Genomic DNA, 288358 nt, shown 5'->3' with positions numbered 1-288358 from the left:
GCCCACACGCCGAGTACGCTGCTCTCCTCCAATCAGGAGCAGGATCAGCTCCTGGAGGTCATCACTCAAGTTGGCAAGAGGCAGCTGCGTAGAAGCTGTTTTCTCCTCTCCCAGCGCCATATTGTGGGAGAGCAGATGCATAGAATAAGTCTTAATTCCAGTAACTCAGTCCAGTCCGGGTTGCTCCCCACAGTAACTCTCTGCCTTTCAAATAGATACATAAATCTTTTTTAAAAGATGTCTATTTTAGAAACAAATAACTGCATGGGTCCAGCCATCAGAACCTTGCAGGGTCAGCTGCACCACTCTCGGTGAGTTAACTCTAGTAAGCGGTTGATGAACAATCACAAAGGCAGGGCAAGGCTATGTTAAGCCGAAGGAGACAGTTAGGAGACAGGGCACGATGGTGTCTTGCATCTGCATTCACAGCACTGTGTAGAGTCGGTTCCATGGTAATTGGCGCTTGATCTCAGACTTCTTATACCTGAGGTCAAGGTATTTATTTCTCACATGCAGGCTCATCATTGTGTCCACTTTTTACAAAGGAGAGCAACAGTCTGCACCACAGGTCACACCTGCCTCTCTTCAGGGTGTTGAGCAACTAAGGGTCTCAAGGACTTTCTGTTCTGGCTGTGTACCATGCATAATAGCCATAGCCTCTGGTGTTTGTCAGATCCCTTTGATGACGATCTGCTGAGCCTTGGCTGTCCTTTCTTATTTCTACATCATGACATTTAGGCTGATTAACGGTTGTGGTTGGCGCAACTTCCAAAGCTATTGTGTATCTCTCTTCCCCTAAAACAGCTTTCCCAAAACAGGCATGCTGGCAGCATGTGTGTATGTGTGCTTGTGCACCGAATGGCAGGGTTTACTTCTCCATGGAAGCCCTGCAGTAAATATATAGGCCAATGTTGTTGGCAAAAGTGCCAGGGCTTGGGGCTGGCCATGGGCATAGTGGGTAAAGCCGCTGCCTGTGATACTGGCATCCCATATGGCTGCTGATTTGAGACCTGATTGCTCCACTTCCAATCCAGCTCCCTGCTAACGGCCTGGAAAAGCAGCAAGAGATGGCCCCAAAAGCTTGGGCTCCTGCACCCACATGGGAAATCCAGAAGAAGCTCCTGGCTCCTGGCTTTGGCCTGGCCCAACCCTGGCCATTGTGGCCATTTTGGGGGTGAACAAGCAGATGGAAGATTGCCCTCTCTGTCTCTTCCTCTCTCTGTGTAACGCTGACTTTCAAATAAATAAACAAATCTTTTTTAAAAAATGCCAGGGCTTTACTTCAATGTGCCAGAGCTAACTGTCCAAATCTGAAGCCCAGTGTGATAGATCATCAAGTTTTTTTAGAGACCACAACTCTGGGATCTTTTCCAAGGGCTGAACACAGTAGTGGCCAGTTGCTTGGTAAGTGCAGGGTTAGAGAAGATAGATGGGAAAGTAGTCACCTGCATTACTGTTGGATAGAAAGACTTCTTTTTTTTTTTTTTTTTTTTTTTCAGACAGAGCTAGACAGTGAGAGAGAGAGAGACAGGGAGAAAGGCCCTCCCTCCATTGGTCCACCCCGCAAATGGCCACCAGGGCTGGCGCGCTGTGCCAATCCAAAGCCAGGAGCCAGGTACTTCCTCCTGGTCTCCCATGTGGGCACAGGGGCCCAAGCACCCGGGCCATCCTCCACTGCCCCCACCCCGGGCCACAGCAGAGAGCTGGCCTGGAAGAGGAGCAACCAGGACAGAACCAGCGCCCCACCGGGACTAGAACCCAGGGTGCCGGCGCTGCGGACGGAGGACTAGCCTAATGAGCTGCGGCGCTGGCCAGAAAGACTTCTGATACCTGCTTTTGCTGCTCTTGTCTCTTCCCGTTCTAGGCTTGGAGCCTCCCAGGAGCTAGGCAGAGGAACAACTCCTACTTCCATTGTAGCCTCAGATTGTGCATCTTCTCACTTACCACTAACCAGTCTTCTTTCTGAATGCCAGAAATCAGTCCCAATCTGCAGTCTGTTTATTGCCTATTGTGGTTGTTTTCACCCCTATTCCTTATAGATAGCACATGTCCTCATCTTTTATTTTTGCACCCAGAAACCTCATTGCAGTATTTGAAAAAGCCTCTGGGTTTGAAACAATAGGCCATGAACCATGAACCCTGCCTTTTGTGTTCGAATCGAATGGTAAAATAGAACGCTTTGGCTCTCCATTTCCACTGTAGCCTCCAAAGCTGAGTCAAAAACAATTGGTGGCAAATGTTCCAGATTTCCTCGGTTGGTGCTGAGCTCCCTATGCAGAACCAGCAAAGGTGATGGTCAGCTGGGCTGCTCTGTGCTCCGGAGGTTGGGCGGCAGCAGTCCTGGCCTTCACTCTTCAGATATTTGTTGCCATGACTCCCTATCCTCACGTCCACCAAAGGATACGAGGCTGAAGCTGAAGAGGTCATTTCTATGAGAAAACTTCTGGCAGGCTGAGCCATTGTTCCCTCTGCAGCCCCAGATATTGGGATGTTCAGGGGAATGTTTTCCCTTTCCCTGAGACCTGCGGAGAAAGTCTTCAAAAATACACTTGGAAAGCCCGATAAGTCTTAAAATGTGATTGTGTGTTTGACCCATAGCTATGATGCCAAAGCTAAAAGGCTCAGCTGAAGTCACAGGGAAAGGAATAGGGCTGGGATGGGAGCAGGCAGTAAACTCAAGGCTGGAGAGCCCAGGAGCTACCTGGGCAGTGAAGATTGTAACTGGACCGCCGCAAAGGACCCCTACGCAGGGAGCAGCCAAGTGAGGGGATCGCAATGGTGTCAGGGGATGGGAACACCCTCTGGGGCAGGTGCTGAAGCTGAGGGTTGTCACAACCGTTCAGCTCGAAAGTGCATGGAATGGACAATAGGAGGTCCCGTAGGGGTCTCTGCAGAACCCACAAGTGCACTGCAGCTTGGAGCTTCCATGACTCATCCTCTATCATCACCCCAGATTATCTGGCGTAGAGAAACACTCAAGGAAAGAGAAAGGACATACACTGACCACACCCCTCTTTCCTTTTGCTGATTTCCAGGCCTGAGGAGGTTTGAGCTGGGAAAAGTTTGAGTAAACTTAAGAGTTTGGAGTCATTGCATAGAACTAGATGTAGCAACTAACTAGATGTAACTGGAGTTGCTTTTTTTTTTTCTGAGAGTTATTGTGAGATTCTTGAGACCAGCCTTAGATTTTATCCAATAGGCAGACAAGAAATACCTCCAGTGGGTAGATCTGGGAGGGCAACAAAGAACAGTAATAAAGTTGTGGTTTTCTTACTGCACTTCATGGAAGTTACAGTTCCATTCTGTTTGCTCAGATCCAAAGTCAAATTTGACTTTTGAGAAAAGATGAGATGAGAATTAGAGGAAAGAGTTTAGATGAATAGAGATAGCATGTTCATCACTGAGATGTCCAAATATGAAGACATTTAGTCATTTTTAACCCATCAAAAATTAAACAAATTGTATTTATGTTTGAAATTATCATTCTCTCGTACAATTTGGGACATGCTCAATCGGACTTGCCCCAAATGGTAGAGTTAGAAACGTGCCAGGGGATTCCAATTCAATCCCATCAAGGTTGCATGTACCAATGCCATCTCACTAGTCCAAGTGATCAATTTCAGTTCACAATTGATCATAATGAAAGGACTAAGAGTCAAAGGGATCACATAAACAAGACTAGTGTCTGCTAATACTAATTGATAGAATAAAAAAGGGAGAGAATGATCCAACATGGGAAGCAGGATACACAGCAGACTTATAGAATGGCAGATGTCCTAAACAGCACTCTGGCCTCAGAATCAGCCCTTAAGGCATTCATATCTGGCTGAAGAGCCCATGAGAGTATTTTAGGCATGGAAAGCCAAGACACTCTGGGGGAAAAAAAAAAAACCACAAAAACACCTATATGAAAGATCCCCAGTGGAAAGAACAGGTCATCAAAGAAGGAGGTACCTTTCTCTGAAGGGAGGAGAGAACTTCCACTTTGACCATGGCCTTGTCTAAATAAGATGAGAGTTGGTGAACTCAAGAGGCCTCCATAGCCTTGGCAAGAGCCTAGGGTGATTACTGACACCATAAACAAGAGTGTCAATATATTAAGTCAACAACAGGAGTCACTGTGCACTTACTCCTCATGTAGGATCTCTGTCCTTAATGTGCTGTACATTGTGATTTAGTGCTATAACTAGTACTCAAACAGTATTTTTCACTTTGTGTTTCTGTGTGGGTATAAACTGTTGAAATCTTTACTTAATATATGCTAAGTTGATCTTCTGTATATAAAGAGAATTGAAAATGAATCTTAATGTGAATGGAAGGGGAGAGGGAATGGGAGAGGGGAGGGTTGTGGGTGGGAGAGAAGTTATGGGGGGGGGGGGAAGCCATTGTAATCCATAAGCTGTACTTTGGAAATTTATATTCATTAAATAAAAGTTAAAAAAAAAAGAAAAAGAAATTATCATTCTACATCCCACAAATATATGTAATGCTTATGTGTCAATTAAAAATTAAAAAGAATTAACTTAATCACCTACTAAATGCCATGACCTAAGGTAGCAATAAAGGATTCAAATGTGAATAAGACAGAGTCTGTGCTGCCAAATTTTTAGTCTAATGGGAGGTTCAGAAATATAAACAAATAAATTATGGCACAATATGATGTCCTAATTCAGATACACACATAGATCATATTGAAGTCTTCTCATAAATCATTTTGTTCATCCGTATTTTTATCTACATATCCTTAAAATTGACATAAGGATATGCTTGAAAAAGCCACCGACTCTCAACTTGGGATTTTCTAGTAGAGAATAGTGAGACTACACTGTATTAGAGGCTGTAGGTTGACCTGGATGGGCCGAGACAGATTCGCCCACTTCATGACTTTGCTGAGAGTCAGAGCTACTTGCCAAGGAGCAAGGTTTTGTGACAGCTACCGTGCAAATTAAATCCAGCTCTCTTTGATTAAAGCACGGTAAGAACTGGCACAGTAACATGTCTTTTTCTTTCACATTATTTTAAAAATCTTAACTAAAGCTATTTCTTGCTCTTCACTTTTGGATTTGGCAAACATTATAGCAAATGAAAAGAGAATGGGCAATTTTTAAGTGCTTTTGGCATTTGGCCCTAGTCTTAGACAAAAAGTAAAAATGAAAATACTGACAATCTTTATCATTTTAAGGTTCAAAATTATTTCTTTGGAGTTTCTAAAATGAGCCAAATATAGGAGCTGAAATGCTTTGTTTTCCCCAAAGGTCTTAAGGAAGATAATTGATCTTCTGTTATTGTGTTAGATTGGATAATATTCCTTCCTCAGAAATATGGTATTTTGGCCTGGCAGCCATTTAGACTACTTTAAATCTGATTCTCATGCAATCAACATATTTGAATTTTTTTCTTTGTTCAGAGTTTAAAAGTTTGTCTGAAGATAACTAAGAGCTACATTTTAGCTTTCCACTTTGTTTTTTAATTTTCTACCTCTGTATTTTGAACTAAAATATACTTGAGGTTAGAATCTATCCACCTCCCCCCATGTGATTGGATAACTATGTGCAGATGGGTGATCAATGACTCCTTGTCCACTTAGTGCCACATAGTTCAACAGAATGCTGTTATCTTTTCTCTTCCTATCCTTTGTCTAACTTTTGCAATTAATAGTCATTTTTTCAAAATATATTAAAATGATCAGCTGCAGTTGTGAATTTAATTATAGGACTTACATGTGAGAATGATTGTATCTCTTATTCTAAATGTATCGATCATGCTGGGGCATTCATCTGCCCTTTTCCCACTGTTGAGTGCTGTGCGTAGAACCCTGTGGCCAGCCAATTAATACCTGTCGAGTAAATGAATGAATATTTGAGTGATTTGAGCCAAGTGAATAGATCCATGATCCACTGTTACTGGTGTCAGAAGGAGTCAATACACAGTATTGCCTTTTCTCACCTGCTTGAGTTCAGGATCAATGGCGAGATAGGCACAGGAACGGTACAAAAGGAGATCAAAGTATCACTTCAGATACTGATGATTCTATGCTAGGGAGAATGGCCAAATGGTTTGCTAAGACTTGGCCCCGGTGTTAGACAGGTTCATGCAGCAGCCAAGGCTGCTCTGGACAACTGCAGGCCTGCACTGTGGCAGAGCTTGGGAAACTGACAGCAGAGCAGAGCAGAGAGAAACTGGGGAGACTTGGGGTGTGCAGGCCTGATTCCTTCCCTCAGGGCTTCACCAGGGCACAGCTCCCCCCAGCCCCCAGAAGGACTGACAGTGATGAGTGGACAGGGGTCGAGAGTTTGACTCAAATCAAGTCTCATCACGTGGGAGCAAACACCAAGAAAGAGAACACATGCATTGCCCTTGCCATTAGGGTTCAGTTCCTCTGTCTGCTATGAGCCACCTCAAAGATCTTGTGTTTCCTGGGGCACAAACACTTGTCTATCATGAGCCCCAAACTATCAATTTCTCATCCAGCTCTGGAACCAGTACTACCTGCATCCCTGTCCCTCCTCCCAAATGCAATCCTTCCTTGTAGGACTGACACTCCTTGGACAAAAGCTGAGCCTGCAGGTTGCTGGGGGCAGAAAGAGGCTTATTCTGAGCAGCTGGCTTTAGTTCTGCAGTAAAAATACCCAGAGGCTATGGAGTATAGCGTTGGAGTCTAGTTTCCAAGGATGTGAAAGAAAGAAAAACAATTCCCATTCTTCAGGTTTCCTATAGAATTAAGAATAAATGTTAATTAACATTCCAATAATTTATTCTGCTCCCCTTGTGAAAATTGCATGGCAGTTTAAATAGTGAGCATTTAGGTGGATTGGTTCAAAATTCAGCATTGATGAGGGTGAGGGAAGACAACACAAGATTTCTATCTTCTCTCCCCTTTTATTTGTTGAATGCATAGCACAGGAGTTCAATGATCTTATGTTCACAAAAAAGAAGCCTTAGAAAAATGCAGCTCTGGCCAGATAAAATAGTCAATTCTTTTTTTTGTTTGTTTGTTTGTTCTTTTTTAAAATTTATTTTGACAGGTAGATTTATAGACAGTGAGAGAGAGAGACAGAGAGAAAGGTTTTTCTTCTGTTGGTTCACTCCCCAAATGGCCGCCAAGGCCGGCACTGTGCTGATCCAAAGCCAGGAGCCAGGCGCCTCCTCCCGGTCTCGTCTCCCATGCGGGCGCAGGGGCCCAAGCATTTGGGCCATCCTCCACTGCCCTCCCGGGTCACAGCAGAGAGCTGGACTGGAAGAGGAGCAACCGGGGCTAGAACCCAGCGCCCATATGGGATGCCAGCGCCACAGGCGGAGCATTAACCAAGTGAGCCGAGGCTCCGGCCCCTAAAATAGTCAATTCTTAATGTTTCCTTTTCTGAAAGCTACAGCTGGCCCAGTATGACTTTCAAAATAGGTTTTCATTCAGGATGGCCTGAGGTATTTTTTTGCATACCCAATTTCCTCATCTATAAAATGGGAATAAAAAGGTAGTTTGCAAGATTAAAATGAAATAATGGATGACAGACATCAAATATTGGTTTTTCTTTTCCTTCTTCCAAAATGATTTTGCTACCAGAAATGCCAGTGTTAAAATAGAGCTTCAAATATATCCATGGACACGCTTTCTTCCTGGATGCAGGTGAGGAAACATGTCACTCAGACATCGTTTGCCACAAACTTGTAATGTAAGAAAACAAAAAAACCCAAAAAACCCACTAATAATAGATGTGTATCCATTGCCTTGTTATACTCTTGCAAGAAGACAAAGAAAGGGCTGTCGTTGTGGTGTAGAGGGTAAAGCTGTGGCCTGCAATGCTGGTATCTCATATGGGTGCCAGTTCGGGTCCCAGTGCTCCATTTCCAATCCAGCTCCCTGTTAATGGCCTGGAAAAAGCAGCAGAAGATTGCCCAAGTGTTTGGACTCCTGCCACCCATGCATTCACCCTGGATGAAGCTCCTGGCTCCTGGCTATGGCCTGGCTGTACCCTGGCTATTGCGGTCACTTGGGGAGTGAGCCAGTGGATGGGATGGTCACTTGGGGAGTGAGCCAGACCATTCTCTCTGTCATTCTGACTTTCAAATAAACATAAGTAAGTCCTTAAAAAAAAGAGAAAAATCATATTTGGTGACTATTCATTATCTCATATGTCCTTGCAAACTACAATTTTATCCCCAGTTTATAGATAAGGAAATTGAGCATCGAAAACTTGCCAAAGCTCATTGCACCCATAAAGAATGAAAACCTATTCAAACCATGGTTGGATTCTTTCAGCTATATCATACTATTTCAATGCAGAGGCTACCCAAATACCACATAATACAGCATGACATCAAGGCTTAGTCTACAAGGGCATTTCAAAAAGTTTTGGGAAAATAGAATTAAAAGATCATTTTATTTTGGTGCAACAAAAATTTTAAATCCAAGCATTGTTTTTTCATAGTCTGGATTTTACATGACCTTTTTGAAGACGCTTCTGTTTTCCATGAGTTCTTTTCAGTTCCTTATATGTTACGATTTTAAAACTTGTATTACTGAATATTAACCATTGCAAGCGTATTTGACTGAGACTAATGGTAAAATGAATGTGCATCTTGGGACATGGATTGATTGCTGATAAGAAGCTAAAGCTTTGCTGAGAAGGAAAGAGGGTGGCTGAAGTCAGGACTTGCAGAATCTTGTTTTGTTTTTTTGAATTTAAATTATTAAGCACGTGTTAGACAATTGGGGCAGATGCTGTGGACCAGCAGGGTAAGCTGCTGTTTGAGACATCTGCATTGTATATCTAAGTGCCTTTTGCCCTTCCAGTCCAGCTCCTGGCTAACGGACCTTGGAGACAGAAGATGATGGCCCAAGTGTTTGGGGCCCAACCACCCACATGGAAGAACAAGATGGAGTTCCTGGCTCCTGGCTTCTGCCTTGCGTCAGCCCCGGCTGTTGTGGCTGTTTGGGAAGTGAAATAGCAGATGGAAAATTCTCTCCTCCTCCCCAACCCAGTCTGTCCCCTCTCCGTGTCACCCTGCCTTTCAAATAAATAAATAAATATTTTGAAAAGTTAGGAGATTAAGCAACAGTTTTGTTTTTCTAAGCTGTTTCATGGAATTTCTTAAGAGGTATAGGAAGGATGGGGTGGAGGAAGCAGGTGGGAGTAACAGAGGACAAGCCATTTTGTTTATATCTTGCTAAAGTGGAACTGGGTTCTTAGTCATCAATAATGTGACAAGAACACAATATAGATGAAGACTCCTGGGAGCTGATTTTTAGAGTTCAGTGGAGCTCATTCTTGTTACATATTTTAAAGGAATGCTGAGTACATGCCTACCAAACAATAAAATTTACTCTTCAAACAATGTCTTGATTTTTTTCTTAAGTCCTAAACTTTCCCATCATTCATAAAATGTTCCATGTTGACACATTTCATGATGAAACAGACATTTTTTTTGTCAGGAATTATATTCCTATCCAATTTATAGCCAAAATATGATGAGGCATCTAATTTAGCACTTGGTAATAGCATAAAACAGCTCATTCCCTCCATCCTGATTTAGAATAAATTTATCTGTGCTTTGGCCACTGATAAATCTGAAGCTTTATACAGCTTTAATTTAAGTTTCTCAATAGCTACCAAATTCAGAATCTATCCTCTCATCCTTGCTGAAACAGTAGAAAGAAACGATTCTCACTGTCACAGTAATTCAGAGCTTCCTTAATGAAACAAGCTCTCTACAGCTCCATCTATCCATCTAAGCACAGCTAAGCAGAGCACACCGCCCTTGACTGTCATGGAATGCAGCCAGCCTTTCCCTCTCCATGTGACATAGGGATTGACCACCTCATCAATTCTGAAAGCACACTTTCTGCTTTATCTTCTACTGGTCATTCTTAAACCAAAGTCAAGTTGGCATTTGTGTTAAAGAAACAAAAAAGAACTGTACAGTACTCAAAGGAGAGTTATGTTCCTATAAGAGAGAACTTGACATCGTAAATAGTTCAAACATAGTAATATAAACTATGTTCTCTGGAAAACTTTCCAATAAGCAAAGTTTTAGCAATGGTGAAGCTCCAGAAACCATAGGTTAATGTCCTGTGACCCTGATTTCATCTGCCCTGGATCAAAGAAGGTGACGGAGAATGAGAAAAGCAACCCTGAGAGTAGAGAGCTGGCCTGGTACGATCAATTAGGTCCTGGTTTTGCTAACATTCACAGCTGGTATTCACAGTGAAGTTCTGTCCTTTTCCATTGCACAAAAACAATTTCACAGAATATCAACACTGGAAAAGGTCTTTCTGTGACCAGAACAGATCAGAACAAAAACAAGGCCATTCTGTACTCACGCCTGAATACATACATAGCTATGAACAGTCTTCAAGCCATGTTAATGATCAAACGTTCTCCTAGTCTAAATGATTACTTCTTCCTTACCAGCAGTAGTTTTAGCCTTGTTCTATCCTCTTTAGATACATTTCGCTCATGTACTAGTTGCTAAGTGAATTGTGTCTTCCTTCCCTCCCCCAAATCCACATGCTGAAGGCCTAATCATCAGTACCAGAGAATGTGACTTGTTTGGAAATGGGGTCATTGTACTTTTCAGTTGAGATGGGGTCATGCCTTAACAGTGTGGGCCCCTACGTCAATGCAACCAGTGTCCTTGTATGGAGGGGAAATTTGGACAGACACATGCACACAGGGAGACTCCGTGTAGATTGGAGTGACGCCGCCACAGTCAGGGAACCAGAAGCCAGGAGAGATGCTCAGGACAGGTGCTTCCCAGCATCTTTGGGGGAACATGGTCCCCCTGACACCGTAATCTTGACTTACAGCCTTGACAACTGTAAGACAAAAACTTTCCATTGTTTGAAAGTCATTTTATTTATGGTGCTTGGTTATAGTAGCCCTGGGAAACTAATAAATACCAGTAATGGAGCAACATTTCCTTCTGACAGCATCAAGTTCAGAGGAAAACTTTAGTTACCTGAATTTTCCTCCAAATCACTTAATGCAAACTCAAGGTGTACAAACCTTTCTCCCACCCTCCTGCCGGCGTGCCCCACAGTTCCCATGGTGTGTGTTCTTCACTGAAACAAGTCAACAAACTACCCGTTTACATACAGCTGAACTCCTGGGAGCCTTTGTCTACTGGGCATTGACTCAATGCAGGAAGTTTTTTTTCTTGGACAACGTGTATAATTATTGCTTCTTTCAACTGCCTGAGTTTTCCTCAAGGAACTTCAGTTCATATCATGAATTCTATCTTTTCATTTCGAAACTATGTCTATATATATTACTGATTGTGTTCTATCTAATACCAAATCTTCTCTTTCTCTCTCTCTCTTTTTAAAGATTTATTGATTTGAAAGACAGAGTTACAGAGAGAGGTAGAGACAGAGAGAGAGGTCTTCCATCCTCTGGCTCACTCCCCAGATGACTGCAATGGTTGGAGCTGCACTGATCCAAAGCCATGAGCCAGGAGCTTCTTCCAGGTCTCCCATGTGTGTGCAGGTGCCCAAGGACTTGGGCCATCTTCTACTGCTATCCCAGGCCGTAACAGAGAGCTGGATCGTAAGTGGAGTAGCTGGGACTCAAACCAGTGCCCATATGGGATGCCGGCGCTTCAGGCTAGGGCTTTAACCCGCTACGCCACAGCGCCAGCCCCTCTCTCTTCTCAAAAAAAAAAAATATTTTGTTTTATTTGAAAGGCAGAGTTACAGAGAAAGGGAGAGACAGATGGAGATCTTCCATTCATTGGTACACTTCCCAAATGGTTGTAATGGCCAGGGCTGGGCCAGGCTCAAACCAAGAGCCAGGAGCTTCTTCCTGGTCTCCCACATGGGTGCCAGGGCCCAAGCATTTGAGTTATCTTCCGCTGATTTCCCAGGCCATTAGCAGTTGATCTGGATCAGAAGTGGAGCAGCCAGGAGTCGAACTGGCACCCAGTTAGGATGCTGGTACCTCAGGTGGCAGCTTTACCAACTAAGCCACAGCGCCAGTCCCCAAGTCTTCTAGTCTTTACTGTTTAAAAAATGGATTTAAACTTCTCTTTCTGCATTTTAGCTTCACTTAAGATATTTCATTATCACACTCCAGGCTCTGTGAACATATAATCACAGCCAAGGAACTGAGTAAGAGAGCAGAATCACTTTCTAGATCAAGAAAAACTGACATAGAAAGTGGTGCAAAGCTGTGCAGCAAAGTGAAATTAGAATTAAAATTGTCATAGACAGTAGAATCTGGGAAAGTAGCTATTAAAGGATCCTATTCACAGAGCATTAACCTAAGCTACCTGAGAACCACTGTGGAATCAATTGAAGAAACGTGGAAGAAGTTGTTAGTGTCCATCATGTCTGGGAGAAAGAGCAGACCCCGTGGTGGGTGTAATTGCAAATGGTGGTCATTCTTGAGTGAAAGCCATTGCCCGAAAGGCTGCAGATCTTTGTAACATCTGGGAAATATGGTGACAAAAGCATCACTGAGCAGGCTGAAGCCTTCTTCCAGGCCACTCAGCAGCAGCCAGTGCTGTCTAAGAATCCTTGTCTCATGTGTGCATTTATAGCAGTGTCTCCAGCCCCATGGTGGAGAGGTTAAAGAAACAGATAAATCTGGGAGAGGAGACATGGCAGCAGTCAACTCTCTGCTAGAGCTACAAGTGAATGAGGGCACATCAGAGGACAAAGGGGCTGAAGTTTTGCAGATGGATAGAGTAGATGGAGAAAATAGAGCAAGCAGTGTTGGGTTTCTTTCAGAGATTAGAGTGTCTGTGTGCAAAAGAGAGTAAATCTGGACACTATGACTTACATCACCTTTTATCTGCCCTCAGGTAGGGAGGCATTTTGTCTTCAAAGAAAAAGTGCTCACTGAACAAGCAGTGCAGGTAAGGAAGCGCGGGTTCCATCTCAGCTGGAGGCGTTTATGAAGGTCATTCAGTTGTCTGCTGCTGATCCCGTTGTCAAGGATTTTCATTTTGTTCTAGATACCTTAGGAGGGACTGGGTGGGGTGGGGATAGGGCTATGATTGCTAATTCAGCATATTCATGACGTGCCAGATAAGCCTTCTGAATATGTCTTGAGACTAGGGTCAGTTCAGAAATGAACAGCCCTCATTAACAATTTGGGAAATAAGAGATGCTTTAAAAGCCATCACGATGACTGCCAGTAGTGGTTTCATCCCCACTGTAAATATCCATGGTGTTGTATTCAGTGTTTATCTATCAGCCCAGAGCACTTGAGAGTAAAGAGGCCCTCACCACCCCTTACCAAAAGACTGCAGCTGACAGTGAACACTAATGGTTTCTTTACATATTGTCATGGGAAATAGATTTGTGTACCCAGGGCTGGGTCTTCCCATCTAAATTGAGAGGGTAAGGAGGAAGGGCTATAGTAAAAGTAGTTCTAGGAACCCTTAAATTACACTAAAATGCTTCATTATCTTTGTACTTTCACTGTCTCCATATGTCCCTTTTTTTAAAATTTAACCTTTCCTCTCATGACTTCCTGGTCTTAGTTAATGCTGGCCATGTCATTTTAAACCTAAGTGTTTGCTAAGTTTTTTCTGGAATCAATAATAAACCTTTTTTTAGAAGTATCCTTTTATTTTTCTTTTGAGTTTTTAATATCATGAGGCTTTCTCTGGCTCTATAAAACATTCTAGAAATCTCCATGCTTTTTGTGTGTATAGTGAAATATGTTGTTGTTTAAAAATATTCACCTCTATGGAGGAACATACTCAGTGAAGCCCAGCCTAGACCAACTAACCCCTAATTGACCCACAGATATATGAGAACTGATATTATTGTTGTTTATCATTGAGGTTTTTGGTTGGTTGATTGTTAGCAAATGCATGCATCATGCTAAGGGATCCACCATGTTTTCTTATTTAGTTGTGTCTTTGTCTATTTCCAGCTGCTGTAAACAAATTCCTGAGTCTGGGTAGACTATAAAGGAAAGTTTATTTAACTCATGGTTCTGGAGGCAGGTGAGCCTGAGATTGGACAGCTGCATCTGGCGAGAGCCTGAAGCAGCCTCGTAACATGATGGAAAGGTGGAAGAGCAAGTGGGCAGAAGCCAAAGAGGGAAGACAGGAGGAGCTGTCTCTCTTTATAACGACCTGCTCTTGCGGTGCTAATGCAGTCCCTCTAGAGTGAGGACTCACTCACTCCCTCAAGAATTAACCCAGTCCGTCCTAGGAGATTGGCACTAATCCCTTCATGACAGCAGAGCCCCCATGACCCAAACACCCCTTAAAGGTCTCATAACCTCCACACTCTTAACACTGTACCAAATTTCAACACACCACAGCCATGACTGCTCATTCATAGTCCCATGAGGGTTATTGATCCAGACCCAGATTTTGCTGAAGAGGAGGGAGGGCTGCCCTTGGCTGCATTGTCTCACAACTGGGGACTGCTTAGATCTGCTGTCTAGATATAGAACTGTTTATTAGGCTAGTAGTCTCAGTTCCTAACCCAAATTCTGCAGCTGACAGATAATGCTCACTTAGCTTTGTTTTGTAGAACTGATAGGATTTTAAGAATCCTTCCTTCCTTCTTTCCTTCCTTCCTTCCTGCCTGCCTGCCTTCTTTCCTCCCTCCCTCCCTCCCTCCCAACCTTCCTTTTCCTCTCTCTTTCTCTCTCTCTCTCCCTCTCTCTTTATTTTTTAATTTATTTGAAAGGTAGAAGGACATACAGAAAACAAGAGGTACACAGAGAGAGAGAGAGATATCTTCCATCTGCTGCTTTATTCCTCAAATGGCTGCTTCAGCCAGGCCTGGGCCAGGCTGAAGCCACAGCCAAGAATTACATTTGAGTCTACCACACGAGTAGCAGGAACTCAAGTATTTAGGCCATCATTTGCTACCTCTAGGATGCATTAGCAGGAAGCTAGATTGAAAGGGAGGTGAGACTTGATCCCAAGCACTTGTATGGGATGCAGGGATCCCAAGTGGTGGTTTAACTCACTGTACCACAATGCCCTCCTCAATGGGATTTTTAAAAGTTGATTTATCTATTTTTTATTTATTTGAAAGGCAGAGCAACAGAGATAGAGATGTATAAATAGATACATAGAGAGACAGCGATTGCCAATCTGTTGGCTAACTCCCAGAATGCCTACAACAGTGAGGGCGGAGTCCGGCCAAAGCCAGGAACCAGGAACATTATCTGGGTCTCCCACATGGGTGGCAGGTCCCCACGTACTTGAGCCTTCATTTGCCACTTCCTAGGGTATACATTAGCAGGAAGCTGGATCGGACGGGGAGGCAGGACTTGATCCCAAGCGTTCTCCTAAATGTAACGCAAGCATCCTAAGCAGTGTTGTAATCCCTGAGCCACAACACCTGCTCCCCACTGGATGTTATTCCAGCGCTCCTGCTGGCTCTCTGCCACTAAATGGAGAGGAATATGAAAAGCAGTTCCCTCTGCAGTTAGCCCTCCGTGTCCAGAGCACTTTACTTATGGGTATCACGTAGCCCCAGATCCAATATATTCCCTCTTGTTCACTTACCTTCTGGGAGTTGCAGTTCCTAAGTGGATATAAGAGGAAAGGTACTAAAAGGCACAATAGATATGGGAATAGCAATTTGTCAATCTAAAAAGGCAGCAATCACAGTGGAGAGGGAAGGAGATATCTGGCCTTTTTGTTTTTGCTTGGCTGCTTTTCCATTCGGGTTTTGACTTTCTGAGCCAAGGAGATGGTTTGGGAGGTGTGAGGGTTGTTTAGTGCCCTTTGTCACAGGGCAGGTCAAGCTTTCAACCCAGGTGATTGCTGCTAGCTAAAGAAAAATTCTCTTAGGATCTGGAATGTAGAGAGTCTTAATTTCAGTGTTGCAAGCCCTCATATATTTCTTTTCCTAAGAATTTTAATAAGAATTAGGGAAAAAATATAAGTCAGAGGCGCCTCACAAGATCTTTTAATTAAACTAATTAATTAATTTGAGAGACAGATACAGAGAGAGAGAGAGAGAGAGAGAGAGAGATTGTGAGAGCTCCCATATGTTTGGTTCCTTCTGCAAATGGCTGCAACAGCCAGGGCTAGGCCAGGGCTGACACTGAGAGCCAGGAACTCAATCCAGGCCTCCCACATGGATGTCAGAGAGCCAGTTACTTGAGGCATCACAGCTGCCTCCCAAGGTCTGTCTCTGCAGGAAGCTGAAGTCAGGAGCCAGAACCAGGTTTTGGAACCCAGGTACTCCTGAGTGGGATACAAGTGTCTTCACATTATCTTGACTGCAGAGCAAAGTGCCTGTCCCTTAGATGCCATTTCAAATTGGAGAATAAAAATGACTACACTATGACCACTGAAGTATCTGTTCCTTATGGGAAGGGGTCAATTCCACATTTCTTAACTGATTTACAGCACATAGTACAGTAGTTATTTAATTAATTTTCTTTGATGGATGAAGTCATCTGGGTCTAAGCCATGGACAATCCCTAATTATCCAAATGGCATTTCTTGGAAACCCAGAAAGGAGTTTCACGCCCTTTCCAAGGTCAAAATATCCTGTTGCTATGATACTAAACCAAGCCAGTATTCACTTGAAATAAATTATTACAAACCTTGCAAATTTATGGTGGAAATGAAATAAGAGTATTGCTGCAAGCAGATAGCTTGTCACTGTAACAGCAAATATGTCTTACAGTTAATTTAAATATGAGTTTGATCATAAGCCACTTGGAGTACAAGTTCCTTGATGATAGGGTATTAAGAGTTTTTTTCAACCCAGTAGCCCTAGTGTCCCTGTGCTTGGTGTACATTTATTAGATGACAGAATCAGTGAATCGAATAAACTGGGTTACACCTAGAGCTAAGTTCTCTGCCATCCACTCTTGAAGACAGATCACTAGGCTTTAATACCCTGTGTTAGAAATTGCTGAACCTGTCGCGCCAAGCAGACTGTCACAGTGAAGTTCAATCCCTTTGTGATCTCAGACCGCAGCAAAACCCGCAAACGCCCTGGCTCATGCGCAGGCAGATCACGTCCTCTTTTCTGTCAAAGGCGCTGCGGAAGAAGTTCAACGGCAGCTCCATGCCCATCTGCTGGGACGACGAGGGCCGGCGGTCAGCAAGGTAGCCCAGCTGTACAGACGGACGAATTTCATCCACGCTGTGTGGGTGGATCAGCTGTCCACGCCGGCATTCACCAGAGCAAGGTGGTCGTTACCAGGCTCAAACTGCACAAGGACTGAACAAAAATTCTTGACCACAAAGCCAAGTCTCGACAGGCTGGAAAAGAGGAGGGCAAATGGAAGGAAGAACTCATTGGTAAGATGCAGGCCATGAACACGACCTTCTGAGAAGCCACAGCTGAACTGCACATGTCCAGCCTGGTGGGTGTCTCTTTGGTACTTCAGGTTGGCCCTGGGATGTTGCATTTCTCTTCTATTTTGCTTTCAGCCTGTGGCTCTGTGAATCTACTTTTTCTATTGTGGTTAATAATTTTATGAATAAAAATTGGAAAAGTTTCCTAAAAAAAAAAAAAGAATTGATGTAACTCTACAAGCTTACCACTTGGTAGATGATAAACAAATTTCCAAACAAGTTATGAAAACCTCAGAATGATTCATCTCTAAATAAGTTCCAGCAGAGAAGAAGAAATTCTTGCTACATCAAAGGCAATATTCTCTGTCTAAACTTGTTCATGATTAAAAAATTGTGACAAGCATTAGCAACATGTAATTCCAAATAAATTAGTAATTGAACCCCACAGGTAATTCCATATAAATTGCTATTTTAGCCTCAAAAAAAAGCTGCTTAGAGAAATTTCCTTTAATTTTGGTGCAGCAACTCCCTGAAATATTTAGCATTTATGGCAATGTTAACAACTGTTCATGACAAAAGTGATTTTCATCACTGTTGGAGGAAAACAGAGTAATAAAATCAAGTACCTTGGGAAAATCAGGCACATAAATATTTATAAGCTGTATTTACATACATAAGACAAATGATTTGAAGTATTTTTCTATTAAATGACCTTATTTTATTTTTAAGTGTTTCTATGAGTTCAGTGAATTTGCACTATCATAATAAAGGGATTTAGAAATTTTAATTATATTTAGTTTTTAAATACTTTGATCTTGTAGTTTTGCAGTCCTGGGGAAAAATGTGTTTTGCTTAACTTTTCAAGTAAATAAAATTAAAAATTATGCTTTTGAAGTAATATGCAAACATAATTAATTTCCATTTTCATTCATAACTTGTCTCTGATATAATGAGTTTAAACAGGCCAGAATTTGGTCTAGTGACTAAGATGCCTGCATCTCACATCAGAGGGCCTGGGTTCAGTTCCTGGCTCCAGCTCCAGTCTCCCGCCTATGCAGACTCTGGGACGCAGTGGTAACAGCTCATGTGATTGGGTTCTTGCCACCCACCTGGGAAAACTGGATTGATTTCCCAGCTCCTGGCTTCAGCCTGGCCCCTTCTTAGCCATTGTGCACATTTAGGGAGTGAACCAACAAATGGGAGCTCACTTTCTTATATTCTCTCAACCTCTCCAAAAAAAAAAAAAAAAAAAAAAAAAGGAGGAGGAGGAGAGGGAGAAATAGAAGGGGAAGAGGAAGAGGAAGAAGAGAAGAATAAGAAGAGGAGGAGAAAGAGAGATGATGAAGGAGGAGGAGGAGAAGATGAAGAAGGAGGAGGAGGAGGAGGAGGAAGGGAAGCCAAACAAGCAGTTTTTCAAAAATCTGGGGACTCTAAAGCTTTTGGAAATTTCCTTCACAGCAAGTCTAACTTTAACATTCGAAAGTTAAAGAGCAGCCATAAAAAATAGTAAAGTAATCGTGTCATTATGTCAACAAAAGCGGAATTCCTCATTCAAAAAGCCATGAACAATCATCACTAGTTATGCCAGAATTTTCTACAAGGATTGGCTGCATCGCACTGGCAAGGTTTTTCTGAGTCAACATTGCCATCTGTTGGTCAAGCTCACTACAATGTCTTCGAAAATTAAACTTCATGGATGAGCAATGAAGGCTTTGTTTTCACTTTGTTTTGGTTTCATGACTTTTGTTCAAATTGGCATGGGATGGGGTCTTTCTTCTGCCTCCCGAAAGAATTTCATAATTTGACATAGTGACTAAGAACACTGATTTCACAGCTGTGCTATTTCCTACCTCGGCTTTGCTTCTCATCATTAAAATGGATGCAACAGGTTTCCGGAGATGTCGGATTATCATATATGTGAGTCTTGAATTTGCTCCTCTGAAAATCTCTCTATGGCTCTTTTTCCTTGAGAATAAATAACACAACCTGCACAGGGGAAAAAAAAAAAAGAATTGTTAAAAAAAATGGGCACAAATAGAACAATGCCTGAACACGAGGTATACTTGGTAAACATTACCTATTATTATTATTTTATTCTTAAAGAAACTTGAAAAAAATCTTCTGCATTCTTTTCTAGGAGCACTTCTGATTTCTAAGATATGTCCAGTTTGTTTGCTTGTTTGTTTTGATAACCTTATAATAGCACAAATAATTGAAAGTCTGAAACTTTATGGAAGTTTTTAATTCCACCTCTTTAAATTACTCAAGGTCTTAAAATATATCTAAATGAAGGCCATTGTGGGTTGCTACTTCTTTTTAAAAGCAATATTTTCACTTTAAAATTTCACATTTTTCTAAAAGCTCTATTATGGTGACAAAATTCAAAAAAAAAAGCCACAAGCAAATAAAAATGAGTAATGCTTTTGGAAAGTCAGCATGTAATTACTGTGAGTGGCTTCTAGAACATGCATGTTCTTACAGAAGACCAGAGCCCGGCTTCCCATGTAGTTTCTCATCCAGAAGTCATGTGACATTCTCACCCTAGGCTAATCTCCCATCGGCCACTTGCCCCACTTGCTTCACTGCACAGTATATTCTGCAGGGTCATGCCCTTTCCAGTGTTAACTTGCCTCTCTCTTCTCAGCTCCTGCCAGATCTTCTCCTCATTGAATACCCTGATCAATACCAAAAAGGTCCAAGGATGGAGCAGGCTCCCTGGAGGTCTTTGGAAGGTCAAGAGGAGGAGGGCATGCATCCACCTTAATATCTGTGCTCCAGTCACACGCACATTCTATAAATCACAGTGTACACACAGCACGGTTCAAATCACCTCACCAATTCAAGTCTCCTCACCAGGGACTTGGTGATATCGTTGCCAGAGGTCTCTGCTTTCGTCCTGTTGGCTTCTCTGGTCATTTCACTTCTGCATTGTCTTCTTTTCTGAACTGCTCGTACTGAATCTCAGGGGTTGCTTTTCTTGTATCAGTTCAATACTAATTGCAGTGACCTCCTGCAACACAAAAACTGCTCTCTGGATTATCAAACACCCCATTGTTTACCCCCAACATTTTCCTCCCCCCTATTATTTTCCTATCAAATTTGAGCAGACTTCCCATTTCATTAACGGTAGTCCTTAATAAATGACATAGACTTTGATTTCTCAGGGTCAAAACCTATGGGACATTTTTAATTTTTCTTTCTGCCTCATTTCTCAAATTTAGTCTACATACAACTGTTAGCTCTACCTTCAAAATACAACCCTTGAGAAAAAAGTTCATTTATTTTAATTAGAGTGAGAGAGCAAGAGAGAGACTGACTTATTTTTCATTGCTGGTCCACTCCCTATATGTGTATAATAGCCAGGGCGGGACCAGGCCAAAGCCTGGAGTCTGGAACTCAATCTGAGTGTCCCAGGTGAGTGGCAGGGATGCCATCACCTGCTCCCTCCTACGGTGAGCATTTAGCAGGAAGATAGATCAGGAGCAGAGGAGCTGGAGCTCCATGTGGGCATCCCAAGAGCTGTGCAAAAGCCCACCCTCTTAATCTGACCCTTCTAACTTTCCCTACTGCTAATACTCTAGGCCAATCTACCATCTTCTCTCTCTGGTCTACTGAACTGCCATATAATTAGTTCTTTAAAAAGGTAAACTAGAGTGCAGCCCTTCTCTGTTCTCACTGTCTTCACATCACATTTAGGATGCAGTCTGGGCCGGCGCCGCGGCTCACTAGGCTAATCCTCCGCCTTGCCGCGGCGCCAGCATCCCGGGCTGTAGTCCCGGTCGGAGCGCCAGATTCTGTCCCAGTTGCTCCTCTTCCAGTCCAGCTCTCTGCTGTGGCCCGGGAGTGCAGTGGAGGATGGCCCAAGTGCTTGGGCCCTGCATCCCTACGGGAACCAGGAGAAGCACCTGGCTCTTGACTTTGGATCAGCGCCGTGCGCAAGCCACAGCATGCCGGCTGCGGCGGCCATTGGAGGGTGAACCAACGGAAAAAAGGAAGACCTTTCTCTCTGCCCCTCTCTCTCACTGTCTACTCTGCCTGTCAAAAACAACAACAAAAAGGATGCAATCTGCAGATCTGACCAGGTCTGGCCCACCGGGAACTATCTCTTCTACATAGTGCTCAGCCTCGTCCGCCTTAAAACCCTTCCTGAACAGTCCACCCTCGCACATGCTGTTTGACCCTCCTGATTCTCTTCCTCACATTGGCAATGGCTTGCTCCCTCCCCTCATTCAGGTCTCTGATCAGATGTTGCTTCCATAGCAAGAGCTGCCAGGAACACGCTAAAATGCCATCCCCTTGCTCATCCTGTCCCATTATTCTGTACCCCTGAAGCAGCTCTGCATTAATTTCCAGTGTATTAATTTCCTGGTATTGTGTATTTACTGGTTGGTGCTGTGTCTCTGCTCCAAGACGTACATTTCGTCAAGGCAGGGTGATCTTTGGTCGTTCACTGCTACACTTCCTCAGCCCCCGAAGACTGTCCACCATATCGGAAGAATTTTTTTTAATCTATTTTTTTAAAGATTTTATTTATTTATTTGAGAGGTAGAGTTACAGACAGTGAGAGGGAGAGGCAGGGGGAGAGGGAGAGGAGAGAGAGAGAGAGAGAGAGAGAGAGAGAGAGAGAGAGATGTCTTCCTTCCATTGGTTCACTCCCCAAATGGCTGCAATGGCCAGAGCTGTGCCAATCCAAAGCCAGGAGCCAGGAACTTCTTCTGGGTCTCCCATTTGGGTTCAGGGGCCCAATGACTCAGGCCATCTTCTACTGCTTTCCCAGGCCATAGCAGAGAGCTGGATTGGAAGAGGAGCAGCTGGGACTAGAACCAGCAACCATATGGGATGCCAGTGCTGCAGGCGGAGGATTAACCTACTGCGCCACGGCGCCGGCCCCATATATAGGGAGAATTTTTAAAAATGTATCAAACTTGCTTGCATGAGGATCATTGAATAAATGAAACTGTAGGGTCTCTATTGACTTTCTCTCAGGCCTTGTATTTATTAAAGTGATAATCGCTACTTCCAGAGCACTTAGCCAATGACTAAGCATTTAACACACATGATCTGATTTAATCTTCACAGCAATGCTAAAGGAATCCCATGTGTTTTCTTCGACTGCCTGCTGACTTTGGCTCTCTATTCATTTTCATAAATTAAGAAATGTATTGGGCCGGCACCGCAGCTCAATAGGCTAACCCTCCGCCTGCGGCGCTGGCACCCCTGGTTCTAGTCCCAGTCGGGGCACCGGATTCTGTCCCAGTTGCCCCTCTTCCAGTCTAGCTCTCTGCTGTGGCCCGGGAGTGCAGTGGAGGATGGCCCAAGTGCTTGGGCCCTGCACCTCATGGGAGACCAGGAGGAAGCACCTGGTTCCTGGCTTTGGATCAGTGCAGCATGGGCCGCAGTGGCCATTGGAGGGTGAACCAACAGTAAAGGAAGACCTTTCTCTCTCTCTCTCTCACTGTCCACTCTGCCTGTAAAAAAATAAATAAAAATAAATAAATAAATAAATAAATGTATTGCTTTAATCGATAAACAGCATAAGTTTCCTCAATCATTCTGCACCTATACTTCCAAAACAAGCCTCTTCCTTTGATTGACACTGGCTGACGCCAGTCCAGCCATTTGAGATAGGTTATTTTGTGGACATGTCAGTAGCCTCCAGGGACTAAAGGGAGGAGAAAGTTAGAGATGCTCCCACACAGCCTTACACACAAATCTGAGTTGAATTATGCTATACAAACAAACAGCATTTAGCAAGCTAGCACAGTAACAGCCGCATAATTAGCTCAGTGACTGCCACGCATGAGAATTTCCCTGGATGTGATGTTATTCTAGCAGTCCAATTTAGCTAATCTAGAGAGAGCAGGTGATCTTATGAAGTGGCATGCACAAGTCTTACTTGAAGCCCTGGTACAAGAATTCTGAAAGGCATGGACAGCTGTGCTCATCAGATTCTTATATCCCAGTTCAGGCAAAGGCAACCTCTTCCTGTGTAATACTTCTTTTTTTAAAATTTTTATTTATTTTTTCTTTCTTTTTTCTTTTTTTTATTTGACAGGCAGAATGGACAGTGAGAGAGAGAGACAGAGAGAAAGGTCTTTCTTTTTCCGTTGGTTCATCCCACAATGGTCGCTACGGCCGGCGCACTGCGCTGATCCAAAGCCAGGAGCCAGGTGCCTCCTCCTGGTCTCCCATGCGGGTGCAGGGCCCAAGCACTTGGGCCATCCTCACTGCACTCCCGGGCCACAGCAGAGAGCTAGACTGGAAGAGGAGCAACCGGGACAGAATCTGGTGTCCCAACCGGGACTAGAACCCATGGTGCCAGCACCGCAGGCGGAGGATTAGCCTAGTGAGCTGCAGCGCCGGCCCCTGTGTAATACTTCTAAGCAAATGCCCCCACTTGAAAGCCAGCTCTTTAAACAATAAAAATTTAATTTCAGAGCTCTCATTCTGATAAACAATCCTTACAGTGCAGATGGAAATCACTGAAGCCTGTAACAGTAGCCTCTGGAGTGAGGTCACCTGATTAGAGTATTTCAAATGCTGCCTCCCTCTGGAGTGCATTTTCTTCAACAGCTGGGGCTGAGCCAGGCCAAAGCCAGGAGCCAGGAACTCAATCTGGATCCATGTGGGCGGCAGAGACTCAAGAAATTGCACCATCCCCTGCTACCACCCCACCTCCCTCCACCCTCCCAGGTTGCCTACCAGCAGGAAGCTGGAGTCAGGAACAGAGCTGGGACTTGAATCTAGGCACTCCCACTTAGGATTGGCAGCATCCCAAGTGGCATCTTTCCTGCCACTTAAATGTGTATTCCTAGCCGGCGCCTCGGTTCACTAGGCTAATCCTCCACCTAGCAGCGCCGGCACACCGGGTTCTAGTCCCGGTCGGGGCGCCGGATTCTGCCCCGGTTGCCCCTCTTCCAGGCCAGCCCTCTGCTGTGGCCCAGGAGTGCAGTGGAGGATGGCCCAAGTCCTTGGGCCCTGCACCCCATGGGAAACCAGGATAAGTACCTGGCTCCTGCCTTTGGATCAGAGCAGTGCGCCGGCCACAGCGCGCCAGCTGTGGCGGCCATTGGAGGGTGAACCAACGGCAAAGGAAGACCTTTCTCTCTGTCTCTCTCTCTCACTGTCCACTCTGCCTGTCAAAAAAAAAAAATAAATAAATAAATAAAAATGTGTATTCCTGATAAAAGACCCCGCTAGGGATGTATACACCTCATATCAGAGTGCCTGGTTTGAGTCTTGGCTTTGCTTCCAGTTCCAGCATTCTTGTTAACATGCACCCTGGGAAGCAGCAGCTGATGACTCAAGTACTTGGGTCTCAGTTACCCACATGGGAGAACTGGATTGAGTTCCTGGATCCTGGCTTTGGTCTGGCCAGTGCTGGTCGTTTCAAGCATTTGGGCAGTGAACCACAGATGGAGGATCTTTCTCCCTCTCTGCCTTTCAAATAAAAATGAAAATAAATAAATAAAATTTTAAAATGTTAAGTAATTTATTCTAGTGTATTTATGCTTTATACATATGAAGGGAATTTAAAGTGTTCATGAAAAATGAGATTAAAGATAAGTTTATTTGGGGGCAAACCAATTTTAAATCCATGAGTACAGGGAACCTTGAAAAGTCTACAGAAATGCATATTATTAAAAAACTTGTGTATGGATTTCAATATTTTTTGCACCAATGTACACTTACCTTTTAATTCCATTTTCCATGAAGTTTTTGTTGCAGGATAATCTGCAGGGTTTTTTACATATGACAAGAAAGAAGGAAGGGTATTTTTCCACCCCTACTAAATTGGAAAAACGACGGTTCCGATTTGTTCTTCTGTATTACCCTTCTTGCTTTCAATAAGCACAGAACTATTAAAGTATCTTTATTTTTTTGGTGAATTTTCCTGAAGAAAATCACACTATGTTTGGAAATTAGTCCCATCAAAAAATTAGGCTGGAGATGCCAATGGCATGGCCCTGGAATTGGAAGTGGGAGAGTGGAGGAAGGGATGACAATAACTGCACAAACATGGACATTCTGTGTTTTATATAAATTAAGTCAACATGAAAGTCTAAATTTTAATTACAATAATAAGCATTCAAGGTATTAGACTATGGCAATTTGTTATAATGTTGTTATACATATTTCTTTTATAGAAACAAATTCATGTTGATGACTTCATTGTTTACTTGCTCTTATACCTTTTTCTTGAAGAAATGGTTACTTGATTGGACATTCTTGTGATAGTGCAGACATTATGTCAGTTTTGATATGTTTTAACTTTGAGGAGTCACATTCTCTATTGCTGACCAGTTTTGGCAAAGTTACATATTTCCTGTTTTTGGAATGCATCCAGGAAAGTATCTTTCAAAATTTTGCTTTAATACAGTGGCACTTGTAATAGACTTTTTGAAGGTACACATTTCTGCCCATAAAATTTAACATTTCTCATTATGGTCCGCAGGCAATTTAAATTGTAAATGCTAACACAGTTACAGATATTCTGCAGACACATTGGTCACCTAGCTTTGTGATGGCTGTGGTTTTATAAATATGTAGTAACCTTTTTAAAAACAGTGCTGTTATATTCAATATAAACGGAATTCATTTGGAATTTAGTTTTGGCTCATGGATGAGACTGATCCTGTGACTTTTTAAAGCTAAGGAAACTCTTCATAAAATGCCAGTGTTCTCTAGACACAGAATTTAGTATTAATATCCATGGGCTCTTCTGTGTTTCTTATAAATTATACATCATAACCATGATTGTTTTTCTTCAAAGATTTTCTTAGTGTCTTTGTTGAAATCATCAAAGGCATTATGTACATGGTATTTTATTTCCTACCTTCTTTTGCTTATAACATGAAGATGTTTACATCACCAAAATGCTTATATCTCTAAAAATGTAGTTTCAAATTAATACTGTTATTAATTCTGAATTTAATAAATTTATTTTTTCAAAAGTACATTTTTTGCGTATATTTGTATTTTAGAATTTGTTCACACATTAACAGTTTCCAAAAGAAATTACTACCAGTATTTGAGTTTTTGTTTTGGCTTTCCAATTGTGTTTTAGATACAGTTTTCAAACATAATCTTTGTTAAATCGTTTTGTAGTCTAATATTAATAATTTTTAACTTTTCTGCATTAATCCAGCACTGTTTAAAATGTGATATATGTAGATGTTCAATAGATGTTACATTATATATATTTTATATATAGCGTTTATACATAGTCATATATAATTTTATATAAAGTGTTGTCTATACTCACATAAATAACACTTTTCTGATATATATGAAGGATTTCCAAAAAGTTCCTGGAAAATGTATTTTATGAAAAAACTATGCATAGATTTCAAATTTTTTCAACCAAAAATAAATTTATTCTCTAATTTCATTTTCCATGAGTGCTTTGAAGTTCATGTATGTATAGATCCTCACACATGCACAGACAGATAAACAAAGTGTCAACACAGACCTGGTTGCTACTCTTTGTACCCCTTTGAGGAAACCTGGATCTAAGACTGACCTTTGGCCAACCCCTGGGAATGTGGCCCTTGGAATGGTCTTCACGTTAGTGACTGATGATTTTGCTGTTTGCACCTGGAGCAGTGGACCATGCCACAGCAGCTTGTCAGGTGCTTTGCACAAATACAAAGACTGATAAGGTGTGCCTGTTTTCGTTGCGGAGGCTCTGCATTGCGGTCACCATGGCTGACTGAGTAGCAGCACATACATAACGTGGTCAACACTCCATTAAAGACTCAGAGCCTGCGACTTCAGTGAGCTCTCCGAGGCATAGCCACTCCACAAATGTCACTGCAGGAGAGAAAGCACACCCTCGGTGCCTCAGATGAAGAAGGACTCAGAAGCCCTTCCTGACCTACTTGTATTCCACCAACGTACGTCTTTTTTCTTGTTGTTTTCACTGGGGTAGGGAACTTTATCTACGCGTGTACCCTGCTATTGAGTCATGTGAGACCTCCTAGCGAATCATCAAACTGGCACCAACTATGAGAATATCCAAACATCATTCTACCAGGGCTACTATCTACTGGACAAAATTCCCCAAGTGTTCAAGGATAGAAATCTTCGCATTTTAGAAATCTAAAAGTTCAGATAGGATCATCTGGGTTATATAGCTTGTTGGCAACAGGGATTTTATCTAAAATAGCTAATGTTTCTGACTTATTCATTTATTCACCACATCAACTATAACTTTGATCACTTGGTTTTGTGTGTTATCCTCTCACTGATGCTTATTAATATCATAGGGCTTCAAAAGGTTCATGGAAAATGTGTAGCATGATACACGTCGTATTATGGAGTCTGACTCTGCTCCAACAGTAAGAGCTCAATGATTGTTAAGGTCACAATTCTATTCTCATGTTTAGCTACCCAAAATAAACTCATATTTTTATTTCATTTTTCCACAAACTTCTTGAAATGTGCTCATGTTTGGATTTCTGTGTAAACGTTCTACTGTCACGCTAGCTGATTTTGCTATACTTTCTACCAAATGAGTAAGATTCTATCACACTCAAAAAGTTTCTTGTGTGATATGTTTGTGCCAGACCTTATGTTCAGTCTAAGTCAATAATAGCCAATGTTCAATAAGAGCCCACATTTTCCCTTATACAGGCTCTGCAGTATTTGTGTGTTTAATTTCAAATACATGAGATCATAATTGAAGTCTTATGGAAGCTAGTATTGAATTAGTCTTCTATTGCTGCATAACAAGTTACCCCAAGCTTAGTCATTTCAAACAACACTCATTTATCAGCTCACAGATCTGTAGCTCGGAAATCCAGGCACAGTACAGTTGACCCTCCATACCTTAAGGTTCTATATCCATGGATCTAACAATCTCTAAGCCAAAAATATTCGAAAAAATATTGTGTCTGTGATGAATACATACAGACTATCCTTCTTTGTCATTATTCTCTAAACCACAGAGTATAACAAATATTTACATAGCATTACATTGTACAAGCAGATTAGGTATTAAAATAAGGTAGGGTTTATTTCAAACATGTGGGAGAATGTGCAGAGATTATATGCAAACAGTACCCCATATTATATAAAGGCCCGAGCATCCAGGGATTTTTGTATCCATAGCAAGGGGGTTGGGGTGCTCCAGAACGGATCCTTCAGATACCTAGAGACTACTGTGCGATTGGTTTCTTTGCTCAGATTCTCACAAGGTGAAGTCAAGATGTGGAGTGGGTACATTCTCATTGGAGTTCCTGATCCTCTTCTGGCTCACTCAAGCTTTGGTAAGAATTCAGCTCACTTAAAAAAACTTTTTTTTTTGGAGGGTGGGGGTGGTGCTGTGGCATAGTGGGTAAAGCTGCTGCCTGCAGTGCTGGCATCCCATATGGACTCTGGTTTGAGTCCCGCTGTTCCACTTCCAATCCAGCTCTTTGCTATGGCCTAATGAAGCAGAAGAAGATGGCCCAAGTCCTTGGGCCCCTGCACCAGTGTGGGAGACCCGGAAGAAGCTCCTGGCTCCTGGCTTCAGATCGGCACAGCTCCAGCTGTTGCGGCCAGCTGGGGAGTGAATCAGTGGATAGAAGACCTGTTTCTCTCTCTGCCTCTCCTTCTCTCTCTATGTAACTCTGACTTTCAAATAAATAAAGAAAACTTTTTTAAAGATTCATTTTATTTATTTTAAAGGCAGAGAGAGAAAAAGAGAGCTGGGGCCAGCGCTGTGGCACAGTGGATTAATGCCCTGGCCTGAAGCGCCGGCATCCCATATGGACGCGGGTTCTAGTCTCGACTACTCCTCTTCCGATCCAGCTCTCTGCTATGGCCTGGGAAAGCAGAAAGAAGATGGCCTAAGTCCTTGGGCCCTTGCACCCACGTGGGAGACCTGGAAGAAGCTCCTGGATCCTGGCTTCAAATTGGCGCAGCTCTGGCCACTGCAGCCATCTGGGGAGTGAACCAGCAGATGGAAGGCCTCTCTGTCTCTACCTCTCTCGGTAACTCTGTCTTTCAAATAAATAAAATAAATCTTTTTAAAAAAGAGAGAGAGATAGTGAGAAAGAGAAAGAGAGGTGTCTTTCATCCACCAGTTCACTCCCCAAATGGTCACAATGGCCGGAGTTGTGCCGATCTGAAGCCAGGAGCTAGGAGCTCCTTCCAGGTCTCCCACATGGGTGCAGTACTTGGGCCATCCTCCACTTCTTTCCCAGGCATATTAGCATGGAATTGGATTAAAAGTGGAGCAGCTGGGACACAAACCATCATCCATTTGAGATGCCAGCACCTCAGGCAGTGGCTTTATCCACTATGCCACAGTGTGGGACCCAGCTCATTTATTAAATAAAAATTTATTTCTTTATTTCAAGGAGAGAGAGAGAGAGAGAGGGAGGGAGGTTGGGAAGGAGAGAGAGAGAGAGAGAGAGAGAGAGGGAGGGTGGGAAGGAGAGAGAGAGAGAGAGAGAGAGAGAGAGAATGAATCTTCTTTCTGCTGGTTCAGTCCCCACATGCCTGCAATAGCCAGAGCTGGGCCAGCTGAAACTAGGAGCCAGGAACCCAGTCCAGGTTTCTCACATTGGTGACAGGGATCCAGGGACTTGAGCCATCACCCACACTAGCAGGAAGCTGCACGCAAGAGCAAAACCAGACTGAGATGTGGGTGTCCCCAGCAGTGCCTTACCCAGCACAATAAATAGTAGGACTGAGGTCCCAGTTCTCTCGCTGGTTATCAGCCAGGGCCATGCTTAGCTCCTAGGGGCCACTCTTAGTTCCTTGCCACATGGTTCCTCCCATCTTTAAAGCCAACAGCAGGAAAACTTCCATGAGGGCATATGGAGGAGCTCAAGGACATGTGGCTAAAAAGCCATCTTGAATTCTCCAGTTTAGCTTCCAGGAAACTCCAACCCCAGCCACTCTGATATGAGGGATACCAAGTAAGACTACCAGAAGAACTGCCCAGTGTATCCTAGTCACCACATAGAATTGTTGCATTTAGCCCCTAAGTTTTTGAGATAGCAAGACTCGTTTTTTAATGCAGCAATAGGTATCTAAAACAAAATTAGTGCCTAGAACTTGAGCCTTGCCATAACAAAATTCTAAAATGTATGGCATTGGTTTTAGGATGAACAATCAGGTAGAAGCTTACAAGACCTTTAGAAATTGGCAAACTTGAAGAGCGCGGAGGGAGTTGTTGCTGGAGGCAAGGAAGAGATGCAAGTTATGTGTGGGTGGAGCAGTGAGCGTCCCTGCCCTCTGCGATAATGTGGATTATAAAGGGACGACTGAGGAGTCTGCAAGTGCCGGCTCCAGCTAATGTCTTTCAGCTTCCCAGGATAAAGCGAGGATTTTCTCAGTTTTCAAAAAGAATTCAGAAGAAATCTTCCATCTCGGGACTTGCTGTGGTAGAAAACAAATGATTACTCATTCTCAGGGTTTATAAACAACAAAAGACTCTTGAAGTAAGAAAGGGCCTCGGGTGGGATTAAATTCATAGAGACAATATATAAAACATATCGCCAAGATAAAAAGCAAAACTCAGCATCAAGGGTGTAACCATGGGATCTTCTGAATTGATGAAGTCCTCAGTTAATTAATGGCGTTTTTAAGAATCTATCACAAGGCCAGTGCTATAGCATGGTGGGTGAAGCCTCCGCCTGCAGTGCTGGCATCCCATATGGACACCAGTTTGAGTCCCAGATGCCTCACTTCTGATCCAGTTCTCTGCTATGGCCTGGGAAGGCAGTAGAGAATGGCCCAAGTCCTTGGGCACCTGCACCCGGGTGAGAGACCTGGAGGAAGCTCCTGGCTCCTGGCTTTGGATCTGCACACCTTCCGCCATTGTAGCTATTTTGGGGGTGGGCCAGCAGATGGAGGACCTCCCTCTTTCTCTGCCTCTGCCTCTCTGTAACTCTGCCTTTCTAATGGGTAAATAAATCTTTGAAAAAAAAAAAAAAAGAAAGAAAAAAGAAAGTCACTTATGTAAAAGAAGAACCTATCACATAGCAGCCTGACTCTCCACTCAAATAGAGGGACCTATGGCAAATGGGTTTGTGGGTAGGGCTCAGGCTAAGACAGAGGGCTGGGATTTCACACCCATAGATTTTACACTACACTGGAAGCCACAGTCTTTAGTGCAAGGTTGGACCGTAAGTGCGGAAAGACAGCAAAATAAAAAGAGGCCTCTTACCTCCAACCACCTGCAAGGAGAAGCAGGGCAAGAGACCCAGCCACTCAACTGCGAACAACACAGCCACCAGTTATAACAAGGGAAAGATGTGTAGCTGTGTCGGAAGGTAGACCGGAAGTCAAGAAGAGCTACTCCCGGGGAATGGAACTGGGACCCAGCCAAGAAATGCTCCCGCTCCAGAGCAGGAGGAAATGGCAACACGTGCCTGTTGAATTTCGGCTTGCTAGGACCCCTGACTCTAGGAGCTTCCCGCCCCTCCCCGTCTGTTCCAATAGGTTGTCTATTGCAAGTGTCCTGTCCCTTTCTCGCCATAGTGTGCTGTGGTTTAGTTCACAGGTGTCTGTGATCAAGAAATCTCCCCAGAGGAGCTAAACCTGAGAGAATACAGCTGAGGAATCCCTGATGTAGATGCTGGGAGCCTCATACTCCGTAGAGGAGCCTAACGGGAAGCAACTTGGAAGTGAGAGAATGAGTGCGCGTCTGCGTGGGAAACACAGGAGTGTAACGGCTGCCGGAAGGTTTATGCTGAGGTTTGTGTGTCTTCCAGAGTGCATGTGCTGCAAGGCGACCTCCAGTGTGGCAGCGTTGAGAGGTGGGAGCTACTGCGTCGTGAGGGCCCTGCTCTGGTGAATGGACTGATGCCCTTATCTCAGAAGTGGGCTCCTTAGAAAAGGGCAAGTTCAACCCCCACCCCACACCCTTACCTTTCTCTCTCTGTTGGAACTTGCAGGTTCCTTAGGAGGACTGGGATTTCCACTTGTCCTCTTGAACATTTGCTGGAAATCAAATCCAGCCACTATGTAGAGAGGGAGCCCTGCAGCTGCGAGCAAAGGCCTGTGGGCACACCAAAGACCCCTCACTGAGCGCCCCAGTGGATTTCCCAGCCAGCAGCCAGGACCCACAGTCATTCATGTGAGTGTGGTTTGGGGGGCGGAGGCTGCATTTTGGCCCACAGTTATCTAACTGCCATTATATGAGAAACCACAAGCAAGGTCAATAAAAACTCCACACAATCAAGGCACATAATTTAAGATGCAGTAATTTTCTGTTTGAAGTCACTAGGTTTTGGAGCCGTATGTAATATACTATGTCTGTGATAGCAGCAAATTATTTCAATTAGCTGTTGCTGCCTAACACTCCACACCAAACCCTTGTGTGATTTCTCAGCCTTCTGTGGTGATCAGATGCTCTCCAGCCCTGTGCGGTTTTCGTGGACTGAAACTCTCTCGTTCACATGACTGGCCCCTGGTGCTGGAGACCTCCGTTCTCTCTCAAACCCTCTCCACCCAGCTCCTGAACTTTCCCTGGAGCATGGGGTTGTGAGGATCCAAGGGCCAGCACTCAAAGAGGATACGATAGAAGCCGAAGCTGACTTCCAGGCCATTTTGGAATTTCCATAAGCTCACTTCTGCCACGTTCTGTGGGTCAAACCAAGTGGGCCGCCAAGATTCGACATGACAGGGAGACCACACAGGGAGTGAACTCCAGAGGCTTTGTTCATTGCAGGTCATCTTTGGAGTCTGCCACAGTCAGAATTCTATATTTCTTTCCAAAATTTTATTCAGTAACAAAAAAGATTTTTTCTACTTTCTTCTTCAATAGCTTGCTATTTTCAAATTCTTTCTATATAAGAACCTATGCATGTATATAGTTAAAATTGTTTGCAACTGAAAGTTTAATATTTTAGGGTATATTTTGTTATATTTTTCAATTGCATTATGAGGTGTCAATTTTGGCTTTTGCATTAATATTGATAAGAGAGTTTTCAAAAGGACACATCAGTGTATTCGTTGGAAAAGCATCTCCTTATTTAGACACATAGGTTATTTTTTTCAAGCCTAAGCTAGTGCATCTCTTTTAGATTTTTATTTATTTTATTTTCATTTTGTTTGGAAAGAGAGAATAACAGAGACAGAATTTTTCATCTGCTGCCCCACTTCCCAAACACCAGTATTGGGCCAGACCAAAGCCAAAAGTTCAAGTCTCAGTTAGGGTCTCCCTCATGAGTGGCAGGGATACAAGCAGTTCAGCCATCACCTCTCAGTGCACTTGTTAGCAGGAAGCTGGAACTGGGATATGAGTATTCCAAAAACCATCTTAACTTCTGCACCAAATACCTGCTCCAACACTCAAGCTATTTTATTTTAAATTTATTTGACAGGCAGAGTTAGACAGTGAGAGAGAGAGAGACAGGGAGAAAGGTCTTCCTTCTGGTGATTCACCCCCCAAATGGCCGCTATGGCCAGCGAGCTGCGCCGATCCGAAGCCAGGAGCCAGGTGCTTCCTCCTGGTCTCCCGTGCGGGTGCAAGGCCCAAGCACTTGGGCCGTCCTCCACTGCCTTCCCGGGCCACAGCAGAGAGCTGGACTGGAAGAGGAACAACCGAGACAGAATCTGGAGCCCCAACCGGGACTAGAACCAGGGTGCCGGGCGCCGCAGGCAGAGGATTAGCCTAGTGAGCTGCGGCGCCGGCCTATTTTCTCTTTTTAAAGATTTTATTTATTTATTTATTTGAAAGTCATAGTCACAGAGAGGCAGAGAGAGAGAGATAGAGAGAGAGAGAGAATGGTCTTCCATCCACTGGTTCACTCCCCAGAGGTCCTCAATAGCTGGAGCTGAGCCAATCCGAAGCCAGGAGCCTCTGCACCTCTGTGCAGGGGCCCAAACATTTGGGCCATCTTCCATTGTTTTCCCAGGCCACAGCAGAGAGCTGGATTGGAAGAGGAGTGGCTGGAACACAAGCTGTTGCCCATATGGGATTCCGGCACCACAGGCGGAGGCTTACTCCACTAGGCCACGGCACCAGCCCACACAGGCTATTTAAATACTCTTGGATCAGCAAGGTCTTCGGATGATCAAGTGCTGCTTCTCTGAAGTCGATTCTGAGGTCCTGCTGCTGCTGTGGCCGCGTACCCAGCACTCCCAGCACTCCTCGGGCTCTTGTCGTCTCCTTTGTTCCAGGCTGTGTTAGCCTCCTCTGTTAGCCTCCTCTCTGACCCTCCTGGAGACTGCTTTGGCCTCAATGCACCCTCTCTAATGCTGCCAACTTAATTTCCCAAAAGCCAAGTTCTGATCTTGTCAACCACAGTGGAAAATGCTTAATGTCTCTCTGCAGCTTAGAAGAGAATCAACTGGAGGGCTTTCAAAAACTCAGCTTTTAAAAATTCTGATGCCCAAACCACACTCCAACCTAATCAAAGCAAAATCTTGGGCAGAGTGGGGTGGGAATGAGAGCCAGGCTTTGGTAGTTTTCAATACTCTCTGGGTGATGCCAAAGCAGAGTCCAGGTTGAGCTGCATAACTTATAGAGTGGTTAACTAGGGGCGGTATCAGCCCCTCTGTGAGCTGGACAGCATCCACAGAGTCGTGGGAGAGTAAATTATGAGGATGGGCCTGGCATTTAGCTTTTTCTAAACACCACCAATAATCTTGCTGTGTTTTACTGAGAACCACTAGCCTAGACTAATGAAAGAGAACATAATCAAATCAAAATGAAAATAAGAGTTCTTGATTATGGTATCATAACCAGGTGTGAAAGAGAAATGGAAGCTTGTTGTGCTGTATTATAAATGAGAAATGGCAAATGCTGAGGTTAATACTGATGGCTTTAACTTAGACATGAAGGAGGACTCAAGTCGGAATGAGGTTTTCTAGATGATTACAATTCCCTTGGCCCATCATCTGGATGGAGCTAGAGTGGCCAGGTGACAGCTGGCCTATTTTATATCTAACTGGGGCAGTAGGGTTCCATCTCTTAATCTCCACCACAGCAGAAACTTCACTTCTGTAATAATACAAAGCTGCATTCTCAGAACCTAGGACAAAGTTTGGTTCATATTATATATATATATATATGGTCAAAAACTATTTGGTACGTACACTATTGTCTTGAAATTTATAGAAGAAATAGGAGCTTTAGGTAAATGTTTTCATAAGTTGTTGCTTTACTGTAAAATTGTTTGCTAGTTTTCATTTGATATTGTTATTGTCAGTAAGCAATCTGGGAAGCCTAACTTGTTCCCTCATTTCTCTATTCTCTTAAAGATAGGAAACTAATTCTATTCTGAAGAACTCTCTAGAATGTACAATTTGATCTTTAGACCTTATAAAAGGGATAGCTAACATTTTTCTGTAATAATAGCATAGCCAAAATGAGAACTTAAATTATGATTCCACAGCTAGATTTACTTTGCAATGGGCACAGTAAGCAGACAAAACCTTCCTTTTTTGAAAACCAAACAAAGGGAGAGTTTTACTAATGACTTAAAATTTAATAAATAATGTGGTCATCATTTTTGACATAGCTTTCCTCATGGGCACTGTCTACCTCAAAGAAGAACCACTATAAGAACATGCCTGTGACTACAAATTTCTAGTTTAGGCCACCGAAGAGTAGGGTCGGAGCACCCCCTTGACTTGCATTCTCTTAAAGATTTCCTCTGATCCGCATTAACAAAAACAGGAGGAAGAGGAAGCTGGGCTGCAGAAGCAATGTTATGATAGGTGGCAGGCCAATTAACGGCTGCTTTACACAGTGATCTGCCATTAAGGAGACCCAACAGGCCAGTCCCCTGCATTGGTTTTTGATGTGGAAAGCCAGGGCTTCAGCAGAAGTCAGCTTATGTAGAGCCCTGGCAGCTCTGCCAGCCAAGAGTTGGGTCCCTGGAAATGGACCTGCCCTGGAGTTGAAGGGCTCCATGTCAGAGCCACAGGCCTTGTTCACACTAAGCTGAAAAGCAAAGCCCTTCACTCGCCCCAGCTCCCAAAGTAACCACTGCTGTCGAGGGGATGGCCAAGTAGGGTCAACAACATTGCAGGAAGAACTGTATATTAACTAATAAAGGTTTTCCTTTGAGAAATGCTACCTATGTTCTCTTCAAGCCAGCTCTCCTCCCAGGACAGCTAGGAATGAAAAGTCCACAGGGTGCCTCCCTTATTAGGTACCACATGTAAAGAGATAAAGATAGGTCTGAGCCTCATAACTGACAAGGCCTTAAGCCCACCTGATTATTTTCAAGCCCTTTCTGTCAGTTTGTATTTGCCTCTCAATGAAAAAACTTGCTCATAGTTGAGATACTTTTCTTAGGGCCTCTAATAATGACTCTCTCCTTGGTTCTGGATCCCATGATTTTAGATCCTGTGAGTTTAAACTGCTTGTTAAATTCGTTTTCTCCAGACTCAAAGTAAAATTCTAGGTGGCCATGCATATGAAACCTCTGATGGAAGCCGGTGTTTTATTTTATTTTATTTTATTTTATTTTTTGGACAGGCAGAGTGGACAGTGAGAGAGAGAGAGAGAGAGAAAGGTCTTCCTTTGCCGTTGGTTCACCCTCAAATGGCCGCAGCAACTGGTGCGCTGCAGCCGGCGCACCGCGCTGATCCAAAGCCAGGAGCCAGGTGCTTCTCCTGGTCTCCCATGGGGTGCAGGACCCAAGGACTTGGGCCATCCTCCACTGCACTCCCAGGCCATAGCAGAGAGCTGGCCTGGAAGAGGGGCAACCGGGACAGAATCCGGCGCCCCGACGGGGACTAGAACCCAGTGTGCCAGCGCCACAAGGCGGAGGATTAGCCTATTGAGCGCAGCACTGGCCTGGAAGCCGATTCTGCAAGCTGGTACTGCATCCCCCTGGAGAAGCCACTTCCTGCTGCAACCCTGCCTTGGCTCCCCTTCCCAAAGACGCCCCTTTTCAGTGTGAAGCAGCCAGAGTGATCACTTCCCAGTTCCCCCTAACAGACATTAGGGCTTCCATCCCTGAGGAGGGAATGTGAGGAGTCAGGGGATCCCAATGGAATCTGGGGTGTAAAATATTTGCTTCCTTCCCTAAAATGTTATCTTTAACAAGAACAGTCCACCCTCCTTCCTTCGGAATCTCCAAATTTACCATGAGAATAGCAAGGGAGCTCCTTTGGAGCTCACAGCTTATTGTGAAAACAAGTTATCTACCCCACCCTTAGCAGGCCAGACTGATGGAGAATTGTAAGTGGGGTCTTTTGCACCTGGTAACTGAATGCCAATCTGATTGTTAAGTTTTTTTCCTTCAAAATTGTACTTAAAGCCGGCTGCCACGAGTCCCTTTTGGGTTTTCCTCTCTTGGAAGCCACCCTCCACGTCACTCTGGCTGGAGGTCCTTGATTCTAATAAATACTTTTAAATCTAAAAAAAAAAACTATTTGGAGAATAAGGATCTGCAATTTTCGGTTACTAATTTGAGATCACAAGATCCTATGCAGTCACCTCTCCTCCTTTACAGCTACTTAGTTATAAAGAAACGATCCATCTTTCAAACACCGGGTAGAGCTGGTCAGCTCTCAGGGGCCATGGTGTCTCTTACTGCCACATGGTGTCCTTGTTATAACACTGATCCTCCATAGATCATGAGACCTTTATCTGATACAGGAATGGCCACTGACTTCCAAATATGGTCGGAGGTACTGGAGGTTAGGAATTTAACAGATGAATCCTGTGGAAGGAGAGAGACACAATTCAACCCATTAGAGGCTCCCCAGTACAACCCATTGCTCCCCAAAGCACCCTGTGTTATATCTTAATGTCAGCCGTCACAAAGCACACCGGACACCGGAGTAAGGGAAAGGGTTTATTGGGGAACACCCTACAGACCAGAGTGAAGGGGCGGCAAAGGAAAAAGAGAGAAGGAGACTGTAAGAGAGAGAGACAGAGAGGAGAGGAGCTAGCAAGGAGAGAAGATAGAGCAGAGAAGAGGAGAGAGGAGAGCAGAGCCAAGAGACCAGAGGAGGCTAGAGAGAGGAACCCAGAGAGAGCAGGAGAGAAGGACCGAGAGAGCACGTGTTCAGGAACAGGCCCTTTCAAAACTTTGCCTGAGGGCGGGCAGGGAAGCAGGAGCAGCCAATCCCATTAGGATGGGGGTGGAGCCTGGCTCAGGTAGCTGGGCCATTCGGCCACCTAGCTACAACTGCGCCAGTTTCCTAACACCCTGAAGTTACTAAATTGTGTTAAGACCTCAGGACCCTTTAGTATACATTTAGAGCACTGTCCATATTCTAAGACAAGAATACAAAGCAAAAAGAGGATGAGAAGATAATAAGAGAAATTAGAGGAACAGGGAAGAATAAAGAGGTGGGAATATGAAACTTGTGAAATTCCTATCTCATATGTGTTAACATAGGGTCAGATATTTAAAGGCAGCCGAGGAGATATCGGAGAATGGCAAAGTTCTATGGACTTTGGATTCCAAAATTTGGATTCCAAGCTTTTGTGTATAGCTTTAAAGGCCCTGATACAGTCTCCATACTGAAAAGGGTATCTGCAAAAGTTGTTCCAGAGAACTAAGCAGCTTCTAAATAAAAGCTCTGGTTTTAGGAATTACTGATGACAGGATTCTATGGAATTTGAAGTCCAAGATTTGGATTCCAAACTTTTGTATGTAGCTTTAAAGAGGCCCTGATGCAAGACTGAAAAGGGTAGCTACAAGAGTTATGGACTCCAGGATTTGGATTCTAAGCCTTGTGTTTGCTTAAAAACCTCTGGAACAGACACTGTGCTGGACAGGGGAGCTGCAAAGGTGTTCCAAGGAATCAAGGAGTTTTTAATAAAAACTCCAACATTAGAAATTCCTGAGCAAGCAATTCATAAGATCCTCTTCAGATCAGCTTCAGCGTAAATGAAAGGGATCTTACCAGGTGCTATTGAGCACAACTACCTCCGTGAAATTAGGATTAAACGTCTACCTCTTAAGTCTCCACAGGTGAATACCAAAGACATGCCTTACTGTTCCTATAAGCCAATCAGAAACCTTAAGTACTTCAAAGCAAAAAGGATAAGTAAAACTTTTGCCTTTGTCTCCTTAAGGCAAACATGCTGTACCTACCTTCCTTGATTATCTCTGGGAAGTTTTATTGAGGATAAAGATACCTAATGATTTCTTCTATTATTCTCTATACTCAAGCTAAATGGGTTTATAATCTACATAAGGGTGGCCTACCACTACCCACTATCTGGGAATCTGTAAGATACGTTGTTTTTATCTAAAGGGGCACCCCACTTACAACTGGTTTTGTTCCAGTTTTGCTTATACTAATTAACAACTTATATGTTTCAGAACTCAACTTCCGGGAGCAACTGACCACACAGGGGACACAGACCTTGGCAATGACTGAGACTGCACCAGCTCACAAAGCAAATTTGTTAGAATAGGCAGAGACCTCCAGACCCTGGATAGGCAGGGCCCACACTACGCCCCTCATAAGCAGGAAGCAATTACAGAAGAGATTATTCAACGTCCATCAACTTCCCTTAGGATTAAGGGATGGAGTCTCTGAGGGGGGAATGAAGTGGGCACGCATACAGGTTAAAATCGATTAGGTTTGTGAGCTGGAAGACCACGCCTTCGCCACGCCCCTGTGTGTCCTCATCCCCCTACCTGGCCACACCTGGGTGCCCACCAGCCAATCAGGTTAATTGACCACTCCCCTTTGGAAGTAGGTTAAAAGCCTGGGGCACAGTGTGTCCAGCTGGCTCTTTTTCCCTGGCCTCTTGCTAGGAAGGGGTTTGCTGTAGTCCTGCGCCTCCAGGGCACATGGCCTTCGGGCCATGTGCTCTAGGCTTCCTGGCCTAGATGCTTTTCCACGTGGCTGGTTCCTGGTGCTCGGTATGAACCCCCATTCACTTCTCTCCCCTAAATAAAGCTCTTACTCTCCTATGCATCTTTCTCACTAAATAAAAGCTTAAAATGTACCATGCTGCCTCGTTTATCTGTGCCAGTATTTAGAATTCTCTAAATATTAGGCAAGAACCCTCTTGGGCTTATTAATATTGGGGATCTAGTAATAAGCCCGTGGTGAAATCGTATGACACCCTGAATTCCGGTAGCATATGTGGCACCCTGGGTAGCATTTCTATGGAACTTTAAGGGTCCACATTTCAGGGTAAATTTTAGGGGGTCTTCTCCGATTTCAGACCCTGTGATAAAAAGAAATTACATGACTGTGAACAAGTTATTTAACCTCCTTCAGGCTCAAGTTCCTTGTTTGCAAACTGAAGTTAGCCATGTCTATTTTTGTATTTAGTCTGTGAAAATTCAATGACTATATGGGAAATGTATGGCATAGTCGGAAGTGAAGCAATTACAATTATCATGAGTGTTCATACTCAAAGATGACACATTTGATCATTTTGGTTACTGTGAATTGTGTGTATAGTATGAAATGGCTAAGGCCTAACAAATGAAAACCTTACAAGTGTAGAATAAACCACATAACTTAATGCTAGTTCCTTTAAAAATATTTGTTTATTTGTTCCCTGATCGGCGACAACTAACTGAGCACCAAAGGGGAAACTTTTGAAGTGAAATGGACACTGTGAGAAACAGTGACTTGATCAGCTCTTGTCCTGACGGTTGATGTACAATGTAATACTTTATCCATTTTAGTATTTTTTTTGTTCTAGTACCATTGGTTGAACTCTGTAATTAACACACAATTATTCTTAGGTGTTTAAATTTTAACTGAAAAGTGATACCAGTTAGGAATTTGGAAAACATTATGCTGAGTGAAATAAGCCAATCCCAAAGGGACAAATACCATATGTTCTCCCTGATTGGTGACAACTAACTGAGCACCAAAAAGGAAACCTGTTAAAGTGAAATGAACACTATGAGAAATGGTGACTTGTGTGGGGAGCAATCCGGACTGGACTGAGTTACTGGAATTAGGACTTATTCTATGCATCTGCTCTCCCACAATATGGCGCTGGGAGAGAAGTAAACAGCTTCCGCACAGCTGCCTCCAGTTCAACTAATAAACTGTAGGACTTGCTCCTGATTGGAGGAGAGCAGCGTACTCGGCGTGTGGGCAGCCGAGTTGGGATTGGCGGAGGAGGACTATAAAGGAGGAGAGAGACGGCATGCACCGGGAACATCTATGGGGAACATCTAAGGGGAACACCTGTGCAGCCCCCGAGAGAGCCGGCCGGCGGTGTGCCGCTCCCCTGCGGAAGTGGGGAATGTGGCCAGGGGGAACTGCCCTTCCACGGAGGTGGAAGGGATAGTAGCCAACCCGGGAAGAACCAGCAGCAAACCCGGGGAGGGCCGAGCAGACGAAAGAACAGCGCAGGGTCCTGTGTCGTTCCTCCACGAAGAGGGGGAGCGACATAATGGTGCCGTGACTCGGATATGAAGCCTAGGCAGGGCTTAGTGTCGTTCCCCCATGAAGACGGGGAGCGACAACTTGATCAGCCCTCACCCTGACTGTTGATGAGCAACTTAATATGTTATCCCTCTTAGTATTTTTTTTCGTTTGTTCTACTTAACACTTTTGGTTGAATACTGTAATCAATACACAATTCTTCTTAAGTGCTGAAACTTAACTGAAAAGTGATCTCTGTTAAATATAAGAGTGGGAATAAGAGAGGGAAGAGATGTGCAATTTGGGACATGTTCAAGCTGACTTACCTCAAACGGTAGTTAGAAACATACCAGGGGATTCCAATTCAATCCCATCAAAGTGGCATGTACCAATGCCATCTCACTAGTCCCAGTGATCAATTTCTGTTCACAATTGATCATAATGATAGGACTAAGAACCAAAGGGATCGTATAAACAAGAATAGTGTCTGCAAATACTAGCTGATAGAATAAAAAAGGGAGAGAATGATCCAACATGGGAAGTGAGATACACAGCAGACCCATAGAATGGCAGATGTCCTAAACAGCACTCTGGCCTCAGAATCAGCCCTTAAGGCATGCGGATCTGGCTGAAAAGCCCATGAGAGTATTTCAGGCATGGAAAGCCAAGACACTCTGGGGAAAAAAAAAAAAAACTAAATGAAAGATCTCCACGAGTGAGATCCCAGTGGAAAGAACGGGTCATCAAAGAAGGAGGTACCTTTCTCTGAAGGGAGGAGAGAACTTCCACTTTGACCATGGCCTTGTCTAAATATGATCAGAGTCAGTGAACTCAGGGGGCTTCCATAGCCTTGGCAGCTCATGACAAGAGCCTAGGGTGATTACTGATGCCATAAACAAGAGTGTCAATTTGTTAAGTCAACAACAGGAGTCACTGTGCACTTACTCCTCATGTAGGATCTCTGTCCTTAGTGTGCTGTACATTGTGATTTAATGCTATAACTAGTACTCAAACAGTATTTTTCACTTTATGTTTCTGTGTGGGAGAAAACTGTTGAAATTTTTATTTAATGTATGCTAAACTGATCTTCTGTATATAAAGAGAATCAAAAATGAATCTTGATGTGAATGGAAGGGGAGAGGGAGTGGGAAAGGGGAGTGTTGCGGGTGGGAGGGATGTTATGGGGGGTAAGCCATTGTAATCCATAAGCTGTACTTTGGAAATTTATATTCATTAAATAAAAGTTAAAAAAAATTTGTTTATTTGAAAGGCAGAGTGACAGAAGGGGAGAGAGAGAGAGATAGAGAAAGAGGTTTTCCATCTGCTGACTCACTATGCAAATGGCTGCAACAGCCAGGGGTAAGCAAGACAGAAGCCAGGAGTCAGAAGCCAAGAACAACATCTTGGTTTCCCATGTGGCAGGGGCCCAAGCATTTGAGTCATCATTAGCTGCCTTCCCAGGTGTGTTATCAGGAAGCTGGATTGGAAGCAGTGCAGATGGTACACATACTCTGATTTGGCACAGGCATTACAATTTTTGGCTTAACTTTCTGTGCCATAACTCCAGTTCCCTGTAAATAGATTCTCTTTTTTAAAATTTATTTATTAATTTGAAAATCAGAGTTACAGAGAGAGGGAGAGACAGAGAGATCTTCCATCCACTGGTTCACTTCCCAGATGGCCACAATGGCCAGGGCTGGATCAGGCCTAAGCCAGGAGCCTGAGCTTCATCCGGGTCTCCCACAGAGGTGCGGGGGCCCAAGCACATGGGCCATCTTCTGCTGCTTTCCCAGGTTCATTAGCATAACTGTGTGGGAAGAGGTACAGCTGGGACACAAACCGGTGCCCATATGGGATGCTGGCATCACAGGCAGTGGCTTTGCCCACTACGTCACAATGCCAACCCCTGTAAGTACAGTCTTAAAGGAAAATTAATTAATGCCACATGAAATGGTACTGTTAAAGGTCTATAGTAGAGGATCAGCCTTAAAGCAAAACATTGAGGACTTTAACACGTAAGTTACTTTCTTCATATGATTTCTACGCCAGGAGCAGCTCTCTTGTATCTAGGCAATAATCCCGAAAACTGCTTGGCACAAGAGCTCTGGCCAGGCAGGGATACCATGCATTAGACGGCAACATACTCAGCCACTCTGAGCTCTTCCCCTGGGATGCCTGAAAGCGAGAGGGAATGGCCACGGTAAATGACACAGAAGTCGAGAAGCACACAAAGAAGGGCTGTAAGCGGAAACCAAGGGCATAGAAGCCAGGAGTAAACAAGACTTGTCCGGTCGCCAAGAATGTGGGCAAGTTATTAATGTGGGCAGGACAGGTGGCCAGAGGGGTAAGAGCTCAATCGAAATGCCGGGGCAGGAGTCGACCAACACCAGCTTCTGCCGGTTGCAACTGGTGCCCCAGGAGGCTGGACAGCCCCTGGAGCCTTGTTGTGAGCTCCGCGATGGTGCCTCTCTCCAGCACCATGAGCTGTGCTGTTGCTCACAAGGCTTCCTGGCTTCCTCACTTCCCGATGTGTCCTAACAACAAACGCCCAGCAACTGAGAGACTCTGACTGTGCTTCTGCCTTTAACAACTTGGAAGAGTCTAATTAACCCACCACTCCCCTAACACACCATGAAGAACCCTTTGGCTTGGATGATGCGGGGGGGGGGGGGCACTCACTCCTGTCATGCTGCAGGGGTTCTGCACTGCCTCCTCCAAACAGCAGCTGCAGGAAAGTGTGCTTGCTCCACTGGCCCCTCTTTCTGCCCCCTCCACTTAGCGGTATCCCCTCATTTGTCTAAAACTTTACTGTTTCATTCTCTTTATAGCATTTGCTTCTCATACATTCTTTTGTTTTTAAACATTTTTATTTATTTATTTGAGAGGTAGCATTACAAAGAGAGGAGGATAGACAAAAAGGAAGGCCTTTCATCCACTGGTTCACTCCCTAGCTGACCACAATGGCTGGAGCTGGGCTGATCTGAAGCCAGGAGCTTCTTCCAGGTCTCCCACATGGTTGCAGGGGCCCAAGCACTTGGGCCATCTTCCGCTGCTTTCCCAAGCCATAAGCAGAGAGCTGGATCGGAAGAGGAGCAGCCAGGACATGACACAGCACCCATATGGGATGCCTGAGCTGCAGGTGGACTTAGCCTACTGCATTACAGGGCAGGCCACTTGTTTGTTTTTTAAGCAACAGAAGCAACAGAACAATGAAGAGATTCCTGTTCCACAGCTGAGGTAGATTTGACAATGTGCCCAAGGCCAAGTGCCTAGTCTGAGATTTCCTAAGGACTGGAAGCTGCAAACCTGCAAAGACAGACCCAATCTGCAAGGAGGGCACCGGGCCAAATGGCACCCCAGAGACTGGGATGCTCTTGTCACCTTGCCTGGTGGATGTCAACAGAGAAGTCCCAGGGGAATTGCACTCCTGGCCAGGACAAGCGTACCTTCTGATTGCTCACCTGTCTGTGCACTCTTGCATCCCACCCAGTAACACTTCTGACTCCTTTCATTCTTCACAATTGTTCATATGACCAATGCTACTACAAACCTTGAGGTATTGCTAGTCAATAAATCAAGGGAAGATAAAATATACTTTCTTCATTACTAGAATAGAAAAGTGTATTTAAGAAAAGCATTTTTTGGGCCTGGCATTATGGCATAGCAGTTAAAGCTGCCATCTGCAATGCCAGTATCCACTTCAGATCCTGCTCCCTGCTAATGCACCTGGGAAAGCAGTAGAAGATGGCCCAAGTGCTTGGGCCCCTGCCCTCATGTGAGAGACCTGGAAGAAGCTCCTGGCTCTTGGCTTCAGCCTGGCTCGTCCCTAGCTCATCCGAGTTGAGGCCATCTAGAGGGTGAACCAATAGACGGAATCTCTCTCTCTCTCTCTCTCTCTCTCTGCAACTCTTACTTTTTAATAAATAATACATCTTTAAAAAGGATCTTTTGAAAAGTTGTCAATGGTACAAGTTTAGAAAAGAAGCTTGGCCCTTATCTAGGCAGGCTATGGAGCCAGTCAGAACAACTCCCTTCCTTGAGCATTTCTGCCCGTGTTTCTGCAGACAGAGTAAAATAAGCCATTATATTTGTGCTATTGGAGTTTCTTAGCCAGCTTGGGTGGCTATAATAAATTACCACAGATTAGGTAGCTTATAAATGATAGGAATGTATTTCTCAGCCTTCTAGAAACAAAGTCTGAGATCAGGGTTCTGGCTTTGTCAGGTTCTACTGACGGCCTCCTTCCTGGTTGTGGACTGCTGACTTGAGGTATCTACAAATGTGGAAAGAAAGCAAGCTAGCTCTCCAGTCTCTTCTTGTAAGGGTACTCGTCTCATTCTCGAGGGTTCCACCTCATCACCTACCTGAAGGCCCCACCACCAAACACCCTCCCACTGGCGCTGATCTTTCAACATATGAATTTTGGGGAAACAAAAACCTTTAACTCATAATTCAAAACATTCAGGATTTTGTTGTGAACCTGTCTTCCTTATGAGATTGCAATAGACACGAATACTGCTTATTATTTCTAAAATACTTAATTGTGAAGTCTCAAATAGATTTGATATTTAGAATAACAAATTTTCAATAGGTGGGGATAAAAGTACTTTACTTAAAAACATGATTTCATAATAGCCTAAATTCTTCATATAAATGTTATTGAGAAATGTGATTGCAGAAACACCTACTCGTCTGCTGTTTTTTTATGGAAACACATATTATTGTCTTTATGTGCCCATCACAGAATAGAAATCTGAAAGAATCACTTCTGTCACTTCCTGACTACTTTGGGATCAGTGGAGTCCAGTCCTTACCAGCACAGCTTCTTTGCAATCACAGCATCTCAATCAGTCTTCCTTTTCCAGTCCATCACCAAACCCATTCAGCCTATCACCAAAGGGTCATCATCCTATTTTTCTAGATTAATTTTTCCCTAAAATACTATCGTTCATCACTTAGCAACAGAAATGTGTCATTAGGCAATGTCGTCATTGTGGGAACGTTGGCATGTATGACACAAACTAGGATAGCTATGACATCTCTAAATGAGGTAATCTATGAGCGCATCGTCCTCTGTGTGGTCCATCATTAACTGAAACAGCATCATACAGCACACGACTGTGCCAGTTTTATCATCATTTCTCCACTGAGAACCACTTAGTTTTCCCTGCTTCTGGCCGTTAAGAGAAATTCCAGATTCACCCCTTTGAATAACTTTCAGGTGTAGTATTATTTGGTCCGCCCTATCTCTCCCAATATGGCTATGGCTATTGCTCTCCTTCTGAGATTTTTCATTTCAGTATTTGATCACATACCAACTGCTATGTGGTTCTTTCTTGGTCGTGGATTTCATTTTCTGAACAGAACTGGAAGATCCATGGTGACAATGCCTGTTTGTTGTCCTTTTCAAGCACTGGTGGTTGATGGTTGAATTGCAACCTCTAAGTTGCTTTTTTTTTTTTTTTAAAGATTTATTTATTTTACTTGAAAGTCAGAGTTACATAGAGAGAGAAGGAGAGGCAGAGAGAGAGAGAGAGAGAGAGGTCTTCCATCTGTTGGTTCATTCCCCAATTGACAGCAACTGCTGAAGCTGTGCTCTGACTCAAAGCCAGGAGCCAAGAGCTTCTTCTGGGCCTCCCACGTGGGTACAGGAGACCAAGGGTTTGGGCCATCTTCTACTGCTTTCCCAGGCCATAGCAGAGAGCTGGATAGGAAGAGGAGCAGCCAGGACTCAAACCAACACCCATATGGGATGCCGGCACTGCGGGTGGCAGCTTTACCCACTACGCCAAAGCGCTGCGCTCTACCTCTCAGCTTCTTAAGCAAAAGTAATCACCATGTCAGCAGACTCCAATAAAGCATCTGTGTGGTATCATGGAATATGGGTTTAGCCTTCATCCTCATTTCCTATCATGCAGCTCCTAAACCCTTAGAATCTCTAGCATGATGGAGATGACTGATGGCTGGGGGCCCATGGATAGCTTTGGGCTGGGGCAGGTCACTGGAAGCACAAGGCATGATTAAAGGGTTGGAACTTTTAGCCCAATCCCCAATCACAGGGAGGGAAGAGGAGCTGAAAGTTGAGCTGATCGCCAATGGCTAATAATTAATCAATTATGCCAATGTGATGAAGGCTCCACAAAACCCTAAAAAGACAGGGTTTTAAGAGCATCCGGATAGCTGAATTATGTGGCATATGGGAAGTCTCATGCATTTTTTTCCCTGTACCTCATCCTATGCATCTTTTCCATCTGTCTGTTCATTTGTCTTCTTTGTAACAAGTGGGTAAATGTAAATAAAATATTTTGCTAGGTTATGTGAGTTGCTCTAGCAAATTAATCAAATCCAAGGAGGAGACTTTCAAAACCTGGATTTAATGCTACTCAGTAAGAATCCAGGCCACACAATGTGGTCTGATACTGGTAGATACTGTGAGAATAAGATTGAACTAACGGACACAGAGCTGGTGCCCACTGCAAACTGATGGCTTGTGTGTGGGAAATCTTCCCCCTGCCCCAGATCTGGTGTCAGAGCATGAGAATACATTAGGAGAAACTGACTTTATTTTTCCCATATGTTTCAAAACCTGATACTAATTCATGCTCACAAAATTACTGAGTTCAGTGCAGTAGAACAGTTTTGTACATGAGTTGTAATTCAGCTTTCTCCCAGCAGATGTCGCTAAATCTAAGGCTTTACAGCCTTTTTTTTTTTTTTTAACTTTTATTTAATGAATATAAATTTCCAAAGTACAGCTTATGGATTACAATGGCTTACCCCCCATAACGTCCCTCCCACCCGCAACCCTCCCCTTTCCCACTCCCTCTCCCCTTCCATTCACATCAAGATTCATTTTCATTTCTCTTTATATACAGAAGATCAGTTTAGCATACATTAAGTAAAGATTTCAACAGTTTTCTCCCACACAGAAACATAAAGTGAAAAATACTGTTTGAGTACTAGTTATAGCATTAAATCACAATGTACAGCACACTAAGGACAAAGATCCTACATGAGGAGTAAGTGCACAGTGACTCCTGTTGTTGACTTAACAAATTGACACTCTTATTTATGGCCTCAGTAATCACCCTAGGCTCTTGTCATGAGCTGCCAAGGCTATGGAAGCCCCCTGAGTTCACTGACTCTGATCATATTTAGACAAGGCCATGGTCAAAGTGGAAGGTCTCTCCTCCCATCAGAGAAAGGTATCTCCTTCTTTGATGACCTGTTCTTTCCACTGGGATCTCACTCGCGGAGATCTTTCATTTAGGTTTTTTTTTTTTTCCCCAGAGTGTCTTGGCTTTCCATGCCTGAAATACTCTCATGGGCTTTTCAGCTGGATCCACATGCCTTAAGGGCTAATTCTGAGGCCAGAGTGTACAGCCTTTTTTTTTTTTTTTTTAAGTTACTAAGGTTCTTTCAGGTTTTTTTAAAATTTTTTTTTTTTTTTAATTTAAGTTACACAAGTTTCATGTATTTCATAGATACAGATTTAGGAACATATTGACACTTACCCCTTCCTTCCCTCCCACCCATGCTCCAACACTTCTTCCTCTCTCTCACATTCCCACTCTTACTTTTTACAAAGATCTGTTTTCAGTTTACTTAGTAATCATATAGTTAACCTTACACTGAGTAAAAGAATTCAACAAACAGAATGAAGAAGAAAAAAAGCCAACAAAGCACTGTTCCTCAACGGAAGAGACAAGGGCTATAAACAATCATCGAGTCTCAAAATGTCTATTTCACTCCAACACATTACATTTCAGATACTCATTAGTTACCTGGGTTCCGGGAAAACATATGACATCTGTCTTTTTGGGACTGGCTTATTTAACTAAGTATAATGATTTCAGTTGCATGCATCTTGTTGCAAAAGACGGGATTTCCTTTTATTTTTACATCTGAGTGGTACTCCATAGTGTATACATACCATAATTTCTTTATCCAGTCATCGATTGATGGGTATCTGGGTTGATGGCATTACAACTTTTAAGGCATTACATTTAAGACTTAGTTCAACTATTAAACTGCTACTTAGATTTTTAAACTCTGAATATATGCCTTATAGCACAGTAAATTTCTGGAATTTCCTTCCCCTGCTTTTAGGATAGGTCTTTGGCTAGTTCTACAGTGCATTTCCTTCAGGTTTTTTCACATGCGTTAGTTCTGTGTTTGCTATACTCACAGACGTTGATGCTAACAACAATAGCTGACGTTTGCAGAGCACTTATCATGCTCCAGATACCAGGCTACGCAGGTCACATGTATGAGGGGAATTGAGAACATTGATGGAAAATTCACATTATCTGACAATTTCATTTTTTCACAAACTTTTTGAAGTTCCCTCCTATTCCTTCATTTTACTAATAAGAAAACACAGTGGTTGTAACTTAGTAAAAATCTCAGAAGTTAAAACTCAGGCATTTTGACTGTTTTCATTTTGTGTCATTAAGCTTTTCTGGTATCATTACATAATTTTTGTACACATAATTTTACTTAAACTAACCTGAGTGCCACCAGGTTCATTCATCACCAATAATAAATGTTTTCACCTTCACAAGGAAGTAGGCTTTTTTTCAGCTTGTTTACTTTTTTCAATGAGATCATCAAAGAGTAAGTTCAAGCCCTTCAAGTTTTCTAATAAACATCTCCTATACTTATTAGATTGGTGCATTTTTTTTTTTTCTGGGGAAAAAAAAGATGATTGAACTTTAAAGTTTTAAAACCCCAAGCTTCTCTCTTACCTACATGGTACTCAAAATCCTTGAAAAACTTTTCTTCCCTCAAAGAGGGACTTTTTTTTTTAATTTTATTTAATGATTTTAACTATGTATTTGAGAGGCAGAATTACAGAGACAGGGAAATACAGAGAGAAAGGTCTTCTATCTGCTGGTTCACATCCTAAATGGCTGCAACAGCTGGAGCTCGGCAGATCCAAAGCCAGGAGCCAGGAGCCAGGAGCACTTGGGCCAACCGCCACTGCTTGATCAGAAGAGCAGCTAGGACATGGACCGGCACCCATATGGGATGCTGGTGCCGCAGGCAGGGGTTTGCTTACTACGCCACAGCGCTGACCCTCAAGAGATACCTTTAAGAGAAGATCTTGAAAAGCACTTGACACAGCCCAGTGCAGAGCTATTGCTAGTATTAAGTGGAATTATTATTATCATCTCTATGGAAGCAAATTTAAAGATGGGGGGAAATGCACCAGCAGCATACAAGGGATCACTTAGGGCTGCGGTGAGTACTTCTTATTTTTACCCACTCAGCTTTTCTTCCACCCTGACTTGTGGAACAGCAAAATTCCTTCCTTTAAAGAGCATTTTTGAGGACTTCTCACGGACACTGATTATAGATGAGTCGGGGTGGCTGTGGATCACAGCTCTCTGCTCTTCTGGACACCCGGGTGGGCATGTGATCCAAGCCAGACCAGGCTCAGCACTTCCGCAGGAGTTATTGATCCAGTCATGGAGGAGAAAAGTCTTCCCTCTCTTCCGAGGAAACGGAAGCAAAATTAACTTAAATAAATTCGAAAAATCAGACATTTGCCAGTGCATTTGGAGAAAAAGATTTCTCACATCATTCACAAACATTTCAAAAGAATTAAAAACTTAACAGACCTACAAAAGTAGTAAAAGAAAGTATAGGAGAATATAATTTAGTCAAAGGAAACCTTCTTAGAAATCCAAAATGCAAAAGCTGTAAGGAAAAAAGATAGATAAATGCAATGTTTTTTAAATATTTATTTATTTATTTATTTGAAAGTTAGAATTACAGAGAGGCAGAGAGAGAGAGAGAGAGAATGAGGTCTTCCATCTGCTGGTCCACTCTCCAATTGGCTGCAACCGCCAGAGCTGCGCCGATCCGAAGCCAGGAGCCAGGAGCTTCTTACAGGTCTCCCATGCTGGTGCAGGGGCCCAAGGACTTGGGCCATCCTCCACTGCTTTCCCAGGCCATAGCAGAGAGCTGGATCGGAAGTGTGTTAAGCCATCGCCTGGGATGCCAGCATCCTCTATGGGCTCTAGTTCATGCCCCAGATGCTCCACTTCTGATCCAGCTCCCTGCTAATGTGCCTGGGAAAGGAGTGGAAGATGGCCCAAGGGCTTGGGCTGCTGCATCCACTTGGGAGACCTGGATGAAGCTACTGGCTCCTGATTTTGCCTTGGCCCAGTCCTGGTTGTTGTGGTCATTTGGGGAGTGAACCAGACGATGCAGGGAAGATTCCTTTCTCTCTCTCTCTCTCCCTCTCTCTCTGTCTGTTGTCTCCTCTCTCTGTGTAATTATGCCTTTCAAATAAACAAATATTAAAAAAAAATGAGAGGATGATTTTGTTTGTGGGCCCAAACCTATTCAAATATGAATACCGACTGGGTCCTCATTTCCCTCTACCCCGTCCTGTATGGCCTTGCCAAGGACTCTCCTGTGGACATCTAGTCACTGCAGGTTCCTTCTGAGGACCTTAAACTCTCCAGTGCTCAGCCCAATCAAAGCCTACCCATCCTTCGATCATTTCTTCAGGTGATTCCCTAACAAATGAGATAGATTAGTTCCCTACAAACTGTGACAATATCTTAGTGTATTATCTTTCACAGATAACTTATGTACTTTTACAAGAGTCTTTGGTACATTTTCTGAAATAAACGAGTAATGCTGGGCTGGTGCTATGGCACAGTGGGGTTAATGCCTTGGCCTGAAGTGCTGATATCTCATATGGGCGCTGGTTCTAGTCCCGGCTGCTCCTCTTCTGATCCGGCTCTCTGCTATGGCCTGGGAAAGCAGTAGAAGATGGCTCACATCCTTGGGCCCCTGCACCCACATGGGAGACCTAGAGGAAGCTCCTGACTCCTGACTTGAGATCGGCTCAACTCCGGCCATTGCAGCCATCTGGGGAGTAAACCAGAGGATGGAAGACCTCTCTCTTTCTCTGTCTCTACCTCTCTCTGTAGCTCTGTCTTTCAAATAAGTAAAATAAACCTTTAAAAAAAAGATTAATGCCTGTCATGTTAGAAAAATTAATATAAAATGTATTCATGCTGTGTATATCTGTTGAAATAGTCCCATATATACCATAAATTTGCCTGCCTTTCATATTAATCTAAAATTTAAAAAAAACTTTAAGTGGCAAAAAAAAAACCTGAAACAAATAATATCCCATGCACAATGAAGCACTACTTCTTACCAACCAGGGTAACTGAAATAAAAAGGTAGGCAGTAGCAAGTATTGGCAAAGATATGGAGAAGTTAGAACTCTCAAGCATAGCTGGTGGAAATGTAATGCCCTAAACAGCACTCTGGTCTCAGAATCAGCCGTTAAGGCATTTGAGATCTGGCTAAAAAGCCCATGAGAGCATTTCAGACATGGAAAGCCAAGACACTGTGGCAAAAAATGACCTACATGAAAGACCTCTGTGAATGAGATCCCGGTGGAAAGAAGGGGCCATCAAAGAAGGAGGTACCTTTCTCTGAAGGGAGGAGAGAACTTCCATTTGGATTATGGCCATGTCTAAATAATGTTGGAGTTTATGGATTCAAGAGGCTTCCATAGCCTTGGCAGCTCATGACAAGAGCCTTGGGTGATCGCTGACGTCATAAACAAGAGTGTCAATTGTTAAATCAACAACAGGAGTCATTGTGCACTTGTTCCCCGTGTAGGACCTCTGTCCTTAATGTGTTGTACAATGAGAATTAATGTTAAAACTAGTCTTCAAACAGTACTTTATACTTTGTGTGTTTGTGTGGGTGCAAACTATTGAAATCTTTACTTAGTATAGAGTTGATCTTCTGTATATAAAGATAATTAAAGACAAATCTTAATGAAGAATGGGATGGGAGAGGGAGTAGTAGATGGGATGGTTTGGAAGTGGGAGGGCAGGTAATGGGGGAAGAACCACTATACTCTAAAAGTTGTACTTATGAAATCTATATTTATTAAATAAAAGCTTTCTATAAAAAAGAAAAAATGTAAAAATGTAAAATGATATAACTACTTTGGGAAAGGTTGGCAGTTCCTCAAAAAGTTAAACATAACGTTATTATGTGATCCAGAAAGTCCATATACTTATAAGAAAAGAAAACATGAGAACACACAAAAATTCATACTTTACTCATACTCAAAATCAAGACTCAGACTCATAATAGAATTGTTTATAGTAGATAAAGCAATGAAAACAACCTAACTGTCCACGAAATGATAAAAGGATAAACAAAATGTGGTTCCATCTGATAGTACATACAATGCAACATTATTTTTCCATGAAAGAAATGAAGTACTGTTACATGGTACACTATGGGTGAACCTTGAAAACATGTTAGGCAAGAGAAGCCTGTCACAGAGGAGTGCATGTTGTGTGGTTTCATTTATTGGAATTGCCTGGGATAAGGAAATCCACAGAGATAGAAAGTAGATTAGTTGCTGGAGGCCAGGAGAGAGAGGAATCTAGTGACTGCTCATGGGTACCGGGTTTCTTTTATGGGGCAATGAATGTTTTCTAAAATTAGATTACGGTGATGGTGGCATAACTGTGGAACAAATTAAAAACCTTTGAGTTGTACACTTTAATGAATGAATTTTATGGTATGTGAAATATTTTTTAATAAGGCTGTAAACACACACACATACAGCATCTAGATATGATACGCTATTGTGCAAGCATTTTAAAAAACATGTATCTCAGCTGAGTCATTCTCCATGCACTTATGGAGACAGAAAATTAGGTTCCTGGACTCTGCTATGAAAAATTAGATCTATCTATCATAGCATGTTGTTTTCTCAAGAAGACCAATTCAAACACATTTTTTCATTGTGTGTGTGTGTGTGTTTAACATCTCAGGCTTGAAGAATCAATGTACAACTACTTTACAATAGAAAGGCAAATCCAATAAAACAAAGAGCTAGATAACCTGAAGTCAGCTAACTACAAGTCTGTCAGAGAGCATGCGTGCTTATAAGTCATATTTATCAAAATTACAAGGTAGGCAAGTGACCATCAATGTCTTTTTCTTTTTCTATTGATATTCCTTGTCTTGCTCTTTGCAGATTCTAATTACAGGAGGGTACTAGTTTCTTATATTTTTATCCCTCTAAGTATTTGCATTTTAAAAGTGTTCTCTGGTTTGCACAGAGGAATGAAGCAATAAAAATTTAATAACAGGAGGCCAGAGGGAAATTGTGTTAGAATCGAGGTGACCCCTCTGGTGGCACAAATCAGTTTTATAAATTAGTTTTTTTTATTATTTATTTGACAGATATAGTTAGACAGTGAGAGAGACAGAAGAGAGAAAGGTCTTCCTTCTGTTGATTCACCCCCCAAATGGCCGCTATGGCCAGCGCTGTGCCGATCCGAAGCCAGGAGACAGGTGCTTCTTCCTGGTCTCCCATGCTGGTGCAGGAGCCCAAGCACTTGGGCCATCTTCCACTGCCTTCCCAGGCCACAGCAGAGAGCTGGACTGGGAGAGGAGCAACTGGGACTAGAACCCGGGGCCCATATGGGATGCCAGTGCCATAGGCAGAGGATTAACCCAATAAGCCATGGCGCCAGCCCTATAAATTAGCTGTTTATAGAAGTTCTGCTTTCTACAATACAGTGATCTTGATGCTTCTTTTGCTTAGGGTATTCAAAATTCAGCAAAAATATCTAAGTCTTCCACTTTTAAAAGTAGACCAAACATTATATAATTCTTTTAAACTTAAAAATATTTTTTACTTTTTATTTATTTGAAAGGCAGGGAGAGAGAGAGAGAGAGAGAGAGAAGAGACTGACACAGAAAAGTCTTCCATCTGCGGTTTTACTCTCCAAACTGTCCTCCAACAATAGGCTAAAGGCAGTAACCCCAGGAACTCAATCCAGGTGTCCCACATGGGTGGCAGAGAGCCAACTACTTGAGCCGTCACCAGCTGCCTCCAGGGCATGCCTTTGCAGGAAGCTGGAATCAGGTTCAGAGTCGGGACTCAAACTGGGAACTAAAATGTAGGACTCAGGTGATCCAAGTGGCAAGTTAACTGTTGTGCCAAACACCCACATCTATAAGTTGTAATTAGTATCTTAAAAAGTTTAAATTCAAAGTACCTCAACGAACAGTATCTCTTTGTTGAGGGTTGAAAGAAGCAAGATGCTGAACAAGGATTCCCGCCACTATTACCAGTATTTGCTATTTGGAAAGAAACTGGTGGTGTGCTGGAGTTCCAGCATTGTGCCTGAAGGCAAGGTGTAAAATTTCCGTGAAATATTTAGGTACAGGGAACAGCCTAGTGCATGAAATCAGGGGGCTCGCTGTGAAGGCCTCATTCACCATACGTATGTTCTTAGTCGTGGAGTCAAGGATCCTTCAGTTTCAGCTTGGATGCAATTTACAGATCAGATTCCCCAGGAAATAAACTAAAAATCTATGTTTAGGACTCACTCTGGACAATCTTCATAAAATCAAGCATATACACCCTGGGAGCCCTTCTGGTGGCAGAAGTCTGGGCTTCAGTCTCTTGCTGCTCCTTTCGTGCAGACAGAGGTCACAACCTTTCCTGGCTGGTAGAAGAGCAGCAATGGCCCAAAAGGGAAATCTAAGAGGATTTGCAAGAATTATGTGGACTCCTCAAAATGCTAGGGGCTAAAATCCTCTTAGAACACTCAGATCATCTCATGGGAAAGTTGTTGCCTAACTTGTTACTGTAGGAATACTAACAAGATGTCCAGGAGAATAAGAAAAGTCCTCAGAAGGTACAAGTAGAGGGAGGAGCCTGGAAACACATTCAGGTGTTAGAAAAGGACATCCTGGGAGCACAGTGGTTTTTTAAGGCATTCGTGGGGGCTGGTGCTATGGCATAGCAGGTAAATGACGCCAGCATCTCATATGGGCGCTTGTTGTGTCCCAGCTGCTCCTCTTCTGATCCAGCTCCCTGCTAATGTGCCTGGGAAAGCAGCAGAGAATGACCCAAGTACTTGGGCCCCTGCACCCACCTGGAAGACCTGGAAGAAGCTCTTGGCTCCTGGCTTCTGATTGACCCAACTCTGGCATTTGGGGCTATTTTGAGGAAAGAATCTACAAATGAAAGATCTCGGTCTCTGTCTCTGTAACTCAGCCTTTGTTTTTAAAAACATTTTTGTTTTTAAAAAAGGTATTTCTTGAAGAGCTATGGAATACCAAGGAAGCACTGGTAGAATTTAGTTTAATTCTTTTTAAGGTGAAGAGCTGACACACAGTAAGAAAAGTGGGGCAGACGTTTGACCTAGTGGTTAAGATGGGGGTTAAGACTCCCGCATCTCACATCAGTGTGCCTGGGAGCTCCAGCCCCTGACTCCTGCTTCCTGCTGATGCAGACCCTGGGAGGCAGTGATAGCAACTCAAGTGATTGGGTTCCTGCCACCCACATAGGATACCTAGATTGTGTTCTGCCCTGCTGTTTGGCACTTAGGGAGTGGACCAGCAAACGGGAGAGCTCTCTTTGCCTCTTAAATAAATAATTAATTAAATAAAACAAAGAAGAGTAATTTTAACTCGAAGGCCCTGTGGATATCCTCAATGGTGGCACAAAGTGATCCTCAGCTTTCCCTGGGGTCCCAGCCCCTCGTGTCACTCATAGTGGTGTTTCTTTTATCCTGAACTTACTTCCCTTCTTCCATCTTTCCTGTCCTAAACACTCAAGTGGACACTGTTTTCCATCCCCTTAAAGAAAAAGTGATTGCAAATATTCCATAGTTAGCCCAGTGTTGTGCAAATCTCCCAATGACCTGGTGCACCCACAGTTAACCTTGCCCAAGTTTGTCTACTGGGGCAAATTATGTTTTAAAGATGTATTTTATTTATTTGAAAGACAGAGTTACAGAGAGAGGTAGAGACAGAGAGAGAGGTCTTCCATCTGCTGGTTCACTCCCCAGATGGCCACAATGCCTGGAACTGCACCGATCCAAAGCCAAGAGCCAGGAGCTTCTTCTGGGTCTCCAAAATGGATGCAAGGGCCCAAGGTCTTGGGCCATTTTCTGCCACTTTCCCAGGCCACAGCAGAGAGCTGGATCAGAAGAGGAGCTGCCAGGACTAGAACCGGTGCCCATGTGGGAGGCCGGCACCTCAGACCGGGGTTTTAACACACTGCGCCATAGCGCCAGCCCCCGGGGGTGGGGGGCGAATTCTTTAAAGCACTGTACTGCTTCCTCCTGGCCTGAAGCAGTGGCTCCTTGGCTTGTGTGGAGTCTGGGTGCTTTCATCATTCACCCTCGAAACACTTTGCACTTGAGGGAAGCTGAGCAGCAAGTTACGTTAAGACAGCTTTGTGGTGCTGCTGCACTCGGAGCTCTCCTGCAGTGTTCTCCACTAAGGAAGGAAAACGTGTTAGTGCTATTCTGCGGTAGTAACTGGCCATCGGCAGTACAAACCGAAGTGCGCAAGTGGTCAACAGCATGACTCACATGGATGCCAAATCCTTCCAGGCCAGCGTGTGCTTCCTGGAGACTGGTGGTAACAATCCCATTCTAATTGCTTTTCTGGGTTTTGGCACGGGCTCAAGTCATTTGACATTCTTAATTGGAATTTCTTTCTCTCTTTCCCCCCGTTGAAAGAGCACGAGGCTGTTCTGTTGGAAAGGCGGCACTGCCAGGCCCCGGCTCTCCTCTGGGAAGCATGCCCCGCTCCAGAGAGGCCAGGTGTCCTTGCACCAGGGCAGCCTGGGCCCAGACGGAGCTGAGCTCTGACAAAGGCCACTATGTGAGGAGCTAAGGGGCAAACACCAGGTCACAGATGGCCTCCCTGGCTCAGGAACCATGAATCACCAGCTTTTCCTGGTGAACTGTGGGATCCAGTGACCTGAATTTCTCAGACACTGCATAAACCAACTGTACTTCCGGAAAGTCATGGCTTCCCTGAGTATGTGTGCACTGAGACCTCCAGGCACAAATCTGAAGAACAAGCTGGGCCGAGCTACCTGCAAATAGGAGCCTGAGAAATACCAGGGACAGAGTCGTGTGAAGGGAGATAGTTACCTCCAGGGGAAAATGAAGATGTGAGGATAAAGACATGAGGCAGTATGATTCGGAACAACACACAGAGGGATCTGCAGACCGAATTCCGAATCATTGTGGACTGCTTGCCGCTTTATTATTGCTATTTTAAAAGGCCCATGACCCCCCATAAATGATGTAATAATTAATTTTTTTTATTTGACAGGTAGAGATATAGATAGTGAGAGAGAGAGACAGAGAGAAAGGTCTTCCTTCTGTTGGTTCACTCCCCAAATGGCCGTCACAGCTGGCGCCAGGAGCCAGGTGCTTCTTCCTGGTCTCCCATGCTGGTGCAGTAGCACAAGCACTTGGGCCATCTTCTAGTGCTATCCCAGGCCACAGTGGAGAGCAGGACTGGAAGAGGAGCAACCGGGACAGAACGGGTGCCCATATGGGATGCCGGCACCGCAGGCGGAGGATTAACCCAGTGAGCCACGGCGCCGGCCCGTAAAAATTAATTTATATAACAGTTACTTCAAAATGTCAGATAGATTTTGCAACTATAGCTAATGTTTTTAAAGATTTATTTATTTATTTGAAAGCCAGAGTTATACAGAGAGAGAAGGAGAGGCAGAGGTAGAGAGAGAGAGGTCTTCCATCCGCTGGTTCACTCCCCACTTGGCCACAATGGCCAGAGCTGCGCTGATCCAAAGCCAGGAGCCAGGAGCTTCTTCCAGATCTCCCAATGTGGGTATGGGAACCTAAGCACTTGGGCCATCTTTAGGTTTCCCAGGGCATGGCAGAGAGCCAGATGAGAAGTGGAGCAGCTGGGACTTAAACTGGTGCCCATATGGAATGCGGGCACTGCAGGCGGTGGCGTCACTGCCACACCGCAGCACTGGCCCCACAGCGATAGCTGATTTAAAAGCAGCATTTCCCCTCACTTCCTCCCCCGAAAGAATAAGCAAAAATCAAAACAGAATCATCAAAAGTTATTCTCCAAAATATATAAAATATATATGTAGTTGAGAGGAAGATAAAGGGAGAGACAGACAAAGAGAGATGCCTGCAACGGTCACTGGCTGGGGTCAAAACCAAGGGCTGAGAACTCAATACAGGTCTCCCACAGGATGGGGGAATCTGGTCATTTGAGTCACCACATTGCCCCCAGACTTTACATTAGCAGGAGGCTGGAGTCAGGAGCAGAGCTGGGCACAGAACCCAGAAACTCCAATGTGGGACGCAGGTGTCTTCAGCAACTAGGCCAAGTGCCTGCCAATGTGACACCACACACCCATGCTGCTTCTTCCTCTTCTCTAACTGAACAATTAGATCCAAAACTCTCAGGTGAGGTTTAACAAGGTAAGCTGAGGTAGGATTGGCATAGCCGTGTCCGTCTGAGGGAAGTGGCAGAGTGGCAGCTTGGTGTAGTCTTGGAGCCCGTATGAAGTTAGACGGGTTTCCTGTGGGCCGGTGGCCCAGTGTGGGTTATTAGAAAATGAGTAAGGTAAGGAGGGCACCCATGTGAGTGAGAGGAACACTCACATTGCAGCAATATTTGTAATGGCCTTAATGCAACCAATTCATTGTCTGTAAATTAGAGGTTAGCTCTACCATGATGAATCCTATCATCAATTTTTTATAACAGAATTTAAAAAATAGAAGTCTTCATTTCACATTATGAAGTGAGAAAATATATACTCTGTGATGGTATTAATGTGGAAAACACACTAAATAAAACTATAATTCTTTGGATCTACATGAATATGCACAGTGCTTAAGAAAATATTTGATGGCTGGCACCGTGGCTCACTAAGCTAATCCTCCACCTGCGATGCCAGCACCCCAGGTTCTAGTCCTGGTTGGGGTGCCGTATTCTGTCCTGGTTGCTCCTCTTCCAGTCCAGCTCTCTGCTGTGGCCAGGGAGTGCAGTGAAGGATGGCCCAAGTACTTGGGCCCTGCACCTGCATGGGAGACCAGGAGGAAACACCTGGCTCCTGGCTTCGGATCAGCATGGCGCACTGGCTGCACCAGCCGTAGTGGCCATTTGGGGGGTGAACCAATGGAAGGAAGACTTTTCTCTCTGTCTCTCTCTCTCTCTCACTGTCTAACTCTGCCTGTCAAAAAATAAGTAAATAAAATAAAATTTAAAAAAGTAAAACAATTTATAAAAAAAGAAAAGAAAATATTTGGTGGTTGGCATTTTTGTGCAGTGGGTTAAGTGGCCCCTTGGGACACCCACATTCCATGTTGGTATGCCGGCTCAAATGCTAAGGTGCCTGGGAAGCGTCAGATGATGACTCAAGCATTTGAGTCACTGCCACCTACATGGGAGACCTGGATAGAGTGCCTGGCTCCCAGCTTTGGCCTGGTCTAGTCCTGTGTGTTGTTACTTGGGGAATGAACCAATAGATGGAAGATCTCTGTCTCTCCCTGTCTCTCTCTCTCTCTCTCTCTCTCTCTCTGTCATTCTGCACCTCAAATAAATAGGTAAATCTCTTTAAAAAAGAAAAAATTGAAAACATGCATTAAAAATTGATAATCTTTGATCACCTTTATTTTTTAAAAGATTTATTTATTTATTTGAAAGTTAAAGTTACCAAGAGGCAGAGGCAAAGAGAGAGAGGTCTTCCACCTGCTGGTTCACCCCCCAATGGCAGCAATGGCTGGAGCTGTGCCGATCCAAAGCCAGGAGCTAGGAGCTTCTTATAGGTCTGCTACACGGGTGCAGGGTCCCAAGGACATGGGCATTTTCTACTGCTTTCCTAGGCCTCAGCAGAGAGCTGGATTGGAAGTGGAGCAGCCAGGTCCTATGGGATGCCGGCACTGCAGGTGGCAGCTTTACCAGCTACGCCACAGCACTGGCCCCTTGATTACCTTTTAAGAAAAGGAACTATAGATACATGATCAAAGACAATTTAACCTTATCTATAATTATGTTTCTTTTATTTATTTGAAAAGGAGATAGAGAGATAAAATGGGTGGGGAGGGGGGAAATGTATCTCCCATTTGCTGGTTCATTCCTTAAAAGCCTGCAATGGCTGGGTCTGTACCAGGCGAAAGCCAGAAGCTGGGAACTCAATCCAATTCTCCCAGATGGGTTTCAGGGATCCAACTACTTGAGCTATCACCTGATACTTCCCAAGGTGGTGTATTAGCAGGAAATTAGAATCAGGAATGGAGCCAAGACTCAAACACAGACACTCTGATATGGGATGCAAGTGTCCAAAGCCGCATCTCGAACAGTGCACTGAATGCACACCTCTCTTTTCTCTTTTCTTTTAAAATTTATTTATTTATTTATTTATTTGAGAGCTGGTAAGACAAAAAGAGAGAGAGAGAGAGAGAGAGAAAGAAAGAAAGAAAGAAAGGGACTTACATCCACGGGTTCATACCCCAAATGCTAAAGCTGAAGCCTCGAGCAAGAAACTGTGTTCAGGACTCCCTCATAAATATCAGAAACTCAGCTGTTTGAACCGTCACTAGTGCCTCCCAGGGTCTACACTAGCAGGACGCTGGAATCAGGAGCTGGAGTTGGGAACTGAACAGTTATTCCAATGCAGGATGTAGATGTCAACTGCTAGGCTAAATGCCTGCTTCTTATAATCCTAATTTTCTATGAGGAGATGTTTGTATATTATCTAGATAATTAATGGTTGGGAGTAAAAGGCACATTAAGGCCAGCGCCGTGGCTCACTAGGCTAATCCTCCGCCTGCGGTGCCCAGTCAGGGTGCTGGACTCTGTCCCGGTTGCCCCTCTTCCAGGCCAGCTCTCTGCTGTGGCCCGGAAGGGCAGTGGAGGATGGCCCAAGTGCTTGGGCCCTGTACCCGCATGGGAGACCAGGAGAAGCACCTGGCTCCTGGCTTTGGATCAGCGCGGTTTCGCAGGCCACAGCACGCCGACTGCAGTGGTCATTAAGGGGTGAACCAATGGGAAAGGAAGACCTTTCTTTCTGTCTCTCTCTCTCTCTGTCTAACTCTGCCTGTCCAAAAAAAAAAAAAAAAAAAAAAAAGTATGTTAAATGTTTTGGGTGTTATAGATGCAAAACCTTAAGGAAATAATCAATTCTTGATTTGTGTCACAAAAGAAAGAGAACAGTAATCCTTCAATCCAAAATACTGAATTGAGGAAGAATTCCAACATGTTTCATTTGGGGAGATGATAAATGTGATTTGCTCTTTACTTTTTCTCCAAGTGATCACCAGCTCTGTGAGAGCTGTTGTCTCTAAGAATAAAATTCAACCGGAAAAATCACGACCTACACAAAAATATATTTCTAGTTTTCTAAATTGGCTATTTTAAATAAATATATTGTCTTCTTCAAATTTTTACAAATGAGAGCCAATAATGCCATGGTCTCCATAAAAAAAAAAATAGCAAAAATTGTCCACATCCCTAACTATCCTCTGACAGATGACTTCTAGGTTAGACAGGAGGAAACTCGCCTTGGATGAGAAGGCGTGTTGTATTGTGGGTCATGAATAAGCTCTCACTGGAAGGTGGCAATGTGTTTGCTCCTTTTTTGATGCTGTGACTATCACCACCTGAGCCACTGACTAATAAAGGTTTTGTCCTGGGGGTGGCTGTGTTGAATGACCCTTGGAAGACAATAGGTTGGGCTTTCTCTCCCCTTTGCTCCTTGTCCCTATGAAGGCCTGTTTTAGAGGTCATTAGGGATTGAAGCTCAGATCTTGTCCTATTTATAGAGTGTTCTCACCAGCTAAACTTTTGCAGATTTTGCTCAAAGGGCAAGAGTTCATTGGTAGCAGAGAAAGGGAGGAAGCATGCCCTTGTTGGTAAAATAGCACAGGGAGTCACCAGCAATCAAACCCTTGCTTAGGAGATGGCTTTATTTTTAGCTCTAGGCCATTTAACCTCTCACTTTTCTCCATTGTAAAGTCAGAATGATAATAGCGCCCACAAAAGTAACATTAGCTATATTGCCACATTGACAAGATGCCACAATGACACAGCACTTACGACTCTTGATAAAAACAATTTAGAAAAAGCCTGGCTATTACTCACTGGGATAATGGACCTGAATATGCTTCCTTTGCAAAAGTTAAACTAATAGCATTTCACTGGTTACTTGACCTCAAAACCTGTGCCAAATGCAATGGCAGTAACACAATTTCATAAGCTGCTTATTCTTTTATTACCAAGTCATAGAAAGCTTAACTTCAAACATCTACCTATTTTTGGAGATAGAAGACAGCCACTAAAAACAGTTGTCTCTATATTTGTGATAAAGGCAAAAGATTTGACATCAAGGAAAATACAATTGTTTTATCTACTTAATCAAATGCCTTAAGACTGATTTTGAGTATGAAGTTATAGAGTCAGCAAATACTACAGGCAACTGGGGATGCCAGGTATACTGACAGACTCCAAGGAGAAAACGGGATGGATGAAGCCAAAAAAGGCTTCCAGGTGAAACAGACACGAGCAATCCACAGTAGGGCTCAGAAGAAGCTGAGCTTGAGGGACAATGGCCAGTTTCTGCAGTAGGTTTGAAATGCTTGCTCTGTTGAGGATCCACTTGACTAACCCTTCCCAGATCCTAAGGAATTATCCCACATTCCTGAAAAATTAGCTCCAGGTTTGGAATTTTATTATTATTTTTTTTTTATTTTTGATAGGCAGAGTGGACAGTGAGAGAGAGACAGAGAGAGAAAGGTCTTCCTTTGCCGTTGATTCACCCTCCAATGGCCGCCGCTGCAGCCGGCGCACCGCGCTGATCCGATGGCAGGAGCCAGGATCCAGGTGCTTTTCCTGGTCTCCCATGGGGTGCAGGGCCCAAGCACCTGGGCCATCCTCCACTGCACTCCCTGGCCATAGCAGAGAACTGGCCTGGAAGAGGGGCAACCGGGGCAGAATCCGGCGCCCCGACCGGGACTAGAACCCGGTGTGCCGGCGCCGCAAGGTGGAGGATTAGCCTATTGAGCCACGGCGCCGGCTCAGGTTTGGAATTGGAAGTTGATTTTCATCAGCTAAGGGTTACTGACAGTTCATTTTATGTTCTGGAATCTAGAATCTGGGTTCACTTCAGTGTAATTCATCTGTAGTTTTAGGCAAGTGTAAAAGCTGCATCAACTGCTTACAGAAACGATGTCACATGTTTCCCATATATTTGCCTGCTATAAAATGCACACGGAAGGCAGCCAGTGACAGCACCGGTCATTGGGTACCTGATACCATGTGGGAGACCTAGATTGAGTTCCCAGTTCCTGGCTTTGGCCTGGCCAGTCAGAGCTCTCATTCACTTGCTCGCTCTCTCTCCCTCTCCCTCTCTCTCTCTCCACTTCAAATAAACAAATGAATCAATACAATTTTTAAAAAAGAAAATAAAATAAGCATTACAGGTGAAGCCAAATTTGATGATATCTGTAATCTAGTTCCTTCCCCCTAAAAGTAATAAATTGTTATCAAGTTTTACTTTATGGTTTCAGATATTCCCTCCCCTCCCCTCCCGTCCCATCCCCTCCCCTCCCCTTCCCTCTCCTTCCCTTCTCTTCCCTCCCCTTCCCTTCCCTTTCCTCCCCTTCCCTCTCCTTCCCTTCTCTTCCCTCCCCTTCCCTTCCCTTTCCTCCCCTTCCCTTCCCTTTCCTCCCCTTCCCTCTCCTTCCCTTCTCTTCCCTCCCCTTCCCTTCCCTTTCCTCCCCTTCCCTCCCCTTCCCTCCCCTCCCCTTCCCTTCCCTTCCCTTCCCTTCCCTTCCCTTCCCTTCCCTTCCCTCCCCTTCCCTCCCCTTCCCTTCCCTTCTCTTTTTTCTTTTCTTTCTAAAGAGATTTGTCTATTTATTTGAAGTAGAGACAGGCAGAAGTTAAAGCTAGGAACTCCATTCAGGTGTCCCATGGAAGTGCCAAGGACTAGTAACTGAGTAGTCATCTGCCACTTCCCAGGCACATTAGCAGGGAGGTGGATTGGAAGTGAAATAGCTGGGTCGTGTACTGGTGCTTCCATATGGGATGCTGTCATCCCAAGAAGCAACTTAACCCACTGCACCCCAGCGCCTGCCCCTAAGCACTACACAGACTTACGCAGATCTACAAAAATATGTAGCTTTACTTAGTGCATTCTTTCACATAAATATGATCATGGAATGTTTGCCAACTGCTTCTCACTTGTTTTTAAAAATTTTTAAATATTTGTTTTATTTATTTGAAAGGCTGAGAGAGAGGGGGAGAGAGAAAGAGAGAGAGAGAGAGAGAGAGAGAGAGAGAGAGAGAGAGAAATATTCCATCCGCTGCTTTACTTCCCAAATGACCGCAACAACCAGGGCTGAGCCAGGCTATGCTTCTCACTTCTTAATGTGATGTGAAGATTCCTCTTTTTAATTCCAATGTAAAAAATGCTATAAAAACATGCCATCACCTTTCAGCTAAGCTCTGGTTTATAGACACTGAAGAGGTTACAGTTTAGCCTCTAGAGATATTGCTGCAAAGACCATCCTTGTCCGTGAGTGTTCCTCTGTTTCTCTGAGGTGAAGCTTAGAAAGGGAATGGCTGAATCATAAGCATTAAGTATTTAAAAATGTTAAAGGATAGTACTAAAAGCGTTAAGGGATCTCCTTCTACTAGTCCCTATTCTAAGTGATTGACAGGTTTGTTTTTCTACACAGTCATAGCTCTGCTCGGCCCTATAGCACAGTAAGAAAAGACACAACCTTGCTTTGCACAACTTGTGGGCAGCCAGAACTCTCTGTGTCTGTGTCCCACCATCACTCTGCTCCCAAGCTAAGGACCACCCCCCAGCTGCTCTTGTCCGGATCCCTGTGTTTGCTCGTGGAGCCTGGCTTCAGGGCCATTCTGCTCCTTTCATTCCAGGTGACTTTCCTGTTCTCTCACCATGGGCTCAGCAGTCAAACGTGGAACTGCTTTTCTTCAGGGCTCATCAGCTGAAGAGCACATCTTATTTCTGGAAGCTTCCTTTGCACTTGACTCGCACAGAGATTGCCATGAATTAAATGGTCTAATTTTCACATGAGCTGGTAAGCCTGACTTTTTCAGTTTTCTGGTTGTAAGGTTGGTCTCCGGACATGTATCTGAAACTTTGTGTGTATTGCCAGTTTTTCCTCTTTGATTCTTTCAATCAACTTTTGAGCTCTGACTCTATGGTAAAGCAAGTTAAAGCCCCCTTTTCTAGTCTCAGGTTTTAATTTCAGGCTATCAGTGTTTTCTGTTTATTTATTTTCACTGATTGATCAGTTGACACAGATCCACGAATTATCATCACAGCTTTTCTAGTGCAAAGGTGTTTTTGAAGAATGTGTGGAAGGTATTATCAACTGAATTGGACATTCAGTATTTCAACAACCGTTTGTTGAGTACGTGCTGTATGCTGGACACATCAGCACTAAGGACTTAACAGAGAACAGATTGAGAAGGTCTCTGTTCTTCTGGAGCCGGTATTCTAGAACAGATAATAGATGAAAAATTTCAGGGTGGGGTGTGTCAAAAGACATAGACACGTTGGAGACAGACTGATTTACAGAGGACTGCCTCAGCCGGAGTGAAGGGCACATAGCCCCCCACCAAGGGGAGAAGAGGAGGTAGAGGCAGCCTTTCAGGAAGATGGGAGAGCACAGGGCAAGTCCCTGAGACAGGGCCCAGGAATTCTTGATCTGGGTTGATTTCTCTCTCTGATTCTGACTCTGACCGTGGCCCCTGGAATAGGAATTCTTGGGTTTGCTTCTGACTTCTTCTCACCAGCCCTGGCCTGACACATTCAGGAACTGGTGGTCCATACAGGATTTTCATGTCAAAGGGCACATGGAATCGGAAACTACAGTCTGAGCAGGCCCAGAAACAATGGGAAGTACAGTGTACAGTGAGTGGATTGGTTCTAGGACCCAGTGCATAGCCAAATCCCTGAATGCTCAAGTCTCTTATATAAAATGTATAGTATTTATCCATAACCTAAGGATATATTCCTCTATACTTGAAGTCATCTTTAGATGACTTACAATACCTAGCACAACATAAATGCTATGTCAATAGTTGTTAAAAACCCGTGATAAGAGCAAGTCTGTACACAGTCAGTATGGAGGTGGTTCTTCTAACTGAGTACTTTCTAGCCAGGATGGAGACCCTGTGGGTGGTGGGGCTGACTGTAGCTCCTGTTGCAGAGGCACAGCAGGTGCTGGAGCTCAGTGTGCATCACCTGTGTGTGCAAGTGCTGTGTACTGCTACTACTACTGCATAGTGTGAGGGTCTCCTTATACCACAGTCCTCTCTCTGACTGCATACCCCCTTCAAACTTGCACTATCAACAGGATGTCAGCTTAGTCACAAAGGCACCTGGGAAATTAATCTCCAGGTCTAGTGACACTTACCTCTTGCCCACATTGGCTTTGGCTTGCAATTTTCATTCTTTCCTGATTGTATTAAACAATGCAAACATGAGACAAGGATGACCCACTCAGGTGGGCTTTCTTAGAAGTCCTCATTGTGCAGCTGGCATTATGGTATAATGGCGTAAGTTGCCATCTGTGATGCCAGCATCCCGTATGGCCATTGGTTCAAGTCCCAGCTGTTCCACTTCTGATGCAGCTCCCTGTTAATGGCCTGGGAAAAGAAGTGGAGGATGGCCCAAGTATTTGGGTCCTTGCATCCACGTGGGAGATCCAGATGAAGCTCCTGGTTCATGGTTCTGACCTGGTCCAGCACTGACCATTGTGGACATTTGGGGACTGAACCACTTGATAGAAGATCTCTCTCTCTATCTCTCCCTCTCTCTCTGTAATTCTTTTAAATAGATAAATAAATGTTGAATAAAAGAAGTCCTTGGTGCATAGAGAAAAATGACAAACACGTGGTCAAAACAAGCTTCAGAACAAAGAAATGTTCATAAACACTTAGCAGACATGCATTTCTTCAAAGGAGTTAACAAATATAACATGTACTTGATTTAAAAGACTGTTTTGAGTCTCCTAATATTCTCAGGAGGATCTTAACCTTCCTACTTCTCTCCATAAAAATGAAGGACTGACCTGAGTAGTCTTCAATTTTCCAATGCTAGGTGGAGTAAAAGCTTATTACTCCCAGAGGACGGGGTATCATGAAGAATAACATATATTCAGGTCAGAGTGGAGCATCAGTCACTCTTCCAACCGGGAAGTGATGGAACTGTGAGGGCCCCTGTGCTCAGCAAATCTGACTTGAATTCTGTCTCTGCTGTCCACCAGCTCTAAGGAAAATTGTTTATCCTTGCTTGCTCCTCCATAACTCTGGAACCACAGCACGTGTGGGTTTTGGTAAGGTGATACGTCTTCTGAATATATGGGGTCGGCAGGTGGCAGTTTCCCTCCCCCCTGAGATATTTTGGATTGCTATGTGTTTGATAGAAGGGAAACATTTATAACTGGAAATGAGATAGCATGTGGCAAGCCCCAGCCCCCACCAATCAGAAACCAGATAGCAAAACCAAGGTTTAACAAAGACTGCACAACTGCAGGAAGCCAACCAGAGATGGGTACAAACTGGTTTGATCCAATGTGGATCCAGGTTAACCTCTACCTGAACTCCTGCCTAACAATACCCCATTGCAATCAATGAGCATGGTCAAAATCACTCTCCCTGGCACCCTGTCAGTTTAAAATTGCCATGGCAACCTTTCAGTGAAACACAGAGGGTGTGTATTCCTGACTCGTAGAAATCATCACCTTTTCCCCAAAATACGATGAACACTGCCCAAATTTTAATCTACCCAATCCCATAAAAGAGGAATTAAAATAACCTTCAGGACAGCTCTGTCTTTAGAGAGGCCTACTCTTTGTCACTTTCTTTCTTTCTTTCTTTCTTTTCTTTTCTTTTCTTTCCTTTTTTTTCCTTTTTTTTTTTTTTTTTTTTTTTTGGACAGGCAGAAATAGAGAGAGAAAGAGAGACAGAGAGAAAGGTCTTCCTTTTTCCATTGGTTCACCCCCCAAGTGGCCGCTGTGGCCAGCGTGCTGCACTGATCCGAAGCTAGGAGCCAGGTGCTTCCTCCTGGTCTCCCATGTGGGTACAGGGCCCAAGCACTTGGGCCATTCTCCACTGCACTCCTGGAGAGTGCAGAGAGCTGGACTGGAAGAGGGGCAACCGGGACAGACCGGCGCCCCAACCGGGTCTAGAACCCCGGGTACCGGTGCTGCAGGCAGAGGATTAGCCTAGTGAGCTGCGGCGCCGGCCATTTTTGCCACTTTCTTTAACAGATGGGGCTGGCACTATGGCATAGTGGGTAAAGCCACTGCCTGCAGTGTGGGCATCCAATATGGGCACCACTTGGAATCCAATCTAGTTCTCTGCTATAGCCTGAAAAAAACAGTAGAAGATGGCTCAAGTGCCTGGGCCCTTGCACCCACATGGGAGACCTGAAAGAAGCTCCTGGCTTCAGAACTGCCCAGCTCCACCTGTTTCGGCCATTTGGGGAAGAACCAGCAGATGGAAAACCTCTCTCTCTCTCTCTCTCTCTCTCTCTTCCTCTCTCCCTCTCTCCCTCTCTCCCTCTCTCCTTCTTTCCCTCTCTCCGCTTCTATCTCTCTGTAGCTCTGCCTTTCAAATAAGTAAATCTTAAAAAAAAAAAAATAGGGGGCCGGTGCCATGGCTCACTTGGTTAATCCTCCACCTGTGGCGCCAGTATCCCATGTGGTACCGGGTTCTAGTCCCGGTTGCTCCTCTTCCAGTCCAGCTCTCTGCTGTGGCCTGAGAGGGCAATGGAGGATGGCCCAACAAGTACTTGGGCCCCTGCACCTGCATGGGAGACCAGGAGGAAGCACCTGGCTTCTGGCTTCAGATTTCCGTAGCTCTGGCCATAGCGGCCACTTGCAGGGGTGAACCAACGGAAGGAAGACCTTTCTGTCTCTCCCTCTCACTGTCAAACTCTTATCTGTCAAATTAAACACACATACACACACACAAAATAGAACACCCCCGGCTTTCCCTTTTCTAGTTTCACTTGATTTCTCTTTTTCCCTAAATCTAACCCACCAAAGCTGTGGTGGCCACCACAGGAGACTATCCGAGAGATTCCAACATTTTGATGAGACTTGTTAACAGTGTCCTGCTATAGCCACAGTTGCTGATGATGTCTAAAGAGGCAGCCCAGGGAGTTCAGAGTCATGGGCTTGAGTTCCATTTCTCCTATTAATGAGTCACGAGGCATAAGACAGCTGATTAACATTTGCTTCCTCATTCACCTGGCCAATTGCATTTATAATACCTACCTTGCCCAAATTCTTGGATTTGTTAAATGGGAATTTAAATATAACCACTGCGGCCGGCACCGTGGCTCAATAGGCTAATCCTCCGCCTGCGGCACCGGCACACCAGGTTCTAGTCCCGGTTGGGGTGCCGGATTCTGTCCTGGTTGCTCCTCTTCCAGTCCAGCTCTCTGCTGTGGCCCGGGAGTGCAGTGGAGGATGGCCCAAGTGCTTGGGCCCTGCACCCCATGGGAGACCAGGAGAAGCACCTGGCTCCTGGCTTCGGATCAGCGCAGTGTGCCGGCCGCAGCGACCACTTGGGGGGTGAACCAATGGAAAAAGGAAAACCTTTCTCTCTGTCTCTCTCTCACTGTCCACTCTGCCTGACAAAAAAAAAAAAAAAAAAAAAAAAAGTGGTCTTTGATCATTTAGACAAAATACTTATTAATCATTTATTCTATATCACAAGTTGTATTAGTCATGACTTTCTGCATTCAACGTAAATACTATCTCTATTTTACGTAAAATAAACGTGAGTGTAAAGGAGATAAAATCATTCACTGAAGTCATAAGAAGAATAAGCAGTTGCAGAATTCAAACCTTAGTGTTTCTGTCTCCAAATTCCACCATTTGACATGGTTATGCTCTAAGTGAAGGAAACTTCTTTCTTTTGGGATGATTGTCAGGTTTAAACAAAAGAGCCTGAAGCTTTTACACTGTAATCCTGCTGCTCCCCAAACCCTGAAACCCATGAGAACAAGTGAGGCTGTTGCTGCTTTGCAACAAGTAGAACGTTCTGGTTTCCTGGGCTAAGTGGCCAGCATGGTGTGGTCACTTCATCACTGCATTTTCCCTCTCAGCTGACTAAACTCCACAAAGCCAAGCACCATATTCCTCTTAATTTTAAAACTCTATTTATTTGTGCCACCACCCCGGCTCCCTTCCTCATTGTTCATTAACATGTCCCTAGCACTAACCATGGTATTTAACATGAACAAATACTCAGCAGATTGTCACTGAGGCTGTGGTATGTGTATGAATGGTTGAACTGTAACAAGAAATGTTTCAGATGCGAACTCAGCAAAATCAAAGAGCACTTATAGGAAAAGCAAGAAGAAAACAGAGCTCTCCATCAACACCCCAGTCTCTTCTCTTGCATTGGCTCACAGCTGCTTTATAAGATGCACACTCGGGCTGACAGTCTGTCAAGGTGAGCTAGACAAGGGGAAGCACGGCAGGTGGAATATGGATTCTTGGCCCGGAGTTTAGCTTTTCTCACAGACATACCAAAAAGACTCTTCGACAAAACTTCACACAATTTTTATGTAAAAATACTGAAATACAATACTGCAGGTGAGAAAATGGCCTGAGCGACAGATGGAGTAAAGAAAACACATGTATGATTGTGTCCACTTGGTGGCACTGTAGACTGAGGCTGATGTCATTGCACACCGCTGGTATCAGCAAACACAAGGTAGAACTACAGTATTTCTTTTCATGTAGAAGTTCCTTCTTTCCTTTGATTCTCCCAAGAATTCTGTGATGAATACAGAGTGTATTACTCTTCTTGAAACACAGACCTTTGACATCACTGAACACAAGAAACTGCCTCTCAGGAGATTTGTAATGAATGTTAATGGAGCTATTCTCTTTAAAAATGGCCCATTCACACGTGAACTATGAGTTCCAAAGTTATTAGCAGGTGCCCTTTGGCTCCTCTCTCCAATTTCAAGAATCTGCCACATAAGAAGGCGATCTCTATGGAGGGAGACCAAAATAGCTGGTCTATAAATTCTTGGCGATGGCACGTTTGCTCACAGTGGATTAAATACAGTGTAGCCCAGAGAGGCTGGGCAGAGAGGGGAGTCTCACGTGGCAGAAGCAGTGGGTTCCACCTACTCCATAGGTGGCTAGTTGTTTAAACTTTTTTTTTTTTTAAGATTTATTTGAGGCCAACGCTGTGGTGTAGTGGGTAAGGCTACCACCTGCAATGCCAGCATCCCATATGGGCACCGGTTCAAGTCCAGGCTGTTCCACTTCCGATCCAGCTCTCTGCTATGGCCTGGAAAAGCAATGGAGGATGGCCCAAGTCCTTGAGCCCCTGCACCCATGTGTGAAACCCGGAGGAAGCTCCTGGCTCCTGGCTTAGAATTAGCTCCAGCCATTGCAGCCATCTGGGGAGTGAACCAGCAGATGGTTCTCTCTCTCTCTCCCTCTCTCTCTCTCTCTCTGCCTCTCTGCAACTGCCTTTCAAATCTTTTCAATCTTCTAAAAAAAGATTTATTAGTTGTTTTATTTGTTTGTTTGAAAGGCAAAGTGACAGAGGAAGAGAGATCTTCCATCCGCTGGTTCATTCTGCAACAGCCGGGTGGAAACCAGGAGCCAGAAGCTCCATCCAGGTGTCCCACATGAGTGGAAAGGGTCCCAAGTACTTGGGCCATCAACTGCTGTGTCCCACAGGCATTAGCTGGGAGCTGGATCAGCAGCCAGGACTCGAACCAGTGCTCTGATCTCTCTGATATGGGATGTGGGCATCCCAAGTGCTGGATTAGCCTGCTGTGCCACAATGCCCACCCCTCGTTTTCAGTCTCAGGAGTATCATATGTGAAAAGGTACTAGCAGTAATTTACTCTGTTTGCCTCGCATATCTGGTAAGGTAAAAGGAGTTAATATGTTGTAGCATAAAGTATTTTGTGAATGAATGTCATTATTATTTTCTCTGAAAACTGATTCCACACTGGTTAAATCCTTTCTAGGTGTAGGCATTTATCCTAGCAGTTAAGACACCTGTGTCCCATATCAGACGGCCTTGTTCGGTTTCTGGTTGCAGCTCCTGATTTCGGCTTCCTACAATGCAGACCCTGAGAGGTAGTAGTAATGGCTACCTCGCCACCCAAGTGGAGACCTGGATTGCATTCCTGGCTCCTGGCTTTGGCCCAGCCCAGAACTAGGCATTGTAGACTTTGGGGGGATGAACCAGCAGATGGGAGCTGTCTCTGTCTGCCCTCAAATAAATAAATAAAAAATTTTATTATGTTATCCTTCGTGATCATGACCTGGAAAGGTGTGCAGGCCCAGGGAGCAGAGGGCGCGTGGCTGTTCTCCATGTTTGTAAAGACACAGAGGAGGGGTTCATTGGGAGCCATGGTTCAAGGAATGAAGCATGTGGCAGGGCAGAGTAGTTCCAGCCCCAGTTCCCCATGCAAGTGCTAAAAGCACCATTATTTATGAACTTACTTAGTCACAAAATATTTTTCTTAAGTTAAAAAATATTTTTCTGCATCCTTGATACTTGTAACCTCAGATCCTCCAGAGTATAAGCAAGTGCTTTTAGACCCAGTGGAAGGAGGAAAGCAAGGCTCACGGAGCTGGGTTTCAAAACTCAGAGGCTTTCTTCAATTCCCACGTGGCCTCTCTCCATATAGCTTTCCTTGGCTTCCTGTTCATTGTAACTCAGAACACCACAGCCAAGCTGACCCCCTGTCCTCTTATGGGAAAGCAGACAATTCTTCAAATTATTGTAAACAATATGGGATCCATTTTCCTTTGTGACTGAGAGTGGTCTGCTAACGAGGGGATGTAGCAAACGCTCCTAGTTAGTCCACTCAGATCAGACACTGGAGACCGACTGTTACTGCTGCCTTCAAGGGATGGACTTTGTGTCACCCAGTGCTGAATTATTGTCCCTCTTTCCTTTCCAGTGCTCGGTGCTTGGTTGCCTTACTGGTGCTCAGCTGGGAGAAGGGATCTCTATCCCCAGGGCTTGATGTTTTGTTTTGTGTTATGTTGCTCGCTCAGAGATAAGGAACCCACAAGAATGCAAAAGGGGAAGGGGCTTGTTGACTTAAAAGTCATAACTGCATATGAGATTAGCCAAGAACATTTGCAGATGTTTCTGGCCGAAGACTCGTTTCACTTGGCCAGTTTTTGGGTTTTATTTTCATTGTTTTTTCAGTGCCTTTAAGAGAAAAGATATTGTCCATAACTCTAGTCATTTTTTTTCTCAGCCACAATTTACAAGTCTGGTTCCTGAAGGCATTGAGTTTATGAACCCTAGACCTCTCCTCTTCTGACATTTTTATGATTGTATGAAATTGGAAAAAGTAGGGTAGTTCAGAGAGTGACTCGCAAAAACGTAGGAATGGTCAGAAGGTAAAGTATCCCCCAATCAGGAAACTACTGGGAAAACACGCAGGCGTGTCCTAGCAGGAAGGAGCTCCTTAATGACAAGAAAATCAAGAGGGTTTCCATGTTGTTAGGAGGACACAGCTAGAGGGAAGGTGTGCTTGGAAGAGGGAGCAGTTGGCTTTAAGGACTGTGTAGGCAAGGCCAAAACCAGGCGAGGTTGCAAACGACAACCAATGTTTGGGCCTTTTGTTTGTTTACCTTTTCTGTAGCAGGAAACCAGATCCCTGTGTCTGCAAAAAGTTGCCATGCATTGCAAGGATCAGGTTCCACCAAAAATTGGTCAAGTGAGCTTTTGAATTTTTTAAAAGTCATGAACAATTAGGGTAACTTTCAAAAATCAACCTGGGAGTGGGCCTTTGGAGCAGCAGGTAGGGTGCCCTGCATTCCATATCGAAGTGTTTGGCTCTGCTCCCTATTAAAGTTTCCTACTAATGCACACTCTGTCTCCCATGGAAGCAGCAGGTGATAGCTCAAGCAGTTGGGTCCTCACCACACACATGGGAGACCTACATTAGATTCTGGGCTCCTGCCTTCAGCATGGCCCAGCCCTGGCCTGCTGTGGCCATTTGAGAATTAATGAGTAGATGGAAAAGCTCTGTCTTGAAAATGAATAAAATTAGGCTGGCGCCGCGGCTCACTAGGCTAATCCTCCGCCTGCGGCGCCAGCACCCCGGGTTCTAGTCCCGGTCGGGGCGCCGGATTCTGTCCCGGTTGCTTCTCTTCCAGTCCAGCTCTCTGCTGTGGCCAGGGAAGGCAGCGGAGGATGGCCCAGGTCCTTGGGCCCTGCACCTGCATGGGAGACCAGGAGGAAGTACCTGGCTCCTGGTTTTGGATCAGCGCAGCACACCAGCCCCAATGCGCTGGCTGCAGCGGCCACTTGGGGGGGGGGGGGTGTGAACCAACGGAAAAAGAAGACCTTTCTTTCTGTCTCTCTCTCACTGTCTAACTCTGCCTGTCAAAAAATAAAAAAGAAAATGAATGAAAGTTAAATAAATAAAATTAAACAAATTCAGCTAGATCCCTCCTCTGCATCCCTCTGCTAAAACCCTACGCTTAGTCTTAGCCAAAAGACTGAGAAGAAATTCCTTTAAATTCTAATTGAGAAGGACCTGTGTTGTCAGAGCCGCCTTCTTATACTAAATTTCTAAGAAGATGCACCAGGAAAGCTTAGCACCAGCTGTTCCCAGTTGGGAGAAACTGGGACAGGAATGACTGAGACGGATGACTGTGAAATTATTGCCTAATTTGGCACTGATTTTAAAAAAATATTTATTTATTTATTTGAAAGGCGAAGAGAGGGCGAGAGAGAGATCCATCTTCTATTACTGGTTCATGCTCCAAATGCCTGCAACAATCTGGCAGAAGGCCAGGCAAAAGCAAGGAGCCAGGAACTCCATCTGGGTATCTGACATGGGTGGCAGGAGTACTTAGACCATCATCTGCTACCTCCCAGGCGCATTAGCAGTAAGTGCAGAGTAGCCAGGACTTGAACCAGCACTCTCATATGGGATATATGTGTCCCCAAGCAGCGGGACCTACTGTGCCACAATGCCAGGCACCCCTCCTGTGTTTTATTTTTTAACTTATCCATGGGCTTGATATCTGACTATAGATAAGAGAAAATTTAAGGAAATATCACTTCATTCATATTTTTCCTCCTGTTATGTCATCTCATGTTTGCTACAGTTAAAAAATTGTCTTGTTTGTTGGATTAGAAAAATCACCTTTTCTCTGAATGTGTCCCTGTGTCCTATATTAGGTGGCATTCAATTAAATTTAAGCATCAAATAATTTCTGTATGTCTCCTTTTTTAAAATGGTTCAATTAAATTAATGAAATAAATTGTAATTATTTCCAAACACAATTCTGTGCCAAGCTTAGCCAGCAACACTGCAACATACTTGAAATGAGTTGGACCAGGTTCAGGAGGGCAATGATTTTGGCTTCTGGAATTTGATATTAAGAATCTGTGGCTACTGGGAAGTGTGTGTGTGTGTGTGTGTGTGTGTGTGTGGCAAGGGGTGGAGAGACAATGGTTAATGGATACAGGGGTGTAGTCAGATAGGCAAAATAGCTTCTGATGCTCTGTAGCACAGTAGAAAACTGTGCTTGACAACAATTAACTGGACATTTCAAAATAGTAAATAAAGGAGATTTTGAATGTTCCCCTACAAGGAAATGATGAAGGATTGAGGTGATGATATACCACTTACCCTGATCTGGTCATCACACATTGTATCCATGCATTGAAATATCATATTGCATCTCATCAATATGTAGTTATTCTGTTTTAACAAAAATAAATACATTTATAAAAGAGTCTATGACTATTGAAACAGCAAGAAAAGATGGAGTAGAATTGTGTTAAAATCATGCAGGTGTCATGAAGAAATCGGCAGCTATGCATATGTTGTATGTATTTGCATATAAAGTGACACTATGTCTTTTTGCCTACGACCCTTGGACTCCTTGTGGACAGTCTGTACCTTGTACATTGTCATTACAGCCTTGCTATCATTCCTGTCATGACACATCAGGTGGAGCTCAGGACAGAGGACACAGAAGAGAGCCCTGCCCAGGGGAGTCCCAGGTTTCCAAGACATCCAAATACACAAAGATCTGAACACCATGTTACAGGTACACACTAGGTAAACATTAAGGATTGCTTGTAGTCTCGCTGTTAAAAATCCTTCATAGAAAGCACGTGAGAAAGCCAGGAACACATGTATAAATTAATCCTCACTTAGCAAGTGAGTGGTGTCCATTAGCTTAGGAAAGAGTGCCTGAAAGCCAAAACAGCATCTAAGCAATCATAACTGAAGTTTTGGTTTGGATAATTAGTTAACAATTTTCATGCAGTATAAGAAAAGCATTTAAATAGTTTCTCAAATTGGGCATATTTGGATGAGTGTGTTGTTCTTTTTAAAAATTTTTACTTATTTGAAATGTAGAGAGACAGCAAGGGACACATAGAGAGATCTTCCATCAACTGGTTCACTCTCCAAAGGCCTCCAACAACAAGGAGCCTGGAACTCAATTAGGTTTTCCCAAGTGGAGGGCAGGGCCCCAGTTATTTGACCCACCAACTGCTGCCTCCCAGGGTGTGTATTAGCAGGAAGCTGAGTATACAGGGCCTGAACCAGGCACTCCATCTGATGGGGGGGCCGGGTCCTAGGCTGTATTTTAACTGCTGTATCACATGCCACCTTAAATGTGTGTGTGTTAGTGTTTTTTTAAACAGCATTGCTCCAATTGATACCAGCTAAGGTGCTAACACTATTATGCTCCCAATACAAGGCTCAAACGATGGATGAGGAGAGAAATTACTTAACAGGATGGGGTAGAGATTGATGACAGTGTAATGTCTTGCCTTGCCAATTAAGTTGATTGATTATTGATTCCTAGCGCATTATATCCTGAGGATGCTGAAGAAGTTGGTGGATGGCCTTCATCCTGGACACCATTATCCCAGCTGTGTCAACTTCTTCAGTAAGTCAATGACATTGAAGAAATAAATGGCATTAAATGTGCTTTGCTTTGGATTCATCTTCTCCTCCCTCCATTCCCAGTAACCCACTCAGTTGCATTGATTTAGGGACCTTCATATCATCTCTTCTGGGCCCATGTCTCACCTGCCACCTCTGGGGTGTCTTTTTGAAGTCCCTTAAGTGGATTCTTCCTTTGTCTTGTTCCAAAGGTCTCTGAACTCTCACATCCCTTAGCAAGAGCCACCACAAGTTCTTTCTCATTGCCTTGCTCTTTTCAGAGAAAACCTCCAGCCGCTTGCTTCTCTTTGCTGCCTCGTGAAGTCTAAATTTCCCCTGCATGTGATTTTAAGAACATGAATGACACAGTCCATCTCCCTGTTGAAAATTATTTCCCGTTGCCTTTTAGGATCTTCCCCAGAGAATCTAGTAAAGAGGAAGGGAAATTGGAAAAGGCAACAGGTGGGGACGGAAGAAATAAACAGCATTCTTTGAATTCCAGTTTCCTTTGGTTTTGTCTCATGGATAACTGTGGAGAGAAAGGCTCCGGATGTGTTCCTCCCCCACCCTCCCAGGAAGAAACTGAAGAACTGAAGTTAGGAGAGGTTTGCCCGAGTTACCACTTGTCCAAAGCCAGGTTTCCAACCATGGTCTGCTGAGTTCCTTCCTAGTGCCAACATCGCATTCGTTGTACTGATGCTGGTGGTCCCCACTGCCACCGACCCCACCTGGGGTGCCCCTTCTTTCCACCTCATTCTCAGGACTCTGTTTCTCCTCCACAGCCGGCTTGGGTGCCCCAGGCCTCCCTCAGCACCTCTTTCCTAAACCCGGTTTTCTATCTGAAAACATAGCTCCTTTGCCTCACCCCCAGGTTGGGTAAGGTGTCCCTCCCATGTGTTTCCATGACATCCTGCTTTTAGCATATCACATAATATTTACTTTTTTATTTGAAAAGCAGAGAGACAGAGAGATAAAGAGAGATCTTCCATCTGCTGGTTCACTCCCCAAATGCCTACAACTGCCAGGGCAGGGGCAGGGTGCAGCTGGGAGCTGGGAACACCATCTAGGTCTCCCACATGGCTGGGAGGACCCCAGCGAATTTAGCCATCACTGCTGAGCTCCACAGTCTGCACAGGAGGGGAGCTCAGGAGCTGGAACCATGTACTGAACCCAGGTACTCCAATATGGATGTGGGCAACTTAAGTGCTAGGCTAAACAACTGCTTCCTATCATGTTTCTTATAAACATTTAATTGTTATATGGCAAATACAAGGAAAAGCACAGTATCATATAGGTCCATAGCTTAATGAAACAGCAAAAAACAAAATCATCCAGCAGATGGAGAAATTAACAGCACCCGGAAACACCCTCTCCATCACCAGTTCCACCTTCCTCCCAGAGGGAATTATTGTCTGGACTTCCCAACAGATTCAATTTGCTTGCTTGCCTGCTTTTCTACATTTCATGTACATCAAATCACCCACTCTGGCTTTTTTTCTTAGACTCTTTTGTTGTCATTGTATATTGCAATTTTTTAGTCATTTTCATGATATAGTATTCCATTATATGCACCTACACTGATTTATTTATTTTACTGTTGGTGGACATTTTGATTTGTTCTCCTTTGGGGGCTAATATGAATAGTGTTACTGTGAACCTTGTTGTAAATTTTTTGTTGAATGTATGTATACCCTTCAGGGTATATACCATGGACTAGAGCCAGGGGTCATAAGCTACATATATGTTAGTCTTTAGTAGTTACTGCTAAACAGCTTTCCAAAATGGTTGCAAGAGTTTATAGTCCTATTGCTTCCTCATCTCCATCAGTCACCGATTGTGTCCATAATGGCCAAATTTTCCCTTCTCTCCCCATCTCCATTTCTTTGCCTAGCATGACACCTAGAAAGTTCATCATTGTAAAAGTCTGATGGATGAATAAACAAATGAGAAACAGCTACGTGGTTGTCTGGTTTTATATTTTTGCCCCTTAGGCAGGATAAAGTAATGGCCGCTGCGTGGGCTTTGGAACCAGACTGTCATGATTTGACTTCTGGCCTCATCTCTGATCAACCAGCTGGCAACTTCCTGTGCTCATTTCTCCACTTTTGACATCACAGTGGTGTTATGAAGATTAAATAAATTGTGAATAAAACACTTAGAGCAAGATTGAGCATATAGGAAGAGCTCAATAGCCTTCGCTATTACTGTCATTACCCCATCCTCAGAGCCCTAGCATCAGCCTCGTTCAGTAGGAATCCTAGGGAATCCCCACATGGGGCCTCACAAGGAGCTTCTAGACCTCAGAAGCTTCTCCTCATCCCCCGTTCACTCACTGTCTGTCGTGTAGCATGGTCTTCCCTAAAAAGCTAACCAATTCCCTAAGGACCTGATCGACCTATTCTTTGATAGCAGTGGTGTTAGAGTCACATTTTAAACTTACGGGAATCCTAGCTGAATAAGTACCCCCCCAAACTCATATTTGAACAGACTCAAAGCTACAGCGGTGTGGAGAAGACAAGCTGTCCTTTGCAATTTTGCTCCAAATTGGGCTGGGAGGGCCTCACCTTAGGGACTATGTTGATAGGATTATGTCCCTTCCTTTGGATAAAAGATACCTCTGCAGGCATGTTATTTGACATCACAGGGCTTAGCAAATATTTGTCATTTGTTTATTGATCACTTGTTCTCTCTTAACTTCCCTGTTCTTGCCCTGTTCTCTTTCCACCCACTTGCACCTGATCTAATCTCTTATTTGTGTGACAATACTTGTGACTCCTCTAGCACCATTCAGTTCTGGAGACATGCAAATCAGATCTCAGGAAGTGATTGACCCCAACCCAATCAACCAATTTTCTGCCTTTAAAAAAGAAACAGTTGTAATCCACAACTGGCCCTTCTGTGTTATCTGGAATTACACTGTAGGTTACAGGCACTGTGTTCAGACAAAAATCTGATTTCAGTACTTTTTGTTTGAGGATGAATTCATAACTGTTAATGACGATGAGAAGGAGGGAGGAAATATGCAAAAAATCCCTCCTTATCAGAGCAGGCATTTTTACAAGGAAAATACATGATTTGGGTTCTATTATCACTTGGGTTTGGTAGGGGATTTAAATTTTTTTTTTAAGTTTATTTTCATTTTATTTGAAAGTCAGGGGGAGAGTAGTGAGAGATTTTCCAACTGCTGGTTCACTTCCCAAATACCAGCAACACCTGGGATTGGGTCAGGCTGAAACCAGGAGTTAAGAACTGAATCAGGGTCTGCCACGTGGGTGGCAGAGACCCAAGTACTTGAGTTATCATTTACTGTCTCCTAGGGTAAACATGCACAGGAATACACAGGAACAGAGCTGGGACTTGAACCCAGGCATGCCCATATGGATTGTAGCCATCCCAAGAGATGTGTTAACTGCTGTGCTAAGTGCCTGGCCCATTGGCAGGGAATTTAACAGGTAGCTCATGCCTGCCTATTCAAGAGCAGAGCTTGATCCACTGCCCACCCTGGTGAAGAAGTCTTTGACTTGCTTTCATCCCCCATTCCTTCACTGGTTTAAGAAGGACCAAGTGACCTCCAAACATCTGACCAGCCCTTAGAAACCTGGGGAGTGGGGATGGGGAGTGAGGTAGGGTGAAGCAAGACCCTAGAACCACAGTAGGAGGAAACACATTTGCATTTCATTGGGAAAAGCCCTGAGCAGGGAGAGGGAACTCAGCAGGTTAGAGCATGTGAGCCAGGCTAAAGCAGGCAGAATCAGCTGTCTGGGGACTCTGGATTATAAGCTAGACATTGTGTGAAGGGCCTAGAAAGCAGAGAAAGTGTGGTCTGGATTCACAATGATGACCTCCTGGTATCATGCCACGTTGCTTTCTCCAACAGTACAGATTCCAGTGGGATGAACTCCAAGGTGGACTCTGCAGGTTGGCCCCGGGCCTGCTGGGCACTTGCAGTGCTGCCACTCACTAGCTCTGAGGCTTTGGTCCCTGCCAGGGACGTGCATTTCGGGGCTCCTTTTCTGAGCCTGCTCTGGACTCAGGTTATGACTCTGGGTCCTCCTGGAAATCATGAGTCCAACCAGGTCAGCTCTTCACAAACGTACGCATTTATTTACAACCTTACCTTCTCCTAAACTTCAGACTAGTGTCTTGATTTCTATCTCAAAAATTGCTTTATTCTGGGAGTCTGCCTTTTCCATCAAGCTCAGCCAGGTCACTGGTTTATCTTCTTTGTTCACTGTCATATCCCCAACACTGAGAACACAGCCTGGCCCAGAGGAGACTCACAAATATTTGCTGAAAGAATTAGCTGTTACCAAATGTCAGGACAAACAGTCTGACTTCACAAGTCAGCCCATAAATACAAGGAACATTACTGAGTAGCTGTTCTTGCAAGATGAGCAAATTAAAAATGATGTGAGTAGATTTATGAATGATATCATCAAATGCTGCTAAAAATACCTGGAAAATAGGTTGGCCTAGGACCATCCCATACTCCCCTGGAGTCAGAACCCTTGCTACAGAAAGCAAGCCATCAAGCTGAAAATTACAGCATTTTAAAAGTTTTCAATTTTAAACTGACCTATTTTGCCGCCCACCAAGCCAAAAATACAAAACACATGACACACAACTTATGTAAATATTTTTCAAGGTTTTATTGCAAACCAAAATTGGTTTATCACACACAAGAAAAGTTGTGTGGAGGAGAGGAGGTTTGTACATATTATAACCATGTTAATTACAGTACATTAAAATGGTGGTTTACATTACAAATAAGCCTGTAAGTTTAAATATACTAGTGTTATAACCCAATGTACAGACTTTCTTTATACAATACATACAATTATCAGGAATGCAAAAAAAAAAAAAAAAAAAAAAAACCACAACATAAATAATGCCCATTTTACAGGTGACATTTTAAACAATGAAAACACCAACGGCTTTGACCGACAACTGGGGCATTGGTCCATAAAAACCCTTTCTAAAAATAGAAATATTTGTAGCAGCAATGCTTTCTTTAAGCATCTGGATACAAGTCATTGCAAGACCATTTCAAGAAATTTTAGTTATTAACTATATCTTACAAAAAAAAAACAGTCTACACATAAATTTATCTTCCAAATATGGAAGAAACAAACAATGTCCCACATTGTAGTGTCCTGCAAGTGTCACATTGATGCTTATAACAAAATCCATCTGGGATCAAGCACACCACACTCACACCACTCTTCACACGGGAGATCCACGAGGGAAAATAAAGAACGGAAACGCTCTGCGGTAGGAAAAGCTTTGGAGCTAACACGATCTCATCAGAAAAGGCACATTTCATAGTATGCGTCATCACAGCCCAGACTGAGCGGTGGAAGATCCTTCCCGGAGCAGGGCCCTCCTCCTCCTGACACGGCTCTGGCCTCTAAGGCGGCCCTCTCGCGCTCATTTCAGAGATAGCACCACGTTGGAAGGAAGAAGAGAAAGGGAAAACCTCATGAGCTCACTAGGAGGAGAATGTGCTCTTCGAAAAGCGTCCAGCAAGCAGTGTGCAAGATTGCCAAGCTTCCAGGAGGTGCAGATTCTCTTCCGAGATGGCCTGTCAGCTGGCAGCTCCGCCGAAAGGCTAACTAAAATATTTAAAAGACGCACAGGCAATCCTTCAAAACCGACCCTCAGACCGTTCAGAGGAAGGAGTCCATGGGTGGCGCGTAGGAGAAGCCGAGGAAGGCCTCGGCCGCTTCCTTGACGCTGGCCGTGATGAGGATGCTGTCAGGGGACCTGCCGATGGAGCTGGGGACAGGCTCTTCGGTAAACTCGGGATCAAAGTGCCGCAGGTCGCTGGGGCCACTCTGCAATAGGAAGGAAAACACTCTGTGTCACACTCACACACACACACACACACACACTGCGTATGTGACAGGGAAATCCTGACTGCAGCTGTTGACAGTGGAGCTCAAGTCTTCAGGACGCGCTCACAGAAACCCGCTCCCATTATCCATCCCATGCACCAGACCCTAAGGCCACAGGAGTTTAACTGATGAGGGGGATGGTCACCTTTTGTCTTTGGGGACTTTCATTGACAAATGTTTGAAACAGTGACCATAACTTTGGCAGGACAAAAAAAAAATACTCTACTTTTTCTTTGGGAAAATGATGGGTCTATGAATAAAGTACTGGCAATTTCTTCCTTGAAGTCCCCTCCCCTCACCATCCAACAGTTCTTAGAAGAAAGGCCCTCTGGGCCTCAAAATAGTTAGGTGAGAGAGAGATACTTACAACATTTGGGTTAAAAGGAGGCGTAATCTTCTTATTAATGAGATCGTCCCAGTTAATTAGAGAGAAGAAGACGTGATTCCTAATCTCCATCTGTTGGGAAGAAGCCCATGATTAGTTCAAACGGGTGGAACTCAGGTGAAGGCAGGGAGGCCCCGCGTGCTTCCCGGAGGGCTGGGGGGGGGGGGGAGGGCAGTCACTGTCACTCACAAAGTCATCCTTGGCCCCGAGTCTCTTTGTCCTGTCCTTCTGCAGGAGGCCCTCCAGGAGGTGTCTTGCAGAATTGGTTATATTTGGTTTCAGCTGGAGAGGCTTGTTCAGAATGTTGTCGTACATCTCAGCTGTGTTTCGGCTATAAAACGGAGGCTGAAAGAGCGAGGGAGGGCACTCACTTAACTGGAAGTTCTGTGTCACAGCCTATCAGCGAAGAAAGACTGAAACTAAACTAGCAGCAGGCTGGATTGGAGAAAGGACGTTTTCTTTTGCCCTTGATTTTTTTTTTTTTCCTACAGGCAGAGTGGATAGTGAGTTGCCCTTGATTTTTAAGTGTCTGTTTTGCAACCCTTATAGGGAAGGGGTGGGTGCGATAAGCCATGGTTTTCACCATCACCCAGCTTAAATGTTGTCCTGTGTAGTACAATGTGAAACGTACAAGAGAAAAATCCAGTAGGTAGGAGATTACTCTCGTAAAATAATCAATATGCTTCTCCTATTAGCTCTTGATAGCTAAATCTTATTATAGACAAGGGCAAGACCAATGCCAGGCCTGCATGTCCTCCCGTGTGTGGGTTAAGCGGGGGTGGCAGAATGTTCTAGGGCATATCACTGAGGTAGAGGCAGTACCCGTGGTTCCCTGTGTGCTACTCACCAGGCCATACAGCATCTCATACAAGACGGCCCCCAGGCACCACCAGTCCACCGTCCTGTCATAAGGCTGCTTATGAAGCACCTCAGGTGCAAGATACTGAAAAACAACAGGAAAACAGAGCTTAGAACCTGCAAGACCGGGCAATCCCAAGAGCAGACATGTACTCTGCAAGGACAGACCCAGAGGCAACTCAGGACGTATTCCTTCAGATTACTGCCCGACAAAACCGCTATCCTTTCTGAGGCTAACCGGCCACCTCTGGGTGCCTCTATTTAGGAAGCTACTGGGTAGCCAACAGTTATCATCCTTGGGGATTTAGAAACCCTTTTATGATGTGGCTCCTACAGATAGGTCATTTCAATGACAGCAACAGGATGTCTTAGAATTTCTCACGCTGCATGCACCAAGCCATGAATGTAATTTGCTCTCACTGAGCTGTACTAAGCACACTTCTGAAGAGTTCAGGAAGTTAGAAGCACTGTGGCACTAGTTTCTCCTGGACGGACTGAGCAAGCGAGCGCCTACCTCGGGTGTGCCGCAGAAGGTGGACGTCGTGCCGTTGTGTTCAATGTTCTCCTTGCACAGCCCAAAGTCAGTCAGGACGATGTGTCCCTGTGAATCTAGTAGAATATTCTCCGGCTTCAAGTCTCTGTGAAAAATGAACAGAGGAGTAGTTGCTAATGTTAATTTCAGTTCATAACAAGTCCTCTGTGAAGCTAACTGCTAAGGGCATTAGGTATTTTAAATTCACTGCAGTTGTGCAGTGAATAAAAAAAGGGAGTCCTTGTTCTGCTGATCTAGTCTGGATTAGGGACAATCCCAGTTGGCCAGTTCCCTAGTGGCATGGAGTCAAGGCAGCTCACGTGCTGGGGGATCTGGTTTTAGGGGACCAGGTGCACGCACACACACTCACTCACACAATCTTTAGGCTCCCTCAAGTAGGAGGGCTACCAGGGCTCTTTGGCTCACCTATAAACGATGTTCAGAGAGTGCAGGTAACCCAAGGCACTGGCTATCTCAGCAGCATAGAAACGAGCCCGTGGTTCCAGGAAGCAGCGCTCCCTCTGGAGATGGTAGAACAACTGCAGGAGACAGGACAAAGTTAGTCTGGGCTGCCAAAACACTTCACTAGTGACATATATAGCTAATGAAAACAATCGCAGGAAGTAGCCCTAGGTAATCTATTAACTATTTGAAGCCCGGCAACTTTTACCCCCTAAAGACCTTCGAAAACTTCCTTTTTAGACTAAAAAACCAAGCAGGCTGTGCAGAGACCGGCCCCTGCTCCCCACTCGCTCACCTCTCCACCGTTAATGTAGTCTAGGACAAAGTACAGCTTGTCGGCCGTCTGGAAGGAGAAGTGCAGGCCCACCAGGAAAGGGTGTTTCACGTTCTTCAGCAGCACGTTCCGCTCAGACATAATATGCTTCTCCTAGGAGGATGACAACCCAGACTGAGCGACAAACTTCAACTTGGCACCCACTCCCAAGGCAAAGCTGATTCAGTGAGCGTCCACTCACAGCTCCAACCCACCAGCCCCTTCTCCTACCTCCTTCTTTTTCAGGATTGCTTTTTTCTGCAACACCTTGACTGCATAGAAGGCTTCCTCTGCTTTGTGTCTCGCTAGTAGAACCTGAAATTGCAATAGGAAAACAAAAAATCATCATTTTTGGGTCCTCATCCAGGGAGAGTGTAAAATGAACGCATACGAGAGTATATACAAAGGTCTCCGGATCTGAAATTACCTTTCCAAAACTGCCCTTTCCAATCACTTTTAGGAAGTGAAAGTCTGATGGTTTAGCATGAGGGTTTGATGATGGGCCAAGGTTGATTTGTTGAGATGGACTTGGCTGAAAAATAAAACATTCTCCTTTAGTGTCACCGCTTTCAAAGGCAGACGTCCACAATAAAGCATAAAAGCTGGATGCAAGTCCCATACGTCTATCAACGCACTCAAAACTATTTTTCAACCACACCATGTCATTATTTCAAGTGAGTATGGAGATTAAACGGATAAAACTTTTATGAAATATGCCTTCAGACAATACTCCACTGACTCAATACTTAACTAGTTATGTCACCTGTTATGTCCTTAACTAATGAGACATTCCTGCCTTCATACTAATTTCCAGAAATGCTATTTTAATCCATCAATGTAGGGATACTAGGTGACTCACTTAACAATTCTCCCCCATAGATGCTTCACAAATGGAAAACACTCACCGGAGGCGAAGGGTTGGCGTTCATAAGCTCGGGCTCCTGAGGTTGGGAGATTTTCAAAATGGACTGAACTTCAGTGCTGCAGAGGAAAAAAAAACACACACACGTTGGAGCCTCCTCGCTCCCCACTAGGGGGCACAGCAACACCACCAGTTGAGCTTCTGGCTCGAAGTTTCCCCGGAGAATCCAGGACTTCAACTGCAAACACCCAAAATCATCTACTGGGCCCTTTGAAGCCAACAGTGAGCCCAGCTGTGTACAGAAATTGAGGTGGTTTTTCACGCGGAGGGCGGGCGACAAGGAGGCAAGCCCGTCTCCGTGTTAAAAACGTCTCAAGTAAACCAGGATTTGAGGAGAAAGGAGATCTCCACCCCGACGTAACCCAGCGAGGGGAGACGACTCTGCTACCCTGCCGGCGCTACTGACTTTAATTCCCGCAATCCCACCCGAACTTACTGCTTGCACGCATAGGAATTATTAGCGATCTTCTGAATAAAGTCGTTCAGGCCCATCCTCCTCTGCTTCATGAACGCTGTGAATGAAAGAGGAGAAATAAACGAATGCTCAGATGGCTTCGTAACGTCCGCCGCCACACACACTCCGTGATCCGCGACCTTCCGAAAACTCGCACCGCGCGGCGGCCTGACTCCTGCACTCACCGATGAGGATGGCCACCATGCCCCTCATCCTGGAGTAAGTGAGGGGGCCCCTAGCAGCCTCGGTTTTCACGGTCATCGCCACGGTGAGACCACAGCGAGTCGTTGGGAATGAGAGACCGGCTCAGCCAACTCTGCGCTCGGGCCGCGCGCCCGGCTTTATAAAGGCTGCGCCGGCAGGGGCGGGGCCCGACCGGCGACAAAGGAGCGGCGCGGCCCCGCCCCCCAGCGCAGGCCCCGCCCCCGGCCGCCGCGCCGCGTCCCGGCGGGACGGCAGCCCGCGGCGGGCGGTTCTGTCCCCAGCCTGAGGGCGAGCCGCGGGCGGAGGTGGGGGACCCGGGAGCCGCCCGGGGAGGGCAGTTTCGCCTGTGTTCGGCGCCCCGGGGCGCGGGCGGAGGTGGCGGGAAAGGATGCGGAGTAATTTTCCATTTTTCTCATTTATTCCGTTCGGCGAGGAAGTCAGGATAGCAGCGCTGAGCTGCCTTCCGGACGCAGCCCGGCGGGCCGGCGGCCCTGCGCGAGCCCACACCCTCCCCCGCAGTTGCACTCTCTCGGCGATAGATAGCCCGGGACCCCCGCCCCGGCGCCCCCCGGTTTCCTCCCCGCCGAGGCCGGGCGGAGCGTGCGACCGCCCGGGAGTTCTCTCAGGCGCAGGCGTCTCAGCGCGCCCTCATCTGCAGGGTCAGCGCGGGGCCGGAGCTCCCGGGCCGGTCCTCCCCGCTCCCGCCGCCCGGTCACGCCGCTCTCCGTCCACCCCCCCACCCCTTCTCCCGAGCCCGAGAACCGGGCCGGAGCCATGCGCCCGCGCGCACCGGAGGAGCCAAGTCCCCGCGGGGGCCGAGGCGCGCTTACCCAGTCCGCTCAGCAGGAAAGACTCGCTCCTTTTCTGCGCCTCGGCCCTCTTTTTGTGGCGGGGCCGGAGCAAGGACTCGAGCCGGGCCCTGGCCAGCGCTCCCTGCATCTCCCCCATGGGCAGCGGGCGGCGGGCGAGAGCGACCGGAGAGCACTGACGTTTCCTTGAAGGAGCCGCCGTGACTCAGGCCGGGCAAGATTTCCTGCCCGGGTCCCAAAACAAACAAATGGCCCTTGTGCACGGCCGAGCCGCTTCCGAAAACGCCTTTTTTGTGCTTTTGGCCAAAACCAAGCAAGGCTGGAAAAAAAAAAATCCCAGAACTTGGAAGAGGAGGAAGGAAGGAAAGAAGGAGGGAAAAGGGGGGGGAGGGGAGTCAGGAATGTGTAGGGGAGGGGGCGGAAGCAAAATTCGGCTCTGCATTGAAGACAAAGTGCAATCTGCAGCCCCCCCCCACCCCTTTTGTAATTTCTAGAGAACATTCTGTCCGTTTTGCGTGCACTTTTTTTCCCCCTTGCATTTTAATCCGCGCCACGCCGAGAACACGTGAGGAGGCCGGTGAGGGCGGCGGCGGCGGCGGCGCGGACCTGGCGTGACCCGGGCGGCAGAGGGCGGCGGCGGCGCCCGGCCCGCGCCCGCTGCTCTGCCGCCTCAGAACTCCGCAAGGTCAACGCTACCCTGTCTTAGAATCCCTTCGTTTGCCCTCCTCGTCCCTGCCGCCCGCAGAGTCGCCTGCGTTGGGCTGTTTCCCGCAAAGTGGCGTCTCCTGCACCCCCACAGGGACGAGCCGGTGACGGCGCTCCGGCGCGCGGACCGGGGCTGGAGGCTGCCCGCGGCGGCCGGGCTGTGCAGGCGGCGAGGCCGCTGCCTTCCAGTAACCCCGTCGCTGGGAGCCGCCGGGGCGCTGCAGCCCAACCGCGGGCGCGGGGACGCGCGCCAGCGCTGGCCGGGGGGTGTCTCTGGCTCAGACCTGGCCGGGAGCGGCAGAGACGGCTGCAAGTTCCCCCTCTTCGCTGGGCCGGGTACCTGGCGCTCGCCGCTGCCGTCTGCGGTGGCTGCCCTGCCCTGACCCCTTGCTGCCCTGCCATTTTAGAGTTTGCCTACTGGAGCCTCCACACTCCCAAACACCAGCTGTCGACCCAGGAATAGCCTGCGAGGCGCTTTTTCCCTTGGTCTTGGGCAAGGATTTGTTGTGCAGGCACAGCCACCTCGTTTGCCCTAAAATGATCTAGTCTGGTATCCTGCTTGGGTTTTTCGGTCGCAACAGCCCCAGCTCGGGAGAAGAGAGCATGCATCCTTCTCTCTCTTGGAGACTGGTTGATGAAGTTTGCTTAGTGCTGCTCTCTTAACACAGCACGGGCTCCAACTTAAAGCAAGGTTTGGGTAATTCCATATCATAGTAATTGGCCCGTGTCTGCTTCCTTGTGAACAGATTCTGCCCAGAATACCAGCTATTGCCATTGTACCCCTGGCCCATGTTCTGCCAGTCAACCAACCCAGCCCGGTCCTGTTCCCACCTGTTCCTCGCCAAGTCTTGCCTTGACAAGACAGCAAACATCACTCAGACTGCCTACAAACATCAATCTGCCCGAAGAGTCTTGCCTTTTGTTTTAAAACACTAAATTAAGAAATCAAAATCCCCGCCCTTCCCCCCCTCCCTGCTCCTCACAGGTGCCTGGCCCATGCCCAGTAATTTCAAAACCTCTGGGCATCCTTGTGTTACCGGCTCCATCCAAATCAGAGTTCGGAAAGCACTAACCTTTCAAAGGGGATTTGATAGCCTCCTCTTTCATTCTTCAAGCTGCCCAGGATATAAGGTGGAGGACTGATTTCTGGAGGCTGGAGGTAGTAAAGCTCACTTGTGATGGGACTTGCCTCCCTGCTTCTGTCTCTGAGATGATAAGGGAGGCTGAGCCAGAGGCCAGCTGTCCCGGTTCTGCTGCGAACCCCACTTTATATCTAGGGAATTTACATACAGGAAGGGAGCAAGCTGCAAAGTTCATCACTGGGCCATTTATTCCAACCCCCCCCCCCTTGCAACATCATCCAGCAAATTACAGTCATCAGCGTCCTAGGTTTATTACACCCTCACTAAGACACACAAGAAATGTAACTTAACTGATTAACATCACAAATCAGTGCAGAAAAAAATTCAAAACATATGCACAGGGTTCATTCTCTCTGAGAAGATCGGCGGCATGCGTTCCAGGAGGGACGTGAAATTCGAGTGAGAGGGCTCTCAGTGGAATGGAGAAGACACACAACCATATGATTTGTGGTTAGAGCAGAAGAGGAATGTCTGATGGGCTTCTGCCTCCCTCTACACGAACGTTCAGCGCTTGGAGACGGAATGGCCAGCTAAACTTATCATTTAACCCGAGAGAATCAAGTTGTTGAGACTGGCCTTTCTTCCAACCGGATACCTGATGGGTGGAGCAGGCGCCCCCTGTTCTGTCCCAGCAACCTACTAAAGCTTCCGAACAGGAAGGTGACACACGGCGGTGAGCGGGGCGGGGAGGCAGGGCACTGTGTGTGACGCGCGCCGGGTAGCACCGCGCAGTCTCTGGGTCGCCTGTGGCTGCTATTCTGTTCTTCCTTCCTGTCGCCAGTCTCTTTCTCTGGGTCAGATAGTCCTCCTACCGGGAGCAATCCTGCCCCTTCCTTCTTCCTCCCTGGTGGCAAAGTGGCCTGAAGTGCCTCGCCAAACTGCTCTTGGAACTGCAACCTAGAGGGCGCTCGAGTTCTCCGGGAGAACTGCAGACGCGCCTGCTTTCCCTGCCTTGCCTCCTGAGGTTTAATCACTTCAGAGAATTTCTAGACCACACTTTTCTGCATTCAAAGATCATATAGAAGATTTGGTCTGAGATAGACTGGTTACCTCCCGAGTCGCCCAAACCAGTCGTCTCACAGCTATGCCTCGTGCTGGGAAAACTGCAATTAAAACTCCCCAATGGAAATCACTCACCACTTTGTAAAGTTTGCACCAAAACATTTTCTGGTGCATGCATATTTTAATACTTTGGAAAACTGTTTTCTGCTTCTCTACTTTATTTCTCTTTAGTGGTGGACTATGAATACTGAAACCTTAAGGCTTTACCAGAATATGGCCATATAATTTAAAGGCTCACAAATCACTGATATTTCTCTATACATTAGAAGAGATATTTTGAAAAAAACACTTTATAAGACTTAAATATATCCACTCTGGGCTACTCTTAAAATATGTCAGCTATGTTGGTCTTGAGTTTCCAGAGATAATATTTTCCACCGTAGACAAGGCAATTTTTATTGCTCAAAGTGCCATAAATTCTAGAACAATTTTGTGCATAGTTTAGGTTCCCATGCTTTTCAATTCATTGATTGATGAATGCAGAAACCATTCCCTGAAGCATCCTCAAAGAAAATGTAAAGATCAGAAAAAATGATTATTACTCTAGAGAGCAACAGAATGGAGTTACCAAGTATATATCTCTCTTTTTTTTTCTTGCTCTCTGTTTTTTTTTTTTTAAACTGTGTTCATCAAACATAAAATGATGAGGACAAATGAGTTTGTTCATGGGTAACTAACTAGCTATGGAGGTTATAAATAAAGTAGATAACCAAGAGAAGAACATACTACCTATAATAATAGTGTTAAGAGTTATTAAACCCACAAAACCATATGCATCATTTATTGCAGGCCTTTTTTTTTTTTTTTTTTTTCAAAACAGAGGTGATAACACCAATGTTCTACAGCCATCCTTCTAGAAAAGGGAGACCACAGGAAAGCTGATAGGAGGGTGGGGCAAAGTTTTGTTGCAGTTTTTTTATGTTAATTGGGGATAGGTTACAGGGAAAGTCAATAGAAGTTCCTGGAAGAAAAATCAAGGTGGCAAGAAACCAGTGGGTCTACAACAGGCTGAAAACTCACCTCTTCTTTGGAACGTTGCCAAATTATGATTTAGCATAATCCAATGAACAAGAAATAAAAATAAGAACTAGCCATCAACTGGAATACAGTATGAAGGATAAGGAGTGATGTATATTTGACAGCTTTATATTTCGCTCTTAGAATTGACCTACAAAATGATGTCCAGGGAACTTTCCATATGATTATGAAAAAGGATGCACTGGTCTAGATAGAAGAATGAATTGGAAAAGTCTTTAAGTAAAAATTCAAAATTTTCTGTGACTTTTTAAACTCAAGAAAACTAAGCCTTATTGAAAGCCTTATGTGTCCTTGACATAGATTTATTGCTAGGCATTAGCATTGTAAAAGGCCATTTGCCAACTTAGAGAAGTTAACTTGTGATGCTAAAACATCAAACTCCATGGCAAGGACACGTCAGACTGTTGAGATTGGGGGCCCCACTCACTCTAGCCTGCTCTGTCTCCTTTTCCCTCTATTCTGTCCGGGGTGAACCCATGTGCACATCTGCTTCCCTTACAGGCCCCCGGTTCTGGCAGCACAGCACTTGGGATCTTTCTACAACATATACTAGCTGTAACCAACATGCACCTACCCTTTATTTACAACGTGCCAATAGTAAATAAGGGGTCTATCTTTTTGCCGGACAGCTTTTATCAAACAAATGTGCAATCTGAAAGCTTTAATTCGCTCAGTGTAAATGTCTTCCTCTGCCTCTCCCATTTCTGATCCTGTAATTAATCTAACAAGAAGCACAGAAGCATCTCAGGCCTTCCCTAAGGACTGTTTCTTGGACACGGAGCCTACAAATTGCAGCAACAAAAGCCAGCCGTGGAAGCAGCAGACAGGGATGGCTGGCAGAAGGCTGATTCACATGATTTTAATGTGTAGCAGTTTCCCGAGCCTCTTTGGACTGCAACCCTGATCATTGTTTGCCACATCCATTTTTATGTCACTTCCCCCGCAGGCTCAGGATTGTCAGCAGCAGGCTGCTGGCTGGCTCTTCGTGGTACACTTTAGTCAGCTACAATTGAAATCACCACCTGCGAGAACTCACCTGAGGTAGTCTTTAAGCTGTTGTCTTGTGATCTGCCTAGTGGGGGATACTAATACTTACCGCAAATACATTGTGAAAAGTAGTAGAAGTAAAGAATTTGGTAAGTGCCTCCTACAAGTTGGAATCTCATAGAGAAAATGTGATGTGTCAGGGGCTGGCATTGGGGTGCACTGGGTTCAGCTGCTGCTGAGAATGTCTGCATCCCATATCAGAGTGCGGGTTCAAGTCCCAGCTCCTTCACTTCCAACTCAGCTTCCTGCCAATGCAACTGGGAAGGCAGCAAATGATGGCCAAAAAACTTGGATTCCTGACACCCGCAAGGAAGACTCACGTGGAGTTCCTGGCTCCTGGCTTCAGCACAGCCCTGGCAGTTGCAACCATTTGGGAAGTGAACCAGTGGATGGAAGAGTCTCTCTCTCTCTCTCTCTCTCTCTCTCTCTCTCTCTGTGTCCTATCACTCTACCTTTCAAATAAATAAGTTAAAAAAACAATAAAACCTCATGTATAGCACAGGCCACTTAATCTTCTGGGCCGAGGATAGGCCTGTGTGATAGGAATTCCAAGAGAGACCTGAAAGATTATCCTATCTGTTCTTCAAACTTCCCCTAGCTCCATTGTCTCCCCCACAGACAATGCTCCAGAACGTGCTGGATCAAAGAACTAAATCCATGATAACCTGCTCACCAAGTGTTTGAAGTAAAGGCTGAAGTTTGGAGTTAAAAAAAAGCAAAGACTAACCCAAAAACCAACTAAAAGAAATTTTTAATTACTCAAGGTGGGAGGGAAATGGTAGAAGGCAGACATGGGCTTGCTGAGAATAGCAGAGAAGGCCAGGCACTGCCTACCATTTTTCTAGGTTATTCAGCTCATCCTCTAGAAAGACAAGAGGAGCCGGCTCCAGCTGACACTGATCTCTGTTATTTTTCCTCTTCCAGGTCGCCATGGAGCACCTCTTTCGTGGCAGGCACTTTAGTGAGCCAGTGGACTATTAAGGATGTCCAAGCAGCATTGCTGCTCTCAGGGAGTGCATGGTCTGTGTTTTCCCACTGTGAGTGGTGCTTTGCGAAGAGCAAAGGTGAGCTTACAGATCCAGTATTTTTGCTTTCCTGAAGCCCAGCTATGCCTTACACTCTCACGTTGGGCATGTCAGACCATTTGAAATATCTTCTTTTTCAAGTGAGGAAGAAGCTAGAAGGTCTCCTGCAGCTCTGATATGCACAGTTCTGTGATATCTGGAAAAAAAATGAATCCCTAAGCAACTTCTGGGGGGCCCAGAACTACCTCATCTGGTTTCCTGCAATAATGCACCTGACCTCAAACCCTTAGGACCCACACACACACAGACACCCACCTTCCACTGCTGCTCTGAGTCAGGAATTTTATGCTCTCGGTTCTTTAAATCCCAGGCACCTCTCTGGACTTTGAGTTCCTTGAAGCCAGGTAGCATAATTCATGTTTCTCACTTGCCTAACATTCTCCAGTCAGGTCCTTGCCTGCCTCTCTTAACCTTTTCTTTTCCTCTCCCTGGCTTTCCCTGTGTGCTCACTCCATCGAATGTTCTGTGTCCCTTCCCACACCATGCTGGAGTCTGCTGAGACTCTTTGTCTTTGCTGGGCCCTCCACCTCCTACCTTTCCTCCTCTGGCTCCTTGTCACCTCTTAGATTTCCAAGTCAATGTCACTTACGTGGAGGACCTAAGAAATCAGCAGGCCATCCTTTGTCACTCACCAGATTTTAATGACCTGTATATGACTTTGAGTCTCCAACAATCTTCTTGGGTTTGTTGTTGATGTTCCCTATTTAGCAAGTAATCCCTATGAGCTGGGGATTGTACCTGTCTTATTATCCACTCTGTTTTTGGTGCTCCAAAGAGGGTCTTGCCATAGGAAATGCCTGAGAAATGAAATGGTTTAATAATGTGCCCCTTCTGTATTGTTGGGCACATGGTTGGTTCTCAGCCGTATTTTGTTTTCTTCCCTTCACATAATAATCAAGGATATGTTTCCACAGCAAAGACTTTATATCCCACTAGAAACAGAAACCAATATACCAAACCAAATAAGAAAACCCCTCAGGATTCACTGTTTCATTGTATATTACATAATATGCTCACCAGTTACTTCAGAAGACTATCCTAGCCTTTAGGGATGATGTAAAATGAAGATTTTGAATCAAGATTGTTCTTTTCATCCAATGTGACCAACAAACAATCGCAATAAGTAGCAATTTTTCAAGAAAATAAAACTTGATGCTCTCTTCCTAAAGACAATGATGAATATACATAGTGAAAAGTTCACAGAATTGTATCACTGGCAAGGTGACTTTGCAGCCTTTTCTCGCCTTGTTTGGGCAAATTCCAGTTTAGTCTCTTATTCCAAGAACCACAGAGAATCTTCCAACAAGTCAGATAAGTATATCCACTTTTTTTTTCCTTTTAACACTGCTACCCAATTTCCTCTTTACCCCTGTATTAGTCAGGGTTCTTGGGGGCAGGGAGGGGAAGGAGGAAACCAATAGGATATGTATCTAGGTTTAGTATCACTTATCTAAAACATTTGGGACCAGAAGTGCTTTGGATTTTAGATTTTTTTCAGATTTTGGAATATTTGCAAATATCTTGGGGATGTGACCCAGCTTTAAATACAAACTTCATTTATGCTTCACAAATACCTGTACCCTTAGCCTGAAGGGAGTTAAAATAGGTAGAGAAACCAGATGAGGTAGTTCTGGGCCCCCAGAAGGTAGAGAAACAAACTGAGAGAGGGAAAGAAGGAGATCTTCCAAACATTGGCTCACTACTCAAATGCCCACAACAGCCAGGGTTGGGCCAGGCTGAAGCCAGAAGCCTGAAAGTCCATGTGGATATCCCACGTGGGTGGCAGGTACCCAAGTACTTGAGTCATCAACAGCTGTCTCCCAGAATGCACATTAGCAGGAAGCTGGATTGGAAGAAAAACTGGGACTCAGACCAGGCTCTCTGATTTGCGATGTGGGTGTCCCTAGTGAGGACTTAAGTCACTGTGCCAAATGGCTTCCCCATGAAGGGAATTTTATACAGTACTTTCAATGCACATACATTTTGACTGCAGCCCCTCCTATGATGTCAGGCGCAGAATTTTCCACCTGTGGCATCATGCTGGTGCTCAAAAAAGTTTCAGCCTTTAGAACATTTTGGATTTCAGATTAGGAATGTCAATTTATATTCCGCTAGACAGATGAGAGGGATTTATTAGGGGACTTGGCTTCTATGATTATTGAGGCTGAGAATTCCCATGAGTCTCTACCAGCTGGAGACCCTGGGGTGCTGGTAGCATGGCTCAGTTCAATCCAAAAGCCTCACTATCAGGAAAGCTGACATCATAATTCTCAGTCTGATGCTGAAAGGGGGCTGCTCGCTTAAGTCCTAGAGTCTAGGTCCTGGAGAGTCTGGAATTCTGATGTCCAAGAATGGAACTGGAAGAGTATCCTAGCTCAGAGAAGAAATCATCTTCTCTTCACCATTTTTTGTTGTTTTTGTTTTAATCTGGGCTTCTAGTCAATTGGATGGTGCACTCACACTGCGGGCAAATCTTTGCCACCCAATTCACTGATTCACATCCCAGTCTCCCCAGAAATGTCTTCACAGACACGTCTAGAGGCAATGTTTTACCAGTTTTCTAACGATTCCTTAATCCAGCCCAATCAAGACCTAGAAATTCACCATTAAAAGTCCACACTTTGTCAGTTTGGCATGTACAGGTGTCTTTCAAACCATACTTAACCTCTAAATAAACACAATAACAAGGTATTTTTCCACTTAAAATAATGCAACTATCCTATTTCAACTGAAATATGCTAATTCCTTCCCCAGAAGGGGAGGTAAAAGTCCTTTGGTAATGTTTACTCTTTTTTGATATCACATGTCTTAAATACCATGATGTATTCTTAAATACTGCTTTAAAAGCAATATATCCTGTGTTACATGACAAAGGAATAAGAGAGGAATAAAAATGAAGATAGCTGCTTAATAAACACACTGTATATATAGACACAAATGTGTTCTTAACAAGTTAGGAGGGGAAATAAGACAATAATCATTCTTTTTTCTATAACTTGTCAGTGGTCATGGAGCTGGTAGGTATAACAACCTTCTGCTAACCATTCTGCACCTCCTTTGCATTCAGCAAGCTGCTCAGCTGTTTGTGGTTCCCCACCTGACACAGTGACCCAAACCTTCACCCAAACAGAGTCTGGGTCCTGCCAGATTTGGGTTATGGTCTTGGAAGTTGATAGTCCAAGACTGGGCAGGTCCCATTGGTTTGGCTATCTGATGAGGCCGGGGATGGCAATGGTGAGGTGTGTATGGAAAAGGATCACCTGGTGATCCAGGAAGCAGAGACAGTAGCTAGGTTCAACCCAGGCTTTTATAACCAGGCCCATCATGAGCTCTACCTTCCAAGGGCACACTCCTAATTACCTAAGGATCTCGCTCCAGCCCACCTTCTAGACACCATAACTGAATTAAACTTCCACCCTTTAAGTACCATCGACTTACAGCTTTGGGGTTTAATCATCTACATGAGTTCAGGAGCCCTGTCCTATTAAAATTATAGCAATTGGGCACTGCATCAGTCTCTCAAGCATAGAATACCCTAATTACGCTGATTATACCCTTAATATATTGGAAATATTGAGCAAAACCACGAAAGGCATTGACAATGTGGAGTTGCCAAATACCCAATATGCTAAACCTTAGTCCCTGCATGCTTAAAATGCTCTGAAAAGGAGAGAGAGAGAGAGAGAGAGAGAGAGAGAGAGAGAGAGAGAGAGAGAGAGAACTTGTGATATCTATCACTTCAGGGAGCATCCACTATGCTTCCATAAATCGCTACTCCTAAAATTGTAGGAAACATGCCAAGAATCTCATTTTCCATGTAGCTTAGTTTGAAGTATTAAATCTCATCCCCAACTATCAAAACCTCCAATAGCCACCACCGGGTATCCTATCACTAGCAACAACGCCCTTAGCTTATCCAGGAATTTAGGAATCTGTGCATATTTACACTTTCCTAGCAATTAGAGACAATGAGCAAGCAGAGATATTTTGTGCACTGTTCTTTATTCATTTCCTACTATATGTTTCTGTTTGGTAGATGTTTGGTGAGTGAATCCTCTCTATTCTGATCCCACTGTAATTTCTCCTATTTGTCTTTATTTCTCTGCTTTAAACTCAAGATGAACATTAAAACTTCCATTCGTTGCTCAGGCAACACAGTCCAGTGGTAGATGTTTACTCTAGACCAGTTCATGAGAGTAAGTTCAGTTTGGTTTCTGTCATTGCCGTCTGCCTTCTATAAGCACCAGGACTCCCATGATTAGCACCTTCATAGGCTAACTTTCTGAGAACCATCATCCTAGCATCAGACATGTTTTGAAGAACTGTTTCTGAGTTGCTATTTTAACAAATTGTTTATCCCAAAATAACTATTTTATGGTTTGGAGCTAACAGTTTTGGATATATTAACCTCTCCTATTGTGTCTGATAATACTAACTATGCTTCACAATCACCACTTCATGGAAGGTCAAGGGATAAAAAACAAGCTTTTTGTAAGCCCACAAGAAAATTACAGAGAAGAAATTAAATATATAACAAAAGATGGGAATTATAAATGTCTATTCTTCAAACTAAATAAATATGGTCACTTAAAGATGTTACTACTATAATGTTATTTGTTATTTGTCAATAGAGGTTTGGTAAGATGACATTGTGGCCGGCGCCGTGGCTGACCAGGCTAATCCTCCACCTGCGGTGCCGGCACCCTGGGTTCTAGTCCCGGTTGCTCCCTCCTCTTCCAGTCCAGCTCTCTGCTGTGGCCCGGGAGTGCAGTGGAGGATGGCTCAAGTGCTTGGGCCCTGCACCCACATGGGAGACCAGGAGGAAGCGCCTGGCTCCTGGCTTCAGATTGGCTCAGCGTGTCAGCCGTAGCAGCCATTTGAGGGGTGAACCAACGGAAGGAAGACCTTTCACTCTGTCTTTCTCTCTCTCACTGTCTAACTCTGCCTGTCCAAAAAAAAAAAAAAAAAAAGATGACATTGTACAGAGCAAATGACCATTAATCATCACTGAGGGTCCAGTGATGATTTTATCCTTTTGCTATGGGACAAAAAAGCTAAAGAGCAGGAACGGACCTTGACATGCACTGTTTCTGTCTAACCACGTTTACTTCTGTTCCTTCTTGCCTCCTTCTTCCCATCTCTGCCATTTTCCTGTTCTCTTTTCTTAGGGCTTCCATCTTTTTGAGGACTACAGGTTTCTGAAAGGTTTCAAGGACCTTGTACATTCGCCAGGACTAGTGAACCTTTTCCATCTCTTTCCAAAGCAGGTTTAGAGAATTAGAATTAACAGTGCACACACTAAATATACTAGAAATTGTCTTTACATGAAGATATCAAAGAGGCATTCAATAATAACAAACACACTATTAATAGCTACGTTCCTTCCAGGAAAATAGTAAAAATACCTAAAACAGATAACCTTGTTAGAACACAGAATGAATTAGATCACCACTGAATCTAAGGTCTTATCTTCTCAAATGAGCCAATTATTTTTCTTCAGAGAGCAACGCTTTGTGATTTTCACTGATTGCTTTCGGATCCTGATCACTTGTCTCACAAAGAGATTGTGTGGAGGCATGTAGTGGAATTATTGCAGAATCATTGCCATTTCTAAAAGCAACTCAACAACCTCATATGTATGCACTGCTCACTTTAGCACTATTGAGTTCATATCATGTTATATTCATGTATGCATTCTGTGAAGGACAGTGCATGACCAGCACACTAAATGTGCTTTCCCTGTTTTTTAAAGTTTGAAGCTCTATATAAAAGTTGATATTTTTATTTGAACAGCACTGCCAGAGGCATTTCATGCTATTCACAGAATCATGAGCAATTCTCCTGGGGTCACAAGGACCTTAAAGAACACAAACTCCCCCTTTGATATTCCCGATAATCATGTATTGACGTCTCTCTAATTTGTCAGTGAAATCATCTCTACTCCAAAGGTAGCTTCTACCACTATCAACTCTCATTGACTGTTCTTCCTTAGGCTGTGCTCCAATAAATTCATTAAGCTTTTTAAAGGAATAGCTCCTCTTTTTTTTTTTTTTTTCTTTTTAAAAATTTTTAGCCGGCGCCGCGGCTCACTAGGCTAATCCTCCACCTAGCGGCGCCGGCACACCGGGTTCTAGTCCCAGTCGGGGCGCCAGATTCTGTCCCGGTTGTCCCCCTTCCAGGCCAGCTCTCTACTATGGCCCAGGAGTGCAGTGGAGGATGGCCCAAGTGCTTGGGCCCTGCACCCCATGGGAGACCAGGAGAAGCACCTGGCTCCTGCCATCGGATCAGCGCAGTGCGCCGGCCGTGGTGGCCATTGGAGGGTGAACCAACGGCAAAGGAAGACCTTTCTCTCTGTCTCTCTCTCTCACTGTCCACTCTGCCTGTCAAAAAAAAATTTTTTTTTAAGTTTTTTATTTATTTATTTGACAGGTAGAATTACGGACAGTGAGAGAGAGACAGAGTGAAAGGTCTTCCTTCCGTTGGTTCACTCCCCAAATGGCCGCAAAGGCCGGAGCCGTGCCGATCTGAAGCCAGGAATCAGGCGCTTCCTCCTGGTCTCCCACGTGGTGCGGGGGCCCAAGCACTTGGGCCATCCTCCACTGCCTTCCCAGGCCACAGCAGAGAGCTGGACTAGAAGAGGAGCAACCAGGACTAGAACCCGGTGCCCATATGGGATGCCGGCGCCACAGGCGGAGGATTAACCAAGTGAGCCACGTCGCTGGGCCCAGGAATAGCTCTTCTGTCTGTCGTAAAACCAGGTGCAATGCTGGTGCCAAGGACGTACTGCTAAACAGAAGTGAGCATGATCCTCTCTGTATGTTCCACGGGTCAGTCCATCTATTGTAACTGCTCTCGTTGATTCAATGATTACACTAAGTAGCAGACACTATGCTTAGTGCTTTTTAAGCATTTTCCCAATCTTTTAATGATCCTATGAAAAACTGTTACTATCCTTACATATTTTTAAGATCTGAGGCTTAAAGAGGTGTGTGATGTGACATAGCTAGTGATGGCAACATTCAAATTCAAATATAGATGCTTCTCAATTGGTTATGGGGGTGTGTTCCAATAAGCCCACTGTAAGTTGAAAATATCTTAAGTCAAAAATGCGTTGAATACACCCAGTGTACCAAAGAGCCCAGCTCCCAGCTCGACAGCACAGTGCACTGTGGAGCGCACATGCTTCCCCTCTGGGCACTGTGCTCATTGCAGCTCCCCAGCTTGGCAAGCGAGGATCACTTTGCATGTCGTGACCCCAGGGAATGATCCAAATTCAGAAACTGAAGTCCGGTTAATACTGAATGTATGTCACTTCCACACCATCAAAAAGTGCCAACATATCACGTCCATCTCCAGTTGTACACAGAGATTTCTCTCAAGGATAATGATAGGAATTCGCGCTTAGCAGAGCATGGCGGTGGGAGCAGCAGAGCACTGCGACTGAAATACGCTTGCCACAGTCGCTGTGAGTGTGTTCAGAGAGGATTTTAAGTGCAACAATGAAGAGAATTGCACCACATGTTTTGACATAATAATCCTTGGTCATAAAGATTATAACCAGAGGGACGTCAGAGTGACATCAGTTGCTGAGCAGATATCCTTGCAGGAGGACTTTCTGTGTAAGGTTGCAGTGGCCTCTGTGAAGGCCTGTGATTCTGGTGGAGCTTGGTTGATAGTCACTTCCATGCATTCACGCATAAGAACCCTGCTTTCCTAACCTCCTGGCTTTATGTATTTTTTTGTCTCAGGATTGACACAAATGATTCCATGTTGATTTTAATAACTTTCACAGCAAGTCAAACCTTCATTAAGTGGGGCAACGTCTGTAGTATGCATCCTTATTTGTGCTAAATGCAGACCTTTACATAACTGTAGATCATTTTAACTGGCTTTATTTGATTTTAATCATATTTGACCATGTCTGTCAAATTTATCTGTGTTCTCCGGGATGAGAACTATCGTCTCCTTCTGCGTAACCTGGAAGAGAGCTGGGCTGAAAGGCACAGGACAAGTCCCAATTCTGTAAAACAAACCTCTCATTTGCCCTAAGTCCTTCCCTTTCCCAGTTCCCCCCACCTACTGGCAGCATCGAATCTCAGTTTGAATCCCAATCCTTCACTTATTATATCTTCCCCCAAACTCTAGTCCACAGGCAAGCTATTGCCATTGCACAGATGCCCTCTCACCTTTTTGAAGTGAAGGAAAGAGAATTAGAAGAGTTTCCAGGAGATCTGATGTTCAGTTCTGAGTCTCAGCACTTAGGAGTCAACTTGGCTTTGGGCAAAGTGCTTAACTTCTCCAGGAATCCTCAGGGTTAACAGTCATTCTGTTAATCCCACAGGATGGTTGGAAGATCAGATGAGATTAAATAAGGGAGAAAAATTTGAAAACTCAAGTGTGTTGCATAATTTAAAACTCATAAGAATGGCACAGCCTAGCTATTAATATAACATTTTCCTCTAAGAGTCAAAATTTTAATCAGTGAAAAAAGCTGATTGCCATACATTTCTGAAGAGGGAAGGTCAGAGATCAGAGAGCTGGAGTGTGTTCCAATGACCTCAGTCCACCCTGAACCAATCTTAGTTTCTAAGTCTTGCATTTTCCTTTTACTATCAATTTGCACCTTAATAAAATGAAGGAGTTTAAGAAAGAGTCTTTGAGATGATTTAATTCAACCAACTCTCATTTTACAAATGATTCTTTTGGTGGCTCTCTAAGGTCTAATTTTGCTCTCATTTCTGAACATCCCTGGTTTGGTCTCCTTCCTGCCACCATTTTACTCTCCTGTCCTTAGCCCCTAACTCCCTGTCCTTAGCCCCTAACTGCCTGTCCTTAGTCCCTACTCCCTGTCCTTAGCCCCTAACTCCCTACTCCTCATCTGCCCCTTTTTGAGGGCCCTCTCATTCCTGAGATAGCCTGTTTTCATTATGCATTATTGGCCTCTCTTCCTCACTAAGTACAATTTTAAAACTATAGAGTATTTTTATATGTGAAAAACTGTTTATATTTTGAAAAAAGTACTCCTGTTATTGCTGATAAAAATCCAAAATCCTTTTCCCATTTATTTTTCCTATGATAGACATATAACCTGATATCTTATATATTGTTAAATTAAGCTAAATTTGGCCTGAGGCTGCCTCTGCATCCCTACCTGTTAAGCAGCAATTTAATTGAATGCTTATTTTAGGAGTATAGTATTTTTTTTCCCGACGCTGAGTCCCAGCCAACCACAGCAGCCGAGCTTCAGCCAGTCACAGGCTGCCAACTGATCGCACCATGCCCAAAGAAAGCAAACTCTGAGCTCTAACCAGTCAAGCCATTTCTGTATCTCACTTCCATTCTCTGTCTATAAATACTCATACTCTCTGCCCATGGGCTGCCCAACAAAGCTCTTTGACCCTATTCTGGTTCTGAAGGCTGCACAATTCTTGAATTTTTCTTCACTCAAATAAATGCAGGTCAATTTAATTTGTCAAAAGTAGTTTTTCTTTTAACAGCATTATTTTCATGTATTATGAGATAACTTTCTTGGTCAAAATAAAGCTATTAAAGGCTGATTATTTTATTATGTTTAATAAATGCATTGGGACATTTTAACTTTAGATACAATTAAAATCATTAGATTTTTCAATCTTTTGCCATATTAGTTTTATGTAAACTAATATGAAAAGATTCATTGAAATATGAGAAAAATGATTTTGCTAAAATTATACTGCAGCATTTATACTATTTTCCTTGCATTTTTAAGTGAGAAAATTTCTTTGTGCCACTTTAGCTATATTTAATTCTCATTTTAAGACTATGAAAGTCAAAAGTTCTTGGGCATGAAATGAGTGATTTGGATAAAATGATCAGAAGAAAATACACAGTTCCCAACTTAAGGTGGTCTGACCTAGGCCTTTTTGAATTTACTATAGTGCCAATGCAGTATTTGTTTAGTAGAACCTGTGCTTCAATTTTAGGTCTTTTTTGGGCTGGGGATATGTGGTAAGATGCTCTCTCATGATGCCTGGCCCTTGGCAAATGTAGTGCTGGGCACTACATTTAAGGTAGGTCGATTGTGTACAAGCATTTCCTACTTATAATATTTTTAAGTTATGGGTTTATGGGGTGTAACTGCACTGTAATTTGAGAAGAATCTGTACCATGTGAAAATATTTTTAAAAAAATCCTGGACAATCAAGAAAATCAGCCAATTGTATAGCTTTAGGAAGCTAAACTCTTCATTCACACATGAGGTGCTTCTCTGGGTTCAGCTGAGTCTAAAGTCACACATTCACATTTTGGGCAGATGAAAAATTGTAAAAATTGAATTTGAAGACTTTTTTCCTGCTAGACATAATTCAAGTGCTAGAGGTACATGCTCTAAGTATCTTTAAGCACAGGATTTTAGAAGTGACATTTCACTACTCACTGGAATCAATAACCCGTTCTTGAACTTAAAGCTCTCTAAACCATTATAGACGGTGAAAGTCAATCAAACCTAAATGTATTTTTGCTCCACAGATCCTGGCTAAAGAATGCAAATTTTATTTAAATGACTAGGTAAGATTTAAAGTTCTCTCCAGCATGAGATTCTGAAGTCCAGCCATATGTCTATTTCTAGGAAGCTTATCAATCTTGTGTCTGCAGCCCCAGAAAATACGATCATCATTGGCTGTAAAAATTGATGAGTTCAGGAAAAAAAAAAAAAAAAGACAACAAACTGTTGATCCAGTAAAGCATAAAATAGTAACAGTAATGAAGAAATAAAATGTGTTTTTTCTTTCAATCCATAATTTATAAATCCTATGTAAATGTAATCCTGGTAAATGACATAATTTGACCACTAATTAATTATATTACATGCAGTTCTAGGTAATTTTACTATCTCCTTTAACTTTCCTATTCCATTTCTGCAGGTGAAAGAAACAAAAGCACAGAAGGGTTAAATAATTTGTCAAAAGTCAAAAAATAACATGCAGTGAAGTCTGGGGCTAACTCAGGAGACCTTGCTCAATAGTTGACCACACTAACCACAGCAAACTACACAACTGGGCAGCTTCCTACTGCTCCTTGAATGGCCTGCTAATTATCTCCCATGTGTGCTCTGTTGACTAAAAGAGATGTGGTTCAGGAATTTGAAGATCATGTGGCTACTTGTTCTAAGATGAAGGAAATGGATATGAAGGTAGATTTGGGAAAGTTTCAAGTAGAGAAGTAGGAGATCCCAAGAACAGAATCTGAGTGTCAGAGTGGATTCCTGTCTTTTTTGAGTAAGTCTTCAATATGACCTTCAAAATAGACCTCCTTTTACCTTAATTTCTGAGAGTGCTAATTGTATTCATTTTTTAAACATATATTTGATTGTATACCATATATACCATATCCAAGGAACTCTGTTAAGAACTGAATGTGCTTATTTTGGGGAGTAATGGGAAATTATTTTAGAGAGTAATGGGAAATTGTTTTAGGGAGTAATGGGAGATAGCCAAGGAGTTGGTAACTAAATTGAGATGTGGTGTTAGCCATTTGACCACTTTTTCTCATCTCTCTCTGCCCAAGCGTGTTAGGTTTTTATTTGTATCCAGCATAGGGCAATGCGAGTCTGAAGGGAGACTTTGATTTGATGGTCAACTCTTATTTGATTATCCAGCCAAGAGTGTTAGCAGTTATTGTCGTGTTGAGAGCATTATCAATCAAACTTCAACACAGGAAAAGCACAGATAATCTCAATGATTTTTAACAGTAGTCCTGCTTTTATGGCTGGGCATTCAAAAGAAATGCAAGGGGAGGACTCTTAGGAGACAAGTCTTTGCCCAGCATTTATGTGTTTGATGAGGCAGAGGATACATAAGATTTAGGCCAAAGAGTAATTTTATGTTCTAAGGATTATTCCCTTGTTCTCTTCAAAGCCTAGCTTCACACTGCTCTATGGTACCATAGCTAGCAAAAATGTCCTTCTAGAATGAAGTAAAGATATTTGCATTCATAAAGTTGTATAAAGATAAAAGACTAAGATAGTTCATTGCCAGGAGACCTGCAAAATGGAAATGCTAAAACCACAATTTTCAGGCTAAAGGGAAATGATACCAGAGGGAAACATGGATCTTCAGGAGGAAATGAAGAGCATCAGAAATTCACTGTGTGTAGAATGACTCTATGTCTGAGATAGCCATTGTTTTTGTAGTTATGACCTGAGTAAATGAAATCAGTCTACTTAAAGGATTTTCACGTATCCACAGATTTTTTTTTTTTAACTCAATGATTATCTGTAATAGCAAAGGCACAGTTACCTTGAATACTCTGGTGCCTTGTGACATGCAGGATTTATGTGTAAGCAAATGTTCACCTTTATCATATTTCGCTTTTTGCCATTTAATGCCATACTTTAAAGGACTAAGGAAGTGGTTTCTAGATATAAATATGGGGTGTTTTTCTTTCTATAAAAAAATCCAGAAATTATTTTCTTCACTTTTGCATATTTATATAATGAAGATTTCCCTGTACTTGCACTAATTCAGTGACTAATTCATATATTCTCTGAAATATAAAAATATTTCTGTGGTCTATATGTTTTTAAACTATAAATTGTTTCATTCCTACATTTGGAACATAACCTGTTACTGCTCCTGAATAAATATGGATAGGCCTCTTTATACTGATATCTAAGTTCTCAGCAATTTGGGCCAAATTTGAAAATGTGGTGAATCTTAGAAAATAAAAAGAAAGAATGCTGAATCCTAGAAATATAGAGAATACTGAATTTTTCCCTCTAGAAAAAAATTTACACAATGGTTCTTGTTCTTTCAATTTTTACATAGAAGAAGTACAGATATTTTAAAATCCCAAGGGTAGAACTGTTTTTAAAAGGAGACTAAAAGTTGAGTCAGTGAACTCAAAAGGCTTCCATAGCCTTGGCAACTCATGACAAGAGCCTAGGGTGATTACTGATACCATAAACAAGAGTGTCAATTTGTTAAGTCAACAACAAGAGTCACTGTGCACTTACTCCTCATGTAGGATCTCTGTCCTTAATGTGCTATACATGGTGATTTAATGCTGTAACTAGTACTCAAACAGTAATTTTCACTTTGTGTTTCTATGTGGGTGCAAACTGTTGAAATCTTTACTTAATATATGCTAAACTGATCTTCTGTGTATAAAGAGAATTGAAAATGAATCTTGATGTGAATGGAAGGGAAGAGGGAGCGGGAAAGGGGAGGGTTGCGAGTAGGAGGGAAGTTATTGGGGTGGGGAGGAAGCCATTGTAATCCATAAGCTGTACTTTGGAAATTTATATTCATTAAATAAAAGTTAAAAAAAAAAGGAGACTAAAAGTTAAAGCCCAGGGGTGGGGGAGTAGGAAGTGAAGAAGTTACATTTTCTTCCCTGGCAAAACAAGCACTCTTCTAAAATGACCAGCTTAAGCAAAGAAACCCTATCATTTAACCTCTTCATTATCTGACTTCCTCTAAGCAAATAAGATTATCTGTGTTGTCAATACTAGCAGTGAGGAAAAACACATGTTGACAGTGTGGGGAAATGCACCTTACCTTGAAATTCTGATTTCAAGGATATTAGATGCCCCTAGGTGACTATACAACTATCTTAGCAACTGGAAAACAAAAGTGCACAAAAACAAACAACTCAGGTGTCAAAGCCTGAAAACAAAGATAAGAGGAAAAACCTAAACTTGTGCAGCCAGTTTGTTTATTGTCTGAACAAATGTTGGGAATGCATGAGGGAGTCTAAGCCCAATGAACAAAAGTAGAGGAGGTGAGATAATGTATGGGTGACTAATTTTCTTCCCTTTTTCTATTTCCCTTTTTTCTCCCTCTGACAAGTGTAGGCCACTTTTAGATTACAATTGTGGAGAAAAAGGCTTTTTAAAATGACTTTTTTTCTCCAATTACGTGCCAACACCTGCATGTGACAAGGAAGCATACCAATCTTACCCTTTGGTACTCTCACAAAAAGACTGTGAATATGAAAATCTAGTAGGCAATTCTATCAGATTTCAGGGCAAGCCAACTCAGTAATTCCTTACTTCTTAACAAAGTAAGTTTTGTGTGTTTTAAAGCAAATTGTATTTAATGAAAGAGCAGGGTGAGGGGAGAGTGGAGAGCAGGAAAAAGATCTCCCATCTGGAGGTCAGGCTGAAGCCAGGACTCTGAGCTCTACCCAGTTCTCCCATAGGGTAGCAGGGGCCCAGACACTTGAGCACACCTGCTGCCTCCTAGGGTGCACATTAGCAGAAACGTGGACTGAAGAGTACAGACAGGACTTGAACCCACCAGCCACTCTGATATGGGATACCAGCATACCAGGCAAATGCTTAACTCCTGCATCAAATGCCCATCCCTCAAGTGAATTCTATTCGGCTTCTTTTTTGTTTCTACTAAGCAATGTGGACTAGTTAGCTCTGATATTTAATTCTATTTAGACAGTTTATCAAGAGACTACAAACTAGATTGAGTAAATAAAATATTCTCTGATGATGGCTGGCTTTGAATACAAATATTCCATTCACAGGAGTATATTTTTTTCATAGGAAAAAATTAGAACCAGCAGATGGAAGACCTCTCTCTGTCTCTACCTCTCTCAATAACTCTGTCTTTCAAATTAATAAAATAAATCTTTTTTTAAAAAAGTATAAAAGGTATTCATGCTGTGTCTATCTGTTGAAATATTCCCATATATCCCATAAATTTACATGCCTTTCATGTTTATCAAAATTATTTCAGGAATTCATAAAAGTTACAATAAAATCCATACTGCGACAATGATGAGAATGTCACTTTCGTAAAGAATCCATGGACAGGTTCATAAATTTCCACGTTGCCTAGGTTGGCCTGCAGTGTGGATGCTGTATTTTGTGCTTGCACTCAGCAAAATTGAAGGCTGTTAGGAAGAGCTTCAGAGTGCTGAGATGTGAAGAAGAAAGGGCATACAGCAATGTGCAAACCCCTGGAGAAACAGTGCATCTTTCACATTCAAATTGCAAGAACATTACAAGGAAACGAGGATATTTAACTTTCTAAACCTGAAGAGTCTACGTCTTCAGAAATATAGATTCATCTCTAGGCACATCCTAGCCAAACTGATAAAATGCAAAGTTAAAAAAATTAAAACAGCCAGTGAAAGGCAGCAAATTATTTGCAGGTTAGCAATGGTTTAAATATCACTGACTTCTCACCAGAAACCTGAGAGGCCTGAAGATAGACCAACATCTTTAAAGTGATGAAAAAAAAATTAGCATTCACCCAGAATTCCATAGCTAGCAAAAATGTTCTTCTAGAATGAAGTGAAGATATTTGTACTCAGAAAGTTGCATAAAGATAAAAAAAAGACTAAGATAGTTCATTGCCAGGAGACCTGCAATATGGAAACACTAAAACAACAATTTTCAGGCTAAAGGGAAATGAGGACCTTCAGGAAGAAATGAAGAGCGTCAGAAATGGTAAGTGTGGGGTAAATATGAAAGATGGGCTTCCTTTTGTTTTATTTATTTCCTTTTTTCTCTTGTTTTATTTTAAATATATTCTACTGCAGGGTTTATTTAATTTATAGAGGCAACAGATATGACAACCATCATGTAAAGCATGTGGGTGAAGGTGGGGGTAGGTAAATGGACCAATATTAAGTTTCCATAGTGGTCTGTGAAAATTTAAAGTTATTTATTGTAATCTCTAGAGTCACCACTAATATACAAAGAGAGATAGCTAGAAACTTGATAGATAAAATTAATATTAAATTCTAAACAAAAATAATCTTAGAGGTGTTTGAAAACAAAGAACAGCCAAACAGAAGAGAAGGAACATATAAAATAGCTAGCATAATGGTGATATTATATTATCATACCGTATCCATTCATATGTACCATTATTATGTGTTAAAATTTCTTTAAAGAGGCCGGCGCTGTGGTACAGCAGGTTAAAGCCCTGGGCCTGCAGCGCCCACATGCCTTATGGGTAGCAGTTCGAGTCCCGGCTGCTCCACCTCTGATCCAGCTCTCGCTATGGCCTGTTAGAGCAGCGGAGGGTGGCCAAAGTGTTTGGACTCCTGCACCCACATGAGAGACCTGGAAGAAGTTCCTGACCCCTGGCTTTGAATTGGCCCAGCTCCAGCTGTTGTGGCTATTTGAAGAGTGAACCAGTGGATGGAAGACCTCTCTCTCTTTCTCTGTCTCTACCTCTCTCTGTAGCTCTGTCTTTCAAATAAATAAAATAAATCTTAAAAAAAATTAATGCTTGTCATGTTAGAAAATCAGCATAAAAGGTATTCATGCTCTATATATCTGTTGAAATATTGTCATATATCCCATAAATTTACATGCCTTTCATGTTAATCTAAAATTTTAAAAAATTTTAAGTGGCAAAAAAAAAAAACTAAAAAAAAATACTCCACCCACAACAAAACACTACTTCTTACCAACCAGGGTAACTGAAATAAAAAGATAGATAGTAACAAGTATTGGCAAAGATGTGGAGAAGTTAGAACTCAAACACTGTTGGTGGAAATGTAAAGAGATACAACTACTTTGGGAAAGGTTGGCAGTTCCTCAAAAAGTTAAATATAATGTTATTATATGATCCAGAAAGTCCATATACTTATAAGAAAAGAAAACATGAGAACACACAAAAATTCATACTTTACTCATACTCAAAACCAAGACTCAAACTCAGAATTATTTATAGTAGCTAAAACAATGAAAACAACCTAAATGTCCATTAACTGATAAATGGATAAACAAAATGTGATTCCATAGAATAGTACGTACAACGCAATGTTATTTTTCCATGAAAGGAATGAAGTACTGTTACATGGTACACTATGGGTGAACCCTGAGAACATGTTAGGTAAGAGAAACCCGTCACAAAGGATTATGTGTTATGTGGTTTCATGTATTGGAGTTTCCTGATATAAGGAAGCCCACAGAGATAGAAAATAGATCAGCAGTTGCTGGAGGCCAGAACGGGTTGCTGGCATCACTGTGCCACAACTCCAGCCTGAGGGACATTTCTTAACAACAAATGATCAAGGGATGAGTGTCTGACCTAATGGTTAATATGCCAGGTAAGATGCCCATATCCAGGGCCAGAGCTGTGGCATAGTGGGTTAAGTCACAGCCTGCATTACCGGCATCCCATTTGGGCGCTGGTTCCTGTCGCTGCTGCTCCACTTCCAATCCTGCTCCCTGCTGATGCGTCTGGGAAAGCAGTGGAAGATGGCCCAGGTTTCTGGGCCCCTGCCACCCACATGGGAGACCTGGAAGAAGCTCCTGGCTCCTAACTGCATCCCGGCCCAACCCTTTCCATTTTGACCATTTGAGGAATGAACTAGTGGATGGAAGATTTCTCTGTCTCCCCTTTCTTTTTCTGTAACTCTGCCTTTCAAATAAATAAATAAATCTTTAAAATGCCTGTATCTCATGTCACATGACTGGGTTTGAAACCCATGTCTGGCTCCTTATTCCAGCCTCCTACTAATCTGCACCTGGGAAGTAGCAGAATGGCTCAAGTGATTAGCTTTTTGCCATCCACATGGAAGACTTGGCTTGCATCCCTGCTTCCCATCTTTGGCTCTGGCCCAGTCCTAGCCATTGTAGACATTTGAAGAATGAACTAGTAGATGGTATGGCTCTCTCTCTCTCTCTCTCTCTCTCTCTCTCTCCTTTCTCTTTCTGTGTGTGTCTGGGTCTATATGTCTCTTTTTAAAATAAATACTAATTTTTGAAAATTATCAGTTCATCAAGAAATTACAATAATCATGAAGATGCATGTGCCTAATAACAGAGCTTCACAACATAAAAAGCAAAATCTGACTGAATTAATAACAAGGGACAATTCCACCACCACAGGTGCAGATCTTAATACTCCATCTCAGTACTTGATTAAACAACTGGACAAAAAAGAAAATCACTGTAGGTAGAGATACTGAGTTGGTCATGAGTAGGATCTTCATTACATGAACTTCTGCTGGAAGGACACTCTATCTTTGTAAACCTTTGGTGATGTGAAAATATTCAAACATTTAAACAATGAGTAGATCTGAAGTATTTTTATGTCTATGTCGTGCATTAGTTTTTTTTACAGCATAATTTTTAAAGTTTCTAAAAATGTCTGAGCAACATTTTCTCTACAGATTCCAATCTCTTCTACACAGTCCTTCCTGGGGTTTGTTTTCTTAGAAGGGGAGGCAGATTGATGAATAAGAAATACTAATTTTTTTAAAGGTAAATTGATTCTGAAGACACAAAGTTAACTGCAAGAAATGAAAAGTGTGAAAAAGGAAAAAGAGAGAATCATTTATTTTCAATTATAATGTTTCTTTCTATATTATTTCTTCACAGTATATGTGTTGTAGATCTTAATAGCAGTATTAACCAGCTGATGACATTTTTATTGTGGTGTTGTATTAATAATGGACCAATGTAGCGTCATATATAGAACAATTTACTTTCATGTTTCTTCACCTTTCTTCAAAAGAAATACATAAAATAAGACAGAAAAGTTTTTTGACAGATTAAGTTTATAATACATTTATACCTTTATACTTTGGGGAAAAAAAGCCATCAGAGCGTTTTTACTTCCTTCCTCAGCTCCTCCTATTTCTGATAGGCATAGTCTCTGTCTCATTTTATGAAGAAACAATTATAGTCCAGATGTACCCCAAGCTGCTTCTCACAGAGATACTTCTTCCTAGGAAGTGTACAAAGGTAGCTCAAAAAGTTTATGGAAATAAAAGTTATTTTCTGCACACATTTTTGAAATCCATATATATATTCAAATGTGTTTTATGAAAAACAATGCACGGATTTCAAAACTTTTTTTAAAAAACAAAATACACTTGGCTTTTAACTATATTTGCCCTCAGACTCTTTTGGGTACCTTTGTACTATATACCTGGACACTTGGCCATCCATCCTATCTTGGTCCTCGTGTTTTCTGACTTTGAGCTCTCCACAAATCAGCTCACATATGCAGCCTGTTGTCTCATTGCTAACCCAAGGATATGGAGCATAGGCTGCCCTCCTATTTCACTAGGTTGCTACAAACATTAAGTTAGATTTTCGTGAACACACTTCAGAAAACTGTGAGGCATAATACAAGTATTCTGTATCAGCACTAGTTTTCTGTCCCAGTAGAGTCTATTAAATTAAAAAGGTGAAGACTCTATTATCACTCTCTTAATCGTTTTAGCTCTGTTTTGCTTCACCTCCACTTTTCATTTCTAGCATCTACATTGTGTCATTCAGTCTTATGGCACACATGTGTGTATATAGAAGATAACCCCTATTTCCTATAAGAACACAGATTTCACTATATCTGAGTATAATTTTAAATTCTGTAACTTGAAGCATATTCTCTGATCTCATGAAGTGCCATCCCCAAGATTCTGATAAGAATTATACTCCTGGATCTAGAGTACCAGTCATAAAGTATTCTGAAGAATACTTCACCTTAAGTTTTCCAATTCTTCCCCTGTCCTGGAAGAGAAACTTGGAGCAGTTCACTTGCTCCCTTTATTCTATTCTGTCCTTGACTGTAGGAAATATACCCTCTCCTCTGTTCCCTCCCCACACTTGAAGATATTTCACAGTTCATATAGCTGCACCTGATGGTACATAAATGGTAGATACTGAAGATATAATGAAAAGACTTTCATGATGATAACATTGGTGAAGTGAGTTCAGATGTTGGGTCAGGTAAAAACAAACAGAAGTTCCCCCCAAATCTTGCCATTACATAGAGCTTTACTACAGAATGCATCCTGTACATCATAAAGGGCCAGAATGCATCTTTCCAACAATACCTGATTCATCATTAGTCCAGAAGGTTCTTGGATCGGGCTTGGTCAGGATGTTCGGGGGAATACATGGCTCTTTCACCTTGAAAACATAAGGAGAAAAGACATGATGTGAAGATGGCTTCACCACTTGCAGTTGTTTCTGCCTGGTTTTTCTCGTGCAGGGAGTCTCAGGCTGATGTTACAGGTGCATCTGTGCCCTGGTTTGGGTTGTTTGCACTGTGTAGATGTAGCACTGAAAATCCCATATTCTGGGAAACTCTAGTCCCAGGCAATGGGATAGTTGGTCACCCTACAGCTGATGCAATTTCACCACCAGGGCTGATGACTGGATAAGTACATGGGACTCAAGTTCAGCCGCCTTTTGCTTCCTCACCCAGTGTTGAGTGCAGTGCACACACTGTACAGCTGAGTATGCAGAGTCTGAAGGATTAGCAAAAGTATTGATGCAAGGACACGCACTACATTCAAAGTGCTTTGGATATCCATGTAACAGAAATGGTACTTTCAGTATATATTCTGTGGGAAAATACATATTAATAAGAACTGCTTTGAATTCAATAACACTTTAAAATGAATTCTTTTATTCCTTACAGAATCTTTTTAAAAAAGATTTATTTATTTATTTGAAAGGCAGAGTTAGAGAGAGAGAGAGAGAGTGAGAGGAAGTGTCAGAGAGAGAGAGAGAGAGAGAGATTGTTCATCCACTAGTTCACTCCCCAAATGGCTGCAATGACCAAAGCTGGGCTGGTCTGAAGCCAGGAGTCAGGAGCCAGGAGTTTCTTCTGCATCTCCCACATGGGTGCAGGGGCCCAAGCACTTGGGCCATCTTCCACTGCCTTCCCAGGCACATTAGCAGGGAGCTGAATCAGAAGTGAACCAACCAGGACTGGAACCAGCACCCATATGGGTACTATGAGCAGCAGCTTTACCCATGTCAAAGTGCCAGCCCCACAGAATCTTTAAAAAATATTTATTTGTTTGTTTGAAAGGCAGAGTGACAGAAAGAGTGAGGGAGAGAAAGAGAGAAAGCCTGGAACTCCATCTGGGTTTCCCTAGCACTTGGGACATTTTCTGCTGCTTTCTCAGGTGCATTAGGAGGCAACTGGATCAGAAGTAGAGCAGCTGGGGCTTGGGCTGGCACTCCAATATGGGATGCCAGCATCCTAAGTGGCAGATTAACCTACTGCACCACAACACTGTCCCACTAACAGAATCTTTATATTCTTAAACGGTGGCTTACATACATATGCAATATGTATTATTTATTCAACTCAGAGGCCCTGCATAGTGCAGATCCAAGTAACAGACTCCTAATAAGTTCCAGGGAGCAACAGAGACCCAGGATGTGTAGCTTTGAAACACATTCCCAATAGTGAAACATTGATATTAGTGTTGGAAAGGAACTTTCCACTTTACATATTTTGCAATGTGATCATCTGATTACTGTGAAAATACTCTGGTCTCACTAAGTACTTCATGAATAAAATTCTTCCATTGCAGTAGTAATCAAACTGCTCAAGAATGCCACAAAAGACATTGTGTAGCTCTGTTGCCATTTTCTTTTGATAGCAAGGCTATTGAAAATGAAAGCAGTGCACAAATTCACAGCCTGGAACAAACTCCTTCTCTTGTGGGTCTGTACCAAAGAATGTGTGGGAATCAGTGGTTCAATGCAATGTTTGCACTCTCATACTCCTTACATTGTTCACAGCAGCCAACATGAGGAAACAAACAAGATATCTATTGATGGATGAATGGATAAAGAAAATGTGGTATACACTTTCAATGGAATGTTTGTTGTTGGCTTTAAAAAATAAAAAAATGGAAATCTTGCCATATTCAACAACATGGGTGGATGTTGGGGACACTGCAGTAAGTGAAATAAGCCAGTCAGAGAAGGACAAATACAGCATGAATCATCTCATGTGAGGTCTATACAGCAGTTAAAAACACAGAAACAGAAAAGAGAATGATAGTATGCCCAGGCACTGTGGCACCAGGAAACAAGTTGCTATTCAGCAGGTATACAGTTTCTATTGTACAAGATGATTACGTTCTAGAGATCTTCTGTACAACACTGTGCCCTGGTTACCATTACTATATTGTACACTTAAAAAATTCATTAAGTGGGTAACTCTCATGCTAAGTGTCCTCAGTATAATTAAAAAAATCTAGGACAGATTGCCTTCCTATATCTACCAGTATGTCAGACAAGCACATAAAAGATTTGATACATAGATATATAAGTGTTCTACATGTTATAATGGATTTTTTGGTAATTATTATATGTTATCCATTTATAGGAAACACGGTTTTGGAAGTAAAACTTCAGCAAAAAGTCAATAAATTAAATGTCAAGAAGAAAAAATAATGGGTGGACTAGCACCATTCCATGGGCCACATCTGCTTTGAAAATTTGTTTATTTGAAAGACAGAACGGCAGAGAGGAAGAGGCGGAGATCTTCCACCTGCTGGTTCAGTTTTTCCAAATGCCCACAATAGCTAGGGCTGGGCCAGCCTGAAGCCAGGAGCCAGAACTCCATCAGGGTCTCCAACATGGATAGCAGGGATCTAAGTACTTGAGCCATCAGCCACTGCTTTGCCAGGAACATCAGTATGAAGCTGGATTGGAAGTAAAGCAGCCAGGACTTGAATTGGCACTCTGATGTGGGATTCCAGCATTCCAAGTGGTGGCTTAACCCCTTGCATTAGAACATTGACCCCAGTGGGCCACATTTATAATTTTTCTGAAAAAATTTATGAGAGGGAGAGAGAGAAAGAGAGAGTGAGAGAGTGAATGCCACTGGTTCACTGCCCGAATGCCTGTAAAGGCCAGTGGGCCAAAACCTGGAACTAGTAACTCATTTCAGGTCTCCCACATGAGTGGCAGGAACCCAGTCACTTGGGCCATCTGCTGCCTTCCAAGGTCTGTATTAGCAGGAAGCTGGAGCCAAGAGCCATAGCTGGACAGAGAATCCACATACTTCAGTGTCCGACATGGGCATCTTTATTGCTAGACCAAATGCCTGCACTGTGTAAACCACATTTTGAGTGGCATTGCAAAAACATCCTCATACCTGAATCAGCAGTTACAGGGTGATTTTTTTTCCAAAGAATTACCAAGTCTACCAAGTACTGCTCCAATTTTTAGAAAGCATTTTGCAGTTTGAATTGAAATCTAGATCCTTGAAACTTTAACTCACTCTTGAGTTACACAGCATAGTTCTAGTTACTCTTAAATTACATGGAGGGGGCCTACTCTTGAGTTACATAAAATAGGTCTACTATCTTTCATAAAATAACCATCAAATATTTGAAAGTAGCTGTTACGTCTCACCTTAGCCTTCCAGTTGCCGATTCACCAGCTCCTTCCCTTCCATAGATCCTGATGGAATGATTTTCAGTCCCTTACTGAGATTACTCTGCCCCAGAAGTCATTCTGTTTGCATGTGAACCAGGTCTCTGGGAGCTTCTAGCCAGGGCCAGATAATAGTTACTGAAGTAAGGCATTGGTTTTGAGGGACAGTCCTTAGGAAGAGTGTTAGCATTATTTCCTAATACGAGCAAATAAAATGTTCCCAAGCACCAATATGTGTAATACAGTGAGGGCAAAGAATGCCATATGATTTAACCACTTTCTACATTCTTCATTCTTAGAAATCCTAATTGACTCCATAACTATATAGCCGTTTGGAGAAATCGCCATCCATGAGCTTTCTCTCCACTACACTGATTACTTTGTGTCCTTGTGGCATTTCTGTGAAACTAAGGTCATTCCTCCAGACCTCACTTACTTGTAAGTAATTCTTCATCACTGTTGAAAAATCTTCTGTGTATTTACACTGTTCCTGTAAAGTTAAGGTCATCACAAACTCCTTTTGTGTTGTTATGGCACACATTTAGGATGCCATTTTTCATGATTCCCAAGAATCAAAGCACCCATGGCGAATAATCTATAGAGTTTATATAGCCTATTTAATGGAAAAGTGTATACAAATCCATGAATAGCAGTGTGCACCACAGCAATATGTAGGCCATGCTTCATAACCAACTCTGATCTCCTTAGGTACTTGGCAGAAGTGAGAAAATTCGTTATCAGATGTCAATCCTGCTGAGTTTTCATTACATGCCTGTGGTTCAGCAGAGCTGGGAGCTGAAGTGGCAGCACCTGGGGTTTGACTCTGCTGAACACACAACTGTCTAGAGTTCTTTATTTCTTCCTCCCTCTCTCCCTTCTTCCAACCCTTCCTCCTTCCCTTCTTCCTGCCTTCCTTCCATCTTTCTTTCCCTGAGGTAAGGATTCAGGAGGATTTCTTTAACACCTTGTAAGTGTGACTCAGGAGAGGCAAAATATTAAGGATATAACTGGAACAGCACAATTGTACTGCAGAATTTTTAAATACTTTGCTATGGAAAATTTCAATTATACACAAAAATAAAGAAGTGTAATACAGCTCGTGTACCTATCACTCACCTTTTTTAAATTTTTTTATTTTATTATTTTTTTTTTTGACAGGCAGAGTGGACAGTGAGAGACAGAGAGGAAGGTCTTCCTTTGCTGTTGGTTCACCCTCCAATGGCCGCTGTGGCCAGCGCACCACGCTGATCCGATGGCAGGAGCCAGGTACTTATCCTGGTCTCCCATGGGGTGCAGGGCCCAAGCACTTGGGCCATCCTCCACTGCACTCCCTGGCCACAGCAGAGAGCTGGCCTGGAAGAGGGGCAACCAGAACAGAATCTGGCACCCCGACTGGGACTAGAACCTGGTATGCCGGCGCCGCAAGGCGGAGGATTAGCCCAGTGAGCCACAGCGCCGGCCCCTATCACTCACCTTTAATAATGAATGACATCTTTCCAATCTTATTTCATCTTTCCTGCCTTATTTTGGCTGGAATACTTTAAAGCAAATCCCAGACATCATGGCAATCCATTTCTGTAGAACATGCTTCCAGACAGCAGTGTTTACCCAAATAGATATCTCTCTGCTGATGTTATAGATTCCATATTATTTCCCTGTTAGACTTAGTGACCCCATCTTCTCTGACTGATTAAATTAAACATGAGGTCTTTGTGAATATTTCTGAATAAATAAACTTTAAAAAAATTGCAAGTGTCAGAGAAACCAATAGAGAACATAGTTTCAGTTCTTTAAAACTTTGTCGTGTTTTTGGTTTTTTTTGAGAGCAGCATTTAAAAATACATTTCTAATGAAAGTGGCATTGCCTTTCAATACATTTCCCATGAGTCCCAGGAGGTTAAAAAAATAGGAAATGACAATTTTCTTGTCTGATAGAATTGGAAGCGTTGGAGTGTAAAGGTGGGAGGAAGATCATCACTAGAAGATAATTTTTTAAAGATTTATTGATTTTTAAATGCAGAGCAACAGACAGAAGGGAGGAGACAGAGAAAGAAAGAGATCGTCCATCTATTGGTTCACTCCTCAAATGGCCTCAGACTCCATCTGGGTTTCCCACGTGGGTGGCAGGGACCCAAGCACTTGGATCATTTTTTGCTGCTTGCCTGGATACATTAGCAGAAAGCCAAACTGGAAGTGAAAGAGCTGAGACTCTGATGTGGGATTCTGGTGTTTCCAAGGAGTGACTTGACCCAGTCTCCGACCCCTAATTTTTAAATGCTTAATCATTATGGTTTCAAAATGTAGCAGTACTATTATGATTTAAACAAACAAGATGGATATCACATTTAGAAAAATGCTGTATGTCCAGAAATTTTTGACAAGCTCTGGGGAATTAACCTCAGAATAAATCATTAACACTCTCAGATGTGAGAAAAAAAAAAGTGTTAGTTCTGTAAGTGAGAAGCTGAGTAGTGGTGGGATTGCTAGAAAGGAAGCAGTTACAGTCATGTTCCTCCATTTCACCACATCCTCTCTTGATGAACCTTGGTCCAAAAGAACCAATGCAAACATGTACACATAAGCAATTTTAAGATCACCAGTGAGGCTGACATAGAACTAAATTAGAAAATTTGCATATCTATTTGATTTTTTTACTTATTCAAATAATTTAATATGAATTTTCATAATCATTTTAGCAGTGTGTTCTTAAAGTAACTAGTTCTTCTTAAAATAAAATAGAAGTTCTCAAAGTGCTTGTCCCTTATTAGCCAAGGAAGCTGTTTTTCTTCCATCTCAAGCTGCATGATCAAAAGTAGCAGAAACGATTTTTATCTCGAGAAGTGAAAGCTTGCTTCTCAAACTGCAAATACTAATAAAATTCAGCTTTGTATTCAGGACGAGGCAAATTCTTCTCCATTGATTCCCTTGGATGAGCTTATTACATTCAATGAGTATTTTTGACCACATTTAAGTACAAATTGCTACCACTGTGTTTGCTATACAGGCAAAAGCAAAACCTGTATCTTGTCTTGTTGGAAAACAAGACAAACTTTCACCAAACAGATGTGGACCCTGATGTTAAGGACTGCTAAATGTGACATAGCTCTTCAGTTTTTGTCAGAGTTCAAAGGAGGAAGCAAAGCTGTGGGCAAAGCTGTTAAGATGGGACTAGGACAGGATACTGACAACATTTGGGTTGGTGAGGAGGCAGTAGAAGGGTGTCAAACGTGGGTGGGACAGCACCGGCAAAGGTGTGGGAGCAAAACTTAACATGACATGTTTGGGGGGGGATGGGGTTTGTTTGCAGGGATTGACACCACTTGGGATGCCTACATTTGGTATTGGAGTGCCTTGGGTTCAAGTCCAGGCTCTGCTCCTGATTCCAGCCTCTGCTTCTAATTCCAGCTTTCTGGTTATATGCTCCCTGTGAGGCAGCAGGTGATGGCTCAGGCACATAGATCCCTGAATGAGTTCCAGGCTCTTGGCAGCAACCTAGACTCACCCTGGTTATTGCAGGCATTTGGGGAGTAAATGAACAGGTGGAAGATCTCTGTCTCTTGGTCTCTGGATTTTTGCCTTTCAATAAGCAAATACATAAATAAATAATAAGATACATTTTGGCAACAGTTGGGTGAACAATAGAATAGAATAGAAGACTCTTGGGAGAAACAGGAAACTGGGTGGAAGCCTGATAGTGTTAGGCTGTGAGAGCTGGTGTGTCCTGCTTGCTGGGGGAATCCAGGGGCTTGGCAGTTTGCATGAAGAGCAGAGGTGGAAAACACAGAGATGAGGAGATCCGGAGGCTATTGTAACATCAGTGGAGAGCTGATGAGAGCATGAACTAGGATGGAGACTGTGAAAATGGAAAGGCAGGGATGCGTGTCGAGGGCAGCTGGCAGAACGATACAGCGAGACTTAATGAATGACTGAAAATGAAGCAAGATGGGGAAGCCCAAAGCGTTTCAGAGCTTCCGAACTTGGTGACCAGGGGGATGATCACATGGGGGTCAAAGCTGTCCACAGTCTCCAGCTGCTGGAGGAAGCACACCATTCCTTACTTAGTCTAGTATGGCTGACCTTCAGGGCCCTTGCTCATGTGCTCGGCCAAAGTCCTCCTGGGAGCATGTGCTCCACCGTCGACCTTTCATACCATAGCACCTAGGCTGCTTAGTGGTGGGGCTGCACACACACACAGTCAAGTAGGTTTCTTTTGTCTGTACTTCTGTACTCTGGCTACAACTTGCCACTTTACACATGGCAGGGTACAGATGTGCCCACACAGCGTCATTCCAGCATCCATGCCCACAGATTGTGTGTCTGTTGTCATCAAAATCCAGCCTCATAAAGATGACAGCTTGCCTAAGATATCAGAAGTCTGGTCAAGAGATTAGTGTGGGGTTAGCAATCCGGAGTCTTACCATTTTGATCTCTGCAAGCTAATGATTTATCTTCATTCGGTTGCTCAACATTAATTACATCCGTAGGACCTGGAGCTTGGGGACTATTCTTGATCCCTGAAGAGATTGTGCTTCCGAGCAACCAGACACATGTTCCTCCTTCTGGAGTTTTATTGTATTTGCATTCTTGTTGGTTTTGACATTATGCAGTTTGGCCCTGTGATTGTGAATTGCTTAAGTCAATTCGCCACTCAATCTACTTTTCTTATTTATGCTTCCTGCTTGGCCCAGCAAGCTTTCTTTCAACTCCAGTCTATTTAATTAAGGTTAAGATATTCCAGTCAAATTTCTATAAAGTCAAATGTCTTCTATATTCTACATCAGGAGTAGGGTTCAGAGGATCAGAAATGTGGGGAGCTGGAAGGGACTTTTCTTACCTCTTTTCTATATTTATGGTTGAGAAAATTGAGAACCAGAGGGTAATATAACTTATATTAGTAACAGAGGGCTAGAAACCAAGTCTCAAGTGTTAAATCTTAAGATATCAACTAAGAACTAAATTTCCTCATTTTATTTAAAAATGTTTAATTGACATGATAATACAAGGGTACTTCTAAAAGTTCATGGAGAGATAGAATTAAAAGTATGAGTTTATTGCAGTGAAAAAACTTTTTGAAATCCACTATAGTTTTTTCAGTAGTATACATAATCCATGTATTCTGAGAAAATATTTGTACCAAGAGTTTCTGCAACAAAATAAACTCATATTTTTAATGCCATTTCCAGGAAAGTTGAGGTATTTATTGGATACTGTGTGATATTTTGACATGTGTTTACAAGGTATTGACACTGGTTTTTCAAAACTCAGATTTGTCCTCAGTTTTGAAATTAGTTCAGTGATACATTGAATAAACATTTGTGGGTAAATGATTGTGCAGCAGGCACAGTGATATGGGCCATAGGCATCTGTGTGAACAAACAGAGAGTCCCTGCTGTCAGGGAACTTATTTTCGGATGCTGGTGACTGAAATGGGTGCAAACAGGCAATGAATTGCACGACATGATTAGGGAGCAAGATGACATGTGGACTTTTTTTTAGATCCTTAAGGGAGTCCATCTTACATATTTTCTCCAGTAATATCAAAAGCAGTGATTGCATATTTGCATTTGTAAGTTGAACCATAGAGAAAAAATAGACACACAGAGTTTGCTTTGCCTGGAACATAGCTTTTCAGCTTTTCTAAAATGGTTGCCTTCAGTTGGAACAGCCATGTCCATGCACTCACCTCAGTTCACTTGAATTTCCTACCTGAACCTGCAAACATTTGAGTTTCCACCAGGGAGTCTAAAAAAGTCAAGCTATTTAGCTCAGGTATTCTATCCTAAAGCATATGATTAAATTCTCAAGTACAAATTATTTTGTAGCTCGGTGTTTGTAGATCGTGTCTGATTCAGAGAGCAGACAATCAATGCATGTTTAGTGGCTATGTCATCGATTTGGTTGTACTCAAAATATGTTAAAGTTAACTTATTACAGAATCACAGTATTTTGGGGCTAGAAAATACTTAACAGATGATTTACTTCAGTCCCCTTATTTAAAAGATGGGGAGAGAAACTCTCTAAGACATACAGATGACTTACAGAAGTTATTTATGTTGTTTATCATACATCTGCTGTGGTTAGAAGTCTCCTTGCACTTACTTTAGAGCAGAGTTGGTAGAAATAATTATATATGGCTGTTCAGAGCAATGTAATTGTTTAGAGCAGGAGGGCTTTGGAGTCAGACAGGCTTGAAGTAAAATTAAAGCAGTTCTATATTTGAACGTGCCCGTGGGAAAGTTGCTTAATCTCTTTTAGCTTTAGTCTCCCTACTGGAATGTTGGTAACATTATAGTTGAGGTTAAGGTTAGGATTAAGGTGAGATCTTCTGCGTCAATAATTGATATGGTGATTATTATCTATTATTATCTATTAATGATCATACCATCAAACACACCAAAAGGGGTATAATGACTTAGAGATTAGAGAAGACAGGATCTCTTAATAGAAAAAGATTGCTATATTAGTTGAATAGTCTATATGCAAATAACTACAACAAAAGCATGAAGACTTCCTTCCAGGCCTTGTGTTTGCTGAGCCCTCTGCCTGGGACTTTCTTTGCTCATCACTCTCATCTTCCTCAGGTGTCCACTCAAATGTCCCACTCTCGGGAAGCCTTTCTCAACAGTCTGTTGAAATGGAAACTTCCATCCCCTGCCTGCTTTGTCTTTCTCCGTGTAATTTACCTCCCAGTATATTATTTTCTTACTTGTTATTTATGGGCTCTTATAAACCTTACGGGTCATAAAGGGGTGTTCAGCATGTAATGGGCATTCAATTAAGTTTGTTGAATGGAGAGTTATTAATCCTTAAAGAGTTGAAAATGAGAATCATAAATCTTAATTTGAGCTACTAGAATTTAAAGATGTAATCAGTATGCCAAAATGCTGTGGTTTAACACATGCGTCTTCTTTTGTTTTCTGGTGTTTTAATTCTCCTAAATTCTCACATTGCAGTGATAAAGGATCTAAAGTGGGGTTAACTCAGGGAAAGTGGCAGAAGCTACTGCCCAACCTAGCAGGAAGGCTGTGACCTGGCTGCTGTTCCTTTAAACTGCAATTTAATGCAATCTTATTTACCTTGCTAAAGATATAGAAAACTGTTTAGGCTGCACATATACTCACTGAAAAAAAAAATCACTAGTGACTAACTGGTCTCATCTTTTGGAAACTTAACTGTGACTACAATACAATATCTGGTTGGAAAAGGTAATTTTCAAAACTTCTTGCACAAGTTCAATTCAATTCAATACATCATTTTGATTTGTTAACATACTGTAGGTAGGGCTGGCACCGCGGCTCAATAGGCTAATCCTCCGCCTAGAGGCGCCGGCACACAGGGTTCTAGTGTCGGTCGGGGCGCCGGATTCTGTCCCGGTTGCCCCCTCTTTCAGGGCAGCTCTCTGCTATGGCCCAGGAGTGCAGTGGAGGATGGCCCAAGTGCTTGGGCCCTGCACCCCATGGGAGACCAGGAGAAGCACCTGGCTCCTGCCTTTGGTTCAGCGCGGTGCGCCGGCTGCAGCGGCCATTGGAGGGTGAACCAACGGCAAAGGAAGACCTTTCTCTCTGTCTCTCTCTCTCACTGTCCACTCTGCCTGTAAAAAAAAAAATACTGTAGGTAGATTTTGCTTCCCCACCTAAAGCATATTGCTTTCCAGTAATTCTCAATCATGGTTACACATTACAGTAAGAAATTTACAAAATGAAATAAAAGTGCCAGGGACCAAAGCAAGACAGGGCAGGGGCCCACCAATAGGATTCCCCAGAGGTCTCTAATTTCTTAACCTACTTCTGCCAAAGGGAAGTAACATGGATTGAGGGATGTTTATCCACTGAGCATAAGCAAGAAAGTAAGTATGGCTATTTGCAGATCATGGTACTCTAGAAGGAATAGCAGAAGGAATGATTCTCAGGCCTCGGTTAAACAACGAACAAACATCCACTGCAAGGCTTTATGGAGAAAAGAGAAATGTTTTAAATACTGAAACTAATACTATATTTCTTCATGGTTTTGTCCTCAAGTATCTCCCCCAAATTCTGTCCTTATCAAGGGAGGAAAAAAATAGAAATCTGGATCTGGATTTTATAAGAAGTTTTAGGAGATGTGTTTCTATTGCTCTATGCAGAAGCTATATCAGACCCCAGGTCAATACGATATCATAATTTGCTCTATGCTATAATTTAAATGTTTCATTTTCTTTTAGAAAAAATACTCTGATATTCAATATTCCATTAACACTTTGGCCACTGAGTTTAGACTGCCAAGTGCAACTGCTAACAAATGTATGGTTTCGTTTTTCTGTTGTGAATGGAACTAGACATACCCATTAAAACATTTGCTGTTTTTCTCATGCAGTAGGCTACCTGTAGGGTGTTTAATGGTGTCTACAGGTCTCAAATATTTCTTATAAGCCTTGGCTTACACAAAGAGTGCTTCTGCAGAACCAGTTAATAATCTGGCCATCCCAAGAGTCCAGAATGTGGAGTTAATTTTTTACAGAGGTTCCCAGATGTGCTGGAAGACTCACTCATGGCAGGTCCTGCCAATATTTTTTTTAAAGAATTCATTTGACCTTTATTGTATTTGATATGAAACACATGTTAAAAACAATATCTGACAAATATGAAATGCACTTTTCTGTATAAGCAAAAACACCATGAATCCAGCTTTTACCAAGTTTAAAATGGCAGCGATGTGAGGTTTTTCTTGCAAAACTGGGTTAGCATCAAGCCAAGTTAATCACACATCTCGAAAATGATTCTTTATCCAACATCTCTTTGGTATTCTGTGGGTAGGTCATTAGGCCCATGAAGAAATAAGTGGAGAGTGTCCTGGGAATGGAAAATATCTGTATAGCATGTGGAGAAGTGGATAGTTTTACTTAGTACTGAATTTCAACTTTAAGAGGTGCGGGTTCTGATCCCAGCTGGATCACTTGAGCTCTTAACTTCTGGGAAGTTAAGAATAACAATGTGAGCCTGGGAGCCTTCCAAGAGGATCCTGTAGTAGTTGCTTCCCTTCGCAGGTATTTTCCATGGCATTTCCATATGTTTTCTCTAGGTGTTCTGGCACGACATCATAGGCAGCTTGATTTTCACCACTTCTTTTTCCTTTTCTTTTCTATTTATTTTTTAGAGCACTCTAGGAAATGCTGCTATTTACCACACATAACCTTTATCCTTCCGTGAATTGGTTTATATTTTATCAATTGTTTTGCCAAGGTCCAGCCACAGAAGTCCCTCTAATATTTATGAACTATAATTGTGAATCTAGACCCTGGTCAAGGATCAAACTGACATTCCAGATATTTGAGGGCACGAGACTGCCACTGAAAAGTGAATGAAGTTACCTTCAGCTGTCTCAAAGAAGGAAGTAAAAAATGCCAGTGCAATCTGAGAGCACAGTTTTCTTAGACCATCCAGCATTTCAAGTTACGCTATATTTCGAAATAATAATTACTATTCTTGTGAGGCATTTACAATGAGCCAGGCTTATTTATTATGTTGTTATCTCAGCTAATCCTTAGAACAACTGACGCTCTCAGTTGCCCCATCTTTGAAGGAAGGGAGTTGTAGACACTTTAACCTTTAAACTCTTGTTTGGGGATGTGACAAGTTAACCTTGGAAATCTTGTTTAGGATAGGAGGCTCCAAGCATCCGTCCCCCAAAAGAAACACCAAAAAGCAAGCAGCAAGTGTCACCGTCTTTAAAACAACAACAACAAACAACTTTAGAAATCAGTTACAGGTTTAGAGCAACCAAGCAAATTCTGAATTCCTTCCCAAAAAGCTGTCCTAAAAGCTTTGTGGTCTTTTCACTTGTTCTCACCCCATCCCCTGCAAGGCTCAGGAGTAGTCTTAGGAGCTAGTCCTTATCCTAGTCCCTGGTTCCTGGTACCTGGCACACTGTGTCTTTTCTGAGTGGTCTGGGTGCGAGGCTCTTGTCACACACTCAGACCAGAAAAGTGGAAGGCATCGCTGGAAAATCTTGTGAAGCAGATGATCAACCTTTAACTGCCTGGGGCAAAGGATTCTGCCGAAAGCCAAGGAGGACAGGCAGGGGAACCCGAGTGGATTTCTGAAAAGGTTTTTACACCAAAATAAGTAATAAGTATCTTTTAATTCCATTTTCCACAAGCTTTTTGAAGAATCCTTACATTGTTCTATGCAATTGACGTTAGCTGACTCACCTTATTCTCACAACAGCCCTATCAAGAAAATATTATCACCATCATCCTCATTTTACAGAAACTGAAGGAAGTCCAGGCATTCAGTCACTTCATACTGCCCCCAGGGATATATGGACTTGAAGTAAATGACTTACTTAGCAATGAGTATGTATGTAATAAATGAGTATGCTAATAAAACCTTATTTGAAAATTTTATTTTAAATCCACTTCCTCTTAACTTTAGGGCTTCCTTCTGTCTTATTAACTTGTGTGAAAGAGGAACGGATGGAATGCATTCGTTGACAGCATCAGCATTCACTTTCTTCCCAGATGGTACAAAACATATTGCTGTTTTCATGATCAGTTTCTTATGGGGAAATTAAGATGATAGAATGGGACACATTTTCACAAAACAATGGTTCAAAATTAATTAGGGGCAAATCTTCATTTCCAGAATACAGCAATTTAAAGAGAAGAGGGGCAGAAGGAAAAGAAAGCATACAAATTACATAATTCTTGAATAAAGCAAAGCATTTCTATTGTTTATTATTTATAATTTAGATATCCTCAGATTGTAAGCTCTTTAGAGGAAGGAAGTATGTCCTGAATTATTCAGAAGCCAATTTCCAGGGTCTTAGCATAGCAGCATACTAACACTGGCCATGGAAGCCAATCAGTGGAGACTTGTTAAAAAAATGAATGATAAACACATTTTATTTGCATATAAATCTTATTACTGGGTTATGGTCAAAACAAGAAGTAGGTTCCATGTAAACTAAAAGAGGTGGCTGCTTATGTTACCTGATTTTTAATGTTTTCCAAGTTCTCCCATGGGGAGTTTGAAATCCTGTTCATAAAAGGAATGAGAATTCAGATCTTACAGTTGCTATTACAACAAATCACTGGGGCTGTGGCAGAGAGATGCCAGGAGGAAGATTTATGGCAAGGCTTTGTCTTATATTTGCTGTGCTTCTTAGTCATCTTGACTTGGTCTGCAAACTTCCCTTCCCCTTCCATTGAATCCAACAGGAAGAAGCCTGCAGCACTCAACTGAACAAAGAAAAATGAATCTGAATGGCCTATTACTTAAACATCTGCTAAATTCATTCCATTCTGTTGCATTTGCTTTATAACCATACAAAAGTTCCAGTTCCATTTATATTGGTCACACATGCTTAATTTCTTAAAGGAACTGGATGAACATCTTTTCTGAACACTCATGGAGGTGACCAATTTTTACACTAAAGTGATATTCGAGAGGAAATGTAATCCATTTTGTCAGATGGAGCTTAGGGGAAGAGATCTATCTCCAGTTCCATGCCTCACTAACCACCGCCAACAGATTCTAGTGGGTTCTTTCAGAAAATGCCTGTGTATGAATGCACAAACGAATATATATTGGCAATGATTTCCTCCTTGTGTGTGTGCATACCCACACCCAGGCACATACATCTCTGTGCTTTGCTTCCTGTATGGAATACCACAATGTATTTTCAGGGTCAGGAACAGGAAAAGAAAAGGCAAAGTTTGGATCAGAATTTTTGGAATTAGTTTCATTAGCTCAACACTTCTTTTATCACAGCTTTGCTCCTAAGTTAAAGCCACCAGAAAGTCTATATGCAAAAACAAAACAAAACAAAACAAAAACCATGTCCAGCTCATGATCTAAGAGATTAATACATATCTGGATGATAATTAGTGGAACTTGACTTTTAATAATTAGCTGAGAAAGACTGGAGGACAACAGCTCAGAACGTACCCATTTCTGTAACTCTCCTAGAAACAACTGAGACTTTAGCTTTCAATGGTGTGGAAAATCTACCTCATAGGCTGTTGGGGCAGAGGCAGGCATTTAGCCCAGCAGTGAAAACACCTATAGCCCACACCTGGGATACCTGCTGTTGGATACCTGGCTCTGGCTCCCGATTCCTGCTTCCTGCTAAGACAGACCCTGGGAAGCAGCAGTGCTGACCCAAGTGGGTGAGTTCCCTGCCACCCACATGGGAGACCTGCAATGAGTTCTCTGCTCCTGGCTTTGGCCTGGCCTCACCTGACATGGACATTTGGTGAGTGAACTAGTTGATGGAGATGGGTGCTGGCTCGCTCTCGCTCTCTCTCTCTCTCCCTCTCTCTGTCTCTCCCTCTCTCTGTCTCTCCCTCTCTCTGTCTCTCTCTGTCTCTCTCTCTCTCTCTCCCTCTCTCTGTCTCTCTCTCTTTCTCTCTCTCTCTCTCCCTCTCTCTGTCTCTGCCTCTCAAAGCAACAACAACATTATTGAGGCAAATCAAAACTTTGGGTGGTGCCCTAATTTATCACCACACTATTCTACAATCCAAGTTACTTACCTAAGACCTAAAGTGGGAAGTGCTATTACATGTATTTTTAAATAATAACTGTTTGCCCCATGTAAAGAGAAGAAGTTCCAAATAAGAGTATTTGATTAGACTATTTATCTTTGAACAGAAAATTATAATCATAATAATATGCATAAATATTTTCTTAAATGTGTTTATTTGAAAAGGCAGAGTTACAGAGAAACACACACACACATACACACACAGAGGGAGAGAGAGAGAGAGAGAGAGAGAGAGAGAGAGAGAGAGAGAAAGGAGATTTTTCACATGCTGGTTCATTCCCTAAATGGCTGCAATGGCTGGGGTTGGGTCAGGCTGAAGCCAGGAACCAGGAGTTTCACCCAGGTCTCCTACGTGGGTGCAGGGGTCCAAGAACTTGGGCCATCTTCTGCTGCCTTCCCAGGTGCATTAACAGGGAGTTGGATTGGAAGCACAGCAGCCAGCCTCAAACTGATGCCCATATGGGATGTCAACATCACAGGTAGTAGCTAAACCTGCTGTACCACAATACCAACCCACAGATAGAAATTTTTTTTATTTGACAGATAAAGTTAGACAGTGAGAGCCATGGTGCCAGCCCTCAGATATAATTTTTAAAATGGCAGTGTTTAATGCTGACAAGCGGTTTGTAAAACTGATATTCTTATAGATTGTTCATTGTTCTTTATTAGCACATTTTTTTTTTTTTTTGGACAGGCAGAGTGGACAGTGAGAGAGAGAGACAGAGAGAAAGGTCTTCCTTTGCCGTTGGTTCACCCTCCAATGGCCGCCGCGGCCGGCGTGCTGTGGCCAGCGTACCACGCTGATCCAAAGGCAGGAGCCAGGTGCTTCTCCTGGTCTCCCATGGGGTGCAGGGCCCAAGGACTTGGGCCATCCTCCACTGCACTCCCTGGCCACAGCAGAGAGCTGGCCTGGAAGAGGGGCAACCGGGACAGAATCTGGTGCCCCAACCGGGACTAGAACCTGGTGTGCCGGTGCCACAAGGCGGAGGATTAGCCTGGTGAGCCGCGGCGCTGGCAGCACATCTTCTGAAAGCTATTATGCTATATTTTAGGAGCTTTAAAATGCTCAACACTTCCATCCTATTTCCTCATTTCAGGTAGTTTGTACTAAGCAAATAAACTTACAAATCTGTATGCACAAAACACTGAAGCAACCTAAACATTTAGTGGAGAAACAGTTGAGCAAAGTACCATATATCCCTGCTTACATGATTCCTGTAAAGCTTTAAATACTGTGAAGAACAGTCTTCTGAATCCTGTTCAATACAAGAAGTCACATCATAAAATTATATTTCATTTGTGTATGAAAGAACAGATAAATTAGTATACTAAACAAGGTTTATTTTATGAGTGTGTGATTTTATTTTGGCTTTGTTAATTTCATTTTGTTTAGGCTTATTTTGGTTAGTGTGATTATGGATACTTTACTATAATCTGAAAAGCCCGGAGGTAAAATGTAACTACTGAAAAAAAAAAAAAGGTATGCTTTGAGGTGACAATCTCATACCTCTTTTAGTGTAGACGCATAGGTGGATTGGCAAGTTCACCCCCTTCCAGTGTTCAATTCTAGCTTGGAGTTCTAGAGTTGTGCAAAGATAAGGCTCTCTAGTACCAGCCCAGGAGTGCTTCATTTTGTGTCATCAGAGAAAAGGGGGCAGGCAGTATCACAGTGAGGACTTTCCTGTAAGTCCTATGGAGTTCAATCATAATTTCTGTTGACTAATTTTTCCATGGACTTGGTTCTCTCCCAAAGTAAATGAAAACCCACAAGTCAGGAAAACTTTGTTGAACTTCCCAAAGACCAATACCAACTCTGCCAGGCAAGGTTACTTTTGGTTACCATTTTGATGGCCTGAACCTGAAGAGGGATTAATGAACTCTAAATTGCACACTGGCATATGTTGTAATCATTTTCAGCCTGCTTTCCAAGAAGAAAAAAAAAAGAAGAAAAGAAAACAATAAACATGGGATTTAAGTATAATTCATGCAGAAATAGCCCCAGACATTTCTAAAGACTCTAAATTTGTTCAAAATCACACTGATGCCAAACTAAATTGGCATAGTTTTCTACTAGTATTATACAGCTAATTTCTGGTTTTCTTTTTTTTTTTTTGGCCAGAAATTTGCTGGAAAAACACAGAACTGGAAAATTCATCCAAGATTAAATAGAGGAAAGATATTAGAAAAATATTAAGTGCTGGAACAAAAAAATCTATTTTAGTTATGGTTATAATTTCTGCAAATGCTTCATTGCGAAATCTTGCATATGTTTCAGTGTTCTATTAATAGAACCTTGTCTCTCTGTAGACACCCTTATCTCTAACCAGTCAATTGCATTAAAATCAAATCCAAATGTAAGTTTTAAAAATTGTCTTAATAGTAAGATACTTAAAAAAGACCTATATAAAGAAAAATAAATGATATGAAGGAACTGTTAGGCTCAAATTAGTGTTTTTCAGAAATATGAACCTCTGGAGTCTATGTTTAAAGACTGATGAGAGAACTTGGAAATTATTTTGATGGCAAAATGATTCCAGTGTCAGAAATTAAGCCCAATGAGAGAAGTAAGCAGGATTATTACTATCTTAAAGGGGAAGCCAGATGGGGGCCTGGCATTGTGCTGCAGCAGGCTGAGCTGCCACCTGCATATGCTGCCTGCATTCTGTATGAGTGCCAGTTCCATTCCCAGCTGCTTCACTTCTGATCCAGCTCCTTGCTAATACGCCTGGGAAAGCAGTGGAAGATGGCCCGAGCAATAGGGCGCCTGCTGCCCACATAGGAGACCTGGGTGGAGCTCCGGGCTCCTCGCCATTGCTCTCATCTTGGGAGGGAACCAGCAGATGGAAAATCTCTCTCTCTCCCTCCCTCTCTCTCCCTCCCTCCTTCTTCTCTCTCTCTCTCTCTGTATGTGTGTTGTGTGTGTCTCCCTCTTTCTCTCTCTGAAACTCTGCCTTTCAAATACATAAATAAAAAGAGGAGGTGAGATAGTAATTGAATATCTTCTTGAAGTTGATGGAGAGTTTTTAATAAGAAGGTGGTTGGTTATCTATACTGAGAACAAAACAAAGGAAAACAGGCTGGGTTTAAAGTATAAAGGCTTTTGTTAGAGCAAGGCTAACTAAATGTCAAGAGGTAGGCTGAGATTGTACAATCTTCCCCATAGCCCTGAAAAATAAAGTAGCACTGTGTTTGTGTGGCTCTCGCCTAGGGAGGCGGGATGTGTTGCACCAACAATCACATCTTCCCAGGCCCCAGATTCAAGTCCTTGGAGAGCACCTTCCTGAAATCACGATATTAATGTCAGTTCTGAAAGGAGACTAACAAACACCATGAAGAAAGGGAGGAGTATGCACCTAGCATCAAGCCTGTAACTCCAAACCCTTTATAGAAAGAGAAAAAAAAAATCACTTTAAAACTAATAAAATTCATTATCATAAAAAATACAGACTTTTGATGGGAAGAAGTGGAAAAACAGATATTTTCAATAAAGAACAAGATCAAGTATTTCACTTAAACTATGAACTAGATTTTTCTGATCAACTCCTTTTTCTAAACATAGTATCAGGAAACAAGACTTCTAACCATGGAGCACTGAGGTCATCCTTGACTTTGAGGCCCACTTGCTCAGTGTTAGCCGAGGGCCACATGTGTGTGAGGTCCTTCAGTCACTATTTAATTATTCTCTCCATCCCTGACTTCTGCACACATTCTCATGTATAGTGAAAGGACTGTAGTACTGGCAAGTCTGTTCCAAAATAGACTGTGAGTCAGTTATAAAGGAGGGATTCCAGGAACTAGAATTCAAGAGTGAAGAAGTTAAACAAAATTCACATATGACTCAATTCTAATACTTTTTACATAATATTGGGGAGTTCCTTTTTCTATAATTGCTTGTGTGCTTCAGTCGTTATTTTCTTTAATAGCCCTACTTAAGTGATTTTTAAAAAATCATTAAGGGATGACTCTTTGGAGTTAGCTTGTCTGCAACTCAAATATCTAAAATAGCCTTATCCTAAAACCTGTTAAAATGTTTTTTTTTTTTTTTTTGAGATAATTATACTAATTGCAGCATAGAATGGTTTGCTACTTATTGAGCTCCAATTTTCTCCTTCTCAAAAATCAGGAGTCTATTGACGCCCAAGTGCTAATGGGATTCAGGTAGAAGCCATCATTATGGCTTTCAGTTTCCCTACACCTCCCACCAACTGTTACATTTGAACAACAAAGCACCCATAGCAGTCATCCCCTAGGTCACTGCCGCATTTTTTTTTTATAAATGGAGTGAATATATTCCACTTTTAGAATTAATTTCCATTGGCTTTGTTCTCATAAAATAAACACAATTTCCTCCACTTCATAACTACACACTTTCTAAAGAATGTGGTTGTAGCTTTGTTTATTCTGTCCTATTGCATAGTCTGACTCCACTGAAATAATTTCCCATCAAAATAGTCTCTTCTGTTAAGCAATAGTATGCTGAAGGGAGTAAATAAATTATGTGCTTGGAGTTCCTGGAGTTATAGATTAGAACAAACTTGCTATTGAGTATCAGACACTCTAAATAATGGGTAACTCATGAAATTTCAAAATGGTGGATCCCACAGTTCATGTGACTTAAAAATTCTTTTTGTGGAGTGCTGTTGTTCTAGAGTTCAGGCGTTTTAAAAGGAGATTATCTGTATCCTAGGGATTTCCTCCTTTCTCCCACCTTTTGTATCAGAAAAGTAAATAACTAAGTTCCTCCTTAAACACACCTGGATTATTTCTCATGAGGGCCAGAGATGGGCTGATTTATGAATTAGGAAAGTGACCACGGGGCCTTAGAGAATCATTGGCTTTAGTTGTGGGAAGGATCTTGGAATCTCGGTTTAATTTTCTCACAAATGACAAAAATTAGATATGAAACCTGCTGTGGAGAAGTCTGTTGGCATCACGAGTAAGGTAAATCCCTTTGCAGCATTAATTAGGCTCACTGTTACAGAAGGAGAGGGAATTCTGGTAATAGCCTCCATGTGGCAGAAATCCAGAGCCGACTTGAAACTAAAGAAATGGGGGTGAGGGTCTCATGAACTGACTTAAGACGCATTTTAATTGGCACTAATGAATATTAGTTCTCTCACATGATTTCCAAAGTCAGTTTTTTTTTTTAATTCTCTCAAAACTTTCATGTATCAAAGATGGTCCTGAGATACCAGGATGGAAATAATTAGTACTTTTAATTAGTACAACTGGGAAATGAGGCAGACTGGCCTTAATAAGGGTCTCCAATCTGGAGCACATTAAAATGAAAATATATATATATATATATTTTTCTCATATCTAATAATAAAGTAGATTCTACTGACTACCACACAAAATGAGTTATTTTGCAAAATGGAAAGTATAATTGGATTCAGAACAAGTTCAATGTATTAAGAAAGGGGATGTCATGAACTCTGGCACCTGGGAATTAAATTGTCTCAGATGTTCTCCAATACATTTTTAGAACACACTATTTGTATGGCAGGATTTTTAACTACTTAAACCTAAATATTCTAGCGTATTGCATAGTGCCTATTTTGTGGATCAAAATTGAGATTAAAAACAATCAAATATAGTTGGAGCATGTCACATCACATTTCTAAATACAGTCTAACAATTGAACACATACAAGGAGTTGGCAGAAAGACAGCTGCCGTCCTGTATATCAACAGTAGCGCACACATCTGGAATCCTAATGAGCCCAGGAGTTTGGAGCCTTTGGGAGACGGCCATCTGGTGCAAAGGAAATTTAGACAAAGTGTCCCACCCAGCAGAAAGAACCTCATTGTGCTGCTAGGAAAACGGTCGGTGGTACTTCCCTCTGATAACGCACTAGCTTCTCAACTGGTGAGTGATCCAGAGAATGAGATGTGCGCAAAGTGCTCAGTACCTGACCTGGATCTAAAACCATGACAACCCGGCAGATAAGAAGCAGCCAGAAATATCTTTGTGAAATCAATCGCTCTTTGAAAGGGTGTGGGCAAACTCTGCTACCTTTAATCTTTCAGAAATTTCTGCCGCAGTCCTTTACCTGTGAAATGGGGAAGCTGGGCTATGTGAGGCTGATGGCCCTTTCTAGTCCTAACAGCCCATCATCTTGTGATCTTCGAGAAAATGTTCTGGGCACAGCGAGAAAGCACCACTAAAGGTCAAGGAACGAGAGCAAATATTTGAAGCTGGATGCAGGACAGCAGGTTGCTTGATGTCATCAGACCACTGGGGACAGAAGGTACACTCCAAGATGACCTCTCAAAGGACGAGAAATGTGCTGTATTCTGCCAGCAAATGAAGTGAGCGTGGACTCGCTCTGAGCCATGCGCCCACCGCTTTTTTCAGGAGTCTCAGGGATGGAGGGAGACAGGGAAGCCTCAGCAGACCCCAAGGGCATCTACAGGGTGAATAGCTTCCTTCCCAAGAGGGGTGACTGGAGACCATGACCACGGAGGAGGCAGGGATCATGAGGCTGCCCAGGCCAGAAAGCCCTAGCCAAGAGGAAACTTGGAGAGGAACAGCATAGGATAATCACAGGACCAACGAGGCACGGTGCTGGAAGGCTGACGAAGGGATGAGACCTCAGAAGCACGGTGGACGAGACTTCACCACTGTGCTGCAGGGAAGCCATTATCATTGTCAAAGATAACTCTGCATCCTGGTTCTGCTGCTTCATACCTGCTATATCCTTGTGCTTGTTAAACAATGTGTTTTCCTCACCAGCAAATAGGAAATAATAATAATACAGTCATGTGCTGCAAAATGGCATTTCAGTCAACAATGGACTACAAATACAGTGATGATCTTACATGAATGCAATGGAGCTGAACAGTTCCTGTCACCAGGGCTTTGTAACCCATGCATTCCTCACGTGTTTCTGGTGACGCTGGTGTGAACAGACCCACTGTGCCATCAGTTGTATAAAGGAAAACCACATAGTTATGTACGGTACATGGTACTTGATAATGATAATAAATGACTGTTCTACCTTACATATTTAGTACACTATACTTTTTATCATTTCAAAAAGATTTATTTATTGGAAACGTAGAATGATAGGGTGAGAGAAAGAGAGAGAGATTGATTCCATCCACTGATTGACTCCACAAATGCCTACAAAGCCAGGGCCAGATGATGTGGAAGCCAAAATACAGTTGTATCTCTTTTGTGCACTGATTGTAGACATTAAATAAAATAATGCATGTCAAGTGTTAAAGATACTTATTGGTGCATAGTAGACATTCCAAACTGAGTATTAGTTAATCAAGTTTACTACTAGTGTTATTGTTATCTGAATCATCAATGTGAGTATTGAATTTCTGCAGATGGTTGCTTATGAAAAAGGAGAGAGTAAAACTACTGCCTGAAGACCCAAAGTGATGACAGAATATGATGTGTCTCGGAGGAGAGTAGCTGTCGACAATAAAAGGCAGTGGGTTGGGGTGAGTAATAGTGCTGACGTGGATGGGGAAGTTAGAGGGTATCTGGCGGAGACTGGAGGGGAAGCCCTTTCTGCTTGAAGATGTCGGAGAAGATGTGTCATCTTAGTAGGAAGTCAAGTCTCAAGAAAGACAGCATTTTCCTGAAGACGTCTCTTAAAACACACACACTCACACACACACACACAAAACCAGGTGTTTGTTTCCATCTGTCTGGGGAGGAATACTCAGGCTCTTCCCTCTTGGAGATTCACGGAGCACATTGCCCAAAGGAAGACTCTGAAAACCCTAGCCTGGCTCTTTCAAAGCACACATGGCCAAAAACCTATTGTAAAATTTGACACGCCTTGTGTGGTCCCACCTAATAAAATGAGAGAGGAGAGGAAGGGTTTTGAGAAAAAGTTCAGTGATTTACTGGAGCTCATTGGCAATTGTCCCAGAGGAAACAGAAAGCGAAGGGATTAATGATATGGCTAAATGAGAAAAAAAGAAAGGGCAGAGATGTGTGGGATTAAAACTAGGAGAAGGGACTGAGCAAGCGGAAGTGATTGCTGTGTGCTGGTGCAAGGGCACCATGGGTGAGAGGAGAGCACTCTGAGGGCAGTGTTGGCAATGAGTCCAGGCCTCTCTCTAGGTTTGCCTTGAAATGGCCTATTTGGGCCAAAGGTGGAGCTGTTTAGAACATGTGAAATTCACTCAATGTTACTTCATAGTCTTTGAACACTTAGAACTTATCTTTAATATTCAAAACAGTAGTCTGCTGTTGAGTATGAACTTGACTGTACACTGACTGCCTGAATAAATATCTCAACTTACGCTAAAAACTTTAAAATGATTCCCATGGTTTTCAAATAAACATAGTTAAAAATGTTGTCATAAATATTTAATTATATCTAGCTTGGAAATATGGAAGCAGTAATGAATTAGCAAGATAATAATCAAAGTATGTGGTAATATTAATAAATTGATGATTTTATTTATATTATAAATGATTGTTAATTATCTGAGGAGGCATATTAAATATCCATGATAAAATTATGGTTGGGACACTTCATTAATGCCCTTGGAAACACTTCCTTTGTACCTTACTATGTTCTAATATGATCCTTGATGAAATTAAATTGCTACTGATTTTCTAATCTGTCTAATTCATTAACCTTGCACTAATGAATTGTACTGCTTGGCTTGTTCTCAGAAAGCTCAAGTGGTTGCTCATCAATCTACATGTAATTGTTATTTATGTTTTTAAAACTGCTACCTTTTCATCTATAAATATAGGTGAAGGAAAATGAAGTCTTGATGACATTAAAATAATAAAATCAAATTTGAGAAAATCTTAAAGAACAATAAAAAATTATAGGAGCTATGGTTTTATTTACATTTTAGACCATAATAGTTTAATCTTCCAAGCAGCCAATTACCTCCTGGCAATTAAAGATAAGAACATGTCTGTTTAAGATACCTTCTCTTGAGGTTGTATGGAAAATCTGCCAGTCCAAAGGGAGCTGCTCTGCAGTGGGATAAAATATGAGTAGATTTATTTTCATATGAGAATATGTCACATCTCTGTGTAGAATAGACAAATAACCTTTGAGATTCTGTCAAGAATAGGTCTTTAGGGGACATAGAACCTTCAGAACTGGAGGGTGGGAATTGGAAAAAGCAAGCTGAATCTTTATTTCAGTTTTCTTCATAATTTATTTAAAGTGATAAGGGAACAAAATTTAACATTGAGCCAAGAAATACATAAACATCTCATTTGTTCTACAAAAGTCACAATGGCACAGTTCATTTAATGATGGACTTGCTTTTCAGTCTCTCCTTCCTTTTCTAATTTTCTTTTTGTTGAACAAAAAGACATGGGCTTTGGATTAATGAGTATGATTTTTGATGGACACCCATGACAAGATTAAGGGTCATGGTAGATTGGAGTTGGGTTAGAAGAAGGATGGAAGCAGAGAGAAATGAAGTGAATCTCCACACATTCTCTCATTAGAATCTCCCAGCAACCCTGATGTTTGTATTATTATTCATTTTATAAGTGAGGAAATTTAAGGATACAGCTGTTTCATGTCAAAGCTGGGCTTGGAACTGATATCTAACAATAAAACCATAGTTAATACATACAAGGTCTAATAATTTTTAAAATAGATTTATTTGTTTATTTGAAAGGCAGAGTGACAGAAAGAGGGGGAGGGAGAGAGAGAGAGAGAGAGAGAGAGAGAGAATCTTCCATCTACTGGCTGGTCCAGGCTGCAACCAGGAGCCCAGAACTCCATCCGGGTCTCTTATATGGGTGTCAGGTACCCAAATACTTGGGCAATCATCTGCTGCCTCCCAGGTGCATTAGCAGGAAGCCAGGTCAGAAGCAAAGGAGTCAGGAGCCAAATCAGGCACTCTGATATGCACTGTGGGGCTTAAGCTGCTGTACCACAATATCCACCCCTAACTTTTCAAGAAACACTGGGTAATAGCAGGCGACATGGCCAGAGATGTGATGGACTGGCCAAAGTATTCAAGGGGTCTTGCTCTTACTGCACCTTTCATATCCCAGGGCTGGATCGCCCTTCAACCTGCTCCCCACACAGAATGAACTGTTAACAGATTTGAGCACACTTTGGTACTGAAGGGGGAGGAAGCAAAGTCTTCCAGAAGAGGGAAAATCCCTTTTTTGACGAAACATCCTGTGTGGGCCACTGTGAAGCTTGGATTTCCCCTAGATTAGCTTGGGGTGGCTTGTTGCTGCTTCTCACACTGCCTCAATTCAAAGTCACACCTGCTACAGTCTCTTCTAAAATTTACCCATATATGGTGCACCCAAAACCACAAACACAGAACTCAAAGTGGCATTTGCCACTTCTGAGATGCAGAACAGAAAGGAAGAGCAGGTGTTTTTTTTTTCTTAATGAATTAAGTGCGTAGTACATGGTGCATGGAAGAAATGAACACTATTAGATTGAACTTGCTCAACCTCTCAATATGGAAAGGTTAATTTGGGTAGCTGGGGTTAATAATGTGGCTATTAATGTTTAGATATGAATGTAATGTGACTGATTGAGAAAGCAGGTGCTAGTTTGATGCACCATGCATGAGACGGATGAGTCATGTCACTGATTTACAGATAGTCCTGACCATGAAACTATTCAGGGATCCAGAGTCAAATCTGTGTCATACAATGTATGTCATTCACTCAAATTATAGATAATTTTAGTCTGTGCATGCTCAATATAGCCTATGCCTTTTTTTTGCTTTAAACATCTTTTGTACTTTGTATTTCTGCCTTGTCTAAATAAATATTATCATCTATAATAACCATTGCCAATCAATTATGAGACTTATAAAAATACATACAGCTTTTAAACTGAACCCATGAAATAAAGCCTGTGACTTCTGCTTGCATCTTCAATGTAAATGAGTTCTCACAGCTGTTAAAATGATTTCAATTATGAAAAAATGAGAATTTTCACAATCTTCGATGGCTAAAGGCCTTGTAGAAAAAAGTCCCAATCAAAAATTGTTGCTTTTTTTTCTTTTATGTGTATCATGAACCATAGGTTCTGATTTGTCTAGTGGATTAGGGCACTGTCCTAAAAGATGGTTCCTTGTTCATGCCCAGGGGAGGTCAGTTAGATTAACCTTGCAACTTGATTGAAAATTTGTTCTATTGGTCTTCAGTGAGATTACACCAGAGTACAAACAGATAACACAAATTCAGCCTTTTATGTTAGCAAATGTAGTTCAAACCACAGCTTAACATTGATAAGGGGTCAATAATGGCCTCTTCCCTCACAAAGACAGATGACATACATGTGGAAGCATCCTAGAAAAATCTGTTATCTTTTGTCTTTTTATAATTATTTATTAATGCATATATGAGAAAAACTACTCTCAACCAGGCAGGTTCTGCCCTTCCAAGAAACTAAGAGTTTTCATGTCAAACACAAAATGAGGTTCAGTCTGTAAACCCACTGTCTCACATCCAGAGTATTTCCTCTCTCTTCAATTACTACCTTTTTTGAAGTTTTTCAGTTTTCCCACATCCTAATTTTACATTTTCCCTTCAGTCACTAAGTAATGATAAACCTGGTAAATAACAAAGTTTGTTTGTGGTTCCAGACTCCATCCTTTTAATCATTTTTCTCATTTCAGGAATGAGGGCTGTTTAGTTAATATCACCCTTTCTCATATCTGGAATCCTCATTTGTCTTTGCAAAACAAGAATTAAGTTTATTGTATTAAATCCCAAGGATATTTTTCCTTAACAGGGTCAGAGCCATAAACCTTAATCCAAGGCCATAAATCTCCAATGGAAGAATTTCTGGAATTCAACTCTGTCCCATCCATTCTTTATTCCTACTGATAACCACTTTGTAATAGAAACATTAAATGGATCCTTATTTCCCAAGGCTAGCATAGAAATGATTTAGGGTGTTTGTAAAAACTTTTAATGATCTGAACTCTGTTTCCAAGTTGAGTTCCATTTTCCTTGCTCCAAATTTACCATGTCATCCTAAGCCTCGTTATTTGTCCTATCTAGCTGAGCTTTTCTCCCCTACCCTTCCCTACCTCACTAACTTACTCATTCCTCACTTCCTAGCTTATATTGCTTTTCTGCTGGGGAATCTTCCTTGGCTTTGGGACTCTCACGTGCAGTCTACACCTTCCCCTGTTGTAGCACTCATCACTCCCTCTTATAACTGCCTGATTATTTGTCAGTATTTCCCCCTCTCCCAGAAGCACTGGATAGTGTGTTAGTACCAAACCCATAACAGAAACTTGCAATCAACACCAGTTGAGAGAAAAAAACCAAGGCCCTGTGGTGGCTTAGAAGGAGATCCTGAATTCTGGTGTCTCTGTTTCCATATGTTGCTTAGGTGTTCACTCTCTGAAAGGTCTGCCTTCATGTTGGCTTTCAAAAACTCAGAGCTGTAATTCACATCAATGGTTCTCTCTCTCTCTCTCTCTCTCTCTCTCTCTCTCTCATCTCTCTCTCTCTCTCTCTCTCTCTCTCTTATTGCCAAATTAACTCATTAAGCATTTTCCAATCTACAAAGACTGGTAACCTTTGTTCCCCGTGTTACTTAACTAGAGACTCACCTATCTGCTATTCATCTAACCAAGCCAGAAATGTTGGTTGATAGCATTCTTCCCTCAGGTAGAAATTTAGGTGAATCTTCTGAAATGGTCCTTTTGAAATCAACACATAAAGAAAACAATAGGGAATTTCCAGTGGAGTAAAGAGAAGTGAATTGAGAACAGACTTGCATATTTACAGCTATCAAGACTGATGGACATTGGAAAAGTAAACTCAAATTGCAGAGAGCAAGCTGTGGAATTTGGCTTGACTTCAAAGAGATTTTCAGTATGTTCTTGTACTGATATACACTCAAGGCCAACAAGAGAAGTTCAAGCTGAGTCACTTATATAATATCAATATATTCTGTTGGTTGTGATGATTCTTTCAAGAGATGATGTCACACAAATTGAGTTTTGCTACAATCTTGCCAAGAAATAGTTTGACTTGTCTGTTCAAAAAGACAAGGAATCTAACATCAGCAACAGGTGAAAATAGAATGATTTGTTTATCTTGAACACAATGGGCAAATGTGTGTCTTGGCAAATTTAGGTGTTGTTCCAACACTCTCCATGTAAGCAGAATGAACAAGAAGCAGTCGACTTTATATGAATAAGAAATATCAAGATGACATTAATAATTTTTCCTTCCTTTATCTTTAGAAGATTCATAAGAAGAGTCTTTTCAGGCCCCCAGAGTTCTTAGAATTAAGTTATACTATTTTAAGAAATTATTGTTAAATATTTCCCCAAATATTCAAGCATTTGCTTACCTATTCTTTATAAAGTAGTTTATACTATAGATATGTTACTTGATAAATTAAATTCTATAATTTCTGCAAAGAGTCCCAGAAAAAATATATGTAGTTACAAACTTCCAGAGAAAAGAGAAATAATGGCAAAAAAATGTCTATTGGCATACAATTAAGCTTTGCTTTAGCCCTTAAATTCTCTTCTGGCTTATGGATTTTTAGTAGTTTGTAAAATAGTCATCTTTTAAAATTTTAAAGGTCTCAAAACTACTAAGAAGGGATATTAGTTTAGTGGAAAATAGCCATATGGTTTCTGGGAAGGACTATACTAAAAGGAATAAACTTAATTAGAAGCAGGAAAGATTTGGTTACATATAACAAAAGCCAACAAAATATGCTCACCCCCAAGGGTAATTGTAACCACAGGCTGGAGATTTCCAGGCGGCACAGGGAGTAGTCTTAGAATATTTTACGTCCTAAATAGCCTGGACTGGGTACCTCATCCTTTTCCAGACCCATCGCGGAGAACGTGGCATAATGAGGGCATGTAACTCGAAGGACAGCTTATGTAATAGACAAGAAGTGAGCTGAGTGCAGGCATCAGCTTGCCTTACCCCAAAGTCCTGACTCTAAATTCCAATTTTTGTGAACCCAATCACATCTCTAAATACAGCAGAGTACTGTGCCAGGTGGTAGATAGAACAGTCACTTGGTTAATGCCTAGAGGGTAAGTGCGCGAGCCAGGTCCATGCTGCTTCCTTGTCTACTTTGGAGCTTGGGAGAACCCTCAAGATTCCTGGCCCTGGCTTCTAGAGAGAAGGACAGCACTGACACAGTTAGAGGGGACCTACTGGCTTAACAGCCCCAGGAAATAGAACTGGGAAAACGGAAGTACTCCTGAGCAAAGAAGATGCAGCTTCCTGGCCCTGAGGCTATCAGATGGGTGACAGAATGTACATTTGGGACGGAAAGATGAGCTGGCTACACCCAAATCCTTTCATGTGCAAACCTTCTGTGTTCTGTTGGGAACAGCTTGCTCAGCATTTTTTGGAGGAAAGACAGTGTATTGATTTTAGCTTTCAGCTAACATAGCTATTCTCCCTCTAATAGCTCAAAAAATAGACCTAATAATTCATTTTTGTGAATTTCAAATTTAAAAAAAGTGCCACACAGATAGTATTGAGAGAGAATTTAAATTTAAACAAAAATAATTAATGTGAATTTATGAAAATGAATGCAAAATTGCATATAAAAAGACAATGAGAAGAAACAATTCCTGTGAGGAATTCTAAGTATTAAATTAAAAAATGCAAAGGTTTCTTAATTTTTTTAAAAGATTATTTATTTGAAAGGCAAATTTACAGAGTTGCAGAGAGAGAGAGACAGAGAGACAGAGAGAGAGAGAGAGTCTTCTATCTGCTGGTTCACTCCCCAAATGACTGCAACGGCCGGAGCTGGGCCAGTCTGAAGCCAGGAGCCAGGAGCTTCTTCCTAGACTCCCACATGGGTGCAGGGGCCCAAACACTTGGACCATTCTCTACTGCTTTCCTAGGCCACAGCAGAGAGCTGGATCAGAAGTGGAGCATCTGGAACTCAAACCGACACCCATATGGGATGCCAGTACTGCAGGCAGTGGTTTGCCCACTATGCCACAGCACTGGCGCCAGGTTTCCTAACTTTCTTTGATAATCAGACATGCATATCAAACCAACGAAATATTATTTGATTAAATGAACAGAAATGACAGCATGCCCCTATCCTCAAGGGATGAAGTGCCATTAGGATGGGTTTATTCATATAGCACTGGTAACATTTTTATTGAGTTGACTCTTTAAATTGGTCTGGAAAGTATTTTGACAGGCACCATTATTATCTTGAAACTACTCTATTCCTGACAACCTCTGGTGATGCTCAATCAATCCTGAGTTTATTCAAATTGAGTGAAAAAAAAAAACCCATAATTTGAAGATTTATCTGAACGAAGAAAAAAAACCTAATAAAATGAAATGGCTAGTAGTAGATATAAGGTTACATAAAATGTCAATTTGATGTAATATTAACCAGAATAATAATTATTAGTGCTCAGTGTTGTGGCATAGTGGGTTAAGGCACCACATGCAGTGCTGGCATACCACCTGAACACCAGTTCTAGCCCCTGCTGCTCCACTTCCAACCCAGTTCCCGCTCATGTGCCTGGGAAAGCAGCAGAACATGGCCAAAGGGCTTGGGCCCCTGCACCCACATGGAAGACCTGGATGGAATTTTAGCCTTCTGGCTTCGGTCTGATCCTTTGTAGCCATTTGGAGAGTGAACCAATAAGTGGAAAGTCTCTTTCTCACTTTCTTTCTCTCTTCCTTTCTCTAACTCCACCTTTCAAATAAATAAATAAATAAATCTTTAAAAACTATTATATTTGCCTTACAACTCATAAATGTGTCTAACAAATGTTAAGTGCAAAAAACCAACTTCATACTTTACACAATGGCAACAAATACATGCAAAATGAGGACATCGAAAAGCTAGAGGGAACATGAAAAAATAGAACCAGTGGTATAGGAAGAAAATGGAATTATTATTATTACATTTTTAGAGAGCCAGAGAGACACATATAGTAAGAGAGAGACAGATAGACAAAGAGAAAGAACTCTCATCTCCCAGTTACTCCCCAAATGCCCACAATAGCCAGGTTAGGGCCAAAGCTGTGACCTTGAAACACAATCCAGGCCTGTAGGTATCAGAAACTCAATCACTTGAGCCCTCGCTGCTGCCTCCCATGGTCCTGGAGTCTGGAGCCAGTCCCAGGACTGGAACCCAGGTACTCTAATTTGAAATGTGGGTATCTTAACTATTAAGCTAAAGGCTTGCACCTAGAATTACTTACAAATGTCTCAAGCATGTAGTTATAAAATTCTGCATAGTTTTTAAAAATGATGAGGAAAAATCCGGAAGGATTTATATGAGCTCGGTGGATTTATATTAAAGGATATATGAAATCTGAAAATGGAAATTTCAGCTAACCTGAAAGAGTAGGGGCTATAGGATAACCAGGTAACTGTTCCTGTGGTTCTTATCCAACAAGAATTGCTAGAATTGAAAGTAACTTAGGACATTTCAAACAAGAAGACAAAAGCAGAAAAATACTGACAGCCCAAAGAGAAATCAGTAGAGTTTCTTCTATTCTACAAACTCGTGACTGGAAAGAACATTTCTAAAATACTTTCCAGGGGAAAAAAAAACTCAACATCTATTTGAGTAAAATTATCTTGTTTTTCAATTCTTCCTCGGTTTACGATCATAGTCACTTAAGTTTTGGCCACAGGGGTTATAGGAACTTTCATTTCCTGAAAGGGCAACCTAATGAGTAATTTGTAATGTTTCTCAAGACATGATTATTTTCAGGTAATATTCTTTATTATACATATATGTGTATATATACTTTGTTATATATATTCCTAATTATACACACACACACACACACACATATACATGCGTGTAACTAGGAACCCTTGGAGAACTGATACTTGCTTTAAACTCCTTTTAGCTTTATAACCAACCCTTAAGATATCTGCCAGTTAATTCTACTTCTAATGTTTTCTAGGGTTGTTTTTTTTTTCTTTAAGTGCTTCCTCTCAACAGCCCTGTGAGGGAGGCGGTGCTGTCTTATTCTCCACCTCCAGGTGAGCCTGTGGGTGTCTGGTGACTCCTGTAGGGTCATATGGCCTGCCAATGGCCGACTTGGGCAGAGAACACAGGTCTGGACAGAACACATCCACTGCGTCTCATCACAAGTAGAGCGAAAGGAAAAGACATTTATCTCCTCATCTCTCCCTTCGAAGTATCACCTTTTGTTTAATGCAATGAGTGCTTTTTGAAGGACAACATTGACAGAAATTTGATGGGAAACAAGGACTATTGTGAATGACAAGCGTCAAAACCACCAGCCCACGCCCAAGACTCTGTTATGTCACATTCCCAGCAGAGAGCTGGGAGAGGAGACCAATTGGAAACACTGTTACTTCAATCCCTACAAGTCTTCATAAAAGTTTTTTAATGATGCAAATTAAAAAAAGTCATAAATCCTCAAGGCCATCTGGCTGATTTAAGTATATTTTTATAGCATCTTTTTAAAAGAAGATCAGAAAAACCCAAGACAATATGAAAGCCAGAAGTATGGAAACCATCCCTTAGCTGACCATTTCACCACAAGCTTCCTGGACTTCAAAGGAACAGCTCAACAATGTTGAGAAGAAGCATAAAGGTAACAATACACCTTCTGGAGTTTTGGAGCCTGAGAGTTGGAGACAGAGCATCTGAAACTGTGAACAGGCCCGCTGGGTCAGATTCCATGCGGGAATCCCGAGAAGTCAGCTTGATTAACAGTGCCTTTTAGGGGGCCAGTGCTCTGGGGCAGCAGGTCAACCTGCTGCTTGCGACACCACCATTCCACATCGGAGAGCAGGTTTGAGTCCTGGATGCTCTGTTTCTGATCCAGCTCCTTGCTGATGCTGCTGGGAAAGCAACAAAAGATGATGGACTCCTGCTACCCACGTGTGAGATGAGGATGTACTTCCTGGCTCCATGCTTCTCAATCTCTCCCTTTTTCTCTGTCATTCTACCTCTCAAATAAAACAACGGCAACAACAAAACTTTTTTTGTTTTTTAAAGATTGCCTTCTAAGGGCCTGTGTTGTGGTGCAGCAGGTTAAGCCTGTGCTTCCGATGATGGCCTCTGATAGTGGAGAACAAGTTTGTGTCCTGGTTCCTCTGCTTCTGATTCAGCTTCCTGCTAATGCTCCTGGGAGGCAGAAATGATGACCCAAGTACTTGGCTTCCTGTCACCTCTGCGGGCTCCTGGTTTCGGCCTAGCCCAGCTCTGGCTGGAGCAGGCATTTGGGGAGTGGCAGTCTGCCTTTCATATAAATAAATAAGTAAATCTTTTATAAAAGGTGCCTTCTACTGTTGTCTGGTAATATGCTGAGGACCAGAAGAGGCAGTGACCTTAGATGGAATCGTGTCAGAGACTATGTTAATTCTTCTGCTTGTAGTAATTGTAGTAATGTGGTTAATAACTTCTCCACATCCGATGGCTCCTTCCAGAGAATTCTGGCTGCACTAGGCCTTAAAAACAGCACACAGGGCCCCCTGGCTTGAGTCTTCAGTTGCTGACTAAGCAGCTTCCAAGCTGCCTTCAATTGAAATGCAGACAGAGAAGTCTAAGGAAATCCTCACTCAGCCAAATCTCTCCCATATGACAGGGCAAACTTGATGAGAATCAGCCGCGAGCCCGTGGCACGCAGCCTCCGGAATGCACATGATCTACAGCTGGCAGGGGCTGTGGCGCTTTCTCTCCTCATTTCTCCTTTTCACGTTAAAATACTGTGCATGGACAAAATTCGGATCTTAGCTAATGAAGACAAAGACAAAAAAGACCACACTAACTTTTGAGATGGACCCAGGGCCCAGGAAGGAGATGAGAAAATGAACACATTAGATTCCACCACCACAAGAAGCTTAGAGAATAAATGGACAAGCACACATGTCACGCAGGGCAGAGGAAACTAAATCACAGATAAAGGGTAAGCACGGTGGGGCGGAGTGGAAAATTGTGTTTCCATTTTCTTCCAGGTGTCTTTTTTTGGTAAGATTTGTTTATTTATTTGAAAGAGTTACAGAGAGAGAAGGACACACACACACAGAGAGAGAGAGAGAGAGAGAGAGAGAGAGAATCTACCACCCATTGGTTCACTCCACAGATGGCCACCATGGCCAGGCCTGGACGGCTGAAGCCAGGAGCCAGGAGCTTCTTCCTGATCTCCCACGTGGATAGCAGCGCCCTAGCACTTGGGCCATCGTCTGCTGCTTTCCCAAGCCATTTGAAGAGGGCTGGATTGGACTTGGAGCAGCTGGGACACCAACCACTTTGGGATGCTGGCATTGCAGGTGGGAGCTTTACCTGCTTCGCCCCAACACCAGCCACAGTCACACTTTTTTTTTTTTTTTTTTTGGTAGTGATGGAACAGTCTCACGCTGTGAACAATCTTTGTGATGGTGCCTGACTTGCTACTAATAGGGAGGAGCTGTAATTATTCACTTTCTACAAGTCAGTCTCGTGGTGGGTATGTTGTTTTCACCAAACTCACAGTAATGAGTGTGTATTAAAATGGTTCTAAAAAATTCAGACAGAAGAGAAAAAGCCAGAGTCTTTGTACTCACCCATACTTCATCACCTGGAAGGTGTTAATCACCACTTCAATTTGATATATACACTTCCAAATCTTTTTTTTTTTTCATTTACGTGCACACTCATAGATAAACACAGACATGGAGAAAGAAATATAAAGTTTTTTGAGGTGGGTATTGTGCTGTAAAGGGTTAAGCCTGCACCCCATATCAGAATGCCAGTTTGAGTCCCAGCTGCTCTGCATCTGATCCAGCTCCCTGTTAATGTGCCTGGGAGGTAGCTGGTGATGGCTGGACAATGGCTCAAATATTTGAGTTCCTGTCACACACATGGGAGACCCAGATGGAATGATGGAATTCCTGGCTCCTGGCTTCAGCTTGGCCCAGCCCGAATTATTAAAGCCATTTAAGGAGTGAACCAGAGGATAGAAGAGCTCTCTCTCTCTCTTGCTTCCCCATCCCCTCTTTCAAGTAAGGAAGTAAATAAATAAATGTTTACAAAAAAAGGAATGCCAAGTTGTTAAAAAAAAGTTAATGTGATAATGCTATATACTTATTCATATTCACCTTGATTTTCTAGCTTACTAAACTTTGGATTATGGCAATACATACAAATCTCATTCTTCTTCTTCTTCTTTTTTTTTTTTTTTTTGACAGGCAGAGTGGACAGTGAGAGAGAGACAGAGAGAAAGGTCTTCCTTTTCCGTTGGTTCACTCCCCAAGTGGCTGCTACGGCCAGTGCGTTGAGGCTGGTGCACTGCGCCGATCCAAAGCCAGGAGCCAGGTGCTTCCTCCTGGTCTCCCATGCGGGTGCAGGGCCCAAGCACTTGGGCCATCCTCCACTGCCTTTCTGGGCCACAACAGAGAGCTGGACTGCAAGAGGAGCAACCGGGACAGAATCCAGCGCCCCAACCAGGACTAGAACCCAGGGTGCCGGCGCCGCAAGGCGGAGGATTAGCCTAGTGAGCCGTGGCGCCGGCCCCATATCTCATTCTTCTTAACCACTGAATAGTATGGATGTGCCATAATAAAAAATTCTGAGTTTGCAATTTTGTTATACAGTAATGTTTCTTTTCTTTTCTTTCTTTCTTTTTTTTTTTTTAACCATTTCCAGTATTGCAATGGATTTTATACCTGACCACATTAGTACATAAATTTTATTTAGGGTAGATGTGGAGACATACATGGATTTGGTAAACTGAAAGATTTGAGATTTTAAAATTTTTAATAGAGGAACATTAAAATATTCTGCCAATTTTAAGCATACTTTTACCAATATAACATTATTAATCTTTTCAACCTTCGAAAATTTGATAGATTAAAGACAAATCAGGGATTTCATTGTTTCAATTTGCTTTTCCCCAGTGCTATTATGAGCACATAAAGTAGTTCTTAATTTCCATGATTTCCTAGGTGAACCCAGAGGTTATTATTAGGAAGGGTGATCATGAATTCCAAGTGGGTGGGTTGGCCAGCGATGGTGGCCGGCTGTCATACTGTTCTCACTTTCTAATTTTATCAAATTCTAGTCAGCCAGAGGGGCTTGCGTGATTTCTACTTTTTGGAATTTGATGAGATATTCTTCATGATCTAATTTATGGTCTATTTTGTAACTGCTCTATATTTGCTTAAAATATTGTGTATCTTTTGCTTATTAGATACAAATTTCTGCACAAACCATATTTGGTTTTTTCATTAATATCCATTATACCCCTATTTTCTGTCTTTTTGAACTGGCAATTTCTGGAGGATATATGAAAAAAATTTTTTTTCTGAGATATGAATCTGCTAATTTTTCTTTCTATTAGTTGTTTTTTCATTAAATATTTCCATCTTATCTTAAGTGCATAATAGTGTGTGAATATTTTGTCTTTTTGATTGGTATCTTTTACCAATGTGATATAATCCTCTGAGCTCCAGTTTTTTTTCTCTTACATTGTATTTTGTCTGATACTTACATTTCTAAAGTGACTTTTCTTGGGAAAAGACTTAGCTTGGAATATCTTCAGTGGGTTCTGGGTCCTTTCAAATACTTGAGCTTGCAATGCTCCTACCTTGTACAGCAATTCTTTGCTGTGGGCTTCTTCATCAACCTGCCAATCCTATTTGCCTTCTGCTTTTTGGAGATTCTTAATTATCTCTGAACAATATGATGTCACAACAGGGTTTTTTTTTTTTTTTAAATGCCATTATAAATTAAAGTGCTTGTGTCTTTTTTCTGTCATTTAAGGCAGGAAGGGAGAGATGACAATACATGGCCAGGTTGCCATTTCAATCCAAGCCTCTGCTTTCCTTAACACCAAATTTCCTTCCCCTACCTTCCAACGCACTCCTTTCTTTTGCTGTCATCTGGGTTGATCTGATTATGGTTGATCTGGAAGTGGGAGACATGGAGTAGCACAGAGTTTGCTAATGTTTAGTTCTCATTCATCTACTGAAACACTACTTTGGTCTCCATCTCTTGATGGCCTAAGAGCTGGCGTCAGGCCGGACACAACGTGTGTTCTACAAACATGTGTTATTCAGCGAGATCTTTCACAGCTGTGTGTTATCATCTCTCTCATCTCATTCTCAGAAAAGTCTGCGTAATTTATAAACAATCCATTTTAGACAGCACTACCAGTGACATCATGACATTGCTATTCTTCTGGGTGACTTGTTGTCATATGAATAGCTTAGAGTCTTCCAAGGGAATAAGGCCACTAATCAGACTTTTTTGCAAAGCCTGGCACAAATCAATTGCGATGAAAATCTTAGCATTTGCAGGCACTGAAAGGAGCATTTGGAACATCCTATTTTTAAAGTCTGGGGAAAAAACTCTACAAATATTCCTTAAAAACTTGTACATTATTTGCTTTCTTAATTAAAACATTCCCACTTTATTTTCCATGTTGTATCTTTACACTGCAAATGCAGAATGTATTTTCATTTGTAGGTCATCAGATTTCAACCACAAGACCTTAGGCTTCCAAGGGCTTTTGAGGAAACTCACTGAGTTTCAAACATCATCTCATGATGTTTGAGACACTTAATGACTTGCCCAGCTCCTGCATTGACCTCTGGCAAAACCAGCAACAGAATGTAGTTTGCTTGACTCCAGTTAACTATTTACACATAAATTCACATTTGCAAAAATATTTTTAAGATCCTATCTCATCTGTGAACTACTGAAAAACTCCAGGAATGAAAAATCATGGTTAACGTGTATTTTCTCAGTTTTGTAAAGAGCGACAATTGACCAGGTAGGATGAATTAATAATTTCCCTAAAATAATCCACAGCAGGAGATGTTGAGAAAGCAATCTGGGGTTTGTCTTTCCCGGCTTGTATACCTCACAGCCTCTCATCTTCTCCTCACACAATTCCACTTTTTTAAGAAAGTGTTTTATTATTCCATCCCTATAGAAACATAGAAGATAGATTTGCTTTTGAATTGTTAAAATGTGTCTTCTTGATTGGTGGTGTCCTTAAGAAAAAAGTAGCCAAGTCCGAGAACCAGGTAATCATTATAAATTGGAGAATGATTCACCTGTTATATGAGGTAAAACAGAAAGAAGAAGCACAATATTGCCATAAATTCCTTCTCTTTGTTTATTGTTTCCTCTTGTGTGGACTTCCATTCATTCATTAACATATCCCCAGCTCCTATCAAGTGGAGTGTACCATAGGCTGTCAAATACACACTCAGCAATAGTCATTTGTGCTTTGTATAGGATGTGTGGGGCCCTCTCTGCCTCTGTCATAGAAAGTGCTTTCGTCTTTAAGGAGTTGGCAAACGTCTACATTCTAAGAATCTAAGTCTATAAAGTATGGCCAGTGACCCAGCCAAAAGCTCTTTGGCTTTGGTTTTTGTTTTTTGTTTTTTTTTTCAGCAACTTTCCCTACAGCGGCATGGCTGACAGGAAGTGACAGAGACTGTATTGACTAAAAGGCCTAAAATAACTCCTGCGCCAACCCTGAGGTAGAATCTATTATTGTCTTTGATGACCAACCTGGAGGTGAACCAGGGTCTGGCTAAACAACATGTGCGCCATGACAAAGGTTCATGGATGAGCAAAGTGCTAACATGAAGATGGAAGTCTAGTATAGTGATGCTCAGGTTTAGCTAATATGGGAATCAGCAAATATAAGTAATAATGATATATGTCTGCATGGCACTTTTTAAAGATTTATTTATCTGAGAAACAGAGAGGGAAATATAAAGAAATTACATCTGTTGTTTCAAACTCTCCAAAAGACCCTAACAGCCAGGGCTTGGTCAGACCAAAGCCAGCAGCCCAGGACTCCTTCCAGGTCTAATATGTGGGTGGCAGGAGTCCACGCACTTGGGTCATCTTGCACTGGTTTCCCCGGCAGATTAGCAGGGAGCAGGAGCAGAAGCACAACAGCCAAGACTCCAACCAGTGCTCTGCTGGGGTGCTGGCATTGTAAGTGTCAGCCTACCCCACTGAGTCACAATATTTGTCCCTGCATGGTACTTTGATTATGAAAGCATTCATAAATATTATATCACTTGATCTTTCCAATATCCCCAGAGAGTAGACAAGCAAGTACCACTTTTCCATGAAGAAACAGATTCAAAGACATTTCACACAGTATCCCAGGGCTAAAATGGCCTCAGCTGGGATAGGTGTTCGGCACGAGTTTAAGATATTGCTTGGGATGGCCACATCCTAAATCAGTGCCTGATTCAAGTCTCTGCTCTGCTTTCCCCAATCCAGCTGCATGCTAATGTGCACCCTGATGGTGGTTAAAGTACTTGGTTTAAGTATGTGGATTAAGTACTTGGATCCTTGGCATCCATGTGGGCGCCTTAGACTGAGTTTCTGGCTCCTGGTTTTGTCCTGGCCCAGTCCTGGATATTGTGGGTATTTAAGGAGTGAACCAGTAGCTGGAGGAACTCTCTGTCTCTCAAATAAAATGTAAATAATAATTGGAAAAGGGACTTGATTCAATGTTTTCAATCCTTTCTTTTATCAGTAAAATAGTTTCTTTATCTCTGGAAAATACTTACCTTTAAAAAAAAAAAACAAGGGAGAAGTGGTCATTAACATTTGCCATCTTGGGATGCACTGACTTGAAATAATCTATTGGAAGATCAGTTGCAACAGCATATACTTTGTAGTAACATGCTCTCTCTTCTAAATGTTGCATTTTTCTGGCAAGATGATGTTAATAAAAATAATACAAGATTTTTATCTAATGGCTTAAACATCAAAATAAATATGAAGCTAATTAAGTTTTAAGTTTAAAAAACACCTTGATTTTTTGAAATCTTATAACCTGCAAGATGAATTTATTATCTGATTTTCTTGGGTTAATAATATTAAAAAACAACTTTGCAGGAGCAGAAGAAAGTCTTGGTAAAAATATGAATATATAGAACTTGGGAAGAATGGTGAAAAGTTGATAGAGTCCTCTGTAAATGTGTGCAATCATGTTGGACTGAATGTTCCAGTGGCAGCTACAAACCCGTAGATAATCAGTATGATCTGTTTCTTGCATTATCCAAGAACTGATCTTCTGTGTGATCAACTAATTCAGGAGGAATTTCCGGTTGGTCATCACTTAGCTAAGACAGTGTTAGAATAAAAGTACTACATACTGTGTGCTTCCAAAATTCCATCAAAGGGCAATCTATGGAGACAGCAATGAAAAGGTCATTGTTGCAGGATTTGGCATGAGGAGTGATGATTAAGTAGAGGGCAGAGGACTTTTTTTTTTTTTGACAGGCAGAGTGGACAGTGAGAGAGAGAGACAGAGAGAAAGGTCTTCCTTTGCCGTTGGTTTACCCTCCAATGGCCACCGCGGCCGGCGTGCTGCGACCGACGCACCGCGCTGATCCATTGGCAGGAGCCAGGTACTTATCCTGGTCTCCCATGGGGTGCAGGGCCCAAGCACCTGGGCCATCCTCCACTGCACTCCTGGGCCACAGCAGAGAGCTGGCCTGGAAGAGGGGCAACCGGGACAGAATCCAGCGCCCTGACCGGGACTAGAACCCCGTGTGCCGGCGCCGCTAGGTGGAGGATTAGCCTAGTGAGCCGTGGCACCGGCCAGGCAGAGGACTTTTAGGGCAGTGGAAAGGCTCTGTGTGATACCATAGTTGTAGGTCCATGTCATTATCCATGTGTCCAAACCCACAGAACCTACAGCACCAAGAGCTAACCTGGACGTACACTGTGAGCTTTGGGTGATAACGACGGATCAATGCAAGCTCACCATTTGTAACAAACGTGTCATGTAGTGGGGATATGGATAACAGAACATGTGTGTAGGGGAAAGGGATTCATGTTCATATCTTCTGCTCAATATGGCAGTGAATGTCAAACGAAGGTACAAAGTGTATTTTTAAAAAATGAGTTCAGCGGGCCATCCTGCATTCATAACTCTTTAACCCCTAGAGAAGCATTGGCACAAGTCTGTTTTTGGCACACTGTGTCATAAATACAAGAAAAACAAAGGCCTAGAATCCTCTAGAAGAATGAACCCAGAGCAAAAATGAACTTACTTCGCACCCTGATTGAGTTTCCCATGAGCACGACTCCTTCTCCGGAGGGAGAAGCCCTCTCTGGAAAGCATGGTCGCCCAGGCATGTTTGACACAAGGCAGGCTCGAAGTCCGGCTCCCCTGGAGGCAGGTGCACCCCCGCGGGGCCTGTGTACTTCAGGCTGGGGCTCGGATGCTTGTCCACACTGACCATGGGGCTCTTAATCCATCTTCGTACCTACAGAGTGCAAAAGAAAGGACAGAATGAGTGCGTTTGACTTCTAATGTAAATTTGGGGGGTGGATACTCATGAAAGGAGAACTCTGTCTCACGGCCTCTCTATTTTCCCAGCCTTCACATGACTGGGTTTGGTCAGTGCTTTTTAGACACTCCCCAGGGGTGCGCGATATCTGGCTGCTCAATTACCTTGCTGAGTCTGTCACCTCATTTGCAAGATTGTAGGAAGAGAAAATTGTGCAGTGTTTTTAAATGCCCAAGTACTTTGCCCAGCTCTTGGTTGCTGTTCAGGAGGTGGGGACTATTTTGCTTTGACTCTTAACATTATGATTGTGTGGATGGACTGATACTTCACACATTTCTAAAATGGATTGCTAGTTACTCTTACTGGGGCACTACTAACCCCATTCAGCTCAGAATCTAATTGTTGCTAAGTAAATTGATGTTTTTCACTATTGCAAAAACTTAGTTACAAAAGTTTTTTCTGGCTAAAAAATTATCTTGTTTGTGTTTAATGTCCTAAAATTCTCCACTTGTCTTGATTGTATGTAGAATTCTTGTAAGCTACAGAAAAGTATAACCCACTCTAACAGTGAAGGAGATGATATTTACATAACACTTCAAAAACGAAAAGTGCTATTTTGAGTGTTTGATATGTATCATCTTGCTTAATTCTCAGAACAGTCTGAAAAAAATAGATACTATTATTAAACCCATTTTACAGATGGAAAAACAGAGGCACAGAGAGACAAAGTTGATTTTCCCAGGACACAGCTGCTGCTATGGAATAGAGGAAGGACTCAGGCGCCATGAATCCAGAATTTTTATAAGCATGTAATTTTTGACAAGCTCTTGGGTGATCAAATGCTTAAAATTTATTTTGATTTAATGTGTCACTTCCTTGCTCTTTAAAACTCCTGAGGATTCTTTTATAGCTAACTAATTAGCATATAGCAAAAGGATGAAAAAATAAAATCACAACACTGAACTTTAGTTAGTAATGCTACAATTACATTTTTAAAAATACACTGTGAATACACTCGAATTACAATAGCAAAAGGATGTTTAAGCAATTTAATATATATTACTTGATGGAATATTTTTCCACCCCTAAAAATAAGGATTATGAAGATCCTATGACAATATGGAAAATGTTGAGAATATAATTATATGAGAAGAGCCAAATATAGAATTGTTCAATCACTATAATTACAAATGCAAATACACACACACACACACACACACACACTATCTATAGACAAAGTAAGAAAGGAAGAGGCAAAATAGAAACTGTTATGTTCATTGTTAGGATCAGGGGTGTTTTATTTTTCCTCTTTTGGCAAAATCCTGTCTTTATAAAATCATTCCTTTTTAAAGTTTGCAAGAATCTTAAGTAATTAAAGTCACCATACTTTTCTTTTTGGTTACATGTATTTTTTAAGTGCTTCATCTTTATGTAACCTTTTTTTTTTAAGATTTATTTATTTTATTTGCAAGTCAGAGTTACACAGAGAGAGAAGAAGAGGCAGAGAGAGAGAGAGAGAGAGAGAGAGAGAGGTTTTCCAACCGCTATTCACTCCCCAATTGGCTGCAACGGTGGGAGCTGCGCTGATCCGAAGCCAGGAGCCAGGAGCTTCCTCACGGTCTCCCACGCGGGTGCAGTGGCTCAAGGACTTAGGCCATCTTCTACTGCTTTCCAAGACCACAGCAGAGAGCTGGATCAGAAGTGGAGCAGCCGGGACTAGAACTGTCGCCCACATGGATGCCAGCACTGCAGGCAACAGCCTTACCCACTACACCATAGCGCCAGCCCCTATGTATATTTTTAATAACCATTTAAAATAATTTTTTCAGGGTGGGCGTTCAGCCTACCAGTTAAGAAACAGTGGCGATTTCCACGACCTACATCAGAGTACCTAGATTAGATTCCCAGCTACAGCTCCTGACTTCAGCTTCCTGTCACTGCAGACCCTGGAGGCAGCACTGGTGGCTGAAGTAATTGGGTTCCTACCATACTCATGGGAGATCTGGAATAGGTTCCAGCTTCGGGCTTAGGCCTGGTGCAGTTAGCCATTGCAGGCACCTGGAGGAGTGTCTGTCTGTCTGTCTACTTCTCTCTCTCTCTCCCTCTGCCTCTCAAATAATTTAATAGTTAAAAATAAATAAGTAGAGACTAATGCTGTGGCATAGCAGATAAAGCCACTGCTATGGATCCCATATGGGCCAGTTCGAGTACCGGATGCTCCACTACTGATCCATCTCTCTGCTGTGGCCTGGGAAAGCAGTAGAAGATGGCCTAAGTCCTTGGGCCCCTGCACCCATGTGGGGGACCTTGAAGGAGCTCCTGGGTCCTGGCTTGGGGAGTGAGCCAGGAGATGGAAGACCTCTGTCTCTATCTCTCTTTTTCTCTCTCTTTCTCTCTCCCTCTGCCCCTCTGTGACTCTACTTTCAAAAAAAGTAAAAAACAAAAACAAATTTAAAAAAAGTAAAATCACTTTTTGAGTTAAAATTTGGAATTTTCATCAATATTTCTTGCACAATAAGGCCAAATAAGCATATTAGTAGACATTTTCAAAAGTGCTTATTTGATTTGTTAATGAAAGACTAAATGAAACTCTAAAATCCGAGACTACAATGTAATCTCTCTTTTTCGTGTTAGTACCAAATGTGTTTTTAATCAACTTAGAAAGTATTCAGTTTCATTCTAAATGGAAAATATTTTTTTTGTTAAATTTACTCAGTGGGTTTTAAGCTTGAAGTTTAGTAATTGTTCCTGCTTTGTTTCCAGCCTTGTATTTTAAAATCAATCTTTTTATTCTGGCTTACTTTCAGTGTCTCCTTTGCCAAGTCAATTTAACTTCAGGGTTAGTATGAACAGGATTTAAATAGATTTATCTTCAAATCCATTTAAAATTTGCATGGATTGACTGATTAAAAATGTTGGTATATTGAAATATAAAATTTCACCAACAAAGTCCCTTAAGAAACTTGTCTTAAGAGTTGGAGTTATGGTAAGGAAATACACTTGTTTATCAAGGGTTGAGATATTTATTTAATAAAATAATTCAGTGAAGTATAGCATTTAAAGAAGGAAATAAAGCACAGACAAGCTGTCAGGATCATAGAAGGAATTTACCCAAAGGAAATGAAATTGGCAAACAAAAAAGCTGTCTGCACATTAATGTTTATTGCAGCTCAATTCACAATAGCTAAGACTTGGAATCAACCCAAATGCCCATCAACAGTAGACTGGATAAAGAAATTATGGGGCATGTACTCTATAGAATACTATACAGCAGTCAAAAACAACGAAATGTTGCAGTCATTTGCAACAAGATGGAGGAATCTAGAAAACATTATGCTGAGTGAATTAAGCCAGTCCCAAAGGGACAAATATCATATGTTCTCCCTGATCGGTGACAACTAACTGAGCACCAAAGGGGAAACCTGTTGAAGTGAAATGGACACTATGAGAAACAGTGACTTGATCAGCTCTTGTCCTGACTGTTGATGTACAATGTAATACTTTATCCATTTTAGTATTTTCTCTTTGTTTTGTTCTAGTACTATTGGTTGAACTCTGTGATTAACACACAATTACTCTTGGGTGTTTAAATTTTAACTAAAAAGTGATCCCTGTTAAATATAAGAGTGGGAATAAGAGAGGGAGGAGATGTACAATTTGGGACATGCTCAATCAGACTTGCCCCAAATGGTGGAGTTAGAATCATGCCAGGGGATCCCAATACAATCCCATCAAGGTGGCATGTACCAATGCCATCTCACTAGTCCAAGTGATCACTTTCAGTTCACAATTGATCACACTGATAGGTCTAAGAGTCAAAGGGATCACACAAACAAGTCTAGTGTCTGCTAATACTAGCTGATAGAATCAAAAAGGGAGAGAACAATCCATCATGGGAAGCGGGATACACAGTAGACTCATAGAATGGCAGATGTCCTAAATAGCCCTCTGGCCTCAGAATCAGCCCTTAAGGCATTCAGATATGGCTGAAGAGCCCATGAGAGTATTTTAGGCATGGAAAGCCAAGACACCCTGGAAAAAAAAAAGAAGACCTAAATGGAAGATCTCTGCCAGTGAGATCCCAGTGGAAAGAACAGGGCCATCAAAGAAGGAGGTACCTTTCTCTGAAGGGAGGAGAGAACTTCCACTTTGACTATGACCCTGTCGGATTAGGATCGAAGTCGGTGAACTGAAAAGGCTTCCATAGCCTTGGCAACTCATGACTAGAGCCTAGGGAGATTACTGACGCCATAAACAAGAGTGTCAAATTGTTAAGGCAACAACAGGAGTCACTGTGTACTTACTTCTCATGTGGGATCTGTCCTTAGGGTGTTGTCCAATGTGAAGTAATGCTATAACTAGTACTGAAACAGTATTTTACACTTTGTGTTTCTGTGTGGGTGCAAACTGATGAAATCTTTACTTAATATATACTGAATTGCTCTTCTGTATATAAAGAGAATTGAAAATGAATCTTATTGTGAATGGAATGGGAGAGGGAGCGGGAGATGGGAGGGGTGTGAGTGGGAGGGAAATTATGGGGGGGGAAGCCATTGTAATCCATTAATTGTACTTTGAAAATTTATATTTACTAAATAAAAAAAGACAAAAAAAGAAGTTAGGAGGGTTCAGTTTTAAACAATACATGTAAGTGTATTAGGCTACTTCCCATTACCATAATGAAATACATGAGGCTAAGTAACACTGTGAAGAAAAGAGGTTTAATAGCTCAGAGTTCTGAAGGGTCAAGGGCATGGCACTGGCATTAGCTTGGCTTTAGTGAGGGCCTCTGGCAAGCGAAGTCACAATGGTGAGAGCAGGAGCCAGAGGGAGAGATCACCCTGGCCAGAGGGAAAGTTGAAGTGAGGGAGGGACTAGTGATGCCTGTCTGCTAAGCTCCACCTGCTAAGATTCCACCACTCTCACCATAACCACACTGAGGACCCAACTTTATTTTTTTAATATTTATTTATTTGAAAATCAGAGTTACACAGAGAGTGAATGAGAGGGAGGGAGGGATGGAGAGAGAGAGAGAGAGAGAGAGAGAGAGACTCTTCCATATACTGGTTCACTCCCCAATTGGCCGCAATGGCCGGAGCTGCACCGATCTGAAGCCAGGAGCCAGGAGCTTCTTCCGGGTCTCCCATGCCCTCTCCTCCTGCTTTTCCCAGGTCACAGCAGAGAACTGGATCGGAAGTGGAACAGCCAGGACTTTAACTGGCGCCCATATGGGATGCCAGTGCTGCAGGTGCTGGCTTTAGTCCCTATGCCACAGTGTAGGCCCCAGAATCTATTATATTTTTAATTTAAAGTTTGAAAAATATGTGATTTTCTGAGGTATGTGTCTTGGGCCTTAGGAAACGAGGACTGGCTGTGAGTGATGTTTCATTAGAAAACTTCATGATTCCAAATAACCCATTCCGAGCTTTATGGACATGGGAAAAGCATGATGTGTCTCTCTCCATGGAGAGCATAGGTAGGGAAATGGAGAAACACCCCATTTAGTCAGGGGCATCAACAAGAATGTCAGTTACACAAATGGGTATATAGCAACCTATTGCTGGTTTTCATTGCATGCTTTGTCTCCACACGCGTTGTCTCCTTTGGCTGGGTCCTCACGCATATGGGCTCCAGAATGTTCCTTCTCTGTTACTTCTTGACACTGTTCCCTTGCTTTGAGGCCTCACCAGTGGGTTTTATGGGCTCCATTCAGGACAGGGGTTTATGATGTTTACTCGGTCTTGGGAGAGTGGCGGGATCGTGACTCAGTGCACCAGGCTCTCCCTCTGTCCTTGGGGTGGAGCAAGGTGCCCTCCAGAGCTGCTGAGGGGAGCAGCCCTCCCTCTGCCCCTTAGGGAATCGAGCTACTGGCCCATTGTGTCCCTCCAGGCAGTGAATGGCTTCACTGGGAGGGGAGTAGCTGACTGGAGTGGTGTGGGGAGCCCTCAGAGACCTGTCACAATGGCTGGTGGACAGCAGAAACAGCTGTGTGTGTGACAAAAATGAATGCCCGGATACCGGCAGAAACTCCTGCTTGCTCCACCATCTGGGCCCTGGGTTTATTCAGAGCTCCACAGCTGTTGGTGGGGAGCACCGTAAACAAACACAGGCTGGGGTGAGCCGTCCTCCGTATCCTGAACAAAGCAAGACGTCCCTCGTTTGGGCCTTATCACAGCCCGCTGCAAAGTGCATCCGTCTTGGAGAAGCCAACTGACATCAGGTGAAAAAGTTCAGGCCGTTTGAAACCACATGGCTACTCTGACAAACAGCAGGAACATCAGATTTTAAACGCACTCATTGCTAGATCCAGTCTAGTTTGGTTTTATTAATTTCTTTACTTGAGAAAAAAAAATGCTGCTACTAAGATGCAGTAATTCCTTGTGACTCAGGAGGTGGGTCAGCTTCTGGGGATTTTCCACTTGTGGTTTTTGCTTTTCTGTTATGTAATAGTACACAGATATTACTCTTCATTTCAAACGGCTTATCGGATAGTGAAATCCACTGACGCAGAGGAGTTCCAGGGTTGTCAGGGACTTGGATGTGAGCTTAGCAGCAGTACCTGCTCGGGTGGTAGTTTTGTTCCCTTTCCTGTGCTCTGTGAAGAGCTACCTCTTTCTGAAAAGCCCAGGGAACTTAAAGTTGGGTGCAACTCTCTCCAGTTTCCGAAGAGAAGTCTTTTTCTTATGGGAGACTGGCATGGTAACCAAATGCCCTAATAGCTTTTACTTCTTGATCCAGTCAACCCAGTTTTCTAGCGAAATTACTTGGATCATCGAATCAGTTTTAAAAGTGTATCCCCCCATACCCACTCCTGTTCCAGGACGAGCTGATGGCGTGAATGTCTTTCAGGAGGAGGCTTCTGGAAGCAGATTCTTCTCCCATCACGCTGGGGGCTGCTTCATTGCCCTTGTCCTGACGTGTGTCAGTACCATCACGTAAGGTCACTACAAGCCATCTGAGCTTGTCACCCTTGCTGTCCCTGGTCCTCGTACAGCCCTCTTTTCTCTGAATGTCTGCCATCTTTAAAAACCAGGGGGTTTTTATACAAACTGGTTATGAGGGCTGTGTCATCTTTCCAGTGGGGCCGCAAGGGTCAGGATGCCTCTGGCTCTTTAAGAAAACCATTCTGTGGTGCAGCTGGTTAGCGCCCTGGCCTGAAGTGCCAGCATCCCATATGGGTACTGGTTCTGGTCCCGGCTGCTCCACTTCTGATCCAGCTCTCTGCTGTGGCCTGAAAAAGCAGTAGAAGAAGGCCCAAGTCCTTGGGCCCCTGTACCCATGTGGGAGACCCGAAAGAAGCTCCTGGATCCTGGCTTCGGATTGGCGTAGCTCTGGCCGTTGCGGCCATCTGGGGAGTGAACCATTGGATGGAAGACCTCTCTCTCTCTCTCTCTCTTTCTCTCTCTCTGCGTAACTCTGACTCTCAAGTAAAAAATAAATAAATCTTAAAAAAAAAAATTCCCCAGAGGCTAATGTGTGGTCTAAAAAATAGAATAGGCAGTACAAATAGAAATCTCTTGATTATTTTTGACGAGAACAATATGGATGACTTTCTGGATTGCCACATGCTTTGCTCACATCCTCTAATGAGGTAATGCATAGTCCTATGTGGCGATGTCCCTGATACAGCACACAAACACCGGAGTAGACAGGTAGCCTTTGGAATTCCCCATCCTGCGTGCCCTTGGGATTCCCCACTCCTTTCCTCCTGAGCCGCATCCCTGCATCCTGCTCTAGCTTTGCAGGTTCTAACTTTGGGTGTCTCTGGACTGGGTCTGGGGGATGGGGTGTGGGGGAGGACTGGAGAGAGAGGACACAGCTGTGTGTGCCCAGAGGCCTGCCCCCTGTGCTCCCCTCCACTACGGCAGGTTGCTCGGCAGGTTGCTCTGAGGATTAAACACTCTCCTCGCTCTGCTCTAGTGTAACAGAACCTTGGAGGTCCATACATATGAGGAGTCTTCCAAAAGTCCACGGAAAACCTGTAGTATGAAAAAACGGGGCGTGGATTTCCAAACCGGTTTCCACAAAGCAGACTTCGCTTTTCATTCTGCATTCCCGTGAACTGTTTGAAGTCCTCATCCTGCCTGCAGCTCAGTAACTATGCAGTCGCCTTCTTCTTCCTCCCCAGGGAGGCACCTGCTGAGTGGCATAGATAAAGCCCCGGAACTCACTAACCTGACTTTCTTGTGGAAGGGAGGTGAACTGTTTTTCATTCCTTTACACAGGGAGACTGATCATTCTTGTTTGCCTGAGTCTTTCCTGGATTTAGAAAATATGTTTTAAAAAAGAGGAAGTTAGGAGATGATATTTCAGATGCGATTTCTAAGGGGCAGTGTGTGTTACCTGCTTGCGGAATTAAAAAGTAAGACCTAGGGAAATAGAGGAGCAAGACTAATCCCTGGGACGAGATCTCCCAGTTCATATCTAATCCACCAGGCTTTCGACCCTTCCTCCCCGCTGTCCTCCAAGATACGCCCTTTCCAGTATTTTTCCCTTCTCCTTCTCTCTTTCTCTCTCTCTCTTGGCTACTGTCTCATAGCATATTAAACATGCTGTCCTTGCAATATCTCCAAATGCCAGCAAGCTAACTAAAAGCAGCCCTGAACAGCCACAAACTCTGCTTGGGCTCTGCCCCTACTTTCCTGTCTACCCCAATTCCTTTCCTTCTTACCCAGCTTTCATTTCCTCCCCTCACGTGTTCTTCTCCACTATTGCACTTAGTCACGAAGTTGGATTTATGGGTCACTTCGTACCTGATGGGACTAAAGTGAAGAATATGACAAAGAGTCTCACTCCTTTGAACACAGTTTTCACCAAGATGCCAGAAAATCTGCATGGCCAAGTTTCATGGTTGTTTCTCTGTGCTTACCTCCTTTGCACACACGCAGATGCTCCTTGACTTACACAGGGGTTCTGTTCTGATAAATGCATCATAATTCAAAATAGCCTCAGTCAAAAATGCATTGACTGTCCCCCTCCTTCCACCGAACCTACTGCCTGTCGGAGCCTGGGAGCAGTGCTTTGCAGAGTGTCAGCGGTGTCCCCCTTCCGTGACGGGGGCTGCCTGGGAGCAGAGCTCACTGCTGCTGCCAGCACTGGGAGAGAGAATGGAGCACATATCACAGGCCCAGGCAAAGATCCAGAACCAAACGTCAGAGTATCGTTTCTACTGAATGTGCATGGCTTTTGCACCACTGTGAACTCAAAAAAAAATCCTAAATCAAGCTGTCCTAAATGCTGGGAGCTGACTGTATCGTGTAGCATTGGAAGCTTCCAACGAAGGTTCAGCAATGGTTCGCTTGACCTTAGGTTGGAGGCGGGGGGAGGGAGCCCAAATACAGAATTCAGTGAAGATGCTTGCATTTCAGTGGAGACTAATGCAGGGGTCTGTGGTTTATCATAGTTTAGGATTTCATGTAGCAAACACTTTCAGCATGCGCTCCAGAACAAACCCTACCTGGTTGAAAATCCCAGGACCACCACTTGGGAAACCTGCTGATGTGTTCCCAGGGCTCAGTTTCTGCACATGTAGAATGGACATACTAACTTTGCCTACTTCACCAAGATTTTGTGAGGCCCAAATGAAGCCATGCAAGTAAGCCCAGTGCCTGACCCTGAGTGAACAGCGATGCAAGTTTGCTGTGAGGTTTTCAGCTCCGTTCCGTAAGAGAGTTTTATACAAAGTGCCAAGGGAGAGAAGGTGAAGGATATTTAGCCAAGTAGGGGGGAATCAGGGAAGCCTTCCCAGAGGAAGTGGTAGTTAAACTGAATCCTGACTGTTGAGTTAAAAGAGGACAGATGAAGAGACATATGCAAGTCATCTCTAGCCGAAGGGTTGGCAGAAACAGAAATACAGAGGCAGGAATCTGTATGGGATGTGAGGAAAATAAACCCTAAAAAGGAGAGGCAGAGATAAAGTTTGAGTCCTGAGGCAATGCGGGGCCACATGAGTGGGGTGGTCCAGGGTGCCTTTCCATGCGGTGGGAAGGATTTCAGATGATCAAGGACACAAGGGGCTAGTTGAGTCAGGAATGGGTTAGAAACTAGATACAACACAAGGCAAACAGTAGTAGATACAACACAAGGCAAACAGGAATAGTAGCTTGGAGAATGGGAAGAAAGGATGGAGCATCGGATCTGTCAGACAGGGGCAAGCATCTGGCACAGCTGTTGTGATGCCACCTGGGACACCCGAATCCCCCATCCCAGTCAGTGCCTGGGTTTGGGTCCTGGCTGCTGCAGGCATTTGGGGTATGAACCAAGGGTGGGAGATCTCTCTCTGTCTCTGCCTGTCTGCCTTTCAAATAATTTTTTTAAAAAGCCACATTTTTTTAATAACATGGCACACATTCATGTTCTTTGTTGGTCTATTTCCTATTAGATTGTGAGTTTCATAAGGACCGAGACACCATTTTCTCTTATGGATTCATTAATGGAGCATTCACAGACTTTCTTCTGGGTGTTCACTCTGTCCTAACTTGTTCTCATCTCATTTGCTGTTTGCTGTCACCTTGAGCAGAAGCTCACATGGAGAGAGGCTACCATGACGTGAGAGACTAGCACAGCTCCCACAACACAGAAGGAGCTGGTGGAAGGTTTAGTGATTGACCCAATCCTAGGGACCTTTGAAGTCCTAGAAGTGAATCTTAAGAGGTCACTCTGTCATGAAGAAGCTGGAGTCTTACAGGAGAGACCGACAAGGACATCAGCCATTGTACAACAGGGTTAAAGCTAGTCTGACTTCATCTCTGGGGACAGTGGGCTAGGGCTGTGGTGGGGGTAGGTGGCAGTGGTTTGGATGGAGGGCAGCATGTTTACACTCATGCTTGTAGGGTGTGCCAAGCTTGGGAGTGAGCATCAACAGCAAGATACAAAGCCAAAGAGCCAAGGGTCAGATATCCAAAGGACTTGGAAATGTTACCCCTCACCCACAGGGAGGGAGCCTGACAATTTTTGCAAACTTTTGAGTGCTCTGATCAGATTTGTTGTGCTCTGGAGGAATCAGAGTAGGCTCAGGGAAAAGCAGCCTGGAGCAGGTACACAACTCCATCTATGGAGGGGCTTCAAGAAGGACCATCTTCTCCATGGGTCTCCAAACCTAAGTAGCACCAGGGGAGATTTTAAAAGATGCAGGTGCATGAGTAGCATTGAAATTTTATTTTCAGGCTATATGTGACCTGGATAAAGGACAGGGAAGGCTAAATGGAGTATGAAATGAATAGGGTCCTGGAGATGTGGGAGAGGGACAGGATAAGGAAGAGACCCATGGGCAGTCTTGGGAGCAAACAATGGGAGGGGACTCCCTGCAAACATCAGAGTGGAAATGCCATGGTGGGTCCCCACTGCCAGCTCCGCAGTGATCAACTCCTTCCCTCCATTCTCCAGTCCTCCCTCAATCTAACACAGTGTCATGTAGCTGCTAAATTCGATTGAATTCTGATTAGAACCTAAATATAGAGTGAAGTGTGGAGATGAAAGGCCACTGAGCATTTTCTTTACACTACTCTGCAGCTACGCCGTCTATTTGCATATGATTTATTTGGATTTCCTCACAATTTACTGAACAAAAGCAAGAAAACTCTGGATGTGAAAATGATTTTCTACAAAAAGGGATGATAAAGTAGTTTAAGAGAGTTGGATTCTGGTTGTAACTTTGCAACCAAGACCTTGAACCAGACATTTGATGCATTTGCACGCCAATGCCCTTCTCTGTCAGATGAAGGTCTTGGCACAGTCCTTTCCGGCCGTGTCACAGATGCAGGGTCACCTTCTCACTGCAGTCTTGTTAGCAGGACTTGGAGCCCCTGCTCCTGTGGGGTGCCGCATGCCACACAGGTTTGTTGAAAGCACAAATGATCAAAGAGCATTTGCTTCTCCCACTACGTTTTCTCCCTGCTTGGCATTCTGTTCACATTCCTGTCTAGCTTCTATTTCCTTCATTAGCTAAACTAAAGAAAAATCTACCAGACTTTTCGAATAATCTTATGATCTTAAGGGCAGTTGTTAGAAAATCCACTTAAATTGCAAGGATAAAGACTAAATGTTAGTCTCATGATCCGAACCGTGTATATTACGTAATTAAATTGAAAGTAGTAAATGAAGGGGAAGATGATTAACATCCAAACTGGGGACTCCTTATCACTCTCTGCTGTTTCCGTTCAGCCACGGAGTCCTCGTTGCAAAAGGAGCCACACGCTCACTCAGTTTCGGTTTTGTCCAAACCCAGCTCCCTCCAAATTATGCTTATGTGTACTGGTAACGGCTTCTATTTCTGTCTCCTATTTCCTCCCCCGCCCTTCATGTTTTATAAATGAAGAAAATGGCAAGGTTTAGCAGTTCCCTGAAAGTAAGAGTCGATGCTAATGCAGACATATTTTTAAAGTACCTACTATGTCCTAGAACTGTGTGTGTCTGAGAATGTGGCGGGTAGGAGAGTGGGTTGAGAATGAGTTGCAGACGTTCAAAGATCCTATGGAAACTGACAAAACTGGAAAATGCACGGTGACCTCAGGGCAATGGGAATAGAAGAACATGCTGTTAACCTAAATCCGTATAAGTGGGGAAGGAAAAAAAGACGTTTTTTTCAGGAGCGATGCCTTTATACATTCATAATAGTGATAAAGAATCAGAATTGACAAAGACCCCAGTGATATTATCTCTGTGATCTCACCCCCTCCAGATACCGCGTATTTTGCCAATGATTGTCAACACCAGACAGCACAAGCTGACTTGTTACAGAAAGTGGAAATGGGGGATATAATCCATCCATCTATGTTTAATGTACTACATTAGGGTGGCCCTCAGTAGACCTCCAACAGCAGCAGGAAGCCCTGCACTTTCACAGGGAGGTCTTCAGAGAGGAAAGTTTACATGCAAAGGGGATTTATAGACACTTGGGGGGTTTGCTGTTACATCCCATATCAGAGCACCAGTTTTAGTGCCCATTTCTCAGCTTCTGATGCAGCTCCCTGATAATGCACCTGGGAAAGCAGATGAAGATGGCCCTAGAACTTGGGCCCCTGCCAAGCATGTGGGAGACCCAGATGGAGTTCCAGGCTCTTGGCTTTGGCTTGGCCCAGCCTTGGCCCCTGAGGCCATTTGGGGAGTGAAACAGTGGATGGGAGATCTCTTTCTCTCTCTGTCTCTCTCTCTGTCACTCTGCATTTCAAACAAATAAAAAAAATCTTAAAAAATAACAGAAACTTCTGATTATTTTGTTTAATCTTTTACTGTTAATCTTTCACTGTAAAAGCAACACTCAAGAGGAATAAAATTTTGAATCTCTACACAGATGCGAAATTAGCAGGTGTTCAGCCAGTTCTATAGAGCAATTTGATACAAACAACATACAAAAACCCCAAAACCAAAAAAGAACATAAACATGTGCTTAGCTTTGCCTAGAAAGTCTCATGTTGAATAGACTCATTATTTTTATCATCCTGGCACTCTACAGTTTTGATGGTAAAGTCAACTCCACCCCATACCCCTCTACCTCCATTTTCTCATTTGGAAGCTATGCATCTCAAATATGGCTTTTGGAGGCCTGCCAAGAACAGTACATCTGACATCTGACCACAGGGATATGTACATGATTTGAACAAAGACAATTATAAGACCTCATGCCTCTGGTCATGATAATTAGTCCAAATATTGGCTTGTGACTCAAAAACAAAGCTAATCAGATCCTTCTCTGGGCCTTTTTCTTTTTTTTCCTATACTGATTTACTGGATAGAATCATCTCTCTTTGTCTGGTTTGCAAGCTCTGAGGGTATACCTGTAGGAAGTACCAGCAGCCATATCTCTTGTCACCTGGAAAGTCTTGAGATAACATTCAACCCAGTGAGAATCGGAAGTGAGACTCAAAGATATATTACACCCAGTTTCTCAGAAGGAGTGTACATTTTTTAGTGTGGACTATGATGTAACTAGAAACAGGGAAAGCAATTACATGGAAAAAGAAAAGCGCTTTTAGGTAGGTATAAAAATTCAGCAGTAATGAGTTAATCTGTGTTATAAGCAGTAACGGATTCAAACACAAGCAGATAGTAGTAACAGCATGGCACATGAACCCTCTGTGATATGCAAAATAAATGTACATATATAAAGGATAATTAATTTTAGCTTTCCAAACATGAAGTTGGCTGTCAGAAGAAATAGGAAGGGTTTTTTTTAAGGATTTATTTTATTTATTTGAAAGAGTTACAGAGAGAGGTAGAGCCAGAGAGAGAGGTCTTCCATCCATTGGTTCACTCCTCAATTGGTTGCTATGGCTGGAGCTGAGCTGATCCGAAGCCAGGAACCAGGAGCTTCTTCTGGGTCTCTCATGTGGGTGCAGGGGCCCGAGGACTTGGGCCATCTTCTCTGCCTTCCCAGGCCACAGCAGAGTGCTGGATCAGAAGTGGAGCAGCCGGGACTCAAACTGGCGATGCAGGCTGGGACACAAACTGGGATAAAGGCTGGGACTTTAATCCGCTGTGCTACAGTGCCGGCCCCGAAATAGGAAGCTTTTGGCTACTAGAGTTGCTCTAGAAAAAAGTTGCAGGCACTTGGCAAGTAAGGGGCAGAGGACAGTCAAGATCTTTAAAATCTTATTCAGTTCTGATATGCTAAACACCATGTACACCTTTTACTAAGAGAAAGTTGCTCACATATTACTGAAGTTTAAGTACATACTGGAACTTGTTTACATTTGAGCCATGACAAGTGAAGTCTGTTAAATCAACCCTGGAGCATCAGTTCTAGACTTGTTCTTCAGATTCAAATGAGAGTATTGACAAACTAAGATATAACTAGATAAAAGCAGATACAACGGAGAAGAAGATTGCGATGATTAGTTTACGCAACAACTTTTCTAGGCTGGAGTAACCATTTGATAAACTAAACACTCATCTGATCTATGTGTTGCTATGAAAGTATTTTACAGGTGTGGTTAATATCTACAACCCCTTGAATTTTTTAAACTTTTTAAAAGTTCATCTATGGGGCCCAGCACTGTGGCGTAGCAGGTAAAGATGCTGCCTGCAGTGCCGGTATCCTATATGGGTGCTAGTTTGAGTCCCGGCTGCTCTACTTCCCATCCAGCTCTCTGCTGTGGCCTGGGAAAGCAATAGATGGCTCAGGTTCTTGGGCCCCTGCACCTGCATGGGAGACCTGGAAGAAGCTCCTGGCTCCTGGCTTCTGATTGGCGCAGCTCCAGCCGTTGCAGCCAACTAGGGAGTGAACAAGCGATGGAAGACCTCTCTCTCTACCTCTCTCTCTCTCTGTAACTCAGACTTTCAAACAAATAAGTAAATCTTTTTTTTTTTTTTTTTTTTTTTGACAGGCAGAGTGGACAGTGAGAGAGAGAGACAGAGAGAAAGGTCTTCCTTTGCCGTTGGTTCAGCCTCCAATGGCCGCTGCGGCTGGCACGCTGCAGCCGGCGCACCGCGCTGATCCGATGGCAGGAGCCAGGAGCCAGGAGCCAGGTGCTTTTCCTGGTCTCCCATGGGATGCAGGGCCCAAGCACCTGGGCCATCCTCCACTGCACTCCCTGGCCACAGCAGAGAGCTGGCCTGGAAGAGGGGCAACCGGGACAGAATCCGGCGCCCCAACCGGGACTAGAACCCGGTGTGCCGGCGCCGCTAGGCGGAGGATTAGCCTAGTGAGCCGCGGCGCCGGCTAATAAGTAAATCTTTTTAAAAAACTTAAAAGTTCATCTTTGCTAATCTGAGTGGGCCTTATCCAATCAGTTAAAAGGCCTTCGTAACAAAAGTGAGGTTTCCTGAGAACGAAGCACCAGTCTTCTGGCCTGCCCTATAGATTTCAGATGTGACATCGCCAGAATTGCCCAAGCCAATTCATCTGAATAAGTCTCTCCATATGTGTCTCCTAAGAGTTCTAGAGAACTGTGACTAACACAGAGCTCTAACAGGAAAGACGGAGACAAAAACCTTAGGAAAGTTATGACTGTTCCCGGTATGTGAATAGCTATTACGTGTAAGAGGAAGCAACGGCTGCAGGTAACTGGGGGGCATTTTTGTGCTTCCAAAATACCAAAAATTAAACAGGGCTTTCACTTAAAGAGGCAACAACCCTACAGAGAACCATCAAAGAGGAAGTCTGGTCAATCTTTTACTCCCCAACGTGTCAAAATAATGCATTTTTGGTTCCAGGCACGAAATGAATACCTTCCTTATGGCCCTTTTACAATTCTTTGGAATTTTATTTGTTTAAAGTAAAAACCCTTTTTCTGAGTTCTTCACCACAGCCCATATATACTATAATATAAAATATAAAAATATAATCTGTGGATTATTGTATAAAGCCCCAGGTTCCCAGATGCATATGTACCCACTGGGTAAAGCTGTGCACATGGTTCTCATTTTAAAGAAGATCAAGCTTTTCTGAAGTCATCCAACGACTCTGTGATATATTAGGGCTGTGATAAAGTCAGCAAGTGCATAACTTTGAGCCAATGTTTTTCTAACCAAACTGGGCAGCACTTTGCAGCTAAGTTACTTTCACGATGTGCAGTTTCCACATTTTTTTCTATAGAATTATAGCCAAATTTTATTCTAGATAAGCATAAAATTGAAAACCTGATTTTTTAAAAAGGCCATCTGTGAAATATACAAATGGCATTTTTGTACTGTAATGTCACATGCTACTCTGTTCATCTCTCAAATCTTCTAAGTCTTGAAATCTCACAAAAATAACTTCAAAGCTTGGAGGTGACTTAGAAATCGGCCAACTATTTCTGTGAACAATATGTTTTAAGTGCGCTCCATACATCCAGGCCTGCATGCCAAAATGCACACAAAAACTCCCATGGAGCTACTTGCTTGAATTTTACCTGCTGCAATACACACTCCAGGGATTTCTTGCTATAATTATTATTTTTTTGCTACTCTTCAGCAACTCTGGCTGAAATATGGAGTCAATATAAAACATAATTACAATCTAATAATAATCTCTCACCACTGGAAACGAATGTAATGGATGTCCTCATTTAAAATGAGACACCTTTTAACTCTAATCATTAGTTCTTAGATGGAAATTATGTGTGTTTAAGTCTCTATGACTTGTCACCTTGAAAGATATTGTGTGTGTTCTGGTTCTAGTTAAACATAATCTGGTTTCTACTTTCTTCTACTTCATTAAATTACATGCAATTATATTAATTCAGTAAGATGTAGACTTTGAAGTATTTTAAAAATAAATTTCTGAGAAGGGAAGTTATTATTTAGTACCAATCTGCAAAGAAATAGCAAATCTTGGATTTGAACATGTTTTTCAGCTCTTAAAATTTCCATGGTGTTCTTAGCTATTTGCTCTTTCCCATTTTCCTGGAAATGAAGACATTTTTTAGTATGCAAAATTTTTCAGAGCTGTCATGTTGTGAGAAAAATATTTTTAGTTCTTGATGAGAAGAAAAGTTCATTCATTTGGAATTTGGGGCTATTCTAAAAACCAAGTTCAATTGACATTGATTTTCTTGGTAACCTAGATTTTCAGCCTTTAATTCAGAATTCAACATACAATGATCTGCTAAAGAGATGGTATCTTCGAATGGTGATTAAATGACCACTTCAGATTATAGTATTCAAATAGGCAAGCAGAGAAACAGTAACCTTTCTTTCCACAGTATGTCAAAATCAGTTTTCATACAATGTCTTCCTTCTTCTCAAGAACCAGGAGACTTCTAACTAACTAAAAGAAATGATGATCTTCTTTCTTCTTGGCAGATTAGATGCTAATTTGAACCGAGTGCCCTGGGTTGCCCCAAATAAAACTGTGAGCTGGTGGTTTATCCTGGACACCACACAGATGTTGGTAACCATATGTGGGGCTACTTGACATCTCAGGCAGAGCCACGTGTGCCAAAGGAAGCCCCAGCCAAGGTCATCCAACTCCACCCCACTACTGTGGGTTCAACCTGTGAACGGAAGCCTGCTTGCAATTACCATCTGGTCAACCTGAGGGCAAGTGGACAGAAGGGTTGGGACTACCTATGTAGGGAAACTCCAGGTAAGTGCAGGGGGGAGCCACGCTCTGGTGGGCATTGCCTGGGCACCTCATAGGTTGATAAAGCTGGAGGAGAAGGCGCTACATAAATGGGCTCCAGAGGGACTTCCACTGTCCTGTTCCCAAGGGCAGAACACCTAGATATTATAGTCTTTTCCTTAGTGATTATCACCATCATTGTCATCATCAAATCATCATCATCACACAGTGACCTCCAGACAGTTATTGTGAGGCTTACTTAAGGAAATATTTGTAAAGTCCCAGTTTTATGAACTGTGAAAGCATATACAATGCACATTGTTAGTAGATGCCATTTGCTGCAAGACAGTTATGTTGGCTGTGCAAAACTCTGAATGATTGACCGGGATATTTGTTTTTTTCCCTTGGATATTTGGGGATGTGTGTATATATATATATATATATATACACTCAATGATTATGTAAAATGCCATCAGTTTATTTACTATTATTATTTTAAGATTATCTACTTATTTGGAAGACATTGACAATGAGAGACAGGGAGAGAGAGAATGATATCTTCCATCTTTTGGTTCACCCCCCCCCAAATGCCCGTCAATGGACAGGGTGGTATAGACTGCAAACAGGAGCTAGGAACTTGACTTACCTCAAACGGTAGAGTTAGAAACATACCAGGGGATTCCAATTCAATCCCATCAAGGTGGCATGTACCAATGCCATCTCACTAGTCTCTGTGATCAATTTCTGTTCACAATTGAACATAATGATAGGACTAAGAGCCAAAGGGAGCACATAAACAAGACTAGTGTCTGCAAATACTAGCTGATAGAATAAAAAAGGGAGAGAACAATCCAACATGGGAAGCGAGATACACAGCAGACCCATAGAATGGCAGATGTCCTAAACACCACTCTGGCCTCAGAATCAGCCCTTAAGGTACGCGGATCTGGCTGAAAAGCCCATGAGAGTATTACAGGCATGGAAAGCCAAGACACTCTGGGAAAAAAACAAAAACAAAAACAAAAACAAAAACAAAAACCTAAATGAAAGATCTCTGTGAGTGAGATCCCAGTGAAAAGAACAGGTCATCAAAGAAGGAGGTACCTTTCTCTGAAGGGAGGAGAGAACTTCCACTTTGACTACGACCTTGTCTAAATATGATCAGAGTTGGTGAACTCAAAAGGCTTTCATAGCCTTGGCAACTCATGACAAGAGCCTAGGGTGATTACTGATGCCATAAATAAGAGTGTCAATTTGTTAAGTCAACAACAGGAGTCACTGTGCACTTACTCCTCATGTAGGATCTCTGTCCTTAATGTGCTATACATGATTTAATGCTATAACTAGTACTCAAACAGTATTTTTCACTTTGTGTTTCTATGTGGGTGCAAACTGTTGAAATCTTTACTTAATATATGCTAAACTGATCTTCTGTATATAAAGAGAATTGAAAATGAATCTTGATGTGAATGGAAGGGGAGAGAGAGTGGGAAAGGGGAGGGTTGCGGGTGGGAGGGAAGTTATTGGGTGGGGGGGGAAGCCATTGTACTCCATAAGCTGTACTTTGGAAATTTATATTCATTAAATAAAAGTTAAAAAAAAAAAAAAAACAGGAGCTAGGAACTCCATCCTGGTCTTCCAGGTAGGTGGTAAGGGCCCACGTTCTTAAGCCATCGTCTGCTGTTCTCCCAGGCACACTAGCAGAGAGCTGGATAAGAAACAGAGCAACCAATACTTGAACTGATGCTCTGATATGGAATGCTGACAATGCAAGCAACAGCTTAACTTGCTATGTCATAATGCTAGCCCCGCAATCACTTTCTGAACAATTCACTATCTGGGATTACAGAGCATATGTCTGGTGTTTCTCCTCGACTCCAGACTCATAACCTATCAATACTCAATAAAATAAGGGCTCTTATTTCAGCATAATGAAGTCAAATTTACAGCAATGAGTCCAACAACAATATCCATATATATTAAAAGCAGATTTCTAGAATGGAAAGTGTCCTGTGTCACAGACTCACTTTTGCATGATACCTTACAAGGTCAACATCATCACCATTTTACCCATGGAAGATCCCAAAGCTCAGATCAATCACGTGACTTGCCTAAAGTCATACAGCAAGCAAGACGCAGAATCCAGGTCTGATTGCCTTCAGAGTCTTATCTACTACTTCCTGCCATCTTTCCACAGAAAATTCTGGACCTCAACAACAGATATGCCAACAGGTTTTGACCTGAGCATCCAACATGTACCAGGTCTTGAATGTGATTAAAGACATTATTGATAGCAACAAGGTCTTTCCGCTGAGGAATATGGAAGGTGGGTATGTAATAAGGACAAGACATGATGTATTAGAGATGAACTGATAGGGTTAGGTGTCTGACATAACATCCACCGACAGGGAACCAAGTTTTATTCCATCGTTTCTAAAACAGTGTTTTTAATAGCCAGTGTCAGTTTAGCTGTAGCAGCAGATGTTGAAACATGCAGAGTAACTACAAAGGTTCTTTTAATGTCAGCTTCATTTAAACCTTAACCTCAGATATTTTCCACAGATACCATGAAAAACCACAGGATCCTCTTGTCTGCATGCTCCTTCCATCCACTGCTGTAAACGCTTTTGTTTTGAATACACAGAAACCCGTCTGAGTCAACAGCCTGGCTTCCTCTGTTTGCTGTGGCCATACCATATGTTCTACACATTTAGCCTTCCTGTGGCCCTGGGGAAAACCATGTCCCCCTTCCCAATCCATCAGGATCAGTCTTGTGTACCAGTGGATTCTACATCTATGGGTTCAACCAATCTTAGATTGAAAATATTTGGGAAAAAAGATTGTGTCTATACTAAACATGTGCAGACTTTTTTTTCTCATTATTCCCTAAAAAAAAAAAAAAAAGCCTGGGACAACTGCAACATACACAGCATTTACATTGCCCTGAGTATCCTAAGTAGCTAGCAATGATTTGATGTATACAGGAGGCTGTGTATGGGTTCTGGTATTGTATGTAAGGGACTGGACATCAGAAGATTCTGGTATCTATGGAGGTCCTGGGACCAGTCCCCCATGGATACCAATGGAGATTTTGTTGAATGTTTCAGATAGAAAGTAGGTAGTGTTCTAAAACTGCAAAGTACTTTTTTTAAATCTTCAGAAAATGGCAATGCATATAAACAGTATTTACTGAGTCTTTACTATAGGCAAGCTAGTGTTCTTGGGGGGATAAACAGGTGAATGATTGAATAAATCTTCACCACTCAGGAAGTATATAAAGTGGAGTAATTTAATTTTAAATGGACTAGGGGGCCACATTAAATAAAGTAAAATGATGAATTAATTTCAGTAGTACAATTTATCTAATCTAATACAGTAAAAAATTATCATTCAAAAATATACCCTGTACAAAACTATTAATGGGATATTTTATATTTCTTTCATACTGAATCTTTAAACACTGCTATTTATCTTACACTTAAAGCTCATCTCAATCCAGGCCACCAACATTTCAGGAGCTCAATAGTCATGTGTAGCTAGCAGCTACAAGATTGAGCCTTAAAGGTCTAGTCCATAGAAGAGAAAAGGACAGGACATAAATGACAGTGATACCAGCTCCATTTGGTTTAGGAGGACACTGCCCAGGGTAGAGATGGCATTTGAAATTGGTCTTCCAAATAGTGGTTATGAATTCAGCAAGCATCAATGAAGAATTAGAGTATAGCTGAGGCTGAAGGACCTATAGAAACAACTTTGGATAGAAGCATGGCGGGACACAGCAGCTCTGTTCAATAAACGGGACTCCTAGGGCTGGTGTTGTAATTCAGTGGGTTAAGCCATCAGATGTGTTGCTGGCCTCCCATATGGGCACCCAAATACACAGTCCCCTGCCATTCATGTGGGAGACCTGGATGGAGTTCCTAGCTTCTGGCTTCTACCTGGCCCAGGCCTGGCTGTTGTGGCCATTTGGCCAATGAACCAGTAGGTAGAAGATCTGTCTCCCTCTCTCTCAATATGTCACTCTGTTTTTTTTTTTTTTTTTGAACAAATAAATCTTAAAACAACAACAGCAAAAATAAGCAGAACCTTTCTTTGGGTTTCAAATAATTCTGGAACTTTTTAAGGAGGTCAACAAGTTCTTCTCTATTTTCTAATTTGTTTCCCAAACTCAGTCCTTTTTTTGGGGCTCAGTACTTGAGCCACACAGGACTGTGTGTCACCTCTCATAAATTACTCATGACTTCCCATCCAAGGCTAACACATGCAGTGCCCTTCTTAGTTCCCATCTGGTTTGGTTTATCGTTGCTTCAAGCACCTAGTCACTCCTCAATGAATATATTTGAATGAGTTAACGATTGAATGAGTGCAGGGGCATGCAGACGAAATGGTAGGGAAGGTAGATTGGGGATCTGTTGCTGAGGATCTCAGTGCCACATAGAGGTTTGTAATGAATTCTCCGAGCAAACCAGCTGCACAACTATGACTTGCCTAGGGAATGTTGACCTGCAGTTCATCCACATGTGGGATGGATTTGGAGTGAGAGGAGGCTGGTGGTGGAAAGTTCTGTTAGGAGTCTTTTGAATGAGTCCAGAGGAGAATGAATCAGATCCTGTGCTGTAGGAGAGCAGTAGTATATACATTATAAGAGCAAATTATTTCACAGGAAATGCACACTCTTAGAGGTGAAAAGAACTTCTTCTGCCATCTGGTAGACAGGGGAAGTGAAACCCATCTTACAGATGAAGAAAGTGAATCCCAGGGAAGTTCTTTAATGGAAGCGCTGAGTTCATTACTCTACCCAAATAGATGTCATTGGGAAAATAAGGCCCAGGAAGAGACTGCATGTAACAGGAAAAGAAATCATTTTATGAGCATTAAATTAAGTAGGAGAAAAAGATGAAAAGGATCCTACATGCATTTGAAGTGGAAATAAATAACTATGAAAAGTTTTTTGTGAGAGAGTCAAGATGGCAGAATAGGGAGGGAGCTCACTGCTCTGGTCTAGGGGAAGACGGTTAAAAAAAATGGAGAGTGCAATTGAGTTAGGGAAAAAACTACAGAGTAAACTTCACGCAAATTAGAGAGACACTGTGGACCTACGTGGAGGGTGTGGATGCATACAACTCAGGACCCCATAAGCCAAGAGCCTCAGCACCAGCTTTGCTGTGAGGTGATACCATATTGCAGCAGCCCAAGCCGCTGAAGACAAAGCTCCAAGAAGAGCCTGGTGGAAGTTCAGCTTAGAGCCCTGTGGGGTACGGTGTATCTGCCAACCTAGAGGGAAATTAAAGGGAGCACATTTGTCTCTCCCCAACCATTGGGACTGGTGTCCTGTAACTAGCAGAGAGAGGGCAGGTGCTATTTTGAACCTACGCAATAGCTACACTAGCTCATGTCCATGTGCCCAGCAACCAGCTGAGAGGAGACATCTGAGTCTGGCTAGGAAAATTGACAGGGGGCTGGGAGCTTGTGACTGTGTGAGCCTTGCATGCCTGGAATGCAAAAACACTGTAGCTGTGTGGGAGGGTGCAAGGTGTGGCTGAGACTTTGGGCAGTCACTCTGAGTGGCTCCACATGCTCAGGGCTTGCTGATCCATGGTGAGAGTCATTGCTGTGGGGTGGATTTGTACTCACAATGAGGACTGCATGGATCCTTTGTGTGGTTCTTGTGGCACTGCGGATGAAAATTGCACCCACTGGGACTAGTGCCCAGGCATTGTTCTCCTTTGAGGAGAGGGGTGGGCATGAGACTATGCCAACAGAGCTGAACAAACCTCCCTTCTGATTTAAAAAAAAAAAGGGGAAAAACAACAACAACAACAAGTACCACCACATACACCTAATAATAAATCCAGCAGGAGCCAGCACTGTGTTGTAGTGGGTAAAGCTGCCACCTGCAGTGCCAGCATGGCAAGCAAAAGATAGTGGAGGCCTGCACCAAGGTATAAGCCCTAGAGAGAAAAAAAAGCACATGTTTTGGAGGTAAACACAATAGGAAATGCTGATGGATCCCTTTGATATTGTAAGAAAATGAAGGAAGAATAATTTCTAGATTTCTGTCTCTAACAAATGAGCAGATGGCAGACTCAGTTACAGAAATGGGGTGAATTAAGAAAGAACAAAATTAGATAGAAAGGAAAAGCAAGAGCTTGTTTTTTGTTTGTTTGTTTTTTAAACACAGTTATTTATTTGAAAAGCAGAGCTGCAGAAAGAGGAAGTAACAAAACTAGAGAGAGATCTTCATCCACTGATTTATTTCCCCAAATGGCTGCAATAGCGACAGTTGGGCCAGGCTAATGCCAGGACCCCAGAACTCCATTCTGGTCTCCTAAATGGGTACATGAACTATCCTCTTGTTATTTGAAAGATAGGGAGACAGACAGAGATGGGCAGACAGAGAAAGATTTTCCATCTGGTGGTTCACTCCCCAAATGCCCATAACAGTCAGTGTTCGATCAGGCCAAAACCTGGAGCCCAGGGCTCAGTCAGGGACTCCCACCTAATTTCAGAGAGAGAATTAGGTGTGAGGACACCTAGGTGGTAGGAAACCAAGTCCTTGAGCCATCATCTGCTGCCTCCCAGGATAAACATTGCAACAAGCTGTATCAGAAGGACTCCATCTCAGGCACTCTGGTATAGAATGCAGGCCTACCAAGCAACATTTACTGTTGTACCAAATGTTTGCACCAAGAGTTCAGTTTTTGGATGTGATTCGATCAAGGTGTCTGGCACATTTTGGTGGGAATATTAAATATTCACTGAGATTAGGGGTCTGGCATTCAGGAACTGATACATTTATAGAAGGTACATATATTACATGCAAAGCCTGGAGACAAATGAAATACGTGTTGCGGACAGGCAAGCGAAGAAGCAGAGTAGATAGGAAAGTGAAGACTGTTGAAGAACCAAGGTTGGAGGGAAAGGACAGGAAGAGATGGTAAAAAGCTGGTTGGCCAAGCATTGGGCTGCAGCCACATGCATTTTAGGGAAAGAAAGATTAGGAAGAGCCTGAAAGGAAACTGAGAAACTACCCAAAAACAGGAGGTGAACTTGAATAGAGGTATGTCACAGAGGCTACAGCTGAGGGGCTACAGGAAGGCAAGCCGAACCAGAGCACGTTAAGGTAAGGATGGAGAAGTGCCCGTAGGACAGAGCAAGCACAGAATGAAAGTGTGGTCTTAGCGTTGGAGACAAGACAAGGAAGGAGTGCCTTCCAATAGACATCCGGGGCCTTTAAAGAGAAATATTTTAGAGAACAAGGAACAAGAAAGGGGTTTTAAAGAACATTCCAGAGTGTTGATGAATTACATGGATGATGATCTTGAATTTTAAATAGATTTCAAGTCTTGGCTGGACGGCACAAGGCAGATAAGAAGACACAAGTTTGTATTCAACTCATTAAATTAGGTAGCATCAGTCAGCGCCATGGCTCAACAGGCTAATCCTCTGCCTTGCGGCGCCAGCACACCGGGTTCTAGTCCCAGTCGGGGCGCCGGATTCTGTCCGGGTAGCCCCTCTTCCAGGCCAGCTCTCTGCTGTGGCCAGGGAGTGCAGTGGAGGATGGCCCAAGTCCTTGGGCCCTGCACCCCATGGGAGACCAGGAGAAGCTCCTGGCTTAGGATCAGTGCGGTACGCCGGCCGCAGCGCGCTGGCCGCGGCAGCCATTGGAGGGTGAACCAATGGCAAAGGAAGACCTTTCTGTCTCTCTCTCTCACTATCCACTCTGCCTGTTAAAAAAAAAAATTAGGTAGAATCTTGTCGATAACTGATTATATATGTTAGACATATGTCCTTGAGTATCTCTTTCTCCCTCAGCGTCTGGTACACATGTAACTAAAACAGCAGTGTAATTTGGTGTTATTTGATTTAATGAGATCCAGTGCAAATGAGTTACTAGTTCAGCACTAAAGCCAGATCATTGAAATTGCTCTTGGGACAAGTATCTGTAGAATATAAATTATGTCCGCTAGTTCCTGAGCCTATGGAAACTATTAAATAATAAAAGTATTAACCTGTTTGATGACTGACAGGTCTTTTGAGAAATAACCTTTAGTTATATATTCCCAAAGCAAGGAGATTTTCTAAAAGCATGTTTATAAGTAGACTCATAAATAAAATCACAATTTATGCCATAAGAAAAAGTTTAGAGAAGGAATCCAAAATGGCTGAATAGTGAGGAGCCACACTGACCTCAGCCACAGAAAGATACTGGGAAAACAAAGGAAGGACCACACTCCCAGGAGACTGATTAAGAGAAATTTTCGACCGGCACCGCAGCTCACTAGGCTAATCCTCCGCCTTGCGGCGTCGGCACACCGGGTTCTAGTCCCAATCAGGGCGCCGGATTCTGTCCGGGTTGCCCCTCTTCCAGGCCAGCTCTCTGCTGTGGCCAGTGAGTGCAGTGGAGGATGGCCCAGGTGCTTGGGCCCTGCACCCCATGGGAGACCAGGATAAGTACCTGGCTCCTGCCATCGGATCAGCGCGGTGCACCGGCCAGCCGTGGCAGCCATTGGAGGGTGAACCAACAGCAAAGGAAGACCTTTCTCTCTGTCTCTCTCTCTCACTGTCCACTCTGCCTATCAAAAAATAAAAAAATAAAATTAAAAAAAGAGAAATTTTCAACGAAAAGTGACAGAACAGAACAGAGACTCCCTGGGGCAGCAAGGACAGAGGACAGATATGCCACTGCCCCCGGCCATGCTGCCGGCTCCCTCTGCCTCTAAGCCATCAGCTCCCACCTGGGAAAGGCAGTCTTGCCAAGATAAGGCCAAGCGAGAAATCCTCAGATCCAAACTTGCAGCTTGGAAGCAATTTGGAAGAAACTCCTACAGACTACAGTGAGTCACTCTTTGAGGAAATGCTGCATCATCAACCACCTTGATGGCACAGAGGACGATGCTGAGTGGGAAAAGGCAGACGATTCCAGCAGGTTCTGTTTGTGAAGAAATTTTAGAAATACTTTAAAGAGTTTACATTGCATATCTTTTTTTTGTCTGTTCACAGCAGTAATATGTGAAAAGTTGTCTATTTGAGGGCAACTCAGAAAAGTTTGTGAAAAATCCATGTTATCGTTTAAAAATTTTCATTCGCTATAATTGTACATATTTACAGGTTATAGAGTGACATTTCATGATATGTCTAAAATGTGTACTGATTAGATCAGGGTAATAAACCATTTCCTCTTCTTTAATATTAAAAAAAAAGAAAAGGAAAATTTGGAAAGGTAAGCTGTAAATGTAGGTTAGAGTTCTGAGGTCTGTCCTGATAATATTTCACATGTTTTGAGTGCTAAGTATGCACCAGACACTGGTACACACATTATTTATTATTATGTGAATTATGTTATTTAACCCTCCAGACAGTTCTGCAAGCCTTGTGTTATCATTAGACCCATTTTTAATAAGCCAAAAGGCTTAGGGATATCAAATACCTTGCTCAATATTGTCAAATTAGAAAGCAATGTAGTTAAGAATCCAATCAGGTTTTTCTGATCTCATGTTAGTTAGCAGGCCTTAACATCTCTCTCCTGGGAGAGTCTGGGTGCTTCTGCTTCTTTAGGGTCATTAAAATATTTTTATCTTATTTACTATTTATTTATCTTAAATATTTATATATTTAATGTTTATTTATTTAATATCTGAAGGCAGAACAACAGGGAGAGAGAGAGAGAGGGATCTTCCATCCATTGATTCACTCCACAAACAGCTACAACTGCTGGGGCTGGCCCAGTGAGAATCCTAGAGCCTGGAACTCAATCCAGGTCTTCCACATGGGTTGCAGGGGTCAAAGTTCTTGGGCCATCATACACTGCCTTCCCAGGTGCATTAGCAGGGAGCTGGGTGAGAAGTGGAGCAGACGGAACTCAAATTGGTGCTCTGACATGGGACGCTGGTGTTGCAAGCAGTGGCTTAACACACTGCTCCACAATGCCGACCACTATATTTGTTTATTTTAAATTTTTTTATTTATCTGTTTTCACATACACACACACACACACAGAGAGAGAGAGAGAAAGGAAATGAGAGAAACAGAGATCATATATCGATTAGTTCCTTCCCCACATGCTCACAACAGCCAAGCCAAAACCAGGAGCACAAAACTCCATCCAAGTCTCCCAGGGGGGTGCCAGGGACCCAAGGGCTGTGTTTCATCACAGGGTGTGCATTAGCAGGAAGTCGGGTGGGAAGCAGAGCAACTGGGACTTTAACCGTGTCCTCAGAGATGGGCTGCAGTCACCCCACGTAGTGACTTATCCATTCCATCAGATATTTTCATTTTGAAAACAGCTTAGATAAATTCAGTACAGCTGGATACAATTTGGAAAATTATGCTTTGTTTTAGTGGAACAAATAGAAGCTTCCACATATTTTCCCCTTGCCACTCTTCCAACAGAGAGGTGGAGTTTATTCCCCCTCCCCTTGAATGTGGGCTGGGCCTGCGGCTTCTTTCAATGAATAAAATGTGGAGGAAATGACTTTGTATAATTTCCAAGACTTGGCCTTATACGAACTGTATCTTTTGCCTTTTCACTTGAAGCCAGCAGCCATCTAAGATATCTGAGTATTCAAGGTGACAATGTTATAAGGAAACCACACCACCCGGAGAAAGAGGCCACTGAGACACACAGGAGTAAAGTTCTCTCAGGCGAACATGGCCAAGACCAAGGTAGCATCAGTGGGTGCAGAACCATCCAAATGAACCATTCTTAATCCACAGAATCACCAGCAAATAATTGTAGTTGGTTCGGATCTCCAAATTTTGGGTAGCTTGTTATGCAACAATAGGTAATGGGAATTTAGTACGTTACTCTTCTTTTGGTGACACAAGCAGAAAACATTCCTATAGTTTTATTCTGTGTCTAGATGGCTTATGTTGTCCGTCTGAGGTAATAAACCTATGGCTTAAAAATTAGCTCTGGTTCTGTGGTTAATGTCATCTGCTATGCAGCAAGCATTTTCAAAATGGAAATCTAGTAAAGAATTACCAGGGGTCTTCAAAAAGTTCATAGAAAATGTGCACTATGAAATAAAGCCCTGCCTGTATTTAAATTGTTATTTGCACCAAAATAATCTTAGCATTTAGCTCCATCTTGTCATACATTTTGAAATGCCCTCAGATAGTTCAGAACTACATTCCTTTTGTGTCTGTTGTTATCACCATAGTAATGCATCGGCATAATGATGATCTTTTAACATTTAGAACTATCATTGATAGTTGCTTTATGCTTTCTTTTATAGATTGTTTAAGTCTATTTATTTATTTATATATTTGAAAAGCAGAGTTACAGAGAAACAGAGGCAGACACACACACACACACACACACACACACAGAGAGAGAGACAGAGACAGACGAGAGAGAGAGAGAGAGAGAGAGAGAGAGACAGGTCTTCCATATGCAGGTTCACTCCCCAAATGGCCTAATGGCCTGAGCTGGGTCAGGAGCTCCAAAGCCAAGAGCTTCTTACATGTCTCCTACATGGGTGCAGGGGCCCAAGAACTTGGTCCATCTTCTACTGCATTCCCAGGCCATAGCAGAGAGCTGGATCAGAAGTGGAGCATCCAGGACTGGAACCGGCACCCACATAGGATGCCAGCACTGCAGGCAGTGGCTTTATCCACTAAGCCACAGGACCGGGCCCCTGAGACAGCTAACTGAAGCAGTTTACAGTGTAATACACATGACAGGAAAGTTAAAACAGAAATACAAGATTAAAGCTAAATTCACCATCAGAAGTTATTTCTAAAGATTTGTCTGAGTTGCTTCCTGAATTTTACCTTTAAATTTAGTTTTGAGTTTCTTGGCAACTGAGGTTCTGAGGATTATGCACTAGGAGATTATATCATACTAATGTGACTTCCTTCAGAAAAGAAAAATCTTAAACCTACCGCTAAATTATTAGAGCAGTTTATTGCACAGATCTCTTCACAGGGGGCCGTAAATGATGGAAGAGACAATGATTTCAAAAGAGATGTTCTTTAAAATACAAATGTGTCTCAGGGGATGGAATTTAACCACTAACCAAGCAGAATAAGACAAAAGGACTTTCAGTTTCTAGGTAGGTGTTAAAATTAACTTCGCCTCAGGCCGGTGGCGCCGTGGCTCACTTGGCTACTCCTCTGCCTGCAGTGCCATCAGCCCCGGTTCTAGTCCCAGTTGGGGCGCCGGGTACTAGTCCCGGTTGCTCCTCTTTCAGTCCAGCTCTCTGCTGTGGCCCGGGAAGGCAGTGGAGGATGGCCGGAGTGCTTGGGCCGCTGCACCCGCATGGGAGACCAGGAGGAAGCATGCGGTTTCTGGCTTCGGATCAGTGCAACTCAGGCTGTGGCGGCCATTAGGGGAGTGAACCAACGGAAGGAAGACCTTTCTCTCTGTCTCTCTCTCACTGTCTATAACTCTCTCTCTGTCTCTCTCTCTCTCTCTGTCTAACTCTGCCTGGCAAAAAATTAAAAATAAATAAATTAATTAATTAACTTCTCCTCCCCACCTCACAAATCAGAATGTCATCATTTATTTATTTGAAAAGCAGAGAAATGGCAAGGGGGAGGAGAAAGGGGAGGGAGAGAGAAGAGAAAGAGAATCTTCCATCTCCTGCTTCATTCCTCAAATACCTGCAACAGCTGGCGTGGGGGTGGGGGTTGGACCAGGCCCAAACCAAGAACTTCATCAGGGTGTCCAACATGAGTGGCAATGTCCAAGTACTTGGGTTATCTCCCACTGCCTTCCCAAGTTAATTAGCAGGAAGCTGGATTGGCAGCAGAACAGTGAGTACTCCAAGGGGGTGCTCTTTTATGGGATGCTGGCATTGCAAGTGGCAGTTCGACCTGCTACAACACAACACCAGCCTCAGCATGTCACCATCTTTTGTCTTTTGGTTCCAGTTAGTACTTATTGGTAACCCTCAAGGAGTCAGGCCTGGAGAGTAGAATTGTATGTAAAAAACAAAGAAGAGGCCGGAGCCACGGCTCAATAGGCTAATCCTCCGCCTTGCGGCGCCGGCACACTGGGTTCTAGTCCCTGTCGGGGTGCCGGATTCTGTCCCGGTTGCCCCTCTTCCAGGCCAGCTCTCTGCTATAGCCCAGGAGTGCAGTGGAGGATGGCCCAAGTGCTTGGGCCCTGCACCCCATGGGAGACCAGGAGAAGCACCTGGCTCCTGGCTTCGGATCAGCGTGGTGCGCTGGCCGCAGCGGCCATTGGAGGGTGAACCAATGGCAGAAGGAAGACCTTTCTCTCTGTCTCTCTCTCTCACTGTCCACTCTGCCTGTCAAAAAAAAAAAAAAAAAAAAAAAAAAAAAAAAAAAAAAAGGAAGGGCCCTGCCCTCCTAGAGATCATAGTCCAAGGGGACATTGATTAGCTTTGAGAACAGTCATTAAATTGTCATCGCAATATTTAATTACAATCTGGCAGGTGCCACTGATAAAAAGTAAAGGGAGCTATAAAGAGTATATGATGGGGGGGCATAATCAAAGTTTCTGGGGAAAGGGGAGGGGCTAGGGAGAGGCAAGCAAGTTTAGGATTCTTACACCCTCTTACCACCATAATGCCTGACTCATAAAGGCGCTCAGATCACTGGCTATGGATGATGCTAAAGAATAAAGGGGCTGGGGAGGAGTTCAGCCTTCATTCAAACCTGAATTCTGAAGGAAGGCACATGAGAAATGTCCTTTGCTCTGAGTATTGGAAAAGAAAGAAGTGTACAATGCAAGCAATAACTGTCAAGTTATAAGAGGAAAAATAATGTACACATTCTGAAATCCCACCTGACTAAGGTTGGTTGCCAAGGGTTAATCGCAAGTGGCTGACACAATGTGTTCTCTGTGTTCCAGATCGATCATTAGCCATGACCACACTATCTTACTAGTGGCCATGCAGAGAAGGTGCCCGCCTTTTACGTAAAAGTTGACTAATAGACAAATAAATTAGATCTGACTGCTTTGCCAAAGCTGATAACTAAAGCCCTGTATACGTAACATTTAATCTTTGGGGTCAAGTGGTTGTAATAGAAGGCAATTATATTACTGTTCTTTGGAGAAAACTGCTTATAGATTATTATTTAACTGTAAGCTCTTAAATGCAATATTAGACATCTACCCCCTTAACCTCTTATATAACATGTAACAACACTCCCCCCTCCAAGCCCTACTCACGTCTGTCTATCACATTTCTTTCTTTTTTGAAAGAACATGTTCTGTGTGAGAGGAAATCCATCTCTGTTCCCTCTGGGACTCAACACAGAGGAGTTTTTAGTAATATTTGATATTTCACAGAACTTGCTAATTTTAACAAAGTGAAAGATGCTACCTTAGAATCTATCCAATTGAAGATGTTCCCTTTCAGCCATAAATGGGACTTCTGTGGTTAGGGAGAGGAAAATCTGTTATGGGATCACTTGTGCCCCTCCCAAATTTGTATATTGAAGTCCTAACCCCAGTATCTAAGAATGCGACCTTACTTGGAGGGAGGACTGCCATAGAGGTAATCAGGTTCAAATGCAGTTAGTTAGGTGAGCCCTACTCCAGCATATGTCAGAGAAGGGAAATTTGGACAGACAGACATAAAGAGAAGATGGGAAGAAGACACAGGAGAAAATGGTTATCCATTAGCCAAAGAGAAAGACACTTCTCTCATAGCCTCAGAAGGGACTAACCTTCTGGCAACCTTGAACTCAGACCTGTGGCCTCCAGCTGTTGCTGGCATTGTGAGTCAGCAGATTTCTGGTATTGGAGCACTCAGCTTATAGCCCTTTGTCAGCAGTAGCCCCAACAAACTAACACAACCTCCATTTCCCTATAAAAATCAAAGACAGTTTCTGGAAATAGTGAATTAGAAGTTCTGTAATGAACTTCTTTTTTTGGATATATTTAATATCTCTTAACCTTTTAAGCTTCATAATTGCTTTAGGCATATTCTTTGAGAAATCATTAATATTTCCATTGCTCTTTTCTTGTTAATCAATGTAAAACTGATGCAAAAGATATAGGCATTCACAAAATAAGCCTTCCAAATTATTTTGAGGATATTTTTTAAAAAGTTATTCACATCTATCCTCATATATGAATTTCAAATTAATCATCAAAATAGAGCCCACTTTAGGGCTCAGTATTTTCCACAAAGCCTAACCAATCAAAAAATGTAACCTCGTTAGCTACTTTTGAGAATATTAATTTATTAAGGCATTCTTTTTTTATTCTTCTTCATGTTTATGTATTAGAAAGTCAAAACAGCATTACCTGGAAGTAATGGAAATCACTTCAAGTTTTTCTTTAAATTTTTACTTCTTCTCTTCATTAATATTCTCTAGTTAACCAAATAATAATGTTATAGTTACATGTGATGTCTCTTCCCCAAACCCCTCAGTTAATTCTGTTTTTAAATTTTCATTTTATTTTCAAGGGAGAAAGAGGGATATGGGAAAACACATGGAGAGATCTTCCATTTTTTGAATCATGCCCTACATGCCTACAACAGCTAGGGCTGGACCAACTCAAAGTCAGAAGCCTGGAACTCCAGACAGATCTCCCACAGGGGTAATAGGAAGCATATGCTTGAGCCATCATCTGCTGCCTTGAGGGTGCACAAAAACTCGAAGATGAATCGGAAGTGGAGGAGCTGGGACTTGAACCAGGCATCCAGTGTGGAATGCCAACATCCCAAGCAGCTACTCAACTGCTGTGTGACATGCCTGACCTGGTTAAATCCCTTTTGATTCGTCAACCATATTATTGTGTCTACTGTGTACCAGGCACAGAGACAGAAGTATGAACAAGACCGACAAAGTCCTGTCCTCAGGATGGGTTTTAGAGAAGTCATTTGCTTGTCTACAGAGAGTCCTTTTTGAATGTCTCTATTTTTACACTATGTCCACTGCTTTGCTGCTTTTTCCCATCCTGATCTTTTCACCCACCTGGGAAGCTAAATCCTCACAACCTTCTTCCCTGTGGTTTTTCCCTTATAATATAACCCTAATAAGTACTGGTCCAGAAAGATACAAACTTCAAAGGAAATTCAGCCAGTTTTCACAAAGTTTATATTTATGAATAATAAACATTGTCAATACAGATTGATTTCTAATCCTCAAATTACCAACTTTCATTTCTCTCCCTCCTTGGCATATTTTAATTCTGATCTTATGGGGACTCGAGTCTAAATGTGTTTTTTCTATTTGGGGAATATTTCCCGTCTTGCTATTTCTAGACACTGAAGTCTTCCAGCTGTCAAGGTCTTGTGTGCTGGCTCACCTCCCGGGAATGGACCCGGACACAGCACAGTGCTCCTGCAGCCCCTGGGTGCTGCACTTCAGGGGGTTTTCTTTTGTTTTTCTGTGAGCTTACCCTTCCCAGATCACAAACACACCACACATAGAGAAGGAGCCGGGGAAAGGGCCACACACAGACTCACACACATCTCACAGGACCAGACATCTCCCCAACAAATGGCATTTTGGGTGAATGCCTGACCCAGGAAGGAAAAGGGGCCAAGGTGGCTACAATGCTGTCAAAGTCACTAATTGGCTGCTGCTTAGAAAAATGCCACAGCAGGCTCAGGAAAGCAATTAGAGTAATATTTTGTCAGCTTGCAGTACCGAATGGAAGATTCTCCTACACTCTTCGCTCTACTTACATCCTTGATTTTCATTTCCCTTTGTCGTAAATACTCACGAAATCGTTTCAGAATGCTGCAAAGAAATAGATGTGAGAGTAAACAAACTATAACTGTAACTCTTTTTCCAAATGCTGGAGCAGCTGCAGGAGCAAGCCAAGGCGGCACCTAGCCTGCCTCCTCCTCCTCTCCTTTTTTCTCCTCTCTCCTTTTCCTCCTCCACTTCTTCCTCCTCCTCCCTCATATAATCTTTTATAAATTTGCCAGCATCACTGAGCACTCTGCCAGAGAAACCTGGCCGCTTGCTGGGTAAACCTGCTCTTAGAGCAAGGACCAGGGCAGGTGGCCACAACTATCCTTCTGGTCACAAAGACACTCTGAGGCTAAGTTCCAGAGTTCGGTTTCTCAAGAGGAAGATATTGATCTCTAGCAGGAGCGCCTATGCCTTCAGCTAAACCCTCGGGGGAAACTGCCCTGTGAAGCTTCTTCATGCCCACAGTGAGGGGAAAAGTCTGCACCCTCACACTGACGGGGCGTAGAGACACCACACCCAGTCAAGGAGCCCCAGCTTTCCTTAGCAGGAAGGAAACAGCAGCCAGCATGGCAGGCGGGCCTCTTCTCTGCCCGTGTTAGTGATGTTGATATCTACCATTTAGCTTCTTGAACTCACATCTTTTTTTTTTTTTTTTTTTGACAGGCAGAGTGGACAGTGAGAGAGAGAGACAGAGACAGAAAGGTCTTCCTTTGCCGTTGGTTCACCCTCCAATGGCCGCCGCTGCAGCCGGCGCACCGCGCTGATCCGATGGCAGGAGCCAGGATCCAGGTGCTTTTCCTGGTCTCCCATGGGGTGCAGGGTCCAAGCACTTGGGCCATCCTCCACTGCACTCCCTGGCCATAGCAGAGAGCTGGCCTGGAAGAGGGGCAACCGGGACAGAATCCGGCGCCCCAACCGGGACTAGAACCTGGTGTGCCGGCGCCGCAAGGTGGAGGATTAGCCTATTGAGCCACGGCGCCGGCGAACTCACATCTTAAAAAAATTAACTTGTATCTATAACAACAACTACACTTTAAAAATATGCTCCCATAATGCTTACTCTAGTAAACTATCTTTAAGTTGACCTAAATAACTAATTTAACTTTGTTATTGATCCAATTTCCATTACAGTTCTTCCCTTCATGCTTTCACAATCGGAAATCTACTGGGGACAAACGTACTTTTGGATGACTTCCTCCTCTCTGTTTTAGCTTTGCTTTACTTTGTTGAGCACTTACAGATCATGAAGTATGGCAAGCTCCAAATACCTTTATTCCACTGATGTATATGGTACAAACATCAGTTCTTTTAAAAATGGAGCAGGAATGGCTAGCATGGTACAGAGGGCTAAGCTGCCCCTTGGGACACCTGCATCCCATATAAGAGTGTGGGTTCAAGTCCTGGCTCCTCTGCTTCCAATCCATCTTCCTGCTGTTGCAGCCTGGGAGGCAGCAGATGGGTCAAGTGCTTGGGCCCCTGCCATTGACATGGGAAATCTGGATGGAATCCTGGCTCCTGACTTTGACCTGGCCCGGCACTGACTGTTCTGGGCATTTATGGAGTACTACCAGCAGATGGAAGATCTCTCTGTCTCCGTCTCTCTGCCTTTCAAGAGGATGAAAATAAATAAACATTGAAAAATAAATGGAACAGAGTTTCAAGGATCTCTGGTACACTCTTCATCCAAAATCTTTCCCACGTACTTTAGCAGAGCAAGTAGGCACCATGGGGACTTTCTTGCAAGCTGCTGGGGTCATTATACATCTATTTAGTGAAGACACTCATCATCTGCATTCTCTGGTAATGGGGACTAACTTCCCAGGACAAACAAAGCCTATCAGCCAAGCTCATTCTGCTCCAATCCAATACTCTTTAAGACTTAGGAGCCAAAGAGGAAAACACATCTTGAGTTCAAACTCTTCTTCACATCTGTGTTCTAAGACCACATTGAAAAATGAGGAAGAAGAATAATTTGAAATATAGTGTGGTAATAAAGTTAGTTCTTTTTGTTAATATAAAATACAAAGAGGTCAGTGAATCACTATCACATTTGTCTTGTTTGGTCTGATAGGAAAAGCATCATAGAAAGAAAATGTAGTCCGGGCATTAGTTCAGCAAACAGGCTGAGGTCAAGATTCACTAAGCATTTGCCAGCTGTGAAAGGGTAGTAACAATCTATCTTTGGGTCAGATTTAAGTTAGTTGTCAAAGTCTTAATTTATATCTACCCCACGTCCAAACATACAGAGAACTAAAATAGATGAGACTCCAAATTATTGATCTGCTTCCAGCAAAAAGGAGGAAGGATAGGAAGACAATGACAGTGACAAGTCACTTGAGGATTCTTTCACTCGTTTATGCGTTATTCCATTCAACAAGTAGGACTTGATGAGTAAGAGATATGAGGAGCAAGGTAACCAGTTCTCTTAACAACCTCTCCACCCAGTGGGAGCTTCAGATGAGCAAACAGTCCTAACATTACAGTGCAGAGGAATGGGGCCACGTGCTGTGCTGTAGGAGCATGCATGGGAGGCACTACAACAGCTCAGACCTCAGCTACTCCTGAAGAAAATACACCAGAAGGCACTGAAGTCCCCACCATGGTTCCAGGATGCATGATCCAATATATCCTGGAGAAATCCAAGGCAGGTTTCTGATTTGCTGGAAAGCATCCCTTAATGTCCTCAGAGGTCACCTGGTAAATACCTCCATCCATAGCCCTGACCCTAACCAAAAGAACAGAAATCCTCTCTGGCTTGTCTTCCCACGTGTAACATCCAATGGGAAAGCCATCACTGTAGTATCTCAGCAGTGATGCAGATAAAAAGACTGCTAGAATTTAAATTCTGGCTACACCTCTTCCCAGCTCTATGACCATCAATAGGTTACTTAACCTCTCTGACCCTCAGTTTGCTTGGCTATAAAATGGGCACAATGAGATGATTGTGAGGGTTTCACAAGGGCAGTGCTTTGAGGACTGCTTGGCCCATTGTAAATGCTCAATGAATGCCATGCTTCCGAGAGGACATCCAGGGTTTTCCGCAAGAAGAGGCTCTTTAATAGAACTGTAATGGTAAAGGACGCTGTCTATAGAACATTTCTGAAGAATAGCCCCTCGAGAGGAGCTTGGTTTCATTTCTCAGCTCTGCTAGAGTGAACAGCAGGTTGAAATCCTTTCCTTTGTTCCCCATGATTGCCAGAAAAAGGAGGAAGCCAGGCCAGTCACAGCTTCTCAATTTTCTCACCTGCACTCTGCTTTGTTTCACATCACAGGGGGCGGGGGTGCATGTGGTTTAAGGTACATGGACTCTGGAACTTGGGGCTTGGATCCGAACCCTGATTCTGCCACACACTCGCTGTAGACTTAGTGTTGGTTCCTCAACCTCAGTGCACCTGTCTCCTCATCGGTGAAATTAAGGTAACAGGTTTTCCGTATGTGCAGATTTAAGTGTGCAATATACTTAAAGCTGTTAAAACAGTGCCTGGGAAGATTAGTGCTATATAAGGGAGAGTTGTTATAAAAGATGCTATTATAAAGGGACAACACAAGGAATTACCCAAATGCACATAAGCATGAAATACTGAGTCAAGACAGAAGGGTCTTGTCAAACTTAGCAGTCACTAGGCAATTAGCTCCACGAGGACAAAACAGTATATTTTGTTCCTACTCTATTTGTTTAAAAACATGCTTAAACGAGGCAGTAAGCACTAGACTAATTTGATAGCATAATGAAGATCCGGTAGTGAGAACTGGAAACACGAGGCTGACCCACTCTAATCGGTGTAGATTGCTGGTCCAGACACTCAGTTTCCCATCTTTGAAACAGGGAAGTCAATGAAGGGATTTTGGTGGTTCATTCCAAATCCAGAATTCTAGGCAGCTAGATCTCCTTTGAAATTTTACAAAGGGTAATGTAATCGTGGCTATAGAATTTTTTTTCACATACCTAGTGTATTCCCAAAAGGATTATCAAGTTGGAGACAATGTCATTTGTTTGTGTTTTCTGAGTCATTATGTAAGAATTTGGGCCATAACAAATCTTTAAATCCCTGGGAATGGATTACTTTTAATAGGACAGATAACTTTTAAAGCTCCTCCATTGTTGGAATAAAACTGATAAGGGCATTTTTCATTCATCTCAAATGAATTGTTGGAGACTCTAAGGATAAAATATAATTCATACCTATCTAATGCTAATTTATCATTAGCACATAGAAAAGGAAAGTGGGACTCTTATCTAGTTTAGTGCAGCAATTCTCAGCTAAGTGAAATTAAGCTGATTTAGTTGAGCTTTGAAAAGCATAAATCCAAAGGGTTTTGTGGAGCTAGCACCAAGCCTGCCTTTCTTTAGATTCCGTTCCTGGAATCTGGATCTCCGAAGCTACCTCAAATCATTGTCGTGCTGAGAGCAAGGACAGAGTTTCGAGAGGTTTGTCTGCTGTAGCTCGGCCGCCTTTATAATCTTTATAAACTGTTATGGAGGCATGAAGATTTCATTTAGAAAAAAGAAAGCATGCTATGGAATAAAAAGGGATAAAGTAGACTGGTTGGAATTGAGAAGTCTGCATTAAAAATACCAGTTTGGGGTCAGTTAAGGTTTACATTTTAGCTTTGCCACTTTTTCAGTTATGTGACCTTGGGCTAGTTGTCTAATCTCTCTGGTATAATTTGTCTTACTTCGTAAGCTTGCTGTGGGGGTAATCCACAGACAGCACTTGGCTGCAGCGTCTGCAGCGCAGTCAGCACTAATACACGGGGACTGGTGGACAGCTCCAATGGCAGATCATCTCTACTCTCTAGGTGGCTTTTTAACTCTCTTTGGAATGTCTTAGAGGCAGAGCAAGCACCATGTAAGCCTTTTGCAATCAGATTTGAGTTCAAAACTCAGTCTTTTTAGTGTGTTCTAACCTAGGCTCTATGCGGACACTGGACAAAGTTTCATGCTAAGAGATTGTCTAGCTAGGTTAAAAAAAACATGCAGAAATGTACAAAACTTCAACAACAGAATATAGGCAAACGGATTATTGTTAGCAGCCAACAAAGGTGTGATGGTACAGGGATGTGGATGTGAATGCGCAGGAGAGGCCTGAGAAAACATGAACACCAACATGACCACAGTCACTTCTGGAAAAGGGAAGAAGAGGGGGGAGGAGGCAAGATAGACCTGGGTATTATTTTATGCTTTTCACATTAACTTACATTTTAGTTGTATAAATAAAAACCAAAAACTAAGAAAATAAAAGCAAAAGTAAAGTCACAGTCCAAACTTCAATGGACATTTAGAACATAGAGTTTGTACAAGAAGCCAAAGTAGACAGGAATCAAGGGATTCACCCCGGGTCTGTTGATGACTTGACACAAAGTCACCTTCTCCCCGGGAGTCCTGAAGGATAAGGAGCAGAGCAGTTGGGGCATCTCTGATCCTACCTTCAGCAACTGCTAGAGCCAGGTTTGAAGGCAGACGACGCTGCCTCCAGGTTATGTTGGTGCAAACTACGTTCTCTTCGCATGTACTCATAAGATCACGTAGGACATCGATACCTTGCTTTAGCTTTCCCAAAATTCAAGATCTTCAGGAGCATCAACTGAATTCCATCGGTAAATTACGTTTTTAAGCAACAGGAAATCAAATGTTAAATTAATATTTCTGTTGGTATATTTCGATACCAAAGAACATAAGAGACAATTTTTTAAAAAATCTACGTGACAGTTACTTGGTGACTAATGGATACTTGATGGAGGGGCTTTACAATACCTCCAAGACTATCAGACAAAATCATTCATTAAAATAAAGTAGGGAGTTTAACTACTGAATAATGGATTATGGTATTTTTATTAGCAAAATTGTTTGTTGATGGAAATTGGTCTTCACAAAGGTCCCTCCCCTTGGAAAAATATTTTGGTTGATGGGAAAAGCTAAGCATCACTGTGGAGCTCTGAGAAGTTGTGCTGACTTGCTGCCATTCAGTCTGCAGACTCCACGAGTGCAGGACCTCACCTGGTACCCCAGCTCCCGGAGCTGGTTGTGTTTTGGTTTCAGTGCATGTGTTTTGGCCCAGGAAGTTCAGGGGGAGGCCTTTGCTCCCTCAAGGTGTGTGGGAGGCTCTGCTCAGCCTCTGGTTGGGACCTGACAGGCTGGGCTGTCCATGTATCCAGCCCTATCTTCCCAGCTTGCCCACTTGGTGCAGGAGGTAGTCCAGCCCAGCCTGTAATTCATTATGTTCTGCTGGTGAGTTAACTGAAGGGCTGGGCTTCAGGCATGACACTGAAAGGACCTGAATGAAGGCAAGGAAGAATGAATGGAGAGAACCATATTAATGGAAGTGCCCTTGGGTATTAAATAGTCCGGGGCAGCCAGGGACCACAGGATGTTTCTGTTGTTGAAGAAATATTCTCCCTAAGGATGTCAGTCACTAGTCCTTAACAATCCTTCAATTCTTCCCTCCCACTGGTGTAAAAATCTGCAGATCTATACAGACCACCAGTGTGGCCATTACAAAGAACTGAGTTCATTGTGAAGCACACAAAAAAGACAAGAAAATGTTTCCTGCTCATTTACAACTGAGGAAGCATTATTAATACTCCTGCTATGAATAGACAAACAAGGAATGTAAGCAATAACCACATACAGCAGCATAAGCCTGAATTGTCATTCAAATGCAGGTCACCCCTTACTTTCTCTTAAAGAGAAACACAAGAAAATAAGGCAACACACCAAGCAAAACTGAGGCAACTTGAAATGCCGGATTCCATCATATCTGCAAAAGGTCACTCTAGTTCTTTGCTATTTATGCCCACAGATAGAGACCCAGCGAATTACCAGCTGCAAGGACTTGGGACACTGGAAGCTGCTGCTTTTGAGGGATAGAGGTGATGATGCAGCAGGGGGTGAGTGAAGGGTGTGGGAAAGTTGGACCCTTCAAAGATCAAGAGAAAGCCAGGGACTCCACCAGCCCCTGCCTAAATTACTACCCACAACTGTGCACAAGCCAAGACTGTTTAAACTGCCCCTGTAATCTTCCTAGGGGCTTTGATGGAGACATCTCCGTTGTCAGCTCAAATCCTTTCTTGGGCACCTCAGCCCAGCCCCCTCCTCCCAATGCAACTCTTCCTGGCAGCCCCTCACCCCACCCCACCCCAACCCGCGTGAATCAAGGCACTGGTAGAGTTGGGGACTTGACCGCTGCTAGCAGGAGCCCGGCTGTCACTGAGGACTCGGCCAGGAAACCTTAGGGGTACCTCAGGCAAGCATTCAGAAGCGTTCAAGAGGAGCACAGAAAACAAAAGAGAGGAAGCACAACCTGTCCTTACCCGCTTCTTAAAAAATTGGAAGGCTGAGCATTTCTTGACTGGGAATCCATTCATGTCTTTGTTTACCATCTTCCACAGTGGGGCATTCACAGTTATAGATCCAGGGTGGCACCGCCTGGTTAGTGCATCTGTCTCCCGGGGTCCCCTCCTGGGGACAGTGAGTGAAGACCGAGGGCGATGGGCAATCTGGCGGGGCTCCCTTCACTCACACATTCTGCAGCGCCTGCGACTGCCGCAGCCTCTCTCCACGTTCAGTGGCCACCGGCAGTGATCTTTCTCTCTCCATCGTTGCCCCGAAGGGTCAGCATCCCCGTTGCAGGACCCCGCGTCGGGGGTGGGGGGCGGGCGGCGGGAATCGGCCACCTACCCCGGGAGATGCTCTGGCAGCACCGAACCGACGAGGGTACCTGCCCGCCCCCGGCTACCTGGCTGCGCGGCTGCGGCTGCGGGAGCGGGAGCGAGCCGCGCTCCTCCAGGTGATGCGCTGCCGGAGGTGCCGGAGAGCAGAGCTGTTTTTGATTGTGCAAGTTCCAGTGGGAGCTGTAGTTAGGCAGCGGAGAGGAGTACGAAGGAGCAGAAGCCTGAGGGAGGGAAGCGGGGGAGGGGGAGCCGCGCGAGAGAGGCAGAGGGAGAGAGAACGCCAGGCTGGAAGAAGCAACGAGTCATGAATATCTGAGCAGCGAATGGAGAGGGGATGCAGAGAGCTCAGGACGCAGGGCAGTCCCGCACTGTCCTTGGCAAGGCGACTTCAATAGCTTTTTCTTCGCCGCTAGGACCCTTCAAGTCAGAGTTTCAGACAATGCAGACTATTCTTATTTTATGCTTGTTGAAATTCTTTGGATATCTATTCCTGAATAAAAGCCCCTCGACAGATAGGGCATCAAATTTATTCCTGACCTGTCCAAATGTGGAGAAAAATGAATTAAAAAGTACAGGCGTCGATGTAACAATGGAGTATCTGTCACCATGTAGGATCCCTTCCAGTGTCCTCTCCTTTACTTGTCGCAATGTAGTGGGCAACAGTGAAACATATTTTTAAAGGAAGGCAGTGGGCATACCCAGTATTCTATGGTATATAGCCCCCACCCCCAATGAGAGCATTACCAAAAAGTATTCCTGAATCTGTTAAATGGAGAGGAAGATCTGGTAACTAAGAAACATATTTTTACTTCCTACCAAGGAAATTTTACCCCAAAATCCTTATTCATAGTATCCTTTGCAAATCCCATTCATTTTTTTAAAAAATCATTTAATTGTATGTGATTTAGCTTTCCTTTTTTTTTTTTTTTGCTCTTTGATGTTAGTATTTTATAGGAATTGTAAAAAATTAGAGTTAAATGGACAGAGCAAAGAAAATAAACTTGGTTTTGATCAGGTGCTGCTCCTGGTGGTGTGTGGCTTCCTGCCAGGCACATGACCTCATTGTGCCTTTCAGAGGCTGCCTCAGCCTTAAGATGGAGATGACCACTCTGCCTTCATCCATTCATTCGTTTATTCAGTCATTCACTTGTTTGCTGCTTTGTGCCCTAAGTCCCTCAGATCAAATCCAAGTGTAGCAAAGATTCCAGGGATGTGGAGTCTTTCAGCATCACAGGGAGAGAATCGATAAATAAGGGAAAGGCACAAGGCCAAGTTGACGGAAACTAATAGTCACCTCATTCAAACAACATGCCCAGCACTGTTAAAATATTTATATGGCATTCTCCGGTGAGAAAAGAAACATGCAGGTTAATTAGGGATGAGATGCCTTGGTTTCATGGAATTGGAAGATTCCATGAATTGGGTCAGATTATTTGGGAATAACTATAAAATCTTATTTACTAAATGCCTCGAGGTTTCTGGAAGGAAAATATAACACAACAAATGATAACCAGGAAAAACAAACTACTTGTTCAATTATCTACGACATGGAATATCTTTTGTAGTCTACAACATTGATTGGTTTTGTGGTTTTTATGTAGAGTTCCTTTAAAATTATAGTAGGTTGAGGCTGGTGCTCTGGCATAGTGGGTAAAGCCTCTGCCTGTAGTGCCAGCATCCCGTATATTTACCAGTTCTAGTCCCAGCTACTTCACTTTTGATCCAACTCTCTGCTAGGGCCTGGGAAAGTAGTAGAAGATGTCCTTGGACAATTGCACCCACGTGGGAGACCTGGAAGAAGCTCCTGGCTTATTGTTTCAGTTCGGCACAGCTCCAGCTGTTGTGGTCATCTGGGGAGTGAAGCAGCAGATGGAAGACCTCTCTCTCTCTCTGTCTCTGCCTCTCTATAACTCTGCCTTTCAAATAAATAAAAAGTGATGATCATTCAAGTTCTTTCTTAATACTCCTGTTGTCCTTCCTCCAAAAAGCATTTTAACAGATATTTATTTTAGTCTGAGTGATATGGTCACATAGGAGAGGATTTGCATAGAAAAACTCTGTAACAAAATGATAAATATCTCATGGAATTTATTGAATACCCACATCCCCAAATCACTGGTGAGAATACCTTCTGGAGCACCGTTGTGTGTTCCCCCCCCTCATGATCATAGGGCTGACTGGGGGCTGTGCTCACTGCCGCTTTCCGAATCATGAGAGGGGATCCTGCTACACATCACTAGCCTAGGAAAAGAGCAAAATTCGGAATTGTAATTAGGTTTCTACTGAATACATATTGCTTTGGCACCATCATAAAATTGAAAAATTGTAAGTCAAACAATCATAAGTCTGGGACCATCTGTGTGTGTGTGTGTGTGTGTGAGAGAGAGAGAGAGAGAGAGACCATATTTCAAAAAGTTGGTGAAAAAAATGGAACTAAACATAAGCTTATTTTGGTGCAAAAAAAGTGAGGTCCATGCACAGTTTCTTCATAATACGCATTTTGCTTGCACTTATGGAAGATCCTTCCTGTATATATGAGCACAGTATTAACCTTGCCTTGGATTTGGAGGGAAGCAGTATGGGGTGGGAAGGTTGTGGAAGGCCCAGGAAGTTTTCCTTGAAGGGATGATGTGAATTCCAGAGTCTTGAAGAATGAGTCAAGGTCAGCCAGAAAGGAAGAGGGTTCTGACCAGGTCAGGTTGCCATTTTTTGGACTATATTTGGGTAAGTGCAACACTAGAGAGAAATATGTTACTGCACTGTGTGGGTTACTCAGAGAAAAGGAGGCATGCTTCATCTCATTCTTACCTCTATTTTCATAAATAAAATGTTTAAAGAGTATTGACTTCTTGAGACTAGAAGGGTTGGGAGGGCTACAAAGAATTTGGATTAAAAGAATGGGAAGTTAGGTGTGGTTAGTTAACTCTGATACCTGTACAATGCTAGCATGAGATGTTAATAATTGAGGAAGACAGGAGTGGTATATGTGGGAACTCTTTGTACAATTTTTATTTTACAAATGTAAAACCATTCTGAAATCAAAAGTTAAATAAATAAATAAGTCTGCAGTAGGCAAAGAGATTACTCTTTACTAAATGCCTCCTCTAACAGTCCATGGCTAACATGTAGAAAGACACATATGCCACTGTTCATGGTAAAGAAGACAATAACTTCTGGACAACAACAGCAACATAAATATGAGGCTGCAAGAAAAAAGATTGGAATACTTTGGTTTTACCAAGGTAGATTTCTTTTCTAACACATCAGTTCATTTTTTTTTTTTTTTTGCTATGGGAGAAAGAATTACATAAAAACAAAGAGTCAGTATCAGAGTGGATTCATGGAATTCTGCAGAAAAGATGCCGATGACAAAGGTTTATGTTCCCTTCCTCAGATAAGAGATAAAGTAGGGATTATAGTGCTCCATACGTAGAGCTTGTTTCTATTCTCAGCAAGTTCAAAAAAATCATGCAATTTGTACGTACAAAGCCTCTTTATAGGGTCAGATTTATCAACTTTCCTATTCTAATTGGCAAAAGGGTCAAACAATATTTCCATTGTCAGTTGATTTGACATTTAATGAATACCAAGTGTCTGCTAGTCATTATATTTAGCAGAAGGAAGCAACCAATGAAACACTTGCATTTGTCTTGGCAAATCCCATCTAATAACAGTATTTAATCCATATGTAAGGCATTTGTTTGTGTTTTCCTGGCATATGGTTTTAGCTAGATCATCAAATAAACTAGACTTTTATTTATCCCTAGTTCCACAAACATTTTTGGATGAAATGACAAAATATGGTTCCTTAGTTTAAGAGAAGCTGTAGCAGCTGATTAAAACTGAGAGCTTCCCTACCTCTCTCTGTTACTTGCTTTTTCCTGGGCCTGCTCAGCCATGCAGGCCCCTACACACCTCTTTGGCTCTATTTTTTTCTCTCATTGGTTCTATAGGATACGATGCTGCCAAACATCTTTTTGACATAGCCTCTCCCAACACTAAAGCATAAAGAATCTTCTTGGTTGTGGCAATGTGACAGCATGTAGCCCAAGGAGACAAATTAATTTGCTAGTAATTGCTCATTTGAATATTAGTGAGAATTCACTCAATATCAACAATGAATTCTATAGCACTCCTAGACATCACACTTACAGTTATTTCTATTCCCTTGTTTGAATCATACCAAGGATTTAGGACCTAGAAAGATTTTCTCTGAAGGGAAATCTATTTCTTTGAACTCCCTTTGATCTGATCCTCTTATTGTAGTGATCCCTTGTCTCTGCAGGCAGGAAATTTCTACCGTTGCAGTCAGACTTTGTCATTGTGTAAATCTTGCTGACAAGGACCAGCAAACAAATGGACACACACATGTGGGAACGAGTAGAGTAGGTCGGCAGAACATCCTACCACAGTCATTATGATCTATGAATTGAATTGCCTTATGAATGACTTTGAGAAATGAAATGGAAACTATAGATGGTAGTAAATTTTATAGCTTTCACATAAGATGGATTGTTGGGGGCATTATGCCTCTTCTTTTTTTCTTTTAGTTTTTCACCTTTGAGTTTCAAACGATCCCTTAACTGATAACCCAGCAGGTTGTATTTTCAACGTGTTCTGTCCTGAAGGTGTCATTAGTTACTTCCCTTCATGCAGCACGAATCTGCTGCAGAGTGGGGTGGCTGCTCTCCCCCGCTCATTGGCTGGTTGTGATGAAATGGGCTATTCTGATTGGTATTGACTGAAAGGGTGCTGGGGGGAATTAACAGCCAGAGTCTTGTTTTCTCCATTCTTACTTACAAGCATGCTCTTTGACGGTAAACCTATGAGTACCATGAAACAAAAAGCTGAGTCAATTTCTCAGCTAATACACATCAGCTGAGGCTTTCAGAGAAGGGAGAGTGATGTAGGAAGATACATCCGGCAGCAGGCGCTACCCCTACAAAGACACAAGGAACTACTTCAGAAGCTCACATCCTATTATTCTAGAAAACGCTGTGCCTTAGGGTGAGCCAATCTCTGAACGCGATTGGCTTCAATTTGCAACTTTCTCAAAGTGTCTGATGTTTATCTATTTTGTAATTCACCCTTATTTAAATTGAACACAATTCTGTCTCCTCTGGCTTATTTTGTTTTCAAAGGAAATCAGCCTCCACAAATATAATATCAGCTCAAATTACAGGAATGGCAACAACGAGCATTAAAACTAATGGGGTCTCTCATCCAGTCAATATGGTATAATAAAATTTGCATGGTTTTGCTGTGGATGGATCTGAATCCTGAATCTACTATTTACTAGCTATGTGACTCTGGGCAAGCTGAAATAGACAAAATAACAAAATATTACCTAAAAATTGATTTATTGGAAGAATCAAAAGGGAAGTTGAAAGAGATTTAATCCATATGCCCCATATACATCCATAAATAAGAGTACCTCAAAAAGTTCATGGAGAAAGGGAATAACCAATGAAAAAAGGAAGACCTTTCTCTCTGTCTCTCTCTCTCTCACTGTCCACTCTGCCTGTCAAAAAATGTTTATTTTGGTTTAAGAAATTTTGAAATTCACACAGTTTTTTCATAGTAGGCATTTTCATGGACTTTTTGAAAGCTCTTTATATGCATATATTTCAAGATTTTTCACCCTGAAGTAATGTTTTCCATGAGCATTTTGAAGAAGACTTGCATATGTACATATGCCTGTATCACTTTATATGTTTGTATTCATTTGTGATAGTTTTTAAACATGGCTGAAAAGTTTCAATTCTGTTCTCATTGATGGCTTGGGTTTATGTCTCCTCCTCTTGACACTGTGTGAGTTTGTTCCCATCAACCAAAACACTATGCGAGAAGTGACGCCATGTGACTTCTGAGGTGACGACATAAAAGGCTCTATCTGTCTTGTTCTCTTAAACACTTTTTGCTTGGAGTTTTGAGCCGTTGTGTAAGAAGTTTGACTGCACAGAGACCACCATGGTGTGAGGAAGCCCAAAGACACATGAAGAGGCTAAGAGTAGGTATTTTGCTAACTGTCTCACTGTTACCTGAACCCAACTTTCCAGTTGCAACAGCCCAGGCACCAGAACTATCACTGATTCACCTTCCCACTGTGAATTCAGCCAATCACAGGTATATATAAAAGCTACAGAAAATTAAGTAGAAAATATAGTGATATATATCCACGAAGTGGTAGGACAACCAGAGCTTGTTGAGAACTCAATTATTCCTTATGCATTGGGTTCAGGACTGTGTCTGGCTCAGTTCTTTGAGTTCTGACTCATTTTCCAGGGCTTATTTTTATAGCAGCCTATGGAACAGAATTTATATTAAGAGGTTGTAGCTACTTCTGGTGGATTTTTTTTCCTTTATTTTTTTCCCTTCCCATCACTGATTACAAAATCAGTCAAGCAACCTTTCTTTATAAAGTAACTTTCTTAATCAAAAGAGATAAACTCATCCAAACAGGATTCTGGTAGTGATTAGGAATTTGATTGAATTTGCATCATAAGATTTTCATGAAACTTTCCATCAGTTCCTAAAGTAAAGAGAGCTATAAGGAGTAGAATGAAAAGTTTAAACCTCTCCAGATGGAATGGGAAAATAATTTTTAGTTAAACACATAACAATGAGCTCATAATAGAAGCTGGCTGCTTTGGAAAGTTTTCTGCAACTCAAGATCATTCGAATTGTGAAAGGTCAGAATGGTTAAACGTTTTTCAAAATACTTTTTTATTTGTTTGAAGGGCAAAGAAACACACACACACACACACACACACACAGAGAGAGAGAGTCTCATCTGCTGGATCAATCCCCTAATGTCTTCAATGGCTAGGAGGCTGGAGCCAGGAGCTTGGAACTCAATCTGGGTCTCCCATGTGGGTGGCAGGAACTCAACCACTTAAGCCATCAACTACTACCTCCCAGGATCTGCATTAGCACTAGAATTGGAAGCAGACTCAGGACTCAAACTTGGTAGACTGACAGGGGATCTGAGTATCTATCCCGAGTTACATTTTAACCCCCAAGGCCAAATGCCCACTCTGGTTAAACACACTGTGATGATTGTGGTTTTTTTTTTTTTTTCATTTTATTTGACTTTTCTTTCCACATAATCTTGTAAATAAAGCAAATTTTATTTATGGCCAGAAGCCATTGAACGGGGGTTGAGAAGGAGGAACTAGCCAATATGCTCTTCTAAAATTCGCCTGTTCGTTTATTTGCATTTAAAAATACTCATTGCTTTACTAGCCCATCAATTTATATTTTTATTTTTAATTTTTAATAATGGGTTTTACTAGAGAGTTCTGCTTAGAATTCCTTTTCAGCTTTGGCTGAACAGTGTGCCAGTATCTTAGCCTTTCTGAAAGTGCCTAAAATGTACTGAGGGTGGACTACTCCTATTTTTATCTCATGTGTGCTATTTTCATAATAAAATACTCCCTTGAAAAGCTTTTGAAATGAAACATAAATTTGTGTTTTATTGCAAGATAGGACACAACATGAAGTCTTCAGGAGAAGGAAAAGATGATCTAAAATACAACTTCTCTCTATTTTTAATGGGATATATGCTAAGCTATATTTATTTAGTTTACTAAATGTGTACCACCACTGTGTGGGCGAGGAAAGAGAGTGTTTCAATAAAGGATATGAGTTTGACCTCCTTATTTCAAGGATTCAATATGCAGTTTTTTTAAAAAAAAAAAAAAACCTCTGTTCTTCTAATTGAAACAGACCTTATTCTTATTTTATTTTAATTAATTTATTTTTAAGGCAAAAATGCAGAGAAAAAAGAGATCTCCCATTCACTGGTTCATTCCTCAAATGCCTGCAACAGCTGGGCTGGGCCAGGCTGAAGTCAGGAAGTTGAAACTCAGTCTGGGTTTCCAACTTAAGTAGTAGGGACCCAATTACTCGAACTGTCACCCATTACCTCCTGGGGTGTGTATTAGCAGGAAACTGGAATGAAAGCAGAGCGAGAACTCAAACTCAGGTATTTTTTTTTTTTTTTGACAGGCAGAGTGGACAGTGAGAGAGAGAGACAGAGAGAAAGGTCTTCCTTTGCCGTTGGTTCACCCTCCAATGGCCGCTGCGGCCGGCGCGCTGATCCGATGGCAGGAGCCAGGAGCCAGGAGCCAGGTGCTTCTCCTGGTCTCCCATGGGGTGCCGGGCCCAAGCACTTGGGCCATCCTCCACTGCACTCCCTGGCCACAGCAGAGGGCTGGCCTGGAAGAGGGGCAACCGGGACAGAATCCGGCGCTCCGACCGGGACTAGAACCCGGTGTGCCGGTGCCGCTAGGCGGAGGATTAGCCTAGTGAGCCGCGGCGCAGGCCCTCAAACTCAGGTATTCTGAGAGATGTGGGTGTCCCAAGTGGGCATCTTAACCATTAGACTAAACCCCATTCCTCAGTATGCATATTTCAATGAACTTCACAATGATAATGTAGCAGTGGGTTATAGGACTAAAAGCAATGTGACCTAATGGCAATGACTGATGATGCTTGGATTTCAATCTTTCATTAACAAACAGCTCTGCCATGTGACTTGGGATACATGGTTTAAGGTTTCCAAATACTTCTCCCATCTTGAAAAAGGAGGTAACAGTTGTACATATGTCTTCCAATGCTCAGAAAATTAAAAGGTACAATGTATATGAGTGGGACAATGTACATGAGTGGCTTAACAAGAGTGAATCACACCCTGCAAGAAAGACTATTGCTATTGCTACTTGAAAAAGTGTGTAGAAGACGTGGTCATTGCAACCAGAGGCTGCAAAAGAGCATGCAAAGCCTGGAAGGGTTTTGAATATCTCTTGGAGGATGGTTCACAGGGCAATTGGTCTAGTTTACCTCGTTGATCTAGAGGGTTCTGAGAATATGAAGCTGAAGCAGCCACCTGTAAGAAGGAATTTTTATTTTGTTTCATTTTATCATTTGCAGAAGCCATGCAAATTCTGCAGTAGAATCCAAAATAAACACTTACAAGTGATAACAGAGAGTAAGGTGCCTCCTTCACCTTGCACTCCAAGTCCTCCAGTAGAACTTCAGCTCTTGGAGGGGCTGAGACCTATTTATTCTGTGACTTGCGCCATTCTCTCCTTTTTACCAGATAAAGAGTAGAAGCGAAAGTAAGAAAGGAGTCTAGTGCATGAGGCTGAAGCCAGGAGTTTAAGTAGAGCCTCGGGGTGACTTTACGAAAAGGATGCTGAATGATATGTTCTAGTATCATCTACAACAGTGGATAGTATATTGTAGTCTCTTTCAGTGGCAGGCACTGAGCTGGGTTAGGCACTTTATAAGCATTTTTTCTTTCAAGTCTCACAGTATCTTTGAAAACAAGCTGTTATTATTGCATTTGCAGTAGAGAATGTTGCTTTGGAAAGACGGGAATCCAGAGGCAATGAGACCATTTAGTAGGCTTTTATTGGTCCAATTTTGACATGATTTCAATTTGGTACAAGAGGGTAGAAATACAAAAATTAAAAGGCATATATTTTATTTTTTCATTCAACAAACACTTATTGGATGTCTGCTATGAACTGCATGACAGGGAATAAGATACTCTTCTTGCTTTAGACACTAGATAGGAAGTTCAGCTGGTATGATGCGTGTTATGGTGGCAGTAAGCACTGGAACTTGGAGGAGGCAAAACCAGTTCAGCAATGGGGATTCAGGGTACCATTGATAGACATGGAGAGACATTTTGAAGAACTGAATTTTTAACCAAGTGTATGTGGTGCATTGAAGCATATGATTGCAGCTGAAAGTCAAGACTCGAGTGAGGTCAGCCAGGTTCAATTCTTGGCTGTGCTGCCAACCAGCAATGTGATCTTGGCAAGTTACTTAACCTCTGTGCCTTAGTTTTCTCATCTGAAAAATGAGGTGAAGACAGTCCCCAGCTCATAGGATTATTATGAAGATCAAAATGAGTTAACTCATGAATTTGGAAACAGTGCCTTACCCATGATAGGTTTTATGCACTATTTGCTTACTGAAATATGAAATTGAGAGGGAGAACAGTTGTGAGTGCAAATATACTAGTATTGTAGGATCTCAGGTTACTTACAATTTCATGACAAAATAATTGATACGTTTGAGGATTTTCCTCACTGTCACAGACACCACATTCCCACTGCTATTGTTTTTAGGTTGGGTAACAACTTCCACCTTGTTAAGGACCAGATGGGCAAAGGAAAGAGGGAGAAATCTGGGACTTGTAAGGGCCTGTGGTGAGTGGGGCCCCCTGAGAAGAGCAGCCACTACTAAGCTACCACCAACTACTGCCACCTGGGAATGTCAGTCCAGTGAAGCTTGATCCTTTGACCTCTCAAGAGAAGCTACAAAAATCTTCCATCTATGTAAAGTTTCCCAATTTTTGAAACTCTCCTTAAGATGTCTGTGGGCTGAGTCTTTCCTTCTGAGATCTCTTCCAGGCTTCCTGATGCCGGAGGGGATGTATAGCAGCTTTTTCTTTCAAGTTCCCCACCAAAATGAGAGTGAAAAGAAAGCATTTGTTACGCTCTGGGAGCCAATTTCAAATAGGCTGTGCTTTCTCAAGTCCAGGCCCAGAGGCAGTGGTGGATGCACAGCTTTGCTGTGTGATATAGCCTGGATCAGGGTGTCTCCCAGGCCTGGAAGCTTATTCAATCTCTCTCTCTCTCTCTCTCTCTCTCTCTCTCTCTCTCTTTCTGTGTGTGTGTGTGTGTGTGTAGGCAGCTGGTGGCTGCATGTCCCACAGACAGTGACATTTATTGCACTTGAAGTGTCATGGAAAAATTCAGAGAGGTATACACGTAAAGAACTCTTTTCGGTATAATGGAGATTCCTATTATTTTACATATATTCTACAATATGAAAGTGCTAAATTTAGTTTAAAAGGGGTGACAGTTATTGATAACTGTTGCCAAATGTAACATTTGAGACTGTAACACCAATCAGTATTCATTCAATTCCTATTTTAGACATCAATTACATGCTGCTCTATTTATACTCTATCATCTGGTCCTCCTGGGAACAAGCAGGGTGAATATACTGGGGTACAATGTGTGGCAGTGATAGCAAAAGGGCTCATAAGGGTTGTAGGGTGTTTGACATTGTCCTAATGAGAGCTTCATGGTTTTATTCAATGATACAGTAAGCAAGTCCTCATTTGGAAAATGAAACAGAAAAATTAACCATAATGTTATTACTAGTTTTTGAGTAAATAATAAAATGATTCACCTGGGAATTATCATATATATAGTTTTTGCATTAAAAAGAAATTCATGACCAAACCAAGCTGAGAATTTTATGATGTTTCTTTCAACTTTTCCTTATTCTACTGAATTCTTAAACTCCAAGAACTCAAATTTCCTGGAAAAAATCATATACATTAGCAACATTTATTAAAAAATATGCCAGCATTGGAGAATATTTTGTTTTAATTTTTTGTACCATGACAAATTCAGCCTGCTGTCTCTCCACTGGCTTGTGGCAGCTCAGGAATTGAATTTCTACTTTCCCTAAACACAGTGCAACAGCAGACAATTAGATTGTGTGTTACTTAGGGACCAAAATTCTCCAGACTCAGCTCACCACAAACGACTTCGACACGTAAGATTCATTTCTACTGGAAATGAGTTGTACTATTCAGGGAGACCACATGAAGGAACAATGGAAGAGAGATACCGTGACTGCTTGTAACAGACACAGCTCCAGTCTTAATATATATCACAGCACATCTTCAATTAGTTTTCACCTGTATTCAATCTCTTCAAGCCTTTCTAATCTTGGGACTCAAACTGTGTAATACTCAGTTTCATGATCTAATTGAGTGGAATTTCTTTTCCCTGGTAATAGAGAGCTTTACAGCACTTAAAAAATGCAAACACCCTTAATATCACTCCATATGCTATTTCCCCAGTGTAAGTATTAAGTCTTAATAGGAAAATGACTCTTACTTGGAAAGTTAATCTCTTGTAATTGTTATTGTTCTTTCATAATGAATACATTACGTTCTGGTATACATTAATGTTACTTATATAAATATAGATAGATCATAGAGACTATTGTACAGATTAAATCAACTCATACATGTAAAGGATTTACATTTACAGCTCATAGATGTTAATGATTTAGAACAGTATCCAGAACACAGTTAATAGCTACGTGTTTATCATCATCCTTGTCACCAATAGAAACTCCCTTCTAATATTTGCCCGTTTTTTTAGGTTGCATGATTCCTACCTTGCATCTGTGTCAGGACCTTGAACCATAGTACTCAGGACAGGAGGTTTCCCCAAATACAAAGCTTTGGGACATTAGTCTATGTTAGTCAAGATTCTCTAGAGAAACAGTAGCAACAGGAGATAAATATAGACATAGCTAAAGAAATAGGTAAAGATTTATTGCAAGGAATTGGCTCACCCACTTAGAGAGGCTCACAAGTCCCAAGATGTGTAGTTGGCAAGTTCAAGACCTCGAGGAGCTGATGGTGTAGCTGGAATCCAAATGCCAGCATGTTCAAGACCCAGGAAGGGCCTGTTTCAGCTTGAGCTTGAATGTAGGTGGACAGGAGAAAATTCTGTGTCATTCACAAGAGTGTGTTTTGTATTCAGAACTTTGGTCTACTGAATGACGTCTACCCACATTAGCGAGGGCACAGAAACACCCTTACAGGTACTCAGAGTACTCAATGTTTGACTAAATATCTGGGCACCGTGAGGCCCAGTCGTGTTGACTCATAAAATTAACAAGCATATGTTCCATGTTGACTGGCTTCCTTTTTGTCTTAGTCAAGTATACCTCAGAGATGCTTCCAGAATGAGAATCCATTGGCTTACCAGTAGATTTTTTGCTGTATGTAAGACACAGTAGCATGCAAAGTGTTTTTTTGGGATTTTCTTAGTTCTGAAGGCATTGATAATGTAGTTGAAAGACAAGACAAAACCTGAGTTGCAAATACACTAAAAGCCAGCAAAACAAAACTATAGTAAGACAGTGTGATTAGTTACACAGAGACAAATGAATGGTATAGATAATGTGAATTTGAGGGAGGAATGACTGTTAAATTCTGGAATAGAGTAAGCAGGCCTCAAGGAAGAAGTGAGTCTTAGAGAAAAGGATGAGGAGGATCTCATTAAGCAAGGGGAAGAGTTATATTTTGAAATATCACTTTGTGCAGTTTTTAAGTGTGCTTTTCCCTATAGCCATTTCTCCTCCTGTAGTCACATGGAAGGAGAAACAAAGGTTCATGGAAAACACCATTCTATGGGAGCCTTTAAGTTATACGGAGCTCCACTTTTACCTTATTTTTAAAATCAAGCCAAGTTTGGGAAAGGGAGAAGGGAGGGCTGGTGGGCTTCTGGAACTACAGTGGGAAAAGCAGGAGCCTGGTTGGGGGAAAAGAGGAAGTTTCCACCTTGAGGACCAGGGAGCTGAGTGGAAGCAGGTTTGGCACAGGATGTTGTCTCACAAGAACTCCCTGCCCTCCCAACCCCAACACCACTCACTAACAGCCTTTAAATGATGACCTACTCTTACTACTCATTGTCTGTGGGTTGTTCACAGTCTTTGGATGCTCAAGGCCTTGTAGGTCCATATCCTATCTCCTCCAACAGAGGACATCTTATGAGGGGGAGGGGTGTCATACAGGACCACTGATCAAAGAAGGGCCCAACAGAATTCACTGGATAATCCTCAAGTGAAGACTCTGAGGGTCACACCATCTTTGATATCTTTATCTATCTTTGATATCTACCTTTGATATCATCTATCTTTGATAGATACATAGAAAAGAACAGGTCTAGGAAATAGCATCTAATACATTTAGAATTGGCAACTGTGAGTTTTTTTTATGTGTGTATAAATAGTTCTTAAGTGCATAAAAGTGCCACTATTGATTAGAGTAGAGTCTGGTCTATGAGGGCAGATACTATGCTCAAGCACATATAAACATTTAAGATCCCACACAGGCACATTTTCATTAACCACCTTCATTCTTTTAGCCAAATCAGACAATCTTATTCTTTTCAGTTGCCCCCAAGGGATCACTATCACACATATGTCTTGAATTTATAGAGATTACCATGTAGCGACAATGATCAACATGGGAATTCAAGATTGGGATAGAAGAGTTGGCTTATGCAATGGATGACTTGACAAATGCCAATAAGTGGACAGAGAATTGAGAAATTAAAACTCACATTGTCATGATCCAGCCTCCTTAACTATCAACTCTCTTTCCACCTGTTCCCTTTCTCCCCAGGAGTGAAGTGTTTGCGCACGTGTGCGTGTGTGTGTGTGTGTGTGTCTGCATGCATGTGCATGAATATATTAGGAATGAGTTAGATTAATTTCCGAATCAAATGCCAGGAGGTAGGCTTCTGTCCCTAACCCAGTGCATGGTTACTGGTGGGACATCTCTCTATTCTACACCAAACCTTTCTTCCATTTCCTCATCAATAGAAGGACAGCTTGTTCTTAAGATCATCTGTGGGGGATAAAATGAGTTGATGTATGAAAACACATACAAGCTACAATTATCCTAACTTAAATATATTGTCTTATGATGAGTGAAGATACAGAGTCAGATCTCCCAGGTGTTAGTCCAGACAGCTATGCAACCCTCCTTGGGAAAATCCTTTCAAAATTATTTTAGTTATATTACCATTATAAGGAGGGTGGGTATTATGCAAACATGCAGCACATTGTCTGAGAACAGCTCACTAAACAGTAGCTATTATGAGTTACAGGGGATGTGGGGATTTTGCCAGGTCCCAGGCGGAGTCCCAGAAACCCAACCTTGGGAGACCTCCAGCTGAGCTGAAAGCCTGGGGCAGGCGCAGTGATGGACCGGCCTCCCATCCCCTGTGGCTGTGGCTGAGCCACAAATGGGCTGGACATCCTGCCGCAGGCTCTGGTGCTCGTGCTGGCCGCCCTGCCCTTTCCTGGCCTGGGTGGGGACACGGTGGCCTTGGGTGCTCATAGACAGGCGCCAGGATGGAGCTGAAGCCAGGCTTCTTGGATCACCCCTCCTGTGGAAGTGAATTCCAGTGTTTAAGTTCATATTTCATTCATCTTAACAAAAGACTACTCTTATCCAGTTTGATGAAAATAGAACAAGGACTTCTTATTGGCTACACTTTTGCCTAGGAGCGGAAGTGAGGAGTAAGTTGTGATTTGTAGTGTGATTCCTGGAACGCTTTCCCTTCACCAGGGCGTTCACACCAGGGCCATTGTCTACGCTAGCAGCACCCCAAACAAGAGGCTTGTGCAGGTCACAGGAATTTTTTTTAAAAAGCCAACACATTTCCTTTTTTCCAATCTGTACGACCTTATTAAATGCACTTAAAACAAAGGGAATGGCAAAAAGCTCTGAAATTATAAACTGGTAATAAAGCAAGCATATTTAAAGTGTGCCTGCTGGTTATCAAGGGAAGACTCCATTACACACAAAAATAACCATACTGCTTAGTGTATGAGCAAATATTTTATTGATTGTAGGCATTGTGCTTGACATCTAGGAGCTAATTGTGAATACGACATGAAGCCTGTCCATAGAAAGCCTACAATGCAGTTTGATGTGGAGTAGGTGGGACATTAGTAAACAGATATTTCCAATTCATAAATATTTGGCTGTAGCAAAAAGCAGGGAGTAGTGGGAACCAGAGAGGCACTTCCAGCATGGGAGTTCGGAGGGCTACCCTGAAGATGAATAGGAGTTGGCAGTCAAAATTGACGGAAGGGTGGGGAAGAGTTCTGTGGTGGAGTGCATAGCAGAGACTATTCACAAGGATGTGAAACACCATTGTGCCTGCAAATGAATAGAAGAAGAAAGTATGGAGCAGAATATGGAGGAAGATGAGGTTAGAGAGAGGTAGGCAGAGATGGACACCAGAAGCCTCCACCACGTTCCTCTCTAGGACAAGTGGTGCTTGCAAAAGGGGGAAGCGGTTCTTTCACAGCTCTACTCCTGGAGGACCTGGGGATTGTTGAGATAAAGCCCACCAGGCCCCTACATGGAAAGGTACACCAGAAAAGTCAACGCCTCGCAAAGTTGCATTGTTCTGCCTCCAGTGCTCACATGACATTGTGGCTATTGCTATGGGTTAAAGGCGGTTTCTCCCCAAGTATCTATGTAGAGAACTTGGTCATTGGGGTTGCAGTATCGGGAAGCTTTAAGATGAAGGGCCTAGCAGGAACTGCTTGGGTCAGCTGGGGACACAAGCCCTTTTGGGTCAAAAGGGCTTAAGGTGCTTTGTGTGATACTCTAGCTAGATCTCATGGGAGGATTGCCACAAAAATTCTGAGCCTGGCTTCACCCAGTCAGTCCTTTTCTGGCTTCCTGTTTGAGATGTGACCCTGTACTTCCCTTTGCCTCCTCTCCATTGCCATCTTCCATGATGCCCTTATCAGAGCTGAGCTCAGACCAGCACCATGCCCTTGAGCCATGAAAACTGAGCTAAATAGACTTCCTTTTCTCCACAAGTAGCCTTTCTTGGGTATTTTGTTGCAATAATGTAAAACTGACAAATTTCACATTCACATTTTTATGAGTTCAGGACTGGATTACAACAACACGATGCTGTCCAACTCTTAAAATTTTCATATTAAAAATGCCAATAGCCTACACTAAGCTGAAGTGATGAAGCTGCTCTCAGCTTTATGTCCACCTGTCTCCTTGGGCTTCAAACAAAAAAGTTGGGGGCGGGAGGATACCCATATCTCATCATAGGAATAAGTAACATAACGCTTCCTGGTAGTGTTTATTCCCAAATTCTATTATTCATCAACTTGGATGTTGAATAAGGAGCATTCATTATATCCAACAAATATTTATTAAGTACCTACTATCGTTGGCACTGGGCTGGATATCAGTTGAGAGCAAGAAAACTATTGCTGTTCTCAAGCAGTGTAAAGACCGGTGATGATGTTGGTTGGGGAGTGATGTGGACTTGGGAATCAGATGGGAATTTCCATCAAGTACACCGAATATCATGGTCAGAATGCCTTTATATGGAGCATACATCTATAGTATAATCCACATTGGACATCAGACAAGGCTTATCTACAGGAAACAACATTTAAGCTGAGAGCTGGAGGATGTCTAAGAGGAAGTCAAGCAATCAGAAGGAAGAAGAAACGTTCCACACAGAGGGATGGAATGCACAGGAGTCCCCCGGGCAAGTGAGCATGAGGCATGTAACAAGACATCAAAGGGCTTTTGGAGAAGCCTTGTGCTTCGAGATGAGGGCAAGGAAAGAGAGGAGGCCTGTCAGGGAAGGCCCTCAGAGCTACAGGAGGCAGCCCTTTGCCTGCTGCAAGGAAGCCATCCAGTGGGATAGCGGAATCTCTTCCTTATTTTACATTTGAGGACAGCCATAGTTAGAGGTTCATAGCTCTTCTAACATCAGAGGGTTACAGGTTCACTAGATCTCTGTGTCTTCCTTGGGTTTCTCCAGAAGCTGATCATGACACAAAGTTTCAATTATATGCAGTAAGGGTAGGAAGCACCAGCAAGGAAGTGGGGAAGGAGACAGGGAAGGAAAGCCCTAGTAAAAGTAAGTTAACAAGGCACTGGGCTTAATCTTTGGAAAGAACTCAACACATGCCTTACCTTAGAGTTCTTGTACCTGAGGAGGATGGGAGCTAGAAAGCCCAATTACTGTGTGCGGGGTTGAAGGCCACAGTCAGACCAAGAGTTGATACTTAAGTCTGCCACGTGATTGGACAAAGTGGGCTTTGTGGTCCAGAGAAAATAAATCCTCAAGCAAGGGAATGCAGATGTGGATACACAGGTATTTGGAAGGGTGGTTGGCATGCACTGATATAGTCAGGGTGAGGGCCATGGACACTGCTGCCATGTTCTGGGAGTGGGGAATCTCTGGCCCAAGGGCCATAGAAGGCCAGTGAAATCACTGGTCTCACCTTGCAAAGTAACCACAGGCAGGACTCAAAATGCAATAAATCTATAGCAGGCTAACTTTTAAGTTGTTAATTTTGTGTGTCCTGCAAATGATGTTATAAATACCCAAGTGTCCTTTGGTAAAAAAAAAAAAAAAAAAAAAAAAAAAATTCCCCACTCCTTTAAGGGCCTACTTTTGAGACCCTACACCACACCACACTGGCTGTACCAGCAAATGAAAGATGCTCTGTGGCAATGATAGAGCCGCCTAATCCATGGAGCCCTCCAGAACTCTGAGCCACGGCCTTGGCAACACCCTAAGCTCCAGGCCTACTTCTCTTTAATCACAGCACACATGTCCCATAACTCTTTCTTTCACTCTGGAGTCTTGATACTGAAGGAAAATTGCCATTTAGAGCAGCTTATTAATTTGAAAGTGTCAAGTTTAACTAGGGAAATAAATGAGATTCTACAAAATGAAAGCTTCATGAGGTATTGAACAAAGTCAAGCACTTAGTTTAAAATAGCTGGATCAATCAGGGTAAAGTCATCTGACTTGGAATTTGGAGGCAATCTGACTCGTTGAATTTTTCCAGAAATGAACAGGTCATAAGTTTGAGGAATCATAGCTAATGATTTGGGGGGCTAAAGACTTCACTGCAGGGGCTGGCATAGTGGTACAGTGGGTTCAGCCGCCACCTGGGATGTTGACATCCCATATGTGCACTGGTTTAAGTCCCAGCTGCTTCTGATCTAGCTCCCTGCTAATGCACCTGGGAAGGCAGCTGAAGATGGTCCAAGAAGATGGTCCTGCCACCCATGTAGGAGACCCAGGTGGAGCTCCAGGCTCCTGGCTTAGACCTGGCCCATCTCTGGCCATTCTGACAATTTAGGGAGTGAACCAGCAGATGGAAGCCCTCTGTTTCTCTGCCTATCCCTCTCTCTAATTCTGCCTTTCAAATAAATAAATAAATAAATCTTTTTAAAAAAAGTTCACAGTAAGTTTATATTGAAAACCATGGTTCTCATGAGAGGCTATGGAACAAAGCATGGAAGAGGTTCTGGTCCTTGCCTTCTGTCCTCATCAGGAATTGATTACAGAGGGCATAGTGGATTTAAATGTCCACAGCCTAGTTCAGCTACTCAAGGATTTCATAGTCAGGAGAACAGCTGTCCAAAGAAGGGCATGCTAGCAAGCTGTGTGACCGTGGGATATTCTGTCAGCCTCTCTGGGCCCCAGTTTCATTGGAAAGACCTTAATGGACAAGATCAGTGGTTGTCAACATTGGTTGACCATTAGAAGTTCTTTGGGAAACTTAGAGAGACCAATGACCACGGCAGCTAAGCCACTGCTGGGGGTAGGGCCCAGGTATCTGTTTTTCACAAAGGTTTCCAGGAGAGCCTAATGGATAGCCCAGGTTGGAAACCACTGGTGATCATCTTTCTGTTTTGCTAAGGCTGAAACTCCCACTTGCTTTCTGAAGAGTGCTGCTGTCTGTTAACTCATGGAAGGCAGGAGGTAGGAGCTGAAAAGTATGCTCCCTTTTCTTGGACTGGAGCAAACATAGCGTGAGGGCAGGGGAGCTGTGGGTTAGGTGACCACACGCTAGCCAGCATGTGGACTCTGAGTGGTGAGCTGACCTCAATGGGATGCATTGAACACTCTTTTCAGAAATAACAGGTGCCCACATTTTTTCCCCAGAGAACACACATGCATAGTGCCAACAACTAATTATCATCCCGAGCAAACAAAAACCGTGAGGAAGAGCAGAGGCGGGCTGGCAGCACCACTGAGTTGTACAGATCGTGACTCAGTCTTGTTCTAGGCTGAGGCATCGCCACAGCATCTCTCAGAGAGCTACCCGGTGGCTATTTGCAAAGGGAAGAAGACAACTTACTTTGGAGCTCAAATCCAATCTCCCACATCCACTGGCTGGCTCTGGACCGCACCTCCCAGTGAACTTGCCCTCAGGAGCAGAGAAGGGTTGGCTTCCACACCCCTGTTCTGGCTTGTTCTCTGGACCAACCACCTCTGCTCTTACGTAGGAAGCAATTATGGGATGAGCTTAGAAGCTGGCGTCTTTCCTTTAAAGTAAAAGCCAGAAGCTTATATTTTGCTAGTGCCAGTCTCCTATGAAAATAACTCTTATTAGTGATGCCATAGGTACCACTGAAATCATTTCAGCTCGGAGCCCTCTCCATTTTCTTCCAAGGCCCTTTTCCTGACACACGGCTGACAAACCTGCTCCCTACGCACGCCAACACCAACATAATGAGCTCACCTTGGACGAGTCTGTGTTTCTCCCGAGTCTGACTTGTTCTTCGGAGGATGCCGAGGGGATGACCTGGAGGCCTGGGCAAATTGCTTGTGCTTTTCTTTGCTGGCTGGAAAGCCAGCACTGCTCTAGCTAATGGAATGCCTGCAAAGGGCCCCAGGAACTCCATTTCTTTTGCTTTCCTGCTGACACGTCTCCAACTTCATCCTCCGCAGGCAGGTCTTGTTCGAAAGAACTTGAAAAAGTGTAGTGACTGTTGGGATCACAGGACTGAATTAGCTGTTTGATTACAAAGGAGACAGGACCTGGGTCTGCCCAGTGAAGACTTGGGAGAATGACATAAATCCTGAAACTAACTTCACAGTGCGTGCAGGTATCAAGGTCACTAAAACGTGAGAGTGGAGTTTTTCCAGTTAGAGGTACATTTTCACTTAAATTGTATTACTGTTTTATCTGCAAAGCAACATATATGCTCTTAGGGGAAGTGTAGAAAATGCAGGGAGGGTTTGGAAATCATTGTATTCTTAAAACAATTCCAAAACAATCAGTGTTACAGCCGACCGCATTTTCTCCTGGTCTTTTCTCCTCCTCTATCTTGCATTATAGTAACATGTTGTGTATGTGTATGGATATGTGGTTAATGGGCGTGCTAACCTTTGGGAGGCTTTAATTTTTGCATCTTTACACACTGACTAATAATTTGTACCTGTCGCATGGCATCGTGAGTATCAAACAGGTTAATACAAAGAATAGTTAGAACATGCCTGTTACATAGTTTGCATTCTCTAAAAGCTGACTACTGTTGTGTAACTGTGTGTCCTGCTTTTTCTACGTAACATATGATGGTGTTTTATCATATCAGTGTACACTCATCACAAAATGTCTTTTTGGATGGCTGTATGATAACACTGATATAAAACTATTTTTTATCAGATGAAATGATATGTCTTATTTCATTCCATATAGAGGCATTTGAGTTTTTCCCCCATGTCAGGTATCCTAACCAAAGTGTCATGTAGTAAGAAGAAAGGTTCTTTGAAGGAATTGGCAAATAAAATGCAAAAGCCCCAGTAGAATTTGAATTTCAGATCAAAAGAACACTTTCAGTGTCAGTATATTACATGGGATGTACTTTTATTAAAATATTAGTTGTTGATTATCTGAAATTCAATTTAACTCGGTTCCACTATTTTTATTTACTATATTTGGCAGCCTTCTGAGTGAGATGAGGAAAAGGCAGCAGGTATGTTCACCTTGCCCAATTGTTAATACTATTTTTCAAAAAGGAAAATAGCTTGAATTTGTTATTAACAATCCACCACTTGGTTATAGTTAAGCAGAAAAGAAAACTTAGAATAGTAAATAAAAATGAGGGAAAGAGAGAAAGAAAGAGAAGGGAGGGAGGGAGGGAGGGAGGAAGTATAGGCATGGGGAATTCAGTCTCAAAGTAAGTAGAAGTAACCATATGAGGGGGTCCTAAAGAAATTTATGTAAAATTCATATTATGAAAAAACTATGCACTGATTTTTAAAAAAAGTTGGCACCCAAATAAACTTACCTTTAATTCCATTTTCTTGCCAAGTTTCTGCAGTAGTCTTGTATTGCACCAAAGTTATTTAAGATCTCTAAAACAAAGGGAGGTATTTCTGAGTAGCTATCCATTTTATGTTTTGAAAGCACTACAGGAAATTTGTCCTGCTTGTGTAGGTGATCATCAACAGTGTGTTTTACAGGGCTGCCATAGACTTTTGACTTTTCAGCTAGAATATGACAATTGGCAGCAAACACCTGAAAAAGTTCTTGGAAATCTCAGCTGAGAATCCAGCCATTGGCTAACGCATCTGCTGTTGAGCTTAGGAGCAATGGTAGTAATCACTGAGTAGTGCTGACTTCCCACCTGCAGGTGCCTCTCCCATTGGCTGCAGAGGACCGGGGAGCTGATGAGAGGTTCCACACTAGTTCCTAACATAATAATGCATTGTGAGACTGCTAAGATCTCAAATAACCTTACACACTTCTATGGGTCTTAGGAATCATTTGCTGATATTCAGCACATGCTTCCTTCAGGACTTGCTTGAAGGCACTGAGAGCTACAGGAGGTCAGAACGGAGCTCAGAGCCCTTGCAGAGCAAGACCAATATCTACTTGGACAGAATATTTATTTGGGATAGTTGTAGAAGTAGATAAAAAGGGGATTTGGGGGCTGGCACTGTGGCACACTGGTTAAAGCCCTGTTCTGCAGTGCCAGCATTCCATATGGGCACCGGTTCAAGTCCTGGCCATCCCACTTCCAATCCAGCTCTCTGCTATGGTCTGGGAAAGCAGTAGAAGATGGCCCAAGTGGTTGGGCCCCTGCACCTGCTTGGGAGATGCAGAAGCTTCAAGCTCCTGGCTTCAGAGTGGCCCAGCTCTGGCCATTACGGCCATTTGGGGAGTGAACCTGTGGATGGAAGATCTCTCTCTCTCTCTCTCTCTCTCTCTCTCTCTCTGCCTCTGCCTCTCTGTAATTCTGCCTTTCAAATAAATAAATAAATCTTTAAAAAAAATAAGGGAGGGGCAGTACTGTGGCGCAGTGGGTTAAAGCCCCAGCCTGCAGCACCCGCATCCCATATGGGTGCCGGTTCAAGTCCTGGCTGCTCCACTTCCAATCCAGCTCTCCGCTACGGCCTGGGAAAGCACTGGAAGATGGCTCAAGTACTTGGACCTCTGTTCCCAAGAAGAATCTCCTGGCTCCTGGCTTTGGATCAGCTAGTGTGACCAATTGGGAAGTGAACCAGTTGATGGAAGACCTCTCTCTCTCTCTCTCTCTCTCTCTCTCTGGCTGTACCTCTCTATGTAACTCTGTCTTTCAAATAAATAAAATAAATCTTTAAAGAGAAAATTGGAGGAGGACTTGGGAAAGAGTCTAACTATTTCCTCCTCTCTCTCACAAACACACAAACACACCAACACACACACACAGATACACAGACTCCGTGTCACTGCTCCCAGTTAGGTTTGGCGAATACAAGGCATCATCATTAGCCATTGACATGGAGAATGAAAGATCAGAAGAAAAGACAAGCTAATTTAGAAGATTCATAATTTAGAAGATTCAAAATATACTGATGAGAAGCATTTTTAGCCAGGCTGTATAAACTACACACTGTCACCAGAGTTTGTCTCAGTTTGCTTTCACCCAGAGCTATGCCTCTTCTGCCTCCCACCGCCTGCTGGGTCAGGGCAGGGTGTGAGTGGGCGTGGTGCAGGTGGCCCTGGCAGCTCAGCTCTTCCAGCTGCCTTCGCGTCCATCACCCCAGGCGTCCCCTTGTCTCTAGTTGCCTATCTCTACAACTTGCCAACACTGACTTCACGTTTTGGAGGACGAGGTGCTGTTTGTTTCATGCCTCCATTACTTTGCATCTGCTCTTCTTTGCTTCCAAAATAGCTCCCCTGCACTCCCACCCCTTGTCCTTCCTGCCTCTAAAGGCTGCCTGATGACCATTGTGTCTCCTTCAGACCCAGTTCTGATGTGAGTGTCTGCAGGGTCCTCTCTTTGCCACTCCCCACACCCCAGGCCTCAAAACTTCTGTCTTCATGCTCTTTGCTCCCTCCCCCAAGCTGTGTTGCACCAAAGGATTTGCTCATTTTGTTTATTTCTCCTCTTCCCATTTATAAGTTTGTTGACAGCCAGGCCCCTCTTTGTTGTTTCTTTCTGTTTTCCCAGCAACTAGACAGAGCCTGGAACATCATACACATTATTTGTTGGATGAATGAAATCTAAATTTTTTTTTTTTTGACAGGCAGAGTTAGACAGTGAGAGAGAGAGAGACAGAGAGAAAGGTCTTCTTTCCGTTGGTTCACCCCAAATGGCTGCTACAGTCGGTACACCACGCTGATCCGAAGGCAGGAGCCAGGTGCTTCCTCCTGGTCTCCCATGGGGTGCAGGGCCCAAGCACCTGGGCCATCCTCCACTGCACTCCCTGGCCACAGCAGAGGGCTGGCCTGGAAGAGGAGCAACCGGGACAGAATCTGGCGCCCCAACCAGGACTAGAACCCAGGGTGCCGGCGCCACAGGCAGAGGATTAGCCTAGTGAGCCACGGCGCTGGCCTCTAGATTTTTAAGTTTAGGAATGATTCAGGGCTTAATAAATCTCAATTTTTTTTCCATTGAAAGAAATTCTTCAATAAACTTCAACTTCTGTAGTCCAACAGTCTGTACTAGATGTAAACTTCATAAATAGTAAGGCTCTTCCTGAGTCTAAACCTTTGAGATCATACAGGGCAGAACACTTTTTTTTTTTTTTTTTTTTTTTTTTTTTTTTTTTTTTTTGCTCCTGGCTAGGTCTTTTACCCTGTAATTTAGGGAGGGTCCTAACTTCTGAATTCTCATTGTATTCCTGTTGTCAACCTCCCAGATAGCTTTATAACAATCAGGCAAGGGAGAAAGCACTTTGAAGTGTTATTTAAGCCTTTAAGGTCTTTTGTTGCTGCTAAGGAGCTGGAGGGAGAAGTTATGGGGCAAGAAGACTGAATAGAGTAGTGGCGTGTTTGTCACAGACTGTGGTAAGAGGCTAACAGGAAAATCCTCTGTCCAAGATCCTAGTGATCTGTTGTGGAGAGCAGCTGCCACCACAGGTCCTGTCAGCCTAGCTCCAGGACACCTGTTAATTCTCCAAGTCGGGGCTCAGTTTGATGTGAGGTCATCCTCCTTCCTTTCTTGCATAAATAAATCCGTGTTTGGAAATGGAGGAGTGGACAGCCTGTCAGTAACCCTCAGAGACTTCCCTGGGCTGAAGGGGGAGTGACTCACGCCCCGGGGCCTCAAGCCCTGTTGTTTGACTAATCTCTCATTGAAGACATGCAAGTGACTAATGGATGGGAAAGTTCCCTGGAGAAAGTCACTTGGGTGCTTCTAACTTTCTTAATCAGGCTGTGCGAGGAACCTCGGACATAGCTGTGCTTTTCATTTTTAGCATTTCTTAATGCAAAAACAGCTTAAAAGTTAAGGTTTGTTCTTCTTCCACAATAGGCCTTTCCCCTTCTAAAGAAGTTTTACAGATTCAGCGCGTGCCCTAAAATGAAGTGGTAGTGTCTGAACTGGTGTCTGTTCTGTGAGATCTGAAGTACAGTAGAGGAAGTTTGCAGTACTACGAACACGGCTCCTGGATTTGATGTCTCAGGAACAGGATCTCTCCTAGGCTATTACTGGGATTTCCCACTTCCTGTTCCATCAAGTCTCAGCTCTGCTTCTGATCCAGTTTCCTGCTTATGCACACTGGGAGGTAGCAGGTTATGGTTTGAGTACTTGGGCCATCTTCCGCTGCTTTCCGAAGTGTATTAGCAGGGAGCTGGATCAGAATTGGAACATCCAGGACTTGAACTGGCGCTCTGATTTGGGATGCCTGTGTCCTAAGCAGAGACTGCACCCACTATCCTACAAGAGCGGCCCCAACAACATTTTAGTAGGTAGACAAATTCCTCTTCAACTTGTTCTTTTCTTCCCCATGCCTCTTCAGTGTGGTTTTGTTATTCATTAGTCATACAGCGAGATCCATGGCTTACTGTTTGTATTCTACTTTATCCACCACCCACACCCCTATCACCAGGTTTGGAGGGTTCGGGAAAACACTGGCTGACCTCCAGGTTGAATGAAGAAGGCAAATGGAGAGGTTATCCTTTACCTCTTCTGTTTGCTTTTAACCTGGCGTCTGCAGAGAAGGTAATCTGCCACAGCCCGAAATACAACAGCAACATTGGAACTGCCTTCCACCTCTTCTTGTCCCCTCTCCACACCCCACTTCCTATTTCCTGGTGACATTTTCATAAGAGCTTCTCATTAAGAGAAAAACTGGTTTCAAGGCCCTTCCCTAAGCCTTTTAATTTGGGAGGAGTTTGGAATGAACAGTCAAAAGGCTAAAAGGTCAGCTGTGGGTGGGTGGAACAGCAGTAACCAGGGGCAATAAAATGAGCAACAGAGATTTTAGTGGGATTGCTGGTCCATGATAGACCTACAGATGATCAGTAATTGCCATTCTTTGAGGCAGTCCGAAAGCTCAAGGAAAGTAGAACTAAAAGATAAGTTTCTTTGGGCGCAAAAGTTTTGAAATTCCTGCAGCTTTTGCCATGAGCCTTTTGAAGACCCTTTGTGCTGTAAACAAGAGGCAAGTCCTTCTTCACCTCTGACGTGGGCTGTCTGATGGGGCCTGATCATGCTACACGGTGCCATTAAGAGTAGCAGCTGTCATCTAGGTTATGTCTGGAGCTGACAGGGCCTTCTTTCCTAAAATAGGGACCAAGTCCAGCTTCTTATCCTACTTCTGCTCATTCATGTGAATGTGTCCATTCATTTACTCCACCAATCCTCAGTTCACAGATGCAGACCCAAGTTCTTACTCACTGTGGCAAACTTTCCAGGAGGTGGACAACAGCCAGGGCTCCTCTAGTCGCCAGTGCTTCTGTGCAGTCCCATTGTCTATTCTGTGACCATCCCCAACTGAGGCATCAACTCCAAAGTTCTGGGAGCTGGGCACATAGCAGTCACAGAATTTTGCTGGGAAAAGCTTAGGCCTTTTGTGGAAGCAGCTGTTTGAACATCTCAGGCCACACCCTCCACTCCTTTTAGATTTCTGGGAGAGAACTACCAACAGACCTTGCCTAACAGCTCTTCCCTGAAGCAGTTCCAGCTCAGACATGTATCTGAGTCAGTGTAAACAGCTTTCCCAATTAATGCGGAAAGACAGCCTTGGGTCAGTGCTGGGAACCCACAGGGTGGGAGACCCAGGGTGATTCACTGGGCAGGTCACAACAAAATCAATTCGCTTTCTAAAATGTTTGTTTCACTAACATAGTAAACAGGTCGGCAAAACAATTGTGTCAAATACTGGGAACCACAGTGAAGATTTCAAAATTGCCCAAGCTAGAAGGGAGATTATCGTAAACACCTACGTCAGGTGTTTAAGGTAATATTAAAGACAGAAATTCAATTTCAAACACGAGAACCTAGATGCTAGTGACTTCAGTTTATCAGTAACATGGCTGACTAAAAGAAAGAGGCATAGCTTCATGGGGTCTTATGTGTGCTTTATATATTTTATGAATTGGCTTTCAATCTTAGAGGGAGGATGAGGCAATTTGCATAAGTAATGTTCTCTCTCCTCCTGCTCCCCTCCCCCTTCCTTTATTTCTTCCTTCTGATATACTGGGGAAAAGACCTCTATTTAGTTTTACCTGGGAGTCAGGGACTGATGGAAGTAAACATACTTAATTGTGCAATGACTGAACAATCAATCTGGTACTTTTTTTTTCTCAAGGCAGAAGACCTGAATCTTCTCGTCTATTTTTTCTGTGTCTGACAATTAATTAAAGTTACTATTTGGAACAGTATTTCCAATTTCCCTAAGGGGCTCACTTTTTTAAAAAAATTTATTATTCCAGATTTTGATTTCAGCATTTTATTGTGGGGAATCCATCCCTACACAGTGGTCTCAGAAGAGCAGGGGGAAAGATGTTTTCAAATGATCAGATCTTATCTGAGTATCACCTGAATTATGCAAGAGCACCAAGTTTGTGCATTTAGGTTGGCTCTCCACTGGGGAAGAGCTCACATAAGGTTATTGGTATTTCCTGCCCCTATTAGGCCAAAACTATTGTAATAACAGCTTTCCTGGCTGGATTCAGGTACGTTTGTTTCAAGTCCAGGCCAGAATCAGGAAATGAAGAGGCGTGTGTGAAGAGGAAAACTACTGGGGTGGAGGTTTGGGTTGGGAAAGGGAGAATTTCTCAATATTTTCATGCATCCAAATGTTCAGCATGGATAAGCAATTAGTAAAAATATGACCTGCTCTTAGTGGAAATTCCCACTGGTCAGATTGCCTTCTGTGCCTTCTGATTCTGATCGTATGGAAGGACTGGGTCCATCCGAGAGGTTGGATGTTCCATCAAACATGGAGGTGTTTAGTTAGTGTTTAGTTAGTGTTTTTGTAGGCGTTACGAGGGCTGAGACAACCTGGAAAGGGTCTTCTTTACGAAAAGAATATACATTAGAAATTAGGCATCAAAGTATGTATTTAAAATGAGAAATAAATACCATAGATTATAAATTTTTAAAAATTGGTAAATGTCTCATGTACCATAAAATCCATAAAAATAGCAGAATATTTTTTATAAAGCAGCTTCCTAACACATTTCTAAAACACTCTTTCTGTTTCTAGGCTGAATATTTTTCAATGAAGACTTAAAAATAGCAATTTTATAGCATTTTTCTGTAGAGAAGGGAATGATAATCCAATGACATCTTACTTCTTTACCCCCATACTTCTGATGCCAGATGCTTAAGACAACATTGTAGAACTCTTGTCCTTGGGAAGAAGCCCAAGGAGCTAGCACACGGAGGGGAAAGTTGAGTAGGAGGTTGAGATGTACATATTAAACCAGTCCTATGGTAGGATGTCTTGAAGTAATGGGACTATGCACATTTGGGTACCTGTAAATGGATCCTATGAAACCTAAACTACATATGTATACCCTGAAGTCAACCCTTCATTAGCTGGATCCTATAAACACAAAGGAAATGTGATGGAGGGGAACTTGGAGTGGCAAGAAACAGTAATATTTACCAGTTGTGATCTAATCAAAATGATGATTAAAATGCATCACTCTTATACCTTTTATAGAAACTGGTGACCTTGTGAACACACTCATAGACCTCTTCTATTTCCAGGATTTAGAAGGAGCCCATTAAAGAAAACGGTGCTTATGCTTAACCTGTGTTAGCTTCAAAGTAATCCGCCTGTGGTTCAAGGTGAATTTGACCAAGTGACTTAACTCACTGGCTTCAGTTTCCTTATCTATCTAGTCCACTGGATTCCTACTAGGACAAGATTAAGTGCACACAGTAGCCAGAAAAAAAACAGGACTCCACATTTTTGTAGGTCACTCAGAATAAGCATCTTGCTTGGATAATATAGCATATGGTCAAATAGATGAGTAGTTTGAAGAGTTCAGTGTAAGGAACAATAACATTCTTGGGGGTGCACTTTCACTTTTGCCAAGCAATTATTCATTTTTAGCAATTCAGAACCAGCAGAAAACAAAAAGCTTGGAGGAGCTAATGAAGAGACTTCAGAGTTTAGGAACTTGGTTCCAGGCTCTTGGGGCAGCCTGCCTGGTGACTGGGGCTGGTCTTTTTAGATGTATCTTGGGTGTAATTTTCTGTGGATACAGAAAAGTCTTCATAGTCTGAGAGGAGAGTTTCATTCTAGTGGAGGTAAAGAAATTCAGAATAGAGGCTTTATCACTGGCTGACATGGCATGGAGGAAGGTGAATGACAGAAGGACATGGAGAATGATGAAGGGACAGGGTCAGTATCCCAGTAGTCACCTGCAGAGCCAGTCCTTCTGCAGAAGGATGCATAGAAAAAGGCACATTTAAGGAACAGAGCTTGACTGTTGCAACAAATGAGATTTAACTTTACTTAGGCCAACTTTCAACTGAACTGTGCATATGTGTGAATACACTCACACCTTCCTATTTGGTCCAACACAGATGAGGCCAATCCACCCTCGTACCCTTTCTTATCCCAAACACTTCCACTATGTTTATAAATCAAGCCTATCATCAATAAAACACCTGGCTCTTTTTACCTCTCTCCAGAACATTCTGTTTACCTTCTGGATTCAACTAAATCTTTGCTTTCCCCTTAAGACATTGATTCTCATGCATTACTCTCCAATGAGGATGATTTCTCCCATATCCCGTGTGCCCTGGGGCTGAAAGTGGAGTAGATCCTTCTTGATTCTTGTTTCATATTCTAGATAATTTATGCTTCAGGATTTCCTATTTCTCCAAAACCCCAGCAACTTTGGTCCACATATACTTTTTTGCCTTCAGTCTTCTGATCATTCCTTCTTCCCTGCTGATTGTCGCATCTGGGTCGCTCTTTCTCTTTGTGATTTCTTTTGCTGTCATCCTTCTTTCTGGATTCAGTATCCACTTAAAAACCAATGTCCTGGCTTCTCAGTTCCATGACCACATCTCCTGAAATGCTCTTTTTTCCTCAACCACCTACACTGTTATCAAGACTTTTTCTTTACATACAATTGTACTGACCACTGCCTCTTCCCTTCCAGCTCCCTGACTTTTATTGCTCCCAGTCAATTAACTCTTCAATGCCCATGGAACCTCTTCTCACCATCCCTCTAGTTCCTCTTATGCTCTCTTCCTTCTACATCCACCATGAACTCCTTTGCGCCTTTCTCCCCCACTCACCCTGCAAGTCTCACTCCTGATGAAATCCAGCTCTCGGTGGTTTCACGTTGTGGAAAGAAAGCATGCCGCCTTGGTGACTCCAGTCACAGACAATTTATGACCACGAATCTTAAATGGACCCTTAGCAGTGTCCCAGAAGCCTAATAAACTTCCATTCCCACACTTTATGAGGCAGCTGTTTTACACCTTTCTTCTTTTCAGACTTCGAACGTCTTTCCCTATTCTGTTGTTTCAGCTGATAGCTTGGTCTCTTATTTGACTAAAAAAAAAAAAACAAAAAAACCAGAAAATTCACTGCAGAATCTACTACCATTACCAAATCAACCATAATTTGCTGCCCTTAATGTATGCAACATAGCCAGAGCACTTGCTCTTATCTGACCTTAATAACTACTGTTTTGCATAGAATCCTACTCATGACCATGCTCTTGCAACTGTTTTCTTTCTTTCTCTTACATCATGAGTCTCACCTTGTCTACTGCATCATTTGGCATAGAAACATACCATGCTATTTCTAATCACAAATAGAAATAAAGCCTTCCCTAGACCTCATATATTCCTTAGCTTCCACCATCGTTTAAGGCATATTTTCCCTTGAGAGTGGTCTATACAACAGTACTTCAAAAAGTTCATGGAGAATAAAAGATGAATTTATTCACCTGAAAAAAATTTGAAATCCATATTTATGAGAGGCCTTTAAAAGGTTCTTGAGAAATGCATGTTGTGAAAAAAAAACTATGTATGAATATTTAAGTTCTTTTTCACCCAAACAAACTTATTTTTAATTCCATTTTCCGTGAACTTTTGGGAATGCTGTTTTCCCCCTCTCCTGTCAACTCTTGAACCCACTCTATTCAAACCTTTCTTTTTACTCCAATGTAGTTATTATTGTCAAATTACCAGCAAAATCCATGACAAATTCCGTTCTAACTGAATTTAATCTCTCAATGGATTTAAATCATTGATCTTTTCTCTTTCTTGAAACACATTATCTCTATCTATCTCATCTCTCTATTATTTATCTCTTGTTTTTTTGTTTGGCTTCCAACTCTTACCTCTCTGGTCCCATCTTTTCTATTTATTTTCCTGGCTCTTCCTTCTCTTCATGTAGCTCAGCACAATGCCAGTCCCGCCTGTTTACTCTCTAAGCTCATTGTTTAGGTGATCTCACGCAGCCTCTTTGCTTTAAACTCTATTTGTGTGTTATTGACTTTTAAGTATGTATTTCCAGACTTGACTTCTCCCCTGAGCTCCAGATTGGCCATCTAACTCAATGTTTGACATCATTTTGTGCCTCCTGTGACACTTTTCCCAAAATAAATCCCAATTTCACTATTTTGGGCCTGGTTCTCCTTCAGGCTTCCTCATCTCAGTAAATGCCACCACCATTTTCCTAATTGTTTAATTCCAAGCTTTGTTGTCTTTGACTCTTGTCTTTTCCTTATCATTGCAAGTAGGCTGGTTGAGACTATTTGCAGTTTATGATGACTTCAATCCACCATCTATATCCCTAATATCCTAATCCAAGAATGTATCATCTCTCACCTGGAATATTGCAAAAATCTTTAAACTGATCTCTTATTACCTGCAATGAATTATTTATATAACCAGCCAGAGCAATCTTTTAAAATAATAGAACAAGTAAAACGCTTCATGGTTTCCCATCAGACTCAAAATAAATCCAAAACTCCTTGCTGTGCTCTATGAGGACCTAAATGGTCTGGCCTGGTCTCTATCAGCTGCTCTGATTTTCATCTCTCATGCCCTCTGACCTGCTCGCTCAACTCTAGCTATACTAGACTCTGGTTGTTCCTTAAACACACAAAGTCTTTCCTACATGAGATCCTTTTTCCTCAGCATTCCCTCTCACCCACTCTTACTGTATGTATTTGAGAGAGTTATAGAGATAGGTGTAGACAGAGTGAGAGAGAGAAAGGTCTTCCAGCTGCTGGTTCACTCCCCAGATGCTTCAATGGCCAAGGCTGGGCCAGGCCACAGCCAGGAGCTTCTTCCAGGTCTCCCATGTGGGTGCAGGGGCCCAAGGACTTGGGTCATCCTCTGCTGCTTTCTTGGTTGCATTAGCAGGGAACTGGATCAGAAGCAGAGCAGAGGATGCCAGCACTGCAGGCCAGGACTTTAACCCGCTGCACCACAGTGCCTGCCCTGACTGACCCAGTCTTCCTCCACATTCTTGCACACACCTTACTGCCTCATTTCCGTCAAATGTCTCACTGAATATCTCTTTTTTACAGGGGTCATCTTTCACTACTGTCTACAAAAGAAGAGATCCTGTCTCTACCGCCTTCCCCTAATTAATTTTCTTCATCACAGTTATCACTGACTGATATAATGTATTTGTTGTTTCTTGTCTACCTGACTACAATGTAGACCATGAATCAGTAACTGTTGTCTTCTATTCCATGGTACCCAGCACAGTGCCAACTAATAGACCTTCAGCGAATACTTGTTAAATGAAAAAAGAAGGAAAAAATCTGTCTGTGAGGTGCCTGTTACTTCTTGCTCCCATCCAGAGCTGGGGGTGCCTTAGGTTAGCATGCTCATTCTCCCCATGAGGCTGTGACAGTCCCATTTCCCTCTTGGATGTTATATTCTGTGTTCTGTACTCTATAATAACCAGACACTGCCCTTCAGCTTACCTTTACAATTTTCTCTTTTAAAGCAGCTTCTATCTGATGTCCTTGCTAGAACTTATACTGGCTGGTTAAGTCAAACCAACTCCTTTCTTTCGGCTCCCTGTACTTGCAGCTAAATACTTCTATACAATGTCGAAGAGGTTCTGGCAATAATTTTATTTTGAGTGTGACAAGAGCCTTAGTTCTGTTTATTCAGTTGTGAAAAGTCAACAAAAGCTCACTGAATTCCAACACAGTTCATGGAACCTTTTGGGAAGAAGAGCTTCATGGGAGTGTCTCCTATGAAGACTCTATGCCCTGGATCTATGTGATGCATTCTTAGCTCTGGTGACCACAGACCTGTGCCTAGGGCGTGTCCTCCACAGCTCCTGCTATTGCCTCCGTACAACCAAAATCTCTGGTCATCTTAGGGCCCCCCAGGATTAGAGGTACATTCTACTTCACAGATTGGGTGACTTTGAGTGAAGTTTCACAGTTTGAGGGCTGAAACAGGAATTCTGAGGAAGGAAAAGACTGGATGGCAAGTATTGTTTTAGCCAAAAGAATGAAGAAAAATCTGAACTTTCTGTAATAGTTGGCAACCATTTTAACCAGGAGGGCTCCCAGTTCTGAAGACTTGGCCCCCAGAGTTACTTCCTTGTACTTGACTTCTAGGCTTAGGGATGGTGATGAACTGGAAATTGAAATCTACTGCCATCTGAAATCTTCTGATCAGAAGTTATTTAAGCAAAACATCTAACACCTTGCCTCCTGCATGGTGTTATGCATATATTGTAAAAAGAAAAACATAGGGACAATGTCAAGCTGAAGATGAGGAATGTAGAATTTCTTATCCAGATATACTCACCCATTATATGGCACTTACTCTTACATGTTTATGAGAAGCTATCACACATTCAGATGCTCAGATAAAACAGAAATAAGTCACATTCAAATGCCAAAGAGGTAATAAACCAGATGGGTTCTCCAATACTCACTTGGAAATATGTTTTTAACATTGTTTTCTTTTAAAGGAGACCTTCAGAATGCTGGTACATGGCTGGAAGAAAATTTGTACAATTAGATGGTCTCATCGATTCTTTTCCTCAGCACTGCTTTTAGCCTTAATGTAATGTCCTCAAGGGCAGTGCTCTCCGCAACCCCCCCTCCCCACCCAGCTCCTGCTAGCGTGCCTATATTACTTTGCTAGGGCTGCATCAACAGAGTTCTGTAAACCAAGTGGCTTAAATAACAGAAATCTATTGTTTCTCAGTTCTGGAGGCTAGACAGCTAATACTAAGGTTTTGACCAGGTTGGTTCCTTCTGAGGGCTGTGAGGGACAATCTGTGCCTTCTCCAAGCTTCCACTCTTTTGCTGATGCATCCTCTGATCTCAGCTCTCACCTTCACATGATGTTCTAGGTACATGTCTGTCCTTGTGTCCAAATTTCTCACTTTCAGAAGGACACCAGTTGTATTGGATTAGAGTCCCCTCTGATGACTTCATCTTCACTTATTAAAATATACAGAAACTTTATTTCCAAATGAGGTCACATTCTGAGGTACCAGAACTTCCACACGTCTTCTTTAGGGGACACAATTAACTCCTAACATTCCTTATCTTTACTCCTGGCCTATAATTTCATTCAAAGACAGGCAATTGCTCTCCCAGCTTGGGTTCACGGTGTATGTCATCCCTGCAAAATATTCAGTCCCTCAGTGAGCGATGGAAAAAATTAAGATGTCTCTAAATGCGGCTTCCATGTTCAAATGGCTGCTGTAGGCAGCAGTATTGTAGTAGGGTTTTCAGAGTAATTAAGATTTTTGGCCTGTGCATGTAAGAATTAATGTCCATATATGCAGCATGTGAATTTTGTCCCTCTGTTACACAGTATGGGTGAAAAGCAAAAGAAAGAGTGAAATTCAGGGGGAGCAAATGCATTCTAAGACAATTTAGCTTGATGTGCAGACACAAAAGGTAAAGCCTCCATATCTTTTCAAAATGCTGACCACCAGGTGATTGTTTTTCATAAATGTGTGTGGAGCACTCTCCAGTAACAACATGCACAACATACGAAGGATTCTTTGGATTCTGCACTTGATCAATTGCTCATCAATATCCCTGCCCAAGGCAGAATGAACTCTCAGCATCCATCCAAGTGACTCAGCTAACACACACCACGCTGGGTTCTGAGAGATGACTCAGATGAAGCTGAAAGGCCTCCCAAAACAGTGACCCTAAGATGCGTGCTGGGAATCTAGGTCCTGAGTAAACCGAAGGCTCACTGGAAAATTTCTTTCAACTTTACTATATGTTTGAACCTTTCCACTACTGAATGCTAAAGAAAAAAATCGGATCAATGAACTCCTTGCATAACCAATTTAGAGTGAACAAATGAGGTCTGCTAGCCTCATTTTGTTGTTGATGTGGAGAACATTCAGTAAGGGTGAGGCCAGGGCCAGTTTTGACACTCTCGTTGATGGCTGGGTAAAAAAAGCATCATCATTGCATGTTTTGATATCTGGTCTTTCATTTCAAATTATTGGGAAGCAATAAACAGTGTTTTAGTTTTGTTTTGTTTTGTTTAATTAATAACTGCCAGATGCTACTTACTGATCTGCGCATTGAAACCACTAGTTTATCACTATATTTTGAATTCATTTTTCCCTAGGTATAATTATGAATTTGATAGCTGAGACATAATACAATGCATATAAAATAGTGTATTCTTGGATGAGTGTTTAGCTTCATGGCTAAGATGCCAGGTAAGATGTGCATATCCCACGTTGGAGTGCCTGGATTCAGTTCCTACCTCCAGCTCCGAATTCCGGTTTCCTGCCAATGTAGACCCTGAGAGGCAGCTCAAGTCATTGGGTTCCTGCAACCTCATGGGAGAACTGAATTGTGTTCCTGGCACACTTTTTCCTTTCTCAAATGCATAAAATGAATAAAAAACAGTGTATTCTTACTTTCTGTTCTCCTTTTCAGTCCTAAAGCAAAGTAGTTACCCACATCTGACGTCAGATTGCCTAGATTGCCTTGCTGATCCGAATTTCAATGTAGTAGGACTTTGGTTATTGAAACTCTCTGTGCCTTATCTCGACTTGTTATATCATATGGCTTTAACACTTTAGCTAACTTACTCTACAGGCCTTTTTTTTTTTTATCTATTATCCTTTTCTCTCTCTTTCTTTCTATCTCTCTTCTTATCTCCCCAGACCTGTCTTGTCAGGGCTGTGTGGAGGGAAACAGGCTTCCTTGGATCCTGACCTCGGTTGCTCTCATGGCGCTGTTCTATTCCCCTCCACTATAAGAAGCAACCTCCCGTGTTGCAGCAGCACCCTTGCACCTGGATTATACCTCTCAACTGTGCAACTGTACCTGCTTCCCATGTGAACACGTGCCCCACCACAACCAGGCGTCCCTTCATCTTCTGATCCTTTCTCCCGTGAGTCCTGTACTTCTGCAACCTTCTGGTCTACAGACTTCCTTCCGATGCCAGGGGAAACACTCACTGATCTCTTACTTGATAAGCAATCAATTCACAGATAATTATGCATACTCCTCTTTCTGCCACATAACCAACATTTAATTTCAACCTTGATAATTTAAAAACAAAACAGAATAACTCTATTAAGTTAAACTGGTTCATATGTAGAATATGAATTTTTATTATGCAAATTCTAAAATGTCTGAACAATATACTTGGGAACTATCTAGGCTAATGAAGCAGTTTAAGAGCAAAATTCTAATGATTCTTAATGACATCACACACTGTTACAACTTCTCTAATAGTCAAAGATACTATTTGATTGATTGCGGCAATTAGGGGATTGGTGACACAGAAAGGAAGTTGCGGTAGTGGAGAAGGGCCTGGCGTGCTTACTTCAATGGCAGAGAGAAGGATTTTCCTACTGTTTCTTTTAGAGACTTCATCTGGATTGTGATGCTTTGGAGATGTATTCTGGTAATATGAATAATAAATTCCTGACTACAGGAGTTCTATTCATTTTAAGAACACTTCCAGAAACATCTAACACTATGGGCATTGTTCCTGTGCTCAAAATGCTCAAAGTTCTTATATGGGTTTTCTAAGCAGGGGTCCAAGAACTGTCCATTATACCAGCTACACCTAGACATGTCTTTACAATGCATATTCCTATTCAATAGGTGTCTCTGATGCACCCCAGAGCTGGAGAGCCACTTGCCTTTTGGACCTTGGGCTTGAATGGGGCCCATTCCCTATCTGGAAGCATCAAGTTTGAATTATTCAAGAACATGCCGTTAGAATGAGCACCGTGGCTCACTAGGCTAATCCTCCACCTTGCGGCGCCGGCACACCGGGTTCTAGTCCCGGTCGGGGCGCCGGATTCTGTCCCGGTTGCCCCTCTTCCAGGCCAGCTCTCTGCTGTGGCCCGGGAGTGCAGTGGAGGATGGCCCAAGTACTTGGGCCCTGCACCCCATGGGAGACCAGGATAAGTACCTGGCTCCTGCCATCGGATCAGCATGGAGCGCCGGCCGCAGCCCGCTGGCCGCGGCGGCTATTGGAGAGTGAACCAACGGCAAAGGAAGACCTTTCTCTCTGTCTCTCTCTCTCACTGTCCACTCTGCCTGTCAAAAAAATAATTAAAAAAAATTGAGGTGCCATATATACATTCTGTTACTTAAACCTTCAGTTTTAAAATTTGGAATATAAAATAACAGTAACTCCTCAGCTAAGTCCTGTGAGTGCCGTTCAACTCTTTCCTGAAGCAGATAAGACCCTCATTAGTTACAGTAACCCTGCTGGCAGCAGGGGGGCTTCTGTGAGTAGGGTCACTGCAGGCTAAGGAAAGGCTCAGCCATTTCACTAGAACATCTCAGTTCTGCTCATTAATTAAGCTCATTGAGCACTGGAGGGAGGAGATGGAATAACACGAGACTGTCTTCTTCCTAGGCCTCCCTCAGCTCTTGAAAGTCTCAACTCCATTATACAACCTGCACAGACAAAATGCGTTGGCTCTCTTTTGTCACCTGAATGGTAATTTGGGGGTTGAAAACCTAGAACTTTATCCAAAATGCCTAGGGTGGCAATCATGTCAGTTAATTATGAAGTTAGTTCAGTTCGTTATGCCTTATTCTGGTTTCCACACATAACTGCTTTTAAATTTGCATTTCAGGCAGCATCACTTTCAACTCTGGCCTATATGTCATAGCCACCTGCAGAACGTTGAGAAATACCAACACTTGGCCTGCACCCCTAGAGAGAATTTGAGCTTCTTTGTCTAGGGTGGGTCTGAGTGTCATGTTTTTCAAAGCCCTCAGGTGTTTGTAAGGGTAGTTGAAGTTGAGGACTGCTGCTAGCTCTATGATATGATACTTAGAAAAGTCAATTCGATTAAAACCAGCTACTAGCACAACCCAACAACAAGACTTATTTGACAACATCCTAAAGTTGAACAGTTTATACATGCATTGTCCTTGGCTTGAGGTTCTCCTAGGAACGTGGTGACATTGCCCCAGTCTAAGTAATATAAGTAAAATTCCAGGACTCAGCACCCAAAAAAGACAGAGAGAAGATTTTTCCATTACACAAAGGTACAATAGTAATAGCAATCCTACCAATGCACATTTTTAGACTTTGAGGAGCAGAATTCAGCAGGAAATGCAGTGAGCAAAATTGCATAGTGAAAGATTTTCTCAATTCATCCATCAGGTTTCCAACCTCAAAGCTTTATAGAATTTAGTCTCTATAAAATCCAATAAGTGTAACAAAATCAGCTGTGATATTTATGCAGTTAGGTTACATTTAATTGACTTTTGGGACTTTGGTCTGGACTGAATTTCCATCTACAGAGACAGTCGAAGCTGTGAAGCCTCCTTCTTGCACATTTGTTTATCTCCTTTAATAAGCACTGTTAATAGCTTTCAGGACAGCAAAGACGAGACTGGTCTGGATTTGAGGATGGTGAGTGCCACAGACAGTGATTTCACCAGGTTCCACTGGATGAGGGGTTTGTTGAACACCTGCCTGTCAGCCGGGAGGAGGGTAGCAGGGCCCCTCCCTGCCGGAAGGCTGTCGCAGCTCCTTTCAATTAGATGGAATGCGTTGTGTGGCCTGCATGCTCCATTTGAATGATGGTGGATGACAAATGTAAAGAACTTAAATTGGCAGCCCCTTGGAAAGTCTGAGGAACACGCAGCTATAAACCTTTCTGGAGGGTACGGAGCAACCAGAGGTCAGAGAGAACTAAGGAAGCTGAGTATTTTAAGATGCACGCCTTTACCCGATGCCCCCAGCTAGTGTTTGCCCCATGCCTTGTTGTGTGGAGCTGGGGGCACTTGCATTTGGCAGCTGCAATCACTTAATAACTGCACCTTGACCGTGAAAGCTGCTGGAGGTCAGAGAGAGCAGGAATTCAATGTGATCATTGCTAACATCCATTTAAAGCCAAAGCCACAGGGGGAAGTAATTGGATTTAATGGACATAGAGTTCTAAAATGAGAGTGCGTGAGATTTGATTTACTTAATTTAATTAGGCCTATACTTTGGATCATCTTATTTAAATTATCTGTGTTTCCATTTGTGCTTTGAGTCCCCAGCCTTTATTCAACAGACTAAGTATATATTTTTTTTTTGTATGAAGTTATGGGGATCTGTTCATTTCTCCTTCAGGGCCTTCTGGGGCACGCAGGATCCATTGGCTCACATCGTTTTTATTAGTTGGTTGAGTTCCAGATTGCGAGCACCTGAAAGGACTTGCAGAGTTCTCACACTGCTGTGGTGCTCTCTGGCCCAGCAGTAGCGGAAGCTGTGCTTCCTCAGCCTCTGGTTGATTCGGGAGCTATGGGAGCCTGTATTATTTGTGCTGCAGGATATGACTTCTTCAGAACATCCGGTGGTCCTGAGGCCAAAAGCCCATGGGGACTGGGACAATGCATCACGTGAGAACTGAATATTCATTTCCAGAATGAAAGTCGGTCTGCCCACTCATGCAGGGCACTTTATCTTAATCACAAAAACTAGATAAATAGAACCAACTGGTTAGAACTCATGATTAGCCAGGCTAATGACACTAATGGCATGGTGAAATCCTCCTGACCTGTGCGGGGACATCCTTTTGCCTTGTTGTTTCTCTCCACTGAAAGCAGGAAGCTGGCAGAGCAAGCTGTGCGGGCAGGGAAATGCCCGGGGGAGGGAGGGAAGCCGTCTGCATGGTGGCTCCGTGGTGGCCCCAGGAAAAGCTGGACCAGGTGGCAGTCCTCTTCAAGATCTCAAGATCTCTTACTCCTCTACTTTCTTTTTTTTAAAAAAAAATATTTATTTATTTGAAAGTCAGAGTTACACAGAGAGAGGAGAGGCAGAGAGAGAGAGAGGTCTGCCATCAGCTGGGGTTCACTCCCCAGTTGGCTGCAATGGCCAGAGCTGCATGGATCTGAAGCCAGGAGCCAGGAGTTTCTTCTGAGTCTCCCACGTGGGTGTAGGGATCCAAGGACTTGGGCCATCTTCCACTGCTTTCCCAGGCCATAGCAGAGAGCTGGATCAGAAGTCGAGCAGCCAGGTCTTGAACCTGTGCCCATATTGGATGCCGGTGCTTCAGGCCAGGGCATTAACCCGCTGAGCCACAGTGCCGACCCCTTACTCCTCTACTTTCAGCAGAGCAGGAGTGCGTGGCCAGAGCTGTGAAACAAGGAGTTTCATGATGGGATAATAAGGATCCACTTTCGCTGTAGGAGACAACCAGGCTTCCTTCCCTCAGCACACCCACTCAAGTGGGAGCCTGAAGTTACTGTCTTTAGGCCCTCAATTTATTTGGAATTAAAAGCTGTGTATTTATTTAAATTTATTTATTCATTTGAGAGGCAGAGCGAGAGGGTGAGAGAGGGAGTGAGACAGAAAGACAGACTTCCCGCCAACTGCTTCATGTTCTCAATGCCTTCAGCAGCAGGGGCTGGGCCAGAGCCAGTGGCGGTGTGTGTCTGTGTGTACTGGGGGGATGGTGGCAGGTAGAGCCAGGAACTCAATCCGGTCTCTCACACAGGTGCAGGAACCCAATCACTTGAGGCATCACCTGCTGTTTCCCAGGGTCTGCATGAGCAGGAAACTGGGATTAGCAGCCAGAACTGGGAAACAAAATCCATGCCCCTTGATGTGGGATGTAGATATCTTAACTGACATCCTAACAACTAAGCCAATGCCTGTCCCAATAATTTTAATGTGGTGCAAAACACTGTGAAATCCATACAGTGTTCAAAAAGTTCAATGAAAGTATACATTATGAAAAAACTATGCATGCATTTCAAACTATCTTTTATACCAAAATATACTTATCTTTTTAAAATGTATAGATGGAGGCCTGTCAAATTTTCTTTCTTTATTTAATTTCATTTTATTTAAAAGGCAGAGAGACAGACATCGGAGAAAGATGTTCCACTGGCATGTTCACTCCCCAAATGCCAACAACAGCCGGGGCTGGGCCAGGCTGAAATGAATCTGGGTCTCCCATGTGGGTGTCAGGGACCTATCTACTCGGGTCATCGTCTACCGCCTCTTAGGAAGTTTAAATTGGAAGCAGAGCAGGGACTTGAACCTAGGCACTCTGAGACAGGATGTGCTATGTCAATCACTGCACCAAATGCCCACCCCTCTTCTTTCTAAATTCCATTTTCCATGAACTTTTATATGGATCTCCATTTAGACTCTGTAGTATAATAGTGATCTTTCTATACTTTTGTCATTCTTCCTCAATAAACCTGTATGTATATATGAATCATTGGATTATGGCTATTTACTCATTCTAAGTATAACAGGTAAGAAAGCAGTAAGGATAGATTAACTCAATAGGCATTTATAGGGTCGACACTTTAAGATGCTAAGTCCAAACACTGCAGTCCATTCAAAAAGTTTTGAGATCTTGACCACCCTCCCAAAGCCTTCTAGCCTAGTAAAGGAGCTGAAACTCTGCATACAAATATCTGATTCGAAATGGAAAATGGTAAATGTGAATATGAAGAAAGTTCGCTAGACTTCTGCAGACAGTTAAGATCTTGTCTGGATCTGGGGATCAGGGAACGTTGTGTTGGGGTAATGACACTCTGGGCTCACAAGGAGCAGTGGGGTTTGGACATAGAATAGTGGATGGGTGAAGATGGGCACAAGGCTATGGGAAAAATGAGAATAAATGAGCATTTTCCTTTCTAGTCCCACACACTAGCTATGATGCAGAGCACAGGCCTGAGAGCTATAAGAAGTGGGTCCTATGAGAGGGAGATCTGGGAGTGCTTTGGTGTCCAGCTAAAGACTATGGGAGTGCTTTGGTGTCCAACTAAAGTCTCCTGGTGTTGCTGTAACAAAGGGAGGTTTGAAACAATTGAAATGCATTTCCCAAGTTCTAGGGAGCTAAGAGCCTGACATCAAAGTTATTGGCCAGGTCATGCTATCACGCTGCCCCTGAAGATGCTGGGGAAGAATCTTTTCTGGTCTCTTCCTAGTTTCTGGTGGGTTCCAGAGTCCTTGGTGCTCATCTGTTCATAGCTGCAGCACTCTAGCTTCTCCTCTGTCTTCCTGTGGCCTTTTCACCATGTATCTCTGTGTGTCCTCTCTTCTTCCTATAGGAACACTGTTGATACAGGGCCCACCCTAGCCAGCATGAACTCATCTTAACTAATTACATATGCTAAGCTGCTCTTTCCAAATAAGGTTGCATGCTAAAGTTCAGCTGGACATGAATTTGGAAGGTACACTATTCAGCTCACTGTACCAATTTAGCCAGATCCTGAGTGCATTTTGGTGTCCAGCTCTGGGATTTAAACTTTACCTTGTTAGATGCCAAGAGTGATACTGAGCCAAGTCAATCAGAGACAGGGAATACCCTAGCAGCCTTAGTCCTACCCAGGACTTCCTGTGTCTGTGGTGAATTCCCAACACTTGGTTTCCCTGAGTCACCTTCTGACCAGCCACACACCCACACAGACTGTCTGGGTGCCTGGAACTCTGCTCTCAACTTCTGCCTACTGAGATGTGATCCTAGTGTCTAATTAACTCTCACTGGGGGGAAACATTCTTGTCCCACCCCCCGTATTCAACTACCAGCTGCTAGCTAGGACTTGTGAGTAGGAGGTAGATGTGGGATTCAAAGCCAGTGTTTCTGTTTCTTTCCTGTCCACCACATCTGCTTCTCATGGCTTGCTTTTAAAACGTTTGTCAAATAAATTTGCAATGCCTAAGAGGAAGGAGAACTTTCATCTTAGTTGATACTTCTCAAAATTTTTTCTTTTTTTTTGACAACTCAATAGCTACAGCAGAAGAGATACCATTTGACAGACACCTTTGAGACATTCCTTCATAAATATTTTTTCAAATAAATGGGTTCTTTGAATGCTTCCTATATGCCTGACAATGCAGTAAGCATATCTCATTAAACCTTAAGCTTTTTGCGGGGTTCAACTGTTCCCTGTTTAACATCAAAACAAAGCATAGTCCCCGTATATTACCATTTATAGTGGAAATAATTAAATGAAATAATATATTTAGAAGTCGTAACACAATCCACAAAGTAATCACTAGGTATTATTACCCTTTTTTAACTGTACAAGCTCTCAATTGTCTGGCTCTAGGAGTTTTTAGTGCAGTATGATATATTTTACCTTTCAATTTTGGATTTTAATGCTTTTTGCCATCAAAGGATTGACACATCTTTCTGGGAAAGATTAGAGGCATGGTTTCTTCAAAGTTATGACAGCCATCACAATGCACCCCAACGTAGATACTGTTGCTAACGATTGTGTAGATCAGGGTAAAAAGTGGGCTGATGACAACTGTCATTTGCTTTTCTTTCATTTTTGTCACTAGGAGAGAAAAATACACTTTGGCAGATGTTTAGGCTTGTGTTTGAGACATCTGAGCAACATTGTGAAGACAGAGTAGTCAACGAGCTGATACCAACTTTGATTGGCTTCTGGATTGTTCTGTCTTCCCACAGATGTATTTTAACTTTGTCCAAGGGAACACAACTTAAACTCTTGTGTTAAAGAAACTTCCATGGGATCTGTTCACTGTGCAGGCTCAGGAAGTCTTCTTTCCCAGATATCATAACCTGGAGCAGAATAAATTACCTCTGCATGAAAGTTAATTTTCCAACACCACTTGTGTCAATTATCCAAGGGCAAAATAGCTATAAAATGAAACTTTAATTCAAACCTAGCAAGTTTTGAATCTAGATTTAGAGACATCATAAAGAGCAATGATTGCTATACCAAGGAAGGTAATTTTGACTGAGGAAATGACTTCTAATTCCAGTATTTTATTTGTAGAATCAATGTCATATGTGCATACTTTCTACAAAATTACAGGGAGAGAAAAAGAAGGGAGAAATTGTTATTGAGCCTAAATACATTAATAAATAAATATGTTGGGAAAAAGTGATCTTATTTTAACACCAATATGTTCACCCAGTTTGTGTTGTGCAATAATAACAAAAATACAAATACATCGTGTCTGGGTGCACGTGAAAGTCACAAGAGCTTGTCAGTTCCATTTTTTTTTAAAAAAAGGAGAAGCAAATGTGTCTGGCTTACCCAATTTCTTCCCAACTGCAAGTTTTCACCTTTAAAAAAAACGTTATGGAGAGTTGCTGACTCATAGTCAGTCCCTAGGGCAGCATTTCTTCCCTTCCTCCCTAAAGAACCAGGAATGGTGCTACTGAGAGAGTGAACAAGATCTACCTATGTAAGTCATTTATACACTTAAATTACATAATTGTACTCATTTATCTAATTGACAAGTCTGTGAGATAATCTGTAATCAATACTCAGAATGTTTTCATAATATCTTTTTTTAAAGATTTATTTTTTTATTTATTTATAGGTCAGAATTACAGAGAGAGAGGAAGGAACAGAGAGAAATCTTCCATCCACTGATTCACTCCCCAAGTGTCTACAACAGCTGTGGCTGTTCCAGGCCAAAGCCAGGAGCCAGGAACCTCTTCTAGGTCTCCCACGTGAATGCAGGGACCCAAGCACCAAGCGCTTAGGCGATCCTCCGCTGTTTTCCCTGGCTCATTGGCAGGGAGTCAGATGGGAAGCGGAGCAGCTGGGACTCAAATTGGTGCCCATATGGGGTGCTGGCGCTGCAGACGGCAGCTTGATCCACAGCGCCACAGCTCCATCCCCTCATAATATCTTTTATTTATTTATTTTTATTTATTTGAGAGGGAGAGGGAGAGGAAGGGGGGTGGAGAAAGAGAGTAGGAGAGAGAGAGGGAAAGAAAGAGAGAGAGAGAGAGAATGAGTTACCAACTACTACTGGTTCACTCCCTAAATGATCACATCAGTAGAGGCTGGGCTGGGGCCAAAGCTAGGAGCCAGGAACGCAATCCAGGTCTCCCATATGAGTGGCAAGGACCCAAGTATGTGAGCCATCACCACTACCTCCTAGAGTGAGCACTAGCAGGGAGCTAGAATCAGGAGCCAGAGGTGAATAGTAAACCCAGGCACTCTGTGTGGGACCATTTTCTTAACTGCTAGGCCAAATGTCCACCCCCCAATTTTTTTTTTTTAAATACACTAAGCCAAGTGATAGTCTAGCCACATTCGTTTTAGGTTTGCAGGTGAGCCTCGACTGATTTCCATCTCAGTAGGTTAGGTACTTGTTCTTGGTGCTCCCAGAATATTAAGAGTGCTTTGTCTTTGTTGCTTAATCTCTGTCTCCAATCACATGAATTTGTTGAGGATGGTTTCAGTCTCACCCAGCCAGGCTGTAGTAAGTAAGCCAAAGTTGATCTCAGTCAGCACAGAGAAGGATCTGTGTACGGAGTCCAGCTTTTCACTTCTCTTCTTTCCAGGTCACAGCCATCTGTGCATCCTTCTCCAGGGTCAGGAATGAAGCAGGAAGCAGCCAGCTTGGCCACCAAGAGTGCGGAATACGGGGGCAAGACTGCACGAAGGCAAAGGCAGTTATTTCCATCATGTACATGAAAAGCTGAAGGAGCCATAGGGAGCCACCGCAATCTCCTAACTGAACTCCTTCCAAAGCCATACAACACCGCTGCCCAGTGAGCTTTTAAAAATGCAAGTCTGATGAATTTGCTTCTCTTCTGAAAACCCTTCAATACATCAAAGGATATTTGGGATAAAGAAGGAAGTTCTGAAGGACGTTGGCTTGCTCTATCTTTCCCCACCCGTGAGAGCTCTCTCTCCCTCAGACTCTGCCTCTACCTGTGGTGGCTCTCTTTCAGTTCATCACAGCAGACAACAGACAGGCTCCTTCCTGCCTCTGGGCCCTTGCCCCTGCTCTTCCTGCTGCCTGAGTCATCGCAGCACTGCGCCAGCCCTTCTGCTGGCTTTGGCTGCCAACCTCTTGTGTTTGGCCAGCTCTGAAATTTTTGATGTTTGAATTTGAATGCCTCAAAGCCAGTAGACTCTCTCCAGTTGGCTATTTGCATGATATTTCCCACAGTCCTACCCTCTGCACACATTAGTGTTACCTGCTTGTTCTCTTAAATGAATTTGAGTTTGTAATGCCTGGACTAATTAATTCTTACTAATTCACTAGTGGTTCTATACAAATGTTGCTTCCTAAGAAAGCCTCTGGAGAAAGACAATCTATTACAAAGGTGATGCCCCTGTAAGCTAATCACTACCACCAGACCCCACCTCTCAATCCTATTTCCTTGGGGGCCAAGCTTACAGCACACAAACCTTTAGGAGCAAATCATATCCAAACCATAGCCATTGCAGGTGCCATACTGGGTGAAGCATATAAAGACAGCAATTTCAGACTGCCATATTAGGTTCCAAAGGATATAGGGAACAGGGAAGCAGAGAGAGCTCAAAGCCCCTGTCTTAATCAGCTTTTCATCACTCTAACTAAAATATAAGAGAGGACCCTTGGGAAAGAAGATGGAGTTTCACCCAGTTTTGGAGATTCATAGTTGAAGAGAAGGCAGCACTTAGTCTAGGATCTGATGATAGTGGCAGGTAGAATGTGGGCAGAAGAATCACGTGGTGGACTGGGAAGCAGAGAAACACAGAGCAAACTCATCTTAAGTAATGGACCCTCTCAGGGGAACTACCCTACCAGGGCAGGCCCCCAGTGACCCAAAGCCTCCCACTAGGTCTACCTCCCATACATCATAATTGGGTCAAGCTTTATGCTTAATCTATCAACCATTAACATTATTCCATTAATTGTTAACATATGACTTTGAGATTTAAATGCCTGCATGTGTCGGGGGAACAAATCATTTAAAACTGTAGCAGCGTCGTGGACCTAATTAAACGAGAGCAGCTCTACTTTTATCATTTTCCACCTTCTATCTTTGAGGAAAATACTAGGGACTTTTGCACAAGATTGAACAAAGCTTGCCTCGTGGCTGGGACCACATGTGTCTTATCGATTGTGGTATCAACAGCTCCTAGAATGGTGTCTGGCTCTCAATGTGTGATCGATAAGTATTCGCTGAGCGATGTTTATGTGTGTCAACCTAGTTGTAGGGGAAGATACTAGATTTTCAAAGCTAGGGTCAGATTTCCATTGAGCCCTGACTGTCTCACTGCTAGCTTTACCTGTCCCATGTGATTGAGTATTTCTTTATCTGATCCCAATGTAATATCACGTCAAACAACTCACCTAACTTGGCCTTCAAATGTACTTCAGAAATGTTTGTTCATGGTCTTTCCCTCTGCCATGCTGTCTTCTTTGCCTACAGTCACAACTAACACGCAATGAATTAATTATCTTCATAAGCATTTTATTTTTAAATGATTAGAATGTGCCAAAAGAATGCTTCAAAGAAGTAATTTTGAGAAAGTGGAATTTATTACTATTACTGTCAGGCCTCATTTTATCTGAAGCAAACTCAAACAATTTTGCTATTTTCCATAGCAATAAGGTATTTCCTTAAGTAATAATAAAAACTAGTGAAACTCATATAGAAATAAATTACACAGAATGGGAATTGTCATATTCACTGTGCCAAATTGCTTCCATTCCTACCACCCACCCCAGGCGCTGTTCACCCTCCTGCACCAAGTGCTCTGCCTGGGAGGCAGAGATTACTTTAATAAGGCTTCTTGCCTTGGGGTTTCTAGCTGGGGTTGTCCAACAAGGAGCTTCTGCAGGTGGTCAGAGGGAAGTGCACAGTGAGGTCAACTCCACATTCCTCCAGCTTCATCCCTGCAGAGTGGCCTTGGGCTGGCTTGAAGAATCGCTGCCAAGATCATAGTCACTCTCAAGGTGACTCTTTTCCTATCTCTCCTGCAGGGTTCTGCCTCTGGCTACCATTAGACCTAAGCATTGTAACACCTGCTGTCACTAGCCTCATTAGCTGCTTCAGCCTCATCAGCAGCCCCTTTACTCCTGGAGGGGGCTTGCTTTCTGTTTCTGCCCCAACTGATACATGTGTTTAGAATTCCAATTTGTGTTCTTATTTCACCTGGGGCTATCACATGGTGATACACCTGGTGTCTGCTGGTTTCTCTCCTTGAGGGAGGAACATTTTTTTTTAAAAGATTTATTTCTTTATTTGAAAGTCAGAGTTAACAATGAGAGAGGGAGAGACAGAGATCTTTTATCTGCTGGTTCATTCCCAAATGGCTGCAACAGCCAAGGTTGAGCCAGGCCAAAACCAGGAGCCAAGAGCTGCATTCAAATCTCCCACATGAGTGGCAGGGGCCCAAGCACTTGGACCACCCTCCACTGCTTTCCCAGGCCACAGCAGAGAGCTGGATCAGAAGTGGAGCAGAGGGACTTGAACTGGAGCCCATATGGGATGCCAGTGTAGCAGGTGGTGGCTTTACCTAATTCAACCATGAATCCTCCATCATTATTGAAATCTTTCAAATCACTCAGACATATCAGGTCATCTATTAATTTTGTTTTAATGAATTAATTAAGGGTTTACCATGTGCCCAATATCATATTAGGGATTAGAAATAAACATCAAAACCATAAAACTCTTTAGGGCAGCAGTCTTAATATTTTTTCCCCAAGATACTCCATAAGTAATTCTGAGAAGCTACTTGCCCCCTTGCTCATTTTTAAGTTGAAGTATTATTTTAAGATCAAAATATTAAATAGTTGCAAAGAATATAATTTCTGGCATTTGTGACTGGATAACAAATCCATTACCCACGTGTTAGAATAAAACCTGTGATATGTTTCTTCAAAATATGAACATTTTCCCCTAGCAACCTTATCAAGTGAACATTTATTAATATTCTGATTTCATATGAAGCTCTGATTACAGAAAAAGTAAGGAGGTTTCCATCTAATGAAACAGAACTGAAAGAGGGCTGCTGAAATCTTGTCACTCTTCATCTGCACTGCAAGTGTGTGCAAATTGCTGAGTCATTTAAGTCTCATTTTTCTACTTCAGCGTTTGAGTTCAGAGTCACAAGATGATTACATAGGAATTCTAGAAATTTAGAAAGGAAGACACTTAGGGACTATCTCCTCTCACTTTTTATTCTCCAAGGGAGACAACTGAAACCCAAAGAACCAAGATGGTTGCCAAAATCATGCAGCTGAGTGTGAATTTGCAATCTTTATTTGAAAGGCAGAGTTACACACACACACACACATACACACACACACAGAGAGAGAGAGAGAGAGAAGGAGAAAGGGAGAGATGGATCAATCTTCCATCTACTGGTTCACTCCACAAATGGCCACAACTGTCAGGACTGGACCAGACCAAAACCAGGAGCCAGGAGCATCTTCTGAATCTCCTGTGTGGGTGCAGGGCCCAACATTTGGGCCATCTTCCACTGCTTTCCCAGGTGTATTAGCAGGGAGCCAGATCAGAAGTAGAACAGCAGGAACTTTAATCTGTGCCCGCATGGGATGCCAACAGGGCAGGTGGCAGCTTAACCCATTATACCACAACACTAGTCCCAATTTGGTCACATTTTATCACATGTTTGCTGCATGATAGGAAATGCTACAACCTGTTTTGTGACTTTAAGTAAAAATAAAATAAATGGGAGTAAGTAACAATTGCAATAAGAATGCTATAGTGCACATGAATGAAATCTCAAATATAATTTATCTTCACTTTTTTGTGTATTTTTAGCGTTTTATTTCCTTTGCATTGTTTATGAGGCATTTTATTTAAAGTTTTGCATTGGTTTTGCATTTCTGTTTGGAACAAATTTACCATCTCTTTGATTTGTGTATCTAGCTTTAATTTCACTGAGAAATGGAAATAAATTCAATTTCATTCTACAAGGGTAAGACCTGGGAGGATTTTCATCACTTAGCATCCTAGGTAATAGAGTTTGACAAATGATGCAATCTTTAATAATTTTAGGTTGCTCCTTTGAGCTAATCAATACCAGTTCAATCAAGTGGTTAGAAGAAGCATTTAAGATCTTATTATACTAGTGAAATAATTTAATTCTGCCTAGCACAATCTCTTTCAATAATATAATAAAATTCTGGTATAGTCAAAACTCAATTTGAGAAGTTTATAAATAACTTTGAAGATCCTATAGGAATAGTTTACTGACTTACTATTCAAACTAATAAAAGAGACTTCAAATCTTTTTAATAACTATTCCTGCCTCTTTGTGACATATAGTTCTTTAACAAGAAAATTGAAGGAGTTGACAAAAGGAATTGACTTACATACCTTCAGGACTGGTGACTGGTACTGATACCCAACTTAGGTATTTTTCGTGTTGACATCTTTGTCAGGGATTGGCTCTAACATAAAATAGAAACAACTTTGTTTGATGCTACATTTAGCGTGTATTTGTATATTCTCCCAGAACAATTGAACTTAACATTGAGGATTAAACTAGCTCGTACATAAACTTATAAAAGAAAATAGAACTTGTGCTGAGTATCCCTCCTTTGAAGGAAACTCAGAAATAAAACCTAACCTAATTTAAAAGATACATGGGGTGACAGTTCGCACTGTCATTTTAACCATGAAATCGGAATGTCTCAAATGTCCAAAAGTGAACTGATTTTGAAACTCATTTTGAGCATAATATTTGACTTCTTTTTAATTTTTTGCTTGTAGTAAACTTTTAGAAATAAGGTAAATTCTTTTCAAAAATATTTATTTATTTGAAAGATGCATTTATTTATTCGTCTATCTGTAACTCTTTACAGAGAGAAGAGGAGAAACAGAGATCTTCCATTTGCTGGCTCTCTCCCCAAATGGCTGCCATGGCAGGGAGTGGGCCAGGCTGGAGATAGGAGCCCAGAAGTCCATCCAGCGGGACTCCAGTATTTGAGCCATCTTCTACTGCCTTTTCAGGGACATTAGCGGGAAGTTGGATGTGAAGTGGAACAACTGGGATCCGAATCAGTGCTCATATGCGATGCCAGTGTCATACCTAGTGGCTTAACCCTGTGTACCGCAATGCCTGCCCCAGAAATTAGGTAGACCCTTGCTTCTAATTCCTCAGTGGCCTCTTCCCCAAAGCTCATATTAATCTTGTTTCCTCTCTAACTATGAGCTGACACATTCCTAATCCATTATTTCTTTGGGAACCAATATAGATCTTTCACCTTTATTCTCAACACAATGAAAGGAAAAAGAAAATAGATCTTTGCATTACCAATATCTGGTGGGATAATTGTTCAACTAAACACAAGAGCAGAAGGCCTTGTACTATAAATCTCCAACCTCCAAACTCCATAAAAATGGCAGAAGCTTTGAAGTTACAGCTTTATCATTCAAATCACCCATTAGGAGCTTGAGTTTATCTTATTGTCATTGCATTTTCAAAGTCTAGTTCTCTGATGTGTTACTATTATACTTTAATATATCAGTGTTGTATTATATTGAGCTGGCGAAGCTGATTGTTAAACTTTCATGCATGTTATAAGGCAATTGTCAAACAGTCATTATTTAAAAAGATCAAATGATATAAACTTAAAGTTTACATTGTATTCAAAACCAAGACAATAAATGCTTGTAATTCATCACATCTTACTATTATTTATGCACTTGAAGCTGTTTATGTCTGTGGTATCTATACTAGGATTACAAGCTAAAATCCAGGATGCCCAGTTAAACCTGAATTTCAAATAAACAATGAATAGTGTTTCAGTGTAGATATGTGTCAAGCATTGCATGGAAATACTTACACTAAAAAATCCTTTAAATATTTCTTTAGCAAAATCCAACTGGATCTGCAAATCTGCCTGTATATTCTTTCTAATCATATCCCTGAACATTTTTTGAAGTTGGAATAGTATAGGGAATTGTACAGAGGATTAAAGTTAGAAAAACAAGTATGTTAAGAAGAAGTATGAGAAAAGCTATGGCTTTCTTGTTCATCTGTGATCTCTGTAGTATGTATGGATGCCTCTCCCTGCTAGTAATTTGTGTTTTAGAGGATGCAACAAGCAAAATATAATTGCTTACACATCAATTCATTGAAACTATTTTTACTTTCTCCCATCTCCCTTCAAATTCAATGAGTGAAATGAGAGGATGCATAAATTAATCATTGCTGTTGCAAGGCCTTGGGTAATCGAGGTCAGTGACCTTGGTGGACTCATGAATGAATTTGATCCCAGGGAAGACTGACAATATCAGGTTTCTGGTTGCATTACTTTAATCATTTATGTTTGCCTTATAATTCATACAGAGAGGCACAGTACTAGCGGCTCCAAACTCACATTCATTAATATTGTACAACAGATGCAGGTGTTCTCAGGAAAGCTTAGTCAGAACAGCACCTAATCAGAATAGCTCTTAGAAAATGTGAAAGCCAACACAACTGTCCTTTAAAGATGCAATAGCCAGAAGTGTTTCTTACAATTATTGTAGAAGTTTCCAACACAATTTCATCATTCCATACTTCAAAACAAGATTCTTCCTCACTCTTCTCTTCCTCTTTTTATCTTCTTGTATTTCAAAAATCTTAAGACCAATAATTTAAAAGCATGAGATCTTTATGCTGAATATCTGAATATGCCCTAGCTTCATAATGACTGAACAAATCTAGAATTGAGAAACGCTAATATTTTGGCTATACTTAATTTTTTTTAACTTTTATTTAATGAATATAAATTTCCAAAGTACAGAATATGGATTACAATGGCTTCCCCCCCATAACATCCCTCCAACCCGCAACCCTCCCCTTATCCACTCCCTCTCCCCTTCCATTCACATCAAGATTCATTTTCGATTCTCTTTATATACAGAAGATCAGTTTAGCATACATTAAGTAAAGATTTCAACAGTTTGCTCCCACACAGAAACATAAAGTGAAAAATACTGTTTGAGTACTAGTTATACTTATTTTGTTGTACCAAATGAGATGTCAAGTTTTATCCCCACGTATAAACAGAAACTGAAGTGCTTCTAGCAAGTAACTAATTATTTTGAAAATGACTATTTGAATGAGTAAATAAAATAAGGTAGCTAATGAATTATGTACCTCAAATTTTAACATTTCGGATATAGAGATAACCAAATATTCCATTTTCAATGTTCTTTGAAGCAAGAAATTTTTTTAAAAAAAGATTTATTTATTTTATCTGAAAGGTAGAGTTACAGAGAGAAAGGGAGAAACAGAGAGAGAGAGAGAGAGAGAGATCTTCCATCCGCTGGTTCACTCCCCAAATTGCAGCAATGGCTGAAAGTGGGCCAGACCGAAGCCAGGAGCTTCTTTCAGGTCTCCCACATGGATGCAAGGCTCAAGCACTTGAGGCATCTTCCACTGCTTTCCTAGGCATATTAGCAGGGAGCTGGATCACAAGTGAAGTAGCCAGGAATCCAACCAGTGCCCATAATGGGATGGCAGTGCTACAGACGGTGGCTGAACCTACTATGCTACAGTGCCAGCCCCAAAGCAAGAATTCTTTAGCATTCAGAAATAAACCAAAGAAACTTGAAAAAAAAATGGAGTTTTCTTTTTGTAATTTCAGATCCTCTGTAGGTAATTACATCATCTATACTCAGATAACCTTTCAGTTGCCAAATTGGTCCTATGTTACCCTCACTCATCTTGAAGATGTGACATTTCAAGAGTGCAAAATTATTCTTACTGTTTTTTTAAAAAAACTTTTATTTAGTAAATATAAATTTCCAAAGTACAGTTTATGGATTACAATGGCTATTTCCCCCCCATAACTTCCCTCCCACTCGCACCCCTCCCATCTCCCACTCCCTCTCCCATTCCATTCACATCAAGATTCATTTTCAATTCTCTTTATATACAGAAGATCAATTCAGTATATATTAAGTAAAGATTTCATTAGTTTGCACCCACACAGAACATAAAGTGTAAAATACTGTTTCAGTACTAGTTGTAGCATTAATTCACATTGGGCAACACATTAAGGACAGATCCCACATGAGAAGTAAGTACACAGTGACTCCTGTTGTTGACTTAACAATTTGACACTCTTGTTTATGGTGTCAGTAATCTCCCTAAGCTCTAGTCATGAGTTGTCAAGGCTATGGAAGCCTTTTGAGTTCGCCGACTTCGATCTTAATTCCGACAGGGTCATAGTCAAAGTGGAAGTTCTCTCCTCCCTTCAGAGAAAGGTACCTCCTTCTTTGATGGCCGGTTCTTTCTACTGGGATCTCACTCGCAGAGATCTTTCATTTAGGTCCTTTTTTTTTTTGAAGAATAGGAAGACTAAACATCTGAGATGATGGGTCTGGGCCTTACCTCACCTTTTTTTTTTATCAACATATACACAGGGCTAACAGAAATAGCTATGTTGAGCCTTAAAGAAATTATGTTTTGTGAATGTATTTAAAAAGAAATGGAAAGAAACAATGAGGAGAGAGGCTACCAAGAGGAACACAGGTGCAGTTGGAAGGTAAAGACATCACAGCCAAAGCAGACTCACCTGTCTAAACCTCTAAGCTGGTGTTGGATCTGAAAGCGTTACTTGGGTGTGATACCTTGGAATGATTCTGATCCCAATACTCTCCTGCATATTGATGGAGCTTCACCTTAATGGTTACTAGTATTTCACTCTTACGTAACATTTCATAGTTCATACAACACTTTCATGTAATACTAAAACCTATTCAGTATAAAATGTGTCATTATCTCATCTAATTTTTACAGCAATTGTATGAAATGGGTTCTCATTATCTGAATGGTACAAGCACAGTGAGGCACAGAGAGATGAAGCATCTTACTTTTTAGCCGCTTAGTCATTCTGCCGTCATGCATCCTGTTCCTCTTGCCCGTAATGTAGATACTATCACACTTGCATAAGAGGAGAGCCATTGATGTTCAGAGACACTGAGGAATACATTCACAGTCACTCAGCTGATAAATAATAAAACTGGGGCACAAAGTCAGGTTTCTAAATCCTTCAAAGTTGCTTCCAGCAGCATTTTGTTCACTAGAAAACATGGATCAGCAAAAATTCAATTGGGTGGCAACAACCTGAATCTGAAGTCTTTGAATCTTCCTTCCTGGTACATACATTTTAATTGTATGCATTATTCTATTCTACATTATTTATATTTGATATTATTTATTATATGCGATTATATTCTGTGTATGTAACTTCATAGTATCACAACACTATTCTTATCTTCTCTGAAGAATTTGGTACTGAGCAAGTACTATGTGTGAGGCTCAGTACCAAATTCTTCAGAGAAGATAAGAATAGTGTTGTGATACTATGAAGTTACATACACAGAATATAATCGCATATAATAAATAATATCAAATATAAATAATGTAGAATAGAATAATGCATACAATTAAAATGTATGTACCAGGAAGGAAGTTTCATGGATAAATGAATGCACACACTTATACTGGGACATGTAGTACACAGCTATCCTTAAAATGCAATGGACAGAGTGGATGTACAGGGCAGCAGCTAAGTCATCACTTGGGACCCCCACATCCCGTTTTGGAGTGCCTGGTTTAAGTTCTGGCTACTATGCTTCTGATCCAGCTTTCTGCTGGTGTACACCCCAGAGAACAGCAAATGATAGGTCAAATACTTGGGTGCTGTCACCCACAGGGGAAATGTACCAGTGGAAGGAAGATCTCTCTTTGAGATATTCTTTTGAACAAAACAAAAATAAATAAAAAATAAGCAATTTTAAAATGCAAGTGGTACTTAGCTCTCCTTGGGTGAATATAGGAAGTGAAGTGTATCAGGGACCATCTGCTTGGTTCATCTGCCTTGCTGCTTTCAATGCTGCTATGAAACAGAGTGTGTGCTGCATAAGGCTGCAAAATGGTTGCTCAATCCACCCCAGAAACAGTAGGGCTAGTCAAAGGCAGGCCCGTTCCATTGCTCAGAACATCGGAATTTCAGATTCTGTACAATGCAAAGGCTCCAGCTCACACAAACTTGGATGTTGTTAGAAGGTAGAGGCAGAGGGCACCAGATTGACAGACTAAAGCCTGGGCTGAATCCCGGAGGCTCACTTCACATATTTCTCATCAGTAGAATAGAATTCAAACAGTATGTTGGGTAATTCCCTTCTAGCCTTGAAACTCCACAGTGTATCATCCAGAGGTCAGGCTCATCTTCTCCATTCCTTAGCAAACTGGGCACTTTAAATAGTATCATACACTCTTGTTTAGTTCATCATGTAATCATCATGAAATAGTAGCGGGAAATGTCCCCTAATGACTGCTTGGCTAAGTAACTATGGAATATTTATTCTAATTACTAAACAAAATTATTGATAACTAATGTGACCTTGGTGGGCTGACTAAATGAGCTAGATTCAAGAGAGGATTGGCAATATTGAGTTTCTGTTTGCTTCACTTTAAATAGTTATGTGTACCTCTAGGCTGTGTGTGTGTGTGTGTGTGTGTGTATGTGTGTTTTAGAGTCATTTAGATAAGGAGTAGATGGGGTAGACACTGGTCTAGCAGAATATACATTTGTTCTGTCGCTCCAATATCAATTGATGGTCATCAGGATATTATTTATGGACTATTACTCAAGGACAGATGGCAAATTAGACCTTTTAATTTATGGCAGTGGTTTGGATCATTGTATATAGACATAGAAATAGAATTTCATGATGAATTCTTTTTGTGCACTAGTTTATGTCTAAGGATGTTGGATTTCTTCTTCCAATGAATCTTCTGTTGAGTGTTGTTGTTTTGTTTTTTTTTTTTTTTTTTTTTTAGATTTTGGAGTTATCTTTCACTGAATGTAGTTGTTGATCACATGCTGAATATGTTTCATTTTCTGTGGGAATGCTGAGTGAATGCTGCCAAGTGCTCATCTTCAACTCAACTGATGCTAACAGAAACACTGGAGAAGGTCAACTCAGCCAATGGGTAGATCAACTATCCATAAAAAAAAGCTACCTGGAACTCTACTTGAAACTGGTATTTAGAAACAATGTATCATCTTTTTGAGCCAGTGTTTTTCAAACCTTTTGACCATGACCGGTAGTAAGAAATAGGCATTTCCTGCTGTGATCCACATATGCTTATGTATGGGAAGAAAACTGTCTTTAAATACTTTTTCTGACTATATGTTATATGCTCTGATATTTTGAAAAACCTATTCTTTTATTTAAAAAATGGTGGTTGTAATAATACGTTATCAAAGACGCACACATACACACATACACAGAGTTGTTTGGCCTTAGAAGAGTTGTATTTAAACATGAATGAGCCAAGTTATAATGTAGCAACTTCACTGTGAATATTTGCTTTTTAAAATTAGCAGTAATATTGATTCTTTCTGTGACAGTCAGTAAAGCCTTAGGCCAGGAGTCACTGCTGTCCCCTGCAAGGTCCCTCCACTGCTGTTTTTTTTTTTAATATTTATTTATTTATTTGAAAGTCAGAGTTACACAGAGAGAGAAGGAGAGGCAGACAGAAAAAGGTCTTCCATCCACTGGTTCACTCTCCAATTGACCGTTGTGCGCCGATCAGAAGCCAGGAGCCAGTAGTCAGGAGCTTCCTCCGTGTCTTCCCACACAGGTGCAGGGGCCCAAGGACCTACACCATCTTCCATTGCTTTCCCACGCCATAGCAGAGAGCTGGATCAGAAGTGGAGCAGCTGGACTCGAAGCAGCACCCACATAGGATGCTGCACTGCAGGTGGTGGTTTTACCTGCTAAGCCACAGCTCTGGCCCCTTCCATTGCTGTTTGATATCAGTGTATATCAACACAGGGCCCAGTGTTGCTTCTAAGAGTGTTAACATTGTTTCCTCAAACACATTTTAGGCTGTATTGGCCTGTGGGCCATATTGTGCTGACTTTTTTCATAGAGTGTCCTTCCAATCCTTCTTTCCTTAGTGAATAGTCCTATCCATCCTTTATTTTTAGCTCAGCTGAAATTTATTTTTTCCAAGGAATCCTTCATCGTATCTCTATGTCAAATCCTCCTATCATGTGGTCTCATAATACCATGTGTTAATACCTTTGTGACTTGAAGTTTTACATTGCCAGTTAGTGATCTGAAAGAGTTTATCTTCTTGCTTGTTTAGTGCTACTTTTTCATTGTTATGCACAAAAAATGGACACCTGTGGTTTATGGCCTAGAACATAGAACAGAATAAAAAGGTCATTGTTCTAACCTCTGTGGTTTAAAATATGTATTCATCCATAGTTCAATTGACAAATATTTACTGACATTCTTTTAAATTGCAAGAAGCAAGCCAAAATGTATTAGACATGAAGCCACGAAGAGATGTTGGTGGTTGCTTTCCAACCTAAAAGTAAAGCTAAACATAGAAAAATGGAGAAAAATCACAAAGATGGAAGTAATAAAAGTAGTGTCTTCGGCACCATGGCTCTAATATTCCGATAGGTATAGTCATTTAACTTGCAGGACACCACTGCTTAAAGGTGACCTGGAACGCACTGCTAACTCATCCCTTCACTTTCTGTTTCGCATGCTGTTCAATCAGTGAGTTTCATAGATTTCTTTGTGGCATTTCAAGCTAAAATACCTACCTAGAGCTTTTTAAAAATGTTTTTAAAAAAATCTATTTTTATTTATTTGAAAGAGTTACACAGAGAGGTAGAAACAGAGAGAGAGAGAGAGAGAGAGAAAGAGAAAGAGAGAGGTCTTTCATCTGCTGGTTCACTCCCCAAATAGCCACAAGGGCCAGAGCTAAGCCAATCTGAAGTCAGGAGCCAGGAGCTTCTCCCACACAGGTGCAGGGACCCAAGGACTTGGACCAACTTCTACTGCTTTCCCAGGTCATAGCAGAGAGTTAGATCAGAAGGGGAGCAGCTGGGACTAGAACCAGTGCCTATATGGGATGCCAGCACTTCAGGCTGGGGCTTTAACCTGCTGCGCCACAGCATGGGCCCCTACCTAAAGCTTTTACAAGGCCAGCCACATTGGCAAACTGCTGCACTACGGGAATGGGAATCAGATGCTGCATTGCCTGTGAAGTCAGAACCACATGGGCCCACCCAACCTGAATGATCACATTACAGGGCAGCTTTGCTCTGCATAGGAGGCCAGAGGAAACAATAGGTGATGCAGGCAGAGGAAGTCAACATTGCAGATGCTTCTGGGTATTTTTGGCTGTGTGCTTTTCTACGCAAGGGATCTAAGGGCTTCTAGAGTAAGACTGGACTTGGTGTGCACTTCTCAGCAGAGAAGATGTCAGTACTGGTAAACTGTATACTCAGTTCTAATCACTTTTGACAGGCTGGAAATAAAATTAACTCAAATGTAGAGTCACTTTAAAACAAATGCAAAAAAAAAAAAAAAAAAATCCTGTGTTCCTCCCTGTCTTCTCCCATCCAGCTGCATCTGGCCCATAGATGGTTTGGCTAGTCTCTCACAGTGTTTAAGCAACAGTTAAAAATTGGATTTGTTGATATGGGGGACCTGGCAGCCCTGGACAGCATCCTCAGGTGGTGCGGGGCTGGAGGCTGCCATGGCAAACGGGTCAGGGACTCATCAGCACGCTGTCGCCCCCTGGCCACTTTTTTTTTTTTTTTTTTTTTTTTTGACAGGCAGAGTGGACAGTGAGAGAGAGAGACAGCGAGAAAGGTCTTCCTTTGCCGTTGGTTCACCCTCCAATGGCCGCCGTGGCCGACGCGCTGCAGCCAGCGCACTGCGCTGATCCGATGGCAGGAGCCAGGTACTTCTCCTGGTCTCCCATGGGGTGCAGGGCCCAAGCACCTGGGCCATCCTCCACTGCACTCCCTGGCCACAGCAGAGAGCTGGCCTGGAAGAGGGGCAACCGGGACAGAATCCGGCACCCTGACCAGGACTAGAACCCGGTGTGCCAGCGCTGCAAGGCGGAGGATTAGCCTAGTGAGCCGCGGCGCCGGCCGCCCCCTGGCCAATTTTACACACTCATTTACCTTCCCTGAGAGCTACAGAGGGCACTTAGTGACTCAGGTGTTTTTTTCCTATTTTAAAGAAAACATTTCTTAATATTCCTATTACTGTGTTTGGATAGTTGTCTCTCATTTTGTGCTTTTACAGGACTCTTCGCCTTATGGAACCCGAGCGACTGTGCAAATGGTCTGAGCACTGAGCACTGATTACTTTTGGCTGCAGAGGCTACAATGGGCTAAAGAGCCTGGTAAAATGCCCGAGAAGAATGTGCCCCAAGGTGCACTCTTTCCAACCCCAGCACCCTTTGACAGGCTCCAAGCAGGTGAGTCAAATGAGGAGGGGGAGACCAGCCAGTGGGAACAGAAACCACCTCTTCGGCTTGTAGGGGTTTGTCAGGGACCTGGCCAGAGCTACACACCAGGCAGGTCTTGTCCCAGAACATGTAACATCTGACACGAACCTTAAGGAATAAGGAGCAATGTCAGCATCTAGAGGTGGACTTAGTGGAGAAGTCAGCAGGACTAGAATCAGCAAAAGCTTAAAGTGTTAAAAGCTATTGTTAAAAGTTATTGTGGAGCAGAGGGGATAAAAAAAATCATGAGAAACTTCCCTTTTTCTCAACTTATGTCACCTGTAATATTGGGGTGTTTAGAACAGACACACTGATGTTCTTGCAGCCCTCCAGGGTCTGCTACGCAAGGAGCAGCTGTGGATTAATAGCCCTGGCACTAGAAATGCAGAATAACGTAGGACAGAGTAAAATAGTCTTTGTTCCAGCCTCTGGGTTTTAATTATTTTTTAAGACTTTATTTGTTTATTTATTTATTTGAAAGAGTTAGAGAGAGAGAGAGAGAGATTGAGAGAGAGAGAGATCTTCCATCAGCTGGTTCACTTTCCAAATGGTGGCAACGGCTGTGGATGGGCCAGCCTGAAGTCAAGATCCTGGAACTCCATGTGGGTCTCCCATGTGGGTGGCAAGGGCTCAAGTACTCGGGAGATCCACTGCTTTCCAAAGTAGAGCAGCTATGACTTGAACTGGCACCTGTGTGGGAGGCATGGGTCAAAGGCAGTGGCTTAACCCACTAGGCCACAGTGCCAGCCCCAAGGCTCTGTATTTTAGATAATATATTCATCCATCAGTTCAACTGACAAATAGTCTAGGTCTGTTAGCCAGATGCCCCAGAGACTCACACATCAAACTTCGAGAAGCAGGGCTTTTGAAGGTAATGACTTTGGGACTAGGTAACAACAGAGTAATATTTTTCTTCCTCTTTTTTTCCTTCACTTTATTTAGATGTCACTTGACCATGAGATTAATGGTCATGATATTTGAAAATAATGCAACAATATCTAGTATGTGAATATGGGTGATGTAAAGTATTAGAGTGAATAATAGACCTACTGTTACTTAATTTTTGAAGCTAAATCAGCCTTATTTTTCTAAAAAAAAAAAAAAGAATAGAGATTTGGGGCTGGCATTGTGATGTAGCAGGTAAAGCCATCGCCTGTGGCACCAGCATCCCATATGGGCACGGTTCGAGTCCTGGCTGCCCCACTTACAATCCAGCTCCTTGAAAATGTGCCTGGAAAAGCAGAAGATGGCTAAGTCCCTGGGCCCCTGCCACCCGTGTAGGAGACCTAGAAGAAGCTCCTGACTCCTGACTTTGGCCTGACCCAGCCCCAGCCATTGCAGTCATTTGGTGAGTGAACCAAGCAACCAAGATTATTGATTTACTGATTACATTCATGAGCTTATGTAATGTGCAGTTTATTGCAGGAAGCTATGTAAAACTTTTGCTATTTTTTACTTAATGAGTAGTGAAAATGATAAGTGGCCTGCAGGTAAGATAGTGGCACCCATATTGCATGTTGTCAAATGTCACTGTGTGCCCAGTTCTTTAGATACTATTTCTTTGCCCTCTAGCAGGCATCAGCCAGCTGGAATTTAGGAAGAATGAATTGAAGGCCATAGTGGTTGAGTGGCTTATGGATGGCCACATCAATATTATTTTGCAGTTAGATCTAAACATACCCTTGAATCTCAATCCTACATTATTTTCCTATCCTTGTAGATGCCATGGACTGAAACTGTTTTTGTTATCCAACCAAAATTTGTTTTTATCTCGATCATCAAAATGGAAAAATCTTCTATTTGATTTAGAATTTCTTCACGGAAGGGAGCCATTTAAAGAAATACTGGTTGCATTTATGGTTTTTTTTTTCTTGATTATAAAATCAATCTGGTTCATTTGGTGAAATATGGAAGATCTGGAAGAGTACAATGAATAGAGTAAATGTAACTCATAAGCCCTACACTCGAGATAATTACCACCCAGAAATAACCACTGTTAATATCACATTGCATGTAGTTTCTTTGTTTATATGTATATATATATAATATACATTTTTCCTATAATATGCTTACATTCATGATTTTAAAACAAATCTTTCTACACGCCAACAGACAGTGTTTTCTACAACCTGATTTTCATGGTTCTGTGGTATCTTATTATAATAGTATAATGTCCAGGTACTATTCCAAGTTCCTTAGAAACAGTGTTGCCCCATTCTCTCTCTCTCTCTCTCCTCTCTCACACACACACACACATACACACACACACACGGTAGATGACTTTCTTATCCTCATTTTCCAGAGAAGGAAAGCTAGGCTCACAGAGGTAACTGGCAGTATTATTTGACTTTGGCCACACAGCTATTATACAGGAGGGCCAGGACTGGGACACCTGCCGTCTCAGTATCCACCAACATTCTTAGCATCTCAGCTCAATAAAAGCCTTCAGAGGCTCTTTTAAAAATAGCAACTGGATACCTATTTAATTCTTCCATGTATCACTGTGAGAGTTGGTTCTGTTGAGCAGCGGTGTGGTCCCTGTTCTCCTTTATACCTGTATTTCCTTCATTTATCTACAGCAGCCATTATCTTTGCTGTCAATTGAGACTGTGCATGCAGACCTGTGACACACTCTGTGTTCTGGTGGGGGACTGCATCAATAAATGATACTGAGGAATAATTCTTGAGTATTCTTTCTTGCCCTCTGCCCTTCTCCCTCTTTCATTTTCTTTTGGTTTTAGAGCTTAGTTATTTGATGTTATTCCCCAATATTATGAAGTAAAAGAAGCCTGCTTTTGTGGACCCAGTGAAACCTTCAGGTACTTCAAAATAACATACCTTACAGCTTCAATGGATAGAGATATTGGCTGGTGAGAATTTTAGAATATCAAGGGGATTTTCAGATGGCGACTCTTCAGTTTGAAGCACACCTTTAACTTAACAAGCGAATTTTTCTAACTAAATTGTCTCTTTATATGGTTATAGATGGTTTCATCGAAACCATGGGCATTCTGTGAAAAAAGGAAACTTCACTTCAGAAAGGAGCTTGGAAATTCTAAAAAATAAGTTGTTCTGGTTCCTAAAGCTAATAATAAAACAGTAAACCACTCATGAAACCACCTGATGATACGAACAGCAGCAATAATGTTAATTTTCTGACGTCGGTCTCAAGAAATAGGAAGCCCACACTTCCGTAATTGCACTGAGAACTGAGAAAACCCAATGACCCCATATTTGGTTGAGTGCACCAGTCTGGCTGCTGACGGAGCTTCCCAACAAGCAGACCATAGCACAGAGACCAGCAGGTAGGGTTCCAGAGTCACTAGTAAGACCTCCCCGTGAAGTCCCTCTAGACCTTTCTCTGACTGCTGGTGTCTTCACTGAACTTGGCAGAGCAGTACTGAGCTCTGTGTGCTAATCATCATATATGTATCTCAGAGTGCTCCATGGGATGATTTGCCTTATAAGTGATTGGTAAAAAATAGATTAATGGTTAAGAGAAAAAGATTTGGGGATGGGTTTGAGGTTTGAATCCCAGCTGTGACCTGTATGGTCATGGACCTCTGGTATCACAGCATCCACTGCTGATTTTCTGGGAACAGCACCTTTCTTTTCCTAAGGGAACCACCACTCCTCTGTTTTGTGCCCATAATCAGGATCACCGTGCTGCCTGGGAAAACAGTGAACCACGTGACCCAAGCTAAGCCAAACAGATCCAACTGCACACACTCAAATTGTGAACAGGAAATGACTATAGCTCATCATACCAAGGATGTCTTCCTGAAGAAACTGTCCACTTATTGCTGCTACCCACATGCTAGGAATTGTCCTATTTCTTCTTGCAATGATACAGTTCATTCTGAGAGCTACTCCACATGCTAATGGGATGTTTCAGTGTTATGTTATCCAAATTCTGTTTCTTTCGTTTGTAACCAAAGAACTCTAATCGTTAACACAAATTTAGTGACTCAAAGCCTTCAGCTTCATGGAATTAGGCAAATGTAAAGTATTTGGTTCCATCTAACAGCTTTATGTAATGACTTCAAAATACTTGACAATTAAAGATATATTATTTTGAAATGTAAGATAAAACTAACCATGGACCATTTACTGTTGTCTAAGAAGTTACCTTGTGTAACATATTGGAGGCAGTCCCTGCTTCCCAGACAAGCTGTGAGAATTAAATGAAAACATGTCTGGGAAATGTCTAGGATGATATTCCCCAGAGTAAGTGACCTATATCTACTGGCTGTTATCACGACATAACGTCTGTCAGTGTGAACATCTCGGTCAAAGGCAAGCTCAAACGTTAATTGAGTTATGCTAATAGTCTCCCATAATAGGCTCCCTATGCATTGGATACCTGCTGGAAAGTTATATTTAGGTTAGAAAACCAAACTGAAATTTTAGTGGAAAATGGGTAAAGTCATTATTAGCTTTAATAAAACAGCTTTTATCCATTAAAAAGCACAGGAATTAGTTTCTTTTTTTTAAAGATTTACTCATTTATTTGCTTATTTATTTGAAAGGCAGAGTGACAGAGAGAGAGAGAGAGAGAGAGACTGTCATCCACTGGCTAACTCCCCTAACAGCCACAACTGCCAGAGCTGGGGCAGGCTAAATCCAGAAGCCAGGGACTCTCTCTGTTCAGGTCTTCTGTGTGGATGGCAGAGACCCAAGTGCTTAAGCAATCATCTGCTGCTTCCTGGGCACATTAGCAGGGAGCTGGATTGGAAGCAGAGTAGCCAGGACTTGAACCAGCACTTCGAAAGAGGATGCAGATGTCCCAAGTGGTGACTAAATTCACTGCATCACAATACTCACCCCAGTAGCTAGTTTTTATAAGAGGTTTAAGCGAGATTTACTATGCAAGTGAGCAGTTTTGAATATTCCTGGGAAATTATTGTATTTCTTTCTAAATAATGAAGTGATTCAGCTGAAGGCCAAATGAATGCCAACTAATTTAGTCTTCAGTTCTTGCGGATCAACAAGGATGCATACAGGGCACACTATATATAGTGCCTCTAGAATTGCTTCTAATGTGGGTGTGCAGAAAATTAAAAACACAACCTGAAATGTCCTCAGCCATTTGTTCTAATTGACTCATGAACCTGAACGTCTAGAAGTCTGTACATTACTAGTCTCACTCTAGTAGACATTTGGCATCAAGATTCTTTAAATCCTCTTCTACAGCAGAGATTTAAGAGTGTCAAGTCACTTGTCTCTGCCACCTCATTTCTTTCTCTTTTACCTGGTGTGGAGAAAGCACACTGGCAACTTCTTTTCCTGAGAACCTTCCCAACAAGCTGACATTACAGAAATCGCTTGGCCTGCTGTGCTGCGGCAGTCCAATCGTGCTGGCAGAATAAGAGGAGAAAGGCGTCAGGAGCAGCACTGTTGGTTGCTCTTCCAATTTCCTCCTTACAAGCCAACAAAGGCCCAGTTTTGTTCAGATCCTTCAGTGTCCAGGCTGGTGGGAAACCCCAGGGTAGGGATTTCACAGATCTTAGCCAACCAGGACAATTCAGTTCCCCTTTACCAGCAATTGGCAGGTAGCCAGATTCTGACTGAAAAGGCACAAGGTAATACCTGCAGGCGAGGGAGGTGGGGCATCTAGGCCAGAGTTTCCTCCTGGTTAAAAATACAGAGACTTGCAAAAAAACGCTTTGGTCATGAAACCCTTCTTGTCTTGAAAGGAACTAAGAAAGGATAATTTGCTTTTAACTTCGCTGATAGTTCTGTAACCATGAAGTGACAAAAAGCCAATGCACTAAAGATGTCAGAATGAAAATACAAGAAGAGCCTGAGGACAGCATGTGTTTAACTTAGTGCTTAAGATGCCTGCTTCCTGCATTAGAGTGTCTGGGTTTGATTGCTGGCTCCAGCTCCTAACTCCAGCTTTCTGTTAGTGCAGATCCTGGGAGGAGACAGTGACAGCTCAAGTAAAATTGGGTCCCTGTCACACACATGGAAGGTTGTGATTATGTCTCCATCTCCCAGCTACTGTCCCAGCCCAAACCTGGCCACTGAGGACTTCTGGGGAGTGAACCAGCAGGTGGGAGCTCCTTCTGTCTGTCTCTTTGTATCTCTGCATCCCAAATAAGTAAAATATAAACAAGAGCTATTGTCCCTTAAATAGAACTGCCTACTTCCAGCCAATTTATTAGCTGAGATACTTAAATCTCTGTTACTTTTCTGCTACTTGCAACTGAAAGTATTCCTAAGAGCATTTGCATTTTTATAGTTTCCCTGACTGCCTTAAATTGAAACATTTAATGTCTTCAGATCATAAGGTCATTGTATCACAATAAGATAAAGAGATTATGTGAAGTTCTTGTAATACAATCTTTTTAAATTCTGCTCAGGGATTGAATATTATGGCACAGTGGGTCGAGCTGCTATTAGGGAATATCTACATCCCATAGCAGAGTGCCTGGTTTGAGTCTCACTTTTTGCAATTCCAATCCAGCTTGGTGCTAGTGCACCTGGAAGGCAGCCCATGGTGGTTCAAGTACTTGGGTTCCTGCCACCCACATGAGAGACCCAGATGGAGTTCCTGGTTCCTGGTTTCATCCTGTCCCAGTCCAGGTTGTTGTACACATTTGTGTCATGACCTAGTGAATGAAAAATATCTCTTTCCTTTTTTTTTTAAAGATTTATTTATTTATTTATTTGCAGGTAGAGTTACAGACAGTGAGAGAGAGACAGAGAGACAGGTCTTCCTTCCTTTGGTTCACCCCCCAATTGGCTGTTGCTGCCGGCGCTGCGCCGATCCGAAGCCAGGAGCCAGGTGCTTCCTCCTGGTCTCCCATGAGGGTGCAGGGGCCCAAGGACTCGGGCCATCCTCCACTGCTATCCCAGGCCACAGCAGAGAGCTGGACTGGAAGAGGAGCAACCGGGACTAGAACCCGGTGCCCATTTGGGATGCTGGTGCTGCAGGCAGAGGATTAACCTAATGAGCCATGGCACAGGCCCTATTTATTTATTTGAAAGTCAGAGTTACACAGAGAGAGAAGGAAAGGCAGAGAGAGGTCTTCCATCTGCTGGTTCACTCCCCAATTGGCTGCAATGGCTGGAGCTGCGCTGATCCAAAGCCAGGAGCCAGGAGCTTCTTCTGGGTCTCCCACCTGGGTGCAGGGACCCAAGGACTTGGGCCATCTTCCACTGCTTTCCCAGGCCATAGCAGAGAGCTGGATTGGAAGTGGAACAGCCGAGTCTCGAACGGGCACCCATATGGGACGCCAGTGCTTCAGGCCAGGGTGTTAACTCGCTGAGCCACAGCGCCAGCCCCAAAAGATATTTCTTTCTATATCTCTCCACCTCTCTCTGCCACTCTGCCTTTTAAATACATAAGCAAATAACTAAAAAACAAAACAAAACAAAAACCCAAAAAACCTCTGCTCAGCATTTCACAACTAAATATTAAGTGTTGCCGTGTTTGCTAGGATTGTCAGATGACGTTGCCCCTGTCCCTCCTACAGTAGCAGGCGTGGCTGGCAGGAGAAGTCTCATATGAAAGGCCTGTGAATGGGCCCTGTGATGAAAGTGCTCCACAGTCTCCCAAGGGAAAGCCTTAGAATCAGTTATTGTTTGCATAATGCTCAGAACTCACATGGTTCTTCTGTCTTTTCAGAATTTAGGAGGGGACATTTGTTTGCATAGGAAATGGCACCACTTTGGAAGGATATCAGACATTTAAAAATAAAAATAAGAGAGTGATTTTATTACTACAGAGAGATTTGCAGCTTCTTGTACCCAAACCCAAAGCTGAAACAAGAGTTTCAGGAAAAGATGCTGATTCTTTTATATTTTGATGGTCTTTGTAATATTCTGATCTGTTCTTTCTATTTTCTCTTTCATTTTTGAAAAGTGTAGGTTTTAGCTACAAAAATGACTTCACAATTCACTAATATATTACTATTTGCCAGTTAAAAAACATTGAGTTAAAGTAACTTGTCATGGGACTGGCACTATAGCATAGCAGGTTAAGCTGCCGCCTGAGATACCAGCATCCCATATGGGCATATGAGACCTGGCTGCTCCGCTTCCTATCCAGCTCCCTGCTAGTGTGCTTGGGAAAGCAATGGAAGATGGCTCAAGTCCCTGGGCCCCTGTACCCATGTGGGAGACCTGAATGAAGCTCCTGGCTCCTGGCTTCTGGCTTTGCTCTGGCCCAGCCCTGGCCATTGTGGCCATTTAGGGAGTGAACCATCAGATCTCTCTCTCTCTCTCTTTCTCTTTCTCTCTCTCTCTCCCCCTGTCACTCTGCCTTTCAAATAAAATAAATAAATCTTTAAAAAATAATTTTTTGCAGGTTTTAGATCCCCTGAGCTAAACTGCTTTAAATAGTGTGGGTGGGCTTTTGGTGCAACAGTTAAGACACTGCTTGGGCTGCCCACATCCCATATCTGAGTGTCTGGATTCAAGTCCTGGTTTTGCTTCCAATTCCAGCTTCCTGTGAATAGGCATCCTGAGAGGCAATAGGTGACAGCACAGGACTTGGGTTCCTGCAACCCACATGGGTACCTGGACAGAGTTCCAGGCTCCTGGCCTCAGCCTGACCCAACCCTGGCTTGTTGCAAATATTTGGGGAGTCAACTAAAAAACAGAAGATCTCTTTATCTCCACTTTTTCCTGTGCCTTTCTGCATTCAAATAAATAAATAAATAACATGGAAACTTCTTTCACTGGCATAGCAGAAAATCCAAGATAGGGCAAATTAAGGTTACTTGTCACTTGTCACCTAGCTACCTGTCTCTGCTCAGACTTCTGTAGCGTCAGCTTTTTGCTCAGGCTGATGTCCCTTGCAGTCATATTGCACATTTTTCAGTTGTTCCTTCCTGCCACTCTCTGCCCTTTTCTATCTGCTCTGTGACTTGTATGGGTTACAGGAGTACAACACGTTGTGCAGAGCCCATGTGAACCAGAACAGAGAGAAAAGAACGAAGTTAGCCTCCTCCCCACAATATCACATTGCACTGATCTCTTTCCCTGACCCAAGTCCACAGCTCCTCTCCAAGTGGCACTCTCTGCGTCACTCTCGCCTTTGTTCTGGAAGGCCTGCCCATGTCCTTGGGTACAAATGTGACATTAGCTCTTCTATTCCTCAGCCAAGGGTGCAGCTTCACTGTGCCCTGCCATATCCTTGCGAATGGCCCCTTGATTAAATCATCCTTGAATTATTCTGATTTGAGAATGTCAATGAGATCTTGATGAGGCACTGACCAATACCAGTTGCCAAAACTTGCAATCACCCTCACCAGGGAGAAGGAGATTGGTTTCTTTACCAGAGCCCCAAACACAGCTCTCTGCATCTCTCCCCTGCCCAAATGAGGAGAGTCCACCCCAGTGTTGAGGCCATTCCATGTTTGAACCATTCAGTGGAGGAGAAAAGGACTTGACATATTCAACTTCAACCACATGAATTCAGAGAACGTGTGGCTAATCCATCACAGTGGCCACTAAGATGCTTGACCCCCAAGGGCCAAATAGAAAAGCAACTCTGCTTTGTATCTGGAGGACTATGATATTACAACATGAGACAGCCCAGTACCATGGCAACAAGTAGACAAAGGTAGTCTTTTCAGTGGCAATTAAATTAATTCTATAACCACTTGCAAATTGGATGACTAACTGAACACTAGAATGTTTTTGTCTTGAAAATAATCTTATTAAAATATTTATATATTTATTTGAAAGGCAGAATTACTGAGAGGGAAAAGGAGAGATAGAGAGAGAGAGAGAGACAGAGAGAGACAGAGAGAGATCTTCCATTTGCTGGTTCACTCCCCAAATGGCTGCAATGACTGGGGCTAGGCCAGGCCAAAGCCAGGAGCCAGGAGCTTCTTCCTGGTCTCTCACATGGGTGCAGGGACCCAAGGACTTGGGTCATCCTCTGATGCTTTCCCAGACCATTAACAGGGAGCTGGATCAGAAGTAGAACATCCCTGAAACTAACCAACACCCAGATGGGATGCCTGAGTTGCAACCCATGGATTTAATCTGCTGCATCACAGCACCAGAGGCAGCTGCTAAGGTCCCAGCCTCCTCAGGCTCAGCTGCTGGGACCTCTGGCACCACCAGGTCCCTACTGCTCCTGGGGTAGAGGCTGGAGGGGGCGGCCACAGGGATGGGCTTGGGGCTGGGCTGGCACCAGGACTCCTCTCTTGTCCAGCTGTCCAGGGAGAGGAGAGGCAAGCAGGGAGGTTGCTGAGGTGGGATCAGGCTCAGGCTTAGGCTGAGCTCCCTGTGGCCCTGAGGTGACAGGGGCTCGCAGGTGAGAAGGGCAGGTGCACTCCGGACCTCTCTTGAGGAGGTGAGCCCCACACAACCACTAGGCTGTGCGGTGAGGCCATGGCCTGACATGTTCTCTGCCCACAGGGCTGCACCTGCTCCAGACTCCGACTTCAGGGACATGGGGCTGGGGCCACCAGAGCCAGATGGCATCGCAGCTCCAGCGCCTGGCAGCAGACTCAGGCCTGCCAAGTACTGTTGGGCCTTGGGGTCCTCGGGAACCCCCAGGAAATGCACCAGGGTCACCTCCTCACCCTTGGCTTCTTCCTGTAAGGGGTAGAACCACCAGTGGTACCGAGCCAGTTCTGCCATAGGCCTCTGGTACGGGTCCAGGCTGAGTAGCGAGCTCAGGAGCTCCTCCAGGGCCGGGCTGGCTGCACAAGGCAACTCACAGCACCCCCTCTGGATGCAGTTCCGCAGGTCCCTCCCACTGAAGGGCGTGGCCCCCACCAACAAGGCAAAGAGGATCACACCCAAACTCCAGATAACTGCCGCGAAGGCGTCATAGGCCTCCCGCTGGAACACCTTCAGTGCACTGTCCTCCAGAAGCCGCACACCAGCACGCCCTCGGCCAGTTGGCAGCTGAGCCCGAGGTCCGCCAGCTTGACGTTCAGGTCCAAGTCCAGCAGTAGGTTCTCCAGCTTGAGGTCCCTGTGCCCCACGCACTGCGCGTGGCAGTAGCTCACGGCAGCCAGGATCTGGTGGAACATGGCCATGGCCTCGGGCTCCGGGCAGGCAGCCCCGACCCATCACGTGCTGATAGAGGTCGCCCCGCCCACCAGCTCCCTCAACCAGGCGGTGGGGACCGCTGACACAGCACCCCCAGCAGCGGGAGGTTGTTCTGGTGCCTCGGGAGCTGCATGACGCTGGCCTCTCTCTTCACCGGCCGGCTGTCAAAGGAGTCTCTTGGGTCTTTCTGGAACAGCTTCATGGCCACCTGCCATTGGCTGGATGCCTGGCGGGCCAGAAACAGGATGCGGAAGCTGCCCCCTCTCAGGTGGGACAGCGACTGGAGCTCAGGCTGAGGGCTGTCTTCCACCTCAAAGTCTTCAAGGCCTTCCATGCTGGTGTCCCTAACTATTCTTTCTGATCTACTCTAAGATTTCTGTCTACAAACACTAACTAACGAATTACCTTCACTACAACAAAGAGACAGCAAGGGGGACTACCTGCTGATCTTACTATGGTACCACACTAGGTACACTTAAAAAAAAAAAAAAAACACCAACTAGTAACTACACTAATAACACACAGTGGCAAGACTAAGTACTACTAATCTGAAAACAAAAACCGGAAAAACTCCAAAAAAAACCCACTAAATAACTATACTATGGAATCTAGTAGTGCTGCCTAACTAAAGGTGGGAGAAACCAAAAACAAAACAAAACAAAAAAACTGCAAAAAAAAAAGACAAAATGGGAAAAAAATAAATAGGTGGAAAAAGCCAAACTAAAATAAAATGGGAAAAAGAATAAACAAAATAGAACAAGAAACAAACAAACAAAATAGCACATCAACACCAATAAGCACCAACGCTAGGAAAAATGGATCCAAGTCATGTTACCACAATAGCTCCCTGGTAATGTGGACAAAAACCTGGGCTGGGCAGGTGCTTATATAAGCATGTGCCTGTATGAAGTCAGAGCAAGAAACGGACCAATGGCAGTCCAGCAGGGCCTTGTACGAATTTGTATTTCATGACGGTTGGTCCTTATGAAGTTGGAGCAGGGCAGAGACCAATCACAGCTGCAGCTAATCCTTGGGGGTTTTCTCAAGAACCTTCCACTTAAACTAAACCAAGGAACTTTTGGCTTAGGTTGGTGATAGAGTCTGGCGTTTATTTTTTGAGACATTAAAACATGTAGGATGCTCCAATGGCCTTTTCATTTCTCATTTAAGGAGTGATAACAACTGTTCAGTTTTTGGTTTTTTATTTTTTTCCAAAGAGACCTTTTTATTTAATAAATACAAACTTCTTGCATTTCCTAAGTACAACTTTAGGAATATAGTGATTCTTCCCACCATACCCGCCCTCCCACCCACACTCCACCCCTCCTCTTCTCTCTCCCATTCCCAGTCCCATTCTCCACTAAGATCCATTTTCAATTAACTTTATACACAGAAGACCAATTTGTATACTAAGTAAAGAGTTCAGCAATTTGAATGAACAAGAAAAAAAAACTGTTCCTCAACAGTCGAGACAAGGGCTGTTCAAAGTCATTGCAACTCGAAGTTAATATGACTATTTTTAGAAGCTTAATTAACTTTAAAAAGCACCCAAGAATGATACATCTTTTGTGAGCACTTAGACATAACTATAATTTATGAGACATGAAAATACCCTCCACTTAATACATTAAAAGAAAGTAAGTCCTTGAGAACGAGTTTTATCATTAATTAAGGAAGCACCTAAAAAACCAAGCAATGGAGTCGGACACTTAGGCATAACTAAAACTTAAGAGGCCTAGGAATATCCTCCACTTACTACACTAAAATGAGATAAATCTTTGAGAACAAGTTTTACCATTAATTCTCATAATTTTCATCTGTAACTCTTTGAGTACAGAGGTTCTGCATGGGAAGTTAGTGCACAGTGACTCCTGTTAATTTAACAATTAACACTCTTATGTATGAAATCAGTGATCACCCAAGGCTCTTGGCATGAGCTATTTTATATGTATATTATTTTATTTTTGTATCTAGCTCATAAATACATTAGGAACATAGTCATTCTTCCCACTGTACCCACCCTCTCCCTCTTTCTCCTCCCTCTCCTGTTAAGTCTGAGAAAGAAAAAGAAACAGAAAGAATGAAAAAAAAAAGAAAAAATTGAATAAAAAAATCCTAAGAGAACTGTTCCTCAGTAGTATAGACAAGGGCTGTTCTATGTTATTGCTTCTCAAAAGTGACTTCACTCCCCCCTTCCTCTTTTCCCTTCCTTCCTCTCCCTTCTTTCCTTTTAGAAACTGGATTGCCTTTAAAGAAGAACCCAAGGATGTGAGCTCTTTGACATAACTATAACTTATGAGACATAGTAATATTCCCCATTTAGTATGCTAAGTGGAAGTGATTCTTGAGCACTAGTTTTACTATTAAGTTTCATGGTACAACTATTTGGGGACAGAGGTCCTTCATGGGAAGTTAGCATACAGTGACTCTTGTTTATTTAACAATTAACATTCTTATGCATGACATCAGTGATCACCCAAGGCTCTTGACATGAGCTGCTTCAGTTATGGAAGCCTTCTAGATCCACTGGCTCAACAAGGCCATAAGAAAAGTAGTTCTTTCCTCCCTTCAAAGAAAAGTATATCCTTCTTTGGTGGACACTTCTTTCCACTGGGGTCTCACCCACAAGGATACTTTATGTAGAACATTTTTTTTTCCAGAGTGTCTTGGCTTTCCATGCTTGAAATGCTCCCCCTGGGCTTTCCAGCCAGACTGAAATGCCTTAAGGGTTGATTTTGAGGTTAGAGTGCTACTTAAAGCGATTGTTATTCTATAAGTCAGCTATATGGACTACTTCCCATGTTGGAGCCTTCACTCCTTTTTAATTCTATTATTGCTTCCAAACATTCAGTCCTATTTATATGATCACTTTAACACTTGATCCTATCTATATGGTCACTTTACCACATATTCCTATCCATTTGATCTTTTTTGTTTGTTTGTTTGACAGAGTTAGATAGTGTGTATGAGAGAGAGAGAAAGGTCTTTCTTCTATTGGTTCACCCCCCAAATGGCCACTATGGCCAGCACTGTGCCGATCCGAAGCCAGGAGCCAGGTGCTTCTTCCTGGTCTCTCATGCAGGTGCAGGGACCCAAACACTTGGGCCACACTCTACTGCCTTCCCTGGCCACAGCAGAGAGCTGGACTGGAAGAGGAGTAGCTGGGACTAGAACCCAGTGCCCATATGGGATGCCGGCACCACAAGGCGGAGGATTAACCAAGTGAGCCATGGCACGGGCTCCATCGATTTGATCTTTATAACACTTAAGCTACTATTTTTATCAGCCTGTTTAAGGGTTTCGGGGTCCTATGGCTAGTTGTTAAGCTGTACCCTTAGGGGTAAGTCTGTAGGAATATATGTAGCATTATACTGCTTTGCTGTTGCGAACTTCATATATTTCACAATTACAACTTTAGGATCTTGGCAATTTTTCCCACTGTGCCCATCCTTCATGCTGCTCCAGGAGTATTCTGGGGATCAGGGCAAGGCCACGCCAGGCTGGGGAAGGCTGTGTCCTATCTTTTCTTCTCCTCGTCAACACCAGGAGATCAGCTATGAGATGGTAATGTAGGAAAATGATACCAACACTGAATGTATGCAATAAAAATTAAAATGAGGGCATAATTTTCTTTCCAATAGTAGTAGAGAACACCTTGGAAAGCTGTGACATCAGCATGATCTTAAGGTGACTTCAGAAGGAGTCACGTGTTCAATGAGTGTCTTCTCATGTTTGCTCCACACCCTCTCCTACCTCTCCATCTGCCTCTGTGCCTCTTACTCAGACCTGGAACAACTAGGGCCCTCTCCTGGCCTTCCCACCTCCCACCTCCCACCTCTCCTCCTCACTAGGTAGAGAGGGATTTATAGAACCCATTTCACTTCCTGAATTTTCCTTGGCCACTCTCTTACGAGTGGCCCCAAAATAGACTCAAGTGTAGAAAGAACAACAGATTGTATGGTCAATGGTTGAGGCTAAAGACAATGAAAGTTCTTGGTTCAAAGTACATACAGACAAATCTGGCTGCACTGCACACCCCTGCTCTCACCTCTGCCTCTGGAATTCTCTGGATGATGATATCAAGTTGAGCTGCTCCCTCTGGGTCAGCATGAGAAATGCCAATGCATTCAGGAGCAGGCTCAGAGGGGAGGCTGACCAGGTCTCCCCTCCCCTGGTCACTTCACAAGCTTCTGAATTCTTCTAATGCAGCTTCTCCTTACTGTGCTCACTGCCCCTCCTCATTCTCTGTGCAGTCACTCCTCCTGCCCTTCTAATCTCCCCATCCATCCTTTTCCATGAACCTTTTCACCTTCTTCCTTGAAAGGTTTTTGCTAGTTGTGTGAGTGGAGTGCCAATAATATGTACAATTGAACACAGCTCAGTGCTGCAGGTGTTTTGTCACTTAATGAAGCATTGGAGCTTTCGTAGCAGTTGTGTTCCAAGAGCTGAGCATAGAAGCCCGTTTCTATAACCCATCATGGTGACTACTGCGGGATGAAGTATTTCAGATATGTAGCATGTGATCAGACGTATTGTCAGCTCAGGATATGTGAGAAACATATTGAATTCCATGTAAGGCAAAGACATGTAACATCTGCCCAAGTTCTCTCTAGTAATGTCTCTCTATCTATCTCTTTACCATTACCTATCTATCGACTATCAGTCAATCTACCTACTGTTTACCCACCATATATTGACTTACCCACTTAATTCCCTAACACTGGATAATGGCTGCTGAGTATCTGTGGCTTTTTTTCCTCATGTAGAAATCACATTTCAAGGAAAGCAGGCTTGTTTCATAGAAAAAAAAAGAGTCCTAAAAGTCCTTCTAGACTGCTTAGATTAGGACAGTAAAAAAAATGCCCTCACTTGTGGGACACTGGGCCCCAGGGCAAACACCACCCAGATGCCACCATGCTACCTGCTTCTGGGATTACTGAGGCCTTTTTTTAAGGTTTTATTTATGTATTTGAAAGGTAGAGTGACAGTGAGAAAGGAGGGAGAGACAGAGAGGGAGAGAGATCTTCCATCTGCTGGTTCACTCTTCAAATGGCCTCAATGGATGTGGGTGGGCCAGGTCAAAGTCAAGAGCCTGGGATTCCATCTGGGTGTCATGCATGGGTGGTAGGGGCCCAAGTAATTGGACCATCTTCTACTGCTGTGTCAGGCTTGGATTGCAAGCAGAGGCATGACTCAATCCCAGGCATTCTGATATGGATGTAGTCATCTCAAGTTAAAGCCACTGTGCCACAACACCCACCCCAGGCTAGCTGTATTTTAGAAAACAGATTTTAACTTCACTAAGGAGGCTAAGGAATATTTCTCATCTTTGTTACCAAATAGTATTATTTCTTATGCCATTGTCTTTTCATGGTAAACATATTTTTTTAAAGATTACTAAAAGTTTCCCCACCTGAAAGGAATATTTGTGATAAGGCTGGGGCAAAAATGGAGCGATGAAAGATCTATATGGGTTAGGAGGGGGACATTCATCACCAGTCCCTATCATTTTTATCTGTGATGAAAATATTTTCTCTAAGTTCCCTGTGTTATTGAGAGTGTCTATATTTTTGTCCTGTTACAAAAGCCTTCATGTCCTACTCCTCCTTCTTCCTGGCAACTTCTGGCCCCTGGATGAGCCTCATATTCTCTTTACCTTGAGCCCACTGAGAAAATTCTACAACCGACCAAATTGGAATCGCAGCACACCAGGACAATCACCTCAGCCCTCAGTCTCTGCAGCTTCCTATCTTTTCCACTCTCCTCCAAGGAGCCATACACTCCCACAGGTCTGCCCCCACTCTCAACAATCAATCACGACAGGCTGCAGGGAGAAAGCTGGAGCCATCAGTCAAGAAGCACTTTACCTCCCCACTCGGAAACCCACTAACACCCGCGATTGCACCTGTCTTCTTCCCCCAGAGGAAAATGAACCAACAGGTCTCCTTCTGTCAAAAGATGATTACAGGTACACAGAATGCTACTTCTCCTTCCTTCCTCCCTTCTTTCCTTTCTTCCTTCCTGGAGAGACTCCTGTGGCTGCTTTCTCTGCACATGTCTCTCCCCAGCACAGACCACACTGTACCATCCTGCAGAACATATTCCTGCCCTGGCCCGACTCTCCCAGGCACCTTGTCACGCCATTGCCATCATTGGGAACATCTCAAAGGGGCCTCTCTTCTTCACGGCTCACTCATTCTACCAGCTGCAGGTATTTCCTTGGGGTACAGAAAGCACCTCCGAGTGGTGGGAGGTCTGGAGGTCTGACCTCCAGCACTGATTGTACTGGAATCTTTGGACAGGGGCCTGGCAGTCTCTGTACTTATCATTTGTTCCAGTTTATTACTGCTATTCCCAAGGTAAAGATGTAAAACTTCTTCCTCTGATTTGCTGTGAGTATCTGTAAAGCAGTTAAGTGTCGGAGGTTATTAGAGATGGGAGAATGAGGCTGCAGGCCACTTTGGAGTGACTTTAATGTATACAGGGGTTTTTGGGGGGTGCAATGAAAATATTTTAGAACTAGAAAGAGGTATTGTTTGCACTACATTGTGAATGTACCAAATACTACTGAGTTGTGTGCACTTTATAATGGTTCATTTTCTATCATGTGAATTTGACCTCAATAGAAAAAAAGAAGTTATGGAAGAAAGACAAAATTTATACAGTGCTCTCCCTCAGAAAATGTTGCTCATTAGGGAAAGAAACCAGAATAATTAATTAATTAGTTAATTAGAGGATGAAGTTAGTTCCTTATAAATAGTTTATATAACATTTTCTTTTCTTTAAGTTTTATTTATTTGGGAGCCAGAATCAGGAGGGAGGGAGGGTGGGAAATGAGAGAGAGAGAGAGAGAGAGAGAGAGAGAGAGAGAGAGATAGGTCTTCCAATGGCTGATTCACTCCTCAAACACCAATGACAAAGCCAGGAGCCTAGAGCTACATCTGGGTCTCTCACAGGGTGGCAGGGATGCAAACACTTGAGACATCACCCACTTCCTCTCAGGGGCATGGTACAGGAGGGTGCATTGCAGATGGAAGCAGGACCTGAAGCCAGGCCCGCTGGCATGGGATGTAGTCACCTCAAACAGCAGCTCAATCTCTGTACCACAATGTCTGACCCACAGTCTGTGCTCTTGATAAATGAAATGTCAGACCATGAGGATTCAGTAATATCAACTTTATTTGCATCTTACTTGGTCTGGTGTCTGGTATTCATCTGCCATGGACCTTAGGGAGGAATATAAAATAATTTTTTAGGATGCATGAAAATTCTATTTTATTATATTGTTACTAACCAAATTGGAAATGTTGTCTACCATGAGACACTAAACATTGAAAAACCTTATGTAAGCAATTATATAAAACATGAAGAGAAAGGGAAAAGATGCTGTAATTACTCAGCAGTTTCCAGCCTATTTCAGCTTCAGCTTCAGGTGCCCTCATTTGGTGGTGGAGAGAGCTGCACAGTGGGGCCTGCTCTGCACCGATGATGCGCTGCCCCTTAATGCACCCTCCATAAGAGCAGTGAGTGGGATCAGCAGTGCGTGCTCCTTACTAATGCTTTTTAATGCATTTAACCACATTGGGGTATTAGTCTTAATAAGCTTTCCAAGCTTTGATTATTATTGCTCCTTAGAGTATTAATAAGAAACACAAAATTGCACATTGTATTCCCATTGAGCAAACGCATTCATATTAGAAATCGTTAAACAAAGTAATTATTTAGGAAAAGGAGCACATGCTCCTGAATGAGAAACCTTGCTATTACATTGCAGGGATATGCACATACCCCGCAAGCCTGGAGTGTCATCCCCAAAGCAATGTCTGGGTTTATTTCCCCGATCCACATCCCATCCTTTGGCTTCTCTGCATGAGACGAGAGAAAGGCCTCCCACTGCGTGGTGGACTTGGTGTTCCTGGGTTGGAGGGGCTCCCCAGGCTGGGACGGGGGGCCTGCCAAACCTGCTGGTGGGTGGTTCAACGTTCGACTCTCCCACAGGGTGGTTGTTGTTGCGGCTGCCTTTGTTGGTGCGCTGTGTACTGGCCACTTGGCATCCACTCTCTCCTTCTTCTCTCCCAACCAACAGTCCTCCCTTCCCAAACAAGAAGGCAGGGCACACATCTAGAAAGGGGGAGCCACACTTCACCCCCAGGGCAGTAGAACTCCACCAGCATTCACCGTGGATGTAGCAACAACTCCTCGCCCTTGGAAGTAACAAAAGGCAAAAAGTCCCCTCTGGTTCTGAATATGCCGAACCATAGGAATACGCAGTAGCAGAGGAGCGTGCACCCTGTTTTTCCTAGGAGATTAGCTGGGCTGATGCTCAGTTACCACAAAAACACTTGAAGGATGGAAGAAGCATTGCTTCGGCTGCCCACCTTAGAAGAACACATTATTTGAACTTGAAAAGAGAGGTAGAGCCATGAAGACACACATATCATCACAGTGTTCCCTGCAGTAAGACACCGGCCCAGAAGTATTAAGGAGGATCTTCCAGAGTCGGAATGGTGGGGGTCAGGTGAGATCTTAATTGATTTCTCAGATTTCTTATTTGTCTCTAATTACCACGCTTTATATATATATATATATATATATTTGGACAGCCAGAGTGGACAGTGAGAGAGAGAGAGACAGAGAGAGAAAGGTCTTCCTTTGCCGTTGGTTCACCCTCCAATGGCCACTGCGGCCGGCGCGTTGCAGCCAGTGCACCGCACTGATCAGAAGCCAGGAGCCAGGTGCTCCTCCTGGTCTCCCATGCGGGTGCAGGGCCCAAGGACTTGGGCCATCCTCCACTGCACTCCTGGGCCACCCTCCACTGCACTCCCTGGCCACAGCAGAGAGCTGGCCTGGAAGAGGGGCAACCGGGACAGAATCCGGTGTCTCGACCGGGTCTAGAACCCAGGGTGCCGGCGCTGCAGGCAGAGGATTAGCCTATTGAGCCGCGACTCCGGCCTGCAACAAGTTTTAAAGTATCAAAATCCAACTCTCTGCCACTTAACAACTTAACAGGCATTTACTTTAGGAGTTCTTAATTGAGTTTTCTGATTTTAAAGTATTAATGAACGAGCAACTCATATGCTGTATATTTCAGCCCAAAGGTAATTTTTCATGGGTGAGTCATAACCTTTCTAATGGACCTTGAACCACAGTGACTTTCCCTTGCAGGTATAATGATGATGAGGTTTGATTCTTTGATGGAGTTTATTCTCCACCTGGACTTGAATCGATAATGAATCATCGGCTGGTTTCTGTGCTTCCATCTCGGGAGTACGGCTGGGAGAAAAGGTCAGGGAAAATTGGTCTTTGCTTAAAGTGGCCCCAGCAAAAATAGCTCATTTAAAATCTGCTGGAAGTTGGCACTTTCCTTCTTTCTATTGGTGCCTGCGCCCTGGTGAGCAGAGCTAAAGGGAGGTAAACTTGTGTTAATATAATTGGCATTAATGTTTAAGAAGCCTCAGGAGACCAGGGGATAATGTATTACACTTAAAATATTAGATATGTCAGATTCTATGAGCGTGTTTTTGAACCAGTGTGACTTTATATGTGGTTAAAGGACACTTGCCATATCAATGAACACATTTATTTTTTAAAAGATTTATTTTATTTATTTGAAAGACAGAGTTATAGAGAGAGGTAGGACAGAGAGAGAGGTCTTCCATCCTATGGTTCACTCCCCATTTGGCCTCAATGGCAGGAGCTGCACTGATCCGAAGCCAGGAGCCAGGAGCTTCTTCCGGGTCTCCCACATGGGTGCAGGGGTCCAAGGACTTGGACCATCTTCTTTTTTTAATAGAAAACTTTTATTTAATAAATATAAATTTCAAAGGTACAACTTTTGGATTATAGCGGTTCTTCCCCCAATAAACACCCTCCCACCCACAAACCATCCCATCTTGTGAAGTGATAGTTCTTTTGTACCATTGAACTCGATGACTGATAGAACTTCAGTAAAAATATTTTCAGGCAGATGATTTTTGAATGTGAAAACTATTGCCAATTAATAATAATTCTCCTACTTCCTCTCCTATCCCTCTCCTATCCCATTCTTCATTAAGGTTCATTTTTAATTATCTTTATATACAGATCAACTCCATACTGAGTAAAGATTTCAACAGTTTACACCCACACAGACACACAAAGTATAAAGTACTATTTAAAAACTAGTTTTACCATTAATTCTCATAGTACAACACATTAAGGACAAAGGTCCTACATGGGAAACAAGTGCACAGTGACTCCTGTTGTTGATTTAACAATTGGCAATCTTATTTATGACATCAATAATCAGCCAAAGCTCTTGTCATGAGTTGCCAAAGCTGTGGAAGCCTCTTGAGTTCGTAAACTCCAACCTTATCTAGAAAAAGGCCATAATCAAAGTGGAAGTTTCTCCTCCCTTCAGAGAAAGGTACCTCCTTCTTTGATGACTGGGCCATCTTCTACTCTTTCCCAGGCCATAGCAGAGAGCTGGATAGGAAGAGGAGCAGCCAGGACTAGAACTGGCACCTATATGGGATGCCGGCGCTTCAGGCCAGGGCTTTAACCCACTACACCAGAGCCTTCCCCACCCTCCCCCCCACCCCCCGCCATGAACACATTTCTAAGTCACATATAAATTGGAGTTACTAGGGTACTTCCAAACGGTCATGGGAAAATACAATTAAAAGATAAGTTTTTGTAGTGCAAGAAAACTTCTAAGCCTTGCATAGATTTTTCATAATATGTAAATCCACGAATTTTTTGATGACTCCTCATGTGCATGGATTTCAATTTTTTTCTTTTTTTACACCAAAACTGTCGCTCCCCGTCTTCGTGGAGGAACGACACAGGACCCTGCGCTGTTCTTTCGTCTGCTCGGCCCTCCTCAGGTTTGCTGCTGGTTCTTCCCGGGTTGGCTACCGTCCCTTCCACCTCCGTGGAAGGGCGGTTCCCCCTGCCACATTCCCCACTTCCGCGGGGGAGCGGCACACCGCCGGCCGGCTCTCTCGGGGGCTGCACAGGTGTTCCTTCAGATAGATGTTCCCCTTAGATGTTCCTCGTGCATGTTGTCTCTCTCCTCCTTTATAGTCCTCTTCCACCAATCCCAACTCTGCTACCCACACGCCGAGTACGCTGCTCTCCTCCAATCAGGAGTAGGTCCTACAGTTTATTGGTTGAACTGGAGGCAGCTGTGTAGAAGCTGCTCTCCCTTCTCAGCGCCATATTGTGGGAGAGCAGATGCATAGAATAAGTCTTAATTCCAGTAACTTAGTCTAGTCTGAGTTGCTCCCAGTTGCTCCCCACAGATCCCCCTTTCTTTTTATTTTTGGCGTTGATACGCGCCTGTCTTCGGTGCCCCGCGGCACACACTCTGCTCTGCTTGCTAGAGTTGCCCACAGGTGCTTACAAGCCCTACCAAACAGGCAAACCGAATCCAGGTCCTCTCTTCGCCATGTTGTGAGGAGGTTTTTAGGCGCTGATGCGTGCCTGAGTTCGGTGCCCTGCAGCGCATGCTCTGCTCTGCTAGAACTGCCTGCAGGTGCTTACAAGCCCTAACAATCAGGCAAACCGAATCCAAGCCTTCTCATTGCCGTATTGTGGGGAGACTTATTGGTGTTGATTCGTGCCTATCTTCGGTGACCTGCAGCTCATACTCTGGTCGAGCTGCCTGCTGGTGCTTACCGCCTTACTAATCAGGCAGACCGAATCCAAGCCTTCTCATTGCGGTATTGTGGGGAGACTTATTGATGTTAATTCGTGCCTGTCTTCGGTGACCTGCGGCGCATAAGCTGCTAGCCACCCGCAGGTGCTCACCACCTCCCTAATCAGGCAGACCGAATCCAAGCTCTCTCATTGCCATGTTGAGGGGAGGCCTTATTTTTCCCTATTTCTCTATCTCCGGGCATTCCTATCTCTCCTATTTTACTTCTATCTACCAGCATTCCTATTTCTCTCATTTTACTTCTAAACTTCTGTTTCTCTTATCCCTGCGGCTTCCCAGCGCCCGCCCCGAGGCTGCTTCTCGGCGGCTTCCCGGCTCTGAGCCGCTTCAGCCCGCGCTTCTCTCATCTGTGTGGCTTCCCGGCGCCCGCCCTGTGGCGGGCTCCCGGCTCTGCGCGGCTCGGCTTCACGCGCTCCGCGGTCTCCACGCCCTTCTCACCCGCACCACGGCCCTCACGCCAGCCCCGCGTTCCCTATCTATTCACGCCCCGTGCTCTCTCTGCACTCGGCGGCTTCCGCGAATCACACAGCGTAGCTCACGTTTCCGCCACTAGCATTCAGTCCAAGTTCCCCGGACTAACCTGGCGAATTCCAACCTGGCGGCCCACGTCTCTGCCTCTGGTTCCAGATTTTCGCCTTTTGCTCCCCGGGCTGACTTGAAGAATCCCAAGATAGCTTATGTCTCTGCTTCAGGCTGCACTCGCGGCTTCATCCTCCCTAACATTTTTCTCTACCCGGTATGTTTCCCTAAGTTTTCTTCCAACAATATTCCTCCCTCATTTCTCCTGGCCTCTCCCCACAGTCCGTATCCAAGTCTAAGTTTCTTATAGGTTTCACTTTCACTTTCAACCTGCAGTCCATATCTGAGTCTAAGTTTCTTCTTGCTTTCACTTTAAATCCTAACTTCTTTTCCACAGTCCATATCCGAGTCTATGCCTAGGCTTTCGATAGCTTCTTCCGGCACCTTTTCTGTCCGGCTTTTCCCTAGGCTCTTTGCTAGTCTCTCTCTCTGGTATTTTCCACTTCTTCCCGTTTCTTCCCTCCTAAGTTTCCTATCCGAGTCATGGCACCATTATGTCGCTCCCCGTCTTCGTGGAGGAACGACACAGGACCCTGTGCTGTTCTTTCGTCTGTTCAGCCCTCCTCAGGTTTGCTGCTGGTTCTTCTCGGGTTGGCTACCGTCCCTTCCACCTCCGTGGAAGGGCGGTTCCCCCTGCCACATTCCCCACTTCCGCGGGGGAGCGGCACACCGCCGGCCGCTCTCTCGGGGGCTGCACAGGTGTTCCTTCAGATAGATGTTCCCCTTAGATGTTCCTCGTGCATGTTGTCTCTCTCCTCCTTTATAGTCCTCTTCCACCAATCCCAACTCTGCTACCCACACGCAGAGTACGCTGCTCTCCTCCAATCAGGAGCAGGTCCTACAGTTAATTGGTTGAACTGGAGGCAGCTGTGTAGAAGCTGCTCTCCCTTCTCAGCGCCATATTGTGGGAAAGCAGATGCATAGAATAAGTCTTAATTCCAGTAACTTAGTCTAGTCCGAGTTGCTCCCAGTTGCTCCCCACAAAAACAAACTTCTGTTGATTGCAACTTCTGGGGAACTTTTCAAGGGGTCCTCATACGTGCATGCCTATGACTAAACTTAATCCAAATGTTTCTACAAAAAATGAACATTACACAAACAGGGTTCAGGGCTCCAAAGATGTAACCATGCAAAATGCTGACCACAAAACAAGTGTTTCACTCTTCCTCACTGTACTGCAGTGATCGGAGAGACAGAAACTACTACATTTCAATGGAACTTTCAGCGTAGCATCTGTTGAGGCTTTATACGTGTTTGCTGAATGCATGCATGAATACATGAAGGTGTAATAAAGTAACAGAATCAACCGAGTTGAGTCTGCCAGTACTCCCAAAATATGGTTTCCTGGATGGATCATTACTATTGCTGTGATGAATTTGGGTGGCACAAACACCCAGGTGTTCTCAGGGTAAAAACAACCTACTCCTTCACCGCTAGTAGAACATCCTTGAGTTGTTCTCCCCCATTTCCAGGAGCGAGTCTCTGAGCGGAAAAGGAGAAGCCGTCTACGTAGAGAGTGTTTTCATTCTCAGAAACAGCTCAGTGCCGGGATCCTTCAGAAAGGGTTTCCTATGGACTGAGGAAAAAGCTGTAGAGGGCAGGGGTCTCTGAAATGATCAAGTCACCAGGAAGACACTCTGAGTTCCCTGAAGAGGCTCTGCATCTCTAACTCTGAACACAATGGACGTGATAGGAACTGCACCACGGGCTTCAAGGTCAGAGTTCTTGATTGTGAATAAACTCAAACCCTAGCTCTGGCTTTTACCTGAGCTATTTGAGACTCGGTTTCTTTATGAGAAAGGAGTGAGAAAATATACATAAAATGGCTCACCTCAGGGGTTGCTGTTTACATGGTAAGTGTTGGCATTATTGGACAGATCTGCATCCTACTTTGAGATGTACATCCCCTGCCCTACGGCTTTATATAGTCATGCGTTGTTGGTTGTGTACGTATGGTAAACCAGAGGATGTTAGGAATTACATATAGAATGTTGACTAAACAAGTATGGCCCCTGCTCTCATGGAGTTTACAGTCTAGGAAGGAAGATAGACATCAAGCCAATAACCTTTAGGCAGAAAAATCAGAAGATGTTTGTAGAATGGCCTCCAACAGTCTAAGTTTTATCATTTTCAACCTCCTCTTTCCTTTTCTTGTGTCCCTTCTCTTCTCATGTAGGGAACATCAGAGGAAATGTAGGACCACCTATTTCTTTAGTCATAATTGTTTTTAAAACCATAGGGATCAAGAAGGTTTAGATGGGCAATATAATATATTAATCAGCATTTCTATTGTAGAAAGAATCTTCTCAGACTAGGGTAGCAGAAAAGAATTTGCTAGGGAGTATAGCTAGTTCTAAACTATTGGAAACACTGAGGGAATAGATTTGGCCAACTTGCCAGGAATGAGCCCAAATCACATTGTAGAACCAGGACATTAAGGATGGCTGTTACCTCTACATTGATCAGGAAGCTATAAAGTCAAGAAGGTGCCATCTCAGCTGTCAGGGGCAAATCCCCACCTCTCTGCTACTATCATTAAAAGTAAAATGTAACCTGCCTCTCTCCCCATGTGATTCAGTTTTGCACCAAAGTCTTTGTGAGTCCATTCAATTGCCCAAATCACATGCAGAACCACTCTACAAAGATGACTGGCAGGTTTAGTTTTCACTTTCCAGCCTCAGCACTCTTAAGGGGTCTAGAAGAATCCACAGTGTCCATCACAAAAGTGATTGGAAGGGGCAAGATCATCAACTCAACTAGGTTGACCTTCATGAGAAGGTCAGATGCGCTGACATCTTCAACCATTTCATTGGCTCCATTGCTGTGGAGCCACCCTTTATAACTGCTCAGTATCCGGATTCAGTTCAGCCTATAAGAGATGTTAAGTAATATTCTAGCCCTTGCAATCTATTTCTTTCTTTCTTTCTCCCTGCCCCTCTTGCCTGTCCTGGTATTGGAGATTTATTAAGAGAATGCTCTCATCATCAAGTGTCAGTTTTTCTGATGTGCCACAAGTTTTATTATTGGTTTTGCCATTTCTCATTTCTTAATCAATGTGACTTGCAGGTGTAGGTGATAAAACATCCAGAAAGAAAGAGCACATTTGTGACTAATACAACACATTCAACCTCCTGATTTGTTAATCAGAAACTGAAACTGCTAAGAAGGAAATAAAAAAATAAGGAAAAACATCCAAAAAGCCAATTGCTTCTCATAAGATTGAAAACAGAAGTCTGTGTCTATGCCTTTGTATATATGTCTGTGTGTGTCTTTGAGTTTGTATCTGTGAGTCTCTCTCTCTCTCTGTCTCTCTCTCTCTTTGTCTCTGTGTGTGTAGACCCAACTTAAACATCACAAACTAGAATCAGAGGCATGTGGGTTAAGGGAGCACCTTTCTAGATTGCCCAGGATGAGACATGGGACTTCTGGTATTAAAACAAGAATAGTCATGGGTAAACCAGGATGATTGGTCACTCGAGGGATCTGGTACTACTAAACATCATAAGAAGTGGTAAATTATAAGTGTATAGATTCAACCAGTAAGGTAACTAATATTTTAAATATATATTTTTCAAAAATTTCAAATCAGATTTTTTAAAGGTGCATATGTATTATTCCCTTAGATAATACTGCAGATTCTGGAATTGCTGGATATTCCTAGATGGCTCTGAGAATGGGTGGCAAATAAACAATGCAACTCACCACAATCTCCATCACTCCCTATTGTTATCCTGCTATGGAATTCAGTTGTCATTTGTTATCTTGCTTGGACTGTTGCTTTTCTTATAACTGAGAAACATGAATTTGTATGCATTTCATAAAAGCAAGAAAATGAAATGTACAATTTCCCATGTATTTCAGAAAAATGGGAGAGAGTGCATTTTTCTGGAGCTGCCCTGTTTGTCACCTTAATATGACCTGCCTGACATCTACAGATACTTGTTTCTGACCCCTACTCCAGGGAAGAGACTCTCAGTGGACAAGAACATTTTTATCATTGATCTTTCATGAATATTATCTTGTTGAATAGAGAATATAAGATGCCCTTTCTCATACCATATAGTCATCTAAAAATGTTTTCAAGTAATTTAAATTGCCATGAAAAAATTCACAATCATTAAATGAATAAAAGATGAAACATAATTATACATATAGGGTATGAATATATCTACAATTATAGCTTGACACCAATTAGGTGGAATGTATCTATATCTAAGAAAAAAAACCTGGAAGGAAACACAACAAATTGTTAACTCTCAATGAGGAAAATTCTCCCCTAATATGTATTTTAAAAGTTCATGGAGAATGTATGTTATGAAAAAAACTATGCATGGATTTCAGAATTTTTTGCATCAATTAACTTTTTTTTTAATTGAGAGGCAGAAAGCAAGACAGAAGCAGTGGCGGAAGGACTGGGAGAAAGAGAGCGCTCCCAACCACTGAGTCACTCCCCAGATGCCCACAATGGTTGGGTTAGCACAGACTGAAGCCAAGATCCAGGAACTCAGTGCTGGTCACCCATAAGGGTGGCAGGAACCCAACTCCTTGGGTCATCACCACTGCCTCCCAGGATCTGCTTTAGCAGGGAGCCAGAGTAGGGCGCAGAGCAGGGCTTGAACCCAGGCACCCTGACACAGAAGGTGAGCACGCCTTCTGTGATCTTCACTGCTAAGCCACACACTCACTCTGAGAAACTTAGTTTTAAGTTCCATTTTCTGTGAACTTTTTCAATTTGCATTTACATCCTGATCTCATATGCACAAACTCTGCCATGTTTACTTCAAAATAAAATACCAAACCTCCCAAACATCTTTATTAACTTCCTGTAGTTATTGTGGATTCATTCAGAAACTTTCAAAGATAAAAAATCCAAAGTCACAGATGGAGGCGGGCAGGTGTTTTGTAAAGGGCCATGTGGTCAATACTTCAGTCTTTGTGGGCCTCTTGTTTCCTGCTCAGCTCTGCTGTGGTGGTGGGAAAGCAGCCACAGGCAATGAGGGATAAACGAATGAAAATGGCTACGCCCCAGTAACACACTGTGGACGAGGACATTTGAACTTCATGGAATTCCCATGTTCATGGAATATTCTTTTGCATTTCCCTCCATAATTCAA

At 42.9% G+C, this 288358-nt stretch overlaps 1 protein-coding gene, 2 long non-coding RNA genes and 2 pseudogenes across 8 annotated transcripts; 4 read left to right on the top strand and 1 right to left on the bottom strand.

Annotated features, from left to right (window-relative positions):
- Positions 1 to 10062: 10062 nt before the first annotated feature.
- On the top strand, positions 10063 to 13265 carry LOC100337989 (UPF0415 protein C7orf25-like; annotated as a pseudogene).
- A 3001-nt stretch (positions 13266 to 16266) lies between these two features.
- On the top strand, positions 16267 to 17270 carry LOC127493242 (ribosomal protein uL24-like pseudogene; annotated as a pseudogene).
- A 9555-nt stretch (positions 17271 to 26825) lies between these two features.
- Positions 26826 to 28875, top strand: LOC108177475 (uncharacterized). Its single transcript, XR_007922823.3, has 3 exons — positions 26826 to 27131; positions 28423 to 28505; positions 28649 to 28875. It is a non-coding gene; the product is annotated as an uncharacterized LOC108177475 (long non-coding RNA).
- A 2268-nt stretch (positions 28876 to 31143) lies between these two features.
- Positions 31144 to 40126, top strand: LOC149126465 (uncharacterized). 3 transcript variants are annotated; one of them, XR_016233722.1, is made up of 3 exons: positions 31144 to 31988; positions 32127 to 32308; positions 34092 to 36930. It is a non-coding gene; the product is annotated as an uncharacterized LOC149126465 (long non-coding RNA). The 3 variants fall into 3 exon arrangements; XR_016233723.1 differs by lacking the exon at positions 34092 to 36930 and adding an exon at positions 39474 to 40126 and having other exon boundaries at positions 31397 to 31926; XR_016233721.1 differs by having other exon boundaries at positions 31409 to 31926; positions 34092 to 36924.
- A 42773-nt stretch (positions 40127 to 82899) lies between these two features.
- On the bottom strand, positions 82900 to 199641 carry SGK1 (serum/glucocorticoid regulated kinase 1). 4 transcript variants are annotated; one of them, XM_051854146.3, is made up of 14 exons: positions 198983 to 199641; positions 156820 to 157035; positions 114984 to 115059; positions 88077 to 88152; positions 87624 to 87699; positions 87146 to 87250; positions 86950 to 87033; positions 86701 to 86832; positions 86370 to 86482; positions 85926 to 86049; positions 85401 to 85496; positions 84743 to 84898; positions 84536 to 84625; positions 82900 to 84108 (listed from the first exon to the last, which is right to left on the bottom strand). In XM_051854146.3, exons 1-14 carry the CDS (start codon positions 199049 to 199051, stop codon positions 83941 to 83943), a joined length of 1581 nt encoding a protein of 526 aa, XP_051710106.1. In that variant the 5' UTR covers positions 199052 to 199641; the 3' UTR covers positions 82900 to 83940.
- Positions 199642 to 288358: the final 88717 nt, after the last annotated feature.

This window comes from Oryctolagus cuniculus, chromosome 5 (assembly GCF_051225735.1).
Source record: "Oryctolagus cuniculus isolate XC-2025 breed Fujian yellow rabbit chromosome 5, ASM5122573v1, whole genome shotgun sequence".
Taxonomy (NCBI): domain Eukaryota; kingdom Metazoa; phylum Chordata; class Mammalia; order Lagomorpha; family Leporidae; genus Oryctolagus; species Oryctolagus cuniculus.
The sequence above is the reverse complement of the archived record's forward strand: the minus strand, read 5'-3'. Positions and strand labels throughout refer to the sequence as shown.

Bases quoted from the DNA above. Each gene is read 5' to 3' on its own strand.
- SGK1 (XM_051854146.3), bottom strand. From the start codon at position 199,051: ATGGTAAACAAAGACATGAATGGATTCCCAGTCAAGAAATGCTCAGCC. The intron at 86,483-86,700 runs GTGAGCGAGTGG...TGTCTCCTGCAG, and splicing joins ACTACATTAACGGTGGAGAG to TTGTTCTACCATCTCCAGAG. The intron at 84,626-84,742 runs GTGAGTGACAGT...TCTTCCCAACAG, and splicing joins TCGGGGCCAAGGATGACTTT to ATGGAGATTAGGAATCACGT.